General features: G+C 34.8%; 7 protein-coding genes and 1 long non-coding RNA gene across 8 annotated transcripts in view; 5 read left to right on the forward strand and 3 right to left on the reverse strand.

Annotated features, from left to right (window-relative positions):
* The first annotated feature begins 5,893 nt into the window (after nt 1–5,893).
* Nucleotides 5,894–47,250, forward strand: mmp13b (matrix metallopeptidase 13b). Its single transcript, XM_056474108.1, is given in 19 exon segments — nt 5,894–5,989; nt 6,060–6,195; nt 6,198–6,297; nt 7,769–7,917; nt 8,010–8,135; nt 8,601–8,756; nt 8,843–8,963; nt 17,667–17,782; nt 38,701–38,816; nt 38,888–39,126; nt 40,585–40,733; nt 40,826–40,951; nt 41,424–41,579; nt 41,666–41,786; nt 42,554–42,687; nt 43,936–44,095; nt 45,243–45,346; nt 46,343–46,411; nt 46,414–47,250. Coding segments are annotated over 19 exon segments (2,424 nt in total). The 3' UTR covers nt 46,464–47,250.
* LOC130241709 (inositol polyphosphate 5-phosphatase K-like) lies at nt 13,994–30,925 on the reverse strand. Its single transcript, XM_056473625.1, has 13 exons — nt 30,806–30,925; nt 30,343–30,424; nt 25,554–25,658; nt 25,359–25,467; nt 24,745–24,861; nt 24,458–24,633; nt 24,213–24,324; nt 22,336–22,445; nt 17,580–17,799; nt 17,363–17,500; nt 16,323–16,406; nt 15,773–15,877; nt 13,994–14,471 (listed from the first exon to the last, which is right to left on the reverse strand). Exons 2-13 carry the CDS (start codon nt 30,414–30,416, stop codon nt 14,391–14,393), a joined length of 1,431 nt encoding a protein of 476 aa, XP_056329600.1. The 5' UTR covers nt 30,417–30,424; nt 30,806–30,925; the 3' UTR covers nt 13,994–14,390.
* A 4,754-nt stretch (nt 47,251–52,004) lies between the features above and the next one.
* n4bp2l2 (NEDD4 binding protein 2-like 2) lies at nt 52,005–63,192 on the forward strand. Its single transcript, XM_056474449.1, has 6 exons — nt 52,005–52,127; nt 52,437–53,380; nt 57,435–57,559; nt 59,032–59,120; nt 62,083–62,159; nt 62,476–63,192. Exons 2-6 carry the CDS (start codon nt 52,437–52,439, stop codon nt 62,597–62,599), a joined length of 1,359 nt encoding a protein of 452 aa, XP_056330424.1. The 5' UTR covers nt 52,005–52,127; the 3' UTR covers nt 62,600–63,192.
* A 1,371-nt stretch (nt 63,193–64,563) lies between these two features.
* pds5b (PDS5 cohesin associated factor B) lies at nt 64,564–123,390 on the forward strand. The gene is made up of 34 exons (XM_056473278.1): nt 64,564–64,842; nt 69,208–69,334; nt 71,286–71,489; nt 73,604–73,690; nt 73,779–73,876; nt 76,254–76,380; nt 78,745–78,825; nt 79,424–79,564; nt 83,240–83,355; nt 83,469–83,563; nt 85,493–85,638; nt 88,944–89,095; nt 95,044–95,157; nt 96,542–96,623; nt 96,734–96,782; nt 96,876–97,015; nt 97,102–97,217; nt 97,295–97,400; nt 97,804–97,964; nt 98,176–98,299; nt 100,403–100,561; nt 102,771–102,839; nt 103,095–103,231; nt 105,713–105,836; nt 107,409–107,613; nt 108,462–108,576; nt 108,898–109,030; nt 110,251–110,370; nt 111,672–111,734; nt 111,818–111,960; nt 118,212–118,676; nt 121,137–121,235; nt 121,318–121,429; nt 122,566–123,390. The coding sequence occupies exons 2-34, from the start codon at nt 69,227–69,229 to the stop codon at nt 122,599–122,601; spliced, it is 4,227 nt and encodes a 1,408-aa protein (XP_056329253.1). The 5' UTR covers nt 64,564–64,842; nt 69,208–69,226; the 3' UTR covers nt 122,602–123,390.
* A 7,773-nt stretch (nt 123,391–131,163) lies between these two features.
* Nucleotides 131,164–160,393, forward strand: trmt9b (tRNA methyltransferase 9B). Its single transcript, XM_056474586.1, has 4 exons — nt 131,164–131,358; nt 145,970–146,160; nt 149,883–150,056; nt 158,454–160,393. Exons 2-4 carry the CDS (start codon nt 146,007–146,009, stop codon nt 159,359–159,361), a joined length of 1,236 nt encoding a protein of 411 aa, XP_056330561.1. The 5' UTR covers nt 131,164–131,358; nt 145,970–146,006; the 3' UTR covers nt 159,362–160,393.
* A 1,349-nt stretch (nt 160,394–161,742) lies between these two features.
* hdac12 (histone deacetylase 12) lies at nt 161,743–170,643 on the reverse strand. Its single transcript, XM_056474564.1, has 8 exons — nt 170,394–170,643; nt 170,056–170,199; nt 169,819–169,978; nt 167,442–167,638; nt 165,404–165,554; nt 162,429–162,545; nt 162,204–162,346; nt 161,743–161,903 (listed from the first exon to the last, which is right to left on the reverse strand). The coding sequence occupies exons 1-8, from the start codon at nt 170,520–170,522 to the stop codon at nt 161,880–161,882; spliced, it is 1,065 nt and encodes a 354-aa protein (XP_056330539.1). The 5' UTR covers nt 170,523–170,643; the 3' UTR covers nt 161,743–161,879.
* An 18,173-nt stretch (nt 170,644–188,816) lies between these two features.
* LOC130242133 (uncharacterized) lies at nt 188,817–190,763 on the reverse strand. The gene is made up of 2 exons (XR_008838939.1): nt 190,632–190,763; nt 188,817–189,216 (listed from the first exon to the last, which is right to left on the reverse strand). It is a non-coding gene; the product is annotated as an uncharacterized LOC130242133 (long non-coding RNA).
* Nucleotides 190,764–214,951: 24,188 nt separating this feature from the next.
* Nucleotides 214,952–274,952, forward strand: part of stard13b (StAR-related lipid transfer (START) domain containing 13b) — a 176,841-nt gene continuing 116,840 nt past the window's right edge. Inside the window, exons 1-5 of the mRNA XM_056473145.1 lie at nt 214,952–215,213; nt 226,857–227,920; nt 245,537–245,704; nt 249,779–249,916; nt 269,732–269,762. Of these exons, the coding sequence (XP_056329120.1) occupies nt 226,994–227,920; nt 245,537–245,704; nt 249,779–249,916; nt 269,732–269,762 (1,264 nt within the window). The 5' untranslated portion in view covers nt 214,952–215,213; nt 226,857–226,993. The remainder of the gene's footprint in view (nt 215,214–226,856; nt 227,921–245,536; nt 245,705–249,778; nt 249,917–269,731; nt 269,763–274,952) is intronic.

Here is a 274,952-nt window from a genome sequence, read left to right on the forward strand (position 1 = left end):
AGCTGCTTGACACAATCTACATTGTAAAAGTGCTATAGAAATAAAGATTCATGAATTGAATTATGACTGATTTTGTGGTCTAGGGTCACACATTAATCTGTACACCATGAGATGACACAGGGGTTTTAATAAACCTTGATTTAATTGAATTCAATCTATAATCTAATAAACTGTTTCCTTACCTAAATTTGTCATTTTTTTTTGTTTAATCCAGAAAATGGTCTTGTAAATTATCAAATGGCCCTGTGATCAGGATTAAGTGTCTCCTTTATAACTGTGCACTGGCAGCTTCTCTCATAACATCCGTTTCCTCATATATCATCCTGGCAAATGTGAGACATGAGCCACATTACAACCTGGGAAGTTCCCTGTATAGGCCTCATATCGGCATGATTCACACTCATTCAGCATATCTGCATGAATTTACAGTGTTATTACAGCACTCGCTCTCTTTTCAGCACTTTCAAGAAGCAGAATGTCATCATTTGCTAAGATCATTTTAAAATGTTCAGTTATTGCTGCATCATAGACATCATGTCATTTACACAACATGTCACTTTTTAGAAATAGAGAGGATCATGATGCATTCACCCTCTCAGGGGGATTGATGTTAGACCTTTGTTTTGTCTTCAGATCTGTCTTTGTTCTTTATAGCACTAGTTCAACAAGATGCTGGAAATGAGATTTTAGTCCGTACTGAGATGAAGCTGAAACTGAAGTTAATGATGTGAATCTCCCATTCCAGCACATCCCAAAGATGCTCTATTTTGAGATCTGTTGACTATGGAGGCCCTCAGAGTTTATAGTGATTATAGAGATTAATTAAACTTTTTGACAAATATTCATCAAAAGATGAGTACACCGTGGTCATAAAGGGATGGACATGGTCCGCAATGATACACAAGTAGACTGTGGGGTCACACTTTATTTGATGGTCTGTTTGTTACATTGCATCTTGTCAACTAATTCTCATTGGATAATAATATCAAATAGACTGTTAGGTTGAGGTTAGTGTAAGTTGACATGTACTTGCAAAGTTTCTTATAGTCAGTTAAATGTCTGTTGAAGGAGCAGTATTAACAGATATTAAGCAGACAGTCTACTAATACTCAAATGGACCATCAAAATAAAGTTTTACAGACTGTAGTGTTTAAATGATGTCCAGCTAGTACTAAAGGGACCAAAATGGGCAAAGAAAATATTTAGCTTCAAGGTTTGATGTGTTGCACATTAAGAGATGTTCTTCTGAAAGTCTTGGTTGGTACAAGTGGTTATTTGAGTTGAACCAGTCTGGCTCATTCTCCTCATTACCTTCTCTGCAATCTCCCTGTAAAAACCCTGCTTAAATAATACAGCTTAAACCACTTTAAGATTGTTGGCTAGATTAGCTAGTCAACCAGCCTGGTTTTACAGGGGTTTTGGCCATTTCCAGGCTGGTCTTATCTTGTCAGGCTGGGAAATGACCAGCTAACCAGCTGGTTTAAACTTTTTTTCTTGAGAGACATTAGCAGTTTCTTAAATACTCAGACCAGCCTAATACTAACAACCATGCCATTTTCAAAGTCTCTTATGCTGCATTGAAGTTCTCCTGGAACGTTTCTATGAATTGACAAATCATAATTCTGACATCAATTCCGTTCAAGTCACTTTCGACCACATTTGTACCTATTTGATAAATTACAGGAAAATACAACAGGATTACAGCAGATTGTAACTGGTGGTGCAAATGTACGGCTTGGTGCTGGAAGCTATTTGGTTCCTAGTATGGTTCCTAGTCATATCAGCTTAGAAAATAGCAACTTTTCATTTTCTGTTGGTCTTAGTACACAGTGTAAGTACAGAAGAGTCAAGCTTTAAATGGGGAAATTATCGAAACTTTTTAATAACATTTTTGAGTAAGATGCTAATGGTCCAATCCGATTCAATGCTCTATGCTAAGCAGAAAGCACTCCCAACAGACCCAATGACTGAATGGATTCAAAAAATTGTCAAATCTATAGGGGAGTTGTAAAATGAGCCTATTTTCAAAGAATGGAGTGTTTTATTAAATGCCCTTTCTCCTCATTCTGATGATCGATTTGAACTTCAGAAGTTTATCTCTTGACTATATGCCTAAATGCATTGAGATGCTGCCATGCGATTGGCTGATTAGATATTTCGGCTTTTACAGTCGGCTTTTGTTTGTTTGGTGTATTCACATGCAGCTTTTTTGGTCCAGATAGAGCCAGGCGTGAGCCAACATGCTGCGACAACACAGTTAGGGTTCACCGGCGCTAGTTGTTTGGCGTTAACTTGGTTTCCCAGCCCTAAGTGGTAAAGAGTGTGGTCCTACTGAAGTAGGGGTATTTCCACAGAAGGAACTGATCTCAGCTTTTGGATCTCATCATAATCTCAGTATGTGTAGGAGTTCATTGCATCTTTCTAGCTGTAATAGAACATGTGTAAGTTTTGGCCCTCAGTTACGATAGAGTTGAATTATATGGACATCATCATCATCTATTTCAACAGCACTTTTTTCTTAGTCAGTGTTTGTATTGTACATGTATCCACTAGGCATGGGCTGGTATAAGATTCTGATGGTATGATAACCTTGGATAAAAATATCACGGTTTAAAATAGCTTCTTACTCTTGCAGATCTTGTTGTTTTCTTGATTTTTTTTTTTTTTTGTCCAAGATGTTATTCTCTTTCATAGCTAAAAGACAGATGATAAAAATGTAAGAGAAAATGCCACCCGTACTGTTTTTATACATATCTTCTTAATCACCTATAATTGTAAAAAACAACTACTTTGAAAACATTGTGCAGTGTGAAGCCAGTGGGTATTTTTTGTGTGTGCGCCGTGTTTTTAACAGTGATACTTACTAAATCAGTGTTATCAGACATCTAGACACTTGTCTGCCTAATAATGTGTGTATTTTATGTAGGTGTGGTGAAGAGAAGTCACATTTCAAGAATTCTGTCTCTCCATTATACTGTGTTAAATGGGTGACAGCTGCCATTAACAGGACATGCCCGCACTTGTGGTACTGGTAATTTATTGCTCTTTGGACATAATACAAGTCATGTAGCTTAAAAAAACAAGTTTAAGTTAAGAGACCAACATATTAAATGAAGAAAACACAATAATTCATAAAACTGTTTGTGTGTTCTTTTAAAATGGGTACATGCTGGACCACAAAACCAGCAGATTGACTCTTTTTCATGTGATGACGCTGCAGAGCTCCGAAAAAGTCCCTAACAGCTCTGCAAACATCCAGGGTTGTTTTGGATTACACATTACTATAGAGAAATCGGGGGTCAGTCAGGTTTAAGTCTGTATAAAATTAAAATGTATTTTGCACACATTGTTAGTCTTAAAGTAAACAAAAATTAATCTAAAAAAATATTTAATCTAAAAATTATTATTTAATCTACCTATTTAAATATAGTTGAAACAACACAATTCTTTAGTTCTACTTAAATTTGGATAAACAATTAAGTTCACTTAATTGATTTGTGTTGGGACAACATAAAGGAAGTGTGGGGAACCCAGCATTTTTTTACACATGAATTAATGTGTAAATTAATTCATAAGGAAATAAAAATGGTCTGTTTTGGTCATCTGAATCTCTGGAAATGTAGTCTTTCTCTGATGATGGCCAGTTTGGCGGTTTTGTGCAAAATATGATTAGCCACGCCCCTTCAACCATTACTTCTGCGTCAAGCGATCACCGTGACCCGTGGCACATTCCTTGTGCAAAGCCATGCATTTATACTTCTGCGTGCTATTTGTGTTGCTCTACAACACTTCCGAAATGCTAGCTGGCAGTAGATTATGTCATGTTCCTCTGTGTCGAGCTTGTTCACAGGTATTTTGTTTTTTCTGAACATACCATAATGTACAAGTAGCTCAAACTCACTCATTCAGAGGCGGGAACTGGCAGACATCATGAGGATAACACAAAATCCTCATTAAAATGGATAATCATGAGGTAAACACAAAACATCTCGAGCTCCTTCACGGCACCCGACGCTGATGTACACTCGCTCCATCAGGTTCATGGCTCTCAGCACCGCCCCACACTCGGTTACCAAGCCGACCTATCACAGAGCTTGCACTACGCAATGTTGCGACGTGTAGTTACATTTTCTGAGAGGTGCGCTTCAGCATCGGCGTCAGCCACGGCAAGGGCTATGCAATCGCACAAAGGCTACGCTGTACCATACGTGTGCGCTTGATGCTGAAGTATAAATCAACCAGCCTAAAATCAGTTTGGTCCTCTTGGAAGATGAGACAAATACAAAAACAAAGCCCCACCCCTACTCAATAGTTTCAGTTGAAATATGTCAGCATAGTGATCTTATGAAATAAAAACAGAAATATTGTGAAATTTATTACAATTCGAAAAACCTTTTCTATTTCATAATATTATATTGTAATTTATTCCCATGATGGCAAAACTGAATTATCTGAATATAGTCTTTTCAAGAATACAAATCCTTTGTAATGTGCCATAAAATAAGCATTGCTACTATCACTTTTAAATTATAAAAATGTCCTAGCTAATGGAATTAAAGGTTGTCACTAAATGTTATTCATCTATTTCCATCAGTTTGATAAGCCATTAGCACCCTTACAAAAATAACTATAGTTTTATTGTAGTAATAGAGTAGTGACCTTTAAAAACGTATTGCTTCTTACCTATAAAGCTTTAAATAGTCTTAGCTCCTGTTTATCTAACCAACCTTCTTTTAAGACTTGCTACAATCCAAATCACTCTTTAAGATCTCAAAACTCAGGGCTCCTGGTAGTACACAGAATAGCAAAGTCCACTAAAGGAGGTTGAGCCTTCTCATATATGGTTCCTAAATTCTGGAACAGCCTTCCTAATAAGTTCTGAGTGTCAGACACACTCTCTTAGTTCAAACAAAGCCTTATCCTTTTAGTAAAAGCATATACACAATATATCCCATAGCTGTAGGATGGTGAGTGTCCTTGAATTGGAATTTAATTAACCATGGTTTTCTTGTGTATTTGTATAGCAGGTAAGTAGTTCAACTTTAACTGAAAAGCTGCTTTCTTTTGTTTAACACAAAATAAGATATTTTGAAAAAGGTTGGAAACTATAGTAACCATTTACTTCCATAGTATTTTCTTTTCCTACTATGGATGTCAATTATTGAGGGGCAGAGTAGTACATATTTTTATTTTTGGGTGAAAAAATCCATCCGTTTAAACTACTGTATGGTTTTGGGGAAGGTAAACAATTGCTTTTTGTGGTTCCCATAACTTAATTATAACTTTTTTTTTTTTTTTTAATTTGTCAAGCCATGGGTAGTTTTTCAAAGCATTGGATAGAAATTGTGTAGTAATGAATGTTTTGACAACACCTAGTCTGGGTACTCGCTATATTCTCTGCTAAATGTTCTCCATATTTCCTCTTTAATGTGTGCATACATGTTTATAAGTCATATGCCAGGTCAAACCCAACGACTATGATTCATAATCCTGCCCGGCAGTTGGAAGAAAAAGATAGTCACCTGGATATGAATTTCAGAAATAGATATCTCTCGTATTTTTTAAATCAAGCATTACCAAAACCTGAGCAGCTTGTAGCACATCAGACTCTAAAATCAACCCAAATTACCAAACAAAAACAATAGTCATGCATGTCAATTTGTTAAAATGACCAAAAATGAGTCAACAAATCAGTCTGAGTGCAGCAGCAGTGACTTCATTGCTCACTTAGGTGTCCTAAAAGTAGATTTTAACCACATTCTGCTGGCTGCGCGTTTAGAGGAAGTGGCAGATTGCCCAAGGTACTTTTTACATGAATCACAAACAATTTTTGACGGGACGCGAAGCACTATAAAAATGCCTTTCATACCCAGCACAACATTATACAGCCAACATGGAGCTCAAAACTGTGCTACTATTGGTGATCGCTGCATATAGTTCAGCAAAACCCATTTCAACTGAGGAGAAAGACAAAGCTTTGTTAGCCAAGGTAAGAAGAGCTGTTTTTAAGGATTTTGCTTGTTGATTTGCATGCTTAATATGTTTTTTTTCTGTCTTAGAAATATCTTCAAAGGTTTTATGGAATGCCAGCTGGCCTTTCAGCGACCGGGAAAGTCATCTGATCTCATGCAGCAGAAGATCGAGAGATGCAGGAGTTTTTTAAGCTGGAAGTGACCGGAAAGCTGGATGACAACACTGTGAGCTGATGAAAATGGCTCGCTGCGGAGTTCCAGATGTGGCTGAATATAATCACTTTCCTCGAGATCTTAAATGGAAAACCACAAATGTGACCTTCAGGTTTGTGTTTGTACTATAACACTGTTCACACTCTTTAAAAAAATCTATTTTCTTCAATTTATAAGCTGAATCAAATTAACCTCATATATTATAAATTAACCTTATTCATTTGAAGAAATATTATATTAAATTGACTTAAAAACAGCTTGTGTAACTTATTACACTAAGTTAATTATGTTCTAACTTAATTTTTAAAGTTACAGTTAACTAAAAACATATGTTGTCTTGACTATTTTTTGCAGTACATCGATTAAAATGTAATCTAATTTATTCCATGATGTAGCGATTAGTGATTGAATTAATTTTATATGATATTTAGCTGTTTTTTTTTAGGTTATTATTGTGTTAAAAGCATAAAAAAAGTTGCTTTAGAAATAAATATTTTAATTCAAGAATTTCATTTAGGCTGCAATGACCGGGCTTTTTTTCAGAAATTGACTGTAAATTGGTCCTTAGATAAATTTACAGACCACTTATTGCAGCTTAAAAAAAGTTTGATTACTTTTTACCATAATCTTCAAGCGAATTTTAAAATTATTTTATATATATATATATAATATATATATATCTATATATATATATATATACTATATATATATATATATATATATCATATATATAATATATATATATATATATATATATATATATCTATTATATATAATATATATATATATATATATATATATATATATATATAAAATCATACAGGTTTGAAACAACACAACACAAGGTAAATGATTTTTCATTTGGTTAAGTATCAATTTTATTTATTTATTTATTTTGTGTTTTTATTTATTTATAATTTACTGTTTTTATGAAGTTTTTTGTTTAATTTAATAATAATTTATATTACATAAAAGAAAAAAAATCATACAGGTTTTGAAAGAACACAAATGTAAGTAAAAGATTTTAGAGTATAGAGTAAAAGAGTTTATTTAAGTAAAAGAGTAAACTTTTATTTATGTATTTTATTTTCACTTTTAATGTTAATTTATAATTTTTTGATTAAATTGAAATACTTTTAGTTCAAAGACATAATCCTCTAAATAAAATAATGTTTAATGATAATTCAATTTACTCATGTATTTATTTGATTTGCTCAGAACTCAGATTCATTCAAACAGTAATCTGCCTGTATTAATTGTATTAAAATAGATAAATCGACCGCCCCAAGTTTCTATATTAATTAAGTACAACAAAGGATGCAGATACGGACAGTTTGGACTATACCAATAAACAATAACTCTTTACATTTGAAAGCCGACAATCGATATTTAATCCAATAAATATATAAATCTTCTTTATAACTCTAATTTACAAAATCAAAACACGAACAAATACAGTGCTCAGTTGATATTTAAAAATACCAAACTTTTTTTTTAAATTAGCAATAATTCACAGATAATTACCATATTTAATAATAAACATATCAATAAAGCAACCAGTATATTGTTCATTTTATTCACAGGATTCTGAACTATACTCCTGATCTGAAGCAGAAGGTGGTGGACAGAGCCCTAAGAAAAGCACTGAACGTCTGGAGCACAGTAACCCCGCTAAAATTCACGAAAACGTATGATGGAAATGCCGACATCATGATCAGCTTTGGAACAAAAGGTACCACCGTTTGTGTTATTTATGCAGGATTTAATGCAGGGTATTCATCCTTTCTTCAAATCCTCATGCGTTTTTGTATATGTGAATGGCAGAACATGGAGACTTCAACCCGTTTGATGGACCTGATGGGCTTCTTGCCCATGCCTATCCTCCTGGAATCGGCATCGGTGGCGATACACACTTTGACGAGGATGAAACATGGACAGAAGACTATCATGGTGCAAAAAAGAACCAAAACATGCACACATTAATTCCTGTATTTGGTTTACGAGAACCCCTACTCCTAAGCAAAACCCTCACAAGAAACTTGTAGCAAAATTTAGATGTGAAAAGACCCCGTTATGTATGATTTTGAGCGTTTTGAATTACAGGGGCATAACACATGTCCTCATAAACCACAATAATAGAATACAACTACATGCTAATACTATTTTGTGTCCTTGCAAACCACATAAACCTGTACACACACACACACACAGATATAAAGTAGAGGGCAAAATTATTAGCCATACTGTGCAAATATTGTTCTGTTTGTAAGTGAAATTTTACCAATTAAAGTTATAAAACGGATATTAAATAGATGTTTTAAATGTAAATTTTTTGTTAGTTTTTTATTTTATTTTACATAATTGATTTTACTTGCTTATAACTAATCATTGCTTTTATTCTGTTCTTTTATTCAGCGTTCAATCTGTTCCTGGTTGCGGCTCATGAGTTTGGTCATGCTCTCGGTATGGCTCATTCGTCTGACCCCGGATCCCTGATGTACCCGGTTTACTCCTACGCCAAAGGTTTCCCTCTCTCTGAGGACGACATCGAGGGCATCCAGTCTCTCTATGGTGAGCAATACACAATTCTGACCTACAGATCACTCTATCAGTCTTATCAATCCTGAGTTAACCATCGCATTTGTGTGAATTAAAAGGCGAAAACCCAGACCATGAAAAATTCAAGCCCAAACCGATTGCTCCACAGAAATGTGACCCTGAACTGAGTTTCGATGCCATCACTGAACTGCGTGGAGAGACTATTATTTTTAAAGACAGGTAAAAAACAGTCTACATTTCACTTTTGTAGTCAAACTGTTAACGATTTGTGTACATTAAACAGTATTTAACTGTAACATGAACTGTATTTTAGTGCAGGACAGTTATGCGGTATGTAACTGTATGTTAATGCTGCAATGTGAACATTACTGTATATTATACTGTAAAGATGTACATACAATTCTGTAAACACATATACAGCCAGATAAATGGTGCTGTAAATGTGAATACAGTATTTTTGCTGGAACTGATTTTACAGTAAGTTACTAGCGAACTGCTGAAAATAAGTTACTGTAGAATATACAGGAAATTGCTTTCAGTGTACACTCAAAAATGACGTTTGATACTACTTAATGAAATTAAGTTGAAACGACACAATTCTTTTTTTGTTGACAACTTAATTGTTTTATGTTTAATCCACTTAAATTTGTAAAAACTAATAAGTTAACTTAATTCCTTCATGTTTCCCCAAAACAAATCGATTATGCGGAACTCAGAATTTTTTTACAGTCTATTATTATACCCTACATTGTAAAAAACCGCTGGGTTCCACACAATTTCTTCATGTTGTCTCATCTCAATCGGGTAGTGTTTATCATTTATTTGAACAAGGAAGATCTTAAATGCAACATGTATAGAAAGACATGACAGTTTAATTCACACATATGAATAAGGCCTGAATCTTTTTTGAGTAAATGGAATCCATGGGATTTTTTCTATCTTACACATACAGGGACATTATCCGATCTGTGCCACATAGGAGAAAAAAAATCAAGTGCACTTGAACCATGCAGTGTAAATGCAGCCAAAGTCCACAATAACTGTGCATATTGTCTATTGTGTGTGTACAGAACAGAAATCCGCAACCCAACTAAGCTGCAGTGTGTATAGTGGCCAGTGAGAAGTACCTCTCAGCCAGGCATTGCAAAGTCACTTGAAAGGGCTCAGAGCAGCTCTCCAAAGCCTTTTCCACACGGCTCTTGTAGATTATGAGGGTTTCAATCTCCTGCACCATCTGCTCAAACTTCTGCACCAGTTCCTGCCTCCAGAATTTGATGTCCTGGATCCTCCGTTCTGAAGTAGAGATGCAAAGGGAAAAGTAAACTGTCATCATAGTTTAGAAAGGAAGTCAATAACTCTGCTAGATCATTTGGACTGGATGACAAATTCTTTTTTAATAATATCAACATAACACTTCCTGCACTTCTGCTGCATGGCCGTTTGTATCCTGTCACGTGTTTTGTGGTGTTTTGTTTTACATACCGAGTCTCTTCTGAGTATCGTGCTGCATGCTTTTGTTCGATTTGTTGCACTCCTCTATGAGCCTTTCACACTCTGCTGTCAGTTTCTCTGAGTGTTTTCGTCCAGCCTCTGAACTTCTGTAATGTTCCTGGTTTGCATGTTTCCACTCGGATGGCAAAAACTTGTCTGGGGGTCCCATCAGCCGAGACATTTTTTTTCTAATAATAAGAAATTAATATTTTAGTTAAAAAAAAAAAATAAATAAATAAAAAAAAAAAAAAAAAAAAATATATATATATATATATATATATATATATATATATTATAATATATATATATATATATATATATATATATATATATATATATATATATATACAGTTCAAGTCAAAATTATTCGCCCCCCTTTGAATTTTTTTTCTTTTTTTAATATTTCCCAAAATATTAACAGAGCAAGGAAATTTTCACAGTATGTCTGATAATATTTTTCTTCTGTAGAAAGTCTTATTTGTTTTATTTCGGCTAGAATAAAAGCAGTTTTTAATTTTTTAAAAACCATTTTAAGGTCAAAATTATTAGCCCCTTTAAGCTATATTTTTTCCATAGTCTACAGGACAAACCATTGTTATACAATAACTTGCCTAATTACCCTAACCTGCCCAGTTAACCTAATTAACCTAGTTTAAGCCTTTAAATGTCACTTTAAGCTGAATAGAAGTGTCTTGAAAAATATCTAGTCAAATATTATTTACTGTCATCATGGCAAAGATAAAATAAATCAGTTATTAGAAATCAGTTAGTAAAACTATTATCTTCTAAAAATCTCTCTGTTAAACAGAAATTGGGGGTAAAAATAAATAGGGAGGCTTATAATTCAGGGGGGCAAATAATTATGACTTAAACTGTTTATATATTTTACACTTTCACACGTCTCCTCATTTACTCACCCTTGCCTTGAACACAAAATAAGATATTTTAAAGCACCTGGAAATCTGGAACCATTGACTTCCATAGTATTTTTTCCTACTATGGAATAGTAGTCAATGGTTGCAGGTTTTCGACTTTCTACAATACATCTTCTTTAGTGCAAAACATAAGAAAGAAACTCATAAAGGTTTGGAATCACTTAGGGTGAGTAAATAATGAGTACATTTTCATTTTTGAGTGAATTATTCCTTTAACACGTTTTTGTACAAATACCAGCATAAATAAGTACACCCCTTTTGAAAATGAATATTAACTTCCGGTTCTCAGTGAATATAGCCAACAATGTTTGGTGCATTTAAACTAAGGAGTTTTATTAAACAGTTATATACAAAAAATTAAGAATAACATCTATTTTATTCTTAACATCTTTAGAAATAAAAAGATATGAAAGTAAAAATAAAACTAAATTAGATGTTTTTGTTTCTCTTGTTTTTTTTCCTGTTTATTCAAATTTATTTATTATAAAAAATCACCAACTTATTAATTTGGGTGAACTAATTTTTGGACAGTGATCTTAAGGTTTTTGTTTGTTTGTTTAGATTCCAGTTTTGGCTTTTTCACGGACTAATCTAATGTAAATGCACAAATATATTATTATTTATTTACATTTTTTTTCACATTCTTTTTTTATTGAACATTTTGATTTTAAACAAAGCCCGAGATCCACCCAACAAAAAAAGCTAAATAAAATAAAAACAGTAATACTGTAATAATAGGTACAAATTAAGATTAAAACATATGTGATACAGTCTCATATTTAACCAAAATTGTACAGTTTTCTTACTGGCACCATTTATTTTGGCTGTGGTTTATTCCAAACTTATAATGGTCAGTAGATAGATAGGCCTCCAGGATAGATCAGCCAGAGCGGATGGATCCAGACATATTTTCAGGATCACAAATACCTTATTGTAAAACATTCATTCATTCATTCATTTTCCTTCGGCTTAGTCCCTTTTTTTATCAGGGGTCACCGCCACAGTGAAATGAACCATATATTGTAAAACATCCTATAGAAAATTTTAATTTAAAAGAGAGATATGTGTAGGGTGTACTCATTTATGCTGAACACATATTTTAGCATTTTAAATAAAAAAATAATAAAACCATATATATATATATATATATATATATATATATAATATATATATATATTATATATATATATATATATATATATATATATATATATATACAGTTCAAGTCAGTATTATTAGCCCCCCTGAATTATTAGGTGCCATGTTTATTTTTTCCCACCAATTTCTGTGTAATGGAGATTTTTTTCAACACATTTCCAAACATAATAGTTTTAATAACTCATTTCTAATTACTGATTTATTTTATCTTTGCCATGATGACAGTAAATAATATTTTCCTAGATATTTTTAAGACACTTCTATACAGCTTAAACTGACATTTAAAGGCTTAATTGGGGCTAATAATACTGACCTTAAATTATTTTATTTTTTAATTAAAAACTGCGTTTATACTTGCCGAAATAAAGAAAATAAGACTTTCTCCAGAAGAAAAAATATTATCAGACATACTGTGAAAATTTCCTTGCTCTGTTAAACAACATTTGGCATATATTTATAAAGAAAAAAATAATCAAAGGGGGGCTAATAATTCTGACTTCAACTGTTTACACATACATATTGTTTTTAGTATTTTACAATTAAAAGCTTCACTGTTACCAAAACAACAATCGACATGACTTTAAATGATAGAATTCAGCCTAACTACATCAGAATAAAACAGTTTTAACCATCATTGCTTTACTTAAACGAAATAATCTGAATTAAAACAATAAACAGGGTTAAATAAAGATACCTAGATACCTATTTAATAAAAGGGTTAAATAACGTTACCTGTTGGATCTAAACGCCTCTGCGACTCAGTAAAACACGACTGTTGCTGACACTGTGCCGGCAGGTAAACACACGGTAACTATGGCGACATAACCGTTTTTAACACTAGGTGGCGGAAAATTATATAAATTAACTGTGAATGAAAACTATCATGTGGCTTAAATGTCGCTTGTTTACTTTTCACAATCATTTAAAAATGCATATTCCCAAAAATGACCATCTGACAAAACACATAACATCAAAATAAATATAAACAAGCCCTCACAGCCTCGTTTTCATTAGCCATATTTGAAGTGTGATATGAAACCCTGCTGAAAAATCCAGCTGTTTTTTTTCAGTGGTTTCGTAATACTAACTCAATCAAAAAACAACAAGACTATTGTATTTTTTATTTATTTAAATAACAATAATTTTCACGTCATCAGTATGCTGCTTACAAATAATAAAAAGCTCTTCCTTACAGAGAAATTTAGATTTGTTACAGTCTTTTACCTTTTATACAGTATAATTTGATACAAATATATCCATTTATACATTTTCATCACTCTAACTTTTAAACAAAAACACATTCAGCCAATATATGACTTATTTGGTTCAACAAAAACACACAGGCTCATAGGCCTAACCTGTTGCATAAACATGAAAGTAATTTAGAATTTTACTGACCACAAAAATACACTTGGTCAAACTATATGATTTCAGGGCATCCTTCAGTTATTCACACACAATAATGCACATAATATAATAACACCACTTCAGTATGATTTAGACATAAATAGCTCCACATAAAGTAAACATGTGCCATAAGTACTCAATGAAATTGTGCAAATGAAGCCTTTTTGACAGTGTAACAGTCCATGTTAAGGTTTAACGGAATGAAAAAACAAGGACAACATCAGAAGTGACAGTGTACAGCAGCTAAAAACATTTGTTTAAAAAATAAATGCTTAAGAGAATGTTGTAATCGTAAGGCTGTGGAGTAAATTAGATAACAAAATAATTATATATCATAATTAAATACATTACTGGTATGCGTTTCTTAAATCATACCAACTGTTCTTGAATCCTTTTTAATAATTACAGTAATGTAAATGCACTTGCTTTAAATAGCACAATCTAATTGGGACTGGCCCCACAAACTGGCTGCGATTTAAAATAAACTGGCTATGATTACAAAAAAAAAATAGGGAAAAAACATTTTATACCCTGCATCACAAATCAGTCAATTCTGGATTAAAACTGCGCTTCCTTGATTTCGCAGGTATGTTTGGTTTGACATCAGAGCCTGATCACTCCAGAGTGTATGAAACAATGTGTACTGAACTTGGTCTTAACTGGCTAGAGCTTCATCAAGGCCATTGATATTTTCAGGCACTAAACCCTCTTCAATCGCCGCTCTGGATTCCTGCACCTAAAGTGAACATTCATTTGATTTGATTTAGATGCTACTAGAGAACAAACCAGTTCATAGAAGAGTGATGTAGATCTTTATTTACATTTTACAATAAACATCTTAATATCAATCAAAACTCATAAGGGACATTCTACCAGAAACATACATTTTCACTTATAAAAATGTGACTTTAAAAATGTGACTTTTAAGCTTGTTGTTCTCAAAAAATCATACAAAAACAAGCATAAATCATACAATTCAATAATAGAACGCATCCTTGATCACTGTCAGCTTCTCCATCAAATGATGTCACTTTCGAGTCATTGCCTTAAAGGTGTATTGCACACATTAAATGTTAAATTTAATGCAAATGTGACAGGGCTGACAGAGACACGGGGACAAGTGTACATTTATTTGTATTATATATTTGTAGTATTTATTTGTAGAATTTAAAATTTCATGTTTTTAATCAATTGATGTGAATGAAAACAACTTAAACTTTCTATTTCTGAAGGTTGTTTTTTTCCTAAATAACAGTTTTTAGCATTACAAAACTATATTAAAGCTGTAGGTTCAATTGGGCTGAAGACAATGACAGGATTTGTATATTTGTAACGTTTTTAATGAAGAACAAAAATCTGAGAACCAAATGAATGACATATTCCTTCACAGGACAACTCACAGAAATCAATCATCAGCCCATTTTAGAAATCTTTGGGATGAAATACTTTTTATTCACTGTATTTATGTTTTGATTTCAGGGACAGATAATGTACGGTTCTAGTAAAATGTTCCATATAACAAACTAAATGAATTGAGATAGTATGATTTTTATGCTCGTATGGCCAGAAAGGCTGCATTTCTTTGAATCAAAAATACAGAAAATGCCATAATATTGAGACATATTGTCATCTTAAATAGTTTTCTGGTAATAAATCAAAAAATGTCTTATTATTCTCACTTCTAGCAAAAAATCTTATGGACCCCAATTTATAAATTCACAATTAAGTACAAATTTTTCTGTATTGAAATTAAAAATACAGAAAATGCCATTATATTGAGAAATATTGTCATTTTAAATAGTTTCTGGAAATAAATCAATGTTTTCTTTTTCGCCAAAAATCTTACTAACCCCAATTTTTTAAATCACTGTTAAGTATGAGAAGTTATACTTTAGTGTGTATGATTGTTATTTCCTGCTCAGAAATTTAAATAATTAAAAAAATGACAATTACTATATGCAGATATGCTGTATTACTCTTTTATTGAAACTTTTTTATTGATGTTTGATGCATACACAAAATTGACATGTTACTTACCTTGAAAGGTTGACTTATTCCCACAATACACTGCAGGTTGCTGCTGTAATAACACAGCACACACTCTCCCCCCAGAACTGGAATTTCATCTTTGTTCATATAAACCTGCGAAAATGACAATTTAGTAAAAGAATCAACATAATCATTCATTCACTTTCTTTTCAGCTCAGTCCCTTTATTAATCCAGGCTAGCCACAGCGGAATGAACCGCCAACTTATCCAGCACATGTTTTACGCAGCGGATGCCCTTCTAGCTGCAACCCATCTCTGGGAAACATCCACACACACTCATACACTACGGACAATTTAGCCTACCCAAGTCACATGTTCTGCATGTATTTGGACTTGTGGGGGAAACCGGAGCACCCGGAGGAAACACACGCGAAGACAGGGAGAACATGCAAACTCCACACAGAAACGCCAACTGACCCAGCCAAGGCTCGAACCAGCAACCTTCTTGCTGTGAGGCGACAGCACTACCTACTGCGCCACTGCGTCGCCACAAATAAATCTATTTATGAAAAAACATTAGACAGTAAATGTTGCATACCTGAAAGAGCTCCTCATTGAAAGACACCTGGTCATCCTTCACCCATGCATACGTGATGTAGTCAGAAACACTCTTAAAGCCAACCTGTGAGGTGACAAACTGGTCTGTATTACAAAAATCCTGGATAAAGCCCATTTCACAATAAAGAGCAGCAGTCAGGTTCTAGAAGTAAAAATTCTATAGGGACATTTTTTACACTAACAGATAAAACTTTAACGACAGACCAGATGTGAGTTCTGTCCGTGGTTGTTAATCGATTGAATACGCTTTTGTTGTGGACCCATAAAGGCACAATATGTAATAAAGACCACAGCTCCTGCGATGTTTGTTTTGTTCGCGCCATGGCGTTTCGTTCCCAGCGCTCCAATCTTGTCAGTTTCAGTTGGCACTAGGATCGAAACATGCATGTCGCATGTGTGAGTGCACGATAAGTGTTTTATTTATTGTGTCTTGTGTTCTGTCCGTGTTGCCATTGTTTGTTGCACATTGCCTGTTTTTACACTCGGCCATGTGCTGTTGCTATGTGTGAACACACGGTTAATGATTTTTTTATTGGCTGCATGTTCTTGTTTTACGGGAACACATGGCTTGTGTTGTGTCTTTGTACCATGTGATTTCCTGTCTATAGTCTTGTCCCACCCTCCTTGTTATCTTATTATTTATCATTATGTTCACCTGCCCTCTTTTCAGTTTATTGGTTTGCTTTCCCTGTAATTCTCCCAGTAATTCTCCGTTATTCCGGTGTCAGCCAAGCCAAGCCCTGCAGAGTCAAGTCAGTTTTGTTATGTTGCTGTTTTTCCCCCACAAGGTTGTTTTAGTCGTTTTTTTTTATATATATATAATAAAATCCTTGATTCATTGCATCCTCGCCTTATCCTTCGCAACCTCAAACCCTGACATTAAGAGCCAGGCTTGGTGAAGAAGTATTCAGTCACTATATAGAGAATTTTAGCTTGACCTTACTGTTATACCAATACATTTATTTCTTGTATTCACAATGGCTCAATCATAACACACCACATTTTAGCAAGCTTTCTCACCTTATATAACCCAATCCAGTCCCAGGCGCTGGAGGCGAAGGCCTGAAGAAGCCTGTAGGTTATAACTGCGTCAAAGTCTGCACTCCACTCTCCTTCAGCAAACAGCTGAACCAGTGGTGTCTCGTACATCTTTCTCAACTGAACACAGAGAAACCAATAGTCAGCCTTGTAGTACTTCATTAAAAAGTGTTTTTTGGTGATTATATTGAAGCTTCACCTCCAAGCGGAAGATGCCGATGACAGGCTTATGGTCACTAATGCCATACTCCATTTTACTTGTGTAATACTCTTGGGTCATTTTCAGGGGAAACTCGTCCTCACGTTCCTCCTGCTGTTGTTTTTCTGGCTCTTCTTCAGTGGTATCTTTTGTCAATGAGGTTTTGGGCTTTACTCTCCAGAGAATCCTGTCACACCACGCAGGTTTGCGTTTCTTACCACTAGTCAATCACAAAAAGGGCAAAAGAAGATTGAATATAATAAATAATAGAACAAAGGTGGATCATTTCAATCACTTTTTAATTTTTTTTGTACTGCTTAGTTTGAAGATCTGTGGCAACTTTTTCTTTACAGCCATTATTGCAACCCCAGGTCATTATGCATATGTACCCCTGTATACATTTCTGAAGAGTACGAAATATGTCCCAGGATGTTTTTTTTGCAATTTTTGTTTTCGCGAATCCACCAGAGGCCGCTGTGTATGCTTTTTCAGATCTCAAATTTCTCTTGCGAGTGCCAATCGCACCTGTTCTTCTCACGTAAATCCACCAGAGGCCGCTGTTGACTGACTGACCGCCTATCCCACCAATCACCCCCTTCCCTAAACCCAACCAATAGTGTTTTCAAAAGCACTGATTGACCTGCCCACCGCCTTCCTTAAACATAACCGACAGTGTTTTTAAAAGAAATCCCTCGCTGTGGCCTGATTTTTACCACTTTTTTAGATCTTACCTTGTTCTCACCCTGTTATTTACTTGTTTATTTTATTTTTTTGACTTTTGATTTGGATTACCTGCTTTCTGGAACCGTTCTTTTGCTAGACTCAAACCCCATCATCACAGTCAACTCTACTCTGCGTTTCAAGTCTGCCAATGTATGTGGCGAGCTACTGGGCAAACTGGTAACAGCACAAAAGCTGCCCACACAGGGGCAAGCGGTTAGCTGGTAGCACGAAAAAAAAACAAAAGCCATTGGCAGTATCATACCGCCCTGTAGCATTCGTTTTAAAGACGAAATGCAGCCATACATACCTCTGGCTATGTAATTCTAAATATCTCCAAAAATGTATACGGGCACTACGTATGCACAATGTGCCCGTGTCGCATTATTCCGTTTATGAAAATGAATTATGTGGCATGCTTTTTGAAGTGAGAAAGTGATGTTCATGTCCAAATCACTCATAAAATCAGGTCAAAATGTTGAGAGAAAATATAAAGATTTTTAGTTGTTATTTCACACTAATTAAACAAAGGGGACTTTATTGTAAAGAGGTAAAACTAATAATATACATTAGTTAGTAATATAGCTTTTAACAATCGAATTAACAGATGAATTTGTAAGGTTGGTAATGACATTTAAAAGCAAACTTATAACAACAACAAAAATATCCTCATTAATGAAAAGCTTGCAATGTCACTGGTTTTGTGCAAATGAAGTGAAAAGAAATGGAAAAAAACAATTACATTTAAATACTGTGATACCGTATTATATTATTTAGATTTTAAATGAGAGATAATAAACTAATATTTAATATAAAATTGTTATAAATAAATATTTAAACTATAAAAATTATATATTGTGTCTGTATATCTGCGTCTATCTATCTATCTATCTATCTATCTATCTATCTATCTATCCATCTATCTGTCCGTCCGTCCGTCTACAAAACAAACACTGCTAATAACAGATACAGGGTGCTTATAAGAGGACATGACTCCTTCGATGTAAATGGTGTGATTCATACAGGTAGCATCTCCGTTTGGGCACCATAAATACATCCAGCAGGTCAAAAGTATTTTCAGTAAGCAAGCATTAGGTCGTTCACATGCTTTATGACCCTGTGTGTTGCAAAGATTTAAACATCTACTAAACAACAACATAGAAGGATACAGTAGATGAAAAGATTAACTCTTTGCAACACACACCACCAACTACACAGACTGCTTCTATATGGAAGTTATTAATGCTTCACATCAGCAGATGAATGATGTTCAGCAGAGGGGTGATGTTTGGCACACAATGCACTGCTCTGCATTAAATTGTTAAGCGATTCTCAATCCCAATTCTCGCAACCCACCACTCTGCACATTGTGTATGCTTCTCTTATTATATTAGAGGCAAGTTGCCTCAAAGTGGACATCACCTAATATTTTGGCATGATTCCAGTTCGAAAGAAACATATTCACCCACAACTGAGAATTCTGTCACCAATTACTCCGTCCACTTGTCCAAACCTGTTTGAGATATTTTTCTGGTGAACACAAAGGAAGTTATTTAGAGAAATGTTGGAAACCGGCAACCACTGACTTCCATAGTATTTGTTTTTCCTACTATGGAAGTCGATGGTTACTGGTTTCTAACATTTTTCAAATTATCTTCTTTTGTGTTCAACAGAAAAATAAACTCCTAAAGGTTTGCAACCACCTTTTTTTAGGTGAAATGTCCCTTTAAAGTGTGTGAGAAATTACTTCTATGCAAATTTCATGGTTATGGTTATATATCCCTTCACACTTCTGTAGTAGGTTTAGTATGATGTTGCAAACAGTGTAGTGCAAAATTTAGTTTATTTTAAAATGTAGTAACTTAGGTTCAGCCAATTTCCCATGTGCAAGGGCTAGGGAGTAGAGAGTAGTAGACACTATGTAGGGAGCATGTCAATTGGAACACAGTTGCTTCATGGAGTTGCTTTTCTCTTCTAACGAGCTGGTTATCTAAATCAGGTGTGTTAAATGGGAGACATGCAACATGTGCAGAGCAGGGACCAGGATAAGAACTGCTGAAACAGTGGATGAGCTCTACAGCAGAGAAAATAGTTTTCTGCTCTCTAAAGGAATTGCTAACATTAGGGATAATTGTAAGGAATACTGGCAGAATGCTAGAGAAGCAGGGGTAGAGAGTTAAGAGGCACATGGGAAATAAAAAGCTTACTTAAAACCAAACCATGTCTCCTGAACCCTGCAGAGGTGAAAGAGAGCATGCGTGAACATCTGACACAAAAGAACAACACTGGAAGAGGTGCTGGGGGACATTCAGGGTAAGGGTAATTATTTTGTAGCAAGTCATGTTTTTTTTTTGTATCTGAAATGTACTTCGACTTTTATCAAGAAAGAAAAATGCCTTTCCACCTAGTATATACATGCGTTTAAATGCGTCTCGTGATTATTGTGTTTAGATTTTCCTCTTATTTCTTCAAGCTCAAGTTTCACGTTTACAGTAACACTCAGTGCAAGTACAACCATGTAATGTAATCTGTGTTTTGGTGCAATGCAAAAGTATGAACAACTTGTTTTTGTTGTCTAATATCAGTCACATGTTTGGTCAAATGGCAGATAGAAAGTGATTGTGGATGTGTAAATGCATTTAAACACATTCGCTTTTCACTATGATAGCAAGCCTCTGTTTTCTCTGAAAGATGTCAAAGTGGACAAGCTTAAAGTCTTTTAGACACCATTTACTAAAGTATTTATCCGCATCTACTTGATCAGATCATCAAAAACACATCTTTGTTTCAGATGTAAACACAACCTTGAACTCTGTGTGAACAAGACGTTGCTGAGACTTTTATTTCAGTATTTTGATGTACTTCCAACTAAAATGGAATATTGAGTAGTGGGCGGGGCTTTCTTTTTGTGCATGATTCCGTTGTAGCAAACTAATGATAAGAGGGGCGTGGTTAAGAATATTGTGGCTGAAGCATTCAAACAGACGTCAACAGAGAAGGACCGCCACTCCAAATGCAGAAGCAAATGGTCAAATTTTGATTGAAGATTTTTTCAGTGGATTAATTTGTATGGATTAATTGTTTACAAAAGAATAATAATGTGCGCTGGCCTGGCTCACTGTGTGATTTTAGCCACAATTTTGTTATACGAGACAAATTTTGGAAATCCTGAAAGATTCCTATAATTCTCGGATAAACTCTGCAGTCATTGATCAATAGTTTGACATGCTCATAGACAATCGATGACATTTTCCCTCCAATAAAATTGTATAATTTCAAAACTTAAATGAATACATTTAAAAATGTAATTTCCATATAAAAACGTTCCGTGTCCACATAGTTTTCTATTTTTGCTGTCACCGACATTAAAATGACTGAAAATGCTTTTGTTCATGTACAGACGGTTTTATCTGCGTCATATCCACCTGACATTTATTTACTTTCCGTCTCTTTGAAACGTGGCAAAATGTCACAACCACCTATGAACTATAGCTCCTAGTAAACATTCTGTATCCTTTGAAGAGAGGCAATATGGAGCATTTATAAACTTGCATTAATCGTTAATAAAGCTGTCAAAATGGACAGCATTCAAACATCTGCTTTACAATGTCATCTACAATGTTAGCTAAATTGCTCACATGACTGTGTCATATGACTAAAATGCATCATCGTTTTTTGAAAGCCTCCGTTTTGACAGTCCATGCTGCAACATGAAAACTGCATTTTCAAATCGATCCACTTTGAAATGCATTCAAGATACATTTTCGTTTTCCAAAAACACCATCTCGGCGTGGACAGAAGCCCAAAACCGTGTTTTTAAATGAAAACGTATTAGTGTGGACATGGTCTGAATGAACAATTGATGACATCAGTCTCCAGATCTTGCTTGTGTTTGTGTTTGGTGCTTGATGATTTTTGGTCAGTTCTGACATCATGAGAAGTGAGATCTAACAGTCTGACAAGCTACATTTGTGTTAAGTAAACAAAACAATTGTATGAAAGTAAGATACACCGCAGGATATATTGTGTAAAGTACCTTGTGTCATAGTTGTCTGAGTTCAAGTCAAATTTGTAGGTGGGCTGAAAGTCCAGCGGTCCCTCTTCAAACTTCTGCAAAATAACTTCCTTCTGTTTCATCATGGTGAGCTGGTGAGACAGAAACATCATCAGATGGGTCAACAATCTTTGAGTCACATCAGTGAGCAAACAAGGGACTTTCAAAGTCTTTGCTGAGGCTTTATAAACCATGAACCAAACCAACCAGTTGTGAGGAGAATCATAACATCACAAATACTGAAGTAATGAAGTATATAAAGATCAGACAAAAATACGAAGGTTAAAGAATGTGAACTAAATGACTTTAATGAAGGGAAGAACTACAATCCTACAAGGCATTGAAAATGACAATTAAATTAAAAACAGTACGGTCACTTAAGTTTGTCAGTCGTATCTATAGACATTTTGTATTTCTAGATGTTGTTATTGGTGAAAATCAATTTTTCAGTAGTGAATATAAGTCTGCTTTTACTTCTTAGTTTACTTTTGCTCTGTTTTGCAAATTCAAGATGATAATAAAGCGTTTTTGGCATGCTGTCCTAGGAGAGAGCCCTAAGCTCAGAATATCCTCGAGCCCGAGGGTCCCTCTCGTTTGAAGGGCAAGAGGGGAGTTTGAGCTCAGGTAGGTCTCGAGAACTCCCATGCTCGTTAATGAGTTAGGTATTGCTATGAGATATGAGATGCTATGAGACTTTTGGATTAGTCAATTGACTTATATTGTGTCTTTGGATGGTGGGAGGAAACCGGGGAACCCAGGGTAAACCCACGCATGCATAGAGAGAACATGCAGACTCCACACAGAAAGGCCGACTGGCCTGGTAAGGACATGAACCAGTGGCATTCTTGCTGTGAGGCAACAGTGCTAACCACTGGGCCACCGTGCCATCCTATCTGGAAAAGGGGGAGGAGTAGGGGTGGATTCTTCAAGAAGAAGATGACTGAAGTGAAAATTTATAAATTAAAATTATGTTATTTTTAGTGAGTTAGGATTCTTCAGATTGGCACGATATATGTAGCTGATGCGGGACCAGCTGTGATCAATCATAAGCATGTGATTCTCTCGAAATTAGTTGATAAATAAGCTGCTCTTAAAGGAATAGTTCACCCCAAAATTTAAACGAAGCCATTGTTTATTTTTACTGACGCATAAAAAAATATAAAACAAGATATCCTGAGAAATGATGGAAACCCTTAATCCATTGACTTCCATAGTATTTTTTCCTACTATGTCGTCAATGTCTCTCAGTCTCCAAAATCCTTCAAAATATACTTTGTGTGTGTGTGTGTGTGTTCAACAGAAAGTAAGAAACGTAAAGGTTTGGAACCACTTGACAGAGAAAATTTCCATTTTTGCATCTTTCCCTATCTACTAGGAAGTATCCCTTAAAATGAGTTGATTCTGTACCTGCAAATAATTGTATTTTAATTTAATTAATTTACATTTATAGGCATTGTTACTCCCTTTAAAGAGGTGTTTCCCAACCCTGTTCCTGGAGGCATGCCAACAGTACATATTTTGGATGTCTCCCTTATCTGAACCATTCATTTCAGGTTTGAGTCTCTTCGATTGTTCTGATGATTTGATTCAGGTGTGTTTGAATAGCAAGAGGTTGAAAATGTGTATTGTTGGTGTGCCTTCAGGAACAGAGTTAGGAAACACTGCTCCAAAGCAGTGTATTATGCCCTTAATCAAAGCCAGCTTTATTATCAATTCTGCCATATGTACAGACATACAGAGAATTAAAATTATGCTACTCTCAGACCATGGGTGTGTACAAAAATAATAAAAACACTACAAGAGGAATGTAAATATACAATTAATACAAATAATTAATGTCACTAATAAAGATTCAATACCTGATCTTTAGGCCAAAGCAGATTGAAACGCTGGCTGGTGATGCAGTTCCTTACAAAGAGCATACCATGGTCCTCGATACGAAAATTCAGGTCCCCGAACCAGAACACCACCCTTGAGAATGAGGTAAGAGAATTCATATGTAGAAGAGATATAATGCAGATGTAATGACCAAAGAACGTAATCAATACACAGTTCAATACACTTCTATGTGGTCAATTTTTACAACATATAATAATAAACTAACTTGTGGTCCAAAACGTGCGGCGTATTTTTGGTGTTAAAGTTCTGAGCGTCTAGAATATGCTCAAACTCATCGACTCTCTGAGAGGCGTAGTTCATGTGGGCCGTCAGGTGGCAGTTCAGGAAACACAGCATGTGCCCGTAGAAGGACAGACGGATGGTCACTCCTCCTTTATTACCCTTTATTAACAAGAAAATAAGCAGATATGCAGCAAAGAGTTTTCAGCAGGTAAGTCTATAGTGGCTCTCATAAATATTACTGTATAATAATATAATATAATATAATGTTACCCAGTAGCCGTAGAGTCCTGTGCGGGTGTAAGTGACCTGAATGTCTCTGATGAAGGGAACGTGCTCCAGTTTGGAAAAGAAAAGCAAAAGTAGACCCTGCATCCGGATGGAGGACACCTAAATAGGGCACAATAAAAAAATGAGAAAACATATTCATAATGCATTCTTATGTTAAACATCTTAATTCAAAACTATTTAAATGAAAGATATAAACATACTGAATGAAATATTTATATTAGAGGGTAATAATGTAAATATTTACTGCATAGATAGATAGATAGATAGATAGATAGATAGATAGATAGATAGATAGATAGATAGATAGATAGATAGATAGAATCAAAAAATCTTTATAAATAAAGTAAATAAAATATATAAATTATTTTTTACAATAAAAATGTTTTACAATAAAATTATGTAAATACATAAATATATAAAAATATCAATAAAATATATTTATTAAACAGGAGAACATTTAATATATGTATTATATACAAAATCTATTAATTAATGATGTATGCATAATATTTGTAATTATAAAATGTGCATACTATTATTAATAAAAAATATATATTAATAATTGACTAAAATTTCACATTTTATGAACAAAGCACCTTTATATAATCCAACGGGGCGAGAGTGTCCATGAAGAGGTGACTCCAGGAGTCCTCAAAGGCCAAATCTGACACAAACTTCAGAGGCGCAGCCCTGACCTCCTGCAGACTGAAGAGCAGCGTCACACAGTCCAAACACAGCCATCATTATTTACTTCACAGCATATCCAAGAGATCTTAAAATATAAAACTCACCCAATCACATAGAGGTCAGGTTTCTTTGGGGAGTTGAGCTGAAGCAGAGCGTTCACATCATCTGGAGGCTCAGCTGTGGCCACATTCCACGTGACCACATACAGCCTGTGGGTGAAAGAAAGAAAGACGCATTCAATTAAATAATTTCTATTTATATAATAAATCCCCAAGTAAACCATGCTAACCTCACATAACGGCTCAGATTAATGTCCCCGGGAAAACATAATTGATGTTTTTGGTGTTGTTAGTCTTAAGTTGATCTATTTTCACACTTTTCTAAATTCACTTTTACAAGTTAAAAGCCTTCACTTGCCGTTTCTTGCTTCCACTAATAAGATTTTTTTCAAATCAGATTTTCTGATCAATAAAATGACTTCTAGTGTCTATAGCTGCACAATATATAGTTTTAGCATTAACATTGCATCTGAAATAGTCAGATCGCAGGATGCGCAATGTCAAGTAGGGTGACCAATTATAGGTGACCAAGCACCACAATTTGATTTGCATGTAATTTTAAAATCGTTTAGCCATTGTGAAGTTGAAGTTTTAATATAAGTGAGTTTAAAGCATGCAGGTGCACAAACCTATAGACAAATAATTAAAATATAAAGCACAGTTTGTTTTTCTCTCTTGTATCCTTTCTTTTTGTATTTATCTAGTTTATTGTATGTTATGCAAATGCACTATAATCAGAGTTTCTATAGGTTTTATCAAGTCAAATTTAAGACATTTTAAGACATCATAATGATTGAAATTTCAGACCTACACAAGGCTAAGCACAAAGATTTTTTTAATGGCCAAGTTAAAACCTTAAAAAACATTCAAAACAAATGTTATTGTAAGGAAAATGATTAAACCATATTATTAAGAAAATTAAGTTAGTAAATAATCGTTTCTTAAAACTTTTAGTGAAATATATTGTTAGTGATTGGATGGGTGTTGGCCCAATTGGTTATAGCTTTACATGGACATAGGAAAATTAAGACCCGTTTAAAATGATTTAAGACCTACAACAGAATATGTCAGTGGATTTAAGGCTTTTAAGGCCTAAAATTTGGTTTTAGAAATTTTAGACATTTTAAAACTTTAAGACCCCGCAGATACCCTATATAATACAAAATCACAGCAATCCGGTGAAATAGATTTCATACTGCAATATATGTTACAGAAAAGAAAAATATCAAAAATAAAAATGTCATTATCATGTAGCCCTACTAGTGTCTGAATAGTTCCGCCCCCTACACAAATATCTTTTGCAAGAAAGTGTTAAAGTCTTTTATTTGAGTATGTTGATGTACTTCCAACTAAAACAGTGTATGGAGTAGGGGGCGGGGCTTTCGTTTTTGTTCATCATTACCTCGCAGCAAATGAAAAAGATAAGAGTGGTGTGGTTAAGAATATTTTGGATGAAGCTGTCAAACTGACATTAACACAGAAGCACCACCACTCCAAACGTAGAAGCAAATGCTCAGACTTTGATTGAAGATTACCAAAATTAATATTTTTTTCACTGGATTAATTAATTGTTCACCTAAAGAATAACAATGTCCGCTAGCAAAATAAATGTTGTAAATTTAGATTTCACGCAGACTGTAATATTACAAATTGGTGCAGCACTAGCATTTCTAAAAGAACAGATCATGTCGACACGGACCACAAAACGTACAGTATTTTTGACCCAATTGATTTACACAGTAAATGCTGTATTTGAAAGCGGAAAATACTGTTAGTCAGATTCAACATTGCCATCATAGACTGTGGTAGGGCTGGGCAGGGCTCGATATAAATGATATTATATCGAATAGCGATTAAAATTTATGTCAATAACAATGATAAGCTCTGGACTTTATATTGATCTAAGAGCCATTCACACAGCAGAAATGTGCAACAATGAGAATCTAGTGTGTTGATATTAGTGATTATATATTAATGAATTTTTATCCACTATAAACTTATTGGCCAAAAATATGTAATGCCATTTAATGAACTCTCTAATTTTTGTGGCTTCAGTCATTGTTGCGGTACTCTTTTAAATATGGAAGCATTAACAACTTATATCGAAATATATATCGTTATCGTTTATTATGGAAAATAATTAGAGACTGCATTTTTCCCAGCCCTAGACTGTGGCAAACTGAACGAAATGCTATTGGCTATTTTCAAAAAGAGGAGGAGCTTCTTAATATATGTCCCGCCCTTTATTGTTGAGTTGATCTTATATAGCACATCATCAAACAAAGCTGTTCATTTCACGTCACTTCAGGAAACCTTTAACAATAACACCATTTAAACTAAACTAATCTGTTCACAAAATTCCAAGCATTTCACACAGCAGCTTACATCTTACACAGCGCAATCCGTTTAACCATTTATAAGACCTTCAGGCTAACATTTAAAGTTCAAAACCTCTCATCCCCCCAGCGATCATTGATATGTCTCTGAAACAATAGAGTCACCACAAAACCTGCAGTTTAGATCTGGCAGACACAACAAGAGAAGTGAAAGTTAAAAAACCTGAAGCGGTCTTTCTTAGGTCGGCCCGCAATCTGCCTGCAGACGAAAAAAGCCTCATCTAAGGTTTTTGCCACCTGAGAGTGAAGCTTATGATCGGTGTCCAGATCATCCACACAGGTCAAGAGCATCGCCAGACGCTGTCGCACATGCTGTCGGCTGCTGGTAGACTGTGTGCTGCTGCTCGCAGCGCTGTCTGAACGCGCTCGCTGAAGCTTTTCACTGAAATAATCAGAGATCTCCTCCATTCTGCTTGACATTACTGTGTGCCTTGACAGATTTGTTTGTTCTGAGTTTCAGGAAGGCCAAGGCAGTAATTCCAATAATTAATAATTAGTCAAGAATGTGATATTGGATGCAGGAGGGGTAGAAGGAGGGTGACGCAAAGGCGGACTTTTAGATTTAAAGATTAAAATGCTAATCTGGTTCAACAAGAGCTTCATGGCCCACCCAACACATTTAATCTAAACTCTACAAGAGGGACCCTCAAACAGTAGTGTAGCATTATTGAGGACTTGAATAAGTAAAAAAAATATAAAATATATATTTTCTTTTTTTTTGTACAGCCATATAAATTCTATTATATATATAAAAGATATTAATATTTTTCACATATATACTACATACAAAGACACAAGCTATTTACTGTAAATGTATATACAGTCAAGCCCAAAGTTATTCTATTAACATTATATATATATATATATATATATACATACACGTATATACACGAGTATATACATGTATATACTCACCAGCCACTTTATTAGGTACACCTTTCCAACTGCTTGTTAACGCAAATTTCTAATCAGCCAATCACATGGCAGCAACTCGATGCATTTAGGCATGTAGACATGGGCAGCAGATGATCTGCTGCAGTTCAAACAGAGCATCAGAATGAGGAAGAAAGGTGATTTAAGTGACTTTGAATGTGCCATGGTAGTTGGTGCCAGACGGGCTGGTCTGAGTACTTCAAAAACTGCTGATCTACTGGGATTTTCACACACAACCATATCTAGGGTTTACAGAGAATGGTCCAAAAAAGAGAAAATATCCAGTGAGCGGCTGTTCTGTGGACGTAAATGCCTTGTTGATTCTTGGCACACTTTGGGCCCATTAGTACCAATTGAGCACTGTATCAATGCCACAGCCTACCTGGATATTGTTGCTGACCATGTCCATCCCTTTATGATCACAGTGTATCTATCTTCCGATGGCTACTTCCAGCAGGATAAGGCACCATGACATAAAGCTTGAATCAACTTAGACTGGTTTCTTGAACATGACAATGAGTTCACTGTACTGAAATAGCCTCCACAGACACCAGAACCCAATACAAAAGAGCTCCTTTGGGATGTGGTGGAATGAGAAATTCGCATCATGGATGTGCAGCCAACAAATCTGCAGCAACTGTATAATATCACTATCATGTCAGTATGGACTAAAATCTCTGAGGAATATTTCCAGTACCTTGTTGAATCTATGCCACGAAGGATTAAGGCAGTTCTGAAAGCAAAAGGGGGTCCAACCCAGTACTAGTAAGGTGTAAAAGTGGCAGGTGAGTGTGTGCGTGTGTATGTATGTGTGTTTATATATATATATATATATATATATATATATATATATATATATATACACATATATACATACATACATACATACATACATACATACACACACACACACACACGCACGCACACACGCACGCACGCACACACACGCGCACACACACACACACACACACACACACACACACACACACACACACACAAGTTTATAGTCAGTTACAAATAAAACTGCTACGTTTTTATTCCTGAAGATCTTGAATAGAAAATATTCTGTTTACATGACATATATTGTTATGAAACTGTTGGCCAAAATCTGGAACCGTAAAACAGTATGGTTTCCCATAAACCCCCACATGACTAGAAACCTGTTGTACCAAAGTGTGAAAGCTAATCCCAAAGTGCTTATCCCTACTTTACTCTTTCACCATTTCAGCAAACAACAGACTGAACTGTTCTGTCTGTAAGAATTCTGGATGTTGAAATACAAAAAGCTCTTGAGGTCTTTAATAAACAACCTTGTGACAAAAAATACACCATCTACACACTTGTTTGTACTCAAGAAAAATCTGAATGGATCATTGTATATCAACATCAGTGCATTACATAATGAGAATACTCCTTTTTGTGCCCCTGAACAGGTGTAAAACACAATATTGATAAATTAATATGAAAAAGCGTAAGCTAAATGAAAGCTCGAAGTGAAAACATACCCGAAATTCTCCATCTTGCCATCTTTCGTCTCCAAACTGACAGAATTCAAAGCACGTGACAAATCTTCCTCCATCCTCTCACCTGTCAATCATAACATCGTGTGCATCACATTAAATGCATCGGGGTTTTTACACAACAAAAATTATATTCTCTTTTACAAAATAAGGGTCGCTAAATGAAAAGTGTAGCTAATGTAATTTATAAGATATCGACCATAAGATTAATTTGCAATCTCTCAATTATTGCTGTTGTTTACTATAACATTTTAAATATAACATTTACGCCAGGATCATATTCAATGCGAAATGTTATCAAACTCATTACACATGGTCGCGAAAACTGATCAAAGTGCAGATTAAAGCGACACTTCTCCGATTACTGTAACTTACATACTGAAATGTCATACTGAAATAATACAATGTCATGATCCAGGATGAATATGTTTAAGAGTATTCAAACTACCTGATAAAGCCTTGTCGTTTGCCTTCTCTCCGCAGTCTCAAAGTCTCTGTGGTGTTAAAGAATTAGTGGAGATAAATATACTCCGTAACATCACGAGCTGCGCACTGTATTTACACGAGAGAGGCTGTGAAACTGCACGCAAACGGACGTCAAACGTCAATGGCTGCGGGGAGGTTAAAATAAAAGTCCCCCAGAAGCGCAACTCAACCGAGATACTAAAGGGTAATGAAAACGCTGTTCTCTTCCATTAAGTGCGACTTAATTGTAAATGTGCGTATATTAAAACAAAATACTAAGATAAAGAGTTTAGCTTAAATATATTTTATCATATTGTGCAAACGCATCATGATCATATGAATGTGTGCAATGAATATATGTTGCTTTTTGTGTAGAGTGAGATTACATTTGGTATGCAAGGACAATTGTATTTCAATTGCTCTTTTTTTGCAAGTTAAAACGAGTTTTAAAAATATTTTATATATTATTTATTTAATTTTTTTGTTATTGTAAGTCATTTTACATGTGATTTTTATTTATTAAAGCAAAACGCCACAGGTGAAAGGGTTATAAAAATAACAAATAGTTCACCAATACTTAGATATTTGACTGATTACATTAAAAATTGCACATAATTTTGTGTTATGTTAATAAACTAAACCTTTATTAGTATTTAATTTTCCCCTTCTTTTTTCATGAACTGTTATCTGCTCTGTTATAACCGGTCAATGATGGTGACTGCTGTTTAAATCTTTTAACTTGCTATATAAAATGCTTTCTATTTGTGAAATGTTGAAAGATGCAGGATAAGATGAAGTCAACCAGGAGGAATAAGCTCTTGAACAAAAGAGAAAAATGAAATAATCTTTTAGTTTAGTTTTATTTTAGTCTGCCTATGCTGTGGTTAGCTGTTGTGTAAACATTACTGCACACTCACTTGTGACCGAATGTGTTTGGGTATAAAAAATTCTAATAAATAGAGTAAAAAATAAAAATAAATGTGTGACATTGGACTTCAAAACAGGCTTATGTTGCACGGATATATTTTTGGTAATAGCAAAACATCCATTATATGGGTCAAAATTATAATAAATGAAAATTAATGAATGATTATAATTATAATTAATGAAAATTTTGAGTGTGATGCTAATGGTCTAATCCGATTCAATGATCTATGCTAAGCTAAGCTAAAAGTGACTCTGAGATCAGCTAAATGGGTTTAAAAATTGTCAAATATATGTGGGAGTTGCAAAGTGAGCCTATTACCATCCCACCCCCACTCCAAAAAATTTTGAGTGTTTTATGATTATTCGGGTATAAAAAATTCTAATAAATAAAGTAAAAAATACAAATAAATGTGTGACCTTGGACCACAAAACCAGTCTAATTTTGCATGGATATATTTTTGGTGATAGCAAAAAAAAAAACATTATATGGGTCAAAATTATAAATGTTTCATTTCTGCCAAAAAATCACTAGAATATTAAGCAAAAATCATGTTTCATGAAGACATTTGGTAAATATCCTGCTGTAAATATATCAAAATATAATTTTGATAGAAATATGCATTGACGAGATTATTTTGACAACTTTAAAGACAATATTTAGATTTTTTTTGAACCCTCAGATTCCAGATTTTGTATCTTAGTCAAATAATATCCTGTCTAAGCAAACTATTCATCAGTGGAAAGTTTATTAAATCAGCTTTCAGGTGATGTATAAATCTCAATTTCAAATAATTGACACTTCTGCACAGGAAGTTTAGCCAGAGGAGAAATGGTCATGCTGAGCCTGGTTTCTCTCAAGGTTTTTTCCTTCACTTTCGTCAATTGGTTAAGTTTTGTTCCTTGTCACTGTCACCACTGGCTTGCTTGGTTTGGGACTTGTGAGCTGCGCATCAATGGATTTGCTCTTCAGTGTTTGGACTTTCAGCAGTAAAAATTAAACCACACTCAATTGAACTAAACTGAAACTCAACTCTGAAAAAGTGGATTGACACAGTTTCAATTTAATAAGAACTTCTCTGTCAAGCTGCTTTGACACAATCTACATTGTAAAAGTGCTATAGAAATAAAGATTCATTGAATTGAATTATGACTGATTTTGTGGTCTAGGGTCACACATTAATCTGTACACCATGAGATGACACAGGGTTTTAATAAAACCTTGATTTAATTGAATTCAATCTATAATCTAATAAACTGTTTCCTTACCTAAATTTGTCATTTTTTTTTGTTTAATCCAGAAAATGGTCTTGTAAATTATCAAATGGCCCTGTGATCAGGATTAAGTGTCTCCTTTATAACTGTGCACTGGCAGCTTCTCTCATAACATCCGTTTCCTCATATATCATCCTGGCAAATGTGAGACATGAGCCACATTACAAACCTGGGAAGTTCCCTGTATAGCCTCATATCGGCATGATTCACACTCATTCAGCATATCTGCATGAATTTACAGTGTTATTACAGCACTCGCTCTCTTTTCAGCACTTTCAAGAAGCAGAATGTCATCATTTGCTAAGATCATTTTAAAATGTTCAGTTATTGCTGCATCATAGACATCATGTCATTTACACAACATGTCACTTTTTAGAAATAGAGAGGATCATGATGCATTCACCCTCTCAGGGGGATTGATGTTAGACCTTTGTTTTGTCTTCAGATCTGTCTTTGTTCTTTATAGCACTAGTTCAACAAGATGCTGGAAATGAGATTTTAGTCCGTACTGAGATGAAGCTGAAACTGAAGTTTAATGATGTGAATCTCCCATTCCAGCACATCCCAAAGATGCTCTATTTTGAGATCTGTTGACTATGGAGGCCCTCAGAGTTTATAGTGATTATAGAGATTAATTAAACTTTTTGACAAATATTCATCAAAAGATGAGTACACCGTGGTCATAAAGGGATGGACATGGTCCGCAATGATACACAAGTAGACTGTGGGGTCACACTTTATTTTGATGGTCTGTTTGTTACATTGCATCTTGTCAACTAATTCTCATTGGATAATAATATCAAATAGACTGTTAGGTTGAGGTTAGTGTAAGTTGACATGTACTTGCAAAGTTTCTTATAGTCAGTTAAATGTCTGTTGAAGGAGCAGTATTAACAGATATTAAGCAGACAGTCTACTAATACTCAAATGGACCATCAAAATAAAGTTTTACAGACTGTAGTGTTTAAATGATGTCCAGCTAGTACTAAAGGGACCAAAATGGGCAAAGAAAATATTTAGCTTCAAGGTTTGATGTGTTGCACATTAAGAGATGTTCTTCTGAAAGTCTTGGTTGGTACAAGTGGTTATTTGAGTTGAACCAGTCTGCTCATTCTCCTCATTACCTTCTCTGCAATCTCCCTGTAAAAACCCTGCTTAAATAATACAGCTTAAACCACTTTAAGATTGTTGGCTAGATTAGCTAGTCAACCAGCCTGGTTTTACAGGGGTTTTGGCCATTTCCAGGCTGGTCTTATCTTGTCAGGCTGGGAAATGACCAGCTAACCAGCTGGTTTAAACTTTTTTTCTTGAGAGACATTAGCAGTTTCTTAAATACTCAGACCAGCCTAATACTAACAACCATGCCATTTTCAAAGTCTCTTATGCTGCATTGAAGTTCTCCTGGAACGTTTCTATGAATTGACAAATCATAATTCTGACATCAATTCCGTTCAAGTCACTTTCGACCACATTGTACCTATTTTGATAAATTACAGGAAAATACAACAGGATTACAGCAGATTGTAACTGGTGGTGCAAATGTACGGCTTGGTGCTGGAAGCTATTTGGTTCCTAGTATGGTTCCTAGTCATATCAGCTTAGAAAATAGCAACTTTTCATTTTCTGTTGGTCTTAGTACACAGTGTAAGTACAGAAGAGTCAAGCTTTAAATGGGGAAATTATCGAAACTTTTTAATAACATTTTTGAGTAAGATGCTAATGGTCCAATCCGATTCAATGCTCTATGCTAAGCAGAAAGCACTCCCAACAGACCCAATGACTGAATGGATTCAAAAAATTGTCAAATCTATAGGGGAGTTGTAAAATGAGCCTATTTTCAAAGAATGGAGTGTTTTATTAAATGCCCTTTTCTCCTCATTCTGATGATCGATTTGAACTTCAGAAGTTTATCTCTTGACTATATGCCTAAATGCATTGAGATGCTGCCATGCGATTGGCTGATTAGATATTTCGGCTTTACAGTCGGCTTTTGTTTGTTTGGTGTATTCACATGCAGCTTTTTGGTCCAGATAGAGCCAGGCGTGAGCCAACATGCTGCGACAACACAGTTAGGGTTCACCGGCGCTAGTTGTTTGGCGTTAACTTGGTTTCCCAGCCCTAAGTGGTAAAGAGTGTGGTCCTACTGAAGTAGGGGTATTTCCACAGAAGGAACTGATCTCAGCTTTTGGATCTCATCATAATCTCAGTATGTGTAGGAGTTCATTGCATCTTTCTAGCTGTAATAGAACATGTGTAAGTTTTGGCCCTCAGTTACGATAGAGTTGAATTATATGGACATCATCATCATCTATTTCAACAGCACTTTTTTCTTAGTCAGTGTTTGTATTGTACATGTATCCACTAGGCATGGGCTGGTATAAGATTCTGATGGTATGATAACCTTGGATAAAAATATCACGGTTTAAAATAGCTTCTTACTCTTGCAGATCTTGTTGTTTTCTTGATTTTTTTTTTTTTTTGTCCAAGATGTTATTCTCTTTCATAGCTAAAAGACAGATGATAAAAATGTAAGAGAAAATGCCACCCGTACTGTTTTTATACATATCTTCTTAATCACCTATAATTGTAAAAAACAACTACTTTGAAAACATTGTGCAGTGTGAAGCCAGTGGGTATTTTTTGTGTGTGCGCCGTGTTTTTAACAGTGATACTTACTAAATCAGTGTTATCAGACATCTAGACACTTGTCTGCCTAATAATGTGTGTATTTTATGTAGGTGTGGTGAAGAGAAGTCACATTTCAAGAATTCTGTCTCTCCATTATACTGTGTTAAATGGGTGACAGCTGCCATTAACAGGACATGCCCGCACTTGTGGTACTGGTAATTTATTGCTCTTTGGACATAATACAAGTTCATGTAGCTTAAAAAAAACAAGTTTAAGTTAAGAGACCAACATATTAAATGAAGAAAACACAATAATTCATAAAACTGTTTGTGTGTTCTTTTAAATGGGTACATGCTGGACCACAAAACCAGCAGATTGACTCTTTTTCATGTGATGACGCTGCAGAGCTCCGAAAAAGTCCCTAACAGCTCTGCAAAACATCCAGGGTTGTTTTGGATTACACATTACTATAGAGAAATCGGGGGTCAGTCAGGTTTAAAGTCTGTATAAAATTAAAATGTATTTTGCACACATTGTTAGTCTTAAAGTAAACAAAAATTAATCTAAAAAAATATTTAATCTAAAAATTATTATTTAATCTACCTATTTAAATATAGTTGAAACAACACAATTCTTTAGTTCTACTTAAATTTGGATAAACAATTAAGTTCACTTAATTGATTTGTGTTGGGACAACATAAAGGAAGTGTGGGGAACCCAGCATTTTTTACAATGAATTAATGTGTAAATTAATTCATTAAGGAAATAAAAATGGTCTGTTTTGGTCATCTGAATCTCTGGAAATGTAGTCTTTCTCTGATGATGCCAGTTTGGCGGTTTGTGCAAAATATGATTAGCCACGCCCCTTCAACCATTACTTCTGCGTCAAGCGATCACCGTGACCCGTGGCACATTCCTTGTGCAAAGCCATGCATTTATACTTCTGCGTGCTATTTGTGTTGCTCTACAACACTTCCGAAATGCTAGCTGGCAGTAGATTATGTCATGTTCCTCTGTGTCGAGCTTGTTCACAGGTATTTTGTTTTTTCTGAACACTACCATAATGTACAAGTAGCTCAAACTCACTCATTCAGAGGCGGGAACTGGCAGACATCATGAGGATAACACAAAATCCTCATTAAAATGGATAATCATGAGGTAAACACAAAACATCTCGAGCTCCTTCACGGCACCCGACGCTGATGTACACTCGCTCCATCAGGTTCATGGCTCTCAGCACCGCCCACACTCGGTTACCAAGCCGACCTATCACAGAGCTTGCACTACGCAATGTTGCGACGTGTAGTTACATTTTCTGAGAGGTGCGCTTCAGCATCGGCGTCAGCCACGGCAAGGGCTATGCAATCGCACAAAGGCTACGCTGTACCATACGTGTGCGCTTGATGCTGAAGTATAAATCAACCAGCCTAAAATCAGTTTGGTCCTCTTGGAAGATGAGACAAATACAAAAACAAAGCCCCACCCCTACTCAATAGTTTCAGTTTGAAATATGTCAGCATAGTGATCTTATGAAATAAAAACAGAAATATTGTGAAATTTATTACAATTCGAAAAACCTTTTCTATTTCATAATATTTATATTGTAATTTATTCCCATGATGGCAAAACTGAATTATCTGAATATAGTCTTTTCAAGAATACAAATCCTTTGTAATGTGCCATAAAATAAGCATTGCTACTATCACTTTTAAATTATAAAAATGTCCTAGCTAAATGGAATTAAAGGTTGTCACTAAATGTTATTCATCTATTTCCATCAGTTTGATAAGCCATTAGCACCCTTACAAAAAATAACTATAGTTTTATTGTAGTAATAGAGTAGTGACCTTTAAAAAACGTATTGCTTCTTACCTATAAAGCTTTAAATAGTCTAGCTCCTGTTTATCTAACCAACCTTCTTTTAAGACTTGCTACAATCCAAATCACTCTTTAAGATCTCAAAACTCAGGGCTCCTGGTAGTACACAGAATAGCAAAGTCCACTAAAGGAGGTTGAGCCTTCTCATATATGGTTCCTAAATTCTGGAACAGCCTTCCTAATAAGTTCTGAGTGTCAGACACACTCTCTTAGTTCAAAACAAAGCCTTATCCTTTTAGTAAAGCATATACACAATATATCCCATAGCTGTAGGATGGTGAGTGTCCTTGAATTGGAATTTAATTAACCATGGTTTTCTTGTGTATTTGTATAGCAGGTAAGTAGTTCAACTTTAACTGAAAAGCTGCTTTCTTTTGTTTAACACAAAATAAGATATTTTTGAAAAAGGTTGGAAACTATAGTAACCATTTACTTCCATAGTATTTTCTTTTCCTACTATGGATGTCAATTATTGAGGGGCAGTAGTACATATTTTTATTTTTGGGTGAAAAACCATCCGTTTAAACTACTGTATGGTTTGGGGAAGGTAAACAATTGCTTTTTGTGGTTCCCATAACTTAATTATAACTTTTTTTTTTAATTTGTCAAGCCATGGGTAGTTTTTCAAAGCATTGGATAGAAATTGTGTAGTAATGAATGTTTTGACAACACCTAGTCTGGGTACTCGCTATATTCTCTGCTAAATGTTCTCCATATTTCCTCTTTAATGTGTGCATACATGTTTATAAGTCATATGCCAGGTCAAAACCCAACGACTATGATTCATAATCCTGCCCGGCAGTCTGGAAGAAAAAGATAGTCACCTGGATATGAATTTCAGAAATAGATATCTCTCGTATTTTTAAATCAAGCATTACCAAAACCTGAGCAGCTTGTAGCACATCAGACTCTAAAATCAACCCAAATTACCAAAACAAAAACAATAGTCATGCATGTCAATTTGTTAAAATGACCAAAAATGAGTCAACAAATCAGTCTGAGTGCAGCAGCAGTGACTTCATTGCTCACTTAGGTGTCCTAAAAGTAGATTTTAACCACATTCTGCTGGCTGCGCGTTTAGAGGAAGTGGCAGATTGCCCAAGGTACTTTTTACATGAATCACAAACAATTTTTGACGGGACGAAGCACTATAAAAATGCCTTTCATACCCAGCACAACATTATACAGCCAACATGGAGCTCAAAACTGTGCTACTATTGGTGATCGCTGCATATAGTTCAGCAAAACCCATTTCAACTGAGGAGAAAGACAAAGCTTTGTTAGCCAAGGTAAGAAGAGCTGTTTTTAAGGATTTTGCTTGTTGATTTGCATGCTTAAATATGTTTTTTTTCTGTCTTAGAAATATCTTCAAAGGTTTTATGGAATGCCAGCTGGCCTTCAGCGACCGGGAAAGTCATCTGATCTCATGCAGCAGAAGATCCGAGAGATGCAGGAGTTTTTTAAGCTGGAAGTGACCGGAAAGCTGGATGACAACACTGTGGAGCTGATGAAAATGGCTCGCTGCGGAGTTCCAGATGTGGCTGAATATAATCACTTTCCTCGAGATCTTAAATGGAAAACCACAAATGTGACCTTCAGGTTTGTGTTTGTACTATAACACTGTTCACACTCTTTAAAAAAATCTATTTTCTTCAATTTATAAGCTGAATCAAATTAACCTCATATATTATAAATTAACCTTATTCATTTGAAGAAATATTATATTAAATTGACTTAAAACAGCTTGTGTAACTTATTAAACTAAGTTAATTATGTTCTAACTTAATTTTTAAAGTTACAGTTAACTAAAAACATATGTTGTCTTGACTATTTTTTGCAGTACATCGATTAAAATGTAATCTAATTTATTCCATGATGTAGCGATTAGTTGATTGAATTAATTTTATATGATATTTAGCTGTTTTTTTTTAGGTTATTATTGTGTTAAAAGCATAAAAAAAAGTTGCTTTAGAAATAAATATTTTAATTCAAGAATTTCATTTAGGCTGCAATGACCGGGCTTTTTTTCAGAAATTGCATGTAAATTGGTCCTTAGATAAATTTACAGACCACTTATTGCAGCTTTAAAAAAAGTTTGATTACTTTTTTACCATAATTCTTCAAGCGAATTTTAAAATTATTTTTATATATATATATATATATATATATATATATATATATATATATATATATATATATATATATATATATATATATATATATATATATATATATATATATATATATATATATATATATATATATATATATATATATATATATAAAATCATACAGGTTTGAAACAACACAACACAAGGTAAATGATTTTTCATTTTGGTTAAGTATCAATTTTATTTATTTATTTATTTTTGTGTTTTTATTTATTTATAATTTACTGTTTTTATGAAGTTTTTTTGTTTAATTTAATAATAATTTATATTACATAAAAGAAAAAAATCATACAGGTTTGAAAGAACACAAATGTAAGTAAAAGATTTAGAGTATAGAGTAAAAGAGTTTATTTAAAGTAAAAGAGTAAACTTTTATTTATGTATTTTATTTTCACTTTTAATGTAATTTTATAATTTTTTGATTAAATTGAAATACTTTTAGTTCAAAGACATAATCCTCTAAATAAAATAATGTTTAATGAATAATTCATTTACTCATGTATTTATTTGATTTGCTCAGAACTCAGATTCATTCAAACAGTAATCTGCCTGTATTAATTGTATTAAAATAGATAAATCGACCGCCCAAGTTTCTATATTAATTAAGTACAACAAAAGGATGCAGATACGGACAGTTTGGACTATACCAATAAACAATAACTCTTTACATTTGAAAGCCGACAATCGATATTTAATCCAATAAATATATAAATCTTCTTTATAACTCTAATTTACAAAATCAAAACACGAACAAATACAGTGCTCAGTTGATATTTAAAAATACCAAACTTTTTTTTTTAAATTAGCAATAATTCACAGATAATTACCATATTTAATAATAAACATATCAATAAAGCAACCAGTATATTGTTCATTTTATTCACAGGATTCTGAACTATACTCCTGATCTGAAGCAGAAGGTGGTGGACAGAGCCCTAAGAAAAGCACTGAACGTCTGGAGCACAGTAACCCCGCTAAAATTCACGAAAACGTATGATGGAAATGCCGACATCATGATCAGCTTTGGAACAAAAGGTACCACCGTTTGTGTTATTTATGCAGGATTTAATGCAGGGTATTCATCCTTTCTTCAAATCCTCATGCGTTTTTGTATATGTGAATGGCAGAACATGGAGACTTCAACCCGTTTGATGGACCTGATGGGCTTCTTGCCCATGCCTATCCTCCTGGAATCGGCATCGGTGGCGATACACACTTTGACGAGGATGAAACATGGACAGAAGACTATCATGGTGCAAAAAAGAACCAAAACATGCACACATTAATTCCTGTATTTGGTTTACGAGAACCCCTACTCCTAAGCAAAACCCTCACAAGAAACTTGTAGCAAAATTTAGATGTGAAAAGACCCCGTTATGTATGATTTTTGAGCGTTTTGAATTACAGGGGCATAACACATGTCCTCATAAACCACAATAATAGAATACAACTACATGCTAATACTATTTTGTGTCCTTGCAAACCACATAAACCTGTACACACACACACACACACAGATATATAAAGTAGAGGGCAAAATTATTAGCCATACTGTGCAAATATTGTTCTGTTTGTAAGTGAAATTTTACCAATTAAAGTTATAAAACGGATATTAAATAGATGTTTTAAATGTAAATTTTTTGTTAGTTTTTTATTTTATATTTACATAATTGATTTTACTTGCTTATAACTAAATCATTGCTTTTATTCTGTTCTTTTATTCAGCGTTCAATCTGTTCCTGGTTGCGGCTCATGAGTTTGGTCATGCTCTCGGTATGGCTCATTCGTCTGACCCCGGATCCCTGATGTACCCGGTTTACTCCTACGCCAAAGGTTTCCCTCTCTCTGAGGACGACATCGAGGGCATCCAGTCTCTCTATGGTGAGCAATACACAATTCTGACCTACAGATCACTCTATCAGTCTTATCAATCCTGAGTTAACCATCGCATTTGTGTGAATTAAAAGGCGAAAACCCAGACCATGAAAAATTCAAGCCCAAACCGATTGCTCCACAGAAATGTGACCCTGAACTGAGTTTCGATGCCATCACTGAACTGCGTGGAGAGACTATTATTTTTAAAGACAGGTAAAAAACAGTCTACATTTCACTTTTGTAGTCAAACTGTTAACGATTTGTGTACATTAAACAGTATTTAACTGTAACATGAACTGTATTTTAGTGCAGGACAGTTATGCGGTATGTAACTGTATGTTAATGCTGCAATGTGAACATTACTGTATATTATACTGTAAAGATGTACATACAATTCTGTAAACACATATACAGCCAGATAAATGGTGCTGTAAATGTGAATACAGTATTTTTGCTGGAACTGATTTTACAGTAAGTTACTAGCGAACTGCTGAAAATAAGTTACTGTAGAATATACAGGAAATTGCTTTCAGTGTACACTCAAAAAATGACGTTTGATACTACTTAATGAAATTAAGTTGAAACGACACAATTCTTTTTTTGTTGACAACTTAATTGTTTTATGTTTAATCCACTTAAATTTGTAAAAACTAATAAGTTAACTTAATTCCTTCATGTTTCCCCAAAACAAATCGATTATGCGGAACTCAGAATTTTTTTACAGTCTATTATTATACCCTACATTGTAAAAAACCGCTGGGTTCCACACAATTTCTTCATGTTGTCTCAAAACAAATTGATTAATTTAACTTAAGTGTTTTTTATTTTTACAAATTTCAGTGAATTAAACATAAAACAATTAAGTTGTACCAAAAAAATCTCCAGAATTGTGACGTTTAAACTCATTTTAAATAAGTTGTTTGAACAAGCAGCACAAATCTTGAGTGTAATATGGTTATTTTTTGTGTTATTGTTGACAGGTTTTACTGGCGGCTGCATCCAAATATGCCTGAACCTGAACAAACCCTCATTAAAAGCACCTGGCCCGAAATACCAAACAAAGTAGATGCTGCCTATGAGAACCCAGAGAGAGATGTGGTCATCATATTCAGTGGTCAGTTTGAAGATTTTATTTATTAATCACGCTGTTATATTGCTTATCGTTTAAATATAGTTTCTTGAACACACTTTAAAAGATGCAGGTTTCCACACACTTCAGTCATATTGTCCCAACACAAATCGATTAAGATAACTTTAGAGATGACATGAACACATTTGAGTGGATTGAACATAAAAAATTTAAGTTGTCCTAACGAAATCCAGAGAATTGTTGTTTCAGTTCATTTGAAATAAGTATGTTTTTTTGAGTGCAGCTACAAAATTATTATCTGTGTTTTGAGAGAAATGTTCATTTGTATTTTATTTTATTTTGTTTTAATTATTGGTTGTTTACATTTTTGAATGACAGTAATCATTTAGAGCATTTACAACTAACACTTTTATCTTTACATTTTTTATTTAATTTACAATAAAATTTTTAACAGTTTCAATTAAGACGAACTTTTTTCAACACAGCAATACATTTCCCGGTAACACTTTACAATAACAGATGTACTAACATGTAAATTAAACGTAAATAAATCTGTAAGTCTTTATCGTTAACTCATAAACTCATCAACACCTGTGTTTAAACATAACAGATGATCTCACGAGGAAACGATTTTACATTTTGTCAATTTAGTGGCTATTTTGTATGAATTTGTTCAGTCGTATGATAATGTACAATTTTTAAAAGGAGGCATGGCACACAACCCCACCCCTAAACTCAACCATCATTGGGAGAAAAGCAAATCGAACTAATTTGATACGAATTAGCCATTAAATCAAAAAGTTACAAATTGCCCTGAGATAGTGTTGTATATGCGCGTGTTTACATTGAAAACCAACAGATAAGTGTTCTGTCTGCATCAAAATGAGCAGTTCATACACAGGAGTCCATGAGTACTTAAGAGTGAGTTAATAATAATGTGCCCCTCCAAGTAAAGTCATGACATAGAGAAACATTAATAGCTCATGAGTTTATGCTGGTTACATTTAACTTAAACTAAAGTGTCAATTAATACATTAATTAACAAATATGCACTAGCAAGTAATTAAGGTAGCCATTATTCACACATGAGCTCATGTTGTAGTTAAAGTTAAAGTCTTTATTAGCTCATATCTTACCTCATCATTAGTTCATACTAAAGTAATGTTTACTTTATATATTAGTACATCATTATTCATGTACTGTTATTGTAAAGTGTTACCCATTTCTCTGTTTGGTTTACTCAAATATGTTTATGATTAAAACATATTACAGGTATCAAAATGTGGGCTCTCAATGGCTACACTCTTGTTGACGGCTACCCAAAATACATCCACAAACTTGGTCTCCCGAAAACGGTCCGCAAAATAGATGCTGCTGTCAACATTCGAGATACGGGCAAGACTCTACTGTTTGTAGATGAAGAATACTGGAGGTATGTTACAATCCTGTGGAAAATTTTTTTTATATTTGATGTATTTCTATTTTATGCTTTGATTATCATATTCTGGAACTAGCTAATGCCTGTTTTTTCTTGTTTAGCTTGAGTAGCTACCTTGTGTTTTTTTATCTTCTTTTTTTGTTGTTGCTTGGACTTATTCCTCTTGCTTTTTCCTGATTGTACAGCACTTTAGATCAATTGGTAGTTGTGTGAAAATGTTTTATACACTGTTAGACTTTGCCGCAATTTTACAGTTATTTACTGCAAAAACTGCCAGTAAAATACCACATACATTTTTTACAGTTCACTACTGCAATATGAACTGCATTTTGGGTAATTTAAAAACTTTTACAGCAACTTACTGCATATTAGAAATTTACGGTATTCTACTGTAATCAAAGTAATCAAGTACTGGCTTGTAGCTAAAGACAAAAATGAGACAGAAGATTTATTAAATTTAAAGTTAATACTAAAAATAAAAGTTTCGTACTGCTAGTGTAAAATGTAAATAAGTTACAGTAAAAGTACTGTAAAAATTGTAATACTGTAAAATTAAAATGTGGTAAAGGGTATTTTACTTTAAAAAGAAGTTGCGGTTAAGGCTTTTACGGGAAAATTAAATTATGGTAGAGCCCTGCTACTGTAAAACACATTTACAGGTAAGTTACTGTGCTGCCAGGAAGTCACCGCAAAAACACAATAAAATGTCTAACAGTGTAAATAGAAAGAAAGAAAGAAAGAAAGAAAGAAAGAAAGAAAGAAAGAAAGAAAGAAAGAAAGAAAGAAAGAAAGAACAAGTGCTCTGTCAGATGCCAAATGTGAACAACAAATTGTACTAACATATTCTCTCACTGTGTACTTCTGAAAAGCATGATTAAAATGTTTATATTCTAATCTCAGATGATTCTTCATTTATAAATGGTTAAAACATCGGTGTTTGGTGGATGCAGCCAAAGAGTGTAGAATTTTGCAGAAGATTGGCTTTAATGTGCGATTTGACCAAAGAGTGATCATAAATTGCTATTGAAATAGAGTTGTTTTCAGTTCAAATCAGTAGAGGCTGAGTTTTTTCAACAGTTTTTCATGTCTTAACAAGTGGATAAAACTCCAAACACTAAAATAAACCTGATCTGATCTGCAGTTTTGATGAGCAGACGGGCACTATGGACACTGGATACCCACGATCCATTGAGGACGACTTTCCTGGAATAGGAGATGAAGTGGACGCCGCTGCTTATCATTACGGTAACTTTCTTATTGTGTACAGTTCACCTGCAAATGAAAATTCTGTCATCGTTTACTCACTGGTTCCAAAACTAGTTGAATTTCTTATTTCATTTGAACGCAAAAGAATTTATAATGCTAAATCTCGTGTTTTCAGTGATTCTAAAATGAAAACATTAAAAATGAAAATTCATCAGTATTTTGGGGCTCCACTTTGACCCAAAAATAGAATCTTTTAATATTTCATAAAATGATTCTTGTATTAAATATGCCTGAAAATAAATGTATTGGTGTTACAGAATGGGGTTTTAATGGATTTAATGGATGTCTTCTGTAAATCATGTTTAAAAAGTATTATTTTTTGCTCTGAAAAAAAAAAAACACAACCGGGTACACTCACACAAAAACATGAGACACATTAAAGTAAAAACATAAAGCTGTATGTTACATGACGATTTAATGCTTTAGTGCTTGAAATCCGTTTTAATCTTTGACCTATTTATTTATTAAATTACATCAATAATTTTTGCCCTATTTATTTATTTGTGTTTAATTAATTTAGCTTTATTTCATGCTAAATTGGAACTAGCGGAACTAAAGTTTTTTAAAAGATATTTTGAATAATGTTACAAAGCAGCAGCCACTGACATCAATAGGAATTTTTCCTCCACTGTAAAAAAAATGCTGGGTTCCACACAATTCCGTCATGTTGTCCCAAAACAAATTAACAAGTTAACTTAATCCTTTGTTAAAGTGTATTGAACATAAATTAAGTTGTCCCCCCAAAAACGTAAGAATTGTTCGTTCAATTTTAAATAAGTACTTTGAACAAGCAGCAAAAGTAATTTCTTAAGTGTACTGTGGAATCAATGGCCACCAGTTTACAACATTTGTTAAATTATCTTCTTTTGTGTTCAACCACTTGTAAATGTTGATTTTTGGGTGAACTATCCCTTTATTGCAGTCTCCAATCCATGAATGATTGAATGAAAATAACTGTTTGTATTTTTTTTACAGGATACTTGTACTTGTATCATGAACATACTCAGTTTGAGTACAGTTACAGCGCAAGGAAAGTCGTTCGCATCATGAGGGCAAACTCCATACTCAACTGCTGAGCACTTACAACTGTTATTAATTCTGTGTAAATTAACATTCATTTTTAGGTTGCACTTTATTTTACAGTACTTGTACTTAATGTGTAATTAGAAGGAACTGGGTTATATAATGTGGGTAAAGGTCAGGGGTAAGTTTAGAGATAGACCAAGTTATTACCCAATTTATGTAAAAACTATGATAAGTTCATATAAAACATTCAGTCGTTCATTTTCCTTCGGCTTAGTCTCTTTATTTATCAGGGGTCACCAAAGTGGAATGAACCCCCAACTATTCCAGCATATGTTTTACGCAGCGGATGCCCTTTCAGCTGCAACCCAGTACTGGGAAACACCCATACACTCTCACATTCACACACAATCATACACTACAGCCAATTTAGTTTGTTCAATTCACCTATAGCGCATGTCTTTGGACTGTGGGGGAAACTGGAGCACCCGGAGAAAACCCACACGAACATGAGGAGAACATGCAAACTCCACATAGAAATGCCAACTGGCCCAGCCGGGACTTGAACCAGCGACCTTCTTGCTGTGAGGCGAGAGTGCTTATCACTGAGCCACTGTGCCGCCCCCATATGAAACAGTTGTGTAAAATAAAGTGCAACCCATTTTTATGTGCTTTCAACTACTGAGCTGGTAAATCAGTAGAGCGTCTCTGGGATTTTGTCGTTTATATATTTATAGACTATGATTCTGGAATCATAGTAACACTAGATTCTGTATATGCATCCAATGGGAGGCGAAGAAAGTGATTAAACTGAAAAACTGTGTTATGAGAAATAGCAAAAACCACTGTTAATAAATGAATTAATACAATGTTTAAAAATGTTTGGTGTGAGTTATTAGCATGCATTTGTCTTATGAAGGCAAATGAACATCTTATTTTGAGCTGTGTTTACATAAAAGTGAATGAATATGAATAGTTAATTAACAATATAGAATGCGTAATTCAGCAAATATCTCTACTCAAATAAGAGTAACCACAAAAGTAATCTGAATGTAATCTAAAAGGAGTCAGATTACATTAGCATGACTTGTAGCAAAATAATAAACATACTTTGACAAGATGTAAATTTTGGGTGTTTGCATCAAAATAAATTATCAAAAGTTATATTTTATATTATTTAATAGGACATATATTAAATGAAATTAAAGTGTCAATGTTTTCAAGAACTTTATGAAAAAAATGAGATAAAATTAGGGTAAAGTAATTCTTCATCATCATTCGGTGTATTAACATAATTCCAACCCATTTATTTATTAAAATATACAAAGGTTATAATACTGAATCTAATGTTTTCAATTATTATAACATGACATTATTCATTTAAACATTAAAAATCTAAACGTATTAGTATTCTGATCCTTAAATTGAATCTTTTGTAGGAGCAACAAATAATAAATAACTTGACTAGTTGATCATTTGGAAAAGTGGCAGAAGGTAGAATTTTTCTGATGAATCATCTGTTGAACTGCACCACAATCATCACAAATACTGCAGAAGACCGATTGGAACCCACATGGACCCAAGATTCTCACAGAAATCAGTCAAGTTTGGTGGAGGAAAAATTGTGGTTTGGGGTTACATTTAGGCTCATCAGGACATTTGTGCTGCCCATTACATTACAAACCACAGGAGAGGGCAAATTTTTCAACAGGATAGCGCTCCTTCTTATACTTCAGCCTACACATCAAAGTTCCTTAAAGCAAATGAGGTCAAGGTGCTCCAGGATTGGCCAGCCCAGTCACCAGACATGAACATGATTGAGCATGTCTGGGGTAAGATGGAGGAAGCATTGAAGATGAATCCAAAGAATCTTGATGCCCTCCGGGAGTCCTGCAAGAATGCTTTTTTGTTATTCCAGATGACTTTATTAATAAGTTATTAGAGTCATTGCAGAGATGTATGAATGCAGTCCTCCAAGCTCATGGCAGTCATACTCAATATTAATTCTTTTTCCACTGCACCATGACTTTATATTCTATACTGTACATTATTTCTGTGAAATGACAAGACTTTTGTCTAAGCGAAGTCAAACCTTACTGTTCTGATTAAATAATTAAAAATCAAGCCAGGATCATATTTTATTTTGGTCAAATAAGCATAATGTTGAGGCATTTGCCTTTCATATAAACCACTTCTGATACCAAATGATCAGCTAGAAGTCAAGTTATTATTTGTTATTCCTGTTTTGTCAGGTATATAAACTATTGTTACACAATGGATAATGGATAATAATGCATGTCTTCTGTAAATCATGGTAAAAATGCATGTTTTTATGCATAAAAAATGAACAGGACACACACAGAAACATAAAACCTTTTTATGGGATTATTCCCTTGAAAACCTTTGACTTGATATTATTATTAAATTATACACAACTATGATCATTTTAATTGTTTATATCATTCAAAGTAAAAAGGAATATAGGTGGAATTACAGTTTGGTATCTAAACGTTTGTCTCTTTTATCATGACCAATAAACCCATGCAAACCATAAACTCCTTCATGTTTTGGGACAAATTATGGAAAATGTTTGTTATTGCTCTCTTTTCCGAGCATCTGACCCAGTTGATGGTATCTATGACTAGACTAAATGCTTTTGGCAGTGAAACAACAACAAAAAGCTGCTCTGAGTTATTCAACAAGTCCGCCTCCAGTGTTTACAGACGATTTTAGTTAAAACCCACATATGTTTGTGCACAGTGTGTGCGTGGTTTACTGTGAAAAGCATACCCTGCTGGGAGCGAAGACAAGGGATTTAGAGGAAAACAAACCATAAAGCTCAAATGATATCAAACTGGGTTCACTAAACTCAAATGTCCTCCACAATCATTAGATCCCAGACCTGTAGGGTATTTTTGGGATGTGCTGGAATGGAGATTTGCATCAAAGACGTGCAAATCTTAAATTGTGTGATTCAGTCATGTTAAGAGATGAATTTAATTGAATACTTATGAATTGTAATCAGTTACTGATTACAGATTACATGACAACATTTGTAGCCAGTAATATAATCTCTTAGATTACACATTCATGGTAATGTAATCTGACTACTTTTGGATTACATTTAGATTACTTTTGTGATAACCCTTATTTTTATTTGGTTATGTATATTTATACAACAGTTCTGTCTGGTTCTCAAATCTGATTGGCTGATAGCCGTACAATATTTTACAATAACAGCACTCCTACAGCCTCTTCACCCTTCTGTAATACTCCGCCCACATAGAGTGAGAGCAGATCAATAAACTTACTACAGTTTGACAAATATTGCAGCTGTTGGACAACATAATGTACTTTTGAGGCTTTTTAAAGTGAGATTGTAGTTGTTTAGATTGCATCTATGCAGCTTATTTATAAAGATGGTGACTATTTTTTATATTTATCATTTCAGAGATTCAGCGTGTTGGCCTCCATCAGCCTGTCATACAGATTACAGAGCAAAGATGGTTGACGTTCCGTCACAAGATGACAACAGAGACCACATAATAAGCTCTTAGAGGAGAAATACTTAATGTAACTTTCAACTACAGCTGATCAAATCATTATTAAACTGGTAAGTGACTTTCTAAGTCCATCTTTCCCTTTTGTATGTTATAGTGCTGTATTTATACCATAGTCTGGTAGTGTTTCTGGTAGTGTTTGCTTTTCTTTGGCTTTTTTGGGGTTAATTATTGTGATCTCCCTATTGCAACAAAGAAATACTGGGAACTGTCTCTAGGCTGTTGGCATTTCCTGCTGTTCAGCCTTATAATCTTAAAATGTCAGCAAAAGTACCTGTTTTGTCATAACTTTAGACATTATGCTAGAGAATCATTCAAATACTAGCTGTAAATAGTCGATGAATTAGTAAAGGCTTCTGCTGTTCTGATGTCAGCTGCAGATGTGAACGAATGGTGGAAGAAAGTAGTTCCTCATACAAAAAGATTTTTAGACCCTCCGTGTTTGATTTACACGATTATGCCATCGAACTGTAACTGTTGTATAAATGCAATATCACACTCGTAGCAGTGCAATGTGGCTGTATATCGTCACTGGTGGGACACTAAGGCACTCGGCCTGCGGCTCTTATTACGCCTCTTATCACCAACAAGAACCTCAGCAGCTTAGTTTTAAAAAAATGCATTGTTAATACACAGTTACTACGTCAAAATATTAATATACCTTGCTGTTATTGTTTTCCTATAGTAACACTGAACTAAACAAAACTACACTTTATGATTTTATTATTTTAAAATTAAGTGCATTTTTAGAAAGCAGCAACATCGCAAAAGACAATATTGAAAAACATTGACATCAATATCATTACACATCAGATATTTCATCTAAGAAACACCAGACAATTCTCTCTGAGATGCAAATGTAAAAGATCAAGAAATTACAAAAACATTACAAAAATAGAAAACAAATGGGAAAAGCAATGAATTGCCATATAAATATGCAAATTCATTTATTCATTTTCTTTTTAGCTTAGTCCCTTTATTAATCCGGGGTCGCCAAGGGGGAATGAACCACCAAGTTATCCAGAACATTTTTACGCAGCGGATGCCCTTCCAGCCGCAACCCATCTCTGGGAATCATACATACACACACTCATTCTCACTCATAGCATGATTGCCTCACAGCAAGAAGTTTGCTGGTTCGAGCCTCGGCTGAGTCAGTTGGCATTTCTGTGTGGAGTTTGCATGTTGTCCTCGTATTCCTTGGGTGCTCCGGTTTCCCCCACAAGTCCAAAGACATGCACTATAGGTGAATTGGGTAAGCTAAATTGTCCATAGTGTATGTGTGTGAATGAGTGGATGTTTCACAGTGATGGGTTGCGGCTGGAAGGGCATCCGCTGTGTAAAACATATGCTGGGTAAATTGACGGTTCATTCCGTTGTGGTGACCCCAGATTAATAAAGGACTAAGCTAAAAAGAAAATGAATGAATAAATGAATAATGTTATATAGGTGAAATAATGCTCCTTTGTCATTCAGCATATATTTATGTAAAAATGAAACAACATACAGTAGTTTTTCTGATCTGTTGTATATACAACATTGAATAAGTGATCACATTACATTTTATAACATTTTAAATAAGTACAAACTTCATTATGACAAATTGGCAAATAAATTAATACTTAAAAATAGGATAATGGCTAATTATAAAAATTTAAAATGAAGGTAAAATAAAGGTTTTTCTATTTATATAGTTGATTTGTCATCAAATGACTATCGTTCAAAATATGCCTGACCATATTTTACATTAAACTACATTAAATTAATTCTAATTTAATGTAAACATAGGCTACCATCTGAAAAAATATTAGATTTTATATGAATGCTTACAAAAAAATTTATTCATCAAAGAATCCTGAAAAAACATAAACTAAATAATAAAATAAAATTAATAATTAACTGTTTGAAAATTTTGAGAAATGTAAAACTGTTTAATTTATTATTATTATTATTATTATTATTATTATTATTATTATTATTATTATTATAAACTATTTTATTTCAGATGAACTTTTATTTTGAAACGCATTACTTACCGTCTGTTGTGTTGCTCGTTGTGTCGGCTAACGTTACCTTCCCTCTGCTAACGTTACGCTCCCAAAAGAAATGTTGATCATCAGCAATTCATTTAATTAACCTGAACGTTTTGTTTTGTTTACAAGCTTTTCACACGTCAGGTAAAACATAATTACCTTTGTCGTAATTTAAACGCTAAAGTCTGTATAATAACTTGCATAATACCCGAAACGTGTAACATAACAGTTAGCATACCTCATTGTTTACCGAAACTCCTCATGTATATAAATGAATCAGGCTTTGTTAAAACAGTAAATAATAGTTGTAAAGCAGTCAAACATAAACCTTCATCATCTTACGACTTGCTAACCTTATACAAATCATTTCTCTTTGTACAATACATAACTACTCTGAGTTAACATATTACTGTGATTTTATATGTAACCATTCAGTTTTATTATCTTTTATAGATGCCAAATGTGAATGCCAAGGAATCTACTTCTCCACCCAACGGTGGAAATGTAGACGAACCCTATAAAACCCCTTCACCAGTGTATAAATCATCCAGTAACCAGAAGATTAATCTACTTGATGGAAGTGATTTAAAGACTCTACATGATGTGAATCCAGATGGCCAACAACTGGATCCTTCAGCACAAACAGACTGTAATGCGAAAGAAAGATGTCCCACAAGCCAAATCGACAGGGAGCGGATCATTAAAGAGTTGGGTGTCACTAGTTCTGCATTTATCGGACCTGCGTGCCGTCCCGATCCATCCATCGAAAAGGAGCTTTCAGAGTTTTACAAAGAGCTTGATGAGGTAGACCAAGAACAAGTCAGTGATGAAACTGACACCAAACCTGCTGGTGTTTGTCCACCTGAAAGTGGCCTACAAACCCATATGAACATTCCTGTTGTGATAACAGATCACAGTAGATCCTATAGACCCTACCCAGATCCATACGAGCGCAGCCAAAGAGATCCAAAAAGATGGAAACCTCGATTATTTCAGGAGCCGTGGTATGCTTCTCCACCTCCTCCTCTTCCACCTCCACCATGGGTTCCTCCAGACCCAAGGGTTCATTTCTTTCCTCCCCCGACCTCTGGAGTCCCCGAAATGTATCCTCCAGACATGGCGAAACCTCGGGAGGATTTCCACAGTCTTCATGCTTGCAATAACAACAGCTGGGGCCCATGGCGAGGGCCTCCGGTGCCTCCAGACAGATGGTACGAGCCGAGGGGTTTCCAGTCACATGAGCGTCCCGGATTCTCTGAGGAGCATCAGACACCTTTAGCACACTGGCAGCGGTGTGATTATCAAAACGAACAATATCAGCAGTATGAAATTAATAATGCTTTGGTGCTCGTATTGTTGAGAGGAGTCCCGGGATCTGGGAAATCCACTCTGGCCAGGTGTGTAACAGTATACATCGTATTAAGTAGTATCTGCATGATAAAGGTAAAGTTCTGTTTATATGCACACAGACTTTCCCCTTAATAATATAATTTCAGATAAGTACTCTTTGCAAATTCTAAATAGACAAATCATGTTAGCAGCCAACGACTATCAAAGTACATCGTTCACAGTCAGATAATTAGTGCTAATGTTGTTTTGAAGATGTACTTACATGAGATGGTAAATGATATAGGGAGCATGTCACAAGGTTGTCGCTGGACGAATGTGCGAATATGAAACCAACTTTACCTCAATGACTGCACGATACTGGAAAAATATGTGATGATGTTGTTGATTTTGCAATAACTATATTTATTTTTTTTATATTTATTTATTTTTAATTTAATAACTTTATTTTATTCTTTTTCATTCAAACATATAGACTTTCAAATTTGGTCCAACAAACATTTACACAACAATTAACAATAAAAGATACAATATACAAACTATACATAATAAAGTAAAATAATAATAGATAAATACAATAAGTAGATAATAAAAAAAAACATAAATAAAATAAAACGCTCTGATCAGGATTTTTGGAACCGATACAGAGTATACTGATTCCTTGTCATGGTGATCGGCCTATAAAGAGTACTGAATCCTTGTCATGGTGATCGGCCTATAAAGAGTACTGAATCCTTGTCATGGTGATCGGCCTATAAAGAGTACTGAATCCTTGTCATGGTGATCGGCCTATAAAGAGTACTGAATCCTTGTCATGGTGATCGGCCTATAAAGAGTACTGAATCCTTGTCATGGTGATCGGCCTATAAAGAGTACTGAATCCTTGTCATGGTGATCGGCCTATAAAGAGTACTGAATCCTTGTCATGGTGATCAGCCTATAAAGAGTACTGAATCCTTGTCATGGTGATCGGCCTATAAAGAGTACTGAATCCTTGTCATGGTGATCGGCCTATAAAGAGTACTGAATCCTTGTCATGGTGATCAGCCTATAAAGAGTACTGAATCCTTGTCATGGTGATCGGCCGATACAGAGTATACTGAATCCTTGTCATGGTGATCGGCCTATAAAGAGTACTGAATCCTTGTCATGGTGATCGCCCGATACAGAGTATACTGATTCGTTGTCATGGTGATCAGTCGATACAGAGTATACTGATTCCTTGTAATGGTGATCGGCCGATACAGAGTATACTGATTCCTTGTAATGGTGATCGGCCGATACAAAGTACCAATTCTGATGCGTCAAGCTTTATATAACGTTAACATTGCATGAAGCACATTGTCCCTCTAAGTATGATACTTGAGTGGACCTCTCCTTTCCTAAGAGAATAAATGAAGGATCTTGCATATAATCCCTTAAACACGTTTCTTATAACCATTTAGTGAGGACATTTAAAAATGGTAAGAAAAATTGAAAACATTGCAAATGATGGAAGAAGAATTCAACAAGTCTCTGTGAAGAAAAAGTTTGGAGTGCATATTTGATGCAAAAGAAGTTAAAATGGATCTTCCTCTGCTTGTAAACCTGTAAACAACACTTGCTATTGGTTCATGTGATCGGGCAGATTAGCGAGTACCGATCGAGTCATAAAATGTGATTATCGGCCGATACCAATCAGCATCCCTACAAAATGCAAATAAAAATACTATCCTTCAGTTTTAATCTAAAACAGTCTAATCCTCTTCAATTTAACTATTTCCTGTAGAATTTCAATAGCTATGTTTGTGATATAATAGGGCTAAACAGTATATCGTGAGCATCGATGCATGTATCTGCAATAGTCACGTCGCAGGATTGGATTATTTATTAAAGATTAAAAGACAAAGATATTAGTTCTATATTATTGTAAAAATTATTTACTCAACAGTGGCCATGTGTTTTACATTTGATTCTTCATTTTTTGTATTTGAATACTGTTAGACTCACCAGACAACCATTAAGCACTGTTTTTTTTTGTCGTCATATTTATATTAGCTTGTAATCTTTATATGTTATGAAGATGCACTGCATAGATAAAGACTTGATCAATCCAGTCGATCTTAATTGACAAAATCTTTCCAAATAGAGTTGTTCAAATCATCTGGTGAAATTATATTCATATTGCTATATCGCAGCAAAACAAAATATCACAATGTTAGATTTTTTCCAATATTGTGCAGCCCTACAATATAATGTTTTCCTAGAAAAATTCCATTTTCATAAGCTATGTGTTAAATCAATTATTAAATGATATGCGCATGTAAAATATAAACAATATATTTTCAGATCTAATTCAGTCTAAAAACTGTCAAAGTGCAAACATTTAAAATCTTTAAAACACTACAATTAATTGAAAACCTCAGCAGATATTCAGAATCTGATTGGCTGTTGTCATTTTTCTCCTGTTTCAACTCCCACTATAAATACTTATTTTCAGCTCTGGGTTCACCTTTGGGCCCCTCAGTGGGAATAAACATAGTTATGACACCAGTTGATTGGTCAAATGTAGATAAACAACCAATGCATAAAATAAATGTAATTTATCACGTCTGCGAGACATACAGTTGAAGTCAGAATTATTAGCCCCCCTTTGATTTATTTTTTCTTGTTTAAATATTTCCCAAATGATGTTTAACAGAGCAAGTAAATTTTCACAGTATGTCTAATAATATTTTTTCTTCTGGAGAAAGTCTTATTTGTTTTATTTTGGCTACAATAAAAGCAGTTTTTAATTTTTTTAAACCCATTTTAAGGACAAAATTATTAGCCCCTTGAAGCTACTGTTTACAGAACAAACTATCCTTAAACAATAACTTGCCTAATTACCCTAACCTGCCTAGTAAACCCAAATAACCTAGTTAAGCCTTTAATTGTCACTTTAAGCTGTATAGAAGTGTCTTAAAAATATCTAGTAAAATATTATTTACTGCCATCATGGCAAAGATAAAATAAATCAGTTATTAGAAATGAGTTATTAAATCTATTATATTTAGAAATGTGTTGAAAAAAAAAATCTTCTCTCCGTTAAACAGAAATTGTGAAAAAAACAAAAAAAACATCCCCCCGTAATTCTGACTTCAAATTTATATTGCATGCACTACGATAATTTAGTGATATATTGTGCAGCATCAAGGTTGTTATAGTTTTGTAATGAGTTTTTATTTGTATATTTTTAATTCAAATTTCAGTTTAGAAATTTTCTAATTCATTTCATCAATGTTTTTTTTTTTATTTAGTTTTAGCAGTTATAGTTTTAGAGACTTTGCAGAACACATCCCTTCTCGACCAAAGCAAAGTTTAGTGTTTGGAAAAGTACATTGAACAAAATCATCAGATATAACCAGCATTTTCATTACAGGTTTGCTAACTATTCATACAATTTCATGGATGTAAACATATTATTTTAAACTTAAAATGTTTTGAGAAAGGCCATGAAGTTATTCACTATTATCCACTCTTGATTCTAATTCTTTACAACTTTTTGTCATCCAGTGTCGACCAAAGCAAAGTTCAGTGTACAGCTTACATTAACTCTTGTGCAAACCTTTCAGTAATACAAAATTAAATAATTGTTTGAACAGACACTGAGCCCAAAACCACAAAATGAATGCAGCTAAATGTATAACGTATCAGTAAAAATGATGAAGAATTCAGACAAACTTCTAAATGTAAAAGATAACATGCAGGTAAACATGCCTAGTTAATATTTTTTTGTAAATGAAGAACAGATAGAACAGATGTTTTAGGTGCTTTTGTATATAAAATGTTTAGCTGTAAAAGCACCAACAGCTGCGGGTGAGATTTTCCATAACAGAATGAGTGCTTATTAAATAAGAAAACAAATATATATTTTTGTAAATTATTATCATTTTTTTACATTTCAGTTTGTGTTTTTTTATTTCAGTTAACAAATGTGTAACCTTGCATTGTATCGGCCTCATTGATGTTTGTGTAGCATATCAGTGATCAGTGATATTTGATTTAACTGGCTACTGAAGAAGCACAAGCAGTGTACATGTTGATTGGTGAAGTGCTGATAATATTGTGTGGGGTGCTTCTCAGAGAGCTCCTGTCCACTGGTCCCAATGGAGTTATACTGAGCACAGATGACTACTTTTTCCAAGACAACAGATATGCATTTGATTCTGCTCTCCTCGGGGATGCACACGACTGGAATCAGAAGAGAGGTGAGCATAAGGTTATTTGTTAATTTTTTTATTTATAATGTTTATATATATATGTATATATTACATACATGTATACATTATTGTATAGTTAATTCAAATACATAATTTGGTATTATTGTTGCTTATGAAAAAAAATGTCCAGGTAATATTTTAACACCATATACTGTATTTGTTTATTTTGTATATGCATTCTTTTTATATCATATATTCATATTACATGGTTATATGAAATGTATTATTATTTAACATTTGTGAAGAATGACTCTTTTGACAATATATCCAGTTCATATTTTTTATATTACATAGTTATATCAAACATGTAATGCAACACAAGTGATTATAAAAAAAATGTGTCCAGGTTAGATTGGAGCCCAAATTTAAGATAAATATATTATAGATATATGATATTATAATATTATGTTCAGTGTTTAATTTGTATTATAAATATTACATTAATACTACTTGCACAAATAGGAAATTTATATATATATAATATATATATATAAATTAGGGTTGCACGGTTTACCAGTATTTCAGTAGCACCGTGATACTATGGCTCCAAAATACTGGCGGTGCCTCTGTAGATTGTAAGCGATAGTATCTTCACTAATGGTTTTACAATAGTTCATGTTGCATGTGGAAAATGGTCACACATGCTCACAAGACTGAAAAAAATACAATAGATGAGAAAAACCGAAAATAGCAACAGGAAACACTAGAAACACTTTTTTACTTCATATTTGATTGAAAAAAATCTCTTCTTTTAATGTATTTCGTTTGGTATAATTTCTATCTTAATTATTGTATTTTTGTTGGTAAGTTATCTACAAAATAAACGAAAGAACAATAAACATTTGAGGTTAAGTAACGTTCGTCAAAAGCCTGTATTTTTTTGTAGTCCAAACACAAACTGTTATACAAAAGTAAAATATTCATAATGTTGAATAATGTCTTATTGTTAAATTCATGACCAAAAATAAAAGAATAGTATATCTTAAACTCATTTCACATGACAAAAAGCATTTGCTTTAAGAACAAAACACTATCATATTTCAGAGAAATCAACACCGCAGTTAAGTATTATAACATATAAAATATAGTATTTGTGACAATTTGATTTATTTTGTAGATTTGAGTTATGAATTAAAACAGTTTTGTGATACTGCTTGGTATCGTGATACTTTAGCTGGTATAGTATTGTGGCCTAAATTTATAGTATCGTGACAAGCCTAATATATAGATATATGTATAGATTTATATAATTTAAATTGCTTTACTCTTGTAAAAATATTGTTGTAGGATATTTTAAAAATTGTCCGATATAACCTTTTTTTTCATGTTTCCTAATTATTCAGACAATTTAAACGGTGGAAACATATTATTTTGAACTTTGAATGTTTTGTGAAAGATCATGAAATAATTTCCCTCTATCCTCTCCTGATGCTAATTCTTGTGGCCTTGTCTTTTGTCAGCTGAACAGGCGATACTGGATGGCTGCTCACCTGTAATAATCGACAACACCAATGTGAAAGCCTGGGAAATGAAGCCTTATGTTGAATTGGTGAGTTCACGTCTTAAAGTAATTCCTGGAATTGAAGTCAGAAATATGGTAGTTAAACTACTCTGACTGAATAACCTTAAAGGGATAGTTCACCCAAAATTGAACCTTTTGTCATTAATTACTCACCCTCATGATGTTCCTGTGAGACATTGTTTATTATCAAAAAACAAATGAAAAAAAATGTAGATTTTGTGTGATTCAGATGTCTAGAAATGAAACTTAAGAGACAGTTGTTCCAAATATGAAGTTTAATCATAGGCTTGGCAAACAGTTTTGAAATGCCCGAGAGGTGTTTCAAAGATGGCTGCTACATGAAAAGACTTTCCTTAAAAGGACATTGTTCTTCCTCACCACAAGAACTAGAAGTGGTTGACTGTGGCATAATAAAAGTTCCTCTGTTTCATGCCACATTGCATTTGTCTCTCATCAGCAGTTTCTTTCACTTCAACAGCTTTCAGTCTTAATCTGCCCCATACTACCATGAAAAGAAGTTTTGAATAGTGTAGTTCATCCATGAACATGATTTCAGTAGTCCTGTACAGTGTAAGGCTGCCGAATGTAAAAGATTAAAACATCTCCGTTACTGATTTATCCCCAATTTAAATCTTTATATTTTACCACCATCCTTAAAACCAAAAAGTCACCAAAGCATTTTTTTCTTGAGCTGAGCGCTTGATTTCTGTTGTTGTCAATAGTAACGCCACATTTTTGGAGCACTTGCAACGTAGCAAGCTGCTGAATATGTATTTTTTATGGTCTTCGCTGAGTGCGTATCTTTTAGCCATTGCAAGTTTAAAAATACAGAGCCCATCAGTGTCACTTTTGAGCCAGCTGTCCAATCACAGTGGACAATACATTGTGACAATATTGGCAGGACAATACCACGCAACTGTCAACAAATTTTCTGCTAAAGACTTTCAACGTGTACAGTGCATCTGGAAAGTTTTCATAGTTCTTCACTTTTTCCACATTTTTTGTTACAGCCTTATTGCAAAATGGATTAAATTAATTTATTTTCTCAAAATTCTACACACAATACCCCGTAATGACAATGTGAAAAAAGGTTTTTTGAAATTGTTGGTCATTTATTACAAATAAAAAACCTGAAAAATCACATGTACAGAAGTATTCACAGCCTTTGCTCAATACTTAGATGATGCCCCTTTGGCAGCAATTACAGCCTCAAGTCTTTTTGAATTTGATGCCACAGGCTTGGCACACCTGTCTTTGGGAATTTTTGTTCATTCCTCTTGGCAGTACCTCTCAAGCTCTATCAGGTTGGATGGGAAGTGACAGTGTACAGCCATTTTCAGATCTCTCCAGAGATGTTCAATAGGATTTAGGTCTGGGCTCGGCTGGGCCACTCAAGCACATTTAACGACTTGTTGTGAAGCCACTCCATTGATATTTTGGTGGTGTGCTTTGGGTCATTGTTCTGCTGGAAGATGAGCCGTTGCCCCAGTCTGAGATACTCTGAAGCCGGTTTTCATTCAGGATGTCTCTGTACATTGCTGGATTCATCTTACTTTCTATCCTGACTAGTCTTCCAGTTCCTGCTGCTGAAAAACATCCCCACAGCATGGTGGGGGCAGCATGGTATTAGCCTTGTGATGAGCAGTGTCTGGTTTTCTCCAAACGTAATGCCTGGCATTCACTCCAAAGAGTTTAATTTTAGTCTCATCAGACCAGAAAAGTTAGTTTCTTATGGTCTGAGAGTCCTTTAGATGCCTTTTGGCAAATTCCAGGCGGGAATTATCATACAGGATTGGTGGATAGCTGCACGGATGGTTGTCCTTCTGTTAGGTTCTCCTATCTCCATAGAAGAAAAAGAAAAAGTGAAGTGCTATGAATATTTTCTGGATGCACTGTATTGGTACAGCTGGGATCCCACACTCCAGCCATGGCGTCATCAAAAAAACAAAACAAAACAAAAAAACACATTCTATGCACCCCCACCATAGCGTGAGAATTACATACTGTGGCATTAGGAGTGCATTTGAATATTTCCTTTTTGAATTATTATTATTATTATTATTATTATTATTATGCAAAAAGTTACAGGACAAGGAATCACATACAAATAGAAAACGGGACAGTAACACAAAAAACTGGTCTGGTACAGACAGGCGTGCGTGTGCATGTAAAGATAACTGGATGGATAGATCAAAGTATATGGTAACACTTTACAATAAGGTTCATTAGTTAATGCATTTACTAACATGAACTGATCATGAACAACACTTGTACAGCATTTATTAATCATAATTGAACATTTACCAATGCATTATTAACATGCAAGTCCATGCTTGTTTACATTTGTTAATGCACCATGAGTTAACATGAACTAACAATGAACAACTGTATTTTCATTAACTAACAAGAACAAGTACTGTAGTAAATGTATTGTTCATTGTTTGTTCATGTTAGTAAATGCATTAATTAACATTAACTAATGAACCTTATTGTAAAGTGTGACCAAGTATATAAATAAGAGAACATAATTTTTTTTTGAACATTTGCATATTTCCATGTTTGCACCATTTACTTATTTTCTATATCTAGACTATATCTGCTTCTATACGATATAGATCTATACCTATACTATATCTGTTTACTAATTAGGCTATTTATTTACTTAAGTAAATGTGTGTAAATATATATTTATTCATTTCAGTAATATTATTGAATAATATACAAATGTTTATATGATGTACAGTATGTAGAGTAATATTTCCTGTCCTTTGGTAGATATTTTGTAAGAGACTAATTGGATTAACATTGTAAACCTTACATAAAAGTTTAGTTATTATTTTTTTCAAGTTTTTAATTACTATACTTTCAAAATCATTCCATATAAATCAGCAGATTTTGTAGAAACTTCTGCGCAAGAATTGCAAAACAAAGTGCTGCAGGTCCTGCTAATTAGTAACACGTTTGCATACATTTATTTTATTTCACCCAGGCTATAGAGAACGGATACAGAGTGGACTTTCTTGAGCCAGATACCCGCTGGAAATATGATCCCGCCCAGTTGGAAAAGTAAGTCTGTTAACAGTTTTGGTTCTCGTGTTAAGCAAAGATCTCAGTGACGTTAATAAATCACAGAATGGGAAAAACTATTGACTTTGGATCAGGTTTTTGGCGTACAGTACAGAGCTTCAGAATTCAGCCGTGTTTAAGTGGATGAAATGTTTTATGGAGCAGGATCAGTGCGTATCTTGTATATCCCCGTGAATATAAACTAACTCTGGTTGGATTAATTCTTTTCTTTGTTTTATTTGCCACCGGCTTTGTGTATCATTTGAAAAGAGCTTGAATATCCTGGTAATTTCCTGTCTATTCATTTAATCAACAGGAGGAACAAGCACGGCGTCCCTCGAGAGACGATAGCAAAGATGCTGGATGGTTTCGAGCGGCCAATGAATGTTGATATCGTGATGAATTCTGTCGTGCCTCCGCATAAAAACAAACCCCATTAACACAGAACTGATGATATTTAGCTTTTATTAAAATACACACATCGCTAGCATTTTTCAACTGCATTTTAATACATGTTGATGCAGCGAAAGTTGTTTCAATGACAATGAAATAGCAAAAATATTTCAAAAATCTTCTGTTTAATGTTCATTGTAATCATTACACTTTCTTTTATATTTCCTGTACTCTTCGTTTGCATATAAAAATTATCGTTTTGTTTGTAATATATCATGAAAAATCTAAACCGTCCACATTAATGAGTGTGGAACATTGGTAGAATAAGAGTTTGATAAAGCGTTTGACTTTTAGACAGGCATGTAATGTACACTGTGTGCTGAAATTACTGATTTATTCTCTAAGACTAGATGGAAGAAACTCCCATCTGTAGTGCCATGCTGAATTAAGGATCTTGAGCTGTATTTTAAGCATTGTGTTTTGTTTGTTTATTTTGAAAGGACTATATGCTAATCTAATCTCAGGGTTTGTATTTTATACATATTGCTGGTGCTGTATGTTGTTGATGGCTCATGTGGAGAACATGACACTTTGTATTAATTACAGGTTATTTTTGTAAATAAATGTGTTTTTTATGATGCTTTTTGGATCGTTTCTACATTTGCTCCATTTTTAATTCATTAAAGTTGCAACGTTTATTATGTGGGCTTGATAAAATGACTAAAAATTATTATTATTGTAATTATTACTATTCATTCATTCCTTTTTTTCGGCTCAGTAGGGTCGCCACAGAGGAATGAACCACCAACTTATCCAGCACATGTTTTAAGCAGCGGATGCCCTTCCAGCCGCAATCCAACAGTGGGAAACACCCACACATTCTTGCACACTCACATACACTGTCCAATTTAGCTTACCCAATTCACCTATACCATATGTCTTTGGACTGTGGGGGAAACCGGAGCACCCAGAGAAAACCCACGCCAACAGGGGGAGAACATGCAAACTCCACACAGAAGTGCCAACTGACCTAGCCGGGGGTCGAACCAGTGACCTTCTTGCAGTGAGGCAATTGTGCTACCCACTGTGCCACGGTGCTGTCCCTATATTATTATTATTACTATTATTATTATTGTTATTTTTAAAACAATGTATTATTTTTATTATATATAATTGTAATAATTTATATTATATATAATTATTAAAAAGATATTATAGTGCAGAATATATACATTTGTTATGCATTGCTTGTTTATTTAAGTTTAATAGGTTCATAAAATAATTTATTACTATAATCAAACATAAAATAATAGTTTTAGATTTCCATAAATCATTAGGGTTTCTAAAGTTAAACATTAAAATAATTTTTGTCACTTTTAAAAAATTCCTAAACAGAATGAATCAATCATTTATTAAATAAACGTATAGAAACTTTAAAAACATTTTTATTTTATATTAACTGCAGGCTACTTCTGTAAGTAAATGTTTAGTTGATTTTTGGCCCATTTTAACTTAAAGTTGTGGCATTTATAACATTGGTTGGTTAAAAGTATTTATTTTTACATACACACACACACACACACACACACACACACACACATATATATATATATATATATATATATATATATATATATATATATATATATATATATATATATATATATATATAATTTATTTTAAGAAAACAAATCATTTAATAAAATTTAGAAGAGGAGATCGAGTGATGCAATTATGAATTATATAAAGAAATATAATCTATATAAAAATATATAAAAAATAAATACAAAAGGTGCATTTTAAAACTTTTGGGCCTCATGGCTGTATTTGCTTAGGGCCTCCAAATCAGTGAATCCGCCCCTGTCAATACCAAAATAACACTTGTTTAGTTTAGTTTATTTAGCAGTAACATCTCTGTTGCAGCAGCGCGTACTTGTCATATGAAGGCGGAGACTAGCTGTTATTCTCCTCATGACCTGTAGGAGTCGCTGTTACACCACACTCCAACCTACCCGCGACTCCACACAAACGCTCGCCTTTACTCAAGCCATTTCCGTCACTATTACAGCAACTTGTTTCTGTTTCTAACAGCAAAACCGCCAATATAATCTCAAAGCACGCAGCTATGCTGTTAAATAAATAACAGCGAGTGGAGGAGGCGGGAGAAGCGTCTGTGTTGAGCGGAGCTGCACTGACTGGTGCAGATAGGGACAAATTGGCGCCATTTTGAAGCCGACAGGAGGATCGCAGCGGTGGAAAAGCGAGTGGAGCGCGCACTTTTTCCAAAAAGGTAAACGTCTGCTTGAAAGTAAACCGCACGCGAGGTCAAAACCGCACCGTTTTTAGCCCTTTAACGGGATCATTATTTCGTGGCTGTTTCGGGAGGTGCAATTGTAATTTTCGGCAATTGCTTGTCTATTCTTCTGTTAACACATGCGAGAGACTCTCACTCTCAGCCTTTCCCCCCCAAATCAGTCCATTTTTAGTTAAAACCTGAATTGCAATGACAGTTGTTGTTGGCTTGTGTGTAACGAGTGTTTTCGTGTTGGTTTTCATTGGAAATTACGGTCGTGCGCTTCTTTGATGCCTCGTGTATGTGTACATGCACCCGAGTGTGTTTGTGTTTTAGCTCTGTTAGCTTAGCATAGCTGCTCGTAAACCGCTTCAAGCTATTTTAAAATCTGATTCAAAACACCAATTCAGACTGTAGTAATGTAATTTGCATTCGTTTTTGTTAGAGTTTAATTTGTCCCATTGCATGTTGAGATCGGACGAGCCGTTTTGCATCGGATCTAGATAGTAACAGAGGAGCTTGCAATGTATTTTAGCCTGTAAACACCCCCTTAGGGGTGTAATCTGGTTTTCTGTGGGATAAACCACTGTCATAGGCATAAAATGACAGCTGTTATGTGATCGCGACTGTGTTTTGTTCTGGATGTGGCTGTATTGAAGCTGTGAAGGGGTAAAAAGACGTCAGTCGGGAAAGTCAACCTGCTGTCAGTGTAAGCCTTTCTTTTTCCCCCCATCATGCAAAATCATTAAGAGGCTGTGATGGTGTTTGTAAACGCGTTGCTTTGTTTACTGATTGCATGTATAGAGGTGTTGTAAAATATGTGTTTGGTGCTTGCAGGGAGTGTGAAACATACTTGATCCTGCTTATAAATGACAGCTATTTGCACTTTAGCCTACATTATTAATTTCTTGCATAATTGTGCTGTAAGTTTATGGATTGGAGTTGGAAATGTAGTTATTTGAACATTTACTCATTTATTCATTCATTTAAAGACCCCATGAAAATGGTGTTTTATTATAGTCTTTGATAATTTATGTAACTACACAGTTATGTATTCAGCGCATATATATACTGTGTAAAGTAAGTTATTTTATTTGCAGTAGAATGTGTACATGTATTTTTTTGAGCATAATTTTATTTCACCATGATTTATTGAATGTATTTAAGTCTCTAATCAATATTTTATATAAGCAAAATAAAATATTTGATAAGATTAAAAGGCGATCACTGTGCATCCCCAAATTACTAATTCATTGTCAATTTAAATCTTTATATGATGCCACCATCCTTAAAACCATGGGGTTTACCCATTTGTCATTACCATTTGTCATTTCATTCATTCATTTTCGTTTTGGCTTAGTCCCTTTATTAATCATGGGTCGCCACAGTGGAATGAACCGCCATTACCAAAATCTTTAATATTTAAAATTGAATAATGTAGTGTTTTAGTTTTTTAGTTTTATTTTCATATCTATATGTATTTAACATCAAATGATGGGAGATCAATCGTCAACTATTATTGCAAAATGTATATATTAAATTATTAACCATTTGGTTTTTCAAAGAGATTACTTAAAACTTCAAAACCCAGACATTTTGATCATATTGTAAACAGTTTTTATGATAAATGTTTTGACATCACAATCGCCCAGACAAAAAGATAGCTTTCTCTGTGTGTCAGATTTCTTCATTCATTTTTTTAAGCTCCACCTCCAGAGAGTCAACTACAAGCTTTTTCAAATATGTCATGAATAGACCAGAATCCCTTCCCTACGTTTATGTTAAGATGTACATCACAATACACAGCAAGGGCACTATAATTTATCATTTGTATTTTGGTCCAGTTTTTCTCAGATTAAGAAAATGACAGTATAAAGAATGACTGTAATCAAATCAAAGGCAGATTCTGCTTGACTAGTGCATTCAGCATTGATCTGTGTTATAAATGTGATTGTTTTTATCGCATTGTTATCATTTAAAAATATACTGCATTAGTATGATTTAAAGTAATGTTTTTTTAATTGACTTTTACATATTATGAACTAAATTAAGAAATTACCCATGGCAACTTTAATGTAAAATAGTTAGATATATTTACCTTAAGCCCATGACTCTATATTAGCCCATGACTCAATATTTGGTTTTGGCACTTCTTACAAAAAAGGTTAGGGCAGCTCTATTTTACAGTGAAGCTAGTCAGTGAATAAAGTGTGACATTTTCATGCTTTGCTTTAGGGTTGCACAATATTGGAAAAATTTGACATTGCAATATTTTATTTTGCTGCGATTTGTATTACGATATTAATACAATTTTGGCAGATGAATGAATAGCTCTGTTTGGAATAAATTCATTAACTTTGTAATCTTGTAGGGAAGCGAATCAAAGAAATTGCAAGAATAAATAAACAAGATAGAGCAAAGATGAAATAAGTATTCAGGTACAGTACCCAATGGTTAGGATTTTAGACATTTTGTATTTGTTAAATATTTTAGGTGGAAACGTTAGGGAATACATTTCCTTACTAATTATGTTACATATTCATACAGGCAAACACTGTTTATATTAATCCAGGCCCGTAGCCAGGGAGGGTTGGGGTGGTTCAAAAGACCCTTAAAGGTCCAGAATTTGTCCCATACATTAGCTCATTTGTCCTATTTTGACTGCTATGCCATTATAAATAACCCATCGAAAAAGGCTTTAAGACCAAACGGAATCCTGGTGTGACTTGGGTAAATCAGTTTTGGCCAAGGCAAACAATTATTTTTTTATCCGTCCAACATACAAGTCCAGGAAAACATCTGATATAAGCATATTTCGCGATTGTTTTTAAATACAGAAAACATTTGACAAGTAACTTTTAATCAAATATTGGACTTTATTCTTTAAAGGAAACATGGCCAATAAAAAAACGATGCGATATTATCATGATATTTTGCCCCCGATGATGATGGATCACGATATCGGCGATATATCACAAGAACACCATCCACATGATATTCGTAAATGAAGAGGGAAAAATGCATCAAAATTATTATGCATTTCCTTTATTAACAGCACATATATATTTCAAAGAATTGCATCATTGATATATGTTCGATCCTCTATTATGAGAAGCGCCACCTTACGCGTATCGCTATTTTGTCCTGCCCCTGTTATTAAATAATCAAATGTAATGTAAAATGTAAACAGTGTACATTCTTCATTGCTGATCAACTATAATAACTATACATTGCAGATGTTGCTATACTATTGAGAATGCACACATTGCGATATCGATGCTGAAGCGATTTTTAGTGCAGCCCTTTGCTTTATAATCGCCAGTACACAGCCTACATTTAGGCCTATACTTTCAGTTCAGATGAACATCTTAAAAAGTAACATCAGGTAAAATCTAAAATGGTGATTGTGAATTAAAAGCTGTCAGTTATGTCTACGCAAACGAGTGATCTTTTTAACCTGTTCACTTCTTATTTCAGTAACAGATGTGTGCACTGCAGCTCTGATGTATTGGTCTTTTAATAAGCTATTCAATATATCCTCTTATGCAGGTAAAATAGTTCGCTTGGCAAAGTGTTTCATGGGCTCTTTACTTATTTAAATGCTGCGCCAGTGGGTCTAATCGTGCTGTTTATAACTTCAGGAATTACAGCTCTAGAATGTGCGACAATTATGCAGTTGTTTTAATTTGCATGTTTGACTTGTCTGTTTCGATTAGTCTCCTTGCTGTTGTAACTCATCCGTGGGTGTCGTGTTTCAGTTTGATCATCTGCAAAACCTCTGTGCGCATCAATTTGATTTGAAACTCTGCCATTTATTTGAATTTAAAGTCTCTGTGGCGATGAAATGCATGAGACTGCTCTTTCTGAGATGTGTTTTAGAGCTCTCAGTATATTTAACCATCCACTGGAGGTGAAGCTATTGGACCACATCCTGCAATTTTCTAAAAAACGAAGCCTTTTGTATTAAGTTTTTGTATAAAATTATTTTAAGTTTGTTTTTGAGTGTGGTTATAGTCAAATCTGTTCTGCATGCATTGGATCATTTCTTTATAACAGCACAATCTTTTCCAATTGAGTAATTGTTGAAAATTCCATGTTCATTTATTGGTGTTCATTTCTTCTTTCTTTCTTTCTTTCTTTCTTTCTTTCTTTCTTTCTTTCTTTCTTTCTTTCTTTTTTTTTTCTTCTTCTTTCTTTCTTTCTTTCTTTCTTTCTTTTTTTTTTTTTTTTTCTTTCTTTCTTTCTTTCTTCTTTCTTTCTTTCTTTCTTTCTTTCTTTCTTTCTTTCTTTCTTCTTTCTTCTTTCTTTCTTTCTTTCTTTCTTTCTTTCTTTCTTTCTTTCTTTCTTTCTTCACATTTACAGCGAGCACTGATTGGAGAGCATGGCTCACTCCAAGAATCGAGCCACGGATGGCAAAATCACCTACCCGCCGGGGGTGAAGGAGATCTCCGATAAGATCTCCAAGGAGGAGATGGTTCGGAGACTGAAGGTGAGGAGCAATCTGTCATTAGCAAGAGGAAAGCATGAATGCTTGTCCACACAGCTCTTCGTTTAGATGTTCACATTAGATAAAAAAGTTTTAAATATTTAATATATTTCATTTATATATTTTTATTGATTATTATCGTTTGTTTTATTGTAGTATTTTTTTTTTTGATATTCAGTTTTCATTCAGTTTTAGCAGTTTATATATATGTTTTTATTAAAAAATATTTTGTCCATATTTGTGTTTAATGTTTAATTTTGTCCATATTATTATGTTTAAATATTTAATGTCCATATTAATCCATATTTGTTTAATTTTAGCACTTAAATGTTTTGTATTAAAAAAATCATTAGTTAATGTTAGATCATGTATTTATTAACATGAACTAAGTATGAACAAACTTGTACAGCATTTATTAATCGTATATCAACATTTACTAATGCTTTATTAAATTCCAAATTCATACTTTTTAACATTAGTTGACGCACCATGAGATGACATGAACGTTCAATGAATGACTCTGTTTTCATTAAATTACATGAACAAATACTGTAATGTTGTTCATTCATGTTAGTAAATGCATTGACTAATATAACCTTATTGTAAAGTGTTACTATACAGTGCTTCCCACACATAGGTTTAACTTGCGTGGGCCACCCAGGTATATTAATGGCCGCCCAAGTACATTTCATGACACTTTTTTTATATCATTATCCTTTTACACTTTTTTTTAATATCTGCACAATGTAACGAAACATCTGCAATAAATTAAGCTTTGTGAACGCGAGACCTGTCAACAATCCCACACAGTCTCACGTGCTCTGCAGACCCACAGAGACGCACCTTTTTGGGACATAAAAATATATGCACACCATTAGTAATGGTTAATCAACACATTTGCCTTATTTAAGTTAACTCCACATTTTAATCTTGTAATTATTATAATTTTTTAGAGATTGTTTTTATTCCCTGTTCTGTCATTTATTTCTCATTTTTTGATTATTTAATATACAAATCTAAAATGCTTTGGCATTCAAGTTTGCTTTGAACTTGACAGAAAGAGAGAAGATTTTACCTGTCAGTGGGTGCACATGGTTTCTGAATAGCATAAAAGTTAGAGAAATAGTGGATTTCTTAAACCAATTCAAAGAAAATGTGTAAAACACTGTCATAATAAATAAAATTATTGTCAAAAATTTAATTATGTTTTGTTTGTCACGTATAGTTAACTATTTATGTGATGTGGGTAAATGGTGTCAATCTGGCAACCACCGCAAGTATATTTCAAACCTGAGGAGAATATATATATATAATATATATATATATAGATATATATATATATTATATATATTATATATTATATATATATATATATATATTATATATTATATATATATATATATATATATATATATATATCAGCTTATTTCAAAATGATATTATTAACTTGTGTTATAATGTTTCATATTTGAAAGTCAGTTTTTATGTTATTTAGCCATTTTAATTGTTTTAACATTTTTAACCACTTGTATAATGTGTGTTTGTCATTTTTGTTCAGTTAGTTGTTTTAGTTAAGTTTTGTTATAGGTTTTTATGTTATTAAGCAATATAAACTTTGCCAGTAACAAGATTTATTTAAAAAATAGTTAAAAGCATTTTGGTAAATTGATGCATTAGCATTATCTAAACATTAGCATTAGCATTATCTAAAATTTGTTCATCATAAAACCTTCATCTGAGGTTTTAGCAGAAAGAATGAAATGGAATATGCTCATATTTCAAGACGTTTTTACAGCTTGTAGATACCATTTCCTCCCTTCGTGGCTTTGTCACTTATGTCTATTTTTAAGCAAGTCTGCCAAGGGAAAGTGTGGTTTTTATTAGAGTGTCTTGCATCACACTGTTAGTTGGATGCGCGGCTGACACACGGCTCTGTGGTGCTTTTCAAATTCAGATGGTGGTGAAAACCTTCATGGACATGGACCAGGACTCTGAGGAGGAGAAGGAACTCTATCTGAACTTGGCCTTGCATCTTGCCTCTGATTTTTTCCTCAAACATCCAGACAAAGATGTCAGACTGCTAGTGGCCTGCTGTCTTGCGGATATTTTTCGCATCTACGCCCCCGAGGCTCCATACACATCACCTGATAAACTTAAGGTTGGAAAACTCAAAATCTACTGACTTGAATTCACCATTAGTTTTTGCGGATTTCAATGAAGCACCATGAACATGTAGACTATATCTGTAGTTACACTTTAGGCCCTGTTGTTGTTACACTTGGTATTAAAATGCAATTTAGTTGATTTAGGTCACAACCCATTTACACCAGGAGTTTAATTATATCTCTTTTATCCATTTTCCACTTATCATATTTTGCAGGTGCGTATGAAGAGTTTAGATGCAAAAACCTCTAAATGCTATTTGATATATTCTTCTAAAATTAGCATTTTTCCTCAGACTCTTGTGTAGGCTTAGTAATTTTTACTTTTTTATTTTACTTTTATAGTGATTAAGTTCTTTTCGTTGGCTTTAAAGTGAAATAACTGAAGACAGTTAGATGCTAGGTGTTTAAGCATGCCCCAAATTTTTAGTGTGCAAAATGTTACAGCATACCAAAAAGGTTTTAGTGTGGTTTGTGCAAGTGAGACAAGTGTGGTGCTAATCGACAAGAGAAGGCACCAGTAACGGTCCATACACCATACTAATCAAGCAAAGCAACTTTACTGCTGGTACACACAGCTGATATCAATTCACAATAATATTCAATAAACAGGAATCATACTCATGAACATCATTAATGTAAATATTTGAATATTTTACCTCCTGAAATTTGGAGAAAGATGTGAAGTTAACCTTAAGGTCATGAGACCCTTCTCTGTTCATTTGGTTGTTTGTTAAGCGTAACAGGAGAAAAACAAAAAATAACCCATTTCTTAAAGTAGAGTTGGGCGATGTCTACCAATTTGGCATCGTACAATGTCTAATGTGAAACATCGCAATGGACGATGGCATCGTCGTAGACGTCGGTGAATTAATTATTTATGAATAATTAATTAATTCATAATGAATTCATTATTTGTAGCCTACCGTTTCAACTACCTGACCCGCATGGTTTTAGTTTTACCCATAACCAAATCATAAATAATTAAAGAGATGTTACACACAAATTACCATCTGTCAATCATACTCTGGTATGAATAGGCAGAGTGATCTGTGTCGTTATAATGGTGTCAACAAACTTGGTTGCTAAAAAAAGTTGCACAACCAACCAACAGGAACTAACCAACAGTATCTGAGGTTTTTGCTAAAGTTACTAAGTACAAGCGTGAAAGTGAAAAATTGAAGCAGTGTACTGATGCGGTGACACGTTACCTGATAGATTCAAAAGACCAAAGAGTCGTTAGATAGAGACAAGATTAATTAAATATCACGTTTAACAACTATAGTGAGAAGCGATCCAGCGGTACATCCTTGATAAACTGTCCAACGTGCACTGCTCTCTGCGGTTTTGTGCTTAAAACACCTGCTAACTGCTTATTTTAGGAGAAAATTTTAGATGGCATTTAGAGGTTTTTTGCATCTGAACTCTTCATATATGGCCTTTTTTTTTATATTTCGATCTAAAACTAATAAAGGTTCATACTATATAAGCACATAGAAAGAGGATGGAGACGATGGAAAATGATAGGAGAGCAGCAGCTTTTGCTTCTGCTCTGATAGTCATAAAGCATCAAATGCTGTGGGTTTGTATTAAAATCAGAACTAAAAAAAGCTTTGTGCTTTATATAATTTGTGTTAAAGGTAAACTTATGATTTCAGATGGAAAAATTGAAATCATGTCTGGCTAGTGCACTTCAACAACACTTAAGTTTTTATAATAATTAGTTCAGTAGAAGGAGAGAAGTTTATGCAACACATTTAACGAAGAGTGTTTGCTGTATGAAAGCATTCCATACGAATATGTCTTCAGCTGCTTCTGGAAGATGTCAAAAGTGTCAGACCTTGGTAATGCATGCATTAAGCACAGGATGCATATAAATGCATCATAATGCCAGTTGTAATTGGAGTATTACAATCCTACAATGTTTGCTTGTGTTGTAATGCATAAAAACATTTGTTTTATGTGTACATGCTTTTCTTCAGTTTGAACAAAAGGCAGCAGTTGCTCATTGTTCAGCGGAAAATACAAAAATATTGCTGTGGTCTCTTAAGCATTGCCTTGGTAGGTGTTTAAACTATTCAAACTGTCTGCTCTTTTGTTTTTCATTCAGGATATTTTCATGTTCATAACTCGGCAGCTGAAAGGTTTGGAGGACACAAAGAGTGCTCAGTTTAATCGATATTTTTATCTACTAGAGGTATGGCACCCAACTAGTAGACATTGTAATAAGGTCTTATGGTTTAAAGCAAGCATCTGACCTTGTCTTTCTGCCTCTGGCTGTCTAGAACATCGCTTGGGTGAAATCCTACAACATCTGCTTTGAATTAGAGGACAGCAATGAGATCTTTACTCAGCTCTACAGAACGCTGTTCCAAGTGATAAAGTGAGTCTGTTGTTCACATTTGTCCACTAAGGCATTTCATGTATTAAATATATATATATTGTTATTATTATAAATTTTTTGTCAAAATAAGCTTATTTATTTTGGATGCGAATAATCTTTGCCCAGCACTAATTTTATTACAAATTATTTATTACAATTATTATCAAATTGGGATTGTACCAAAAAATGTAAATTCTTTTAATATTTAGTTACCACCCACCACTTGTTCTTAAGCTATTTGAATTGATAAGTAGATATTTTGAAGAATCAAAGTCAGCTTTATTGTCAATTCAACCACATGTACAGGACATACAGAAAATCAAAATTGCACTACTCTCAGAACCTAGGTGCTTAACATATAATATAATTACAAAAGTAGAATTTAAAAAAGAAATTACAGTAAAAACAATTCCACATATAATATAATCTAAAAATATAAGTAAAAAAAATGTAAACAACAATTAAATTTAATGGCTTTGTTAGAAATTGGTAATTATTAAATGTTGCAAATTAGTAATTATTGAATGTTGGAAATTGGTAATTATTAAATGTTAGAAATTGGTAATTATTGACTTCCATCATAAGAAAAAAATACAGTGGAAGTCAATGGTTAGTGGTTTCCAACATTCTTCAAAACATTTTTTTTTTGCATTTTGTAGAAAAGGATACTCGTAAAGGTTTGGAATGAGTTGAGGGGAGAGCAAATGATAAGTAAGGTTTCATTTTTGGGTAATCCATCCCTTTAATTGATTTATTTACTTAAAATAAATGGGATTGGTGATATTGCAAAAAAACATTATCACGTTATCATGTTTCACATCATTCGGTATCAATAATATTGAATATTTTAAAAATCCATTTAGGAATATTACGATTTTTACCACATTATTTTAATTTACCAGCATTACTAAGGCAAATAATAGTAATAATATAATAATAATAATAATATTAGTAATATTTTAATAGTCAAAACCAAAAATATTTAAACAAAATATCTGATCTTTTTATAATAAGATAACATTAAGAGACTCTTGATAAACTTGATAAAAAAAATGTTACAAAGTGTGTGCAATGGTAAAATGTAAATGCTGAACAATCAAAGCAATCTTTAAGGTGTGAGTATTAATGTTACAGTAAACCTCAAACTCTATAAACAAAAGAAATTATGATAATCAAATCTGAGCTTTCAAGTAAAGCAACCAACCATCATTATTCAAATACATTATGCAACATTACAAATTGTGAAGTTGAATGACTACATTGCCACTATGCTAAAAAAAAATCTTTCAGATTGGGAGCTGGGATGCACATGAAAAGAAACCAAAAAGCCACTCTGACAACATCCTTATATCCTTTTTTATTTACAATCTCCTCACTGCTGCCGTATGACACTTATTTTCGCATGTGTTGTTATTCTGAACTAAAGTGACAAGCGCGATTGTGTGGTGCAAACTTTTTTTTAATCAATATTTTACTTTTGGTGCTTGATCAATAAATACCAGTACCGATTTTATCACCCAGCCTAATGGTGCATATCAAAAACATTTTACAGTGTTTTATTTGGTTACTTTATTGATATTACTTCTTCAATAGTCTAAAATTGCATACACTTTGTTATCTTTGCTGAGCTCCCTCTGTTGCTCTGGCTGAAGGGATAAAAACATAGCCAGACAGTAGAGAGTGTTCAATCTTCTTCAAATTGCTTGTCCTGTCAGTGGAAAAGTGTCTCATGAGCAGTAGCATTGTTTTTGCGACTATATTAACTGTCTCATTAAGAATGACTTAATGACAGGCTTGATTGCCATATAAAAAGCACATTTATGAGACTGCATTGGCTAATTCTACGTCCCCAAAATTCTCATTGTAATTATTAGCTGTACCCTCTAATGTTTTTCGTAATGCTATAATAGAGCTGCCATTTGGTTAGAAAGTACAACAATGAATCCCGCGATAACTATTGTCGTAAGTCAGTAAAGCACCTCCTCGTTCTACTGTTTTCTGTTTGAGATGTAAATGTGAAGCTGCAGCCTATTTGTTATGTCCTAATGAGCTGTCAGCCTCCTGCTCGCCGATATTATTTCCCTGCATTCGGTGAGATGACAATGATGCGTGCGAATCCCAGGTGGAAACCCTTCATTGCATGTGCGCCATAAAGGCTGCATATGGGGGGCGATTTATCTCAGCCACTGTTGTTCACTCATTCGGAAATGTCCTCTACGAGCGGGACACTGCAGCGATCTGCTCTCATGTGTAAATGGGAAAAACCTAGAAGTGTTTCTGTTTTCTCTGCCTCATTGCACGCTCTTCCCGTTTTCATTCCTCTGATGGACCTGATGGTCAGTTTAACCATGTTTTTTTTGCTCTCTTTTTCTATTAGCAATGGACACAATCAGAAAGTTCACATGCATATGGTGGATCTCATGAGCTCAATTGTGTGCGAGGGCGACTCTGTTTCACAGGAACTCCTTGATACGGTTCTGGTTAACCTTGTTCCAGCACACAAGGTACAGAGAAATAAATGAATGAATTGAAATGAGAGGAAAATATGCCTGCTAACAAATTTTTTAATGCTTATATCTGAGTTTAAATAATATGTTAATTACATGGTTTCCGCTACATTCATTCTTCCATGTTGGGGCAACACACCAAAATTATTCATTCAATCATTCAAAACATTTAATCGTTGTTGGTTTTTTAAATAGCAGGTTATTATCGCACCAAAACATAAGTGAATTATGATACAGCCAACTTTTCTGTAATCGTAGTAGTGCTGTGCGTTATTTGCTGACTGACAGACAGGGCTGTTTTCATAATTATACTTTATTTATAGATAAAGGTCTATGGTTCTGCATACAATGACTTTATCTTGCTGGAGTTTATGGCCGTTTCACTTTACTTCAGGACACATCAATGCCATTCTGTAGGTCTATTGGAGACATTCATAAATATTCCTAGCAAATCTAATACATGTTGGAGACATACTCGTTACGTAAACGCACTGAATCGCACTTCAGCCATGTTTGAGAAACGTTTACACAAGAAAATCATCACTTGAGCAGCACATATTTGAGGGCATGCAAGAGGTTTTGTGCACAAACAGAGGAAATCGCCACACAGGCAAAGAGATTTGCATGCTTTTATTAAATGAATGCGATCTTGATTTGTAATACTGCGCTCATGACATTTGTCATTGAAATAACGCCATACTGGTAATTGGAAGATCTGTGTAAAAGGCCTGCCACCACAGTGGGAAAAAATCCTAGAGGTAACACTGTAATGTTTGTTTTATATAATAATGGTCTCTTAACATTTATTCCAAATATTAAATACTACTGTCATTTAGAGCATTATTTGTTATTGTAAATCTGGGTTATTCTGCCAAATTTCGATTTCATAGGATGAAGTTAAAACATGTCTGAAAGTGACACTTATTTATAGTTTTATGCAAACAAAAATGCTCTGAAGTTCAAAATTGAGTCAATATTGGGAACAAATATCATCAGTAGCTTACAGAATAAATGGAAATCAAATTTTACTAAAATGTATAACTATAAATCATAATTTTTTCATTAGGTGTGTGTCTTTTTAAACTATTTATAAAGTTATATATGAAGCATGCTGGATTGTTTGGATTGTTTTTAAAAAAAATTTTTTTTTAATTTAACACTGTTTGTAAGTGATTGTCTCTTTATGTGTTCGTTGTATCATGAAATGCTATTACCCTAATCTAATTGGCCCTGGTGGGATTAATAAAGTTGTTAAACCTAAACCTTTTTAGTTAGAAAATGTTTTTATTTTCTGACAACATTTTTTAAGATATAAATAATTCTTTAACACTTTAGTTTAGGTTAAAGTTCACAATATTAACAAACCATTAACTAACACTACTAGCTTAATAAACTACTGATTAACTGTTTATTCATAATTAGTAAGGTAGAAGGTTTTGGGTAGGATAAGTAATGCAGAATAAGATCACACTCTATAACTATTAATGAACAGTTCATATCTCAATAATAGGCAGGTAATAAGCCAGTAGTTAATAGTGTGAATTGTGACCTAAACTAAAGGGTTGCCAATGGTTCCTAATTGCAATAAAAAATTAGCAAACCTCTGTTTCTTTACTTATTTGCTTAATTAGCTGTAGTATGTGATAGGTTTAAGATATATAACCTTTTAATGGTCACAATTTTTATTTATTTCTGTTAAGGCTGCACAATATTGGAGAAATTACACATTGTGATATTTTTTTTTTTTTTTTTTTTTTTATATTGCGTTATGAATACAATTTCACTAGATTAGTTAATGTTTGTAAAGAATATAATTTTAGATTGATTGGAAGATTCTGTAGGGGAGTGCATACAATATAAACTAACAAAGATCAACGAACAGATAAATTCAATAAATAAACAGCTTTAATATTGTTTTCTGAAGAGTCTAAATGTATTCAGATATACAGTAATTGAATAATCAAATGTAGAATAATACTGCACAGCCTTCGTTGTATAAACAATTTATAAAATGAATGATTCATTTTTTTTTAAGTTAAAAACGGTACATTTTCTTATGCCTGATGCCTTTCACAGTCACAGGGCTTCAAAAACACTTGCAAAATGATCAGTTATAGTCCAGACTCAATATTGCATATGTTCGCCATGTGACCATTGTGAATGATCACATTGTGAAATCGATGCTGAAACAGTATATTGTACAGCCCTGCTTCCTGTATTTAATTTTGAATGAGATAAGATAAAACATGACAAGAACATCTGCTTAAAACCACTTCATCTCCATGAGATTCACACACACAACTGACTGACAGCCGTTACAGATAATCTTTACATTTTTAATTTCTTCAACTTTTCTTGCAGAATCTCAACAAGCAAGCATACGATCTGGCCAAAGCCTTGCTGAAGAGAACCGCTCAGGCCATAGAGCCGTACATCACCAACGTGAGTAAACAAGATTTATCCTAATCAACTTTGCATAGAAAGTGCATCCTTCCCCATATTCTCTCTGGCAAAATCATGCTGACTTACAAGCGTACGAAAAAAGATCTCCTCGTTCATTCAAATCATGAATAATCCCTAATGAACCTCCACGATTTGACTCCATTCATTTTGCTTTCGAAAACTCGTTGAGGCTTGCAACATTAAGCGGATATCAGGAGCGTCTCTCCACTCTCAAACGGCATGTTGAGCTTAAACACATTCATCAGGAACACCCGCAGGAGCGTGCAGCGCTGTTATACTGTGAACTTTATTCCCCGCAGTGCTCATTAAAAGCACCAGAGATACTGAGAATAAGTGCACAGATCCTTACCAGAGAAGAATCCATCTCTATAACTATAATAGATCAGCACGGCCTGATTTTTCTTTCTATTCATACATCTGCGCTCTGCTGGAGACGGCTCCTCCCGTTCATAGATGAAGCCACTTACTTTTTATTATGATCTAATACAGGCTTCCTCAAACTAATCTGTAATCCTACTGCTGTCAGACGGCTATGCAGCGAGGTGTGCTGATTGATGCTGGCGTTGGTTTCCCTCAGTTTTTTAACCAGGTGCTGATGTTGGGGAAGACTTCAGTCAGTGATCTGTCAGAGCATGTGTTTGACTTGATCCTGGAGCTCTACAACATCGACAACCATTTACTGCTGTCCGTCCTGCCGCAGCTGGAGTTCAAACTCAAGGTAAGACGAGTTCTTTATTGATACATTGCAATGTGTTATGCTGTCCAACACATTCTAGTGGACTGTCCTGCTTTTAATGACTGCAGTAGTGTATGAAATGATCTCACTCAAGGAGATCATCAGCAAAGTATCACCAAGAAACAGTTTAATTTTTATCATTTATTAACGTTAAAAATCTTATCTAATACATGTATTCATTTGTTTGTGGTTTTTAATTATATATTTATTAATTAAGTGTTTTGCCTTGAAGTTAGCCTTGGTTGACGACATGGCATTAAATTAAAACATATACATGTATTAGAGCTGCACAATTCTGGCTAAAATGAGAATCGCGATTTTTTTCGTTTAAAATAAAGATCACGACTCTGTAGATGTAACATAAAGGTTAATATGAGCAATTATTCAGCAATTATTATTGTTTTTTCTCAAACATATGGTAAAACAACAATAATATTATGTGTAGGTCTACTGATTTCTATAAATAATTCTATTCTACTTATAATAATTCTGACGTTGAATTATGTTTGAGATATATGCTTGCAATCTGTCCTTAACAACATTATTAGACCATTTTATTCACTGGTAAAATCAACATTATATAGGCTAGAGTTGTTATACTGACACTGTAAACATTTATTTTCATGCACAACTGTGTGTTTGCTATGAAAGAAAGAACAGATCAAATGTTTGTCGCAATCATAACTCTAAAATGCGATATGATTATTTAAATGCTGTGCACGCTTTCGGTTTCATTTTCACTGCTAAGTGCTGTTCATGCTTCGCGCGTGGCCCTCAAACGATCACTCTGTGCCACAAATTAAATATTATTTACAACTTTATTACCTGTTACTCACAGCCTATGCACGTTCTGTTCACCAAAGTAGACGCGCACGTGTCTTATCATTAAGTAGGGCACGCGCCCGCCTTCTCTGTGGTAAGAGATCACGGTCAGCAGCTCACGTCACGTCTGATTTCCCGCCCGTGAATACAGCATTATATGACGTCAAAAATGACAGTTTTAGGTGAATTATACCTTATAAATACAGTATGTGACTCTTTCAACATCATTTGGAGATGTCCGTGTCGCTGAGCAATGTATGTGAAACAATGAAAAGACTGATGCAGCCGCCTTTGCTTCTCTCCTGAACTTGAAAATATGATTGGCAGAATCGTAGAAATGCTGGATTAAGATTGTCTAGGGGGTCGAATCGAGATCGCGATCTTTTTTCGATTAATTGTGCAGCTCTAACATGTATGATATGGTATGCGTTATGTTGTATTTGTGGATGCATGTGAAACTTTGCTTTCAGAGGTTGATGCTTAATAATAAATCGCATATGATTTTTGGTTGTGTGTTTGGTCAGCTTGTGTTTTTAAATGGTTTTAGTGAAATGATGTGCAATATGAGAATTTTAAATATGAGCTATGCAATACTCTATATAATATTGACCTGTTCGGTATGTCCTCCACAGTTTAATTCGCATATAGAATTTTTTTTTTTGGTTTTGCATTAAGATTGAAATATTTAGCATTTCCCCCATTCCTTTAATTACTCTCTGAACTGGCTCTTTGCATGTTAGTATGCATGTCCATATGTGGAAATACAAATCTCTGAGAGTACATGTCCCGTCAGTGAGCACTAAATTTAGTGGTGAATTTATGGAAAAATGAAAGGGAAATGAGCACACATTGTCCAGAATAGGCATGGGCCGATATAAGATTCTGGTGGTATGATAACCTTGGATAACAATATCAGAGTATTGTGATTGCTCTAAAATTGTGATTGCTCTAAAATATATTCTTTTTAAATGTCTGAGTAAAAAACAAAAACTTTTTTCCCCTTTGAACACAATATATTTTATTTTGAGAAATATTTCAAATATTTTGGAACCGTAAACATGTCAGGCTAAATAATTACAATAAATCAATGACTTTTGCTGTAAAAAAACATAAACAAAAAATAGAGATCTTACACATACCATACGAACGGTATAGCAGAAAAGGTTGGCGGTTTAAAACTTTTCCAAACCACAGTATACCTTGAAAATGGTTATTGTCCCATGCCTATTCTAGAACCAGAACTCATGCAACGTGAATGAAAGTTATGACATGCAAATTAAGCCTTGCTTTTCGATGGCAAGAGTAAAAGATAGTTCTGACCAATAATTCACCTGTCCGACTTGACAAGCAGTCAATCAATTATGTCTTAGAATGTAAACATTCAGGAAATTGTGTTGTCTGTAACTTTCACAATGTGTTGCCTCTGTGTTGTGTCCTGATGTAAAAACATCTTATTCTTGGTGTCTGTGTTTTTAATATTAATCAAAGGATGAAGGGATCGCTCTGCTCTTGACTGATTAGCTCAGTAATGGTTAACCTTTATTTAATTTGTACAGTGAACTTTTATATATGTGTTTCTCAGTTTGTAACTGAAAACTATTGTTGGATACATGATAAAACTGAAAAGCATTCTTTATTTTAGCATTAACTTTGCTTTTTGTCCAAAATTATTCATACCCTTTGCCAACTGTCAGAGTCTATGGGAAAATCTGAAAAACTGAAAGTTTTATACCAGTCTAAACTGTTCTAAAGCATTCTAATCACCCTGATTCATTGGGATTGGCTTTTCATCAACTCAACAGGGGAAAAACAAAACCTCTCTGCTGTTGGTTTGTGGACAATCATGTTTAAGACAAAATAAAACCATTATTATTGACTGAACACTGAAGGCTAAAGTAACGGTGTTGAAAATTCAGCCTTGAATCACAGCAATACATTTGATTAAATGATTTTTATATTTATGCTTGTATTAAAAGTAAATAAATATGCAATAGCATGACGTTGTTTATTATCATTGTTGTTGGAGTAGGCCATAAAGGTGAACTACTAGATCTTTCTGTCCCTTTTTAAAGTCAGGCCAGTATTGGCCTAGTTGTGACTAGATATTTGGCTACTTTCAGGAATGCATGTTACCCCTCTAATGAGACCTTTACTGAGTCTTGAGGACATCTTTGATGGTTTATGATTAACATCTCACAGCACCACAGAAGCAGAACCTTGTTTCTGATATTTCTTGTTGTCTGTTCATCCTAAAAAAACATTTTAAATCCCCCAAATTCAGCTTTTATTGGCTTACCTAACCTGACAGTGTGCTTTCCTGATAAATGGAAAAATTGTTTGTTAACCGGGATTTACTAGAAGTGGATTATACTGCACAAAAGTTGATGGTTTCTAATAAATGAATGTGACATTCCCAAGCAAAAAGATGCTGACACACTGCATGAAAATGATTACACTTCACTACACGATCCTTTCTTTCATTTCTTTTTCCTCAAGAGATTTATTCCAGAGTGGCCTGAAAGCACATTTGACATTTTTCAAAAAAATAGCAAAGGTGATTGCTTTCTTTTGTGTTGGCATTGTTATTAAACTTGTATACAGTTCCACAAAAGCAGGCTGAGTTTGCGATTAGTGTATGAATGAATGTTATCATCTGTTAGGAGCTTTTTGTTCCATGCAGCATATTTGACGTCAAGCTTTTATTCTGTTGTTTTTATGCAAAGCATAACGACTGCAAGGCTTAATGGGTTCATTCATTTTTGTGTGTTGTAATTAATGGCCACAGGCCTCATTTTCTGCGGTTTTATCACTGGGAAATCTTCTTGTGTTTTGTAGAGCAATGATAACGATGAGCGCCTGCAGGTAGTGAAGCTCCTGGCCAAGATGTTTGGTGCAAAGGATTCAGAGCTGGCTTCACAGAACAAACCTCTCTGGCAGTGCTACCTTGGGAGGTACAGCTCAAGCACCAAGTGTCCCCTTATCTGTTTCTTTCTGTACACATACTGATAAATGTTTGAACAGCAAGAGAGAGCTGAGAAATATTGTCGGTTCTGTGTTTCCTTAGGTTTAATGACATCCATGTCCCTGTTCGATTGGAATGTGTGAAGTTTGCCAGCCACTGCTTGATGAACCATCCCGACTTGGCAAAAGATCTCACAGGTACAAGCTGTTCTTGTAATAACTTTGACTACCCTTTTATTTGATGGCTGGAAATAAATGTCAAAAAGTAAAAAGAAACAAATGCCAGTTGGCTGCCTAATTCAGTGAGCATATTTTGCAGTCTTTTATCTCTTTAAAATGTTTTTATTGATTATATTTAAACATAAAATGTCTTAAGTAATACATGTTCTATATAATAAAGTGAAGATAATGCAGATGTTTATTAAATGAAATTTTTAAAAGGATGTATAATAAATGTAAGTGTGTGTGTTATTGTCTATGCTTCTGTATTATATGTGCCCATTTAATAAAGTTTTTTTTAATTAATGTTTTTAAAAATTCTTAGAATATGCTGAATAAATGCAATACATTTCCACAGTGCAAGAAAATATGTACAAATGCATGTATATAATAATATATTTGTATGTAATGTCAGCGCTTCCAATGCATAGACTTTACTTGAGCGGCTGTTAATATACCAATTTAGTGACACTTTTCTTTGCATAATTATCATCCTTTTACACTTTTTTTTTTTTTTTGTATCTGTGCACTATAACCAAACATCTGCTAGCGATTACGTAGTGGAAAATCTCTCCTTTTGTGGAAGTTCTCTCCTTTACCTGTTTCGTACTGCACGAGTCTCACGTGCTCGTCAGATGCATGGAGATGCGCCTTCTTTGTATCCGACTGACGTTTCTAAATATACTAAATAGGGATTTATCTTTTGCTTTCTAAAGCTGTCGTTAATTGTATGCACACCGTCAGGACAGTGAGATAAACATTCATTCTTTTCGGCTTAGTCCCTTTATTAATTTGGGGTCGCCAAAGCGTAATGAACCGCCAACTTATCCAGCATTTGTTTTATGCAGCGGGTGCCCTTCCAGCTGCAACCCATCACTGGGAAACACATACACACTTATTCACACACATATACACTACGGACAATTTAGCCTGCCCAATTCACCTGTACCACATGTCTTTGGACTGGGGGGTAAACCGGAGCACCCGGAGGAAACCCACGCGAACGCAGGGAGAACATGCAAACTCCACACAGAAACGCCAACTGACCCAGCCGAGGCTCGAACCAGCGACCTTCTTGCTGTGAGGCGACAGCACTACCTACTGCGCCACTGCATCGCCGCGAGATAAACAATAAATAATAAATGATTTAATCTAAACGACTCGGAAAAACTGAAATAAATACTTGGAAACAACGAAATTATAAGGCAGATCGAAATCTAAATTGGCTGCTAAATATTTGTACAGCATTAGAAATGGGTGATCCAAAATAACAGAACCCAAAAAAGAAATGGATAATCAACTCATTTGCCTTATTTGAATAATCTACACATTTTATTATTGTAATTATTTGAGAGATTGTCTATATTCATTTTTTTCTGTGTTTTATTTTTCATTTGCTGTATATTTTATTAATTTGATGATGTCAATATATTACATATTTTATACATCTAAAATGCTTTGGCAATACTGTACAAAATCTTATGCCAATAAAGCAACCTGAACTTGAGATAATAAAAATGAGAGAGAAGCAGATTTTACCTGTCAGTGGGTGCACATGGCTCTGGAATAGCATAAAAGTATGAGAAATGGTGGATTTCTTTTTTAATTTAGCAGTCTTTTTAACTTTAACCCATTGAAAAGAAACATATTATAACCGTTAAAGCACTGAATATGTATATAATATTCATGTATTTAACTATAATGTTTATAATAGATTTTCAAATATGTTTTGAATTGATTGTGCAACAAAATTAAATCGTTTTTTAAATAAATTAAACCCTGTCACAAACGTTCACTGTATTAACCATGTTTATTTTTTTATAACTTATTTAATTATTATAGAATTTAAATAATTGCACAAAATGATGCAGGTGTTTAATCCTAAATTCTTCATGTTTTCATCGGCAGAGTATTTGAAAGTAAGGTCACATGACCCAGAGGAGGCCATTCGGCATGACGTCATCGTGTCCATTGTGACTGCCTCCAAAAAAGACCTCTCGCTCGTCAACGATCACCTGCTGAACTTTGTGCGGGAGAGGACTCTAGATAAGAGGGTAAGATGCAGCCTCTCTTTATGCTACTTTTGCCTTCTGTTTTGTCTCCTAAACATTCTTCATTAGCACTGCAGTCATTTTAATCCATGCACAATATCCAAGGGCCTTTTCTCCCATTAGTACCCCAAATGAACCAGAGACTTCGACATAGGCGCATTCAAGGCAGAGCTGAGCTGGAATACATTAGCTTCTTGTTTCTTTCCAGACACACTCCATTTCTTCTCTCTATAATTTAATCAGCAGTCTCCTTTAGCCACCCTGAGCTGGAGGGGACGGAATGATACAAATTGGACTATAACTCATATATAACCATTCCTCAGCCTTTTCAAAACGCTTTCAGGGAGGAATTTAATTGAAGGCCCCTCAGTGTTCTTGGACAAATGACACCGCAGTAGTCAAGGCGTATCTCTGTCTCATCTTATTACACCCCATCGCTGTAGCTTACCATACATAAGCTGTGATTTTTATATAGAAAGGGTTATATCAGATTTCCAGCTTTAGCTTTTTTGCCATCTTAATGTGTTTTTATTATGAGGCAAAATGTGACTACAGGCTAGTATTAATATGACACTGCCCACCCAGTTGACATTTGTGATTACTTTCATAAATTCCAGATAGCCTTTTTTTATTGATTATATTAATATCTGATTTAATAAACCATCACAGATTCTGTGATCAACAACAATCATACACAGTTTAATCCAGTCTGCTCTGTTAAGGCTGGTTTATACTTTTGTTTTAAGTGATCGCTGTGACCCGCTGTGCATGCCTTGCGCATACATGTGCATTTATACTGCATGCTGTTTGAGTAGCTCTGCAATAACATTTCCGAAACGCTAGCTGACAATAGGTTTTTGTTCCAAGTATATCTGTCTGCGAACTGCAAGACGGGGGCGTAACATGAAGGGTCGTAACTTGTAGCAAGTTAGAGAAGCGTAACTTGAAGTTATAGAGATCCTTGTGAGATGTCACAACAAGATGTTGTTGGCAAGATGGTAGAAAAACTTAACAGAGAACATTTTTACCAAATGTTTTCATGAGTTTTCTCCAAATTTATCCACAACCAATTCATTTGATATATTATTATATTCATTCATTTAGCAACTCCACCATGCAACTCGCTGAATTAATCTATTTTATCACAACAGTTAGACTACTCTGTGTTGCCCCCTGTTGCTGCAAATAACAGTACAATGGTGAGCACGTCAAGTATGACAACTGGCAGCTGTAAGTTAATAACTGTGAAGTTTGGGTTTATTGGTAGGGGAAGTGTAGACATAAATAACTGTAATGGTTGGGTTTAAGGTTAGGGTAGGTGTAGACCTTAATAACTGATGGTTGGGTTTAGGGTTGGGGTAGGTATAGACGTTAATAATGCCTCGTTTCCACTGAGTGGTACAGTATGGTACGGTGCGGGTCACCTTTATCAGGCTTGCGTTTCCACTGCTAAAAGGGTACCAATGGTACTCTTGGTGGGTGTGGTGTACTACAAAGTTTCAGTCAACGTTGTTTTCGCTCCACAAAATGTCTACAGTAAAGCTGTACGTGTCTTTCCATATCATATGAGAAGCAGTTTCTAACAAAACAGATGGTTTATACACATCAATACTTGTGTATAAATCTTCATTACTAACTTTTCTATGAACATAGTTTGATTATAACTGCAGATTAAAGAGCCTATTGTAACGTCTGCAATTATATAAAATAAATAAATAAATAAATGCAGCATATATGAACACATACAGATGCTTACAGTCTCCGATATGTTACCAATTACAGAAAAAGTACACACAACAGACATTAAGTCCTTATTTGGGTTAAAAAACAACACGAAATATAGCCCACAGTCAGTGCAAACCTCTCTTCTGTGTCTTTAATCTTCACCAGCACATGTGACCTCTTGTTAGAAAGTAATTCCATCGTCTAGATGTTAATACCTCATGTATAGCGCCATCTTGCTGACAACACAGTTTTGACATTTGGGTCTCCATAACTTCAGGTTACACCTCTAACTACATGTTACGGCCCTTCATGTTACGCCCCTGTCTTGCAGACCCTACTCCTTCGTAGTGGTTTTGTTTTTTCTGAACGTTACTTTAATGTACAAGAAGCTAAAACGCTCATTTGGAGCCAGAATCAATGTGCAAACTTGTCGTTATTAAAAAAGCTGGACCGTATATATCATGCTGCAATACGATTTATGACGAATGCATCTTCACGTACCCATCTCTGTATTTTGTACAAAATGGTTGGATGAAGAAAAGGAGAAAACTGCATATGCATCTATATGATTCACCACTAGGGCATTATTGGGTAACTTGCCATCTTATATTTGTAAACTTTTATCATATTATACTTGTGGTTATAGTACACAAAATTCTTCTAAAATAATTTTAACTTCCTAGAGTGGGTATGAAATTTGGTTAAACAGCGTTTTCCTTCTTTGGCCCTACATTATGGAACGAAATGCAGAGTTTTATCATGTTAAAAACATGGAACTCTAAATACTTTTGAAAGTCTTTTGAAGTCTTGCCTGAAAGAATCATGTGAATGTTTTGTGTAAATTTTAATACATGATATTTTGTGTGTCTATTTTTGTATCTGAAACTTTTTGTGCTGACATTTTGGCCAGGACCCCCTGGTAGAGGAGATGCATATATAATGGGAAATTCCTGGTAAAATAAAGGATAAATAAAATGGGGTCATGAAAAAAAAAAACAGATTTTATTGGATGAGGAACTATATATGGTGACCCTATCGACATAGATTACAATATAATTGAAAAAAGTCATAAAAGTCCAAAGTCTTGTAATGCTCCAGTGAATTATTCTTTATTTATTTATTTATTTATTTATTTTTTACCACCGATGAGCAATGGTTTATGGTATGAAACTATAGCACGAACCTAGTTGTGGATGAAAAAACAGTCCGAAAAAAATTATTTTTATTGGCATCAGTTATCAGTTAAAATCTTAAAAAAAAAAAAGCTAAATCTGATATTGTGCAATACTCGTATAATGCTGTTGTAATTTGTATTTCCAAATAAATCAATAATTTTTTAGTTGCATGGCAAGCCTGACACTTACAAATGAACACGTATGAAATCATAAATAAACAAATTAAAAGTGATTTGCCATGTATTTAAAAAAATGAAAATATTGGTCTGGAATATTGGCAGATAATTCACTATTGCTCATCCCTATATTTTTAATCATAAATGGACTGCTGACCAAGTAGTTTTATTACTTCTGGCTCAAAGTATATGATTTTTCTACTGCAGTGTAATAATGTGTGTTCTCTTGCAGTGGCGTGTCCGTAAGGAGGCTATGATGGGCCTGGCTCAGATCTATAAGAAGTACGCCTTACAGGCAGAGGCTGGCAAAGAGGCAGCCAAGCAGATCTCCTGGATCAAAGACAAACTGCTCCACATTTATTACCAGAACAGCATCGACGACCGGTGAGTGGAGCTGATTATATAGACGACTCCCAAAATGTGAATGACATCCCTGCTTATTTTAAATTCAGCTGCTTTGGGTCAGTAGTGAGTGAGTGAGGGATGCATTTGTGCACAGTTATCTTTCCCAGTGCAGAAAACATGGACTGAATAATGGAATATGGTCATTAAAATAGAAATTCCTTGCTGAAAACCACGAAGTTGGCAGCGTAGTGCTGCACACATAATCAGATCACAATGTCAACTATTGACCTTGAGTATTAAACTGCAAAAAGCCTATTTTAATATGAAGCCTGCGTGTTCTGTGTCTGAGAGAATGAATGATGTGGTTTTGTTTACTGCAGTTTTACTCAAGCATGTGTTATTTTCGTGGTGTTTTCAGCATTTGTTGTCTCACTGTATGAGGACATGAATATATGAAAATACAAATGGTTAGATGTCATCGTATAGACATCTGTGTCAATGATTTTCACTGTGCTGATAGTTTATGTGCGTCATATTTGTTGTTCTGTTAGTGTAAGTAACCGTCTTTTTGCAGTATTTGCACACAGTTTGTCTGGCGCACTTCAATGCTGTCATTTCACTCTGCCGCATCACCTCTTGCTCGCCCCTGATGTGCAGGTAAAGCAAGTTTGCACCTGTATACCAGTGCCCCCTCTGTTCAAAAAAATGCATCGCGATTTGTTTAACGTATCTGCAGATTTGAATCACCACATATTTGAATCGATTTTCAACCAGTTCACAGTGAATCATTACATCCCTAGCAACTAATAATGAATAAAAAAGACATTCTTTTAAACATGTTTTGATTTCAGCAGGACTAAAACTTTTAGGGGGGAAATTATTTCACTGATTTTTGAAAGCTGAATTTTATTTCTATTGATTTATGATAGCTAAAATGTGAAGCAACCATTATAATGGAGTCCAGTATTTAGACTAATTAAGACTTTGGGGTCTAGTCAGTGGTAGGAATCAGCTTTTTAGTTAGTATTTTGCAATTGAGTGGAGCAAAGAGGGATTTGACTTTGTTAAAGTATTTTGATGGTTTATTTGTTTACAGTTGAAGGCAAAATTATTAGAAATTTTAATTATTTTACAAAAGTTTTACAAGTGCTGTTTAACAAAGAGACACGCGTCCTTAAACATCGTAGTTTAAATTAGGGCTGGACGATATTGGAAAAAGACGATATTGACTTTGTGATAATTTGTATTTCTGTGATATATATTGAGACCTGAATATAATTCCACAATACAACTTAAGTAACTGTTTTGAAATAATTTGTTATTTTACATTGATTGGGATGATTTTGTAGGGGGTGCATCTGCATAAAACATCCAAAAAAAATGTAATTTAAATAAAGGGATTGAAGCACAGATGAAAATAACAGAACAAAGATAAAAATGAACTAAACGGTGCTTTATGGTTTTCGGTGGAATCTAACAATATAGATGTACACAAATTCAATTTTCAAATCTAAAATAAGACGGTTTAGTTTTCATTTTAAAATTAATTAAACACAATTCTTTGTAAAAGCAGAGACTTTATAATTTCTTGTTCCAGATGATATCAATAAGCTTTAAATCTTACAGTTGCAGACCTTAAAAACACATTCTACTAAAAATCTTTCACACTAATAGATGATGGTTAAAATTCACAATGACTCCTCAAATCATGTGTGCTGAAATGTGGTTTCTGGTTTATTATAATCCCAACTTGACATTGCAGATCCTGCGATGTGACTATTGCAGTTGTGCACATTACAATATCAATGCGATGCTGAAGCGATATAGTGCATATGTGCAGCCCTAGTTTTAATAACTAATTTCTTTTGTCTTTTCCATGATGACTGTACATAATACATAATCATTTGCAAAATACTAGTAATTATTTAGCTTAAAGTGCAATTTAAATTCTTAAGTAGGTAAGTTAGGTTAATTAGGAAAGTCATTAGACAACAGTGGTTTGTTCTGTTACCAATAAAAATATTTCTTAAGGGGCTAATAAGATTGACCTTTAATTATTAAATGGAATGTTTTTTTTTTTATTTCACTGTTTTTATTTTTATTAACTTTTTATTTCACCCAAACTAAAAGAAATAAGACTTTCTCTAGAAGAAACTAATATAATTCTGTAAAAGGCCTGTGCTCTGCTAAACATCACTTGGGAAATATTTGCAAAAGAATTAATTTCACAGGAGAGATGATAATTTTGCCGTCAACGGTACGTCCACTGAAAAAAGTGTTGCATGCAAAACTGTTGCAAACTATTTATTTGTGTTGAATTTAAACAAACAAATTAAATTGAGCAATGTTCAACTTAATTTGTTTGTTTAAATTCAGCACAAATAAATTGTTTACAACCACTTCACGTAAAAAAATTGAGTAAAACCAAGGAATCATCTTTGAATAATTTTTTTCAGTGTGGTTAACCATCTTTAAATGTTATTAATTAAAATACCGAAGCTTTAAATCATGGTTTGCTTTAAATATTTGACCAAATCTGACTCATTTTATATACTTATTTAAACTGCCAAGTCTTACAGGTGGAAGAATTGGTGGTGTTGTTTTTTTGAAATTAAAATTCATAAACTGTCCCTGATATCACTGAATTAGTGTCCTGATAAATCAGACCAATGTCTTAAAGGCCTCAGGCTTTTAGCATTAAATATTAAAAACGTGCTTCAGTTGCTGAAATTACACTTGAAAGGCTGTCTAAAACTGCCCTGAATGCAAGTAAGATTCAGAGACATTTGTAGGCAACCAAGACCCTGACAATTGTCTGTAGTTCGTTTCAAAAATGTTTTCCTATTCAATGTGCTTAAGATTCTATTGAAAAAGCGCTGGTGTCTGACAGGCTTTGAATGTGCTGTAAACCCTATGAGAGTTTGCTATAAAACAGAAACTCCTGTATGCTGGAGCTCTGTTGGGTAATTGGATTTTATAAGCTCATTCTCAAGCTGTTGGATTTTAAAGACTGCTGGTCAACAGAGGATTTGAGATGCTGCTGTTTACAGAGAAAGTTCTGCAGTGCTACTGATTCAGTTGTCTGCCCTACCATATTAAAAATCCAGTCATGTTTTTAAGGCTTAAGGCGACTTTCTGATGTATTGACAGCCAGTGGGCATGTTTTTCAAATGAGAACATTGAAAAATGAGCATCGAGAGCCTGAGCACTTTGGCTGAAAACAAGAGAACTGTGAAAATCCTCGGCTGAACCTGGGTTGAGTGATTCTGCAGAGCTCCCTCAAGACATGGAGCCAATCGTAAAGACAAAACAGTGATGTCATCTCCAGACAGACGCTTGCTAATGCAGATTTGGTATTGCTTGTAGACTGTTTATGCAGTGCATCATAAAGCTATCGTTTACACATTGTGTGCAAGCACTTTGTAGTTGATGGATTTTGTATTTGTATATACTCACTGTTGTGTAATCATCCGTTTTTCGTAGTTATTTTTTAGCTATCTGCTTGCATTTAGGCTTGATGTTATATTTTTATAAAAAGAAATGTAATGTTACATTTTACAATAATATAATGTATTATTATATATTTTTTCTATTATGTTTACTAATATATACAGAGAACCCATGGTTATGGAATTTTCTGGAATATCATCTAATTTTAAACTTTACTTACTTTCCTATTTATTATTATATTTTTATCATGTTGTTTCACGTGTTTTGCCTGTTGTTATGGTTAGGCTATTTTTATTGATGTTTTATTCCATTTCCCGCCTGGCAACCAAAAAACAAATGCCACCAAGTTAAACCTCTTAAAATACTGCATGTGCCTGTTCTTGTCTGCTCTGTCCTCAACAATTCTTTTCTAGATTTTGTGCAAAATATTCATGATTTTTGCTGCCTACAATTACTTGAGGGTTGACTTATGGCAATAATTTTGACATTTCTTTTGTTGTTTTTCTATGAAACTATACCAGGGTGTCCGCAGGGTCTGAAGGTCTTAAAAAGTACTACATTTAATGAAATATTGTGTTGTAGGTCTTAAAAAAAATGTAGGTCTTAATTTTCCTTTGTTCATGTATTGCTACAAAAAAATCACCAAAAATCCATCTCCATAAAACTTTAAACTATTTATTTTAAAAGGTAGTTTTTAACTTTATTTATCATAATGGTTTATTTTCCTCATAAAAACAGTGGTTTTAAAGTGCTCCATGTATTTACTGCTGAGGCCACCGACCTGGACAAATTGTTGTGCATAGGTGTAGTTTATTATAGTTTTTAAAACTTTTAAAACATTTGTTCATTTATTTTTTATTTTATTTTAAAGAACGTTTATGTTGGAAAAAGGTGTATGTATACAAGTAGAGCTTGCTTGTTTTTAAGATTTTAATATTCAAAATATTTTGGCCCAATGACCATTTTGGCCCAATTCTATTTTTCTACCCCTTTCTCCTTCCTCTTGGCCCTTGAAACAGAGTGTGAAGGGGAGGGGCTTCCAAATTTACCTCTAAAAAATGGGACAGACCTACAACACCTGCACACGTCATCATATGTCATTGTGATCTCTTGCTTCATAAAAGATCGACAATCGTGACTGCTGTAGTTATTCCAGTTGCGTTATTTTTTGGTATTTATCTTCAGGAAATCACTGAAGGCAATGATATCATGTTGTCATAACGATATAATGTGGCAATAAGCTTGTAACAGTCACGGCCATACTGCCGTTGTAGCTGGTGTATTCTGGGAAATTTTCTCAGCCCTTCGTTTCAAGTGTGGTCCTGAAAAATCTCAGTTTTAGTGGGCTATATAGCCCTTCTCCTTAGCCCTACACCTTCAAGTTAAAGAGAATTGGAACGCCCCTATCCCTTCACGTGTACTTGCAAAACGAGGGGTAGGGGGAAGGGCTAAGGGGTAGAATTGGGGTTGGGCCGAAGTCAGCATCATGGAAATTCAGTGTTTAGTCAGGGAAACGTCAGGGAATTTGGCTTACAGTGGTAACCCTGTTTATAATTATCTTTTAATATGTAAAATATTTGTATTTATTAATTATGTTTTTGACAAATATAAATGTACATTGTTAATTTATTTTAGTCTAATGCTCACCAAAGCTGTATTTATTTGATGAAAATACAGTAAAAAATAATTGTCTGTCACATTATTCTTCATAAATTGGTGCTCAGCAATCGTATTATCATTGTTGAAAACAATTATTTGATTTATTCTTGTGATTTGTTTGAAAAATTGTTCGTAATTTTTTTAATTTTCTAAATAAATATAATCTGTTGAACCGTATCAACACAATTCACAGCAATGTTCACTGCACTGAAGCAAACCAAATTAGTACACTTTTGCAAGGTGCATTAAAATTAGACACTGCGGTAGTGGTAGGAGACATGACACTGGTATATGAGCTGTTTATATTTTAAAGCGCTGGTCCTGTCATCGAGAGGGTAATGAATGCATTGTAATGTCATGCTTTATTATATAGAAGCTTCAAATAGTCTGTGTCCTCAGATTCTCTCCACAACTGGTCCTTAAACTGGAGGCACAGGATAAAATGCAGTTTGTGGCTCACAACTTTTTGACTTGAAATTTAAATACACATGCTGAGTTCATTTGTGGTCATCATCTGAAATGTGATTCCTTACCCAGTCTTTAATCATTTCTGAGCTCGTTTGGTGTTTTCCTGCCTTTTATTTACAAGGTTTTATGATGTTGCATACAGCTTGTCCTCTTGCCATTTTGAATGCCTAGCTTGATGAGTTGGTTCATAAAGTTATTCTATCATTAAACCATGTGATGACAACTGTGAGCAAATGCAATTTCATGTTATGATGGGCTCATCAATATAAGATTTAAAATGACTGGAATGCTGGATAAGCTCATTTAAATATGGGTAATGATGTGTCAAAGAAAACCGTGCAATCGTGAATGATTTTAAATCACTTTTAAAATGTAAAATATCAAATTGGATTTACTTTTTTTTCTGCTAGGTTACTTGTGGAGAGGATCTTCGCCCAGTATCTTGTGCCTCACAATCTGGAGACTACAGAGCGAATGAAGTGTCTATATTACTTGTACGCCACATTGGATGGAAATGCTGTCAAGTAGGTGCAGTAATTATTGTTTGATTAATTTAAAACATTCACCATTGCAGAAAGTAGCTGATTTCGAATCATGTAACATAACCCAAAAGTCACAACTTGTGTATTGTTTCTAGGGGATTGATGGTACACAAAAATATTACTTGGGTGTATTTGAATTCTTGGTTGGGTATGTTTTTGATATGGCTCAGTGAAGCTGTACAATCAAAACTTTCTTTTTAATTTGGACACAATTTGTAGGATCAGACTTTGTTATTTGTTAACAGAAACAGATCACAAAGTTGTATGCTGTATGTATGGAACGTGTGCTATGCAGAGTTTATTGAAGTTTTGTTTGCATAACAATCAAAACAGTGCAGAATAAATGATTGATCTTGGAATTTAAGAATCAAGTTGGAATGCACATCAAAATGGATACAATAAATTCGTAATTCATTCAGCTGCAAACCATAACCCAAATGGTAGGTAATAATTGATTATTTTATTAAATAATAGAACATAATTTTGTAATAGTTTTTATATTGAGCCTAATTACTTAAATTATAATGACTTTAGAAAACACAAGCTAATAAAATAACCACATATTGTTTACAGTTAAACTTTATTGATCATAAATGAGTCAAGGCATTATTTTACCAGGGTTGCCTTGCGATCCATAGATAAAGTTTGAAAGTGTTTACCCCCTTAATGATTTCTTTTATTCAATGTTTGTCACATTTTACTGTTACAGATCATTGAACAAATTCAAATATTGGTCAAAGAAAACACAAACACATCATGCAGTATTTAAATAAAGGTTTTTATTATTCAGGGAAAACAAAATCCAAAACTACATAGCGCAAAACAAACTTCCCTTGCCTGGTTTAAGTCATTGAAATGAATAGGTATCATAGCGCAGTGCTTTCTGTATCTAGTCTGAAAGCCACTTTACACTGCACAGTGTCTACGGCTGAAGGGAAATTTAAGCCACTGCACTAAACACTGCTGAAAAAAACGTAGCCTTTTTTCAGCTCTTTATGTTTATTTTTTTTAGCTGAAAACCAAAAATGTTAGTCAATAATTTTCTGTGACTGAAACTTCTATGCATCCCTAAACAATATTGATTTGTTCAAACTATTAAATCTGGTTTCAAATAAAGTTCTGTACCCGCACCTGTGAAACCAAAAGTCTTATTGCAAAACTGTCCTGCATGAATATGTGTACCGTTACACCCCTGATTGTTTCACTTGGAAATCTGTCATGTTATTCAGGAAAAGTAGTTGTTTATAATGGTGGAAATGATTTTATAAGGTGCTTATGGGTCTGAAGGGTGTTCACTGGAGCTATAAAGATGTATTTTCAGACATGGAATGTTGATTGTGGTGGTTGTGGTCCATCTCTCCCACAGAGCTCTAAATGAAATGTGGAAGTGTCAGAACATGCTGAGACATCACGTCAAAGATCTCCTGGATCTTGTAAAACAGCCAAAGGTTGGTTTTACTCTAAATTGTTTGGTTTTGCTCAGTTATCTGATTCCTCTGTATTACATGCTGTACTCCTGTGTGAACTTTGAATAGTTTTTTCTTCTTTATTCCCCCAGTCTGACTCTTACAGCAAGGCCGTATTCTCAAAGGTCATGGTTATCACAAGTAAGTCGTGTTTGTGCTGTTAGATTAATCTCCTGTCAAACATCAGCCTTAGCCGAGAGGGAACATCTCTCAATCTCCATTTCTGTGTTAAAGGAAACCTGCCAGACCCCGGCAAGACGCAAGACTTTGTGAAGAAGCTTGCTCAGGTTCTTGAAGAAGACGAGAAGATAAGGAAGCAGCTGGAGACTCTTGTGAGCCCGTCCTGCTCGTGTAAACAGGCAGAAGTCTGCGTGGTAAGAACCATATCTCATCACTCTGCATATTAAATTCCCTTCAGAGTGTAAGTTGACTCAGTTTGTGGCTGTTTTGCACCTCGCAGAAGGAGATCACCAAAAAACTTGGAAGCCCCAAACAGCCCAGCAACCCTTTCCTAGAGATGGTGAAATTCTTATTGGAGAGGATAGCACCTGTTCACATCGACACAGAGTCTATCAGGTTAACATTATAGTAAATACTGTGAATAAATGTACTATTTTGTGCCCAAGGTCTTACTCCTTCCTCTCTTTCTGCAGTGCACTTATCAAACAGGTAAACAAGTCTATAGAAGGAACTGCTGATGATGAAGATGAGGGAGTCCCAACCGAGCAAGCCATCAGAGCCGGCCTGGAGCTGCTGAAGGTAAATAAACCTTACATCTTGACTTTGCTAGTTTAAAGGGATAGTTCATTAAAATTACCTTACCATTTGCTCTCTATCGTGTGGCTTTAAATCTTTGAGTTTATTTCTTCTATTGAAAACTGGTTGATGGTACCTATTGACTTGCAAAGTAGGAAAACAATTACTATGGGAGTCAATGGCTGCCAGTTACTGACAGTCAAACCGAAAACAGAAGAAAACACTCAAATAGGTTTCGAACAAGGGAAGGGCGAGTAAACCGATTTCATTTTTGAGTGAACTATCCCTTTAATTCCCTTAATCATTGTTAGTGCATTTCTTTAGCCCAGTTGCAAGTAAGCAGAGCTCAGTTTGTAAGATTTTTATGTTCATAACTGTATTGAAGTATCTCTCTTATACCCCTCAGGTCCTATCCTTCACCCACCCTGTGTCATTCCACTCTGCTGAAACCTTCGAGTCTTTGCTGGGCTGCCTAAAAATGGACGATGAGAAGGTTGCAGAGGCCGCGCTGCAGATCTTCAAAAACACTGGCAACAAACTGGAGGAGAGCTTCCCACACATCAAATCGTACGTTTCAGATTGTATCACGGGCCAGAAGAGCACAATCTGGGATTCACTGTTCCAGCATGCTGCATTATTGAAGACTGTTTCTTAGTTCATGATTCCTGAGATGCTGTGCCACTTTTATTGAAAACCTATTCATATTGTGCTGTGCAGGCATACATAATGGGCATGGTGGCGTTCAATTCTGCATGCTTTATTTTCTTTTGCCCCCTAGAGTCCTGTTACCAGTACTGCAGCACAAAGCAAAAAAGGGCCCTCCTCGCCAGGCCAAATATGCCATCCATTGCATCCATGCCATGTTTTCCAACAGAGACACACACTTTGCACAGATATTCGAGGTAAGATTAAGAGCACGATGATAAATGCCTGGATTTTGATGTGCCACTGTAGGATTTCCACTGGGTATTAAAAATGTAACCTTTTCAAAATCAAAATTTTAAGCATTGAGTCTTAATCACTGAAGTGCTGTGTTGTTAAATCATTTTAAATAAGTCTTAAATTTATTATGTCAATTTAACATTAACTCTAATACTCTCTGAATGGCAACTAATACTTACTGATGCCTGTGTCATTTATACATTTTGTTTTAGGGCTGCACAAAATAACGTTTCGGCATCAATATCACAATGTGCACATTCGCAATAGTCACATCACAAGATATGCAATTAGGGCTGCACGATATTGGAAAAATCTGATATTGCGATATTTTATTTTTCTGCAATAAATACTGCGATATAAATACAATTTCACAACATAGTAAATAGCACTGTTTGACAGTTTTCTGGTGAGTATTCAGGATTCAGGAACAGATTACCTGAAAAATACAGAAAAAATGCTTTTCTTAATTTGCTATGTCTTGTTTCTAGTCCAAATATCTAAAAATTCGTAGATCGAGTAAAAATATTGTTTTGTTTTTAACTAAAGAGGAATTACATCAAAATTAAGAATTATTCCTTAAAGCAACCTAGATTATGTGCCGGTCGGGTAAGTAAATCTTGTTTTTGCTTTAAATGTAGATATTTGGACAGATTCTAAGAATGAAAACATTTTTTGTTTGCATAAACCATTTATATTTTGTGTAAATAAAGTAATTTAATACGATTCTGGGCCTCCTGGTCAACTGTAATTCATATTCAACATTGCATATCCAGGGCTTGCTAAATTTCTAAACTCCTGGTAGCCCTTCGGGCAAGCACTTTTCAGTTTTTGGTAGCCGGAATATAAATTTAAGTAGCCCAAATAGAAAATACATTATTTATTAAATAAAACAAAAACATACATTTACTAAATAATAAATATATAATGGCATATGTTATATTATACATATTCATTTTTAAATAACCAAAATTGTATTATTTAACTTTTTAAAGTTTTTATCTAATTTTTTTTTTAAAATAACCAAAAAAAAAAGATGTTAAGTGAACATTGTAGCTATAAAGACATTTAAATATGTGACAGAGTAGAAACAAGTGAAGGGCGTAAACAGTGGCTTCATTTTAATTTTTGAGTAACTGCCCCTTTAACTGTCGCTTTAAGTGCAAGAAAATGGACATTTCCTTTCACAAACTGACTGACAATTGTTTACCGATCCTGTAGAGTAACCGGAAAAGTAGACAGAGAACATTAACTTATCCTAATTAACTTATAACATGTATTCTATCATTCGTAAGCATGTGTATCTGTTCACTTTTTAGAGACGTGCACACTCGCATAGTTTAAAAATGAACGTTTTTTACGTTACAGTCTGAATGACTAACCAGCTTATCTTGGCTACAGAATTTTGCGAGGCCTGATATCTTGTGATGTGACTATTGCGGATGCGCACATTTTGAGATCGATGATGAAACAATATATTGTGCAACCCTATGTGCAATGTTGAGTCTGAATTCACGTTGACCAGAATATCAGAATTGTATTTAAGTACTGTATTTATATGGAATTTATATGATTGATACAAACAAACTTACTTAGAAATGTTTTCATGTTTCTAAGTCCAAATATATACATTTCAAGGAAAACAAGATTTTTAACTTGCTTTATTAATTTTGATTTAATTAAGTTGAAAAAAATATTTTACTTGATCCAAGAATTTTTAGATGTTTGGACTAAAAACAAGACAAAGCAAAATAAGAAAAGCATGTTTTTACATTGTGATTTTTCCATTTCTGTACCTAAATACTGTTCAAAACCATCAGATCAAACTATCTTGTCAAACTGTGTTCATTTTGCTATATTGCAGAAAAATAAAATATCGCATTATCGGTTTTTCTATATCGTGCAGCCCTATTTTGTTTAGTCACAATATAATTTACTGTATAAAGCATTGTGGAATGTAGTTTTTAAAATGAATTCATAATGGTCTTAATGTTTAAAAGTCTTCAATTTGTCACTTCATTCTTTCCATGTTTTAGCTGAATTGCTTTTAACCCTTTGTGTTGCAGCCTCTGCATAAGGGTCTAGACACAGACAACATGGAGCAACTCATCACGCCTTTAACGACGCTGGGACACCTGGCCATGCTGGCCCCAGAACAGTTTGCAGCTCCGCTCAAATCTTTAGTGGCCAATTTCATAGTTAAAGACCTGCTAATGAACGACCGGGTAAGTTATAATATTGCTCATTACTGTTCTGCATTATAGTCTGAATTTTGATGAGAGGATACAGCAATCAATGTGATGCACTGCATAAAAATGCACATTTTGTGTCTCGTTCTTGTGAAGTAGTGCATTATGTGAGCTCTCAGAGTGAACTCAGACAATTGATGTGTAAATGGCTCTTGATTGCTTCAGTGTGCATGATTTAACATGCATTGTGCACCCAGAATACTCTGTTTGTTTCCTCTTGTCCTTTCTGTGCATGGTGAAAACACGTCTGTCGACCTGAGTTCGACCATAATGATCCTTCCCCTCTCTCTGCTCCCCATGCTTTCCTGTCAATACTCTCTGCTGTCCTATACAATAAAGGTCAAAATCCCTAGAAAATAATTATTAAAAAAAAATAAGGAAACAATTTATTTAGCTTAATTCTTTAAGTATATTGCACTTCAAAAATAATTCAGTATTTATTGTTAATAAAAGTGATTACATTGTAATATTTAACATTTGTTTTATAAATTTTAAAAGGAAATATGTATTTATTTTGTTCTAAATTGAAAATAAATGACTTGTTCTTAAGGCCTGTGTGAGTTTAGCTTTACTGCAGGGGTCTCAAACTGCCGGCCCGTGGGCCATTTACAGCTCGTCCTCCTCCCTCCGGCCCGCAACTGACGTCAAAAATATAACAAGATTCGGCCCGCCAAAACATATTTTTGAACTTCAATCATTGTTGTGCAGTCGCGTCTAGCCACATTTGTTTTTGACCCGCCACCTAGTCGACATTTAAAGTACTGCAATCAGATTAATTTTACTTTCATTTAGTTTTTCTCTCAGTATACGGTTGAGGGTAACACACATTTTAATTCTGTGGCTGATTTAAACATTAAAATACATGTCCATAAGTGCTCTATTTTTGTAAATATTTAAGGGTTATTTAATTTCTATCAGTTTTATACCACCTGTATTTTGTTGTACAAGCACTTCTTCATGGCTTGCACGTTATGCTGGTGGTGTAACAAATATGATCATTTTGCTAATATTCGATTCAAATGGTCTCATTTAATAGTTTCTCCTCATATGCTTATTAAGATTTGCATAAAAACTATGTACATTAGTAATATTGTACTGCTAGTGGAATTGAACTTGTTGAAGTAAATGTGAACATGTACATACTTTCTCCCTCTTTGTTGTAGTTTTACAAATAAAGAAAGATATTGAGAAGAACAATTTAAAAGTTACCCAAACTGATTTCTGCTGTTCTTATGCTATTGAGACAATACAATTGGTTGGGACAGAATAATAGTTATTATGCCTATTATTTGTGGTATTTTGTACCCCTTCAATATGTGCAACAAGAAACACAAAGCTAGAGTTTTGACTGGATAAACTATGTGAAAGAATGACTAAGTGTGTGTTTAACGCTCGGCCATACACGCAGCAACCACAGATATATTTCAACAGCTGATGTGTGACACGATAAACGTGCTGATTTGCATTATCAATAGTGACAGGTAATGCTTGAAATATAAACGTCATGTCTGTTGCCCTACGATGCATCAATTATGTCAGGTTTCCAATTTTTTCTTGTGCTTGAATGTCAAATCTACCCTCATATGAATTGTCAGTCACTGAAATGGCCCCCCGCCAATTTGAGTTTGAGACCCCTGCTCTACTTGCTTTAAAGTAAAAACATTAGACATTTAAATCATTAAGCACAATTATTTGTATATCAATAAAATATTAGCTAAAATTACAAGATTGTGAAGGCCCTGCTGATAATGAATATCCTAGCCAGTTGAGAGGACAGCATTAAAAATGCATGTGTTGTGTATTTGCCTGTAGCATGAACTAATTTAGACTTATTGAATTAATGCGATTTCATGGGGATGTGCTTGCTTAAGGCTTAAATCAACCCTGTGAAATACAAGAGCAAATGGGTGAAAAAGTTTCAAAGATGAGATCTTGTTTACTGATCTCATTCGATTGACCTTGTGGGCACAGTTATATTTCATTACGCAGTGGATTTAAAACAATCTGTGCACTTTAATACACATAGCGGTGGCATATCATTTGTCTCCTCCGCTCTATAACAAGTAGTGTTTATTTTTAGGCATAACCTTGTTAGCAAACTTTCAGACCAAGCAGTAAAGGATTCTCCTCACTCTCGGGTTTTGAGGCATCTGATACTGATCTAGATTTTCTGTTTGCTGCAAAGATTCCTGGTAAGAAAACCACCAAGCTGTGGGTCCCAGATGATGAAGTCTCTCCTGAAACATCGGCTAAGGTGAGACACTCTGTAAATAAATCACAACTTCAGCTAAGATTTGTCTTGTGCCATGCATTATTCATTTCTATTGAAGAAAGTACCAGAGTGAGGCACATTGCAGCCAGTATTGCGTTGATTCCCAACTGATATGGCTAGACAGGTTCTTGTCTTTTTTTGCCTTTGCATTGCAAGTAAATGGCACCTGAACTGGCAGGAGATGATGGTAGAGAGTAAAGTACGTATTCACTGATCTTCTGTCTCTGTGTGTCTCAGATTCAGGGTCTGAAACTGATGGTTCGCTGGCTGCTCGGTGTGAAGAACAACCAGAGTAAATCTGGAAACTCAACTCTGCGGATGTTGACGGCAATCCTGAGCAGCGATGGAGATCTGACGGAGCAGGGCAAGATGGGGTGAGCAGTGTCTCCATAGTTTTCAACTCTTCACTAGTAACCTTCGTTGTGGCATCCAAATTAAACAACACAATAATGAAGTCCTTTTCCTGCATTAGAAAAGCTTTCCTGTAGCTCAAACCCTAGACAATGTTGCTAGCAGCACTAGCAGTTTCCATGGAAAACCAGAGTAATTACCTTAAAGATGCACCTTGAATGCTATATATTATGTTATATTATAATATATGATGTTATGCTATATTATATTTTATACTATATTATATTATATTATATTATATTATATTATATTATATTATATTATATTATATTATATTATATTATATTATATTAAGAAGATTTATCACATCAGCATAGACATGATGAACCAAAACATCCTGACTGTCTATGTAGAAGATGTGAATGTATTACTGTATTTGTGCATAAAATTGTTAGTGATCATTGCGTCGAGTTTGCACTTGCACAACTTGGTTGTGCATAATAAAGAACCATTTATAATGAAGTAAACAATTAAGCTCATCTTTTGTCAAGCTGCTTTGGAACAATAATTATTGTGAAAGGCGCTATATAGATTTCAATTGAATTGCTGGTTTTGTAAATGTTAGTGTGGGGTTTTTATATACGAGGGCTCTAAATTGTAACCATTTTGGTCATTTTGCGTCTGAAATTTTATCTATGCGACCTCAAAATATATTTGGTGTGCATAAATTAATGCCATGCGACCAGTTTTTACTGCAAAATGTTCTTCGCTTGCGCATATTTAGGAGAAATTCATGCAGAATGCATCTTTGCGCCAAAAAATGCCAAACGCAGCACTCAGGAATGGTTTAAAACAGTTGTCATGTCAACTTTCTGCAGTAAACAAATCCTGCCTTATGACCTGAACGTAAGTGGATTGGTTAATATCATACAGTCAATCACTCAGTTTTGATGACAGGGAGCTACAGCTGTGAAAACATACAGTTGAAGTCAGAATTATTAGCCCCCCTTAGATTTTTTTTTCTTTTTTAAATATTTTGCAAATTATGTTTAACAGAGCAAGGAAATTTTCACAGTATGTCTGATAATATTTTTTTCTTCTGGAGAAAGTCTTATTTGTTTTATTTTGGCTAGAATAAAAGCAGTTTTTAAATTCTTGAGAACCATTTTAAGGTCAAAATTATTAGCCCCTTTAAGCTACAGTTGAAGTCGATTAGGGGGGAAAATAAACGGGGGCTAATAATTCTGACTTCAACTGTAGGTCTGGATACGAGAGAATAAAAATAACACCTGAACCACCTGAAGTTACAAATAATTTGATCATGTGGTGAATGTTAATCCACCATTTATACTTTTTGAAGAGTGGATATAAGACTTCGAGTGGGTTAAAGTCTGCTATGAAAATAACTAAAGCCATTCACTGTAAAGCCGGTGGCACAGAGTTTTCAGGTAACAATGTTTGCCACATCTACACATTTTAATCACGAGATGTTCAAACGTTATTTAATCCTTCATGTAATCGTCACGATGCTGTCAGTCGTGCGACTGGCACCGCATTCACTATCACAAAAGAGCTTTCATTCACTGAGATTAAACTAATATTGCAGCTCATGAAAAGAACGTTATTGCTATTAAAATGACATATGCAAATAATAAGTTATATGTCAATATCATTTGTGCAATATCAGACATCACATCGTTAACTCAGTTCATCTCATTGAAATCAAGCAGTGTGTGTAGGGCCGGTGGGTGCATGCAGATTTTTTTTGTTTATTAGTTTTGATAAGTGTTGATTTTCAAATGCAGTAAAACTGTTCATATATAACTTGTAGTAACGGTGCGCATAATTGTTGCTGGGTGTGCCTAAATTTTGGCTGGTGCACCTACATTTTTGAAGTTGGGAGCACCGCTGCTACCAAGCAAAAAGGTTAATTTTGAGCCCTGTATACTGATTGCTCATTGTTTGGACTAAATGTCTAAATGGACTAATTTGCTTACTGGATCACTGAACTGAACGTTTTCCCAGAGTTTATAATGGTCTGATCACAAACAGGGGAGCCAAATCAAGTGAAAGTGTAACAGGGTTACAGTTGGTTGCACCATTGTAAATGCTCATGCTGATAAATTCCTGACTGCCAAAGTCATCTTGACTGTGTGACATGAATTACAATAATGATGCTATTTTGCAGGCTTCAATAATTTATTTGAGTTAAATTACAATAGCACTTTGAGAAAATCATTTTAACATGTTGGCATTGATAATCATAATTTAAACTTCTACATTTTTATTAATGTATACAAAAAAATAGTTTTCATCAAATGTTAGATTATATTTAGAAAGACACTTTGCAATTATGTTTGGAAATTATTCTGTTGTTCAACATGACAGTAATCCATGAACTTATTTTTCTGAAAAATGATGGTATCCATGGCAAAGTATTACTGGTGGTTTATATATATTTCGGGAGTGATTTGATGTGCTTCTCTCTGTGTGTGGGTGTGCAGGAAGCCGGACATGTCTCGTCTGCGTCTGGCAGCCGGCTGTGCGATTCTCCGTCTCGCTCAGGAGCCGTGCTACCATGAGATCATCACCCTTGAGCAGTACCAGCTCTGCGCCCTCGTCATCAACGTAAGACCATCACCGGCTTCTTATCTGACTGCATACTGGCCTGATGGACTCATCTTTTATCTTAATGTCAAAGAGAAGTTCCCGTAACGTCATTTTAATGGTTTACTCTTCTCCGACCAGCAGACCCGTTGGTTCTGTAGTCATTAATGCATTTCTGGTCACCAGACACACTTTAAATGTAATTTGATTTCAGGTTTATGACCCGTGTATGTTTGATGAAGCCACTGTTGGCTGCAAACTGACCGATAAAATCAGAAATAAGCCTCAGCGCACATGTTTATATCCAGGGCTTGACATTAACACCCGCCAAATGCGGGTAGATTTCACCTGTGGTGGGTTAGACAGACACCCTTACTAGCCACTTTGGCTGGTTGAAAATACTTTTTAAATTGCCAGTGCTGCCTTGTCACTAAAGATTAGAATTATAGTTTTAGACCTTTTGTCAATATGTGCGCAAATGTAATCTTAGAATCGAGAAGCAGCATGACTGATAAGTGTTCGCACAAGCAAAAGAAAGCAGGCGAATACCGAATGAGAGGATGATCTATAGTTAACTGATGATCTGGGACTGTTAGCCTGCACAGACTACTGTGTATAGTTTTAGATACGTGAGAATAATTTTTAAATAGTTTTTTAAGAACTTTTTGTTGAATAAAAATATATATATTTTGCTTGTTTTTACGCATTATTTAAAATTTGTGGCAAGGAAATAATTAGTTTGGTGTGGCCAGAGAAAAAAAAAGTTAAATCCTTAGTGATGAGCCCTAAAAAGTAAACGTAAACTGTGAAATTAAACTAATCGCAATGCGACACTGAAAGCCCATTTGCTCATGTTCATTGAGCAAGGTAACAACAACACACACACACACAAAAACTTAAATTAACGAGGAGGCATGTGGACATAACACAACATCTAAATCAAGTAATTTTAGCATGCCAAAAATCAAATTCATGCATATAAAATATATTTTTCAAACAACAATATTGTGGCTAGTGAAAATGACGAATGGCTAGAAACATTGGAAAACTACTAGCCACAGTGGCTGGTGATCAAAAAAGTTAATGTTGTCGGCGCCAGTGGTTAGTGCGTCGACACATGCACTCCGGTGCTCACGGCGACCCGAGTTCGATTCCGCCTCGCGGTCCTATGCCGATCCTTGCCCTCTCTCTGCTCCCCATGCTTTCCTGTCAATACTCTCTACTGTCCTCTCAAATAAAGGTGAAAACCCTGGAAAAAAAAAGTTAATGTCAAGCCTTGATTATGTTTTATTGCAGACGAAGATGTATTTAAAGTATATATGGTCATTCAAATGCTATTCTACTTCTGTTAGAAAACCATCCAGAAATATTTCACAGTAAATCTAATAGTGTGCATGGAGAAAGTAAATGGGGTCATTTACTCATTTTTGCTCCATGTTGACCTGGATTCAAGAATAGTCTTCACTGCAGAAGACTCTTAACCTCAGGTCGCTCAAGGGTTATTGTTCTTGCAGTGTTTTCTAAGCCATTGATTTTAAAGCATCAGCTATGTATCTCATTAGGGTCTAATAAGTCCTCTTGTCTGCTTTTTAGGATGAGTGCTACCAGGTGCGACAGGCTTTCGCTCAGAAGCTGCACAAAGGTCTTTGTAGATTACGTCTGCCGCTGGAGTATCTGGCTGTGTTCACATTGTGTGCCAAAGACCCGGTGAAGGAGCGCAGGGCACATGCCCGCCAGTGCCTGGTCAAAAACATTAACCTCCGCAGGGAATACCTGAAACAGCATGCAGCAGTCAGTGGTAAGGACCTTAAAGTTTGCTTTGAATGTTTAGCATTTACACTTTACCATTGCACACACTTTGTCCCATTGTATTTATCAAGTTTAAAAGTCTGTTTAACACTTATGTTTATTTTGTATATAGAGATGAGATTATTTGTTTAAATGTTTTTGTTTTTGACTATTAAAACTATTTGCCTTTAGTAATGTTGGTAAATAAAAAAAAGTTGTTAAAAATGTTTTAATATTCCTAAATGTATTGTTAAAAAATATTCAATAATTATCGATACAGAATGATATGAATTATGATAATTTCTTTGCAGTATCGCCCAGCCCTAATATATGGTAACTTCATCAACATTGATTGACAGTATTATTTCTTTTAAAGACAACAGTAGTTCAAAGAGTTTTGTTGCAATCCCCAGAAAATGTACAGGGTTGAGTATTTCACTGATTGTTTTATAATAGATTAATATAGTTTGTTACCAGACCAGATTTGTTACCGAACAGAATTCTCTCCTAAAAGCCTTGTGATGTGTTTTTTAGTTAATATTCATGCATCTTCCAACACAATGAAATCTTTAGTCATCCTGGTCATCTGGGCCATTATGCAGAAGACACAGTTGTTATGTCTGTCCTGTCAAGTGGATTCACCAGAGCATTGTGTTGCTTTCTTTATCTGTTACTCTTGGAATGAATTCATTGCACGTCAGCCTTTTCATTTTTGATTTGCAAGTTTCAGGCCCTTGGAGGATGTGAACCTTTTCCAGTAGTAATTCATATTCATGCACCACAGCGTTCTGTTGTAAAATGTGAAGAGAATATGCCTGGGTTTTTATTATAACAATTGTGTGTGTGTTTGTACTTCAGAGAAGCTGATATCTCTCCTGCCGGAGTATGTGGTGCCATATGCAATTCACCTTTTGGTCCACGACCCAGATTACGTGAAGGTCCAGGACATCGAGCAGCTCAAAGACATCAAAGAGTGAGTTGACGCAAGCTTTTCTTCCAACTTTAATTAGCAGAATGTTTACCTCTTCATTAGGTTGTCATTTCAAGCTCTGAAAATATCAATGCGTAATTTGGAGGAGATATTCTTTACCAATATGTTGCCCTTCAGATTTTCATAAACAGTGGAGAAAATGTGCAGCTTGTTAGATGTTTGGCAGGCAGCTGAAAACACTGATAAATGGTGTTTCAGAGCTGCCATCTGCCTTTAATCTTGAAAATGATGTTTCTCTCTCTTGCTCTCTCTCTCTTTCTCTCTCCCTCCCCTTCTACTTCATATCTTCTGCTTTTCCTTCAGGGCTTTGTGGTTTGTTTTGGAGATCCTAATGGCCAAAAATGAAAACAACAGCCATGCATTTATCAGGAAAATGGTGGAAAACATTAAACAGACAAAAGATGGACAGTGTCCGGATGATCCCAAGATTAATGAGGTTTGTATTTCTGATGGAGGCTATGTAATTATAATTTGCTAAAAAAAAAACAATTTTATCTGCAAATGTTCCCTCAGTTAAATGAAATGAAAGTGAGGTTTGCATAATATGAACAGAATATATGGAAGTATTGGTAACCAAACAGTTGATTATAACCTAAGTTTGGTTAACAAAATGTTAATGTTTAGTGCTCAATAAAGAAGCCCACACAGTTTTGAAACTATTGGAGGTTGATTATAACAAAAAAATATTTTGGGGTGAACGGACCCTTTAAATTTTATTTTAATTTTTTTAAGGTTTTTTTATTTGTTGTTCATGTTATACAGCGTAAACAAATACAAACAAAAACACCCCTTTAACAGGACACCAGATCTAGGAACAAAATATAATCAAATGTGCATAGAGAAAATAAAAGATGAAAACAGGGCATGAAAATATGACACTAGTTTTTTTTTCTCATATTGTCATGTTGTGTGCATCCATTTCCATCACAAGAGTTAAAAAAGGTTGCCAGACCTTATAAAATGTCTCAACAGACCCTTTGCTAGTATGCCTTATTTTCTCCAACTTAAGATGAGACATCACTTCTCTAATCCAGTGATTGTGTTGGTGGAATAGGGTCTTTCCATTTAAACAAATCATTCTTCTAGCCAGAAGAGAACCAAAGGCTAACATTTTAATTTCTTATGTTGAGAGGAGCGTTCTCAGGGGCCAACCCCCGAACGACAGCCTTTAAATTTTTGACTTTTGCTAGTATTAATGGGATATATGCAGAAGGACTTTTAATTTTCAGCCAGCCAGCCCAAGAGCTTCCAGTGAACTGATGTCCCAAACAAAATCGACACGTTTAAGATTTGATTTCTTTAAAAATCAATGATCTTCCCTGCCTGACTTACAAATTATATGAAATGAGACTCAGACCGGACAAGAAGCACTGCTTTAAATGACATTTTTCGCTGTCATGTCTTTAAAATATGCAAATTTTCAATGGAGTTTCTGGACTAGCCTGCTGCTCCCAACTGGGCTAGCATTTAAATGGTCTTTATATTCTTCATCGATGCTGTAAAAGGAACCTAATGAAATTGAAAATGGTCACATAAGCCATTTACCAGAAGTTTATCAGTGTGCATATACCCCATTGGCATTTTGCGAGACATTATTTAGCAAATCAGTGCTCTGTAATTGTACAAGTGTTTATTTACCGCTTTCTCTCCTCACAGAAACTGTACACGGTGTGTGATGTAGCCATGAATATTGTCATCTCCAAGAGCACCACATACAGTCTAGAGTCACCTAAAGATCCCGTACTGCCTGCACGCTACTTCACACAACCAGACAAGGTACTTAAATGCTGCAGGTCTTTCAGTCTGAACATTATCAGGGAATTGTATGGAGAAGGGTGGAAGGGATGTTAAAGGCTGACGTGCACAACAGAAGGATTTTTACTCCTGTTCTGACACCAATAAAACAAGCAGTTCTACATTCATCTTGCCTCAATGCATCTTCATTGTTAACAATGTGTACTAGACTAGTTTTGTGCTTGAGCGCAAACAATCTGTGTTAACTGTAAGTTCAGCTGCTTCTGGCAAATGAACAAAAGCGCTAATTTCATTGGTCGGCCAGTTTTTAATATGGTGGGACAAACAAACAAACAACATAAAACCTGTGTTTTTTTTTTTTTATTTTTTTTTTAAATAACGCTTTTACACCTTGTGTGTCAGTGTGCACCCTCACACCCTTTACCTCAAGCATTTGCGGTATACAAAAAGGGGTGAAAATAAGTATCAAAGCAACATTTAGTCAATATTTGCTAGAAACAACAATTATTCTAAACCTCAGGCCTAAACAAATTTATATAGAGGGATGCTGTTTTTTTAATTAATTAATTTATTAATTTATTTATTTATTTATTATTTTAATTTTTTTCTCCCACATCAGTGTGCACCCTCACATTGGCACCCTTTGTTTTGTGACATTTATTGAACATTGCTGATAAGCATCCTGGAGTGCATGAGCCTGTAGTCTCTAATGAACTGCTATTTATTCATGTATCATGAGAAATGCACATTCCTAGAGACGTCACACAGCAAATTTGTAAAAAATCGGCATACGAGCGGGCGCAACAATTGGAATCTAGACTTCCAGTCTCATTCACTTCCATTGATTTTTAGATGTTAAAAACAGCTCGATATGCTGGTTGATGTTGCAAACTGACATTTTCTTATTATATTATTCTACTTTTTATGTATGGTCATGAACACAACTTGTAGTCATGAACACACAAGTAGTTTAACCGTTTTCTGCCATTTATTATTCCTAGTCATTTCTCCCATGGGCAACTGAATTAGAAGTTCTTAAACAATCACAAAACGAGCGCACTTCCACATCGCAGAATAAGCTCAATAGTGTTTTCTTGTGAAGCTTAGCCTTAAAAATAAATGTTTTTTTTTTGAGTGCACTCTAAAAAAAATGTGAAATCTTTGTCAAAAGGCACTGAAATTGATTGTTCAGAAAGGTGCAGAATCCCAGCTGCTGGCAGCTAAAAAAGCGTAAATCAGGTCAAATAAAAAAAAATGTCTGCTTAAATAGATTTTTCTCCTGCTTGATCACTAAACCGCTCAATGTTCTCGCTGCCTTTCAGAATTTCAGTAACACGAAAAACTATCTGCCTCCTGAGATGAAGTCCTTCTTCACCCCAGGAAAGGTAAATATTTGCCCTTTTATTCTGAGCTTTTAATGTTGCTCAGTCCAGTAACGCCGTGAGATTGACTGTCTGATTCTCTGCAGCCTAAGGCAGCAAACGTGTTGGGTGCTGTGAACAAGCCGCTGTCCGCCACAGGAAAACTGCAGACCAAACTCTCACGCATGGAGACCATCAGCAACGCCAGCAGCAACTCCAACCCCAGCTCGCCCGGTCGCAGTAAAGGAAGGTCAGTGTCACCACTTTACATTTTTAACACACGCTACATTGAGCGAAGTTACTTTTCAATTTAGTTTTATCCTTTAATTATGATTATTTGACTATAATCATAAAATTTGACCTCATGATTGCTTATTTGAGAACAACATATCATGGCTAGAAAAAGCTTTCACACCGTGCAAGTGACTACTCATCAAAATGTGTCATCAAAATACCACATAAAAAAAAACTCCAGACACAAATTGCATTAATGTAGGGCTGGGCGATTAATCGAAATCGACATTCAGAACCTGTAATCAATCTAATTATTCCAGCTCAATTTTTTCCATTATCGGTACTTTCTTTACTGCGTGTGGAGCCACGTGACCCTGCTCTGTTAAGGCTGATTTATACTTCTGCAGCTGATGAGGTCGCACAGCAGTGCAAATCTCAAAAAATGTAACTACACGTTAGACGTTTGCACTACTTTGACAATGATTGGAAGCTGTGCCAGAGATGCCTTGAGACTGCATATTTTCTATTACAATAAAATTATTATTTACAATAAAATATTTGTTTACAGAAGATGCAAGAAACGCAGTGTTCAAGATGTTATGTACAGGATATACAAGAGTTAATTTATGTAGAAGAGATATTTCCTACTTTTTAATATGAAAAACATTGAAAATAATTTATTTTGTTTCCAAAAGTGCAAGTTATTTATTTTCAATTTATTTTTATAAGAAAAAGTGACTTCGTTTTAGGCAAAGTGTTTTAATCTCAGTAGATCAACATTGATGTTTAATAAAAAATAATAGATAGTAGTGTGTTTTCTTTTATTATTTTAAAATCAAGTAATTCACCCTTCATTCAAAAAACCTGTAATATGTGTGCACATTTACTGTACAAAACTTATTAGTGAACTATGAAGGCAAAAATAAATAAATAAAATAATCATTTATTAATCAAAATTGAGTTAAAATGTTCAATTAATTGGGATTTTGATTTTACGCTAAATCGCCCAGTCCTGCATTACTGTATACTTGGCATTGATTTGACTAAATACTGTTAAATTCACTAAATAACATTGAACAGATAACCCTTAATAAAATGTTTGCCAACAATTGTTCTCTTTACTTAAAATCTAATTTCATGTGTCACATATGGAGTCATACACAGTGTGATGTGCAGTGAAATGCTTACACAACGTGACCATGAAATGGTAACAACAATAGCAAAATAAAATAATGATAACAGTAGAATCCTGACTATGGAGAAATAGAAGTTATTCAATAAAAATAATTTCAAATATACAATTTTTGAAGACTTTCGATATAAAGCATGTGGCTGTAGAAAAAATATACAAAGTATAAAAATAAATAAGAGTAAAAAATATATACGGTGGTCTCTCGTTATTTGCAGGAGTTACATTCTAAAAACTAACCCGCTATTTGTGAAATCCATAGCCGAAGTAGTCAGCTTTATTTTTTATAATTATTATAGATGTTTTAAAACTGTAAAACTCCTCACTACACACTTTATACACTTTTCTCAGACAGGCATTAACATTTTCACTCTTTTCTCTCTTGTTTAAACTCAAGAGTTTCGTAGACAAATAAGTCCAGTATTATAGAATGAAAGCAAAGATCCAAACCTGTTGTCAGGCACAAACATTCATTGCTGTCAGCAAAAGGTTCATAGTGCTTTTGATCTTGTGTGCGGATAATGTTGGCATCCAGCGTAATGTTCTTTTTCCTGCAGCCACTGATCCACAAAACTAAAGCACACTCCATCCTTTAAGGGGGGGTCGCACAAGCATGTGCGCCCCGCACATGACGATTAGAAGTAATGTTATTTAAAATGAAATTATTCAGATGGCGCGGCAGAAATATTTCCTGAGTCATAGCTGGACACCATAGATAGCCGCTGACTTGCGTAACCGGTGTGCACACCCTGATATAAACCTATGTTTATAATCATAAAAGCATGGTGCTGCTTGGTGCGTCGCATTCGGTGTGTGACCCCCTTTACGATGGTCTTGATGCGGACAGTTACAACCCTTTTTGCATCCTTGTTGACCACTGCTAGCGATTGAAAATTAATGTTAATTTGGCAAGCTGAACGCATTCTGTACTATACAGGAGACATGGAAGAGTTTGATTGCCAATCAGAACGCAGAACACAATGCGCTGTTAAAGAAATAAGCATGTCAAATTGCACTTAAAAAATCCACAACTGCGAGTCTGCAAAAGATGAACCGCGTATAGCGAGGGACCACTGTATATACTGTAAAATATATACTCCATGTATCTAAAACTTTTGCAGTACACAGAAAAGGGTGAAAATAAGTATCAAAGCAACATTAATTATAATGGTATTTTAGTATGAACAACAGTTATTCTAAACCTCAGACCCTAAACAAATGTATATAGAGTGAAACTTTGTCGAAAAATCCTTATACAAATATTAAATGTCTCTCTCATGCGACACCAATACTAATGTGTGAACACTTTATAGATGTTTTACTTGTGCAGTGGTAAATGCATTATATAATCACCATGAAATCAGTCACAGCATGATGAAAATATGACTTTGTTCCCTAAATTCATAAAAACTCTTGTCTTTTGGGTCCTAATAACTCGCGTGATCTCTGGCATAAATTTGTTCCAGATGTCCCATAAAGCTAATGGTGTCGTGCATTAACACACGCATTATAAATAACACCAGACACACTCCCTTTTCTAAAGGCGGTAATATTGTTAAACCCTCAGCTGTCTGCGGTCTGATCTCAAACGTAGCCTGAATCTATTTTGCATGTTGTTAAAATAAATATTCATACTGCAAGATCCGGCTTTGGTATTAAATTTCCTCTCTGGCCTAAATGAACTGTTTTTTGGTCAATCATACTGTCTTTCAGCACCGCCACATGGCTGAAAGCAGACTCTGAGTCAGTCGCTTGCTGAATAGGTGTCATTGAAACTCTTTAGAATGGAGTATTTCATGGATCTGCGTCAGGAAGGCTCAGTAATTGCCGTTTCCTTTTACCTGTGTCACGCTGAAAGCACTCGGGGACGAACGGCTCCATGGCATTGAGATGACTCATAATGTCCCTCAACGTTTATAATGGACAAACTCGTAGGTGTCTTTATACAGTGTGACCATGACAAGCGGATGATAAATGAATACAGTAACCTGACTCACGCTGTTATGTGCTATGGGGATTCATTTGGGCACAAAAGTAAAATAAAAATAGAAAGGTTGAATTATTTTAATTTCATCATTAATATTATAGTTAAGATTTTTGAAGTATGATTAATAATTTGAAGTATTGTGTGGATGAACGTATGCATGTGTGAATGTATCAGAAAATAGTAAAACATATTTGTTTAAAAGAATTAAAAAATAAAAATTTGTCGTCTGTGCTAATAGCCTAGTGGTTAAGTGCGCCAACATATAGCACCATGGGGTTCATGGCTACTCGAGTTCGATTCCCGGCTCGAGGTCCTTTGCCGACCCTTTCTCTCTCTCTACTCCCAATACTTTCCTGTCTGTAACCTCCACTCCAACCTAAAAAATAATTTAAAAAGGATAATTGTTTAAATTTTAATTGTATAAAAACATTTATTTAATTTTTTTATTTATATTTAAAGATTTAAAATTCAATACATGTATGATTTTTTACATGTATGTATTTCTATATACACTTTTTAAATTGAAATGAAAAACAGTGTTTTAAAGGGCATCTATTTTACCTCTTTTACATGTAAGGTAAGCCTTTGCTGTCCCCAAAATGTGTCTGTAAAGTTTCAGCTCAAAATACCCATCAGAATAATTTATTATTGCCTCCAGAATCTGCACATTTTGGTGCCTAAGTAAAGTGTAGCTGTTTTTGTAGCCTGTGGCTTTAAATGCAAATGAGCTGCCTCTCCCCGCCCACTGCTCCCACCTGTGGGTGTGCTTCTCATGCTTTACGTCAGATTACAGCAGTCAGTGATGGAGAAATACACGGATGAAGCTGAAATAAGGTCATTAGTCAAAAATACCAAGTAAGTTTATTTGATTTATTTGTGGTGGTGTCTATTCAAGCCTTTCTGAAACAGTAAGTCACACACAAATGCCATTTGCAGTACACACACATGTGTTTACTGACACCATGCGGTTGTGGTGATTATAGCGGTTAAGAATTTCATGGTGATTTTACTGTCTTTATTACAAACATGCGCTGTTTTAAAACGTTTTAAACTTTATAATATTAATTATTGAGGTGCAGCTGAGAGTTGTAACATGTTTTAATCCCAGTTTCTTTGCAAAACAATGTTCTGTGGACATCTGTAAACATGTTATTTTAGAGACACAGCACCTGTCAATCAATTCTGTGGGTGGTAAACTGCACTCCTAAATCACTGGGATTTGGTTCCTATTTTAACATCTGTAAATTTAAAAAAAGAGACTTGTTGTGTTTTAATCACTCCAATATGAGTGTGGACACACTGTACCTAAACACAGATCTGTCCAAACAGCTTACAAAAGTTGATTTTCATCATAGGTGCCCTTTAAATGATAATTTTCAAAAGTAGTTCTCTTTTTTTGTGATTGACCCAAAAACATTTGTTCTACCAAATAATATTTTAACGGTTTTGAAGTTCAAACATTGTCATTGTGTACAAAAAATGTTTGAAAACTTGACACCTTTTTGCTTACAGAAAAATGCTCTGAATGACAATTTTTGTTTAAAATTTGGAAGAAATGTCACAGTTTTCTACTGGTTTCTTAACATTTTTACAGTTTTCTTAAACACATTAATCAACATTTTAAGTGCAACAAAAATATGAATTAATAAATAAATAATTTAATAAATTTATAACTATTGGTGTTGTATGTCATTGTAAAAATGTTTATCGTTCAGTACATTTTGGTTTTAGGACAGTTTTAATGAAAAGATTTTTGGTAACACTTTATTTTGATGGTCCATTTGAGTATTAGTAGGCTGTCTGCTTAATATCTGTTATTACTGCTCCTTCAACAGACATTTAACTGACTATAAGAAACTTTGCGAGTACATGTGAACTTACACTAACCCTAACCCCAACCTAACAGTCTACTTGTAATGTAATAAGAATTAGTTGGCATGTAGATGCAATGTAATTTAAATTCAACAAACGGATCATTAAAATAAAGTGTGACTTTTTTTTTAATTGCATGTTTTAATTATTAACAACACATTGTAAGTAAAAAGATTATTGGTCATATTTGACTATCAGCGTTCACCCTTGAAAGTGCTTGAATTTCAGACATATGGATTAAAAGCCTAGTCAGTACTTAAAACATATATAGGTCCTTGAAAGCGCTTGAATTAAATTTGAAATTAAACTCGTCTGTGGTGTTATTCAACAATTTTACTGTGCTTCTGTCAAAAACAGAACAAAAAATGTAGAAATTCTTCATTTAAAAATCTTAAATTTAAATAATTTGATAAATACTTCATAAACCGCGTTAAATTATTACCAGTATTGAACTCATTCATTCATTTTCTTTTCAGCTTAGTCCCTTTATTAATCAGGGGTTGCCATGGCGAAATGACCCGCCACTTATCCAGCATATGTCTATGCAGCGGATGCCCTTCTAGCTGTAACCCATTACTGGGAAACATCCATGCACACTCATTCACGCACAAACACTACAGACAATTTAGCTTAGCCAATTCCTCTATAGTGCATGTCTTTCGACTTGTGGGGGAAACTGAAGCACCTGGAGGAAACCCTCGCGAACATGGGGAGAACATGCAAACTTCACACAGAAATGCCAACTGACCCAGCCGTGGGTCGAACCAGCGTCCATCTTGCTGTGAGGCGATTGTGCTACCCACCATGCTGCCTCAGTATTGAACTTAACACTTATTGAACTTAATATTATATTAAAGTTCTTTGAACATGACTGTTTAAAAATGACACCTTCAAAACGTCATACTCTGACATTTTATTGCAAATATTAAGTGTAAGTGAAATGTGAAGTACAGTTAGGACTTTCATGGCCCTATATTTGCTGACGAAATTACAACAGTGCTTGGTTTGAAATTAAAGGTTGAATCTGGTGTTTATGAAATAGTGGGAAGCCTGGACTCTAAATTTGACCAAGCACACTTTTTCTAAAAGAAAATAGCATCTTAGCAACTTATCAGAAACCTCTCTGTGCCTCATAAGCTGTTGAGAGCAGCTTTGGCAGCAGGACATGGAGTTTTAAATCCACTAACACCCAGTTTTCTGTTTCCTTACTGACCCTCAGACTGGACTCTGGTGATCACAGTGAGAATGAAGACATTTCAATGAAGAGCCCGTCTGAGACTGAAAAACCCACCAGGGGCCGCAAGAGGGGCGCAGTGGCCAGTCAGGACGACAAGGGCCAGGAGTCCAAACCCAAACGTGGCCGGAAGAAAGCAGCAAACACAAGCACCGACGACGCTGAAGACCAGTGGGGGGAAGACGGCAGTCTGGCAGAGGCAAACCTGGAGACTGAAGATGAGCAGAACAGTCCACCTAAGAGAGGACGACGAGGACGACCACCGAAGTCAGCCGCTGCTAAGGAGGAGACGCCCAGCAAAGGCCGGCGGGGTCGTAGGAAGGCCGCTCCACCTGTAGAGGAGGACAATGAGGACGAGCAGCAAGAGGAAGAGGACGAGGATGAGGAGGAAGATGCAGGCAGTGAGAATATGGAGGTCAAGCCTAAAGGCAGACGAGGACGCAAACCAAAGTGAGTTTAGTTGTTTTATTTTCCTAATTAAATTTGCATTTGTATTCTATTAATGCGTTTTTATTACTGTGTTGTTGTATAGACCTTTTTCATAAACGCAAAATTACCCATTATGCTTTGCGTGTATGCGTAAGGAGAATGATTCTTACTTTTGATCGGCAGCTTGATGCATATAAACGGTCAGGTTCTGACAGCTTCGAAACCATAGTTTTAATCTTGCTAATACTTTTTACTTTCTTTTAACATCTTTGAACTATTACTGTTGTTGATCAGCGCCACCTCCTGGACTGATCATTTTAAAAATATGATTTAATAGGAATTAGAAACAACATTTGCGAGTTACCATCAGACGGCATCTTGTGCTGTTAAAATGGAGCCTTGGCGTCGCTAAAGTGATCATTTTCACATTTTTTATTTTTATTTTTTAAATATATAACCAGCCCAAACAAATGTAATTCACCAAAATGTTTGACCGTGGCATTTTGAAATGACAGAAAAACACATACCGTGGTAAATACTACACAATACAAATGAACCAAATAAAACCTAAATGGCTCCCGATTAAAATTAACATGCAAATCAGCCAGCAGAGTATCAGCAACGTACTTTTATTTTTTGGAAATTGCATGGCTTACATACCTGTAATGTTTCATGCCGGTAATATGGTTTGCTCTATAATGCAGTGATCTATTGCGTGTGTGTGTGCGCTAGAGATGCGCGGATCAGCTGAAATGTCAGCCGAATCCACATCTTCTTACTAATCATCCACCCGCCACCCGCCCGCACATAGAATTTTATGTGATATATATACAGTTGAAGTCAGAATTATTAGCGCCCAATTTTTTATATTCTTTTTTTAATATTTTCCAAATTATGTTTAACAGAGCAAGGAATTTTTCACAATATGTCTGATAATATTTTTTCTTCTGGAGAAAGTCTTATTTGTTTTATTTCAGCTAGAATAAAAGCAGTTTTTTTTTTTAACCATTTTAAGGTCAAATTATTAGCCCCTTTAAGCTAACTTTTTTTTCAATAGTCTACAGAACAAACCATCGTTATACAATAACTTGCCTAATTACCCTAACCTGCCTAGTTAACCTAATTAACCTAGTTTAAGCCTTTAAATGTCACTTTAAGCTGTATAGAAGTGTCAAGAAAAATATCTAGTCAAATATTATGTACAGTCATCATGGCAAAGATAAAATAAATCAGTCATTAGAAATGAGTTATTAAAACTATTATGTTTAGAAATGTTGAAAAAAACTTCAACTGTATATCCGCACCAGACACGCACGTGATCGTCACTTTAATAATTCTAATTATTTGTTTTAAGCATGATGATGATGATGATAGGTCATCGTGGACCGTTTATTATTAACAGCAGATTCATTGAGCTAATCTGCGCATCCCTTGCCAGAGACAACATGGAAGGGGCATGCTGTATATCAAGGCAGCACAGGTCCGTCCACACATGCATCCACGTAACTTCCAGTTGTATTTTTTGCTGTCCTGATGAATGTAAGAACTTAAAGTGCTTAAAGTTGGCACACACAATGTTTCATATTTGAGGTACCAGTCTTGTGGCTTTCAAATAAAGCGCTTTACAGCTGTTGCATAGCCTATTACATACCCAGCACTTGATTCAACCTCGTTAACCTTTGCTAAAACGCTCCCATGCGGCACTTTTCTTTCCTTTGTTTTGTTTTTAATTCTCCCTTTTTAAGTTTCTCTCGGATCGGTTTCGCCTCCATTTCTGCTTTACCAAATGTGTTTAAAAAGTACAAAGTAAAAATCATTAATAATTAAACTCATCCACCCGCAACTAATCATAATGTATTTTTTATTACCCGACCCGCGAATAATCCGCAGCACCTGCGGATATAACCGGAATCTGCACACCACTAGTGTGTGCATTGAAGAGCGGCAGAGTAATATTACATATAATATCACATCCTGTATTAGTTATTCACTGAAAGATGTCGTTCAATACTTTAATATATTGTAATTGATAAAAAATTGCTTTATAATTTTGAAACTTAATTGAATAAATGATTAAACAGTAATCTATGGATATATATGCATGTATGTATGTGTATATGTGTCTAATCTAATATATCTAATAATAGATTTTGATGACTTGTCACTTTCACTTGTTGAATTGTAAAATTAATTGAAGCCATAATTTGATTTATAAATCTGCTAAGAAAATCTGCGTGATTTAATTGTGAAAATTAAGGTTAACCAAACATTAAAGCAACATTTATAACATTTGAAATCTTATTTCAGATTTTGTACATGCTACCTTTAAATGATTAACTTGTCATTGCAGAATTATAAATATTAGGTTTCTATTGGTTGCTTCTTGAAGGTTACAGTGCAGCAAATTCTGAAGTAGAAAAACGGGTTTTTGAGTTCCTGGAGACCCATAATCCCCTTTTCTTTTCACACCTGTTTTTACAGAGTGGACGTATCCGAAACCGCCAGCGACTCGGTGGAATCCACACCTCAGAAAAGAAGAGGACGGCCTCCAAAATCACAGACAGCAGCCAGGAAAGCCAGGTATACTGATATATGAGGCTGAAAGCATCTACATACGAGCCTCCGTGTTTCACGAGCATGATTTGAGTGCTGTCTGTTTCAGCGGAGGGAGATCAAGAGCTGCTGCTCATCAGGAAGTGGAGTCTGAAGAGGAGATGGACACTGTCCAGCAGAGCGAAGAGGACGAGGACGAGTCTGTAGACTCTTCACCTAAAGTCAGTCAAAGATCAGTTAAACTTTTAGGATTGTGGCTGTCACACAAATGATAAAAAAGCCTATTATTACTGCTTATGAATATTTAATGAACCACTTTTAACTCTGAAGATAGAAGATCATAGTTTCAGCTTATAGTAATTGTTTGAATATGTAAATTTTACACAATGAAATGGCCTTGTTCAAGATTCTGTCTTCATCTAGTTAATATTATGAATGACTTGGTCAGAAATATGAAATCTTTTGTGACATTTAAATATAATGATTGTTTTAGCGCATTACTGGAATCGTATTGCCACACTGCCTCTGAAACTTTCGTTTGTTAAACAAAAAATAAATCGAACTCAGTTAGAATTTCTTTTCATTCATTTTTCTTTTGCTTTTCATATCCGAAAAAGCACTTTGAGAGGTGTGTTGACAGTTCAGAGCCACCGAACAAGTGAAATGCTACATACAGAATGCCGTCATTTGAGCTACAGATAACTTGATGACAAACACAGAGCATAAAATAAAGACAGAATGTGACAGACCCATGACTGGTGCACCTCTGCCTTGCTGCTGTTTGGTTGTGTATGTGTGTGTCCATTCAGCTGATGTGCTGCCCATAGACATTATAATAGTAAGCATGGCCCGCTTTCAGTCCTTAGCTTCAACACATCGCAGCCGCCATCTATTATATTATCTATAGGTACTGCCAGTCTGTTCAGGATTTGTTTACATATGTGTGAAGTATCAAAAGCATTGAAATTCCACTGATTTCCTGAATAAAACTTTGCATTTGGGCATAATCCAGCGCATCTCTTTGATAAAGAGCTGTCTCCTTCCTTTCTCTGCAGTATTGGATGAACACAATATGTAGCCTACTCCTCTTTCTTTATCTATCTTCTTTGGAGAAGAAGCTTGAATTGACTCTGAAATGTTTTGTCTTTTTCCGTAATGGATTAATTCCCATCAGACTCAGTGTGCAAGGTTTGTTTACATGATGAATTTTTCGCCTATGAATATGAAAATCACGCATACGAACATTTCAGACTTCAGTGTGCAAAGACCTTTAACATACTCACTGACCAGAAAACATCCATCCAGAAACCTGATCAGTTTTAAGAATGTGTCCTAAAGGAATACTGATGTTTTGCAGGTGCGACGGAAGGTGGGCAGAAGAGATCGAAGATGAGTCTCTTACAAAGACAAAAGGCCAGAGCGCTTGGAGAGATGGCCACACACCAGGAGAGGAGTGTGAACTTGTGGCGAGTTTGGACTTTTTGGAGCCATGCGTCTGCTTCCGCTGTATTTTGCCGTCTTTTTCTGCCGTTTGCTTCTGCCCCATCAAAATCCACTCGTGCTTCGTTTTTTCCATTGTTACGTGTGCCGACCATGTGATCTTAATCTTATCAGAAAGAACGTGTAAATAGTTTTTGGGCTCTTACTTTTTCTTTTTCCCCTCTCACCCAAGGTTAGGGAGGCGACTTGTATAGCTTTTACCTCCAGCTTTAAATATATTGCACCAGCTGATCTGTCCGAGTAAAGGAAAAAAAAATCTGTACAACTTTTAGCAGTACTGTATGTGTCCCGTGTGTGTCTTCTGTGTATCATTCTGTACCGTGCTTGGTTAATAACCGTTTTGTAGTTCCCCCCTTTTTTATTATTTGTTCGTCATTTTATGCTTTCCTTTTTTTTTTTTAACCCTTCTCATTTGTGTAATTCTTGTGTGCATATGGTTGTGCATGTGCAAATGTGCCTCTGCAGATAAAAGAAACACTGGTCTGATGGTAAAACTCAACGTGTTTGTTACATTGTCCAGCCCAGTATTGATTTTATCAGTGTTTGAAAGCGGGAGGAGATGCAGGTACAGAGCTGTGGTTTTAATAGTGGCTGTGTTGGGAAGCAATTGAAGATTCTCCCCCCCCCACCACCACCCAAATCAGTTTTTCAGTCTGCTGAACCAATAAAATATTCTGTATAATTAACTTGTGGAGGGGTTTATTGTCAGTCTGATTGAGTAAAAGGGGTTTTAAGGTGTTTGTGCCACTAAACTGTTTCTAAAAGATAAAGAACCGTTGATCAATTGTTTTTTTTTTTTCAACATAACAGTAATAGTAATTACTTTTGTGTTTGCCATGATGACTGCATATAATATTTTACGTGAAGCTTATTTATAAGCTTAGTTTAAGAGGAGCACGTGATTATGATTGATCATGGCTGGTCTCGCATTAACTAACGCATGATTCTCCAATCAGATGCTTCCTAACTCACTATAAATAACCAGAAGTTATCTTTGCAGAATCTTGAAGAATCCCCTCTTCCACAACCCACTCATCCACGTTTCCCTTTATAGGGTGGCACGGTGCCGCAGTGGTTAGCACTGTTGCCTCACAGCAAGAACATCATTGGTTCAAATCTTTAACAGGCCAGCTGTTGTTTTTGTGCGGAGTTGACATGTTCTCCCCATGCTCGTGTGGTTCTTTGGTTTCCAAAGAGTTCCACACGAGTTCTTTGGACACGAGTCACCCGGGTTCTTTGGTTTCCTCCCACAGTCCAAAAACATGTCATAAGTGAATTGATCAATCTAAATTAACACTATAGTCGAGCTCTTAACCAGAAGTATATCTCTATATAGAAACTTATAATCTGTCATCACCTCTAAATAAGGGGGGAGTTCTCGAGACCTACCTGATCTCAAACTCCCCTCTGGCCCTTCAAATGGGAGGGAGCCCCGGGCTCATGGATCTTAGGAGCTCAGGGCTCTATCCCGGGACAGCATGCCAAACTCGCTTTATAATCACTCATCAGCTAAGTGTAAATATTCATTTTGGAGGATACTAGTATTCAGCTTAAAGTGCAAATTAAAGTCTTAATTAGGTTAACTAGGCTAGTTCGGCTATTTAGGAAAGACATCGGATAACTGGTTTGTTCTGCAGCCTAATTTGGGGGAAAAGGCTGCTAATAATATTGACATTAAAAGCTAAGTAAATTTGAAAACTGCTTTTATTCCAGCCAATAAAATAAGAAATAAGACTTGCTCAAGATGAAAAAATATAGGAAATGCTGAACATTTTGCTTTAAAACTACAGTGGCTGAGAGAGCTTAACGTGCTGCGATTGAAGAAAACGCGTGCAATTACAAAAAACTGCAAACTAAGGAAAGACCTTCATCTGTTTGATAGCACACATGCTACAAATCCTCACAACACATACACATTTAAAAAAAAATGTGCTGCATTTTCACACAACGCAAACAAATTAATAAAGCGCACTGCATTTTCTCACAGAGTGAGAAAACAATTTACAAAAATGTGCTCTCATCGGGGACATGAAAACAAAACCTTTGTTGCGGCACATATATAAAAGCAACACTGATGACCCATGTCTCCAAACAATTCTTTTTCTAATTGTTATAAATACGGTTGGCAACACAACGTGGCGTTTCTCTGAACACTAACAGGAAAAAGGAGTCTTCGCAGCTATATCATGCGTATTAACAAACTTGCACCTTGTTCACAATAGAGTACGCTGATTGGTTCGAACCAAGTTTTCCTCATTTAATGCTGAATTAATTGATGCTGAAAATTCAATGACGTCATGTACCGGCCGGTACAGACAGCCAGTCTCCACTCTGGAATTTACACAATCATCTCATCGCTGTGACGTTGCATCAAAATTTGTTTTCAAATTGGAAGAGCGAATCTCTCAAAACAACCAATTCTCACTTGTTATATAAATACATGTGTCCTAATAGTGTTTCCAGCAGCGTGGGACGTGTGTATGACTGTCAACTTCTTAAAAAATGTGTTTTGGTGTTTCGTGACGTGGCTCTCTCGGCCACAGTATAAAACACTAGAATTTGGAAACAGTTAAACACGGCTAATACCTTTTTCTTCAGGATGAGTTTAATTACTACATTTTATTTATATTTATGTTTGAGTAAATTATTTTTGTTTTATTTAGTGAACTACTCTAAAAATATAGGCTGAAAAATTCCTAAACTATATATATCTATATATTTTTTTTATTATTTAGAGCTGCATAATACAAAAAAAAAGTTTTGGCCATGTTTATATTTATTTTTACAGCAAAATACTGAGGTTTTAACTTATGAAATGTTAAGAAAACTATATATTTATTTACATTTATAACTGTTGAGTTTATGAATGCAGTAGCCAATCAGAGGCGTTTAGATTAGTTGTGTGCAGATGAATTCTGTCATTTTAAAAAGTTTTAAAACATTGATGTAAATATATAATAGGAAATACTGAACATTTTGCTTTCAAACACTAGAATTTTAAAATTAATTCAAAGTTAAACAGGGCTAATCATTTTTCCTTCATGATCGGTTTAATTACTGCAAATGACTACAATATATTTATAGTTATGTTTGAGTAAATTATTTTAGTTTTATTCTGTGAACTACTTAAAAATATATAGCCTAAAAATAAATAAAAAATTATATTTTTAGTTATTTAGAGCTGCATAAAGTAAAAAAAAAGTTTTGGGCATGTTTATATTCATCTTTACAACCAAATAGTGGTGTTTTAACTTGAATGTTAAATGTTAAGAAATTAATATTCGGTGGAATAATCCACCAGTAAAGATTTAGAGCAGTGTTTCTCAACCACGTTCCTGGAGGCCTTCCAGCTCTGCACATTTACCATGTTTCCTTAACCAAACCCACCTGATTCAGATCATCAGCTCATTAGCAGAGACTGAAGGACATGTAATGGGTGTGACGGGCAAAGGAGTGGTCCTCAAGGAACGTGGTTGAGAAACACTGATTTAGACCTTATGTCTCAAACTCAATTCCTGGAGGGCCGCAGCTCTGCACAGTTTTACTCCAACCCGAATCAAACAGCTGATTCAACTAATCAAGGTGTTCGAGACTTCTAGATCAGCTGGGTTTGATAAGGGATGGAGCAAAACTGCAGCGCTGCGGCCCTCCAGGAATTGATGATTTAGACCAATAAAGGAATAAAGATTGTTCATTCAAAATTTGTTATTCTGACAGCTTTATATTTGAGAAATGTAAACAATAACAATAGTTCCAATGACAGTTTTTCATCACTGCATTGTTTTCTGCTCAAGGCCCCGGTGTCATCCTACCTTCTTCGGCAACACAAGACATCTGCTATACCCAGGAGTAAAACTAATCATCATGAACCCCCCATTACTCTTAAATTGTTGTATAGATAACTTCTATAATTTATAGTCTTTGATGTTTTTTAATAATTGTTTTTACTTTGTTATAAAGTAATATATTTATTAGTCAAATATTGATTGGCGTTTGTGTTTGATGCATTTCAGGGAATTTTGCTGCAGTACCCTGTTCTGTCAAATTTGAACTAAACTAAACATATTCCCTGTTTTACATTTTTAATTTCTCTAGCTTCCGAGAATCCAAAAAGAGTCCCATATTGAAAAATAATGTTATGATAGCTGTTTTAACACTAAGTTATGATTGAATTGCCTCTTGTTACAGTTATGAAATAGTTTGATAAGAAGGAAATGTTCATAGGCCAGTGACATGACCACATTAAAATGGTCTACACAAAACGTAAATGTTGTCAGACCTTCATAGAATAGAGCAAAATTTCACATTTCATCCTAACCCATACCTAAATAGTCTAGTAAATCATAGAAACCGAGAAAACTGATCTCAATTGTTTTTCCTATTGTTTTGAGTGTTTGCTTAAAAATGAGCAGCAAAAGCAATAACCGCTTTTCCTGCTCGCTCAGTGAGTCCACCATCTGCTGACCAGCTTTGACTTTAAAACTGGAGTCTATCAGACTTGATTTACTGAACAACATGTAGCTGTTTTGCACTATTATAACAGCTTTGTGCAGAGCAGTAATTTGCATGTATTTATACCCACCCACACCATGTAAAAACTGCACTTCCTGCCAGCTATAACTGCGAAATGCAGAAATAAGACAAACAAATCAGTGTTGTTGTAAGCAAACACTCTTAACTGCCGTTTACACCAGCAGTGGTCTTATTAGAGCGATTTACCCAGCAAACATGTAATGTTTCTATCGTGTACATATTTGGTTATGGTTTGGCTATTTTTATAAAGGATAAATAATAATGTTAGGGGAACGCTCATTTGATTTTTTTATTTAGGCCTATTTGGCCACTGTAAAATAATGAACATTGCAGCATTGTTAAAATTATATGACAAAACTTCATGACCTACATGTTTTTGCTACTTTAACTTTTCTTAATAAGCGAATTCAATTCATCTTTATTTGTATAGCGCTTTTACAATGTAGATTGTGTCAAAGCAGCTTCACAAAAGATTATAGTGAATTAAAACAGTGTCAGTTCAGTGTGGTTTAATATTCACTGCTGAGAGTCCAAACACTGAAGAGTAATCCATCAATGCACAGCTCTACAAGTCCCGACCTATGCAAGCCAGTGGCGACGGAGGAAAAAACTTCACCAATTGGCGGAAGTGAAAGATATAAACCTTGAGAGAAACCAGACTCAGTTGGGCACGGCCATTTCTCCTATGGCCAAACGTCTTTTGCAGAGCTGCAGTCTAGGCGCTGGAGAACGCTGGACCTCAGTGAAGACTCGTCTGTCCCTGGAGTCTTGCAGGAATCAGATGCATGCTCTCTACTCCTCCATGACCACCACAGCAGCTGCTCAGGATACGGCCTGGTCCGGGATTGAGATTAGGAGCCATAAATGAGAAGGCTCGACCTCCTTTAGTAGACTTTACTATTCTGGCTACTATCAAAAGCCCTGAGTTTTGAAATCTTAAGGAGCGGGTTTGATTGTAGCGAGACAGAAGGTTGGTTAGAGAAACAGGAGCTAGATTATTTAAGGCTTTATAGGTAAGAAGCAATATCCTTTCTATCAGCAGCTTTTTTGATCATTCTCTGTAAACCCAAGAGATGGTTGTGTGTGAAAATCCCAGTAGATCAGCAGTTTCTGAAATACTCAGGCTTCAACAACAACAAAAGGTTTAGTTGTACAAAAGTTAATATTTTTAGTCTTTTGGTTCAACTAAAAAAATTATTTGTATGTATTTATACCCACCCATGCGATGTAAAACCCTCAAATGTAGGCTGCTGTCAGCTATAACTGAGAAATCAAAATAAGACAAACAATTCTTTCTTGTTAAAAGCAAAGACTCTTAACTGCCATTTAACACGTCATTTGTATGTTTGAAGGTTTCTAGAAGGTTTTTTTTATGTTTCTAGAACATTGCAGGGCAGTTATCCTTTTAAGCAACCTAAATATTACACAGAAGGTTGTCTTGTGGTTATTTTGTGACCAAAAATCAACATTCTTAGAACGTTTTGGGAACCAAAACTTGTTAGCAGGCAGAGTATAGATGTATTTCAAGTGAATATAAAGAAATATGGACACATGAAGATCTATTAATTTATGTTTGTGTTGTTTAGATAAACACTCACCGGCCACTTTATTAGGTCCAACTGCTTGTTAACGCAATTTTTTAATCAGCCAATCACATGGCAGCAACTCAGTGAATTTAGGCATGTAGACATGGTCAAGACGATCTGCTGCAGTTCAAACTAAGCATCAGATTGGGGAAGAAAGGTGATTTAAGTGACTTTGAACATGGTTGTTGGTGGCTGGTCTGAGTATTTCATAAACTGCTGATCTACTGGGATTTTCACGCACAACCATCTCTAGGGATTACAGAGAATGGTCAGAGAAAGCTGCCGATAGAAAGGCAACAGTAACTCAAATAATAGAATAACAGAAGATTGGAAAAACGTTGCCTGGTCTGATGAGTCTCGATTTCTGCTGCATTCGGATGGTATAGGGTCAGAATTTGGCATCAACAACATGAAAGCATGGATCCATCCTGCCTTGTATCAACGGTTCAGGCTGGTGGTGGTGTAATGGTGTGGGGGATATTTTATTGGTACACTTTGGGCCCATTAGTACCAATTGAGCATCGTGTCAACGCCACAGCCTACCTGAGTATTGTTGCTGACCATGTTCATGCCTTTATGACCACACTGTACCCATCTTCTGATGGCCACTTCCAGAAGGATAACGCATCGTCATAAAGCGCAAATTATCTCAGACTGGTTTCTTGAACATGAGAATGAGTTCACTGTACTCAAATGGCCTCCACAGTCCCCAGAACTCAATCCAATAGAGCACTTTTGGGATGGGCTGGAACGGGAGATTAACATCATGGATGTGCAGCTGACAAATCTGCAGCAACTGCGTGATGCTATCATGTTACTATGGACCAAAATCTCAGAGGAATATTTCCAGTACCTTGTTCAATCTATGCCACGAAAGACTGAGGCAGTTCTGAAGGCAAAAGGCGGTCCAACACGGTACTAAGTTGTACCTAATAAAGTGGCCGGTGAGTGTATGTATAGAAAAATTATATATATTGCACAATTAAACTAAACTATGGCTGTTGGTTTTCATACATTTATATCTGTCAATGGTTTCTTCAGATTTAGCGTTTTTGCATATTTGTTGTAAGCAATCATCACACACATTTCTGTTGAGTTTATGAATGCAGTAACCAGTCAGAGGTGTGTACTCACTACTGTAAACATGTTTTGTTGTGAGCGGATGAATTTTGCCATTTTAAAACAGTTTAAAAACTTTGTTATTGAGAACAGTTTATTGACTTAAGGTTATATTTCAACATTTAATGTAAAAGAAAACGACATTTGTAAGGTAAGCTTATTATAAATATTGCCCTTAAGAAGGTAAAATAATCAACTATCTTGTAGTCTATCTTTTACAGCTTTCAATATGTACAAATCACTGTGGGATATTTTTGTTGTTAGATAATTATTTACACGCTGCTCTTTTGTCTCGTTTGACACGTTGTAGTAAAAGTCTGAATCATCCTTAAGTAAATGGAATTCCTGCTTAGCCCTTAGCCTCAATCGTTTGCCATGTGTCAACAGTGTGTGTTTATTATGTTGAGGTCACGTGATTGTTCCGACCAATCGCAGCGGCGGATGTTACGCCGCACACTCAGTTCTGTGTTCCCCTGCATTCCCATTAAATTCACTCATCCGTCTACTAGTTACATAGAGATATCCGAGTCATTTAGCGAGTCGATTCTTTCGGATAGTTTGTTGAAACGATTCGTTTAACTCATCACATTTCGCTCTAAAGTTAAATTTACAGGTTGGTGATTTGTTTATTTCAGTTTTGTGATTTTGGTATTGCAATTAGCTTGTTGATTAGTGATTTTGAAGTACACAAAATTCAAAGTTGCGTTTAATGAGATTTAAATGAATGAAATGAAAATTTACTCACTATTTACTCTCCCACAGTGGTTACTTCTATGGGGTTCTCCTGTTGAATACAAAAGTATAAACTTTGACGAATTAAAGCACAAAACCTGTAGGATATTTACGTCTTTAATGTTAGTAGGGAAAAAATGTAATGGTTACAGCCAACTTTCTTCAAAATATCTGCTTTTGTGTTCAACAGAAATAAATTTAAATAGGTTTCAAATAGGTTTAAAAATGTAGCTAAATATTAATTCATTCATAATTTCATTTTTGGGTCAACTATATCCCTTTAAAACTTAAAGTCATTCATCCATTACACTGTCGTTTTTTCGGATTTTAATTCACAAACAAGTGTACTCATAAGATACTTCGATAAAATATGAAAATTTACATTTTCGAGGCACGAATCATTCGCGTGTCGGTTCTTATGAATCATTCAAAAGAATTGTTTGTTCGCGAATCGGACATCACTCCAGACATAGGGGTCGAGGGTAGTGAGCATGTATTTATTAGCACTTCCCCAGTGTGCACACTGAGCCGGTCAGTTGCACATACACACACAGTCAGTGTGTGGTATCGATGTCTTGTCGCTGTCTTTTTCTTGCATGATCATATAATGTCGCGAACTGAAGAAAGAAGCTCGTGTCGTGTTTGATGTCTGCGCGACTGCAGCCTTGAAAAGAGGAAAGGTAGGTTTGATTCAGAGGATGTAATCGCTGCTGATTCTTGTGTTGCAAATTAACGCGGGCTCAAACTTTCAGCTGGAACATGTACAATGATTTGTCTTCCATCAATGTTAAATGATGGTCCTGTATGGTTAGTTTGCGCGTGAAGAGACTGTTGACGCCAGATGCATGTTAAATTAATGAAGATTACATCTCTGAAGAAGCTCTTGTTGTTGGCGTTTTAAACTTTATAGAGACACAGATTCATCAGGGATCAGCTTTATCATGTGTCAGTGTTGCGAAAAACATACATGAGTAATAAATATTAGTATTTCATGTTACTTAATAGAGATAATACAATATGCAATGCACGCGATGCACATAAATGTTTACTGAACAAGACACAACAGCATAATAATGACAACGATAATGTTTGTTTTAATTTTATACATGGATTTTAAATATGTATATTTCTGATGTTTATTATTTTATTATAATACAATTTTATTCATTAAAATACATTAGAGCTCGCTTTAATGACATCTAAAATGATTGTTAGTTTTGTTGCTTATGTTTAGCAAGCAATTTAAACATCTATCTATCTATCTATCTATCTATCTATCTATCTATCTATCTATCTATCTATCTATCTATCTATCTAAGCTTCATGTAATTTATTCATTATATCAACGTTTTTTTATATTAATATTATGTAAATGTCAAATTTTATTTTATAAATCATGCATACATTTTTTTTTCGGCTTGGTCCCTTCATTATTACGCGGTTGCCACAGCGGAATGAACCGGGAACTTATCCAGCATATGTTTAACTTAGCGGATGCCCTTCCAGCTGCAACCCAGTACTGGGAAACATCCATACACTCTCATTCACTCACATACACTACCGACAATTTAGCTTACCCAATTCACCTGTACCACATATTTGGACTTGTGGGGGACATCAGAGCACCTGGAGGAAACCCATGCAAACATGGGGAGAACATGCAAACTCCACACAGAAACCAGCGACCTTTTTGCTGTGAGGCAATTGTGCTACCCACTGCGCCACTGTGCTGCCATATATATATATATATAATTTTTGTTATTATTTTATTATGTTGCTTATGTGCAGCAATAGCATGTAGTGACAACAAATGTATATATAACAAACTGCTGGACACAATGTTTTATTTATTTGTATTATTTATTTATCAATTTTTGCTCTATTTTTATATTAATTCTGCAAATGTAATTACATTTATACACTTATTATATGTCGTCTAATTTATTTTAATTGTAAATAATATTAATACAAAATGTTTTCTATATAAATAATACATAAATAATTTACAATTATTATTCATTTATATATATATATATATATATATATATATATATATATATATATATATATATATATATATATATATATATTATAATTTATGATTTTTTTAAAATTTAATATAGGTATTAATATAGTATTGACTATTTTTATTATTGGTGTTCATCAGTCTTAACATTAATAAACAGAAAAACCAAGGTAATTTCCCATACCATAGTTTTACCATATGGTAATCCCTTCTTACTTTCACTGTATGTACAGAATATTATATTTCATATACACGGGCTAGCATCAATACTTAACAACTGCTCCATACTGCACTACTATCAACTTCTCATAGGAATAAGCAATGTTCAGATTTGTCTCGAGGCTTTAACAGAGCTATATTAGTTAAATCTATTGCATCAGTAGTAAAGCACTTGTAAATCTATCAACGGATATATTACTAAACAATGAAACTCTTTATCGCTCTTTCCATGTTTCCATTAGTGCCGAGCCAGACCCGCTGTTTCTCAGTAGAAGAATAGTGGTCTGGCGGGTATTGCTCGTTTCTAAATTTAGAAGCCGCTGTTCAGTATTCTCACAACATCCCGCTTGCAGCTGCTTACATAATGCCTGTCGAGTTGAGCATTTTAATGAATTGAAGAGACAATCGGATGCAATCTGGCCTGTGTGAGGTGATGACGGCCTGACGCTCCTCTCTATCCTTCTGTCAGCGACTGTGATCTGAAAATAGTCTCATAATAAGGGACCCTCGAGTTCTCAATGGAACGGGGCTGAAAACAAGGTCTGAAGGGAGATTTAGAAACTGTAATGCTCGAACTGTAATGTTCCCACTTTAAGCCAAATATCAAATTCACTGATTTTCACTAACTAAAAAAGCTGAATTTCCATGACCTGTAACATCATGTCCTAACAATACCCAACAAGATTCCAGCAACATGCAATTTGTCTGTCTGTACCAAATGCGACACGGCAGGAACATTTAAATACCAGCCTCCCAATGAAAAGGTAAAGGCTTTTATTCGAATTAATACATACAGTCAGTGGTTTAGTCCTTGCTATACGCATGTATACTCAGTATATCTACTTTTTTCCACGAGCTGTTTGGGTATTACAGTTTCTAAGGATCATACTCTCGGTATACTCACTTGTTTTAGTGATTAGACTTCCCTAATTTTTGTGTATTGAGTATTTGAGTTTTTCGAAGATCACAACAAATCATCTGAATGAAGTCTCGCTGAAACGTTCAAGTTAAATTATAAAACAGCATGGGCATCGCTTTAGCCCTCCATTCCGCCCCCCTAACACCTTTGCGATTACCTGTCCACTACTAAATGATCGCCTCAATCCCCTTTAAATTTAATATATAAACGGTGGTAGAATCCCGCTCCTGAACTCGTTTTTTAGTTAGTAAGCAAAACACAGCTGTGCAGTGTGTATATATATATACACACCTATATATATACATTTTCTTTCGTCGTTTCTTTGCCTACTTTTAAAATTTGGATTGGGTGGGTAATAGTACACCACCTATTTTTTTAGGACTACACCACTGCATACAGTGCATCCGGAAAGTATTCATAGCGCTTCACTTTTTCCACTTTTTTATGTTACAGCCTTATTTTAAAATGGATTAATTCATTTCCTCAATTCTACACACAATACCCCATAATGACAATGTGAAAAAAGATTTGTTGAAATTGTTGGTGATTTATTACAAATAAAAAAAACTTTAAAAAATCACATGTACATAAGTATTCACAGAATTTGGCTCAATACTTTGTTGATGCAGCAATTACAGCTTTAAGTCTTTTTAAATATGATGCCACAAGCTTGGCACACCTGTCTTTGTTTTTTTTTTTAGCCCAATCCTCTTTGCAGTATCTCTCAAGCTCTATCAGGTTGGATGGGAAGCCACTCCATTGATATTTTGGCGGTGTGCTTTGGGTCATTGTGCTCATTGGAACTTTCAGAGCAGCAGACATTTTTCTGCAACCTTCCCCAGCCTTGTGCCTCGAGAGTCAGGCTGCACGATTAATCGAAAAAAGATCACGATCTCGATTCGACCCTACACTTGATCTTAATTCAGCTTTTCTATGATTCAGCTATATTTTCAAGGTCAGGAGAGAAGCATAAAGGCGGTTGCCTTAAAAAAGCATAAAGTCTTCACAGCAACATGGACACCTCCAAATGGTGTTAAAAGTGTCACATACAGTATTTATAAGGTATAATTCACCCCGAAATATAATTTCTGTCTTAATATAATGATGTATTCGCGGCCGTGAAATCACATGTGAGCTGACCTTGAGCTGTTTGTTTACTACCGAGAACGTGCACACCAATTATGTCTACTTCAGTGAACAGAACCTGCATAAGCTGTGAATAACATCTATTAAAGTTGTAAACAGCGTTCAGTTTGTTGCACAGAGAGATCGTTTGAGGGCCGTGCGGGACGTATAATTTGCATGTGTGTGTTTTTTCTCACAGTGACAGCAGCCATGAGCCGCACTCAGAAATGAAAGTGAAACATTTTAAATGATCATAACACATTTTACAGTTATGATAACGACAAGCATTTGACATGTTTTTCTTTCATAGCTAACAGTGTTGTGCATGAAAATAAATGTTTAACAGTGTCAGTAAATTTGTATGTTTCATTAATAATGGCTAATGAATGTCTTATAACTCTTGACCCATAGGTCACCAATTTTTTATGGTGTGGTCAGTGTTAGGCCACACCCTCTATGTTTCCATCCACCTATTTTTATGCATAGATTTAGAAAATGCGCATAAAAAACTTATGCACACAACCGAGTAGGATAAACTTTTTATTCGATAAGAAAAGATGCGCATAAACTACGATGGAAACACTTTTACTGCACAAATTTCAGTATGCGCATTAAAAAAGGTCATGTGATTTTGTTATAAGAGATCATGTGATGATGAAAACATGCGTAAAATGGACAAACCAGCAGGCTGAGCACACTGTAAACGCTGCTTTATTCGCATGTCTTTAATGCGATAATCCAGTTTTGCGCATAAAGTTTATTCGCATTTTTGGATTGAAACATAGCTAATGACAGACCTAAAATTTGGTGTCATTATCTTTAACTGTCGCAGAGATGCAGCCTCAGATGTGGTTTGGCATCATGCCATCACATTTGTCGGTGCAGTAAACAAAAACTGTTAAACCTATAGACACAAATTCCATGACTTTTTGTCAGCATGGTCTGAAGATGATTGGAGTCAAATTTGGTGCAAATCAGTCACACGATATAGGAGTTCGAAAAAGTAGGTTTTTGACTTAAGGCTGGATGACGGACAGGAAGTTCAGTTAATTAAAGCATAATTGGTATTGATATTCTCAGGACAACCCAAGGAATGTATAATAACAATAGGCACAATTAATCAAAAGTTATTAGCATTTTTAGAAATATTATTTCTTCGGTATGTGTGTGCCAAACACACACACACACACACACACACACACGCACACACACACACACACACACCGACTTTCATAACAATTCACCAATGCATCCAAAAAATATATAAATTTTTTTCATCAGTCAAAATGGCCGATGGCCAAAATGGCTGGTCTGGGAAAATCATTCGACTTGGCATGCTGCGCCAGATGTAAAGAGACAAATGGTTGAGAAGTTATAACCAAAGCTACTATCTCCAGGCTACTAGGGGGCAGTGCACCAAAACGCTGCAGCTCACTTCAGACCATGTTTTTGTTAACGTACACCAAGTTTGGTGTGAATACATCATGGCGTTCTGGAGATAACACCTTTAGTCAATTTTTGTTAAATTTTTACGTTAAATTTGTTCACAAGTTAAACAAAAACGTATTGTCTAATCAACTTGAATTCAATAACTTTTTGTCAGCGTAGTCTGTAGCTGATGTGATTTTAATTTTGGTGAAAATCAGACAAACGGTCTAGGACAAGTTCGTTCAAACAGGCGTTCTGAAAATTTCAAAATGATGAAAAAAAATGTTATGATAGAAAAAGACGTCATAGGGTGCGTTTGAATCGGCTTGAGCCGAGGAATCAGAGGAAAATAGAATTTTGATTGTAGCCAATTCGGTTCAAAAGTTATAAAAATAAACATAAGTGAAACTTTGGACAAGTGGAGGCGATAGAAAGTTTGAGTTAGAGAGTCCAAATTTTTCCAAATTTGTTGTGGTTGGAGATCAGACTGTCCTCTATCAGTGTACAATAGGATACAATAGGTGCCTACACACCTTCAGTGCTTGACCCCTAAATACACAAATCTAATTCATTTGGGCAAATATTTATGCTTTTTACGTGTGAAAACACTTTGTTTGTGTTTATTTATTCATTCACTTTCTTTTTGGCTTAGTCCCTTTATTAATCAGGGGTTGCGACAGCGGAATGAACCGCCAACTTATCCAGCATATGTTTTATGTAGCGGATGCCCTTCCAGCCACAGATGAAGTGTGTTTTGAATTTACAAACTGGATTTCATAAATGAGAATTGTGCTGGGCATGTATGAATTTTATTTTGTAAACATATTATTTTTGAGACCGATCTGGCTCCATAATCGATCCTAAGATATTTCAGAAATTCCATGACCTGTGGGAGCCCTTTGAGAGAGGGTTGATATTTTCTGAAGGTGTTTTGGAGCGACACCAGTTGACATCTTTCAGTTAGGTGACATTTCAGGTGGTTGTCCGCTCTCTTTATTTGATGCTGTGCTTGTGCTGGCGACCTTTTATATATTGCCTGCTTGTTGACAAGACTGTCAAGGCCAGAGAGCCAGTGCAAGTCTAAAACGACTGCTCTGAAAACAATTATGGTGCAGATATTTGACTGTGGAGAAAGAGAGTTGCAGTTGCAGTTATTTATTATTGTGTTTCATTTCCAAAAGAGCTCCTTAGTGACCACAAATGACCATTACAGCTGAAGATTTAAGCATTTTTCTGTAGGAAATATGATTGGCAAGCATTGCTCACATTACCACAATGACAGGGTGTCAGTGGTGTTTACAATAGTTTCATAGTTTATGTGGTTGATCTGAATGGTTTCTTGGTTTTGTATTTACTGGCCAGAATCGAAAAGGCTGCTCATTATTTCTTGAAAAATTATGTTTTCGCTTGAGTTACAATTGAATGTGGCTAATATCTTGAAGTGAATTGTCACGAATATGTTTTGTGTCTCCAAGATTAAGCTATTGTTATTTTTTAAAGTATAATGAATGAATAAATTTAAAATGAATGTTTGTATGTGTATTTAGAGACATTTCATCTTGAAAATATTAATTTAAAGACTCCCATTATACCTCTCTGCCTCCTGAATTTTACATTCAGCTTCAGTTATCAAGAAATAAAGTCTAATTTTGCCAATTTATTCTAAGATAAACATTTTTGCATTATTTGTAATTTAAAAAAATCATTTCGTGTCTGTTCCTACATTCTGGTCAACTCTGTTATAAAAAGTATTGTAAAATACACAAACAACTTAGAAAGGGTTTCACTATTTTGGTGAATTTCTTTTTCATGTCAAGTTTACATTTGCATGGAATTTTTTAACCATCAACATCCATAGTATTTGTTTGTCTAAATATGGAAGTCAATGGTTACAGGTAACTAAAATTATTCAAAATGCACTCACCAGCCACTTTATTAGGTACAAGTGTTAGGTGTTCAACTGCTTATTAACGCAAATTTCTAATCAGCCAATCACATGGCAGCAACTCAATGCATTTAGGCATGTAGACATGGTCAAGACGATCTGATGCAGTTCAAACTGAGCATCAGAATGAGGAAGAAAGGTGATTTAAGTAACTTTGAACATGGCATGATTGTTGGTGCCAGACAGGCTGGTCTGAGTATTTCAGAAATTGCTGATCTACTAGGATTTTCACACACAACCATTTCTAGGGTTTACAGGTGAATGACCAGACTGATTTGAGCTGATAGAAAGGCAACAATAACTCAAATAATCACTTAATACAACCGAGGTATGCAGAAGAGCATCTCTGAATGCAAAATACGTCGAACCTTGAGGCAGATTGGCTACAGCAGCAGAAGACCACACCGGGTGCCACTCCAGTCAGCTAAGAACAGGTAACGGAAACGGGTCACACACCGGAAGCGCTGCGACATGGCGCACACATGACAATTAAAATTATCACACACCAGACACGGGCATTCGCATGATATTTAACATGAAACTAATCAGATGGTGCTCTGTGGCGCAGCAGAGAAATGAACAGTGTCCTGAGTCGTGGCTGGGCACCACGGACAGCCGCTGACTTGCGGCACCGGTGTGTGTACCCTGATAGAAACCTATGTTTAGAATTCTGAAATGTATGGCACTGCGAGGCGCGTCGCAGAGCAGCGCTTCTGGTGTGCGACCTGCTTCAGGCGACAATTCGCACAGGCTTACCAAAAGTGGACAATAGAAGCTGCCTGGTCTGATGACTCTCGATTTCTGCTACGACATTCGGATGGTAGGGTCAGAATTTGGAGTCAACAACATGAAAGCATGGATTCATCCTGCCTTGTATCAACGGTTCAGGCTGGTGGTGGTGGTGTAATGGTGTGGGGGAAATTTTCTTGGCACACTGGGCTCATTAGTACCAACTGAGCATTGTGTCAACACCACAGCCTACCTGAGTATTGTTGCTGACCATGTTCATCCCTTTATGATCACAGTGTACCCATCTTCTGATGGGCACTTCCAGCAGGATAACAAGACATGTAATTAAGCGCGAATCATCTCAGACTGGTTTCTTGAACATGACGATGAGTTCACTGTGCTCAAATGGCCTCCTCAGTGACCAGATGTCAATCCATTAGAGCACTTTTGGGATGTGGTGGAACGGGAGATTCGCATCATGGATGTGCAGCCGACAAATCTGCAGCAACTGCGTGATGCTATCGTGTCAATATGGACCAAAATCTCTGAGGAGTTCCAGTTCCTTCAATCTATGCCAAGAAGGATTTAAAGCAGTTTTGAAAGCAACCCGGTACTAGTAAGATGTACCTAATAAAGTGGCTGGTGAGTGTATATTTTGTGTTCAACAGAAAAAAAGAAATGCATGTTTAGAACCACTTGAGGAGTAAATAGTGAGAGCATTTTTAGTTTTGAGTGAACTGTCCCTTTAAAATTCACTTGTCAGAGGTTCAGTGGTGCTACCAAAATAACCATGTTCTTTCTTGGCAGTTTTATATTTAAATTACGCTTCGGTTTTAATCTCTTAATTTTGGCCAGCGAATCAAAAGCCTGCTGTCAGGTGGAACACATACAGTACGATCGTCCCACATGCTGTTGTGTTTTCTCCTACGGCTCATCTGTGATTTCAGCTGTGGATTTTCCCCTTTAGGGCAGCATGTGATTCAGCTGATGAGCCTTTCTGCTTTTTTTTTCATAACAGACCAAAGCGCTGAGGCATTATAAAATAACAAGATAATCTTCTTTTCATTTAGGTATCTCAAAAGGTCAATTGCTTATTCACAATAGCTTTGTTATACAACCCCCCCCAAAAACACCCTTTGTGGATTTCTGGTCATTTGTGCAGTAAAGAGGATAAAAGCATTCGTGCCTCAACCCTTCCGCTGACCAACATGAAGTTTTGATTGATTTTTCCAGCCAGACCATGAGATTATTGACTCCGCTTTGTCGTTTGAGCAGATCAGCATCGAATGTGGATTTGCTTGGAAATGTTCCCTTATCGATCCACGACTTCATTACTCAACTCGCAACCAACTCAAGCAGCTCAAAGGCAATTAGTTTTGTTTTTCAGCTAAACGTCACATTGGTCTGATATCATAAGTCACGCCAATCTGATTTCACAAAGTAGGATTAAAACCCTGGATTAAAACCCTGCTCAAACTGTGAGATTTCAGCCACAATTTTGCCATTTGGGAAATCCTAAATGATTCCTGAAACCCCAGGCTAAAGTTTTGAAAGTACATTTCAGTATTGTTGTTGCAGATAAAATGTAACAGAAAACGCAATTTAAATATTTTCCAGTTGGCTAAATATTAGTTAACAGTCATACAAACATCTTTGCCAAAGCCTCTTTACTTGACTGTTGGTCTCGCGCGTCCATAGTTTATAGTTTATTTACACTTTTCACTCGCATTTGTAGTTCTAATCGAATTCACGTCCAACGCGCTACAGTATGTATTGTGGGAAACATCAGCGGTTAGAGTATCGACAGTTCTACACTTAATATTTTTACCAGAATTAGTAAACCGTGGGGAACCTTTGGCATACTCTTTTTAACATACTATTATTTGGGACATACTAATTCTATTTTCCAATATGGATATTATGCGAATTGGGACGCAGCAGCTGTGTGCAAAACTGCCAGCATGCGGGACAGTGAAAGTGTCACGGATGGCTGACGTCAAACTCTGGGGAGATCTGTTTCGTGTTTGGCTCTAGACATGGGCCGGTATAAGATTCTGATGGTATGATAACCTTGAATACAAATTTCATGGTTTTGCGGTATTGTGATTGCTGATCTAAAATATATTCTTCTAAAATCTCTGGGTAAAAAACTAAAACTTTTTCCCTTTTGAAGACAGTATATTTTATTTTTGAAAAACCTTTAAAATATTTTGGAACAGTAAACATGTCAGGCTACATGAATTATTGACTGCTTCTGTCTACGTTTGTTTTAAAAACACAGATTTTTTTTACAATTTAAAATGGCATCTTCTGCTGGAGATACTGTTGTCCTAAAAACATAAAAACATAAATATAAAAATTGTAAACTTTTATTGTCCCATGTCTATCTGGCTCATCAAAATCATGACGTGCCATACTGTAAGTAACCTACTTGACAATAAATGAATAACCCGAAATCTGAAAACCAAGTTTAGTTCCAAGAGTTCCAGTTACAGCTGAAGTCAGAATTATAAGCCCCCCTCTATACACCCCCCCCCCCCAAATTTTGTTTAACAAAGATTTTTTTTCAACACATTTCTAAACATAATAGTTTTAATAACTCATTACTAATAACTGATTTATTTTATCTTTGCCATGACTGTACATAATATTTTACTCTATATTTTTCTAGATACTAGTATTCAGCTTAAAGTGACATTTAAAGGCTTAACTAGGTTAATTAGGCAAGTCATTGTATAACAGTGATTTGTTCAGTAGACAATCGAGAAAAAAAAATTGCTTAAAGGAGTGTCGTGGTTTCTATATTGATATTCCAATAAGGCCGATAAGTCAAGAAGCAGACCCATCTCTAGTCTCTCCCCAGGACAATGTCCTATCCCTCAAATTTGCTATATCCTTTATCTTTGCTTTCTCCCACTTTTGTGTTTTCACAACTGGTTCCTAGTTCAACAGGCCTCTCCAAGCTCCTACTCTTTTATGACCCCAATTTAAAGCCCCCTCGTCTTTTTGGCACCTACAATGTACAAATCTAATGTATTCATAACTGTTTTACCACAGTTTTACTACAGTTCAATTTTTGCAAACAGTGACTAGTGTTTATATTTTCAAACATCTACACTGGATCCTTCTCTCCCATAAGGTATGTGTCTTTTCAAACATGCATGACAACTTCAACATGTTTTATACATGTCAATGCTTTTTTGGCTGTATTTACACAGATGATTCTGCATTGTATCCCGTTGTCCTCTCTCGTGCTCCTGTATGAGCCTTTGCCTTAACACAGGGGTGTCCACACTCTGTCCTGGAGGGCCAGTGTCCTGCTGAGTTTAGTTCCAACTTGCTTCATCACACCTGGCAGGAAGTTTTTAGTATATCTAATAAGAGCTTGATTAGCTGTTTCGGGTGTGTTTGATTAGGGTTAGAGCTAAACTCTTTAGGACACTGGCCCTCCAAGACCGAGTCTGGACACCCCTGCCTTAACATATCACCTAAAATGGCAGATTCATATGGCCCTCCACTCACTCAATTAAATGTGTCTTTACAGTTTTATAAAAAAAAAATCTTCTTTAGAGGCGAAATCATATTGACCTTAAAATGGTTTTAAAAAAATGAAAAACTTCTTTCATTCTAGCGAAATAAAACAAATAAGACTTTTTCCAGAAGAAAAAATATTATAGGAAATACTGGTAAAAATTTTCTCTCTGTTAAACATCATTTGGGAAATATGTGGCTAATAATTTTGACTTCTACTGTATATGAGAAGGAAGGCATTGAAAGCAGATCAGAAGTGGCAAAAGCAACAACCACTTTGCATTTAAATTACGCTACGCAGACTGCAGTTTCAGTGATAAAAATGTGGAAATCTCCGACTGTTTCTGCTTCAGAGCTCTGTTTGAGTCGTGCTTGTTAAGGAAGATGTAATGTGTGTGTTTGGAGGTGGGAAATGATGAACAGCCATGTGTTGATGGTGAATTATGTTGCTGTTGTTCTGGACAGCTGGTAACTGATGTGCTGCTGTGAGGAGATGACAGGCAGATCTGTCTGTGAAGAGCAACACTTTACTAAACACTTGTACCTTGAATGCTGGAGAACAAGGAATTAATCAGAGACACTTCAGTCTGATTTCACAAGACTCTTGAGGAATATCCTAATCAAGGTTTTGTCCTCATTTTGAATATTTGCCTTTTTAGTTCATTTAAAATGATTCGACTTTTTTATAAAGATTAAAAAGATATATTATAAAAAAATAAAGTAAAAAATATTAAACTTTTTTTTTTATTTAAATGACAAATTAATAATTTTTTGTTTGTGTACATAATTTAAAAGGCAAGTGAATCATCTTTGGAAAAAAATCTTTAATGTTTTAACACTATTTTTTTTTTAAATCAAATTTTTTAACCATACATTAATTTACTATATTCTGTAGGTATATAATTGTAATATTACTGCTGTTATGGTTATTTTAAGCATAACATTTTAAAATTGCTAATACTACAAAAAATCTCTCCATCCGTCCACCTATTTTTCCATCCATCTTTTCTTACATCCACCAATCATTCTTGTTTCACCCATCCGTCCGTCCTTCCCAATCCATCCATCACCATCCATCCATCCCAATTCATCTCTCCCGAACAGTTCAAAGGCAATTAAGTTATTATTTTTAGCTAAACCCTTTTCACAATAGTCTCGTATCATAAGTCACACCAATCTGATTTCCCCTAGTAGAACATGTTTCTGGATTAACATCTGTGTTGATACTGCAACTACATTCCAATCAGCCAATCAGATTTAAGGGATTTGTTTACCATTTATGTTAAGGCTTTTACTTGATTTTGGGAATCATTTTAGAGGTATGGGGTAGGGAATAGGTATGAATTATATTTTCAATATCTGTCTGTCTGTCATTCTGTCTGTTTCTAGTCTGTTCTACGATTTGTTTGATCATTCTATCTGTCTATCTATTGTTCTATTTGCTGTTCTATTTGCTGTTCTATCTATCTTTCGATCGTTAGTTTTAGCGTTCTGTTTATTGTTTGTTATATCATTGTCTGTCTGTCATTCTATCTCGTTCAATTTATTGTTCTATCTTTCTGTCTATCATTTGTTCTGTTGTTCTATTTATAGTTCTTTATATCGTACTGTCTATCCTTTGTCTATCTATTATTTGTTCTATCTTTGTCTATCTATCGTTCTATTTATTGTTCTATCGTTCTGTCTATCATTTGTTCTGTTGTTCTATTTATAGTTCGTTCTATCGTTCTGTCTATCATTTGTCTATCTATTGTTTGTTCTATCTTTGTCTATCTATCGTTCTATTTATTGTTCTATCGTTCTATCTATCATTTGTTCTGTTGTTCTATTTATAGTTCATTCTATCATTCTGTCTATTTATCGTTCTGTCTATCTATTGTTTGTTCTATCTTTGTCTATCTATCATTCTGACTAACTATCATTCTATCGTTCTGTCTCTATCGTTCTGTCTATCATTTGTTTTATTATTCATTCTATCGTTCTGTCTCTATCGTTCTATTGTTCTGTCTATGTATCATTTGTCTATAATTCATTCTATCATTCTGACTATCGTTCTATCAATCTGTCTATTATCCTATTATTCTGTTGTTCTGTCTCTATCGTTCATTCTGTCATTCGTTCTATCGTTCTATCTATCGTTTGTTTTATCATTCATTCTATCGTTTGTTCTGTCTCTATCGTTCTATCTATCATTCTATCGTTCTATTGTTCTGTCTATCTATCATTTGTCATTCGTTCTATCATTCTGTCTGTCATTCTATCATTCTGTCTATCGTTCTGTTGTTCTGTCTCTATTGTTCGTTATATCATTCATTCTATTGTTCTGACTATCTATCGTTTGTTCGATCATTCTGACTATCATTCCATCATTTGTTCTGTCTATCTATAGTTCTGTCTATATTCTATTGTTCGGTCTATCTATCATTCGTTCTATCGTTCTGACTATCGTTCTTTCTATCGTTTGTTCTATCGTTCTGTCTATCTATCGTTCTATCATTCTGTCTATTGTTCTATCTATCGTTCTGTCTATCATTCTATTGTTCTGTCTATCTATTGTTCTTTCTATCTATCGTTTGTTCTATCGTTTTGTCTATCTATTGTTCTGTCGTTCTGTCTATGTATCGTTCTATTGTTCTGTCTATCTATCGTTGTGACTTGTTCTATCGTTCTGTCTACCTATCGTTCTATTTTTCTGTCTATCTATCATTCTATTGTTTTGCCCATCATCCTATCGTTTTGTCTATCTTTCGTTCGTTTTATCATTTGTTTGTTCGTTCATTCTATTTTTCTGTCTATCTATCGTTCTATCTGTCTATCGATCTATCCATCGTTCGATCTATCTTTATTTAATATATATAATTTTTTATTAACAATAATATAAAAAATACTTGAACACAATTTAAGTTACATTATTTCTAATAATATTGATTGAATTAGCTAATTTATTTATTCATTATTATAAATGTATTAATAATGTATTAATTATTTATTCATTCAATAAATCAATTTTTTACATTTAAATTAAAATTAAAGTGCTCAATGTTTTTATGCCAGAATCTGTTGTAGATTTTTGAAATGTTTTTGATCATTTATCAATAAGCAAACAATTTTTGATGCCCGAAAAATAGGCTGTTTTTTGACACTCTTTCAGTTTTCAAGGTGAAATACGACACATCCCTGACAGTTTGTGTGTCAATCACTAAGCTATATTTTGCCATGTAGAAACGACCAATCGAAGTGGAATACTGCATTCATTTTTGTTGTTGTGGTTATAAAAGGCTGGAACGAAGGCATTAGGCTCTGAGTGTCTGATTTGGTGTCTGGCCTCCTCCCTCTCTGTTCCTCTCTCTCTGTCTCTGTCTGGAGAAGTGCTGAAGATGCTCTGTGGGCTTTAATAGAGAGCAGCATGGACGAGGCTGCCAGCCAGCTGGAGAGAGAGCATGTTCACAGCGTGTACGAGAGGATTGCACCCTACTTCAACGACAGCCGCTACAAAGCTTGGCCCAAGGTCAAACAGTTCCTGCTTGAGCAAGAGCCCGGCAGCATCGTGGCTGACATCGGTAAGGCTTCACGTTTCATCTCTAATGAGGATTAACTGTAAATAATTAAGATCAGTGTGCTTTTTTAATGTTACACTCACACTTTTGCATGTGTAGCTTGTCATGCTTTCATATGAAGGTTGCCTTTTGTCTACTAAAAAAGAAACTAGAGCTATATGACATTTATCAGCAGAGGGTTGCCATCTTTTTGTCATAATGTCAATGGTATAAACACTGATGTCTATGGTAGCAATTAAATCTTAGTGAATCATCTTTTGGAAGTAACTTGACATTTTCAGTCAAGATTGTGTCAGTTTCATTGTTGTGCCTGTAGGTGGAGACTGAAGGCCATCAGGGACAAAACGAGGCTTTAAAAGAAATGCATTAAAAAATATTGTCAACATGTAGAGTTTGACCTAGGGTTGTCACGATACTGGAATTCGATACCAGTCGATACTGAATTTTTAAAAACATAGATTTCCCGCTAACATTTGAGCGCTGTTGAGTGCGTTCCTAACTGGTGCTGATTTGGATGTTTTACCACAGCTCTGCCCGTGAGAGTGGTTGAGCTCAACGCATCCAATGAAAAGCAAATGAGAAGCCTTTTGAAGGGGGCGGGGCATGTCTGACACATGCCAGAGAGCATTTGATTGGTCAAGATTTTGAGTATGAGATGATGTACAAAAAAAAAAACGTTGATCCATTTAGATGGAAGTGACAAACTACATGCTTTACATGTACATATCGGTTTATATATCCCAAATTCAAGTTTAGTATTTAATAAGCCCTTACATGTTGAGTAGTACACGTTGTTTAATTATAATTAATTTATATAAGGCATTTTAGATTATATAAATGACATAAAAATGATTATATAATTCTACATTTAATTGTTTTAAATTTTCTATTAGTTTTTAGTTGTATCATCATATATATTGAAGAATATAGTGTAACATCAGCAGATTCAGATAAATAGATAGATAGATAGATAGATAGATAGATTATTGATCTATAGATTATAGGTAGATAGATTAAGTTATTGTATAACGATGGTTTGTTCTGTAGACTATCGAAAAAAAAATTAGCTTAAAGGGGCTAATAATTTTGACCTTAAAATGGTTTTTAAAAAATTAAAAACTGCTTTTATTCTAGTCGAAATAAAACAAATAAGAATTTCTCCAGAAGAAAAAATATTATCAGACATACTGTGAAAATTTCCTTGCTCTGTTAAACATAATTTGGGAAATATTTAAAAAAAGAAAAAAAATTCAAAGGGGGGCTAATAATTCTGATTTCAACTGTATGTGTATGCGAGTAATTTAGTTATTAAATTATATTTGTCATAAGAAAAATCTAAATAAATGCAATTAATAAATGTCTAGCCAAAAATGTAATATTGTATTAAGATAAATTATTACTAACATCTTAAAATACTTTCTAGTTCGATCAAGTTCTGGTTCTACCATAAAACTAAAATCTAAATATGATTCTGACATTTACCACAAGCAATAGTAAACATCTTACATTGTTCAATTCATTCTAAATTCTGATTCAGTATTTGACCTAGAGTTGTCACGATACTGGAATTCTGTACCAGTCAGTACTGAAATTTTAAAAACATAAATTTCCCGCTAACATTTGAGCGCTGTTGAGCATGTTCTTAAATACCGTTAATTTACCATTGTGTTCACATGCTCAACAGAAATGACTGTAATTGGCCATGAAGGTCATCAGTTCACCAAACTCAACGCTGTTTTCTGAGTGTAACCATAGATACAGGGACACTGGATCATTTTAAAGCTATGAAGATCAGTCTGTACCTCATAGACAGACCAGATGATCTTCACGGCTTTAAAATGCTCAAGTGTGTCTGTATCTGTGGTTCATTCATTCATTCATTTTCTTTTCGACTTAGTCCCTTTTATTCATTTGCAGTCGCCACGGTGAAATGAACTACCAACTTATCCAGCATATGTTTTACGCAGCGGATGCCCTTCTAGCTGCAACCCATCACTGGGAAACACCCATACCCACTCATTCACATACATACACTACGGTTAATATAGCTTAGCCAATTCACCTATACCACATGTTTTTGGACTTGTGGGGAAAACTGGAGCACCCGGAGGAAACCCACGCCAACATGGGGAGAACATGCAACTTCCATACAGAAATGCCAACTGACCCAGCTGGGAATCAAACCAGCGACCTTCTTGCTGTTAGACGGTTGTGCTACCCACTACGCTACCGTGCTGCCCTGTATCTGTAGTCACATTCAGTAAACAGTCAATCTACAGTTTGCATCTCCAAGACATACATTATATTATTCTTTTTAAACAAACATTAAGGGCGTACTCACACTAAGTACAGTTGCCTTGAACAGTGCCGAAGCCCCATTATCTCGATATTAAACAGTCCCTTAAAGTGACGTCGCATCTTCAGTTTTATCCTCAGGCGCGCTTTGCACTCACACTACAAGCGTACTGTGCCAAAGCTCAACCGAACCGCGCTCTGGCACACCTCTTCCAACCAGGCCAGGGGCGACCAACTGAACCGCGCCTGAGCCCAATTCGGAGCACTCACATTTGTCAAACAAACTTAAACTCGCCTGGGCACGTTTTGGATAGCATAGTGTGAGTGCACCCTAAAGGCTCGTACACACCGGGACGCTTTGCGTTTATCGTCAGCGTTTTTCTAGACATTTTTCCAGATTTAAACCCTAGTGATTTTCACTGGCGTCAAGCAGAAAAGTATGCAAAATCACTCCTTGGCGTTAGATGGCGCTACACACCTTTAAGCTTCAGATACCCAATTGTAACACAGAAGAAGACAGAAAGTTGACACGCTTGTTGTTATGGAGCAGCTTCAGCTCTAGCGATGAAGAAGTGATTAGTGTTCACCAGTGCAATAAGCATCTCCACGTTTTGCGCGTTGGTGTGCACAATCACATTGGCGAGGGTCCCGGTGTGCACGGGCCTTTAGTCTGTGTAAACTGGAAAGTTTCTGAGATTCTTATTTCAGTATGTTGATGTTTTTCAAACTGAAACGGAATATTGAGTGGGGGCGGGGCTTTCTTTTTGCACATCATTATCTCATAGCAAACTAAAGGTAAGATGGGCATGTATGAGTATATTTTTGTATGTTGATTGCTTTTAAGACAACATTTTAAAATGAATGTGAATACATATTACATAAGTATATTACATATCTGTTGAATTCACCATAAAAATTGAAATTGCTGCTGATATGGCTGATATTAAATTCTGATTAAACATCAGTCACACTTTTGGCTGTTAAATGTCTCCTGCTTTCATATGCAGAGTGCATTTTAGTTTCTATTTAGAATTGTGATCTATGCATGATTTCCATAAAAAAAATCTATTATTGTGCTGGTGTAAATGAAACCCATTTAGTTCTTATTCTATTGTTTTAAAAGACTTGCTTTTGAATAATAGCCTGTTATTATACTGAGACTGTCGGCAACACACACCATTGTCTAAAAGGAATTGCAACTGTTTATTTAAAATTTTAATGCGGTTGAATGGACAACAAAGTTACAATACCTCACTGAAAAAATCATTTTTATATATAATATTTATTTTTTTATATATTATAAAATTATATATTTTTATTATTATGATTTAATTCTACGTATTATTATTATTTCTTAACGTTTTATATTATTGATCTAATACTTTTTATTTGACTATTTTTACATTTATTAATACTTTTTGTTTTTGCAGGATGTGGCAATGGCAAATATCTGCACATTAATGAGGAGATCTTCAAGCTGGGCTGTGACGTGTGCCGTCCGCTGGTGGAGTCTGCGTGGAATAAAGGGCACGAGGTACAGATTTGTGATGGCCTGCGTCTGCCCTACAGAGACGCCTGTTTTGATGCAGTGCTCTCCATTGCAGGTAATGCTTCAACACAAATATACAAAAAACTGAAATATCCTTGAATCCTAGATCATAGAATCATTTCGTATCTAAGTATTAATATTATTGTAATCATTTGTTTAATATTTAATATAATCATGTAACTAATTTAATATTTAATAAGCCTTTACATATTCAATATTTATTAGTTTTATTAGTATTCATTTATAAAAGCATTTTATCTTATATAATTTATCAGGGCTTGGCGATTTGGCCTAAAATCTAAATCTCGATTAACTGAACATTTTAACTCGATTACCATTAATGAAGAGTCATTTTATTTTATATTTATTTATTTATTTTGCCCTCATAATTCACTGACAAGTTTTGTACAGTAAATATGCTCACATATTACAAGTGAGAGATCTCTAAATGTAGGGTGGATTACTTGATTTTCAAATAATTGAAGGAAACGCTTCCTCGCTATGCTAAGGAAACGCGTGCTCTCTATGTAGAAGTATACTGTAAATCAGCCTTAAACAGAGTGGGATCACGTGACTCCACACACGATAATGAAAAAATTGACCTGGAAAAATTTGATTGATTTATAGGTTCTGAATGTCGATTATATTAATATTATATTAATGTTCGATTATATTCCGATTAATCAGCCAGCCCTATTATTTATAAAAATATTGTATAATTATGCATTTAATTGTTGTAAATGTTTAATTAGTTTAATTTTATCATCATGAAATATACTTAGAGAATAAATGTAACATCAGCAGATTAATATTAATATTTAAAGTGTTATATTTATATATGGTGTGTATATACAGTTGAAGTCAGAATTATTACCCACCCCCCACCCATTTATTTTATTCCCCAATTTCTGTTTAACAGAGATCATATTTTTTAAACACATTTCTTTTAGCTGCCTCGCTGCGTCCATCACTCGTTGTCGATCTGCGAAGTTGTGAAATCGGACAATCATAGGGCGGGTATACCTTTCGGAGCCGGGAGCACCAATCCTGTGTGCTCGTTCCAACTTCACCCGATCATGCTTCGTTTCCATACGGAGTACATTGGGAATCCATTTTTCCATGAAATTTACCACAGACATTCCCTCTGTCTTCTCCGGGAGACCGATGATTCTCAGATTACGACGCCGTCCCCTGTTTTCCTGATCATCCGACCTTTCCATTAAAGCAGCGATCGTCTTTTCCATCTGCACAATTCGACTCTCTGTACCTGTAGCCGCGTTTTCAAGAGTTAAGATGCGTTGCTCGGCCTCTTCCACTCGGCTAGTATTACGCTGCACTTCATTCGAAACATCTTGCATTTTCTCAAGAATCAACTCTAACTTAGAGTCAATCATCTTTGCGATGTTGGCTGTCAGTGACTCAACAACTTTACTCGTTTCAGGGCTGAGATTGCCGCTAGCTTGTAAGGCTAATACAGTCTGGTCATCATTCTTGTCAGCCTCATTAGAAGCGGCACCATCTTTTCTCTCTGTGTTCTTTTTCGTGGTTTTTGCTGGCATTCTCACCAAAGACGATCCGCAGAAGTTTTCAAGTTACATGATATAATGTTATAACTAACATTTATCGACAGCAATGGCTATTTAAAAGCTTAGTTCAGGATAATTTTGCTTATTTAGCCGGAGCTTAATCCAAACACCGCTTACTCGGTCGCCTGCATCGCCGCGCCCCTTAAACACATTTATAAAATAGTTTTATTAAGTCATCTCTAATAACTGATTTATTTTATCTTTGTAATGATGACAGTAAATAATATTTGACTAGATATTTTTCAAGACACTTCTATACAGCTTAAAGTGACCGTTAAAGGCTTAACTAGGTTAATTAGGTTATCTAGGCAGGTTAGGGTAATTAGGCAAGTTATTGTATAATGATGGTTTGTTCTGTAGACTATCGAAAACAAATTTAGCTTAAAGGGGCTAATAATTTAAAATGGTTTTACATAAATTAAAAACTGCTTTTATTCTAGCCTAAATAAAACAAATAAGACTTTCTCCAGAAAGCTATGTTAAACATAATTTGGGAAATATTTAAAAAGGAAAAATCAGGCAATAGCCTAGTGGTTAGCGCGTCAACATATGGTGCAGTAGCATGTCAGGGCGTCACGAGTTCGAATCCCGGCTCGAGGACTTTTCCCTACCCTACCCCCCTCTCTCTCTCCAACTTCGCTTCCTGTCCTAAATACTGTCCTATCTAATAAAGGCAAAATGGCCAAAAATAAATCTTTAAAAAAATAAAAAATGAAAGGGGCCTAATAATTCTGACTTCAACTGTGTGTATATGTGTATATATAAATAAATAAATAAATAATACACATTATACATATGTGTATGTATGTAGGTGTATAATTTTGTTAATAAAATTATATTTGTATTGTTAATTAAATTATATTTATCATAAAAGCTAATTATAAAACATCCAAAAATCAAATATACATATACACAATTAATACATGTCTAGCTATAAAAAAAACTTTTATTTATATAAATTACTGCATACAGTCTACACCCATAAACATCCTAAAATACTTTCTGGTTCTAGATCAGATTCTGCTTAACCCTTGCAGTATAAAACTGATTCTGACATTTACCACAAGCAATAGTAAACATCTTAAATTCAGTTCATTCTAAATTCAGATTGCAAAGAGTGACTCAGTATTTTAATCATTCCATCATTGATCGTTTTAGTACTTCAAAGGAAGCACCAGCGGGATAATTGACTTGCTGTTGAGTGAGTAAGTGACAAATTGTTCACATTGATTCAGTGAGTCATTGGATAGATTCAACTCTGCAAATAACAGTCTAACATTCATTTTTAAAACTATTATCTATACAAGAATTAACAAGTCATTTAGTTTTTTCTGTAGTCATATAGCGACTGCTTTTTGTTGTTATTGTTTGCTAAAAAGGGTTAGAGTTTGGGGTTAAAAAAATAATATTATATCTCATGTTTTTTCCATATCGACATTTCAGATTTATCCTTTTTAAAAGAGTCTCAGTTCTCATTCATATTAATCAATGAACCAATCAAACTTATTTCAGATTTCAACTTTTGTTAAATGTCAATAAACCTATCAAATTTAATTCAGATTTCTAGTTACATTTATGCCTGGTTTCCACACAGACAATTCCGGGATTTTCAACCTACGCCAGTATGGAGGAAGTGTTTTCATTCTAAAATGTTGTTTTAAAAAGAAAATACAACTCTAATCTAATACAATGCCTATGAATTCTTCACTTTTGCACAGATTGTGTTAGAGTAAAAGGTCATATTGCTTGAAGGAACATCTAGTGCCACAGAACATCTTGTCTGTTTCAGCTTGATGGGCTCAGACAAGACACCATTAGCACAATCATTTATGAGGATGTACTTTAGCTTCACAACACGTTCAATTCATGCGACACACACAGATTAGCACACTGCTGTTTCCATGTTCAAACCATTTCATTTCTGTCTTTTGCACATGTCCAATTTGAGATTTTGAACTTTCTGACTTTTCATAATTTTTTTAAAATTTTTTTTCAGTTTTACACTTTTCATTAATTAAAAAAAAACATGACCTGTAATTGAAATCTACAGACACAAATTAAAGTCTTATAAAGTCCATTTCCATATGTTTTTCATAGATTAGAGTCATAGATTTACATTTCAGTAGCATTTAAATAAATCGAACGTCACATTTTTAATTCTATCTGCATTCTGAAGGATTTACTGAGGCATATGTTCATACAGAATGATTTGCCTGATTGCATACAACAATTAATTATAAAAAACCCCGACTTTAATTGTTGTCAAAATCTGAAAAAAGAATGAAGCAAAAAAGAGTGATGAAAAGACAAAGTAGGAAGAAAAGAAGGACTGAAAGAAGGACAGAAAGAAAGGAATGAAGGAAAGAGAAAAAGAAAGAATAAAGGAAGAAAAGAGAAAAAGAAAGAAAGAAGGTAAAGGAAAAAGGAAGGAAGGAAGGCAGGAAAGAAAAAGGAAAGAAAGGAAGGAAAGAAGGAAAGATTGAAAAGTAAGAAGGAAGGAAAGAGGGAACTAAGAAAGAGAAAGAATGAAAGAAATAAAGGAAAGATAAAAACAGAAAGAAGAGATGAAAGAAGGAAAGCATGAATGGAAGGAAAGAAAGAAAGTAGAAATGAAGAAAGAAAAAGGAAGGAAAGAATGAATGAAGGAAGGAAGGAAGGAAAGAAGGAAAGAAAGAAAGAGAGAAAGAAAGAAAAATAGAAAGAAAAAAGAAAGAAGGAAGGTAAGAATAAAGGAAGAAAATAAGGTAAAGGAAGAAAGAGAAAGAAAGGAAGGAAAGAATGAATAAAGGAAGGAAGGAAGGAAGGAAAGAAAGAAGGAAAGAATGGAAAGTAAGGAAAGAAGGAAGGTAAAAAGGAACTAAGAAAGAGAAAGAAGGAAAGAAAAGGGAAAGAGATGAAAGAAGGAAAGGAAGGAAAGAAAGAAAATGAAAAGAATGAATGTAGGAAGGAAAGAAATAAGGAAAGAGAAAGAAGAAATGAGAGAGAAAGAAAGAAAAGACTGAAGGAAAGAGAAAGAAAGAAAAGAAGGTAAGAATAAAGGAAAAGAGAAAAAGAAAGAGAGAAGGTAAAGAAAGAAGAAAGAGAAAGGAAGGAAAGAATGAATAAAGGAAGGAAGGTAGGAAGGAAAGAAAGGAAAGAATGAAAAGTAAGGAAGGAAAGAAGGCACTAAGAAAGAAAAGGAAAGAAAGATGAAAGGAAGGAAAGAATGAATGGAAGGAAAGAAAGAAAGAAAGATAAAAAAGAAGGAAGGAAAGAATGAATGAAGGTAGGAAGTAAAGAAAGAAGGAAAGAGAAAAGTAAGAAAAAAGAAGGAAAGAAAAAAGGAAGGAAAGAATGAATGAAGGAAAGAAGGAAGGTAGGAAGGAAAGGTGAAGAAAGAAGGAAAGGAAAAAAAGGACAGAAAGAAAGGAAGGAAAGAAAAAAGGAAGGAACAAAAGAAAGAAGGAATGAAAGAGCAAAAAGGAAAGAGAAAGAAAGAAAGAGATGAAAGAAGAGAGGAAGGAAGGAAAGAAAAAGGAAGGAAAGAATGAACTAAGAAAGGGAAAGAAGGAAAGAAAAAAGAGAAAGAAGAAAGAGATGAAAGAAAGAAGGAATGAAAGAAAAGAAGAAGAGAAAGGAAAGAATAAATGAATGAAGGAAGGTAGGTAGGAAGGAAAGAAAGAAAGAGAAGAATTTTGAACCTGACTTTATCCAATGTTCCGATTTAATGCTAGAGATGTATGCAAATTAGCCAAAATTAAGAAATTAGTTCTGTTTATTCAGCAAAGTTTTACCTGGAAAAGTTTTAGAACTTTTATTTTTTTATCACATATTAACATTAAAATCTAATCTAAATGAATTGTTTATTTGTAAGTGGCTTTTATTGTAGTTTATTTTTAATCCATTGTTTTGCCATGAAAATAGCCTTTGTTGCTGACATGGCATTAAATAAAAATAGATATGATATATTTCATTCCATTTGTATATTTAAAGAATGTTTTAGAAAACTTAAAATACAAAAATTGCAAATCTTTCAATGGGGATTAATGGTGATGACTTATTTGTAAATAATAATATATTTCCCTTATTCGCCTTTAGTGTTTTGTCTTAAGTAGAAATGGAGCGCTCACAGATGAAGTAGAAGTGTAGAAATGGAGCGGCTGATTTCAGCTTGATGAGGTGTTTCTAGGCTACAGGAGATGAGCGCTTAGTAAAGGAGGTCTGGGGAGTGTTTGTTGTCAGGATAAACGTCGGGCTCACCTGGCAACCCCTTGTGAGTCCTCGGAGAGAAGATTAATGTCCATTGATGAGATCACGCTCTCATAATGGTTTAAAGGCTCTGAAAGGCCCTTGAAAATCATGAAACACGGCCCTATTAGTAATTTGGCTCTCTGCATTCATAGTGATTTTGTATTTTTCACAGATCTTATTATTATTTACAAAGGGCTTTGTGGTTTATGTCAGTTCGGTTGTATTTTGAAAATATATATATATTACTTCAATAAAAAAATTAAAATCGAACATTTTTATTATATATTATATACACTCACCGGTCACTTTATTGGGTACAATGTGCTAGTACCGGGTTAGACCCCCTTTTGCATTAATCCTTCGTGGCATAGATTGAACAAGGTGCTGGAAATATTCCTCAGAGATTTTGGTCCATATTGACATGATAGCATCATGCAGTTGCTGCAGATTTGTCTGCAGCACATCCATGATGTGAATCTCCCGTTCCACCACATCCCAAAGGTGCTCTATTGGGTTGACATCTGGTGACTGTGGAGGCCATTTGTGTACAGTGAACTCATTGTCACGTTCAAGAAACCAGTCTGAGATGATTCACACTTTATGACATGGCGCGTTATCCTGCTGGAATAAGCCATCACAAGATGGGTACACTGTGGTCATAAAAGGATGGACATGGTCAGAAACAATACTCAGTTGTAACGAGTGATAGTTTGAGTTATTGTTGCTCAGCTCAAACCAGTCTGGCCATTCTCCTCTGACCTCTGGCTTCAACAAGGCATTTGCGCTTACAGAACTGCCGCTTACTGGATATTTTATCTTAATCAGACCATACTCTGTAAACTGTACAGATGGTTGTGTGTGAAAATCCCAGTAGATCAACAGTTTCTGAAATACTCAGACCAGCCCATGTGGCACCAACAACCACGTTCAAAGTCACCTTAAATCCCCTTTCTTCCCCATTCTGATGCTCGGTTTGAACTGCAGCAGATCGTCTTGATCATGTCTACATGCCTAAATGCATTGAGTTGCTGCCATGTGATTGTCTGATTGGAAAATTGCATTAACGAGCAGTTGGACAGGTGTACCTAATAAAGTGGCCAGTGAGTGTTTGAATCTAATTAAAGATAATATAATAATGTAATAATAATATGCATGAAAGAACTAATTACAATTACTAATGTAAGCATACTAGTTTAGTTAGAACATACTTTAGTTCTACTTCAGTTAGTTTACTAAATAAGTACTTTAATTCAGTAATGATTAATATATTTTAATTTTAAAATGCCAAATTTATTTAAGATGAATATTGTTAGTTAGTAACTAGTAAAGTATTACGTTTTATTTAATGTAAATATATTATCACTATTAACCATAAACATCATAATACCATAATAAATGCTGAGGCAAAAATGTCTATTAATTGAGTAATTCCCTCTCTATCTTGTAAAACTCAACAGTTACAAAAATACAGTAATAAGAACAGGGGTGTCCAAACTCGGTCCTGAAGGGCCGGTGTCCTGTTGCGTTTAGCTCCAACTTGCTTTAACACACCTACCAGGAAGTTTCTAGTATACCGAGTAAGAGCTTGACTAGCTAGTTCTGGTGTGTTTGGTTAGGGTTGGAGCTAAATTCTCCAGGACTGAGTTTAGACACCCCTGAATAAGAACATACAGTGCATGCCATGAATAAATAATACATATTCATAAAATCTATTGCATGCATTGTTAAACTATGATACTGCAGGATGGAATAAAATCGCTGTCATAAATATTTGGTGCGTAAATGAAATTCACGCATCTGTAATTTATAAAAACGTTAAGGAAAACAGAATGTACTCGTAATTTAATGAGTTTTTACGAATTCCAAAATCTGCGATTAGAAAAGACAGTTACAACGTTTTCTTTGCCTGTTTGTATACGACTTATAAATTTACGATGGGTGTACTTTACAAACACAAAATACAGTTTCACCACGAACATTACGACCTGATTACCAGTACGAATCAAAAAGTGACCCTCCGCTGTCAAAATTGTCACCACACAGCTGAGCACTCGAGCTTCCACACACCGTCTCAGGTAAGATTTTTGTTATGCTCATGATGGACATTTCTTAAAGAGGGAATAACAAAAAGCTAGAGTGCCCAGCCATTTTGCTAGGCGGGCTTCCTTCAGTTAGGATTCAGGATCTCATCACGCAAGTGCACCGTTGCGATCGATGGCTCTTGTTGTTTATTAATGCCTGTGACAGCGGTGACATAAAATTTTGGCTGCGGAGTGTCGTTTTTTGATTCTTACTCATAATTGGGTCATCATGTCCATGGTGAAACTGTGTTTCGGGTTTGTAAAGTACACCCACCGTAAATGTATAAGTCGTATACAAACAGACAAAGAAAATGTATCTGTGTCTGTTCTGATCGCAGATTTTGGAATTGTACCCTTGTAAAATAATAAGTGTTTTGTTTTCCTTTACGTTTTAATAATTACAGATGGGTTAACTTTATTTATGCACAAGATATTTTTTTTATTCCATACTGCAGCAGCCCAATTTAATTTAATTTTAGGGCACACTATTACTTTACCTTGACTGTACTATAACACATCAATGACCAATCGATACAATCTCTTTCAATTGCCCAGTCATCCACCACATGTCCACCAAAGAGCGGCGTATCCGAGCAATAAAAGAGATGGCGCGAACCCTGCGTGTTGGAGGACGGATCATGATCTACGTTTGGGCCATGGAGCAGAAGAGGCGCAAGTTTGAGAAGCAGGACATCTTTGTTCCCTGGAACCCCAATCCTCCTTTATCTCCTGCCCTCAGAGGAACCAGACAACGAGGTGACGGGACCCAAAGCGTGAGCGACGAAACTTCGTCTGGCGACAAGTACAGGAAAGTGAGAAGCACGTCCTCCATGTTGGATGAAGGTGACTTGATCAGTCCCAGTCAACAGAAACAGCAGAGGCTTTGGTTCTTTTCAAGATCTTTGGATTCGGTGTTGGATTTCGGCAGCTTGACTCTCTCTCGTTCCTCCTCCAGCACTTTACAAACTGAAACAGAAAACCGAAACCGACGCGGTAGCGGTCGAGGTCTTATAAGGCAGATGTCTAGTCTTTTTTCGTCCTCGTCCAGAACTAGTCTAGAAGAAGATGTTTTCATCTCGGATCCCAATGAAACGGTGCGCAAAATGGACAATAGAAGCGCTGGGAATGGAAATGTGGAGCTCGTTCATGAATGTTCCTCAGTTCCACTGCCTGATTTGGTCTCCTACCAAAGGGACCAGTCAAATCTTGAAGGACACGAGGAGGAATTAAGGATGCCAGAGACTTTGCGGAGGAAGGAAAGTTCATCGTCTCTTCTGGAAGGTGACGGGATAAAAGGAGAGCAGCCAAAAGACTCTTGTTTGCGGTACTATCATGTATTCAGGGAAGGAGAACTGACGCAGTTGATCCAAAACCATGTGGATGATCTCCATGTTCTGCACACTTTCTTGGACCACGCCAACTGGTGCGTAGTGGCTGAGAAGATCCAGGTTTGGAAGGTTTAAATTGAATTTTAATGGTTTTAGGTTTTGTTTTAGTTTGAGATTTTTAAGTATTGTGACCTTGGGAGTGCTAATATTAAACTTTAGCAGTATAAATGGCAATAAGCAGTGAGATATTGATGCTCTGATGACCAACGTTGGTCTAAAAGGTAGTGTTTAAGCTAGTCTTACTATGAAAACTGATAAACTAAATGAAATATTCATCTCGCTGTGGCATTTTAAAGAGATAGTTTATGCCAAAATGGAAAAATTTACTGTTACTTTACCTCACCTTCAGGCCATCCAAGATTTATTTTAAGGTGTATTGTTTGGTAGAGCATTAGCTGAAACTAAATTCAAGCTTAATCCTATCAGGACTTTTAGAGTCCAAAAATATGTATACAGGTATCACAAAATTATTACCTATGGCTTCTGACGATAGGATCATTGTGTGAAAGAAGCTAAACATCATCAGTCAGAAGCCACATGCTTTCATTTTGTTTTGCCAATATAAGTTTTTGACTCTTCAAGTGTTGTACTTGAGTAAAAAACATCTTCGATATCCTGGGGGTGAGTAAAGTAACATAAAATCTTCATTTTGGGTGAACTACAACTTTAATTTTCGTTGTTGTTTGGTTTTAGTTACAAATAATCGACTTGCACTGATTTTAATGGTATATCACTGTTAGCTGTCCTCAGCAACGCCTGCCTGAAACAGAAAGCATAGCACATCGTTTTTCTGAAACAAACAATGTGAGCACATAACTAGAGTTTTCTTATTGAATGCTCTTTGGGTGTTTGTCTGTGTAGGTGTTGTGTTGTGTGGTTAATATTTTACCATATAGCTGTCGTGTTGTGTTGGTCTGAAGATTTTAAACAAGATTTTAAATAGTCGACTGCTTGTTTATCAATTGCACATAAATTCTTGAAAACTTGAACAATGAAACATGTTTGTGCCGGTGTTGTTGTAAGTTGTGTGTGTGTGTTTGTATTGGTGTACCTTGACCATGTCAATGTCACAACAAAGGTCTTTAATTTTTCCCTAAACTTGAACCATTTTTATGTGTATTTTTGACTTAAACATAATAAAAAGTACTATATTTTGTTTTTATCGAATCTACTGGCTCGTTTGTTTCTTTAGTGAATTACTATGTAAAACCACCTTATTATTGTATAAAACCATTTCCAAGCAAGCATTTTTCTTTTGTTTGTTTATTAGAAACATAACAGTCTTGGCTAAAACAATAGACGTCTAATAGTCCTATAATAGACTAGTAATCTAATAGTTAGATTTCACGTGTACTCATTCATTCCTGTATATTGGATAACTAGTCTATTTTTGGACTATTGTTAGACGTCTATTAGATGTTCACTGACAGCATAAATCTAGCCTTGTTTTACCTAAGATGTCTATGTTTGGACATCCATTAGACATCTTTTCAACACAAAATTGTTTGGAGGGTGGTAAGAGAATGCATTGAGATTATCATTATTATTATTATTTATTTATTTATTATTGAAATACCCCAAAAGTACCAAGGTTTTAGCTATTGTACTGGTTTGAATGCATATCTTTTTAAAATAATGAAAGTTTGAAGTCAGAATTATAAGCCCCCCTTTGATTTAGATTTTTTTTTAAATAAACATTTACCAAATGTTTAACAGAACAAGGAAATTTTCACAGTATGTCTGATAATATTTTTTCTCCGGTAGAAAGTCGTATTTGTTTTATTTCGGCTAGAATAAAAGCAGTTTTTAATTAAAAAATGTTTGTTTTTTAAAATCATTTTAAGGTCAAAATTATTAGCCACTTTAAGCTATATACTTTAAGCTATATATATTTTCAATAGTCTACAGAACAAACCATCATTATACAATAACTTGCCTAATTACCCTAACCTGCCTAGTTAACCTAATTAACCTAGTTAAGCCTTTAAATGTCTTGAATTGTCTTGAAAAATATCTAGTCAAATATTATTTACTGTCACCATGGCAAAGATAAAATAAATAAGTTATTAGAAATGAGTTACTAAAACTATTATGTTTAGAAATGGGTTAAATATCGTCTCTCTGTTAAACAGAAATTGGGGAAAAAGTTAAATAATAATAATAATAATTATTATTATTATACTAATAATTCAGGGGGGCTAATAATTCTGACTTTAACTGTATGTAATGTTTTATTATTTATTTATTATATACAAAGATATACAAAAAAACTGTATAATGACTATCTAAAATTTGTGTCTTTGAAAAAGAAATAGGTAATTATTTACAGTGTTTATTTAATTTGATTACGTAATTTTAAAAATGAATTTAAAATGTAATTCTAAGAGACAAGTGCAATTTTTTTCTTATATATATATATATATAGGAAAACATATGTTATAATTCTGATGTTTTTTTTATTGGGGGAATATACACAATTACAGAAAATATTTACAAGTATATAAAGATCCTCCATAGTTTACTTATGCATGCAAAATTATACTGAATATTTCCTTCTATGATTATTGAATCTCATTTTATTTCCATCCTGGAGTTAAAGTCCATGCTCCCTCCAAACCTAAGAGCACAAACATGAACCATTAAAAGCATATAAACCACAGACAGTGCAATACTTTACATTTGGATGATTTAAAGGCACAGAAAGCGTATTTAAAGGGACAGAAAATGTGTGTTTTTTTACATTTCATCTATTCTGATTTAAATAATAATAAAAAACAGGAACAAAAAATGTAAATAATCTAATAAGCAATAACAAGATAAAACAACACGGTTCATGGCGCTCAGTAATATCAACGTTTAGTTCCTGTCAGCTCCATGAAATCCCACATTATCCTCATTGTGGATTCTGCAAGCTCACCTTTAATGCAGCTCTGTGAATTATTGAGTGCCTGCGTGCCAGTCGATCAATATCTCTGGAATAGCCTCCTCCAATGACAGTGGCCACAGGAATGCCCCTTTTAATGACTGTCTGAAGCACATAGAGATCCCTCTGGTAAAGTCCTGCGTTGGGTAAAAAGCACAGCGTTGAATAATCGGTTGCATTTTGCAATTTAGATGTGTGTTACAGAATGAACAGATTCACCTTCATCTGTGAGTCGAAGCTTTCCAAGTTCATCCTCCCAGTGCGGATCCACACCAGAATCATACAGCACCAGATCTGGCCGGAAAGACTCCAGTAGCCAAGGAAGATGTTCCTGGACTTACATAGTACAACAGATAGGTGTATATTTTATCTATATTTTTACTTAAGTATACTGTACCACATTATGATATTGGAATGTAAAGTGTTATTCATATTTAAAGCTGGTTTGTAGCTACTTAGAATATCGATTATTGGTGCTGTTATTAGTACTGTACAGTGTTGGGTGTAATTAGTTACATTGTAATACATGGTTTTTCTGCTAAAAAGCAAAGTTAGGGATTACTTAATTTTTTTGATCATTTAATAATAGTTACTTTTAGGGCTGGGTGATATAGGAAAATGAAATCTCGATAATTCTTTTCCATATTGAATGATATATATTTCAATATAAGTTGTTAATGCTTCCAGATTTAAAAGAGTACACCAGCAATGACTGAAGCCACAAAAATTAGAGGGTCCATTAAATGGCATAAGATATTTTCAGCCGATAAATTTTCAGTGGCCAAAAATTTGGTACATCTCTAATATCAACACTTTTAGATTCCCATTGTTACTCATTTCTGCTGTGTGATTGGCTCTTTGATCAATATTGGGTGAAAAAGTACAGAGCTTTTTGTTATTGACATAAATTTTACTGCTATACGATATAATATCGTTTATCGACCCAGCACTAGTTACTTTTAATATACTAGCCATAAATACAGTACATAAATCTAGCAGTTCTGTATAAATCAGTTCAGAAAAGCAATTATATGTTTTGCTGAATAATATTTTTTTAACCAAGAAAATTAATGACAATATATGGCCGGGAGCTAGCTCTCTGCAACTCTCACATGGTCGCCCACTGAAGCTAAGCAGGGCTGCTCCCGGTTAGTACCTGGATGGAAGACCACATGGGAAAGCTTGGTTGCTGCCAGAAGTTGTGTTAGTGAGGCCAGCAGGGGGCACTCACTGGTCTGTGTGGGTCCTAATGCCCCAGTATATTGATGGGGACTCTATACTGCTCTGTGAGTGCTGTCTTTCGTAAAACCACATTAAATATACCAGGATGTCCTTTAAAAAAAAGAGTATGGGCTGGAATCCTAGCCAAATTTGCCCACTGGCCTCTCCTTTCTATTTCTATTTTCTAAGCATTGAGATTTAAACTGGTAGTGAGTCAAGTAATTAAATTACTTATCGAGTAACTAAGTGTAACGTAAGATGCTGAACAACGAAGATAAGGATTCACGTGCAGTTTATTAAAGCCCAATCCAAATTCTATTTTTGTACCCCTTGAAACCGAGTGTGAAGGGAAAGGGCTTCAAAATTTACTCCTAAGAAATGGGACAGCACTACAACACCTGCACACGTCATCATGTGTCATTGCAATCTCTTGTTTCATATGAGATCGACAATCGTGACTGCTGTAGTTATTCCAGTTGCATTATTTTTTAGTATTTATCTTCAGGAAATCACTGAAGGCATATATTATGTTATCATAACGATCTAATGTAGCAATATGATCATAACTGTACTGTGTAACATTTACACCGTGGCCAGCCTCATCTATGTAAACACAAAAACAACATTAACATAATACCACACACTGTAAATATATCATTCCCAGCCACTAGGCTTTTCTGAAAGTATGTTGTGGGACCACTATACAGGAGTTATTATTAGGGATTATAGATAGCAAAATTTAGCGGTTTTTATTTTAGCGTTTTTTTTTTTTTTAAAGCATGACAGTAAAACATGAACGCTGCTATGATTGCATTAAAACATGTGCTTCTTTGTTGTAAAAACACGGAATCACTAGATTGGATTAACGTTTCGTGATGCTACAATAATAGTGAACATGACTATTAGCGTGCGTGCCGTGTAAATAGTCCTTGTAATCAATCCATAAGCAGCTCTCAGCTGTGTGTGTGTAATCTACGGAAAACAGGAACAGGTGTGTTTGAGGTGCATTACAGGATTTGTAGTCCATATGGTGACTGAATTGTAGTCCAAGTGAAAGTGAATGATTCTGTGATTGTGACACTAAGTTACTTTTCAAACAAAGTATTTGGAAAAGTAATTTACATAAAATGTTTGATGCAATCAATAATTCATTATTTTTATGAAGTAACCTACCCAACACTGGTACTGTAACTTATTTGTGTTTAAATTATTGTTAGTTGGTTTAAATTATTGTTAGTCGGTTTAAATTATTGTTAGTCGGTTTATGTGGCTGAAGTGCCCCAAAAAAATTCTCATTTTTGCGATTGTTTTAGAACTTGTAGAAGTTCTTTTCTTATGGCAGAAATGACTAGGAAAAAATAAACAGCAGAAAACACTTGCTTTAAAACCAAGTGTGTTAATGACTATACTGAAAAAGTTGAATAATATAACAAGAAAATATTAGTTTGCAATTTAAGCAGCATAAGGAGCTGATTCAAACATCTAAAAATCAATGAAATTAATGGAATAGACCTAGTGTCAATTAGTAGTCTAGTGTCAAAAAGATTCAATAATACAACAATCTTTCAAAGGAGCAACATTTGTTCTTTTGTATTTAATTATATTTTAACATTTATGTATGTTTAATGTATACTTATGTATCACATACTCCTTAATGTCATCCACCATCATATTTGTAAAGTATTAAATCAGACACTGGAACTATTGAAACAAAGACCTATAGATTTGTGGAGGAAGTAATACTTAACGGTTTCAGGGAGTTCAGAATCGGGTCTCTCTTCTGGTAAACAATATCGTTTATAATCCATTTTGATCTTTAAATCCTTTTACCGACCTTTTACATTCACTATCAGCTACATTATGAAATGTAATACATACAATAAAAGCATAATGGGTCACTTTAAATGTATTTAAAAGTCTAAAATGATCTGTTTCTGTGTATGCGCAAACTGCATAAAACAAAAATAAAATACCTATGGAAAGATACTCTCTGTCTTCAGTGCCATCTTCCAAACTGACATCGAGATCACTCTGCTGTTTCTGCGAAGGAAAGTTTCTCCCACAATGCACTGAGAAGGTAAAAACACTGGGCTCGTCCTTAAAGATGAATGCTGTGCCGTCACCCTGGTGAACGGAGGAAAGGCAAAGATCATTTATAATTGAGGAAAACCGCAGCATTTCGGTCAGTACAACAAAAGAACAATTCACTTTGATTCTCAGATGTAAATGAGTCATCTGCCGTTATTGAAATATGGCTTTAAAGGGGTAGTTCGCTCAAAATCGAAAATTCTGTCATCATTTACTTACCCTTCACTTGTTTCTGTTGAACACAAAAGATGTTTTAAAAAATGTTAACTATTGAATTCTATAGCATGTTTTTCCTACAATGGAAGTCAATGGTTAACATTTTTCAAAATATCTTCTTGTGTTCAACAGAAAAGCAAAACTCCTAAATGTCTGGAACCACCTGAGGGTGAATAAGTAGTAGTGCTGCACAATTTGGGGTAAAAACTGACATTGCGATTTATTTTATTTTTATACAATATATATTGCAATATTGATTATATATTTTCACCAGATGAAATGAATAGGTCTATTTGGAAAGAATTAATAATTTTCGATACATTGGTAAGGTTTTTTAGGGAGGTGCATCTACATAGAATAAAATAAACATTGAGAAATACAGTAGAGCAACAATACTGTACAAATAAAATATATACATATGCTTTTTTAATTTTCTGGAAGTCTAGCAATATTCAGATACACAAATTTAATAATCAAATGTAAAATAACACTGTATAGGCTTTATAGTGTGTGTGTGTGTGTGTGTGTGTGTATATGTATATGTGTGCGTGTATGTGTGTATGTGTGTCTGTGTGTGTATATATATATATATCAGAAAACATATTTCTAACGGTGCTGTTGACTTGAAATTTTCACCAGATGTTGGTAACAACCAAAGAAATCCATACAGGCAATGAAAACATTATTAATTAGTACAAATTAAGTTATGAGTAGGGCCAGACAGAGTCTGCGGACATTTTTGCTATTTCTGCTGAGAAGTTTGTAAAACAATCTGAGGATTTATGCGGAATAATTTTAGGAGTATTATAACTAAAAACTTAATATATAAAATAATAAATTTTTAACTTTTATTTAATGTTTACAATGCAAATCCAATTAGATCCACTTAATTGGTAAACAAAACAAGTTTCTCATATCTACTAAAAGACCGCATATTACTTTACAAACTGTATTGTAAATAAATCATATGAAAATTTTTATATTATTACTATTAGTATATAGCCATAATATTAGTGAAATGAATTTAAACAATGAATAAATATAAATTTACACACATTAACACAAGTATATACATAGACTCAATGATGGGCTAAAAATCTGCTGATTTCTGCATGCGCATATTCCGTGTGGGCCTAGTTATGAGTAATAAAATGAAATGACAGGAAAAAAGTATTGAACTCATGAAGAAAGGGAGATGTAGAAAGGCAGTGAAAGCCCAGACAGCAGTTGAAATCTCTCAGTAGTTCTTCAGCAGCCCTCTGTCCTTCATCATTGTAAATAAATATTAGCTGCTTCAGTCCAACATCTACATTAGCAGGAATCAGGATGATGAAGATGAAACAAGAGTGGACATTTCAGCAAGACAACGATCCAAAAAACAGCCAAGGAATATTTCAAATGCTTTAAAAGAAAGCCCGGCCAGTCACCTGACTTGAATCCAATATAAAATTCAAATTAAAGATCAGATTTGATAGATGAAACCCACAGAACCATCAAGATTCTTACACTCTGTTGAAGTCTGAAAAACTCACACCTGATCAATTCATGTGACTTTATTCTCCATATGAGAAGTGTCTAATATTATAATACCAGTTAATATTGGGTATGCACACATTGCGATTAACGATATATTGTGCAGTCCTCGTATATAGTGAATGTAAATGTTGGTTTTGTGTGAACTACCCCTTAAATGGCTGATGTGTGTACCTGATGTACGTCCAGATCCGCAATGAGAATCTTCCTCTTGGGTGTGGGCTTGAAGATCAAGTGCTTGGCCGTGACAGCCAGGTCATTGAGCAGGCAGAAGCCCGAGCTGTGGCTGGGAAAGGCATGATGGGTTCCTCCGGCTGTGCTGCAGGCCAATCCTCTCTGCAGAGCGATTTGTCCCGCCAGCAACGTCCCACCTGGACCACATCTCACAACAGACAAATACATTACATCACACTTTGGAAGAGGCAGGACAGCACAACAATACAGCTTCAGAGCAAAAATACGCAGGTATGCTTTATGTATAATAGAAAAATGGATTTCATGATTAAACAAATAACACAGTGTTGAAGATGTAGAGACAAAAAAATAGAGATATTATATACAAATGAAGCTTAGCAAAGCTATAAAATATCAAATTAATAATAACTTGCATATTCAGTGCTATGCATATGCAGCATAAGTGTTCCCCATTTTAAAAATGAATATTTTTATCCATTTCTCAGTGAATATGGGTAATATATTTTGGTGCATTTGAACAGAACAGATTTACTAAACAGATATTTATTCAAATAATATTTTATTTACCCAACATCTTCAGAAACACAAAGATAATATATTTAAATTCATGCAAAATATTGAAAAAAGAAATTACAAACTACAAAATTTCAACAAAATTCTTTTAAATATTAAATTTTTTATTTAATATTTTCCCCTAACATATAAATTTGGGTGCAGTAATTTTGGACCGTTATCATTAGTTTTTTTGTTAGATTAGCTCCAGATTTGGCTTCAGTACTGACTAATCTAATGTATATACACAAATAAAATATTGTACAGTTTCTCATGTAACTGTACTTGTATGCTGAGCACTCTATGTATGCACTTGTGTACAGTATGTATGTGTGTGTGTGTTTGTGCATGCACTACTTTGGGTGGTTTACGATGACTCATTTGAATAATGACATGGTTATAGCCTAGGTATTATAATAGTGAAGTGGTTTATGAGGACATGCTCTGTGTCCTTGTTTTTGAAAACTGTTAAAAATGTAAACTTTAAAGGTTCTTTTGACATTCAAAATTTGCCACAACTTTCCTATGAGGGTTGGGTTAAGGTTTAGGGTAAGATGATAATAAGATATTTTAATATTTTATAATAATATTTTTTTTAGTATAAGATACATTACACATATAGGGAGTACTCATAAACCACCAATACCTGTGTGTGTGCTTATAAGAAAATGCGTTTTTAAAAACAGTTTTTAATTTTTTAAATTCCATTTTAAGGTCAAAATTATTAGCCCCTTTAACCTTTTTTTTTTACACGATAGTCTACAGACTAGTAGTCTAACCTGCCTAGTTAACCAAATTAACCTAGTTAAGCCTTTAAATGTCACTATAAGCTGCATTGAAGTGTCTTGAAAAATATCTTGCCAAATATTATTTACTGTCATCATGGCAAAGATAAAATAAACCAGTTATTAGAAATCAGTTAGTAATTCTGCCTTGATCTGTATGTATATATATATATATATATATATATATATATATATATATATATATATATATATATATATATATATATATAATAACACAATGACATTATACAATTAAAATACACACTAATTATAAAATATATAAATAAAAATAATCTACGTTCTCATAAAATCTACCATAGTTACTCAGTGACATTTAGGACCTAGACTCATAATAGATAGATACATGGATGGATGGATAGATGGAAAGATGGTTAGATAGATAGATAGATGGATAGATAGATAGATGGATGGATAAAAATGCATTTTAAATGGTTATAAAAATTTTCTGAAAATTGTGCATAATAAAAAAATTATATATTTTAAAAGTGTTTCAGTAGTGGTTACTTTAGGTAAAAACTTTATAATAAAATATTGTAAAATAATATTAAAATAACATATTAGATGAAAACCCTGCTAAAAAATCCAGCTTAAACCAGCCAAGGCTGGTTTTAGCTGGTTGACCAGCCTGGTTTTGGATGGGTTTCGGCCATTTCCAGGCTGGTTTCCAGCCATTTTCAGCCTGGTCTTAGCTGGTGAGGATGGAAAATGACCAGCTAAATCCAGCTTGACCAGCCTGGTTTAAGCTGGACATAGCTGGTTTTGGCTGGGCTCCCAGCCTGGCTAGGCTGTTCAAGCTGGTTTTAGCTGGTCATTTTTCATCCTCACCAGGAAATGGCCAAAACCTTCTAAAACCAGGCTGGTTGACCAGCTAAAGCCAGCCAACCAGCCTAGGCTGGTTTAAGCTGTTTTTTCAGTAGGAAAAATAAATGGTCAAATATGACCCAAGACATCCCCAAGGCTTCACAGTTTTGATTTTCAGCACATACTAAATACCATACCTGTTTCATATCTGCAGCGTTGCACTAATCCAGAACTCCAGGGAAATCCGCTCCTTTTCTGATCTTTCTCATTGATTTTTCCACTAATAAACTTGGACAGGTACTCCTCAGTGTGCACACATCTCAGGAGCTCTTCAGAAGCAATCTTAGGAGCCCACACCTTTAATAAAGTATCTAATTTAGTTAATTAAATGATGTATATTAATTCTAGTTAAACATTCATTAAACAAATTCAACCTGTTTATCCGTTATGACTTGATCTCTGAGCAAACTCTCCAGGATTTTGGGAAACTTTAACATTGGAAATCTGTGGTTTTCAGGGAGCTCACAGATATATTTTACATGATGAACTATAGGAAGTGCTCTTGATTCAAGACAAATCTGAGAGAGAGAGAGAGAGAGAGAGAGAGAGAGAGAGAGAGAGAGAGAGAGAGAGAGAGAGAGAGAGAGAGAGAGAGAGAGAGAGAGAGAGAGATCATATGCAAATGAGGGCTCTTATATGGTTAGTAAATGTCATGTCACGACTAGTTTTGCACTCGAGGGAGTTTGATGTGATTATATTGAGGAAATATTACATGTTCAGCGTTGAAAAACCTCCTCCATGTCCATTGCGCTGGGTTTCGCTTCTGAACTGTATCATTTTGGACCAAATGTTTGTATTTAATAGCTGCTCTACATCTAGATTTTTGACATAAACGAAACATCGCCACGCAACAAGCTGCATAGGCTACGTAATGTTTTAAAATAGCGTGCAGTCACATAATCAGCAACTAGTATGTAAATAACGCCATTACATGTTACTAGAAATGTACGCACGTAGGTATATCCGTAGCAGCCCTCACTTGATGTGTGTACATAAGACGAGTTGTTTTTTGTGGTTGTGTTGGAAGTGCACCACTGCCACCATCTGTTGAGGAGAGAGAAAGAGATGCAAACAAAACCGGAATGGCAAACTAGATGGATGGATAGATATATTTGATGCTTGTTTAAGCTTTTTAATTTTGTTTCTTTGCTGATCATGTGCTGCTATTAAGGGTCAAAAATGACGCACCTTCACAAAATCCAAAAATAAAGCAGCAAATTTTCATTTTAATCCTCAAATCTATTTTGCTTGAAAAAACAGCCTCATCATTCATCATAAATTCTGAATGTCTAGGTTGTTGTTGTTGTTGTTGTTGTTTTTTTAAAACTAAATTACAGGTTTCTGTTTTCAAAAGGTACCTGCATAGTTTTAGTAAAGTATTCATAGAAGTTAAAGCAGCATATTTTTATTTAATTTTTTTTAATAAAAAGCCAAGGTTATAACCATGTCATTCAAATGTGCGTCATCGTGAACCACCCAAACAAATATATATATATTTTATAGTTTTGCTAAGCTTCAATTACTTTCCATCTTTAGCATTTTGTGTTAATTGTTTAATCATTTAATCCATTTTTCTATTATATACAGCTAAAGTCAAAATTTTAGAAACAGTCTTCACTTCCAAATGAAAAAAATTTTTTTTAGTTTTTTTTCTGCTGTTAAAATGGTGCTTGGGTAATTTTTGATCCGTAAATCAACAGGAGGGTTTAACCAGCAGATGACTAGTAAAAAGAACCAGCTTAACCTTCCTATTGACTTGCGGGTCAAAAATCACCTGGGCACTGTTTTAATATCACAGAAAAAAAAAACAATGTTTTTTTTTTTTTTTTTTTTAATACTTGAAGTTTGGTGACTTTTCTTAAATAACCCACATTGGAATAAAATATTTTCTATTTTCATGAAGACTGTGTACACATTTAGGCTGCAACAGGTGTCTATCTGTCAATTTTGACCCACCAGCAATAAAACAATTTTTGCACCACAAAAAAAATGATGTGCTGGCAACCAACACAGACCTCCAAAACACACACATAAGAACCTCCTGCTTTATACAGTCTAAAACACTTTTTACATATATACAGGTACTTAAAAAAATTGAAATTATACAAGCATTCCAAAAAAGTATTTACTTTAGTCTAAAACCAGTGACTCCCTCTAATGAGATACTTGATGAAATACTCCACACTGATGAGGGAAAACCATAGACATTCACAGAGTTTGTGATGAAGATGATGATGTTTCTTCATGCAAAGTACATTTAAGGATTGAAATAAAATTTAAAATGAAAACTGTCATCAAACTTCAAGTTACAACCTAAAACATAATTTAGTTTTTTTCTGCTGTTAAAATGGTGTTCAGGTAATTTTTGATCCTTAAGTTAACAGGAGGGTTAAATCAGCAGATTACCGACAAAGAACCAGATTAACCTTGCCTATTGACTGTATTACTTGAAGTTTGGTGACTTTTCCTAAATGACCCACATTAGAGAAAAAAGATTTTCTATTTTCATATTGTCACGAAGGCTTTACACATTAAGGGTGAAACGATTGTCCTTTGGGTAAACTTTGACCTCCCAAACATACACAATTAGAATCTGCTGCTTTAATTTATGAATACTGTCTTGCTAAACACTTAAACTAGTGCAGGTACTTTTAGCATTAAAAAATATACAATTTACTTCAGTCAAAAACAAGTAATAACCTCTGATGACATACTTGATGAAATACTCCACGCTGATGAGGGAAAACCATACATTCACAAAGTTTTTGATGAAGATGAGGTTGTTCATGCAAAGTAGATTTAGGGATTGAAATTAAATTTAGCTTTAGTAAAGGTAACCAGTAAGGTAAACCAGCATCAAAACTTACCTTTCATGTTTATTTTCAGCAGTGACTTATTGTATTATTTTGGATGCAGCCAATATTCTCGCGGTCTGAGAAGCAAAGGAATGAATGATTGGCTTATTTCTAAATTATTTTATTACTGTTGTCAAGCAATGTAATTTTATACTGAAAAGCAGATTATTTACTAGCTGAGCTGTGGGTAGTTTACACTGTCATGCTTGTCAGATATAATGTGCTTTTTTCTCAGAATCCTGTAATTTGTCTTCGGGAAAAGCAGAAAACACTATCACAAAAATAAATGTGTGAAGGACATGGGAACATTTTCCAGGCAGAAAATAGACCGCCTGTAATAAATGATGTGAAGCTGCTGGCAGATCTTGTGAAGCAGAACATATTTTTCACAATGTGGTTCCTTACAGAAAATCCAGCCACTGACTGTCTGGGTGAATGAATGATAGATAGATAGATAGATAGATAGATAGATAGATAGATAGATAGATAGATAGATAGATAGATAGATAGATAGATAGATAGATAGATGGATGGATGGATGGATGGATGGATGGATGGATGGATGGATGGATGGATGGATGGATGGATGGATGGATGGATGGATGGATGGATGGATGGATGGATGGATGGATGGATGGATGGATAGATAGGTGGATGGATAGATAGATAGGTGGATGGATAGATAGATAGATAGATAGATAGATAGATAGATAGATAGATAGATAGATGGATGGATGGATGGATGGATGGATGGATGGATGGATGGATGGATGGATAGATAGATAGATAGACTAATTCCTGTTTAGTAGCTAGACAATTTCATAAAATCTGTGGTAAAAACTGGACAAAATACAAAAATAAGTTTGTGTTAAAAAGGTTGTTGACAAAATAGACATCTTATAGCCATTTTAATTCAATTCACCTTTATACATAAAAGATCATAGTAAATAAATAGTTCAGTTTTTAGTGTTTAAGTTCAGTTCAGTTTAGCACAGTTCAGTGTGGTTTAATAATCCCTACTGAAAGTCCAAACACTGAAGAGCAAATCCATTGATTTCCTGTTATTTATTAATATAATATAATTTATATAAAAATATATACAATCAATCTAAATGTTCCTTATTTTACGTCGTTTTGCCAGAAAGTGGCGAAAGTGACATTTGTTTTTTTTTATTAAGAATGAGTTCACTCAACCGATTCATCAAAACCCCAATCGAGACTTTTTAATATGTCATTCTAACAGTACATTTTCATCAGTTATTTTTACATTCAGAATCATTTTGCCAAATATTTTCTTTCGCTTAAAATGCTTCTAATAATCAAACAAAAATGAGCCAATGCAAGGAAATGAATCAGTGAATCGATTAATTGATTCACGTTGGACTCGTTTGGTCACAACCGAAACCTTCCTTTAGCTTGAACGTTTAGCATGATAATAATATTAAGATAAGATGTACTGCTGAAGGTTAACATGTACATAACGGGCTTTACAGAGGATATGATCAGCTTCGACGAAAAGTTACACACGGTTTAAGCATAAACCAATGTAATAATAAAAATAACCTACAAAAATCTTGAATTCAAGACGTCGACTGAATCGTCTGTGGCCCGTCTTCTGTCCAGGCAAGTTTTACATTGCTCCCCAGTCCTCATCCTCAATTACATTTTGTTTTAAAAATCGATTTTGCAACAACTTTTAGTTTATTCAATTTTAATTAATTTAATTACCTTTGTTAAATCTTGAGATGTCAAAGATTTAACAGTACTTTTTACTATTGCCTCACAAAGTGATATGTTATTACTGGTATGATAATGATTGCAGATTCGTCTCTGATATTTTGTATTGGTCAGGCCAAATTGACCTTTTTGCAGTTATTTTCCTCATTTTCTATTTATTTATGAGATTTAAATGCTGCATTTTAGTGACATTTTAAGCGCTATTTTTTGCTGGATTAGCTTGTGGGATGGTCATCATTTTTAATGTACCAAAATATATAGAATAAAGAAAATTAATTACATATATCATTAGGAAAAAAATAGGAATCTGTTAAATTTTTAAACTAAAAATTGTTGCCTATTGTCAATTATTCGGCAAAAAGAAACTAGCCAGCACATTCAACTGTCCTCAGTCAGAATTTGGCCATTTGAATAATAAAACATTAAAACATAATAATAATAATAATAATAATAATAATAATAATAATAATAATAAAAGATCTTTATAATTTATCTTACATTTGATAGAAGATTTATGGATAACAACAGTAGACAAATTAGTATTCAAATTAGTTTTAATTTGGGCCGCTTTTGGTGCTTCATTGTATATATTGCATTATATTTTAAAATGTATTTATTTATTTACAATTTTTATAGTTTTAATAAACCTAAACATGAGACTACATTGGCACTTTTCATGGTTCGTCAGTTGCAGCAGCTGTAATTGTACTGTCATTGACTTAATGCTAATTATTCAATTAAATGTTCAACCCACCTGTATATTTGTACAGACATCTCTCATCCATCACCAGTCATTTGTGTCAATCATCCACCCGCCCTCAACGAGGTATGTGTGTCAAATTCTTGTATTCTGTAATTTCCCCTGCAATGTTATGTTTGAATAGCGTGACCCATAATGCACCGCTCTCTCATCATACCATAAATATTGACATTCTCAGTCTAGCCACAAATGAAATGAATGCGCATCCTCTTTTTTTTTTTTTTTTTTTTTTACAGCTCTTCATGTGGCATTATCTGCTTTCCTTTTGGAGTGGGGGCCTTATGTTTACAGAAGAGGCCCAAGATGTTCCCGTGCCTCGCCTAGGGCTGTTGATTTAAATCCAAATACCATTCTTCAGATACTTCTGCCATTATATCATACAGTCAGTCTGTGTCGTGCATCTGTTCAAGCAGGCTGGTGGAATGGCGTGTGCCACCACGCTACCCTTACATAAAGGATCCTTCAAATGCTCCAGCAGTCAACAACAGTCGACACATGAGAGCAGCTGTGGGAGACAAGACCAGGTTTGTTTACGTACTGTAAATCTGAAGCATTGCTGAGCTAATTTATTCATTTTACTACTGTTTTGTGCTGTTTTAATATATGTTAAAAAATGCACTTAAAACTCATGTTGTCCCAAACCTATATGGGATAGTTCACAAAAAATCTAAATTCTGTCACCATTTATGCATCTTTCACTTGTTCCAAACCTTAATTAATTTCTTTCATCTGTTGAACACAAAAGAAGCTATCTTGTAGTATGTTGGAAACCAGTAACCATTGGCCTCAATACACTACCTGACAAAAGTATTGTTGCCTATCCAAGTTTAGGAACAACAAATAAGTTGACTTATAGTTGATCATTTGGTATCAGAAGTGACTTATATGAAAGGCAAAGACCTCTAGATTAGGCTTATTTTACCAAAATAAAATATGATCATGCCTTGATTTTTAATTATTTAATTAGGACAGTAAGGTCTGACTTTGCTTAGACAAAAGTCTTGTCACTTAACAGAAATAATGTACAGTATAGAATAAAAAGTCATGGTGCAGTGGAAAAAAATTAATATTGTGTATGACTCCCATGAGCTTGGAGGACTGCATCCATACATCTCTGCAATGACTCAAATAACTTATTAACAAAGTCATCTGGAATGGCTAAGAAAACGTTCTTGCAGGACTCTCAAGAGTTCCCTCAAGTTCATCAAGATTCTTTGGATTCGTCTTCAATGCCTCCTCCTTCATCTCACCCCAGACATGCTCAATAATGTTCATATCTGGTGACTGGGCTGGCCAGTCCTGGAGCACTTTGACCTTCTTTGCTTTTAGGAACTTTGATGTGGAGGCTGAAGTATGAGAAGGAGCGCTATACTGCTGAAGAAATTGCCCTCTCCTGTGGTTTGTAATGTAATGGGCAGCACAAATGTCTTCGATACCTCAGGCTGTTGATGTTGCCATCCACTCTGCAGCTCTCTTGCACGCCCCATACTGAATGTAACCCCAAACCATGATTTTCCCTTTACATAACTTGACTGGTTTCTGTGAGAGTCTTGGATCCATGCAGGTTCCTATAAGTCATCTGCAGTATTTCTGCTGATTGGGATGCTGTTCAACAGATGATTCATCTAAAAAAATCTCACTAAAACAGTTTGATTTATCTGAAAAATCTATGTAGAAAATAAGACTGAAACTGAAAAAAACAATAATTCTGCAAAATTGTTGCAAAAAATTTATATGGGTTGATTTTAAACAAATTAAATTTAGTAATATTAAACTCAATATATTTGTTTAAATTCAGCCTAAATAAAGTTTACAATCACTTAACTTAAAAAAAGTCAATCCAATGAATCGTCTTTAAATAATTTTTTTCAGTGTAACAGAATATTTGCATACTTAAGTCAGAGACCAAAACAATACTATGTAAACAAAATGTTACCAAATTTAAAAACCACAGGAAACCATTGTAGATCACATATACTTACTTAAAGTTTGCATTCTTTATTAAAATTAACCCAGTCACAGCATAACACAAAACATAAACATTTTAATCATGTTCATACTGTAGATTGGTATTACATAATTTTTAGAAAAAGCTATAAAACAACCAGGATGCCCTCACATCATAATAGCTATTTCTCTCCACCTATTTTCAGTGCATTTTAAAGCACTTAGATTAACAAGCACATTTAGATTGACACAAATTCTAGAAATGGACATTTAAAAAAAACCTATGCTTATATAAATTTTGTAATTCGATGCATTGTACAAAGCATTTAATTACTTTAAACCAGTTGTAACTTGGAACTGTTGAGTTGACTTATTTTGTATAATTATGAACGTAATTAATAATTTTAATTCACTTTTTACAAAGTAAAGGCAACTAATCACTTTTAAAGAAACAGGTTTAGTGACTTTTTAAAGTAAAATAAAGTCAACTAATCACTTTTAAAGCAATGGGATTACTTGTCTTTTAAGTAGTCAACTAATTATTTTTAAGCAATGGGTTTATTCACCTTTTAAGTAAAGTCAACTAATCACTTAAAGCAACAGGTTTACTCACTTTTTAAAGGAAAGACAATAGCTTTTTAAAGTAACAAGTTTAGTGACTAAGTAAAGAATTGCTTTTAAAGCAAGGAGTTATCTCTTCTTTTAAAGTAAAGTCAACAAATCGCTTTTAAAGAAACAGGGTTAGTGACTTTTTTAAGTAAAGAAGTCAACTAATCGCTTTTAAAGCAATGGGTTTACTCACCTTTTTAAATAAAGTCAACTAAACGCTTTTAAATCAATGAGTTATCTCTTCTCTTAAAGTAAACTAATCACTTTTAAAGCAATAAGTTTACTCACTTATTTAATGAAAGTCAACTAATCTAATTTAAAGAAACAGGTTAACTGACTTTTTTTAAGTAAAGTCAACATATCGCTTTTAAAGCAATGGGTTTCCTCATATTTTAAAGTAAAGTCAACTAATTGATTTTAATGCAATGGGTTTACTCAACTTTTAAAAATAAAGTCAATTAATCACTTTTAAAGCAACGTGTTAGCTTTCCTTTTAAAGTGAAGTAAAGTAATCACAAAGTTAAAAAAAGTTAAAAGCAGTAAAAGCTTAAAGTAAAAGCAGCTAATCGACTTTTTTTTAAAGAAACAGGTTTAGTGACTTTTTCAAAGTAAAGTCAGCTAATCACATTTAAAGCAACGTGTTTAGTCACCCTTTCAAGTAAAGTCAACTAAAATTTTTAAAGCAACAGGTTTACTCACCTTTTTAATGTAGAGTCAATTAATTGCTTTTAAAGCAATGAGCTATCTCTTCTTTTAAAGTAAAGTCAATTAATTGCTTTTAAAGCAATAGGTTGACTCACCTTTTTAAGTAAAGTCAACTAAACGCTTTTAAAACAACGGGTTTACTGACTTTTTCAAAGTAAAGTCAACTAATCGCTTTTTAAAGCAACCAGTTTAATCACCCTTTTGAGTAAAGTCAACTAATAATTTAAGCAACAGGTTTACTCGCCTTTTTAAAGTAAAATCCACTAATCGCTTTTAAAGCAAGGGGTTTACTCATCTATTTAAGTAAAGGCAACTAATTGCTTTTAAATCAACAGGTTTACTCACTTTTTAAGTAAAGTCAACTAATCTCTTTTAAATCAACAGATTTACTCACTTTTTAAGTCATCTAATTGCCTTTGACAGTGAAGGCACAATGAAGTAGGGATGACCTATTAAGTGATGTGTTGATGTTCTTTTTGATGAACCTTACTGGTTTAGAGTGACGTGAGTAGATGTAGTTTTTGTGTGCTATATTTCACATTTCAGTTCAGGCAAAAGTACAAAAGGTTAGTGAAAGCCTAACAGTTAAAGATCTGACCTATGGTCTGAGTGCTGCAGGTTGAAAGCCTTCAAGGTGCGATTCTGGAGCCAAGACTTACTGCCATCACCTTTGGCCACATTGTCCTTCAGCAAAATGCTTAACCCTAAGTTACTTCTAAGGGCTTGTTCCTGTTTTAAGCGTGCTGGTAGTTCCTTTAGATAAGAAGGTGTCTGTTCAATGACAAATTGTGTTTTAAGTGCATCAGATCCTGAAGTGAGGCCTGGTGGAAATCTCCTGAGATGTGGAGCGGATGAGCTGTCACAGTTCAGTCCCTGCAGCACATCCAGCATGGTATGTGTGAGCTGCATGTTGAAACGTTGCCCTGTTTGCTCAAAGCGTTCTCTGGAATGATTGTCCACTGATCACATCATGAACATCATGTTCACTTTCAGCACGCCACCTTCTAAGAATCCTTTCCTGAAGTTTTTTTTTTTTTACTGTAGGCTATAGCTTTAAAATTAACATTTTTATGAAAATAACTTTATTTTTTTAAAAAAGGTTTAGTTATACAATAAAGTGAACGATACTAAAATATCTCAGTGATTATATGTGCTTCTATATTAATCTGCTTTGACACAATCTAGATTGTAAAAGTGCTATATAAATTAAATAAATAATAAAATATATATACATATTTAATAGACAAAATAGTAAAGAAAAAATTACAAAAAAGACAACAAAACTGCTAAAACTTTCAAATGAAGTGATATAAAAATCTTTAAGGGATAGTTCACCAAAAAACATTTTTACTCACTATTTACTCTCTCTCAAGTGGTTCCAAACTTTTATGAGTTTTTTTTCCTGCTGAACAGAAGATATTTTGAAGAATGTAAAAAAAAAAAAAACGATAACCATTGACTTTCATAGTATGAAAACTGAATGCTATGGAAGTCAATGGTTACAGGTTTGCATTACTTTGTGTTTATCAGCAGAAATAAACTCCATAACTAAATAAACTAAATAATGACAGATTTTTTATTTTTGGTGAACTATTTCTTTAATATAATAATAACGTGTCAATAGGTAACATTTAAAAATATTGCTAAATGTATTCATGTATTTACTAACATGAACAAACAATGAACAATGCCTTTATTACAGTATTTATTCATTTTTTACTGTACACTGAAAAAAATTATTCAAAGATGATTGCTTGGATTTACTCGATTTTATTACGTTAAGTGGTTGTAAACAATTTATTTGAGCTGAATTTGAACAAACAAATTAAGTTGAACATTATTAAATTTAATTTGTTTGTTTAAATTCAACACAAATAAATTGTTTGCAACAGTTTTGCATGCAACACTTTTTTCAGTGTATATAAGTAAGTTAATGAAATAGCTCATTCATTGTTAGTTAATGTTAACTCACAACTTTGGGTTTTAATAATGCATTAGTACATGTTGAACTTAAATAAATGCTGTAAAACCTATAGGCCATTATTTTAATATTTTATGATAAATAACTAAAATAGCATCTTAAAAAAGTGTTGCATGCAAAACTGTTGCAAACAATTTATTTGTGTTGAATTTAAACAAACAAATTAAATTTAATAATGTTCAACTTAATTTGTTTGTTTAAATTCAGCCCAAATAAATTGTTTACAACCACTTAACGTAAAAAAATTGAGTAAATCCAAGGAATCATCTTTGAATAATTTTTTTCAGCGCATACATAAGTCATATCTGTAGAATTAGAGGCATCAAATGTAATAGCAAAATTATTGGCCTTGTTTGCAAAAATAGGTTTTCCCTCCCTAAAGTTATGACATTGCTTAAGCCAGATCTTGCTGTATCAGACTGTCCAATCAACATTGAAATTATTACTAATAATGATGGTATTTATCATACAAAACCGCTCCAATATTTATTTTGTATTGTGTTACCATAATGCATTCATGATAACTTTCCCTGTATAATGTAATCGAGTTCAGGTTTTCAGCTTTGCATAATATATCCATTACCATACACCAGAGGGCTCTTTCGGCACCCGTCTGCTTTCACTGCACATGCTGCCATTGTTCAATCTGGGACGGGGTAATGAGATTGTGACCTCCTACTGCTAGTATTCCACATGAGTATGGAAAATTTCAACATTGCAGTCTCGCTTCCAAAAACATTTCATGATTCAACATTCGAAAGTAAAAATGCTCACCTTTGACCATCTTTTCTGCTCTGCATCCACAGGGACAATCAGATCCTCCAAGATTTTGATATCGCATGATTTAGCACAAAATCATTCAAATAAAAATGTAGAGCATCGTGTGTAGATTTCCAGCAGATTTTGAGTAGTTTTAAGTTCAGACTACACAAACTTTATTGTCGGTTATGACAGTCACTTGGTCAGATTAGGGCTGAATAAGTTAACTTAATTCCTTTATGTTGTCCCAACACAAATCGATTGTGTGGAACTCAGCATTTTTTACAGTGGTTTTATGGTTGCTTTAACAGTGAGAATATGAAAAAAAACATGTTTAAGCGACTCAAACTTGGCCATAATACCAATAATTGTGGTGCAATTGTTATTAATATGGCCAAAATGTACGTTAATTAGCAATTTCTTTCATAAAAGCATAGACTCAAAACATGACATATGCTGCTTGTTCAAATTACTTATTTAAAAACAATCCAATTCTTGAGTTTTTCTGCAACAACTTAATTATTTAATTTTCAAGCCACTTAAATAAAATAAATAAATAAATAAATAAGTTGACTTTATTGGCGACACAAATCAATTTTTTACAGACTGTTTACATAATAAATAAATAAATAAATATAACTATATATTGATGTTTAAGTGCTTCGTTTTATGATAAATCTGCTGGAAATGCAGTTCACCTGCAATGCTTATTGACTCAACAAACAAATACATCATATTCGATAAATATATTTAATATATAGCATGATTTTTCCAACTCTAATAATTTTGCTAATGTAGAAGATGTCATGTTATAAAGAGGCCATGTTAAAGGTTTACTCACTATTTACTCAGATGGTTTCAAACTTTTATTACTTTCTTTTTACTGTTAAACAAAGTCAAAGATATTTTGAAAAATGATGAAAACTGGTTGCCATTCACACAAAAAAAAATACTATGGAAGTCAATGGTTTCCAACATTTTTCAAAATATCTTTTTTCTGTGTTCAAATAAAGATTGAGCTCAAACAACAAGTGAAGGGTGAGTAAAAGATGGCAGAATTTGTTTATTTTTGGGTGAACTACCCCTTTTTCTTCTTATTTCCTTTATATACTGCAAAACACACAAAGAATGGTGCAAATATTGACCAAAAATGCTTTAAAATAAGTGAATTTTAGATTGTAGAAATCAGAAAAATGTCTTGCGAAATTTTGGAGTGACTGAAAAATGAGATTGTCCCGCCTGCACTTGACCATGTGACAGCCGTCCCAAGTGAATTCCCCTTTATACCCATTGACTGCTTATCTTCCATATGGCCTACCCCGCCTCTGTGCTTTCACACTAATGAGGGATGGTTTTGATTGAAGAAGGCGCTTGCCTTGTTTCTGACACAATGACAGCAGTCTAAACACTTCATTGGGAGTAAATTGAGGAGAATCAAAGTGTCACTTCAGTAAAAGCTGGTAAGTAATGTGTTATTATTATTGTAAAGGAAGTGATGAGTGCTTGGGCAAGGAAGTGTTGAGGTTTAAACAGCCGTATGATTTGGCTCAGTAGAGTTTTCTTTGTTAGACTGGAGTAACTGATGGGCTGTTGGACAAATGTTGTTGGTGGTTGATCGGTCTCTGCATGATGTTTTAATTGAAAGTGAAGTTGTTCTTTGGTTTAAGTCAAGTTCAGTGGATGTTTCTTGTTGATTAAACTTATCAGCATGCTTGATTCTGTTCAGTTTGTATGTTTATCCATGTTGTTGTTTTTAATTGGTGGCCCTTTTGATATAAATGTGTAATATTCAGTGGGATTGAATTCTTATTTTGTTTCCAGTTTGTTACAGTTTTTCCTCAGTCGCTTTGGTGCATTTCTCACAACACTATTTACATTTGCACAACAGTTTCTCAACATTTCTCAAAACAATTAGTACAAACTGCAAAACCTAGTTGATAACCTGCAAAAGCGTGTCACTAACTCAAAATGGAGAGCTCATTGCTCAAAAGCAAGTATTGATGTCAATGAAAGTGTCAGTGTCATCAAGATAAAAAGACCTGACACCATTGTTTACGAACAAGATAGTAATATGGCTTTGTCATGTTTTCATTATGACAGTTTATTCTGAACATTTTTTCGAATGCAAAAAAGATTTTGGTGACACTTCCTGAAAATGCTCAAGACAGCACTATATACTATTTGCACAACCATTGAAAAATACAGTAAAGTTAGACATCACTGCATTTAGTGAGCTATCTGATTACAAGACACTGAATATGTATGTTTCACATTTTTACTGCTCTTTACAATTCTAATTTGTTGATAGCATTGTGCAAAAGAATAAATTCACCCTTATTTACAACAAACACAAACTCCCTTTGGGTAGAGCTGCACACAACTGTAAACAACATTGCAGTACATTTTGGACCTGAACCTACAACATAGGTCTGTAAATCATTCATGAAATTGTTCATTTTAGAAGACATTTTCAAGGAAAAAAATATTTATAAAAGTTGCTTGGCAGATTTGATAACCAGTTCAACATTTTTTTATGTAATGACTCAAGTAATGAAATGAGGACTATCAGTTTTATATGAAATGACTATTCAGCATTCACAAGTTTAGTTAATTTTGACTGACATGACATAAGCAAATGATAATGTTATAAATAGCAGAGAGTTGTATTAAAGCAATTGATGCATGTCCAAAAGCGTTTGCAATTTGCAGGAAGGAATGAGAAACTGCTACTATGATGTGCACAAATGACTAATTGTTTTGAGAAATGCATTAACTGTTGAGCAAATGTAAATAGTGTAGTGAGAAATGCACCAAAGCCACTGAGAAAAACTGTAAAAAAGTCAATTCTGGAATAAGTCAGTCTGTAAATTTCTCTCCCAATTTTTATCTGTGAAGAAGGTGGGAAAAAAGTATTTGATTTTTGAGTTTGGCTCAGTGATTCATTGATCTGTTTGCTGTAGTGAGAAGTTTATTAAGTTAAAGGCATTGTTTAAGGTATTACAATTAAGCAGTGGTGGAACGAGTACTTAAAAAATCTAACTCAAATAAAAGGACTTGCCCAAAAATGTAGTGCAAGTAGAGTAAACGTACTGTATCTGTTGTAAATATTACTCAAAAGATGAGTAAAAACTTGCCCTTTGACATGTACTGTACTCCAGAGTAGTGAGTATTACGCTGTGAAAGGCTGATGCATTTACATGCAATTTGTGCATGCGTGTGTGTGAAAACGTAACATTCTGTAGTGCATTGTTTAAGGCTATTTGGCGATTTCACTAATCATTCAGTAAACATCTGTCATCTGCTCATCATTGACATGCAATCTTAACAGTCTCTGGGTCATTACGTGTAGAGATTTTGGACATCTTCTTTGGTACTTTCAATGCTTATAAATGGTTTGCTGCATTTATAAAGCATCCCCATGTCTTGAGGTTGTTCAGTATGATGAGATTTGATTGGGCAGGAATTACAGAACTGAGTTTTCTACTCATCCAATCAACTTAGACAAGAAAAAATAAAGTAGTTACTGCAGTTTGAAGGAAAACAGTGGCATAAAAGTACAGATACAGCACTAAAAATGTACTTTTTAAAACTGCTCAGTAAATTACAATTCTTGAGAAAAACTACTCAATTACAGTGGTTTGTAATTGTTATTTTTTTGTAATTGTTACTTTACATCACTGCAAGTAAATATCTGTCCAGCCATCTGTTTATCTGTAAAATATACACACTAGTGCTCAATTGTTTGGGGTTGGTAATTAATTTATATAAAATTGTTGTAATAATAATTGTTATTAACCCAGTTAAACTTAAGCTTTTAAATTGCACTTTAAGCTGAACGCTATCTTGCGAAATACCAGCCAAATAATATTTACTGCCATGGTAAAAACTAAAGAACTTAGTTATTAGAACTATTATGTTTAGAAAAATGCTTAATCATTTTCTCTCTGCTAAGCAATTGGGAAATATTTGAAAAAGAATTACAGTTTCACAGGAGGGATAATAACGGTTTGAATAATAAAATAGAACTGTTTGAATGTTAAAATACTCTGTTTTTGATCAGAAAAACAGTAAAGTATTTGTTTTGTTTACTTTAAACGCTTTCAAAGATTTTAGTAATAATAAAGTTATTTTTGTAATAATTATTTCTTGTAATAATTTTTTATTTTATTTTAAAACAAAACTAAAAGTAATGGCTCTGAGTTGATCAAAAAGGGAAAAGAGACATAACTGTTTTCTATTTAGTGAAATACTCTGTAAAAATGCTGGGTTCCATGCAATTCCTTCATGTTGTCACAACACAAATTATTCATTTTCAATTGGCTTAGTACCTTTATTCATTAGGGGTTGCCACAGCGGAATGAACCATCAACTTATGGAGCATATGCTTTACACAGCGCATGCCCTTCCAGCTGCAACCCAGTACTGGGAAAAATCCATACACACTCATTCACACTCATTCACACACATACACTACGGCGAATTTAGTTTATTCAATTCACCTAACGCGCATGTCTTTGGACTGTGGGGGAAACCGGAGCACCTGGAGAAAACCCTCACGAACGCGTGGAGAACTTGCAAACTCCACACAAAAATGCCAACTGACCGACTGGAACCAGTGACCTTGTTGCTGTGAGGCGACAGTGCTAACTACTGAGCCACCGTGTCGCCCCAACACAAATTAAGTTAATTGTTTTTACAAATTTAAGTGGAGTGAAGATAAAAAATTTGAATTGGGTTGATTGTAGTCATTTTAAATAAGTAGTTGGACTAAATAAGCTGAATTTTCAGTTCTAGCCCTCAGTTCCTGATTCTTTATGTGTGTTGATTCGGTGCTCTGGAAACATTTATTATTATTATTATTATTATTATTATTATTATTATTATTATCATCAAGTGTCAATTCTTCAAATATTTTGTGTGAGCTGCACTTAAAAAAATGATTAATTTATTTAGAAAACTTATGTGAAAATCAAGAAAGACACAAAAGAAATGTCAGTGAATTCATAACTACAGTTTTGACGTGTGTATGAGTAGAAGTGGCAAGAATTTGATTGTGCTCATATGTATCGGTGCATTACAAGATAAATATTGTTTAGGCTGAAGTGAAGCGTGAAGAGCCGAGGAGAAATTGCGCCCCTCATAAAAACAGCAATTGAAACTGCAAATTCAATGACCATGATCACCCCTCAATTCTCCACTTATTTAATCACAGAAAACGAACCTCGTAATGAATCTCCACACGCTGCAATCGATTTCCCACCTTATTACAAAGCACACAAACAAGAGGGCTCTTGATTTCTTTTTTTAAATGTATGTTGGGTTTCAAACTGTTTGCTCATTAGCAGAGTTGAGTCACGGCATTGCTCTGGCACACATAAGAGAGAGTGAGAGAGAGGCAGCTGTTCTGCTTCAGTTGGTGTGGATGAGTGTTTCTGGCTGGGTGGATGAACAATAGATCAGACAGGTGCTGGTACAACTGCTCTCCTGGCACTCTTTGCCTGGCAGATCCTCCTCAGTCTCACACACTGCATCTCAATGCCTCCCCCGCCAGGCCTTTCTGAAGCCTCTCAGACGACCTGGGGAAAACCAACAAGGCAGCTTGCATGTTTGTGCACTGCGTTCTGCTGTTTTGTTGGCCTGGGTGAAAATTTAGTTTTATTTTTGAGGTGGCGTTTACTTGAAAACAGTTTCAAGAATAGAAAACAGTTGGAAACTATTTAGAAGAAAATGGAAACGTTTGGAAATAGTTTGCTTCAAAGTGCAAGTTTTTTTTTTAATGATATAGATATTCTCGCTTTATAAACTACAATCTAAAAATTGAGGGTTATTTCAAATCATATTTAGGTAAAATAGGGACAAACCAAACCAAAAAACACTGCGCTCTAATTTGAACAGTAAAAAATACCCCGTATTTTGGTTTGTTGAATTTTTTTTCGCGCAGTTTGCATTCAAATAATTAGATTATTATTAAGAGTTTATAAAATGTGTTTGTGAAAATAGTATTGTCATGTGCATAATGTTATTATCGCATTGTTGTGGTGTAAACGTACAAATTCATTCATTCATTTTCCTTTGACTTAGTCTCTATTTCAGAGGATGCCACAGCGGAATGATCCGCCAACTATTCTGACACATGATGCACTTCCCGCCACAACCCAGTTCTGGGAAACACCCATACACTCTTATTCACACACGCACTCATGCACTCAACCCAGGCTCATGTGTTGAGGGCTTCAAAATTTACCCCTAAGAAATGGGACAGCACTAAATCACCTGCACACGTCATCATATGTCATCTTGTTTCATAGATCAGACTACTGCTACTAATAACAGACTAATAACTACTGCTGTAGTTATTCCAGTTGTTTTATTTTTGGTATTTATCTTTAGGACATCACTGAAGGCAACCATATTATGTTATCATAATGATCTAATGTGGCAATATGATCATAACTATACTGTGCATTTACACAGTGGCCATATTCATTTATGTAAACACACACACAATTTTGTTTTTTTTATTTTAGCGTTTTTTTTTTTAAGCATGGCGGTAAAACACGTACGCGGTTATGAATATATTATAACGTGTTTATTTGTTGTAAAAATTTGTAATAATGACAAAAAAATACAAATTTGTGGATCTCTTACTTCTGGGTGTAAATATGCTGCCGTTGTGGCAGGTGTATTCTGGGACATTTTTTTAACCCTTGGTTTCGAGTGTGGTCCTGAAAAATCTTTGATACCTCGAATGGGGTATTCACCCCTTCCTCTTAGCCCTACGCCTTCAAGCTAAAGAGAATTGGGACACCCCTACCCCATCACAGGAACACGCAAAACGAGGGGGATGGGTTAAGGGGTAGAATTGGGATTGGGACTAAGTCAATTTCACATTTCCAATTAATCAATTTTAATCACTTTTTTGAAGTGGAGTCAACTTGATGCTGTAAAGAAAAACGTTTACTCACTTTTTAAAATTCAGCTCACTAATCTCTTTTTAAATTGTGTGATTAAATAAAAATAATTCAAACTATTAATAAAAACTGCAGCTGTGACAAGTGGCACTTCTCATTTTTCAGTGAGTTACATCTTTAAAGAGCAAGACAAAGATGTAGACTGCTACACTCTTGAATAATATTTGCATACATTTTTTGATTAAACAGCTGAAACTTCCACCTCTATTTACGCACCCTCTTTTTCAATCATCAGCAGTATTTACAAAGCCTTAAAAGTCACCTTGTGCTACAATATATTTCTCTCAATGTCAACACAAAGTGAAAACAGCGACCTTTGTTTTCATATTAATGTGTCATTATCATTATTACCGACGTTACTACACTGTAAAAAGTATGACCTAGATCTAACTTATAAAAAGTGAGGCAAGTGGCTGCATCGGACGTTTTAGATTGAATCAACTTCCAGCCTTTTTTAAGTATATTAAACACTAAAACTTTGCTTAAAACAAATGTAACAAAATTAAGTTGAGCCAACTAATATTTCTAAAATTACTCAAATCAGATAAACTTACTTTTTTTGTTAAACCTAACTTATTTATACATTGCTATATGTTGCCTGAACTTATTTTAATTAGGTATTAAGAACTTAATTATCTAAATAAAATTAACCATGCATATGTCATTTAAAATGAATTCAATTGACTTCTGGCTGTAACCTCAGAAAATAAATCTTCATTTTTATATTCTAAGCACACTATACAGTGATTAAGTAAAAACAGATAAACAGACTTTAAGGTCAATAACAATTAAATAAGAATGGGAAGATGGATTAAAGACCATAGCATTTATTCAATGTCAACCAATGTCCCTAAAAGTGACTACAAAACAGGCCATTAATGTGGCTGCACATACACAATACATAAATAAAAACATTAATAATGCCAGATCCTATTGAGAAATCATCTAAGACAACTCAGTAAGGAGATCTGCATACTTTGATGAAGATTTAGGATGCATAAGGTCCAGTCCCACAAAGAGTCTCTGATATATCTCAAATAATGTATACAGTTTTGATGGAAGTCGAGGACATCGTTAAGTCCAAACAGGAGCCATCATGCACATGACAGGTTTGGTAAACCTCTGACAGTCCTATGATTATCCAAACTGTGTTGGGCTGATGTCAAATTTTTCCCGCGGGCAGCCGCATGCACCTCTGATTCCACACAACTCTATTGGTGGAGAGAAAAAGAGAAACAGGAATTCAGGTGTTTGATACTAAATAATATTAAATAGCTAAATGCTAAATAGAAAATATCTTACATAAACTACAAGTCAAGTTACAAAAGTGCAGTGAGAATGATCCATGGATGAAACACCTTAGTTTATCAGTTAAAATTTACCTTAGTTAAACTTCTGTATTAAAAAAAGGCTATATAGGTTATTGTGTACTTACATTATTCCAGGTGTTTTTAAGAATCAAATTCTAAAGAAAACTGATTTTATTCAGTGTAACAGTGTATGGCATTTTGGTTGCCTGTCAATCAAGGAATTATTTAAATTTAGGTATTACATTTTCAGTTTATTTTTGCAACTTATAAAGCATAAAAATATGTATGTAACTTACATATTAAACAGTTTGAAAATGGCGAATATAAAATCTATGATTTAACGGTCATCTTCATTTTGCACCAAACTTTGCATAAGTCATAATACAAAATTAAATGAATACATTGCCATTTTACATATTACCTTAAGGTTAACATTACATTTTTGCTGAAGCTACTTTTAATTTACTTTTTCTCCAAATTTAATGTTACTGGCAAATGATAGTTCAGTGAATCAGTGTTTTCAGTTAGCTTTAGTGAAAGACTGATAGATAATAAGAAACTGCATTAGGATATTTTTTACTGTTTGTTCATTGCACATATACAAAAAATCTTCAGATATCAAATGCAATTCTATGGAGCCCACTATTGTTTGCAATTTTACCCGTGTTTTACTTACCTGCAAATAATTATAGCTGTAATCGTATGTAATGTTTTTCTTAACAAAATAATCAAAATCACTTTGGTATCTAAAGACCAAGAAAATGCATTTTAGAATGAGGTGCGTACATCTTAAATGGTTCTGTAAACATAAATGTAATTTAAGTTCAAATAAATTATAAATCTGTAATTTATTCACATTGCAGTATTAACAAAAAACTTATGGACTAAATCTCTTAAACACAAACCTTAAGCTACTTAATGTTACGCTAAACACAAACTACTGTTCCATACGTTTCTGCATTTAATATGCATCCTTAATGTGCTGATAATAACTTAGGTTAGCTAGCCAAGTTAGCGCTAGCAAACTGCACCCACCCCCCGACCGCCCACCAGAGACCTAGTTAATCCGTTCTGTAACGTTAGTTATACCTACTAAGTGTTTTAAAACTACTTTAACATTTTTTTCTCAGGACTATCACTTTTAATCGTTAGCATGAACTAGCGTTGGTTAGCGTTAGCCAACTTAGCTTTCCATGTGAGAGCAGTTTGTTACCTGACGTTACAGTACAATTTACAAGCTAAAACCTCACCTGCCTAGTGAAGTCGGCAGTTTAGCATGACTTTACAATTATCATTCGGCTACATTTGCAACTTACCGTGTTAATCAGATCCGCTGCTGCGAGCAGTAAATGTCGCCCCTTGTAGATGCTGCGTGTGTCTGGAAAGTGGCGGGCAGTGAAAATGGGGTCACGCAGAATTATTAAAATCGCGTTTGATGAACAGACCTGCACACGTCGACAGCTGCTCTAATAAATTGTCTGTGTCAACTCACTTTTATAACATTTATTCTACACAATAACCACATACAAAAATATACTCAAATAAATTGCATTAGTTTTATTTATTTATTTATTTGGGCATCACTGGATACTTAAATGTGACTCAACTGATCAGCAGCCCAGCACTTCATGCTTCAATGAGGATTCATTATAGGCTGAAAAGCGTGTTACAAGTGTGCACAGCTGTGAGCTGCATGCGCCTGCGGTCTTTGTCGAAACAAGCTTGGCCTTTGTGAACCCAGCCGAATCTGAAGCTGAATTCTGATTAGACACCTCCTCTGACGTCCCGCGCTACTCTATATTGAGTCATAAAGAACAATACGCACGTGCTGCCAAACCTGTCTCTGTGGGTAACGTGAATGTCTTGACTTTCCTGTCTGAATTTCTGTTATGGATGGAATGGAGCGGTTCAATGGTAATATAAAAATAACCTTGTGTTTCCGGGCAGCGTCAGGAGATTTCAGAATTGATGTTTAATTTGAAATCAAGGAGAAATGTTAACCCTTATGGTAGATGTTTTCATCTACTCTGGGGTGATTTTGAGGCTTAATTTGGCCACAACTTCAGCAGTGTTTCAGCAGATGTAATGATTTTTAGCACCAAATCCTATGTTGATGGATATTTTGGAAGTGTTTTCAAAATCCCAACAATACACTTAATGTTTTTGCCCCATTGACTTCCATTGTAATGACATTTTTCTGATTGCTAAGCCATGACAGCATAAAACCATGCATTCTTTATTGTTGGTGGTTTCGAAGAGGTACACTGTGTAATTTTTACTGTTGATCATCAGTTGCAGTTCTAAAAAAGCTTAGTTTCATGGAGTAAAGTGCTTCATGGAGTATACCTCTCAGTATTTATACATGCACACTATAGAACTCCATATAAAAGCCAGAAACATTTTTGCACAGTGCTGTCTAAAGGGTTAATGGTGCCAACTGATGATCAACATTATAAATGACAAATTTCACTTCTTCCCAACAGGGAAAACCACCAACAATCAAGAATGCATGATTATTTGTTGTTTGGCCTTGCAATCAAAAAATGTTGTTTTAATAGAAGTCAATGGGGGAAAAATTACATAAAACAAAAGATTAGTGAATTTGCATATATCTTGTTCTGTAGAAACATCTGAATTTGATAATTCTAAAACATTGTTTTAAATATTAGAAATTTAAAATATAAGTTTTTAAGATACATTTACGTCAGAAATAAAAGGACTTATTATGTTGCGCTGGACCAAGCCAGTCTTGCATTGCATGGCATATTTTTTCCCAATAGCCAAAAATATCATTTTATTACGCCAAAAACCATTGGAATAGGTGAAGATCATGTTCTGTGAAGATGTTTTGTAAAGTAATACTGAATATTAAATCTAAATCTGGATTAGTAAAATGCTTGGTTAAGAACTTAATTTGAGAAAACTTTAAATGTGATTTTTTAAAAAATATTTTACTTATTTGAACCTCTCAGATTGAATAATTTCATCATTTTTAAATGTAATAATTTCTAGATTTTATCAGAAGTAAGTGTATTTTCTGTTTGTTTAAAAGTCAAAGAAAAAATTTTCTTTGAAGTATATTTTTCACTGGCCTTTTGTTTACACTTGTGTGATTTCACTCTGGTGTTATGTGGTTCAAGTATGAACGCTGCTATTTGAAACAGAAAAGTGTACAGAAAGCTGAAAAATGGGTTTTAATCCGCTCTCAAACAAATTCTCATGTGGTTTGATTCAAATATCAACAATGTAAAGAATGCTGGGTTCCACCGAATTCTTTCACGTCCCAACAAAAAATGATTAAGTTAATTTAGTTTTTACAAATTTAAGTGGAATGAACATAAAACAAATAAGTTGTCCCTAAAAACAAATTCAAGAATTGTGTTGATTTCAGCTCAATTCAAATAATTAGTCTGAACAAGCAGCCAAAATTTTGGACCCACAACAGACCAAAGTGATGTCACAAGAGGCAACCATTAAAGGACTGATTGGTCAAGGTTTTTGCTTTTAAATAATTTCTTATACTGTAGATGTTACCTACATACCAGAAGTGTGTACTGAAAGATTTACAGTATGTGTTTAGGTTTTAATATTATAAACTATAGTCTCACATGCAATCTGTAGTCTCAAATATACTTCACAATCAAATTATCATGAAAATTAGCCATGCACTAAAAATGACGAGTTATTACAGCACAATTCTGGCTATAATAGGGACTAACACAACTGATGGGTTAATCTTTTTAAATTAAATTAATAGGACCAAATTTAACCCAATTGCCACATTTCCACTGTTGGGCCAGTGTGAGCCAGGGCTTTTATCGGGCTGTGCTAATAGCCCAGAAGTATGAGCATTGAGGCCGAAATCATGTCTCGTTTCCACTGTCAGGCTAGTAGCTCGCATCGCATCACGCAAACCCTGCCACCAGAATGTCCCCCACGAATCAAACGTCACAACCCGCCCAGGCAGAAAATCCTGCCAGGAATCAGGCAGACAAATCACAACATCGCATCATCACGGAACTATTAAAATGAAGACAACCTAAACAAACAAGTGGCACGTTACTGTACAGCATTACATTATGTCTATACGGACAGGCCTATGTATTCTCATTCATTATATTTGTTTAGGCTACTCGCCGACCGACTGTTGGCATTGTGTCTCGAGTGGTCTCGCCACTAACGGAGGGATGACCCAGCGCACCATCCATAATATAAAACCACAGAAATCTTCCGGTAATAACTTGGTATAAAATGGATTTTATAACATGCTTGTTTTGATAGACGCTGTCAAACATTCTGCCCAAATGTTCCGGAAAGACAGTAGAGAATTCAGACAGGAAAGCATTGGGAGCAGAGAGAGGGGATGGATCGGCAAGAGAATAATTTAAGGATGTTGCATATTATTCTGTTATCTTAAGTAAAGGAGACCGTTAAGTGTTTCAGGACATAAGAGCACGTAATGAAATATAGGCTATATTCCGTTGCGCTCAGCAGCTATCCACTAATAAATCTCTACATTTAAAATAAATTTTAAAAATTTTACCTCGTCATATAGAAGCGTAAACATTTGGTGAGGACATAACACATTTTTACTTGCAGTTTTTCCCAATCCGTTTGTAAAGCAGCACTGTGCAGGACTGGATGACAGAAAAGATGGGAGTTTCTGATGGTTTCTCTCTCCCAAAAAATGCTCTGTTTGCACAATTGATTAATATCATCATATTCAAATATCTTAAACTGACCAGCTCTATGTTTTTTTTTTCCCTTATTTATTAATTTTTTTTGCCGCATATATTCCTGTGCGATCGGAAAACTAGTGAAATGGCACGCCATCTTTACCAGACTCGGGCAAACTCCACCTCTCTTACCACTCCGAAAAAGGCCGGCCGCTGGCCCTGAGGAAGCCCCGCTTTGGCCCGATCAGGCTCCGGAAGTGACAGTGGAAACGCAACTGGCTCTGGCTCGTTCGCTTTAGGTGCGATAGTGGAAACGTGGCTAACGTTTGGGTTAGCCTACAAGTGTCAAAGCCAGTTTCTGGAGGGCCAGATCTCTGCACAGTTTAGTTCCAACCTACAGGTAAGTGTGTTAATTCAGGGTTGGAACTAAACTTTGCAGGGCTGCGGCCCTCCAGGAACTGGCTTTGACGCCTGTGGGTTAGTCCATATTTTACCCAATTTGGGTTTAAGTTACCTAGCATTTCTTAGAGTGTGGTTTTACTAAAAATTTGCCAAAAACATGTTATTTATTTATTTATTTTTGTGCTAAAAGAAGGTAACCACAAATTAACCATAGTGTTGTTACATGAACTATAATTTAACCATGCAACTAAATTGGGGTAATGCAAACAATATCAATAAACCAGTACTATAACATTAACCCTGATTAGTTGTAACAGTTTAACTTCAATGACATGTCTCTGAGCTTGTGCAGCTTGTTCATTTAGTTTATAAAATTGGTTAAAATCATTGTTGAAATCCCCTTTATCATGATGAAGCTGTAATTGAGGACTCTAATTTAAGAAAAAAGAAGCAAACGTGTACATGATGATGATTGCTAACACAAATGTGTACTGTGTTTTAGGAAATGACTTGTCCAATGCTGTTGGCCGTCCCAGCCCACGTTCCCCTCGTCTGCCCCTGCTTTTCACCAGAAGGAATTTTCTCCATGATTTTGCCCATCGACCGAGCAAGTTAAGGCAGGTGAGACTGGAGTGTGTTTGTAAGGTGAATTAATTTGCTCCTCATTCCATCGAATACTCCTGACACGCTGCACTCTTCTCCGGCGAAGACCGCAGAGGTTGTATAAACACAAGCGAACACTCCACACTCACCACATCTAACTGATAATCACAGGGAGACTCTGATTTACACTGCTGAAATGACAGGCCATCATCACTCTTGTGTTGTTCATCAGAGTCACTACTTAAACGTCCATCATCGGTTCATAAAAGACGCCCGCTGTCAACAACAAACAAACATTTAGCAAAATATTTATTGCTGAATTACAAGTTTGGTTTTCGATTGGCCTCGTGAAAAAGAGAATGATTTCGGATTCTCAGGGCCGGTGCGTCCAGAGGTGACCTAGGCGGCAGAATAGTGAGGGCTGCATCCGTGATGATGAATTTTCAGCTATATTACTTCTGTCTTCAGAGTCACACGATCCTTCAGAAATCACCCTAATATTATTATTATTTTTTATTATTATAGTTTTTTTATTATTGGTAATAGTGATAAAAGCAACAAGGAGTAATAATTTGAAACTGCATACAGTAAGTAATAAATAAATATTTAATAAATAAGTATTTAACAATTTTTTTATATTTAATAAATGCCACCTTGATGAACAGAATAATTTTAATTAGATTTTTAAATAAAAGTAATAATAACAAAAAATAAATAAATTGACCCCAAACTTCTGACCGGTAGTGTAGATCAGTGGGTTAGTTTAATAAAATAATTTAATGTGCGTGTTGAATATAATAGACGTTTGTTGATAGGTGATGCTTTTGTGAAAACCTCTTCTTGGTCGGTCGCAAATCTTTTTAAATGCATTAAATGGCAGCGCATATATTAACCTTACCCTGGAGTTTCTTCACCCTCCGCCTATGTATATAAATATATATATATATATATATATATATATATATATATATATATATATATATATATATATATATATATGTATGTATATATATATATATATGTATGTATATATATATGTATGTATATATATATATATGTATATATATATATATATATGTATATATGTATATATATACACATATATATATATATACAGTTGAAGTCTGAATTATTTGCCCCCCCCTGTTTATTTTTTTCCCCCAATTTCTGTTTAACGGAGAGAAGATTTTTTTTAACACATTTCTAAACATAATAGTTTTAATAACTCATTTATTTCATTTTTGCCATGATGACAGTAAATATATTTGACTAGATATTTTTCATTTTAAGGCTAATAATTGCTAATAATTCTGACTTCAACTATATCTATCTATATATATATATATATATATATATATATATATATATATATATATATATATATATATATATATATATATATATATATAATTTTTTTTTTCTGTTACATTCATAATTGTAGTTTTTATTAATAATTCAATTTTGTTTTTTATTTAAAATAATTGGGCACACTTTTTGTGAAGCTGTTGTGTAGTTATAGGCATTGTTGAGTTGACAGGATTATCAACCAATTAAAATGCCTGTGGCAACCAACATGTTTGATAATAGTTTCAAATTTAATTGGTTGAACAAGGCTGTTCTTTTAAATGAACAACTTGGATATCTTTGATTTACTTTTTTATCAATTAGTTATATTTTCCTCATCTTCTGTAGATGTTTTTAAATGTGCACCTCTATCTTCTCATAGAAAACATCCTTGACTCCAGGTCATAAAAGCACCAGCGCTCTGATCTCTTCCAGCAGCGTTCGCTCTTTTACTTCTTTTTTCTTGCGAGTCATTTTCCTTCAGCGCGATTCAAACCTGCGTGTTTGGACGCCCCTGCGCTTCCCCGCTATTGGTTTTGCAATGAATCTGGAAATCTATAAACCCCAAAAGCACAAATGAGGGAAAATATCAACACTGAGGTTTCTTCTAATCCTCTTGGGAAGTCACCAACCAATCATGTTGTCACGAAAATAGGAGCGAATGGGCCGCACAGCCGGCGCAACGATACTCTGGTTATTCATAAATCCCAGGAATGTTGTCATCTGTTGCCACATGGCCTGAAATATGGGCGAAACGCTTAAAATATGGGACGCTGGAGATTTGATGGAATGCAAATGCAAACCCACACCAGTATTTAAGACCTGAGATATTTCAAAAATGTTTCTGCATAAACGTGTCAGGCAGAAATACTGCTAATAGGAAAATCTACTGATAGGGAAACAATGGAGCTTTGTGAGATCAGCAAACTGATGCGCATATTAAACATTTGCTAGCATGGAGTGAAGTAATCTTTTTGCAAGGCAGGAATGAATTCTTGCAATGCTAATATGCCAATGCTGTGTTGCTCATGAGGGATCACTTCTGCTGTTCTGAGCAGATGGACTCAAACTGAGAGATGCCAGTTGAAGACATGAGGCCGATCAGTCAGCACTTTGTCCTAATCTGAACTGCCATATGCATTAGATACTGCCTCACTAAAGTGCTTCTTTTCATACCATGTCTATCTCATAAATTGGATATTTTTTTCTTAGTTTTTTTTTCCCCATGTTTTTTTTCTTCTTGTTTTTTATCTTTTAAGTGGCAAAATTATTCTTAACCCTCTACTGCACGCATTATGATAGATCTATAAATTTTTTTTTCTCAAAATGGCTTACTTTAGGTGCTGTAAAAAAAAAATTGGAAAAATTTCTTTTTTTAAGGTACTTTATAATATGTTGCCATTTGACAACATCCAACAGTGGACCTAACTTAGAGTTTCAAATTTAGAACTTTCCTTATATTGAATAATTTTGTTGTTTGAAATGATTTAATTGGTGTTGCAGTATTATAAGCTTAAACACAGAACTTATAAATGACACCTTATAGACGAATTACTAACCTATATCACACATGATGTCACACGGGTTCCCGGTTGCAAAAAGAGACAGGTTGCAATAGCAAACTTGTCGTGTTGTGCGGTAGGATGCCAAATTCAAGCTTAACTTTTTATTTTTTTTAAAAACTTAACTTTTACCGTACACCACACTGCTTTTTATACCAATCGCAGACATCTTTGGCTAAAAGGGAGCTGAATGAAGTGAGGACCTAATTAAAAATGCTCGACTCTGCAGTTCTTATTTCATATCAGGCAAGTTCACGATATGCTGAATCATACACATTACTCGTTTTTGATTGCAGCAATGATTTCAGCAAAAACAGTTACATACGGTTAATTAAACTGCAGACATTTAAATTTAAATTTTAAATCATTAAAATAACTTTTTGTGAGTCAGTTGCCAAATAAAGATTCAGAATTTTTATTTTGCCTAACTTAAATAACTTAAACTACATTAAAACTTAACTAAAAAGAGTAAAATTTGCAGACAAACTTTATGGTGGCTTGAGAAAGCCCAGTCTGAAAGTTTGAAGTAGTTCATTCATTCGTTTTCTTTTCGGCTTAGTCCCTTTATTAATCTGGGGTCGCCACAGCAGAATGAACCGCCAACTCATCCAGTATATGTTTTACGCAGCGGATGCCCCTTCAGCTGCAACCCATCACTGGTAAACACCCATTCACACTCATTCACACATATACACTATGGGCAATTGACCTTTCGCTAAGCCACACCCAAAAACCGCCACCCACCAATGGTGGCTTAGCATCCGTAGCTACGCGCAGGCGCTCTGTCAAGCTTTTGAGCGAGAGAAACAAGCCAAACCGTTTTGCATATGGATTGTGCAAATCAGGTTATGTTTCCCAGCTGTCTTTTTCTTTCTTTTTTTGCTCGATATAATAAGCACTGCTCTGTTTAAGCCCTCGCCATAGTAGTCATACTAATAGTATTTCCATCTGTTTCAAGCTACGAATATTTGAAATTACATATCAACAGAACAAAACCGAGATGTGATCTCAATCTGAGCAATTGCGATCAATATACTGTACTCGCAGCTGTTTTTTAGGTATTTATAACCCTCATGGCCATGTCAGAGCTACAAATCACTGATGTTTTTTGTCTGTCTTTTGGAGATTTAGTCATTGGTGACGACGTTATATTGGGTTGGTGTCTGCTTTTATATTTGGTGTCGGATTAATATTTGCTGGTAGGGAAAATCTATTTGTTCACTTCTGCTATTTATACTTTAATTTGCATTTCAATTTATTTATTTTAACCACTTTACTGCAAATTAGAATAGAAATGATATAAAACGGCATACACAAACATACTGACAGTTATATTCATTGTTATGGGTCACTGATGCTAATATTTGGCACAAATCCATTAATTTCCTCTTTCTGGCTGTTCTTTTTATAAATGAATTATGTAGAAGTACTGTTGATGTTGTTCCTTTGTCGGTCAGCAACGCTATATTTCATTGCACAACAGTTAATCAGGATTTTTGGCTAAAAAAGAGAAATCAGGGTTTAATTAGTTATTATATTATTTTAAAATTTCAGCTCTCCTGCTGTGCATGAACTAAGCTGCTGCATGAGGCTAAGCTAACTTAGATTTTGATTAAGTTATTTTTTAATCGGTTGTGTATTATGTTGTGAATATACCCCTGTAATGCATACTGCAGTCCTTTTTGTCTGGCTTTATCGGATATCTCACCTGTTCGCCAAAAATGAATAATTATGTCCTTGGCAATGTGTGACACCGGCACATACATACTGTAATAGACATGCCAGGCACGAAAGCTTGACAGGCATAGCAACAGTAACTAAGGAGGGCGGGGCTTAGCGAAGGGTCCATTTTAGCTTACCCAATTCACCTATACCGCATGTTTTTGGACTGTGTGGGAAACCGGAGCACCCGGAGGAAACCCACGGGGAAAACATGCAAACTTCACACAGAAAGGTCAACTAACCCAGCCGAGGCTCAAACCAGCGACCTTGCTGTGAAGTAGTTTTTAAGAGGTGTGAAACAGTTGGCACAAATAGATCACTACATATATATATATATATATGAGCATGTTTCTAGTAAGGATTGGCATGTTTCTTGCTAGGTGGTTGCTAGGGGGTTCTGAGTGGTTGCTAAGGCATTGCTAGATGGTTGCTAAGGCTTTCTGAGTTGTTGCTAGGCGGTTGCTAGGGGGTTCCAGGTCATTGCTAAGGTGTTGCTAGGGTGTTCTGATTGGATGCTAGGCAGTTGCTAAGGCATTGCTGTCCAGTTGCTAGGGTGTTTTGAGGGACTGCTAGGTGGTTCTTAAGGCATTGCGGTTCTGAGTGGTTGGTAGGCAGTAGCTAAGGCATTGCTATGCGGTTGCTAGGGTGTTCTGAGTGATTGCAAAGGCATTGCTTGGGTGTTCTTGGTGGTTGCTAAAGTGTTGCTAGGTGGTTGCTGGGCGGTTGATAAGGTGTTGCTAAGTTGTTGCTAGGATGTGCCAAATGGTTACTAAAGCATGGCTAGTTGGTTGCTAGGGTGTTCTATACAGTTGCTAGGCAGTTACTAAGGTGTTCTGAGTGGTTACTGGGTGGTTGATAAGGTATTCTGAGTGGTTGCTTGGCAGTTGCTAAGGCATTGCTAGGTGGTTGCTAGGGTGTCCAGAGTGGTTATTAAGGCATTGCTAGGGTGTTCAAGGCAGTTGCTATGATGTTCTGAGTGGTTGGTAGGCGGTTGCTAAGGCTTTGTTAGGCTGTTGCTAGGGTGTTCTTAGTGGTTGCTAGGCAGTTGCTAAGGCGTTTCTAGGTGGTTGCTGGGGTATTCTGAGTGGTTACAAAGGTGTTGCTAGGGTGTTCTAGGTGTTTGCTAAGCTGTTCTGAATTGTTATTAAAATGTTGCTAGACAGTTGCTAAGCCCGGTGGTTCTTACTATGCGTTCTTCAGCGTTCTTTTGTCCTCTTGTGTTCTCGTGTAACATCATCATCAACGATCAAAGTTCAGTTCCAAAACTCAAGACCACAAGAACAGAGGACGTGTGAAAGTTTCCGGATGTCTTCTTGATATCGAGGACGTATTGATGCAGACTTGAGCGCAAAACTCGCTCGAGAAGTCCCAGACGTCATTGCGGCCAAATATAGGAGGTGGGAAGCTCAGCATTTTATATAGATTTATTATTAAAGCTTAGAGATATAACTTGTTTATCTCAAGAGTTTCCCTAAATGAAATGGTGAAAGTAAACATTAATATGAAAATCTTTATAAAAGCATAAACACATTAAGAGTGTTTATTTACTGACATTCCTATTAAAATCAGTTTTATTTATATTGTGCAACATATATTTGTAAGGTCTTTTTGCAAAGTATATATTGTGAAAAGAGGAAAAACAATTAATTGTTGTATGAATGCTGTAATGGTTAAATAATTTTCCATTAAAAACGTCTGAAGGTCATGTGACCATTAGGAAGAACAGGGAGGAACAAAACATCTAATTTCTCACAGGTCTCCCGAGTTTGTTCTTCCGTGGTAACTTGGCAAGACCAGAACGCAAGTCCATTCTCGGCGTTCAATTCAATTCACCTTTATTTGTATAGCGCTTATACAATGTAGATTGTGTCAAAGCAGCTTCACATAAAAGGTCACAGTAAATAGGAACAGTGTAGTTCAGTTTGTAGTGTTTAAGTTCAGTTCAGTTTAGCTCAGTTCAGTGTGGTTTAATAATCACTACTGAGAGTCCAAATATTGAAGGGCAAATCCAACGATGCGTAGCTCTACAGATCCCGAACCATGCAAGCCAGTGGCGACAGCGGAGAGGGAAAAAAAAAAACTTCACTAATGGCGGAAGTGAAGAAAAAAAACCTTGAGAGAAACCAGGCTCAGTTGGGCACGATCATTTTAATTTCTCCGCTGGCCAAACGTCTCAGCGGCGGAGGCTGGAAGCTGGCCTCAGCGAAGACTCATCTGTCTCTGGAGCGTCACAGGAATCAGTCTCATGTTCTCCACTCCTCCATGACCATCACAGTAGCTGCTCAGGATTCGACCTGGTCCAGGATATGGACACCTTGGGATCATCTCGTCGTTGGTCTTGGATCGAATCAGTGGCTCTGCATAGTCTCAGGGCCTCTGGAAAAGTATCCCCAGGTGGAAATGGAGAATAAAGAAAATAATTATGATGTTCACAGTGTATATCAACAAGATGCATAACCTGTGTGGAAACCCCCTAAGTGGTGCACTAAGTGTATGCTTTACTGAACAGATAGGTCTTTAATCTAGTTTTGAATTGGGGGAGTGTGTCTGAGCCTCGGACGTTATCAGGAAGGCTATTCCAGAGTTTAGGAGCTATAAATGAGAAGGCTCGACCTCCTTTACTCGACTTTGCTATTCTTTTCTATTCTTGCTATTCGTTCTTGGAAATTAAAAACAGTCACTGATTGGACTTGATTAAGAAAACCACACACCTGTCTATATAAGACTTACAGCAGCTAACAACGCATGTCAGAGCAAATGAGAATCATGAGGTCAAAGGAACTGCCTGAAGAGCTCAGAGACAGAATTGCGGCAAGGCACAGATCTGGCCACGATTACAAAACAATTCTGCTGCACTTAAGGTTCCTAAGAGCACAGTGGCCTCCATAATCCTTAAATGGAAGACCAAAACCCTTCCTAGAGCTGGTCTTACGGCCAAACTGAGCTATCAGGGGAAAAGAGCCCTGGTAAGAGGGGTGAAGATGAACCTGAAGATCACTGGCTGAGCTCCAGAGATGCAGTCGGGAGATGGGAGAAAGTTTTAAAAAGTCAACCATCACGGCAGACCTTCACCAGTCTTCACCAGTCCTGCATGCTCTTATTTATTCACCAGCAAACAAACATCCCCTTTTCTTCTACCTGAGTGATGAACAGCAACCCCTGAACCACATGTTTTAGAAGCAACTGCTTGGAGAACAAAGCCAGAACTTTGATCCATGAGCTTGACAGCAGCAGCCTAAGCAAAAGCGATGAGTTTGTTGCCACCGAGGGCATTAAGCTAGATTTATACGTATGGGTCGAGTGTCTCAGGGCACAGACGGATCCGGAGTGCGAGGTGAACAGATAATGCACAACACCTGCCTCGGCTTACTGGAATGCCGGGAATCTGTCAGAAAATTGAAACGGAATGGGAATATTGAGTCAAAGATAAAGGCATCGCTGGAATGTTCTAACAAGTTGCGGTGCTGGCGTGTTTTTTTTCTCATCTGTGTGTGTGTTTGGGATTTTTTTAGAGGCAGTTTAAGGTTGCATAAGTGTCTGAATTTTGAGGTTTAGTGTGGGAGGAAGCCAGCATGTCAAACATTGCACAAAACATCCATTATTGTTTTCAAATCCCAACTTTTTTTACTGTGATTGATGTTGAAGTTGTCCATTTCTTTTATTTCCCATTACTTAAAGGGCTAATTCTCCCAAAAATGAAAATGGTTATCATTTATTTACCCTTTACTTATTCCAAACCTGTTTGACTTTCTTATTTTAGACATTTTAAGAGGATATTGTTAAAGAAAGCTGGAAACCATTGACTTCTATTTGTTTTTGCTACTATGAAAGTCAATGGTTACAGGTTTTCAGCATTCTTTAAAATATCTTCTTTTGTGTTCATCACAAAAAATAAACTCCAAAAAAAGATTTAGAACCACTTGAGGGTGCATAAACAGTGAGAACGTTTGTATTTTTGGGTGAACTATCCCTTTAATACTGTAAACACAGTAGTGTCGCCCACTGTAATAAGACATACCTTTTCTTCAGTTTCTGTGTTTACAATAGCTTGGCAAAGCTTCGTAATCTTTATTTCGAAAAGAGCAAACATTGGCACAATAGCATCATTTTCACGTTAATCTGTGGAATGCCGCTTAGCAAATGCTTTGGCATTTTTTTCGGCGTTTTGAGTTGAGTTGTTTTGATTTGAACATCATTGTTATTATTCTCTCAACACTATGTCATGCAAATGAAATACAGAAGCTGCAGTTTACACAGTGAAACAGGGCACACACTACAAGAGAATCAGGCAGAATTTTACACCTAGTTCTGCCAATTTAAAGTAAACCATGATTGTCTTGATGATTGTACATATTATCAGATTTAAGGTGTGTTAAAGGTCCCATGAAATTAAAATACAGTTTTTTAGATTGTTAGTATCAATACTGTTAGTTTTTATCTATAGTCTTGTGTGCTCCAAAACAATGACAAAATTCACGTTTAGAGGATGTAAAATTGGTATAAACATGCAAAGCTTGTAGTTTGTCACTTCCGCCAAAATGGATCAACGGTTTTATTCACGTCACCTCATATTTCAGTTTCTCATCAAATCATAACCAATCAAATGCTCTCTAGTATCTGACATGCCACACCCCCTTAAAGATGCTTTTTATTTTCATTTTCATTTGCTTTTCATTTGTTGCACTTGAGCTCAACCACGGGTTCGAGCCCCGGCTGTAAATCACTCTACCAAATAAGTTTGGTGCTGTGACCAAATTTCTTCAAATGACAAATTCACAGTAGAAAAGAAAAGCCAAAACATTTTTTTTATTTCTCCAGAGACAGCAGAAATGTTTTTTTCTTTTTCTGTGATTTATATATTTATTTATTATTATTATTTTTTAGTTTTTTACCTTTGATTGGCAGAGGATAGTGGAGACAGGAAAGCATTGGGAGCAGAGAGATGGAAGGGTTGGCATAGGACCTCGAGCCGGGACTCAAAATCAAGTTGCCATGAGCACCATGGTGCTATATGTCGGCACATTTAACCCCTAGGCTATTGGCGCTGACCTTCTGTGATTTATTTAATAAGTTATTAGAAGTGCAGACCCTCATTGATAGTTGTCATTTGAATTTGATCAAACTTATCTGGTAGAGTGTTGGGATTTACATTTAATTTAAATTAGGAAGAAATGTAATCAGTTGTTTTAAAAAAACTACAAAATATGTTTTACTGCAATGCGTTATGGATGTGTGTATATGTGTGTTTGTGTGTGTGAGACAACTTGGATGCACATTGCCAAATGAAACAGGCCTGATCCTTGCTGTGTGGAGGCATGTAAATATTTTTAGATTTAACGAGATGCATCCTGCTTGAGGTGTTGTCATATTTTATGGCAGATTGTGGGGGTTGCATATGGATCTTGGTGTATGTGTCTGCATGGCTGACAACCGTAGATAAGACCGTATGCGAGGAATAATTCTCCACCTGGGCTTTACTTAAAACAAATGCTAGGACCAAATGTTTTTGTTTGCTCCAGGAACAGTTCTACAAATGCGATTGTCTATTGCTAAAACAACTGAGGCCAAATTGCATTGTTAGACATTTAATTGCGGTAACTTACTGGCAGCACTGTTTTCAGCAAGTTACCGCAACTACCTCTTTACAGTAACTTACCTGTAAATGTGTTTTACAGTAGCAGGGCCCTAACGCACTTTCATTTTACAGTAAAATAACTTTACCGCTGTTTGGCAGTGATGGGTTGCAGCTGGAAGGGCATCCGCTGTGTAAAACTGGATAAGTTGGCGGTTCATTCCGCTGTGGCGACCCCTGATTAATGAAGGGACTGAGCCGAAAAAGAAAATGAATGAATGAATGAATAACCTTACCGAAACTTCTTATAGGTAAAATGTCCTTTAGTACTTTTTCATTTTACAACATGGCATTTTTTAGTATTTTACTGTCATTTATTTATATTTTATTTATTTATAAAAATTAATTTGTCCTTAGGGTGGCACAGTGGCTAAGTACTGGGTTGCAGCTGGAATAGCGGTTCATTCTGCTGTGGCATACCCTGATAAATAAGGAACTGAATGAATGAATTTGCCCTCATAAAACCAAAACCTGCCCTCCCCTCTCAAAACGACTTTTCTTCACTTCTTGGTCACACGGAATTCCTTTAGTGCAGGCGTGTGAGTGTGTGTCTCATTTCTGCTCCGAATTCATCCATTCGTCAATATACCTTCATCCTTTAACTACCCAATCGGTCCCATAGAATGAAATTATGCGCCTCCCTACATTTTCCCCCTCATTCCAGGTTTATTTTAAGTGTATCTACATCATATGATTGTGGAAAAAAGCACAAGCTTATCTTTCATTTCATGGCTTCTTTAAAACAATTACAAATTATAGAATTGTTTTGCTAAACTGCAACAGAAATCTCCATTACATCACCAGCAGCCTCAACTATTGAAGTGAAGCTAGATGGTTCATGCTTTTTACATTTATGCAAGATTTGGATCGTACCATCTAAATGTCACTGCAGAAATCAAGAATTTCCAGTGTCTTCTCTTTTTCCTCCTTCTGCTGCACATCTTCTTCAAGGTGTGATTTGTTGTTGTGTTTAGACTTACTTTTTTACTAAATCTATGAAAACAAGTACTTATTTGAGTTACTTACTCTGAGCAATTTTTCTTATTTCAAAAAAAACTTTACCTTTACATTTAGTCATTTATTTAGCATATGCTTTTGTCCAAAGCGACGAAGCAAGATGGTTGATGCTTTCATATGTATGCCAGATTTGGACCATACCAACTGAATGTCACAACAGAAATCAAGACCCAGTGTCTTTTCCTTTTCTTCCTTCTGCTGCTGTTGCTCATCTACTTCAAGGTTTGATTTGTTGTGGTGTTTAGACATGCTTTTCTCTAAACCTCTGGAAACAAGTGATTATTTGAGTTACGTTTACCTTTCTATTAGCTTGAACCAGTCTGCTGTGACCTCTGGATTCAAACAAACCTTTTTTGCCCATCAGAACCACTGTTCGCTGAGCATTTTCTCTTTTTGTAAAAATGTTACGTTTACATTTAGTCATTTAGCATATGCTTTTGTCCAAAGCAAGATGGTTGATGCTTTCATATATATGTAAGATTTGGACCGTACCATCTGAATTTTACAAAAATCAAGAATTTCCAGTATTTTCTCATTTTCCTCCTTCTGTTGCTGTTGCACATCTTCTTCAAGGTTTGATTTGTTGTTGTGTTTAGACATGCTTTTCATTAAACCTCTGGAAACAAGTGTTTATTTGAGTTACGTTTACCTTTCTATTAGCTTGAACCAGTCTGCTTCTCTGGCTTCAAACAAGGCATTTTTGCCCATCAGAACCACTGCTCACTGAGCATTTTACATTTAGTCATATAGCATATGCTTTTGTCCAAAGCGACTTATAAAAAGGCATTCAGTGATTCAACATGCAGAAGCAATACAAACAACAAGTAATACTTGTTGGTAAGGAGGAAATAGTGCCCAATTGTTTGTTAACCCTGACCAAACCTGTCTGGCACCAAAGCCCATGTCGTGTTCAAAGTCATTTTAATCACCTTTCCCCCATTCTGATGCTCAGTTTGAAGTCGAGCAGATCAATCGAATGTTGATGTATTGTGCATTATTGCACTTCCACAGGAGAGAGAGAGTTCCTTGTCATCCCACTACAGGCTCACCGCAAACAGAAACAGAAAGTGTCAAAGAAACAGGGCAGCTTTTCAGCCCTGAAGGACAGAGATCAGAAGCGGGCCTCTTTGGCCGAGCTACATGAAGATCCAGCTGTGTTTAAGCCGGACCCCCACAGCGCAAAGAAGGGTCACCTCACCTCCAGGGCTCCACCACTGCAAATAAAGACATCCATTCACACAGTCCTGCCAATCCGCTGCTGCTTTTCATCTGCTGCCCTTGTGGTGATCCCCATGTAGTACAGACTGCTGGTGACACAAGTCTTCTCTTTTTCACAAGGTCTTACTTTTTTTCTTGCTCGAGTGCCTTTGAAGATTATGGAGTCTCAGAGTAAATTTTGGCAGCACCAATGGCAATGCTGAGCCAGCTTTGGCTGCCGTTCAGTGTTTCTTTATTTCATTTATTTTGTTGGTGAGGAATTATGAGGGTTATTACCATGACTAATAATATAAAATGGGGATTTAAAAACAAGAAAATGCTTATTTTTGACGTAAATGTGCTAGAATAGTGGGTGTTTTGCATTTTGAATCCAAATATTCTTGGCCTAAGAGATATTTTGGCTCATTTTTTTAGCTTGAACAAACTGTAGCTGTAAGTAGAAAACTCCACATTTTTTATTTGTGCCACAATTATTTATTATGCTTTGATGAATGAAACCTGTGAAATGCGAACTCAGAATATGAAGTTGAACTTTCTTTCCTGCATCCTAAGTCCTGATGAACTTCAATCCAGACCCAGATGGAAAAAAAATGAATGTCGATTCCGATTACTTTTTGATTAATCGCCCACCCCTAACGCAATGTACCATATTAATTTACTTTTGTAAACTCAAGATTGTAATATATTACTTTAAAAAGTACCTTTCCCCAACACTGCTTTTAATGTGATACCCCATTGTTCTGTACCTTTAATTCTGTGACAGTTTAGCTAAAAAAATTGTATCTCAATCATTGAAAAGTTGTATCTCACATTTTTTTTAGATTACTTTTCCATATTTTTTAGTTTGAAATTTAATTTTGAGCTTTTTGAAGCAATTTAAAGCAAATTGAGCAATTTGAAAGAATTGTTTAAATAGCAAATCCATTTGCACCACTTTGTGGAGCCATGGGTGTTCCGGTCTAGAAAAGAGGTGTGTTAAGGCGCATTGTTGGCACGTTGCTGTTTTGAGCTGAAAGCTGGTCTAAAGTCCTGCTCCGAGCGAGTTAGTTATGCTCCTTAAACCTGTACAGATTGGTTAAAACACACAGGATGTACCGCAATACACAAATATCTTTACAAATGAAAAAGAATCAAAGGAATAAAATATTACAAATATTATTACTATTATTACTTTATACTATAGGTGGGCATAGATAATTTTTTTAATCTGGATTAATCTCACTGTAATCTTGGAATTAATCTAGATTAATCAAATTTAAACAGTGATTTTTGATTACCTTAATCCGACTAAAGTCATAACTGAACTAAACAGAAATGGAATTAAGACGTGGAGTATGCAACTATCAGTGGCATTATTGAAGTAAACACTGCAATCAAACTATTACCATCATGTAGGCTTTTCGCCATATTTTCTGACAAAATCCACACACACGACTGTCAGTAAAGGACCTCACACACACACACATTGTGAAATGCGAAAGTTTTTTCATTCCATTCAGCGTGCGTTATTAATTTCCATAACACTCTTCCACCACTCCTTATTTCCGTCTAATACCCCAGTTTATCACGGGGGCATGAATGAAATGTTCATGAGTGATAGTGAAACTGGTTCAAAGCAACTACATAGTGTGAGTACGCCCTAAAACTAATAGGAAGCCAATGAAGAGCCTTAAGCACAGGAGTAATGTGTGACCTCCTACTGGTGTTGGTTAAAAGCCTCACAGCTGCATTCTGCACAACTTGCAATCGGTCAATAGATGATTTAAGATTCATCAGGTCTATCCAGTAATTTCAACCAAAATGGAAGACATACTGTACAAATGACAATTATAATTCATTCTAATTGATTAGAATGAGATTCAAAAATTTCAAACATATGTTGTTTTAACCTTAAAAATAAACAGGATCAAAGATAAATTACTTTTATTTTTGCACTGTTGATATATGTGCCTTGTTGAAGTAACATGAAAGCATTGCTGATAGTCTGAAGTGGCTGCAGGCAGAATGGAAGATTGTTGTGTTAAAAAAGGAGATGCTGCTCTTTGTCCCTCCTCTTTCCTCTTTCCGCTGGATGGGGTCAGCAGGAGTCCGTGGTGATTTGTGACTGTGATTTGTGACAGTGGTGAACAAACAAGTGGCTGGATGTTTCTCAACCACAGAGGGAAATTCAGGGGTAACTTATGACAGGAAAACATCAGCATCAGAGTTTTCCTATACAGTAAGGTATACCTTATCAGATAATTGTAAACATTAAGAGGTGATGTCTATAATCAACGAAGCAGAGCATGTCTGAATTTGGTGTTATAAACGTTTTTAAAAACATTTTAACAGACTTTCTTTTTTGAATTTGTATGCATTTTAGGTATATTTTCTGTTTTAATTATATGTATTTTTATACATTATGTAATTTTTTTTCTTTCATTTGAACATAACTTTTAAGAACATTGCATAGACTTTTAGAGAATTAGAGCTTTTCTGAATCCAAATATATAAACAGTTATAATGTTCTTTTTTTAAACTTTTAATGATTTCAGATGCACATTGTCTTGCATATTGTATTAGAGACTGATTTATACCTGTCAACATTGGGATGTGAATAAAAGGGATATGTCCCCCCCCCATCCCCCCCCCCAAAAATCTCATTAATCGTTTCTTACTTACACATTCTGATTAAAGATCAACAAACGAATCTCTCATTTATTTCGATTTTTCGTTTGATGATAATAAATAACATAGGTATCACACATGCATCAAAAATGCACACATCTGATGTTACAATGAACGCTTTTTTAATGTTTTATGCTCATTGAGGAATAATTTAGTTGTGTTTGAAAAAGCCCCACCAAGATCGACATCTTTAGATATCATTATTAATTGTGTATATGTCTGTTCAAACACGCACCCAAAAACCCGTCTTTTGCTCTGCTTCAAATCGCGTGTACAGAAGCCGTTTGGGAAACAGCGTCTATTTATCACTATGGAGCGCATCAGCTGACAGTCACGCAACGTTATATGACTGTTTTGAAGATTGCAAAGGAGGGGCAATGGCACCTGTAATGAAAATGAAGGAAATCACGCCGTTTTTATATTTAAGTGTTTTCATGCCTAAATAAAACTAAAGCACAGAACAGACTCACATTTAAGAGTGAGGAGCGTCCCCTGTGTGTTCGGCGGTATGGGTTGCGTATATTACTGCCACCCTTCATAGAAAGATTGAAATTATGGGAGAAATACAGGAAAATACCTTTACGGGATGACAGCGGGATAGAATGGTAAATTTTGAGAGAATCCCAGGAAAAACGGGAGAGTTGACAGGTATGGACTGATTAATAAAAAATTTATCAAATGGTAGATTTTTATTACCGTTTTTTTGTCAAATAGTTTACAGAATTATTTTTATACTTCTATTTTTCCTGCATTTAAAATATATTTTTTTAAATATACAGTATATATAATATGTCTTTATAAGTGTACTGTAATTTTGAACAATTTTCTACATTTTTGCTCATTTATTTTTGGAGCTAATTAAAGTCCTTAGTGAGAATTGTTTGAATCAAAAAAATTCTAAATGTTATATTTTTAAATTAATGTTATTTAAAACTTTAGTTTTTATGAATATTAAAAACTGTTTTTGCATTAAAGGTTAAAATGTAAGTTTCTAAGCATTGTAGAATTTTTTGTAATTATAAATGTATATTAATAATATATAATTCATTATTATTTTTTTTGTAATTAACATTCCTGCACATTTCAAGTCTTTATGCATCTTAGTTTTAATAATGTATGATTTTTTTTTTTTATAAATCATTAAAACAAGTTTTGAGCTTAGCATCTAGTTTTAATCATATATAATTTTTTTTTATAAATCATTACAACATGTTTTGAGCTTATTTTGTTTTCTTTCTGCATTAATTCAATTGTATACTTCAGCAAGGGCACTTAGATGTGCTGATCATTTACTTTTGGCTGTTCCACGCACAAGGTTAAAGGTTAATTTGCCTCTCCTTGTTACGCAGGCCACAAAAAAATCCCCCTTAAAATCTTAAAATCCATTTTTACTCTTTGGCTTTTAATACATTATGAGAGTCTTATGTCTGTTGTATTTGTCCTTTGTTTTAGATGGTGTATGTGTGTACAGCAATTTGGTTAGCATTTGTTGTTTTTAAAAAGCGCTTTATAAATAAACATTGACTTGACTTGACTTGCTTTATTTTTGACTTTTAGATTACATTTTTAAGTACCAGCTGGCATATACACTGTGAGTAATGCTGGGTTCCACACAATTCCTTCATGTTGTCTCAACACAAATCAATTAATTTAACTTAATTGTGTTTGCAAATTTAAGTGGATTGAAAATAAAAAAAATTAAGTTGTCCCCCCAAAAATGATTTGAGCTAATTTTAAATAAGTAGTTTCAGCAACCAGCCCAAATAATTTTTGATTGTAGAGCTTGTCTAATTTTAAAGTTTATTCAAATAAAAAAGTTTCCATTTCTTTCAAATCATTAGACGTGACATTACAGTTCCCTGGAGTCCTGGAAGTACAGCTGTCTGATCAGTCATTGACCTACAGTACGCCTAGGAGGATTGGGATCTTCTTGGGTGATCCAGACAGCTGATGGTAAAACCCTTTTTCTCCCCTATTTTGTCCATTCCTTTTGTTTCAGAAAGTATCCTTATGGCTTTCACCAGCTAATGCTGCCGTAACCTGGAATGCGTCCAATCTGTTGAACTGGAGGTCACAGCCATACAATGAGACATGGATCTGTTCTCCTTCACAATTAAAGCCAGTGCGGGACATATACATCCAAATATGCAGTGTGCAGGGCCTTGTTTACACAACAGTATCTCTCTCTCTCTCTCTCTCTCTCTCTCTCTTTAGTCATAACTCCTCCAAACTATCTCTCTAACAGCTAAAACATTCGTCTTCTCTTTCCACTCTTACTCTGAACTCTTCACTGCATGCTGATGTTTTTCCTGTGGTAATTATTATATTTGTGTCATATCTGTGCATGGTTGACATTTGTAAGGAAGGACTGATGCTAAATAGAGAAATAAGCATTCTATCTGTGTAGCGAATATTAAACAAATTAGTAATCTTTAATGGCAAACACTTCTTTGTGCTGTAACTGGTATTGACATTTTATGTCTCTTTTGTAATGCACTTAACTCTGTGACTTGATGCTTTATGTGTAATACTTGGACATTTGATTAGAAAATTAGGTTTTGTTAAATGTCAGTTTATTTTGGAATTTAAATATAGGAGATCATGGGAAGAGCAACACTATGAAAAGCGATTAGTTGGCTTTACTTACAAAAGTGATTAAACACGTTGCTTTTAAAGACATTAGTTGACTTTAAAAACGTGAGTAAATCGTTTGCTTTTAAAGCGATTAGTTGACTTTACTTAAAAATGAGTTAACCCATTGTTTTAAAGCGATTAATTGATTTTACTTTAAGAATGTGGGTAACTCCATTGCTTTTAAAGCATTTAGTTGACTTTAAAAAAAGTGAGTAAACTCGTTGTTTTAGAGGGATTAGTTGACTTTACTTAAAAACGTGAGTAAACCTGTTGCTTTTAAAGCGATTAGTTGACTTTAATTGAAAAAAGTGAGTAAACTAGTTGCTTTTAGAGCGATTAGTTCAGTTGAAAAAAGTGGGTAAACTCGTTGCTTTTAGAGTGATTAGTTGACTTTACTTGTAAAAAGTGAGCAAACTCGGTGCTTTTAAAGTGTTTAGTTGACTTTACTTGAAAAAAGTGAGTAAACTGTGCAGTTAAAGCGTTTAGTTGACTCTACTTGAAAAAAGTGAGTAAACACTGTGCTTTTAGAGCAATTAGTTGACTTTACTTGAAAAAAGTGAGTAAACCTGTTGCTTTTAAAGCGATTCGTTGACTTTACTTTAAGAATGCGAGTAACCCCATTGCTTTTTTAAAGGGATTAGTTGGCTTTAAAAAAGTGAGTAAATTTGTTGCTTTTAAGACAATTAGTTGACTTTACCTAAAAAAAGTGAGTAAACTCATTGCTTTTAGAGCGTTTAGTTGACCTCACTTAAAAAAGTGAGTAAAACCATTGCTTTTAAGGCAATTAGTTGACTTTAACTAAAAAAAGTGAGTAACCCAATGTCTTTTAAAGCAATTAGTTGACTTTACTTAAAAACATGAGTGGACCTGTTGCTTTTAAAGCATTTAGTTGACTTTACCTAAAAAAAATGTGAGTAAACTCGTTGCTTTTAAAACGTTTAGTTGACTTTACTTGAAAACGTGATTAAACCTGTTGCTTTTAAAGTGATTAGTTGATTTTACTTTAAGAATGCGAGTAACACCATTTTTTTTAAAGGGATTAGTTGACTTTAAAAAAAGTGAGTAAATTCATTGCTTTTAAGACAGTTAGTTGACTTTACCTAAAAAAGTGAGTAAATTCATTGCTTTTAGAGCGATTAGTTGACTTCTTAAAAACAGTGAGTAAACCTGTTGCTTTTAAAGCGTTTAGTTGACTTTACTTAAAGAAGAGAGTAAATCTGATGCCTTAAAATTATAAATTAAATGAACTATGCACATGATTATAAAAATTAAGTCAACTTAACAGTTCCATTTCAATGGGTTTACTCATGTTTTTTTAAGTAAAGTAATTGATCTCTTTTTACAGTAAATGTGTTCTTACCAATTTTTTAAGTGGTCAGGCAGAATTATCTATTTGTAAATCCAATCAATGCAAAATTGTAGAATTTAGTGAATGCTGAATATACAGTACATACGATCAATATACTGATGAAGTTTGATATTGTGGACGAATATGAAGGCATAGTTTTTATTACAATTGATATCCTTTTGGTAACACTTTACATTACGGGAAGTTGAATTTACTAACACGATCAAACAATGAACCCCTAGAGCATTTAATAATTCTAATTCAACAATTATATCGCATCATTAACATTTAATGCTGATTAATGCACTCGGAGTTAACAAGAACTAACAATAAATTACTGTATTTTCATGAACTAACTTTAAAACAAAGATGAATAAACACTGTATTGTTTATTGTTTGTACACTGTAAAAAATGCTGGGGTTCACACAATTCATTTGTGTTGGGACAACATGAAGAAATTAGGTTAACTTATTAGTTTTAACAAATGGAAGTGGATTGAACATAAAACAATTAAGTTGTCCTCCAAAAAACTCAAGAATTGGGTTGTTTCAGCTCTATTTAAATAAGTAGTTTGAACAAACAACAAATGTCATTCTTTGCGTGTAAATACGTCAACTACATGTCCCGTATCGTAAAGTGTGACCTCATTAGTTTGCATTAATTACATTTCTTAAAAGCGTAGTTGTTCAACCTTGAATTATTTGATTAAAATGCTTTAAAAGTCAAAGTCTCTCTCTCTCCCTCTCTTTCTCTTTAGCAGTAACTCCTCCTCCAAACCATCAGTCTAACAGCTATACATTCTTCCTCTCCTTCCACTCTTACTCTGAATGACTTAGTCACTGCATGCTGAGGCTTCCCGTTGCCTGTGGGGATTTTGGGGAATTTGTGATGACAGCACCTCTCCCTCTGCGGAGGAGTTGCTTTGAATATCTGAGAAGAAGAGGAAAGAGAGACGATATCGAGAGCTAAGGACGTCCCAATGCATGTTTCCAGGTTTTAACAGGACATTAGGCATTTTTCTGGATACTCATCGTGACCATGACAGGTGACAGAGTTTGCAGGACATTCTGAGGTGAGATGTCATTTGTGTTGTGTATTTATTAGTAAGTCTGTTTGTTGGACAGAGACGTCAGTGCTTGAGTGCAGGTGGATGACGGTTTAAGTTACCAATAAAGGATACTGTAGATATTTTGAAGTCAGTTTTGATTAGAGTGTGTAGTAAATTAATACGCTTAAAGGTTGATTTGTTGTTTTAAATAAGAAAGTGAAATTTTGAGGCTTGCTGCAAAACATTGTTAAGCTTGTTGTTGACATCTTTAGATGGCTATGAGGTATTCGTTACTTAAATAATTAGAGCTTTTCAGAACCCGTAAGTGTTATGTATTTTTTGGTACTTTTAATTATTTCAAATGCACATCACACCTTGCAGACGGTATGAGAGTTTAACTGATGAAAATTTGTATCAAATGGTTGATTTTAATTAAAAAAAATGTTTACCTAATTATTGTTAAACTTCCATTTTTCATGCATTTATTTTATTTTTTTGGGGAGCTTATTTTTATGATTTTAAAAGTCCCTATTGAGAATTGTTTGAATCCAAAATTCTTAAGTTAAAACTTAAATTAAAATGAATAAATCAATTCATTAATAACACGTTTTTATGATTTTTTAAAATGAAAAACAGTTTTTGCATTAATTGTTAAGATATAAATTTGTAACTGCACTGTAAAAAATTGCCTTTAATTTTATTGCTGAATTAACCTGTCATTTGAACTTACATTACAATAAACTGTTTTAAAACAGCTTACATAACTTATTAAATTAAGTTAGAACATGATTAACTTAGTTTAATAAAATGCAATGAAGTAAAAGCATGTTGTCATGACTTAGTGATCATGTAATTTTTACAGCGTGTAAATGTTATATGAATAATTATACCTAAATTCTGTTTTTGTAATTATCATTATTGTTTGATTCAATCTTTGAGTTAATTTTGTTTACTTTATTTTTGACTTTTAGATGCCATTTTTAAGTACCTGTTGGGTTTTAAAGCTTATCTGATTTTAAAGTTTATAATTTTTTCAATAAAAACACTTCCACACTGTGAAAACGGATACATTGAAGTTAGTTTGGGTGAAAGTGTGTGGCAAATTAATATGTTTAAAGATTGATTTGTTTTTTTTTAAATGTCAAAGTGAAATATCAGGGCTTGCTGGAAAACATTTGTGTTCAACATCTTTAGATGGCTGTGGGCTGTGGGGTACTATAATATTTACTTTGCAGTTTAATTTTATTATTATTTTTATTTATCTATCAGTTTATAAAAACAGAAAAGTAAAAGTATACAAAAATAAACACCGGTACATCAACATATCCAGATTGTAACAAACTAAATCTGTAAAAAAATATTTAATAAAAATGATATGAATACATATATAAACCGCACATAAATGGTCATTGTGAAAACAAAGCAGTTTATGTATTTCTTGTTTTCAACATTCTTTTAATCAAAAAGTCAAGCTTTATTCTTATTCTTATTTTTTAAATCTCGTGGTTGCATATTGATAAAATAGGAAATAGGATAATTTTAGCACATTATGTCTCACTGCTGCACCATTTAAAATCTTTTTAAATGGGAAATGAAATAAAATACAATTATTTTTCTGGGACATTCCTTTTCCAAGTATACCTTTTGGGATATTGGGCTTATCTGATTTCAGAGTTTTATAAAAAAAAGTTTTAAAATACTTCCAAATAAACGGTTAGGTGACAAATTAATACATTTAAAGATTAAAGATTTTTTCAAATGATAGAGTGAAATTTGGAGGATTGCTGGAAAAATTGTTCAACATCTTTAAATGTCTATGTGTATTTTGCATTCAATATTAATTTGTTATTATTAGTGAGTAACTAACTTTTGAAAGGTAATGGTAATTAAAATAAAATAAAATCAATTATTTTTCCAGGACATACATTTTTAAGTACCTGTTGAGATATTGAGCTTATCTGATTTCAAAGTTTCACTAATTAAATTAAATTCAATTCAATTCAATTCAATTCAATTCAATTCAATATCAGAGAGAGAAAGTATGGCATACATGACCTGTAAGACACACAAATTATTCTTAATTTTTAGGTATGACAACATGTTTCTAGCACATTTTTGCTATTTATTAAAATAACATTAATTGATTAAAAACATTAATTATTTAAAACATTAAATAAGAATAATATTAATATAATAATGAAGTTTTAGTTTTCAAATGTTAGTTGTGAGACGTTCATGAAACATAATTCAGTTCACATCAGTCGCTTATTCAGTTTTAATAACTCAATAGAAGTTGAAGATCTTTTTAAACACTTTTTATGTACTCAGACGTGTGTGTAGGAGAAGCAGGATTACTTCACCTTCCACGTGCCAGTAACTCTCTTGCTCAGTATGTTTTTACAGGACTGTTACAGTTCTGTCGAAACATACGCCGTGTAATGAATTAATAACAATCTCTGCAAAGTAAATGGGAATGGCGGCGTTAACAGTCACTCACAGTGTAAAGTGTAAAGAAAACACCACTCGGTCCTTTTCATGTCTTGCAACACTTTGCGCTCAACGAGAAACTTGTAGAAGACTTGAGTGACATTCACAGTGCAGAATCCTCTTTGGCTGTTTGGATCAAGTCTTTTATACAGCTGGGAATGAGGAGGCCTCCTTTTTCTGTGGCTTTACAGAGAAACGGGCTAAAGGAAAGGAGGTGAGAGGACTAGATCAAATCAGGGTTACACTTGCAACACTGCTTCTCATGAGGGACAACGTTTTCTCTTATTGGGAGCAACTGGAAGTAGTTTAGTCAGTAGCAGCTTTACAATGTTTTTTTACTACTTGGAATCCCCATTTTTCTAAACAAAGTAATGAAACAGGGGTTAGTGACAGGTTGTGGTTGATGATTATAACAAATTCATCATAGACAAGGGCATTGTGCTTTGTTTACGTTTGTAAGGGTGCTTTGCAGAGGGTTTGCATAAATTGTTGCCATGTCCTCTTTTTATAGACACTTTGTAGTAAATCTTTTGGCTTTCAGTTTATAGAATTAATAAAGTAGGAATATGTAGGCCACAATTATTTTGGTATATGGTTTATTTATTCCAGAAGAAGCATTTGGGTTTAATTATTCACCTTGCTCTTATTTAGTGTTTTTTTTTTTTTTGCAAGATCTGGCAACCCAAAAGAGCAACACAGGCTCATTTGAATACGTAGCCTTGTATACATTTCTAGAGAGCGCGAATTATGTAGCCAGAGCTATGTATGGCTGCATTTTGTGTTTAAAACGAATGCTTCAGGGCGATATGACGGCGCCGACGGCTTCTGTTTCTTTTTGCGCTTTCAGCTGACCACTCACCACCGTGTGGACGGCTTTTCCCCTGTTACCAGTTTGCCCAGTAGCTCGCCGAATATGTTGCCGGACTTGAAATGCAGAAAGGAGTTGATTGCGACGACAGGGTTTGAGTCCGGCGAAGAACAGTTCCAGAAAGTAGGTAATCAAAAACAAAAGTCAAAAAATAAAATAAACTAGTAAATAACAGGGTGAGAATGTGGTAAGATCTGACAACGTAGTAAAAATCAGACAAGAGCTTTTCTTTTTCTGGATTGCTTGAGAAAACACTGTCGTTGGGTGTTGGGGAAGGGGGTTGGTGGGTGGGGACATCGGTCGATTGGTCAGTCAGTCACTCAGTCGACAGCGGCCTAGGGTGGATTTACTGGAGAACAGCAGACACGAATGGCAGTCGCTAAAGAAATTTCAGATCTGAAAAAGCATAGACAGCACACTCTAGTGAATTTGCGAAAACAAAAACTGCAAAAGAAAGTACCTCCCGGGATGTATTTTGCACTCTCAGAAAAATTTATTCAGGAGTACGTATCAATAATGAATCCTTTCCTGTGATTATATGAGCATGTTTGTATGTCTGTCAGAGTGTGTGTTCTTTCAACTTCTTTACATGGTCTTGTGCTGCGGCATTCGGGATATTTGCTTACAATTTTTTTTCCGTAGATTAAAACAGTTTGACTTTATAGCCTGTAGCTTCAAGATTGATAACAGCATTTAACAATATATGAAAGTGGATCCACTAAATTAATATTTTGTGTCTATAGAATGTGACTCAAGTTTCAATGCTTGAAACTATTCGTTAATACAATTTGATATCTGCTTTTATATGGGATATGTGGGCCACAATTATTTTGGTTCATAGTTTATTTATTTATTTAGATTTTTCACCTTGCTCTTATTTAGTGTTTTCTTTTCTAGCAAGATCTGCCAACCCAAAAGAGATGTACAGTATTTCCTTTCCTGTGATTTCTTGAGCATGTTTGTGTATCACAATATATATATATATATATATAAAATGGGTGTGTGTATGTGTTCTTTCAAGATATAGTTTCAACGTCTGTGACAATGGTTAAAAAAAATATTCGTTAATACCATTTGATATCTGCTTTTATTTTATTCATGTTACAGTGACACAATGACTTGTTGTGGTTGCTGATTATAACTAATCCACCGTAAACCAAGGCAGTTTGTTTCATTTATGTTTGCAACGCTGCTTTGCGGAATTTTCGCTACAAGTGTTGCCATGTCCTCTTCTTATAGGAAAAGCTTAGTAAGTGACTTTGGGCTTAATTGATTCAGTTGATAGAATTAATAAAGTAGGCATATGTGGGCCAAAGCTATTATAGTATGTAGCTTATTTAATTTTAAGACAAAGTAGTTGGGCTACTTTTTCCACCTTTCTCTTATTTAATGTTTCCTGTCTAGCATGATCTGGCAAACAAAATAAGATGTACCTCTTTCCCTGTGATTTCTTAAGTGTGTTTGTGTGTATCAGAGACATTTTAAAGTCTGTTTACTCTAGGTTATATTTGATTAGTTTGATTAGACCCTACTGTTCATGTGAATTTGATGTCAAACCTTGGCATCAATTTGACATCCACACATTGATGCTCTATTGGCCACCAAAATAACGACACAAAAATTCTTATAATATAAGTAACTTATTATTAGTCTAAAAGCTCCCATTTCAAGTTCCAAATTTACACTGGATTTTGGATCCCTACAATTTATTTGAACTGCCATTATGTCAAAACAACATAAAATTGACATCTAACATTAGCATCAAAAAACACCTGAAAAATTTGTTACAGGGCAACTCTGTAATTGATTTTTGATGCCAGTTTTTAACCCAGGCTCATTGCGGATACGTACCCATGTTTACATTTCTGGGGACAGCGAAATACATAACTGGAGGTACAGTATGTCTGCTCACAGTTTTTGTTTTTGCAAATCCACCAGAGGCCACTGTGTACGCACAAATTCCTCTCGCACCTCATCTTCTCACGTAAATCTACCAGAGGGCGCAATATACACTTCAGCTGACCAGGCCAGCTTGCTGTGCACTGAATGACTGACCGACTAACCCCCCCACCCCCTTCCCGAAACCGAACCAATAGTGTTTTCAAAAGCAATCTAGAAAAAGAAGAGCCGTTGCAGCCACGTTTTTTTTTTCAGGCTGTTGTTTATTTATTTTTCTATTAATTTTTTTCTTTGCTTTTACCTGGTTTCTGGAACCGTTCTTTGGCGGACTTGAACCTCGTTATTGCGGTCAACTCTGCTCAGCGTCCCAAATCTGCCGATATACGCAGCGAGCTACTGGGCAAACTGGTAACACTGGAAATGCCATCCGTACAGAGGTAAGCAGTCAGCTGGTAGCACTAAAATGAACAGAAGCTGTCTGCAACATCATATCACCTCATAGCATTCATTTTAAAGATGAAATACTTACCTCTGGCTGCATAATTTGTACTCTCCAGAAATGTAGAAAGTGGTATGTATCCACAATGAGCCCCCGTTACCAATTTTAGATGTCATTTTGACATCAAGGTCAATCATTGGTTTGGTTTAAAAATGAAAAACATATAAATAGCACAATGTTCTTTCACCATGCAGTCCAAGATGAAACAAATCAAACTAACTGGTTCAATAATTTCTGATTCACAGTTTTCTCTCCCATTTATTTACACTTATGAATTGCATTACAAGACCTTCAAATCTGCTCTGTTGACTGTAAAGGATGTAAATTCTACTCTGCTGTTTAACAAAATGACGTTTATTGACATTCTAGTAGTTTGAATTAATATATTGTGTAAGAAATAATACAGAGAGAAATAAGTCTGTAAAATAACAGAAAAAGCCCTGTCAGTTTATTTCCAGGATTGTGAACAGTGATTTACAACACCAATACAGATCGTATATCACTTCAGACGATTAAAAATGTCAATAAAAGTCACCTTTTCAAGCTTTTAACTTCAACAGTTGTTGGAGGAACGATCAAAGGTCCCATAATGCAATTAAAAAGCATAAATAAATGAAAGAAATTATTACAGAAATACAGAAAACTGGTAATTTATAGATATTCTTAGTGTATAAGAGCAGAAATGAAAGCTTCTTCTGTTTGTATCTACAAATTGTGAGCTTATTTCACAATATTAGATCAACAAATTGAAAAAGATCCATGCATACATTCACCCATAGACTTCCATCAAAGAAATCAGGAAATTGACAAAAGGCATGGATAAATAAACCATTTTTGCATCTTCTTCGTCCACTTGTCATCCGATCATCCAAAACAAAACCTAATACAGGTGAAACCAGGGCCAACTATTCTTTGCATGCGTTTCACGTGCACGTGGGACGCTCTAGGTGGCTGTGAGCCACTGACCTTGTCCGCTGTTTGGTCATTGTTCTTATCAGCTTATAAAGGTTAAAGCCCTGAGGTTTTGTTATGGGTAGGTGTGTGTTTTCTTTCTCTTGATGAAATCGGACCATGTTTTTGTGAGTGTGAGCGTGTGTGTGATAAATGCAGATTGAGAGCACAGCACAAGGCAACGTGTTAAATGTGAAGGCCAGAGTCAGGGCTTGCCAGCTGGCCCCTTCTCACATTTAACACCACAGATACAGCACACTATCTCAGATGGGATTTTCTATGCATGCTTATGAGCACACTGGAATATTCAGTATTTCCATCTGTCGATGACCACTGGAAAAAAGAAAGCTTGATTTTGGAAGATGCATGAAAGGAAACTCTTTTGTTGAAGACAAGTGTAGCAGTCAGTGAAGCATGGTTGTTGTGGTTGTGAATATTTGTTTACATCTCTTGTATCGAATTACATGCATATAGTTGTCAAACTACATAACATTTTTGATATAAAAACAAAACAGAAAATGTGTGTATATATATATATATATATATATATATATATATATATATATATATATATATATATATATATATATATATATATATATAAATATTTAAGATATAATATAATAGATAAAAATCTATTTAAAAAGGTTTGGTTTTTATTTTCTGTTTTCATTTTTAATTTAGTTTAATTTGTTTGTTGTAGCATTTTTTAAAATAATTTTTAAATATGTCTGTACTTTTTCTTTTTTGAGCACATTGTAATTGACATTGAACGATTGTTACAAAAATATATGAGTAGTTTAGTTTGTTTCTAGAGATCATTTTTATGGTTCAAAGTGTGAATATCTGTTTACATCTCTTGTATTTAATTACATGCATATTTAGTTGTCAGGCTACATAACATTTTTGATATTTAGCAATATATTTAAGAGAATTAAAAATGAAAAATTTGAATCACAGCTTCCAAAAAATGTTTTTGTAGATAAAATTTTTTATATATTTTCAAAAGTTTGTTGTTAATTTCTCTTATTTGTATTTAGTTTAATTTGTAGTACTTTGCTTGTTTTGTTGTCGTCTTTTCAATCATTTTTAAAATTGTTTGTATAGTTTTACTTTTTTACCACATTGTAATTAACAATGCAATGCAATTGTTGACAATGCAAGAAATGATGGTTATAAAAATATATGAGTAGTTTGGTTTGTTTCTATAGAGGTCATTTATATGGTTAAAAGATGTAGCCATTTTTTTATGGTTAAAAGTATGAATATCTGTTTACATGTCTTGTATTTAATTACATGCATATGTAGTTGCCAGACTACATAACATTTTTGATATTTAGCAAAAAAAAACAAAACAAACAAAAAAATTTTTTTATTAAAAAATGTTTTTTTTTTTTTTTTAAATAAATAAATATATATATATAGTGCTCAGCACATATAAGTCCACCCATCACAAATCTATCTTTTAAACACATATTTTTGATAGGAAACTATACACTAGTATATTTGTGCATATACATTAGGTTAGTCAGTAATGTAGCCAAATCTGGAGCTCATCTAACAAAATAACTTAAGATAACGGTCCAAAAACTAGTATACCCAAATTTGCATGTTATAGAAAAATATTAAATACAGATTTTAAAAAAGATGAAAAATAAAGAATTTTGTACGTTGTAATTTTTTTTTTGCAATATTTTGCATAAATTTTATTGTATTCTCTTTCAATTCCTAAATATGTTTGGTGACTGAAATATTATTTTAATAAATACATCTGTTTAATAAATTTGTTTTGTTTAAGTGCATCAAAATACATTGCCTATATTCACTGAGAAATGGATAAAAATATTCATTTTCAAAATGGGGTGTACTCAATTATGCTGAGCACTGTATATATGTGAATCATAGCATCCAAAAAAATAGTATGACTATATTTAAGAAAGTTTTTTGAGTAATTGAGTTTATTTGTAGTACCTTGCTTGCTTGTTGTTGTCTTTTTAATCATTTTTTTAATTTCTATGGTTTTACATTTTGAAGCACATTGTAATTAATAATGAATGGCGGTTACAAAAATAAATGAATAGTTTGGTTTGCTTCTGTCATTTTAGGGATCATTTTATGGTTAAAAGATGTAATTATTATTGAAGCCATTTATATTTATTTGAAAGTGTCAATATCTGTTTACATCTCTTATTTACATTCTCGTATTTAATTACATGTATATGTAGTTGTCAGGCTACATAACCTTTATGATATTTAACAAACAAAAAATATATTTAAGTGGATTAAAAATGATGAAATTGAATCACAGCAGCATTATATTATCCATTATCCATTATTACTTCATATAAATGTAAGTCTTTTGATGATATGCATCTTTTTTTTTTTTATGAAAAACAAATTTTCCCATTTTATTTTTAATTTCCTCGGCCACCACTTTCCACACCACAGCATTCGCTTCTGGAATGATCTGGCCTGTCAGATACACTTCGCGTATTAAACTGATCAATCTGACAAAGCAAACCAATCACGTCTTAATAAAGCGCCAGTGAGTGGCATGATTTCACGCTCGTAGCCCCTCGATAGAAACATCCTGCCAGGAATAATCTTGGTCTTTCACAGTTCATCTGTCTAGATGATGTTCTTGAGCCAAAGTGTCAGAAAGGAATGTTCTTTCTTTTCTCCACCAATCAGACTCTTCCTCAGGATTAATGTGTGTTTTTGCGGACCGTGTTTTGGGGGGGGGGGGTTAATGAGGGGGTTAGCAGGATCGCTAACCACAGCCTGGTCTGGGACATTTAGGTCGTCTGATGAATGGACGGGTGCATTGTAAATCAGCCACTGGAGAGCGAAGGGCTGGATTCCTCATAGCACTGATGTCACCACCGTCGTGCCTTCAACAGATCCAGACTTGAACGCTCTCAGCCCGAGCCAGATGTTCAACCCCTCAGATCCCCTGTTATTCCCTCCTCTACTTGTGCAAGAGTCCCAGTTATTCCCTCTCTCTCTCTTTGGGATGCCGTTATCCCTTTTCTGGCTCTGTGGGATTCGCTCGTAGAAATTCAGGTTCTAAAATAGTTTTGATGTGATACCATTGATTTTCTTGGGTTTTACAACTTTGCTCTTTTTTTGGGTTTCCTAATGATACATTTTTCTTTTTTCCTGATTTTCTTTCCTGATTTTCTTCCGGATGCTCTGGTTTCCCCCACAAGTCCAAAGACATGTGAATTGGGTAGGCTAAATTGTCCGTATGTATGTGTGTGTGAATGATTGTGTATGGATGTTTCCCAGTGATGGGCTGCAGCTGGAAGGGCACCCGCTGCGTAAAACATATGCTGGATAAATTGGCTGTGGCGACCCCAGATTAATAAAGGGACTAAGCCAAAAAAGAAAATGAATAAATGAATGAATTTTGCTGCTTGTTCTAACTACTTATTTAAAACTAGTTAAAACAACACAATCCTTAAAGTTTTTTTAGGACAACTTAATAGTTTTATGTTCAATACATTTAAATTTGTAAAAGGATTTGTGTTGGGACAACATAGAGGAATTGTTTGGAACCCAGCATTTTTTTACAGTGTATATGCTGTTTTAATATTGGTTTGAATTAGGACTGCGCGATATATTGGCAGCCATATCAATACTGGTCATTCATTCATTTTCCTTCTGCTTAGTCTCTATTTCAGAGGTCCCCACAGCTGAATGAACCACCAACTATTCCGGCATCTGTTTTACGCAAGGCAACATGGTAGCTCAGTGGTTAAAATCGTCGCCTTACAGCAAGGAGGTTGCTGGTTTGAGTCCCAGCTGGGTCAGTTAGCATTTCTGTGTGGAGTTTGCATGTTCTCCCCATGCTCGTGTGGGTTTCCCCCACAGTCCAGTGACATGCGCTATAGGTGAAATGAATAAACTAAATTGTCTGCAGTGTACATGTGTGAATGAGTGTGTATGGATGTTTCCCAGTACTGGGTTGCAGCCGGAAGGGCATCCGCTGCATAAAACAAATGCTGGATAAGTTGGCGGTTCATTCCGCTGTGGCGACTTCTGATAAATAAGGGGCTAAGCTGAAGGAAAATGAATGAATAATAATAAACAGTTAATTAAATAAAGATCAGAGATCAATTCAAACTTTTCTGTAGGTTAAGGTTCAATAATAACAGTTTTCACTTTAATGAATTTGCTCTTTGGGTTTGCAATCATGCAGAAAAAATGTAAAATTTATATTTATTGGCCAATGTACCGGTTTTCAGCCTTTGAATCCAAAGAATTATTGGTTATCAGTATTGGTTAAAATATTCCATATCGCATCCCTAGTTTGAATAATCATCTGTAAAATAAGTAGGTTTTTCCATGTAATACCACAAGAAGCACTGATCTGTTTTGAATTTTTGTTGAAATTATACTTCTGCAGTTCCATATTATCTCACAAAATAAATAACTTAAAACCATATAAAGGGCAATTCTGGTCTCCCAGTATGATGAAGTTGTTGATTAGATGCTTTTAAAGTGGATAGTTTACCAAAAAAATGTATATTTGCTGTTAATTTACTTTCACCCTCAGGCAATCCAATGCCTTCAGCAAAACAATTTTTGGAATGAAACTGTGGTTGTTTGTGATTCAGAAAATCAGAGTTAATGACTATCAAACCTTTTAAAGTCAAAAAACAAGGCCAAAACAATTACAAAATTAATTCAGGTCCTGATGATACATTGAGGCCTTGGAAAGCTAAATGATAGGTTTTGACTGAATGACCAAGGATCACAATTTCAGCTAAAATCTTCTTTAAAGTTTTAATTAGGAAGAAAAGTCGCCTACACATTGAAGGGCCTGAGGTTAAATTAATAGAAGTTACATTTTTTTAGTGAACACTGACTTTACGTTTGCTAAATTAGTAAACACGTATTTAAAAATATCATCAAAGCATGTAATGCTAAATTAATTACAATTTCTGTTCTTTCTTTTCAGGATGATTAACACAAAGCCCTGATCTGCACAAAGAAACCCGTTCAGTCCAAATGGTGGAACATGACAAACATGGCAGTTTTTGGGATAATACAAAGACTTTTCTGGATATTCCATATGCCTAGCTCCAAACAGTAGACATGAACATGGACAATCCACCCATGATGACTTTAGAAGGGCGACGATGTTCAGCGCTCAAAATGACTTTCTCCGGAGAGCTTTCAATGGCAGACTCAACCGGGGCTTGTAAACGGACCTTAAAAAACACTCCTAATTCAGTCATGGATGATCCTTTGGAAGACCAAACCAAACTGGAACTGAAAAATAAAAGTTTGTTATACAGAGAGATCAGTCAAACTGTACCATCACAAATCAGCAAAGATGGCCCTTGTCTTCAAATCTCAAATCATCTCACAAAGGAAACGACTAAAACATGCATCAAAAGCGCTTCAATATCAGATTCAATATCAAGTCCAAACCTCAAGTTGAATGGAATTTGTCATGAATCTCACATGGAAAGCCATTTTTTGACTACCTCAGGTAGTTTTCTGACCAACAACGTTGATGTTGATCCCTCAAACGCCTCATTGACCTCCTGCCCTTTCTCCAGTTCAAAAATCAGATCCGTTTCAGATCCCGCTTACTCTTTTGCATCCTCTCCAGTGGGACCGTCCCACCTCGAGCACCCCTACTCTGCTCCTTTGCCAGTCTCCAAAGGGTCCGATCTACCCCGAATCATCAAACACAAGCCCAGCTCCATTACCTTTGCAGATTACAATGACTTTTTGGGTTTGATCCAGAACTCTAGAGCCACTGAGAGTTCCGATGCTTTTGAGACCTCTTCTGAAGATGAAGGCCAGGACGTGGTGTTCCATGATGATGGCAATGAGGTTTTGCCCAAATGCAAAGAGCTTCTGGCTTGCTCCAGGAGAAACAGGGCTGGATTGGAGAAGCTGAGGAGTAAAGGAACCTGTGGACAAGGAGTTGGAGAAGAAAGATCTGGAAGCAAACCTCCACTCACCAGCAGCAGCAGTTATGAGGCGGAGGAGGAGAGCAGCAGCACTGAGGTGATTTTTATTCAGAATTGCTTTCAATTCAACACATACACTCAAAAGTGTTGTTTGCTGTTTCTTCAAACTTCTTATTTAAAATGAGCGGAAAATTAACACAATTCTTGATTTTTTTTTTTTGCAATAACTTAACTTAATTGTTTTATGCTTAATCCACTTGAATTTGTAAAAACTAATAAGCTAACTTAATTCCCTCACTTAAGGAACCCAGCACTTAATTATGGTGTATATTCATTCATTCATTCATTCATTCATTCATTCATTCATTCATTCATTCATTCATTCATTCATTCATTTATTTATTTATTCATTCATTCATTCATTCATTCATATTCCTCAAGTGTTCTAGTTTAGGTTTGTTATCTGTAATACTAAATGTTAAACATTGGAGATTAGTATAGTCTAAATGGTTTAAAATATGGTAGTATGCTTAAACTGTTTATTGATCATTTCAACAAAAATGGTCATGGGAAACCTGCATTCTAAAATAGTCAAAAAGTCAAGGCAACAAATATATTTATGTAGCTTTAACTTATTTAAAATTATTCACACTGTAAAAAAAAGTTGACTCAACTCAAAATTGTAAGGCAACTTGCAGCTGAGCTTTTTTGAGTTGACTCAACTTTCAACCCAAGTACTGCGCTTGACTCGTTTTAAGTTGAGTAAACTCAAAAATGTCCTGAAGCTGGTTGCCTTAAAATTTTAGGTTGAGCCACCTTTTTTTAAAGTGCAGGATTCAACTATTTCTTTTAAGTTATTGAAAGTTTAACTTAATGTTTTAGTCTTAGTTTTATTGATGTAAATTGAGATGACTAGAAAAGTTAAATAAAATATAGTCATTAGGAATAAATTTCTTCAAAATATAGATTTTTACTATTTTTGTTTTGATATTTATTATTTTTTTTTAGCAAGATTAGTGTTTTAGATTAAAACATTTGTAAGCCATAGTTGAGGTCCAACTCGTGAATGAATTGTTATTTCGAGTTGATTTTACCTTTAGGTTTAGTCTTATCTGTGTGAATGCAAAGTAAACAAGGACTAAATATATCATTTTCTTGTTTGGTCTTGACCCAACCAACCAAGAGAACTGAATTACAGGTGTAAACAAACCCTAACCCATTCGTGATGACAGTACATTATATTTTTTCTAATTATTTTACAAGATGCTATTTAGCTTAAAGTCCAATTTAGAGGCTTAATTAGGTTAATTTGGTAAATCAGGCATGTTTGGTTAATTAGGAAAGTCATTGGGCAAAATAAATAATACCTTTTCCCGATTATAAAATATAATGGGAAATAATGTGAAAATTGTTCCTATTTGCTCTGCTAAACACGACTTGGGAAATATTTAAAAAAAACTTACATTTCTACAAACAGTTTGCTATTAATTTAGGCTTTAACTATATATCCATAAAAAGAACAAATAATATGCATGTGCACTTAGTTTTCAGAAACAGGCACTATGAATCCTGTTTTCAAATGTGCCCTCTTTTATCCTTTTTACGTCCCTGGGGCGTATTTTGCGATCTTCAGAAATGTAGATAGGGGTACGTTTCTATAATGAGCCTGAGTTGAAAACAACCCAATTCTGGAGTTTTTTTTCGCGACAACTTAATAGTTTAATGTTCAATCTCCTTAAATTTAGGGGTGTAACAGATCAGGGTTGTTTCGTAATTCGTATGGATCACAACCCACAGTTCAGAACACACATGACCCGTGGATTAATACATTTTTTACTGGTAGATTAATCCTAAATTTGCAACAATCGCAGAGAGATTGCCTCTTACGTCATTGAAATCACATGTATGAAAGCATTTAGGTTTTCCTGAAACATGTCCTCTTAAGGCCCAAGGTGTTTTTTTAATTCTCTTTGCTATTTGGGCTTGTTGGAACCTAATTAGAATAAAAAACTAAGTATCATCTTTTGTTATGATGTACTTTTAGAGAAAAAGGATGTCCATATATGTGGACTCGTGGTCCGAATTTACATAAAACAAATTTCCTGAATGTTTTTTTATGCATATTTAACATAGATTTTTTTTAAACTTGCTTTGACTATCAGAGAGGAAAAACTATTTTTTTCCCCATTTTGGACAGTTAAAAATAGTGTTTGGGACATTTCATATGCTGCAAAACAGTTGCAGGATGACAGTGTATGTCTGTAAGAAAATATAAAACATTCAAAGTATTTTAAATAGGCGCTTAAGAGCTAAAATGGGCTGTCCACGTATGTGGACACTCAAGACCTAGTAGGTTATAATGATAATGTAGGAAGTTGTGGTAGGTTAATCTGGATGTGTTGGTTTCATTAAAGGTGTTTTCTGTCACTTCTTGTTTAGCCTGCATTAAGCATAAACTGTGCGATTAATCATTAAAAAATCGGGATCTCAACAACCTTGCTACATTAATTATAAATGATGGTGATTTGCATGTGTTTATTAATCTTAAAAGATTCAGTCTTTATTATTTTGAGTTAGTTTTGAAGTTGCAAACAGTCAAATAACACAGAAGTACTGGGATAACAGTTTATAGTTTAGATAAAACCACTGATGTTTATGGTAAAGATTAAAATCACCGTCATATGCATTTAACTTGACTCAAAATGAAAGTTGTAGGCAGCAATTGTTTGACCAAAAGGTGGCGACAACCAGCCATCAAAAATATGCCACTGAATAATTCTTCAAAAATGATACATCTAGCAATGAAACATGAAGTTTTATGAGTGATTAACTTAATCATTTATTGAAAATGAGACTAAAAATAAATGTGGGTTGTACAAATGATAGTTTAGTTAGATTTATACATTTAGCGTTATCAGCAACAGTAGCAGTAACAGTGAATTTTTCACAGGACTGAATATTTTAGTTTATTTTTATTCAGCTGATTATTTCTTTATTTTATTTTTAATACAATTACAGGTTCTAAGTTCTGTTTGTTAAAACCAAAAGTTTCTTGCAGTACTGTTTTTGTAATAAATGGAAAGCAAATTACATTTATCTCCTCTTTTGGCTGATCTGGTCCGATCCTTGACTAAGATAACATAATGTTATCCGAACCATGAGATTTGTGATCCATTACACCACTATTTAAATTTGTAAAACTTAATAAGTTAACTTAATATCATTATGTTGTCCCAACACATATCGATTGTGAGGAACCCATCATATTTTACAGTGAAGACTGAAAAAATAATAATCAGTGATCCACCAACTTTAATTGCGTATTTATAACAACCGTATAGTCATGCCGATAGACTGTTAATTCCATAAAGCGATGATTTCCAAAGCATCTGTCATAGTCACTATTTTCGTGGAATTTCCTGTCAGAGCAACTGTCTATTTAGCAGTGAACTCAGCCTTCCATTACTTACTGCCCCATTTAGTTGGAGCCAGTCACGGGTGATTTACGTCTTTCTCTGAACCTCATGCCTGACGTGACTGTTGGCAACCTGTGACCTCACCATCCCAAGCCTTTAAAGAGGCGTCACATGGACATATGAAAACACAAGAGCGTATTCCCTACCATGCTGGATAAGAGATCCTGTAAAAATGTCCCATTCCATTCATACCACAGATAACCAGGACAAAGAGTAAAGTTGAGGCCGTCACACCCTGTTACTCTGTTCTTATCACTATATAAGAGCGCAGTTACCATTGTTCACTTTGACACATTTTTTTGCCATTACCCATATGTTTTTTGGAAATTATACTTTTTAATATTTACATAATTTCCAATCACTATTGTAGACATACATATTGTATAAATATAGTTGAAGTCAAAATTATGAGCCCTCCTGTGAATTTGTTTTTTCTTTTTAAATATTTCCCAAATGATGTTTAACAGAGCAAGACATTTTTCACAGTATTTCCTATAATATTTTTTCTTCTGGAGAAAGTCATATTTGTTTTATTTTGGCTAGAATAAAAGCAGTTTTAATTTTTTTTAAAACCATTTTAAGGCCAATATTTTTAGCCCCCTTAAGCAATATTTGTTTTCGATTGTCTACAGAACAAACCGTTGTTATACAATGATTCTAATTACCATAACTTGCCTAGTTAACCTAATCAACACAGTTAAGCCTTTAAATGTCACTTTAAGCTGAATACTAGTATCTTGAAAAATATCTAGTCAAGTATTATGTACTGTTATCATAGCAAAGTTAAAAGAAATCAGTTATTAGAAATGAGTTATTAAAACTATTATGTTTAGAAATGTGTAATGTACTGTTTTGAAAGGTTTCACTTGTCACATCTGTAATTACAAAAAGAAATATATATATATGCATAAAGTTATTTAGTTTATTATAGGTTTTGCCACTTCAGTGTAGTTTTGTTCTTCTCATTTATATAATATTCCGTTTTTGAATTGCAAAGTGTAATGAAGGGTTGTTGTATCTATCGAGTAGGGCTGGGCGATTAATCAAAAAGTAATCGAAATTGACATTCAGAATGTATAATCGATCAAATTTTTTTTCAGGTCGATTTTTTTCAATTACTATTCCTACTGCATGTGCAGTCATGTGACCCTGCTCTGATAACTACATATCGTGATGACGCATATCGCTAGCTCTGTGATTGGTCAATTTGGTAGCAGTGACAAGTGTGGGCAGAGCGGAAAGTCGAGGGAGAGCCCGTTGGAGTGAGCTCCAATGGAAACTTTTGCTTCGTGTTTACCTTATTAAAGTTGTTGCACATCCGCCGGTTAAAATATTTGTTTACAAAAGATGCAAGTAATGCATTGTTTAAAATATTATTTACAGGGTTTGCAAAAGTTATTTTATTAAAAGAAAAAAAATATTGCTTATTTTCTATTTTTAATATAAAAATCATTGAAAAAAGTTATTTATTTTCATTATTTACAAGAAAAAAGTGACAACAATTTTAGTTGTTTAATTGTTCAATAATCATAGATAGTAGATGTGTGTGTTTCCTTCAATTATTTTAAAGTCAAGTAATGCACCCTTCAATCAAAATCTCTCACTTGTAATATGTGAGCATATTTACTTTGCAAAACCTGTCACTAAACTATAAGGGCAAAAAATAAAAAAAATAAATAAATAAAACAACTGTTCATTAATCATAATTGAGTTAAAATGTTCAATTAATCGAGATTTAGATTTTTGGCCAAATCGCCCAGCCCTACTATTGAGTTTTATTCTGAAAAGAGTTGCTCCCTGCAATAAAAGAAGAGGCTGGTCTTTGAAATGGAAAGGTAAAACTCTTTTAGGGTGGTTTTAGAAGTAGATGTATTAAATATTGTATTATTGAAATAATAATAATTAAATAAAAACAACTTATAAAGTTTAATTAAATATTCATTTCTTTTCAGCTTAGTCCCTTTATTATTGCCACAACGGAATGAACCGCCAACTTATCCAGCACATGTTTTACGCAACGGATGCCCTTTCAGCCGCAACCCAACACTGGGAAACACCCATACACTCTCATGCACACACATACACTACAGACAATTTAGCTTACCCAATTTACCAACACCACGTTTTTGGACTTGTGGGGGAAACCGGAGCACCCCGAGGAATCCCATACAAACACGGGGAGAACATACAAACTCCACACAAAAATGCCAACTGACCCAACCTTTTTGCTGTGAGGTGTACGTGCTACCCACTGCGCCACTACGTCGCATAATTAAATATTTTTTAAAAATAAAACAATTGACTAAAATGAAATAAAATGTAATTAAATATTTTATTTTTAAATTATTGTTAAAAATAAACCAACTGACCAGCTGACTTATTTAAAATGTTATTTTCTGAATATTTTTGTATTTTGTATTTTCTTAAAAAATATTGTATTTTCTGCTTTCTGAAATGGAAAGGTAAAACTCTTTTAGGGTACTTTTAGAAGTAGATGTATTAAATATTGTATTATTGAAATAATAATCAATTAACTAATAATAATTAAATAAACAACTGATAAACTGTAATTAAATTTATGATTTTACTAAAATAAAATAAAATGTAAATGAAAATATGATTTTAAAATTATTTCTAAAAATAAACCAATTGACTAAAAATTTTACTATAAAATAAAAAAAACAATTAGAAAATAAATAAAAAATAGCTATATATATATATATATATATATATAAGTATATATTTCTTAAACAAACAAACAAATAAAGCAATTATTTTAAAAAAATGATTGTTTTTTTCTGTACAAGAAAAGACTATGTAACATGACAATTCTTGGGCAGGTGAGCTGAGAAGGACTCGTGGTTCAGATGGTTGTCTGAGTTTGTTAGGTCCAGCTCCCCTCTGTGCTGCACGTGCTTCACTCTCTCTGTCTTTTACTCATTCTGTGGTCATGCTTGATTTAAGACGGACGTGTGAAAGAATGTGGAGCCCCTCATGTGAACGCTGACCTTGCCCCATTTGCACACTCTCAATAAGCCGTCAGTGTATATGTACATGTATATGTGTATGCATATAAATATATATGAAGAGTTCCGTTGCAATGGCCTATAAGTGTCATCTGAAATTTTCTTCTAAAATTTGCTTTTTAAAAATCAGCCTCCTATGTTACTCAGTTATTTTACTTTAAAGGCAATGAAAAGAACCTGTTTATCACCATCAATGTGAAATGACTAAACCTACAAACAGGAGCCTGAGAAAACTGCTCATTTTAGAAGAACATTTCAGATGACACTTAGAGATTATTGCATCTGAACTAGGGATGCTCAAAATAACCTATTAACCATTAAAAAGTTTAAGTTATTATATATTAATAAATAAAATATATAAATTATATATATATTTAATTATATATATTTTTTTAAATATACAAAAATAAACAAATATTATTATATATATTTTTAAAGTTTGGCTGCATAAGGGGCCGATCACAGCAAACGCGCTTTTTGCGTTTAGGGGCATCTTTTGAATGGTTTACTAATGCACACAAGCGTTTTGCACGCTGTGTGCTTGCAGTTGAAAAAAGTTTTTGTTTTTAATTTTTATTGTGCATTAGTAATTTACAAATACAGCAAAAACAGCCAACAAGCAAAAATTCCAAAGATAATTGAAATTCCAAAAAAAAAAGAAGAAAAAAGTCAACTCTGAGTGGAAAAAGCATGTTACGTCAGTCGTGTCTTTTTCATTCTTCAATCAAATGAAAGCAGAGGTGGGGTTTCCTTTGATTAAATGCATATTTTCTGTGGAGTGATCGATTTGAGGTAGCCTGCTATTTTTATTTGACGGAAAATAAAATACATGATTGGACAAACAGCAAATGGCGGTTCTTAAAAAGGATGTAATCGTTTTGTCAAGTGAAAAATATCTAGGGCAGGACTATTTATTTCATTCATTTTATTTATTTTATTTAGTTTATTCAGTTTTTCTATGCTGTTGGAAACACTGCAGGTGCTTAAAGATGTGCTGTTGTTCTGATGTTCTATATGCTGTTGTTCACATGTTTTTTAAAATGCAATATTTAATCTGTCACACACAATATAGACAATTTAAAAAAAATTAAATGATAATTTTATATTAATCTGACCAGTTAACCGTTACTTTTCAGTTAACGAGCGACGGTTGTCAGTTGGCAAAATTAACCAAAATAAGCATCCCTAATTTGAACTCTTCATATACTATTCTTCAAATGGGCGATTCAGTGAGGTAGTGCTGAAGTACAGCAAGAAAGTCGCTGGTTCGAGCCTCAGCTGGGTCAGTTGGCGTTTCTGTGTAAAGTTCGCATGTTCTCCCTGGGTTCGCGTAGGTTTCCTCCGGGTGCTCCGGTTTCCCCCACAGTCCAAAGACATGCGGTACAGGTGAATTTGGTAGACTAAATTGTCCGTAGTGTATGAGTGCGAATGAGTGTGTGTGGATGTTTCCCAGAGATGGGTTGTGGCTGGAAGGGCATCCGCTGCGTAAAAATGTGCTGGATAAGTTGGCGGTTCATTCCACTGTGGCGACCCTGGATTTATAAAGGGACTAAGCCGAAAAGAAAATGAATGAATGAATGACAGTTGAAGTCAGAATTATTAGCCCTCCTGAAATATTAGCCCCACTGTATATTTCCCCCCCAATTTTTGTTCAACAGAGAGAAGATTTTTTTTTCAACACATTTCTAAACATCATAGTTTGAATAACTAATTTCTAATAATTGATTTATTTTATTATTGCCATGTTGACAGCACATAATATTTTACTATGTATTTTTCAATATACTAGTATTGACATTAAAGGCTAAATTAAAAACTGCTTTTATTCTAGTTGAAATCAAACAAATAATTCAATTCAATTCACCTTTATTTGTATAGTGCTCTTACAATGTAGATTGTGTCAAAGCAGCTTCACATAAAAGGTCATAGTAAATAGGAACAGTGTAGTTCAGTTTGTAGTGTTTAAGTTCAGTTCAGTTTAGCTCAGATCAGTGTGGTTTAATAATCACTACTGAGAGTCCAAACACTGAAGAGCAAATCCAACGATGCGCAGCTCTACAGATCTCAAACCATGCAAGCCAGTGGCGACAGCGGAGAGGGAAAAAAAAACTTCACTAATGGCGAAAGTGAAGAAAAAACAACCTTGAGAGAAACCAGAATCAGTTGGGGACGACCATTTTAATTTCTCCGCTGGCCAAACGTCTTGTGCAGAGCTGCAGTCTCAGCGGCGGAGGCTGGAAGCTGGCCTCAGCGAAGACTCATCTTGTCCCTGGAGGTCACAGGAATCAGTCTCATGTCCTCCACTCCTCCATGACCACCACAGTAGCTGCTCAGGATACGGCCAGGTCCAGGATATGGAAACCTTGGGATCATCTCGTCGTTGGTCTTGGATTGAATCAGTGACTCTGCGTAGTCTGAGGGCCTCGGGAAGAGTATCCCCAGGTGGAAATGGAGAATAAAGAGAATAGTTAGCGTAGCTGCTGTTCATAGTGTACATAAACAAGATGCATAATCTGCGTGGAAGCCCCCTAAGTGGTGCACTAAGTGTATGCTTTACTGAACAGATAGGTCTTTAATCTAGTTTTGAATTGGGAGAGTGTGTCTGAGCCTCGGACGTTATCAGGAAGGCTATTCCAGAGTTTAGGAGCCATAAATGAGAAGGCTCGACCTCCTTTACTCGACTTTGCTGTTCTAGGTACTACCAGAAGCCCTGAGTTTTGAGATCTTATAGAGCGAGTTGGATTGTAGCGAGACAGAAGATTGGTTAGATAAACAGAAGCTAGATTATTTAAAGCTTTATATGTAGGAAGCAATATTTTAAATTCAATACAAAACTTAACAGGCAGCCAGTGTAAGGAGGATCAAATTGGGGTGATGTGATCAAAATTTCTAGACCTGGTTAGAACTCTGGCAGCTGCATTTTGTACTAATTGAAGTTTGTTAATAGAGGATGCTGGGCAGCCAGCAAACAGTGCATTACAGTAGTCCAGCCTAGAAGTCATAAAAGCATGGACTAGCTTTTCTACATCTGAGATCGATAGCATACTTCATAACTTAGCAATATTTCTCAGATGAAAAATAAGATTTTCTCCAAAAGAAAAAATATTAAAGGAAATACTGTAAAAAATCCTTTTTCTGTTAAAGATAAATTGAGAAATATTTGAAAAAGGGGACCCCTTAAAAATTCTCAGTTTCTTAGATTGAAATTTGGATTTATTACATATAGGTTTGAGGAAAATGCTATTACAGTATTTGTTTTATTTATTTTATTTACATTTTTTCAAACTCTCCTGCAGAAAAAACATTGGATAATAAAATAAATATAAAGATATCTGAAAGCATGGCAGCATTTGTGTTTTTAATGCAAGAAAGGCAACATCAGTATTATAAAACAAAACATACATTTTACTCAAAACATACTGTAAGATCCACAAATCCAAGTGTCAAGTGGTCTCTTCATTTTTTCCATAGCTGTATATATATTTATATATGGTATATTATATAAATCATAACTCAGCGTATACTGTATGCATACACCCCATTTTGAAAATTTATATTTGTATCCATTTCTCAGTGAATATTGAGAAAGATATAATTTTGATAGAATTTTGTTCAAATTTTTGGTGCATTTGAACAAAACAGATTTATTAAACAGATATATTTTTTCAAATAATATTTTACTCACCAAAAATCTTTAGAAATAGAAAGTTTATACATTTAAATTCATGCAAAATATTGAAAAAAGAAATTACAAACTACAAAACCTCAACAAAATGTTATAAATTTTTAGTTTTTCTTCAATTTTGCTCTTTTTTAATTTTATATTTAATATTTTTCCCTAAAATAAAAATGTAGGTGTACTAATTTTGGACTGTTATCAAGTTATTTAGTTAGATTAGCTATAGATTTGTCTTCAGTACACTCTCAGAAATAAAGGTACGCCAGCTGTCACTGGGGTGGTCCCTTTTCGAAAGGTACAATTTTGTACCTTAAAGGTCCATATTAATACCTCAAGGGTACATACCTTAAAAGTACAAAAGTGTTCCTCCTAAATTTTTTAGGTAGTAATATATACTTGATTTACCAAAATGGACCCTTCAAGTACAAACGTGTACCTTTTGAAAAGGTACCACCCCAGTGACAGCTCACGTACCTTTATTTTTGAGAGTGTAGTGACTAATCTAATGTATATACACAAATATAATATTGTAAATTCTCAGATTGAAAATATTAATTTAAATGAGAGATTTCATATATGCTGAGCACTGTATATTGACATCAAACAGTTGCTACTACACTCTTTTTGGAATGCATTTAGCTTCTTCACCATTTGGAGGCGCTCTATACAAACATTTGCACATATTGTGTCCAACAGAACTAACAGAGTTATTTATACTTTTTAATGTGGATTATTGTCTGCATACATCCTGAAATTGTAAAAAAAAAACAGCATCTCCAGCCGCCCGGCCATATCCTTGTGAGAAAAGTCATTATGTATGACAGTGAACGGCTCCTGTAACACAAAAAAGGAGGATTTTCTTCCTCCTCGGGGTCTTATCTGACCTGGATTTGAAGCAGTTCAGCAAACGGATTATGGCTGGTGGCCTGAAGGATGACATATTGCTACATTCTCTCTGTGGCGGAGGCTGGCACGCTCAGTGGGTGGCATGGCTGTGGCATGAAGCCCAGAGCGGTGCCAAAGCCAGGCACTTGACTCCTAATTTCCATGTCAATGGGCCAGTGCTGAGATTTACAATGTGGCCAATTTGCGGCGGTGCAGTTGTGCTCCTCTGCCATTCTGTCTGCCATGCAAGATAACAATGATGAGCTGATCTGGTGGGACTGACTCATACCGGTCCAGTTGCCATGACTAGTGTATTTTCTCACGACTGACAGGGAGGAAAGGGCTGTTGTAACCGATGCTGGGTTATTGAATACCATTCATTCCGGATGAGGAACGGATTGCCGAGGGCTAACACTTTTGTGAGGAAAAATCACTAATCTGTGGAAAGTGAACAAACATGAAAAGTACTACTTTTGAGAATAAATATTGTGAAAATATGTATTATTAAATATTAAATGATTTATTAGTATGTACTTTTAAATTTAGTAATAAAATAACAAAAGTTATTTAGTCGTATTAATAAATATGATTAATTTCTCATTTTTAGCATTATATCTACTGCATTAATTATGTTGTACAAAAAATATATATATGTATTTTTATTAAGAAATCTCGTATGCCCATCAAGTCTGCATTTATATAATCAAAATACAGAAAAATGTAAATATTTCTATAAACAAAACAATTTATATTTTAAGATACATTTTAACATATTTTTAAAATCTAATTCAATCTTCAGATTTAGTATAAAGGATAATCTTGAAAATTATTCTGGCATTACTAAGATTGAACTGGCATGGTTTGAAATTTTACATACCTGACTTCATTACCTTTTAATGAAGAGGTGTCACAATATGGAGTCCTGCAAGGCTCTGTATGTGGACCATTGCTTTTCTTATTATTTCCATATTATCTTCTTTATTATTATCAGTGTTGGACTCTTTTTTAGGAAGTAACATTAGAAATTTGATCAATACATCCTTACAAAAACAACATATTCATTTCTGAAAAGAAAAAAACACAGACCTCAGACTTTTTGAATGATAATATGGCACAAACTATGACTATCTTCCTTATCCATAAGTGGAAATTTATCTTTGGCTTCACCGCATAATTACATCAACATCCACATCACATATATCATGAAAAAACAAGTACAAATACACTCACCATCCACTTTATTAGGGACAGCTGTCCAATTGCTTGTTAACGCAAATCTCTAATCAGACAATCACATGGCAGCAACTAGCATGCATTTAGGCATGTAGACATGGTCAAGACGATCTGCTGTAGTTCAAACCGAGCATCAGAATGGGGAAGAAAGGGGATTTAAGTGACTTTGAACATGGCATGGTTGTAGTTGCCATACGGGCTGGTCCGAGTATTTCAGAAACTGCTGATCTACTGGAATTTTCACGCACAACCATCTCTAGGGATTACAGAGTATGGTCTGAAAAAGATAAAATATCCAGTGGCAGTTCTGTGGGCGCAAATGCCTTGTTGACACCAGAGGAGAATAGCCAGACCAGTTCAAGCTTATAGAAAGGTGACAGTAACTCAAATCTGCAGCAACTGCGTGATGCTATCATGTCAATATGGACCAAAAACTCGGAGGAATATTTCCAGTACCTTGTTGAATCGATGCCACGAAGTATTAAGGCAGTTCTGAAGGCACAACAGGGTCCAACTCGGTACTAGTAAGATGTACCTAATAAAGTGGCCAGTGAGTGTACATTCAATATCATATCATAAATCACATTAAAAACACAAGTAACCCTATTCATACTTAAAATACAGTGTTTGAAATTCTAATTGAAGTTGGCACAAATGACATTTGATACATTTTATATTTAAAGGACAATAATAGTCTTCAGTAATGTGCTTTCTGTTTAATTCGCATTTGATACATTTCATTAAGTTGTTGTTGTGGTTTACAAACTATAACTTATAAGTTAAACCTTATTTTATCACTGCAAAGCACATGCATCTCATTCCTGAAAAAAAGCTAATTGTTTTGACTCAAGACTCCGCATGGGGGGCCTTATTTGAGCATTATAAACAAATGCATCTTCTTTTGTCAAAGTCAAGAGGGTTAATGGTCCGTCGCAGAAGGGCAAGACTGAGTGGCGCTAATGTCTTAGGGACGACAAAAAAAGTCTTCTCATTGTCTTTGACTTGTGAAACTCAAAGGTCAGGCAGACCAGACTTCATAAGCTCATATCACTTAGATTCAGACCTCTACCTGACAACCAGCTCCAAACTAAAACTGGAACTTTGCTTTTTCGGTCACACTTTACAATAAGGTTTCATTAGTTAACGTGTTTTAATATAACTATAAAACTAATACAAAGTCTTAACATATTCATGTTTTTAACATGAGTTAATGCATCGCAAATTAGCATGAACTAACAATAAACAACTATACTTTCGTTAACAAATGATAACAGATAAATACTGTAATACATGTGTTGTTCACTGTTTATGTGAGTATATGCATTAACTAGTAGCTTATTGTAAAGTGTTACCAATTTTTCTTCATCATCTCTTTATATCTTTCTCTACAAACTTTAATTTGAGATTTAAACAAATAAGTAAAAATCTCACCCGTGTTATTTAATGAAACTTAATGATTACCAGACTTATTACTGTAGTTATATTTACTAAAAATACCATGTTTTCTCTGATCTGTGCTCCGATTCTTTCTTTATGGTTGAAAATTCTGCACTTATCAACACTTTTAAAGTGTTAAAAAGTGTTTGAAAAACACGTCAAATGACAAACCACTCCATGAAAAGTGGATTAGTTATTCATATGCAAAAATAAAATCAATTTATTTTATTCGAAAACAAATAACATGCTATAAACTGCTAGATTGTGAAATGTAAATATAAATAAGGGTAGATTTCATAAAAAAGGTCAAAAAGAATTTTAGTCATTCCAATGAGGTCAAAAAAAAAAAAAAAAACAATGCAATGATGTATTCAAATAGATAATATATAGACATTTTGTCTTGCTGAAACAGCCATCTTGGTTTCATCTTCAACATCCTGCTAATGTAGATGTTGGACTGAAGCAGCTAGTATTAACTTACAATGATGAAGGACAGAGGGTTGCTGAAGATCTACTGAGAGATACAGTTTACTTATATAGCACATTTAATACACAATGGTAATTCAAAGTGCTTTACATAAACAAAAATAAAAGAAACAAGTATAAGAAAATAAAAACAACAGAATAAAAATGATTAAAAATAGATTCAAATGTGTTAAAACATATTTTTAAAATAAGAAAAAGAAAAGAAAGAGATATTAGTGCGATCTGTAGCACAGCTAAACAGATGTGTTTTAAGTCTTGATTTGAATGTGCCGAATGTTTTAGCTGATCATTTATCATGTATAAATCTGATCATTGACCATCTCATTATTGATCATATCTATTACCAATGCTATCTCACCGCGATTCGTAACGTTTTGATTTAGTGGCTAATTCGTATGAATTTGTACAATCACATTCGCACAATTTAGTATGATTTGCTTAACCCCATTGATAGTTAGGTTCAGGGGTGGGGTTGGGTGCCACGCCTTCTTTTTAAAATTGTACATTTTCGTACGACTGAACTCGCCTCTAAACTGACTAAATGTAAAATAGTTATGTTTCCTCGTGAGATCAGGGTGATATTACCAATATTAGCTGATATTACCAATTGAAACTTCTTCCCAAACTCTGACATTTTGATGTTAGTGTATCGCTTAAAACTGGCTTATGAAGTTCTAGACTGTTGTGCCTCTTTGTTTGCTCTCTGAAGGAATGTCATCATCTTGAGTCTAATTTGTAAAGCCTTTTACCATACCCACATTCCATGAGATGTTTCGTGCCTTGTATGCCCCCCCCCCCCCCCTTTACAACCAAACCATGTATTTCTAGTGTCTGAGACAAATGTGTCCCATTCTGGTATGACAGCCGTCAATAGCATCATTGTGTGGATGAGAGGGAGCCTCTGCCTTGGGGCTCCAGATCTCCAGAAAGACTGGAGTGTTTCCGCCTGCTGTGTCTCCCGCAGCGGGACGTTACTGTTAAATGTTCCTTTCAGTTCATCCTTGCCCTCTTTCCTGCTCCTCTGGCCCCTTCACTTCCTGTTGGTAAAGGGGCAACCCTGTTGATTTACGGCCTGGTGAGTGAGGTAGGTGAAGGGTAATTTATAGCTCTGAGCAGGACGGGACAGTCTATTTATACTCTCTGGCAGGGGTGTCCGGGGAGCAGTGAAAGTAGCAGTGGGAAAAGGGAGAGGAATCCACACACGCCTCTGTTTGCACCACTATGGCAGCTGGGATTCTCGCTAGTACTGGTTTAAATGTGTGTGGCAATGATCTGTCTGTCTGTCTGTCTGTCTGTCTGTCTGTCTGTCTGTCTGTCTGTCTGTCTGTCTGTTTGTCTGTCTGCCGAGTTAAATTAGTTGAATTGGGTTAAATTTGGTGTTTAAATTTAATTTAAAAATAAGCATTTTTAGAGTGTATGCATGTCTGTCTGTCTGATTTAAGATTTTTGTCACACACACGCACGCACGCACGCACGCACGCACGCACGCACACACACACACACACACACACACACACACACACACACACACAGACTATCTATCTATCTATCTATCTATCTATCTATCTATCTATCTATCTATCTATCTATCTATCTATCTATCTATCTATCTATCTATCTATCTATCTATCTATCTATCTATATAGAGTGTCTGTTTAATACAGATAGATAGATAGATAGATAGATAGATAGATAGATAGATAGATAGATAGATAGATAGATAGATAGATAGATAGATAGATAGATAGATAGATAGATAGATAGATAGATAGATAGATAGAAAGAAGGATGGATGGATAGACAGCTAGATATATGGATGGACGGACGGATGGACAGATAGATAGATAGATAGATAGATAGATAGATAGATAGATAGATAGATAGATAGATAGATAGATAGATAGATAGATAGATAGATAGATAGATAGATAGATAGATAGATACATAGATACATAGATAGATAAATACATAGATAGAAGGATGGATGGATAGACAGCTAGATAGATGGACGGACGGACGGACGGACGGACGGACAGATAGATAGATAGATAGATAGATAGATAGATAGATAGATAGATAGATAGATAGATAGATAGATAGATAGATAGATAGATAGATAGATAGATAGATGGATGGATGGATGGATGGATGGATGGATAGATAGATAGATAGAGGGATGGATGGATAGATAGATAGATAGATAGATAGATAGATAGATAGATAGATAGATAGATAGATAGATAGATAGATAGATAGATAGATAGATAGATAGATAGATAGATAGATAGATAGATAGATAGATAGATAGATAGATAGATAGATAGATAGATAGATAGATAGAAAGAAGGATGGATGGATAGACAGCTAGATATATGGACGGACGGACGGATGGACAGATAGATAGATAGATAGATAGATAGATAGATAGATAGATAGATAGATAGATAGATAGATAGATAGATAGATAGATAGATAGATAGATAGATAGATAGATAGATAGATACATAGATAGATAAATACATAGATAGAAGGATGGATGGATAGACAGCTAGATAGATGGACGGACGGACGGATAGATAGATAGATAGATAGATAGATAGATAGATAGATAGATAGATAGATAGATAGATAGATAGATAGATAGATAGATAGATAGATAGATAGATAGATAGAGGGATGTATGGATGGATGGATAGATAGATAGATGGACGGACAGATAGATAGATAGATAGATAGATAGATAGATAGATAGATAGATAGATAGATAGATAGATAGATAGATAGATAGATAGATAGATAGATAGATAGATAGATAGATAGATAGATAGATAGATAGAAAGGAGCAATACTAATTAATTACATGTACTAACTTTGTTATAGTTAGAATGCGAGTTAGGTTTAGGGTTGCATATAACTATGCAGAATTAATTGTATAATTACTATTGTACGTACATGGAACATGTGTAACAAGGACACCTTAAAATAAAGAGTTACCAATATTGTCCTCGTGTACTTGTCCAAAAAAGAGAAAGATTGCAATAATTTTTCAAACAGTACATCAAACTAAAACTGAACTTAAACTCAGTATGAGCTCAGGCATTTCCTCCAGGTGTGTTCTGTCCATATTACTTTTGCATAAAAGTATGACAGAAGTAATCTTATTTTAAACGAATCATCTGAGACAAAGTTGTTATTCAAAAGTATCAACTGAAACCCCCATTAAGGCTGTGGGAAAGCACACGAGTGTTGGCGTCATTCAGAGTTTTAATGCAGAGTGTTGTTCAGTCTGTCTCTGAAACCCAGGAGCACTAAAAAGATACGGCCCTAAAAAAATCAGTGCTGGCTCATGTAGCTGGTTATTTTTGGCTCTGTACTTCAAGGCAAAACACAGACCCTTGACTGAATGAGCGTGTCTAATTTAACGACTCTGTCTAATCAATTTAGTCCTCTGTGGTTATTGGTCTGTAATGTCTCCTCTTGTCTGCTTGCAGGAGTCTCCTCAGGTCGTATCTCCGTGGTCTGAATCCATGATGCAGCTCATGAAGAGGTTAGATCAGCTCAATCTGGACATTGAGGAGGCTCTGAGCGCTGGCTCCTCCCCCTCTGACACGCCCAGCCCTGCCCGCAGATACACAGCCAATGATAGAACAGCACTGCAGGTTATTATTAATCTCTTTCTTCTGATGTATATTGTGATTTGGGTCACACTTTACAATAAGCTTTCATTAGTTAATGTATTTACTAACATGAAGTAATCATGAACAGTACATGTACAGCATTTATTAATCAGTTCAGGATTTCCTAATTTTTATTTATTTATTTATTTTTGTTTAGTTAATTTGTTTACAGGGTCGATGCACATTAATAAACATTACTGTAAAATGTCCCAGAAGTAGCCAAGAATGGCTTTTTTTCATCTGTAGACCCCTTACAGAATGTTAAAAAGTCACACCTAAAATAGAAGCACAGAATAATAACATAAAATACAATTTGATATCTAAAATACAATTAAAAAGTAATAAACAACAGACTGATGGCAGCAGAAGAGGACAAAAGGTGTCAAGAATACAGTACTAATGCTGACAATGCTGATTTGTCACTAACCAATTTTTAACATGAGACTGAAAAGAACGAAAAGTAAGTGATCTTCTAATTGTTGGTGGGATGGAGTTCCATTCTCTAGCACAGTGTTTCCCAACCCTGTTCCTGAAGGCACACCAACAGTACACATTTTCAAGCTCTCCCTAATCCAACACACCTGAATCAACTCACCAGAACATTAGAAGAGACTCCAAAACCTGAAGTGAATGGGTGAGAGAAGGGAGACATCCAAAATATGTTCTGTTGGTGTGCCTCCAGGAACAGGGTTGGGAAACACTGCTCTAGCAGCTTTCACTGAAAATACTGACTGACTAAATTTACTTTTTTTGAGAGGAATAATACAATCCCCTCTTTCACCACCTCTTGTAGGTCGGTGAGCAGTCGTTCTAATATTCACAAACTGATTTAGTGGTGAAGTCGGGTTATGTAAAGTCTTAAACATTAAAAAGATGTGTACATATTTAATTAAATTTTCCCAACTAAGCAGGTTATATTTCTTTAATATTGAACAATGGTTCCTAATGCATTATTAAGATCCAAATTCATGCTTGTTAACAATAGTTAATACACTGTGAGTTAACATGAACTAACAATGAACAACTGTATTTTCATAAACTATTGTTAACTATTGTTAATAAATTGTAAAGTGTGTATGGATGTTTCCCAGTGATGGGTTGCAGCTGAAAGGGCATCCACTGCGTAAAACATATGCCGGATAAGTTGGCTGTTCATTCCGCTGTGGCGACCCCAGATTAATAAAGGGACTAAACCGAAAAGAAAATTAATGAATGAATGAATATATTCCTTCATTCCTTCATTCATTTTTCTTTGACTTAGTCTCTTTATTCATTAGGGGGCGCCACAGCGGAATGAACCACCAACTTATCCGGCATATGTTTTACACAGCGGCTGCCTTTCCAGCTGCAACCCAGTACTGGGAAACATCCATACACACTCATTCACACACACATTTAGTTTATCCAATTCACCTATAGCGCAGGTCTTTGGACTGTGGGGAAAACTGAAGCACCCGGAGGAAACCCATGCGAACACAGGGAGAACATGCAAACTCCACACAGAAATGCCAACTGACCCAGCCGGGACTCGAACCAGTGACCTTGCAGCGACAGTGCTAACCACTGAGCCACTGTGTCGCCCTTTAATAAATCTGTTTAATAAATATGTTTTGTTCACGTTTTGAGCTAAAATATATGACCTATATTCACTGAGAAATGGATAAAATAGGGCAAAAAATAGGGTGTACTCATTTATGTTGAGCACTGTGTGTATGTGTGTTTTTTCAGCCTCTAGATTCAGTCTAATTTACTTAAAATTATACTTAATATTGAAATTGTAATTAAAATACTCATTATTTTGTTTAAATGAAGGGAATATTTGAGAGTGCACACACATAGCATCATTTTTTCCACACGTCAGTTAATGTAATGTTGAATGATTGAAGATATATTTCACAAAAAAATGTCTATATATAAAGTAGCCAACATTTGTGGATCAAAAAAGTTTTTCAAAATTGTCCTTAATCAATAATGAGTGTTATTCAGTGGTTTTAGACTTCAATGAAAGGTGATGAACCACTTAAAATGTTGAAAGAGTGAAAGAGAAAGAAAGAGAGTTCATTTTTAATAATACATACATACAGTGCATTCAGAAAGTATTCATAGCGCTTCACTTTTTCCCATTTTTTATGTTACAGCCTTATTCCAAAATAAATTAAATTCATTTATTTTATCAAAATTCTACACACAATACCCCATAATGACAATGTGAAAAAAGATTTGTTGAATTTGTTGCAAATTTATTACAAATAAAAAACCTGAAAAATCACATGTACAGAAGTATTCACAGCCTTTGCGCAATACTTTGTTGATGCCCCTTTGGCAGCAATTACAGCTTCAAGTCTTTTTGAATATGATGCCACAAACTTGGCACACCTGTCTTTGGGAATTTTTGCCCATTCCTCTTTGCAGTACCTCTCAAGCTCTATCAGGTTGGATGGGAAGCAATTTTAGTCTCATCAGACCAGATAATTTAGTTTCTTATGTTCTGAGAGTCCTTCAGATGCCTTTTGGCAAATTCCAGGTGGGGAGTGGCTTCCGTCTGGCCACTCTACTATACAGGCCTGATTGGTGGATTGCTGCACAGATGGTTGTCCTTCTGCAAGGTTCTCCTCTCTCTACAGAAGAACGCTAGAGCTCTGACAGAGTGACTATCGGGTTGTTGATCACTTTCCTGACTAAGCCCCTTCTTCCCCGATCACTCAGCTTAGATGGCCGGCCAGCTCTAGGAAGACTTCTGGTGGTTCCAAACATCTTCCACTTACGGACGATGGAGGTCACTGTGCTCATTGGAACTTTCAGAGCAGCAGAAATTTTTCTGTAACCTTCAACCAATTAACCAATTAAGCTGCTGAAACTTCTTAAGAATGATCGGTGGAAACAGAATGTACCTGAGCTCAATTTAGAGCTTCACGGCAAAGGCTGTGAATACTTATGTACATGTGATTTTTCAGATTTTATATTTTGAATAAATTTGCAACAATTTCGGGGCGACGCAGTGGCGCAGTAGGAAGTGCTGTCGCCTCACAGCAAGAGCTGTGTTCGAGTCTCGGCTGGGTCAGTTGGCGTTTCTGTGTGGAGTTTGCATGTTCTCCCTGCGTTTGCGTGGGTTTCCTCTGGGTTCTCCGGTTTCCTCCACAGTCCAAAGACATGTGGTACAGGTGAATTAGGTAGGCTTAAATTGTCCGTAGTGTATGAGTGTGAATGAGTGTGTGTGGATGTTTCCCAGAGATGGGTTGCAGCTGGAAGGGTATAAAGGGACTAAGCCGAAATGAAAATGAATGAATGAATGAATGCAACAATTTAAAAAAATCTTTTTTTACATTGTCATTATGAGGTATTGTGTGTAGATTTGGAATAAGGCTGTAATATAAAAAAATGTGGTAAAAGTGAAGCACAATGAATACTTTCCAGATGCACTGAATATACTTTTTATCTGTCATTAAATTCACATGGTTTACTTATATGTTTTTAAAGTCTAACAATATGCAGAATAAAAATAATATGAATATATAAAAGCCCAGAGTTAAAGTAGTGTGTCGGCTAAAGTGCGTGCTGTGCCAGTGCATGGCGTCTGTCTGTGCTATGGTTTAGACAGAATGTGCTGTATGCTGGCAGAAAGTAGATCAGACTGGTGACGCTGACACAGAGGTCTATTGTCTTGGGAGTTTGCCATAGGGAACATTCAATGTCGTTTAAAAAAAAATGCATGCAAGCTCACGACAGAACCACCCTGTAGCAAGAGTTCACAGCAAGACAAAAGTGCCTTTTGGTTCCTCGAGACAACGATGTCTTGTGCTAGGGGTTTGTTGATCTGTTTGCATCACTATATCCTTTAGGGATGGTAAGTGAAATGACATGATGGATTTCAGAGCTCTTGTTTTTAGTGAAAGACGAAATCTATGTCTTCATGTTGCTTATGTCAAGGTCATAATTTTTTCTTCAGGTTCTTCTGTTATCAATAGATTGACTTTCTGAAGTGTTGCGTGCATTGATGTTTTCTTGTCTGGATCAAACACATGCCGTTTGATTGTAATGGTTGTGTTGTTGTTTCAGAGCGGTGCTGTGGAGGGAAATCAGTCCATCAACTGGATCAACATGGCAAGAAGAAGCGACACGAGGGAACGCCACAGTCAAGAGAGACACGCAGGAGCCACTTCCTCTATGGGGAGATCACATGCTAGAAAGACAGAGGTGAGCATTTCAGCTTTTTATCATTATTATGAATTGTTCTCTATAGTGTCACCACCAGGAAGTATTTAGAAACTTGAAGTCAAAATTATTGGCCCATTATTAGCCCTCTTTTTATTTCATTTTTTTTTATATATTTCCCAAATGATGTTTTAACAGAGCAAGGAATTTTTCACAGCATTTCCTGTAATAGTTTTTCTTCTAGAGAAGTCTTATTTGTTTCATTTTGGCTAACATAAAAGCAGTTTTTAATTATTGTGACAATATTTTTGATTACTTTTTGTTAAGGTAATTTTTTTCTTGGACATAAATAACAATAGTTTGAACTAAAGTTCAATTATACTTGGAGAAAAACCAAAACATTTACATTTAAAATAACTTTGTTTGCTGGTGTGTGATTAATTTGATTAATAATTATATTACCCACAATATGTTTTATTAAATAAAAACGTTTTTTGTCATTATTGTAGGTTTGCTACTGTTCTCAATCATTCCAATAATCTTATTTATCTAGTAATTAATCATTAGTATTAACTAGTAGTAGTTTAGTGATATTTAGACGTGATTTCCGTGATTTGATATTTGAATAATTAATGCATTGAAATGAATTCACTGAATTGTGTTTAAATGTGTCACAGTTTAATTTCTGATTTACAGCTTACGTTTCTGGTATCTGATTAAGAAGAGTTTATCTGTATGTAAACCTTTCACTTAGTTTTTCTCTGTGAAGTCTTTCCTAATGAACACAGAGACCAAAATGTTTGTGGAGTTGAGCTTGATGGACTGCAACTGCTTTTCTGAATTAACAGGACTGAGTTAAATAGATTGTCCCTTGCTAATCCAAACAGGATTCCACTTTAGTCTGGGGGATTAAATTAATGAACTCAGTGCGACTCCAAATGAAGTCCTTTAGTGGGCAGTTTAAGGACATCACATCTTGTTTGAAATCCAACCCAATGTAGTTGGTAGGTTGCAACCAGAAATGTTTAAAGCCCTAAAACTGGTTTTGTAATGAGTTTTTTTTTAACGTTATTGCAATGGGAATTCACTTCATCAATCTCCCAAATATACTGTATACCTGAAAATAATAGTTCACCCAAAAAAGCAATTTTTCTGTTAACTTATTCAACTTCAGTCCATTCAGGACTCTTAACTGTAGTCCTACCATCGGAGTAAAAAGTAAAAACAAAAACAAAAACAAAAAAAAACAGGCAATGCAAAGTAAATACTTGTGGCTCCTGAAGTCTAATTAAGCAAAATAATGCAATAAACTGGAAATTATTTACAATTTTTTATTAATAGCCTTAGGAAAAAGCAAAAACTGATTTATTGGACAGTTTATTTCTGTTTGTTTACATGATTGTGCAAAACATACAGGTAGTTTTATGTGTTAAAGCACCCAGCAAATTATATAAAACACATGTCTAAAGCATATCAAGTGAATATAATAGATTTATCAACTCAGCATTTTACATAAACCATAAAAAAAGGTTCTAAGAACCATTTTTTGGTACCCCAAAGAACCTTTCAGTCAGTAGTTTTTCGATCATTTTATTTATCAGGCCGTTGCCACGGCGGAATGAACCTCCAACTCTTCCAGCATATGTTTTAAGCAGCGGCTGCCCTTCCAGCCGCAACCCAGTACTGGGAAACACCCATACACTCTCACACTGCACCCAATTTAGTTCATTCAATTCACTTATACCAACATGTATTTGGACTGTGGGGGAAAACAGAGCACCCGGAGAAAACCTGCGTCAACATGAGGAGAACATGCAAACTCTACACAGAAATGCCAATTGGCCCAATCAGAGCTCAAACCAGAGACTGTGCTGCCTCAGTAGATCTTAAAAGAGCTATTTTTCCTAGATGTAAGAACATAGTAATGATCTAAAGAACTATTTATCCATTTAGAATTGAAAGTTGACAGGAGGTTCTTCATGAAACTATTACACAATTTCAACTAAAAAGTGAACAATTTGTATGCATTTCGGCCATTCATTTACATGACAGCAGTTTTGGCGGCCTAAAAATATAAGCTTTTAAAAATGGCTGTCAGAGTGCAGGTTTTTGAAAAGAAAAGTGTACAACAATAAACCTAGAAAAAGTAGTTGTGTAAATTGTATTATGCATATTATATTGTCTATAGGTAAGTGCGAGTGCATAATATAGCATTTTTACACTTTTTCTTGTCTTCTGTTGTTTGTAAATTGATGTAATGCAAACATACCCTATCATAAAAAGTATACTACAGAAAATGTGATGGACAAAATGTACAATTTAGCATGAATAAATGTATGTTTTATTGTGTTTTGATTGGCCATGGAGTACAATTAGACAGTTCAGACTGTTGCAGGTGGCACGTCAGTTATACAACCCTAAATCAGAAAAAGTTGGGAAAGTATGGTAAAACGTAAATAAAAAAGAAAGTAGTGATTTCTAAATTCTAAATTTCTAACTGACTTGTATTACATTGCAGACAATAAAACAAACATTATTTAATCTGTTCCCTATGGTTTTATTTAATAAATTTTTTTTTTAAATATATATTCCTTTTTTGATTCTTGCAACACATTTATATAGACGAATTACCAACCTATGTCACACATGACGTCACACGGGTTCATGGTTGCAAAAAGAGACCGCTGGCGATAGTAAACATGTCGTGTTGTGCGGTAGGATGCCAAATTCGAGTCCAAAAATAGAAAACTTAACTTTTACCGTACACCACACTCCTTTTAATGCCAACCGCAGACGTCTTTGGCTAAAAGGGAGCTGAATGAAGTGAGGACCTAATTAAAAATGCTCGACTCTGCAGTTCTTATTTCATATCAGGTAAGTTCACAATATGCTGAATCATACACATTACTCATTTTTGATTGCTGCAATGATTTCAGCAAAAACAGTTACATACGGTTAATTAAACTGCGGACACTGAATGCTAAGAATGAAACGTGAAAGTGTAAGTTATTGAGGTAAAGTTGGTTTTATATTCACACATTCATTCAGTGACAACTTGTAACACACTCCCTATATTGTTTACCACGGCACTTTAAATATTTGGTCTGGTTGAAATATACATGGCGTCCCTGGAAAACAAGGCATCAGTTTGTGCTTCAAATTTTCTTTGCACTTTTTAGCATTAATGGTGCCAGAAGTGCAAGTTACCTTTGCCAAGGGCACTGACACAACCCTCTGCCATGACAGACCCTGGCTTTTAGAATTGTTGCGGGTAACAGTCTGGATGATCCTTTTCTTCTTTGGTTCGGAGCACACAGTCTTCTTTGGTTCGGAGCACACTGTACACATTTCCACTGTGTGATGGTCCATTCTAGATGCCTCCAAGCCCTGAGAAATCGACAGTGTATTTTTCATACTGTTCCAACTTTTTCTGATTTGGGGTTGTAGGTCTTGGGAAAAAAATTACTCTCGACAAAAATCGGTATCGGCAGGTCATACTTACCAAAAAATCTGAAATTGGAATCAGCCAAGAACATTGCAATCAGTGCATCTCTAGTCAAGACCTCTTTTTTCTAAATCATCCAGTCTGTTGTGAAGGTAAGAGTGTCGTTTCAGGTTGTGCGTGGCCTGTAAAACATTCTCAGTTTGTTTGTAAGCAGCCCAGGCGTTCTCCAGCAGAGATTACAGAGGTCTGGATGTGTATCCTGCTGCTCAGAGGAAGTGCAGAAAGAGCTGACAACTGAGCGATTGATTTATTGGTCCTGGGCTCGTGTGAAAGATACCGAAAGGAATGTTCTATCATTCTGGAAACGAATCTGACATGCAATGGATGGAAAAATAAGAGTTTTCACGGACGATCACCGCAGCTGATTTACAGCTGTTTTAGTCCGGCTTTAGATCGACCGCAATTTATGGTGGACTTTGTGAACTATTCTGTCTAGAGCCACCCCGGCTTTGTAAGAAACAGCAAAAACAAACAATGTCCAGCTTTTCCTTTTGGCTCATCATGAATAATTTTTAATTTCAAAGGCACGCACTCCTTTGCATTGTTCCCAAAACAATATCCGATGAGCAACAGTGGGTTTAAATGAGCACAATATCTGTGGGAATTCGGTCCGTTTCCGTCCGGCTGGAGAACTGGGCCAGATGTGTTTGTTTAATCTCCGCATAGTTGAAGCGGCACTGGTACTTTCTGCGGTTCTTGTTGGGGAAACCCTGCTAAAGGCCTCTGGCTTGGGGATCTGGGAGGTTAGAGAGAGAGAGAGTTGAAGAGGGTAATTGGATTGGAGAAGGTAATAGAATGATTTGGCTTTGTGCGCTCTGACAAAATGAAGTCTGGAGGTTCTTGGAGAAGATTAGCAGGTCAAAAGCTCCAGAGGCATGTGGAGGCCTTCAGATTGCTGGAATGAATGTAGGCCACCCCTCGTGTAGATGACAAATCCAAACTTTGAAAGCTGCTTTGGCTTTCTATTACCTGTCTTTTAACATTAATACAAGCTGTGGTTCTCACCAAGCCTGTTTTCCTTATTCACCTTCTTGTTTTAAGGATCATCAGTTATTTTTTGTACATAATCCTATATAAATATTTTGTTATATATACAATTACATTCAAATCATGTTAAGTAGAAATATTATTATAATTATTTTATTTATTATTACTATTATTTGTAATGTGAGGGGGCTGGACAAAGGTATAGAGGATTAACGTGGAGTTTATTATGAGAATGGCCAGGCAGGCAGCACTCAACAGGGTCAAACAGATACATACAGGGAATCCAGAGTTGTGGTCAAATAACAGGCAAATCAGTCAGTACTGATGGCAAGCAACATAAACAAACAGAACAAGGCCAGGGTCACGGCAAGGCAAGGCAAAGAAATAGCATTGTAATGTCACAAAAACTGTTAAACAAGACCCAGCCCCTGGTGAGTGTGTCTGTGCTGCTTTTAAAGTCCATGTAATCAGTTCATAACGATTCTCTGGCTGTGTGTGTGTAATCAAAGTGAAACAGGAACAGGTGTGAGTGTGTGGTGCATGACAGGATTTGTAGTTCTTTTGGTGGCAGAGTTGTAGGTTTCCAGCGAACTATATGGACTAGATCGCTGGTAATTGTGACATTATTATTATTATTATTATTATTATTATTATTATTATTATTATTATTATTATATTATTATTATTATTATTATTATTACTGCTGCTGTAGTTATACTTCATTATTCATCAGCATAAAACAGCTTTATGCTAATTAATTTACTTTAAACAAATCACTTATGCCAATAACACATTCTAGTATAACACATAACACATTCTAGTTATTTGTTTATTTATTATGCACACTTCTACTTTCTTTAATTCAGTTAGAAACAAAACATTTTGAAATGTAATATTGTATTACTTTATATAACAATACATATTCCTTTCTTTTTCTTTTCTATTAAGGGCATTTACAGTAAAATTCTTATTGATTTATTCATTTATTTGTTCACACCACTTGCTTTAATTCAGATTTACTTGAAGTTCGGTCTGCATCTGCAAATCCAGTTCGCATGAAAATGAAGTTTTGTAAGGCAGACAACTCTAGTTGCCATCTTTGTTAACTTCACTTTATTCTCACACACCCATTATGATGTACAGTACATGTACATTGCATTGTATTTTTTGGGGGGGCTAAATTTTGGCTGGCAGCTTGTTCTTTTTAAAAAATAATCTATCAGATGGTGAAAAGCTATTCGGCCTGGTGAAAGAGAGAATGTTTATGTCAACATAGCCAGTGTTTCGAGGAAGCTATACGTCATAAATGTGACTCACAAGGCCAGTTTAGCCCATCTGTTTATTAGTGCAATAAAATCAACCAATGTAAAAGAGGTTGTTTCAGTCAATCACGTCACTATTACTCCAAACTATACAGCTGACACAGTCATGCGACCCAAAAAATAGCTTGTTAACTTGCAACCAAGTATTTATTTAAGATGTTGTAAAAGCCCCTGTTTTTATGTAGCCGTACTGCAAAAAACCCACTTGCCATATTTTACATTACATATATGCATTTATCAGACATTTTTTTATCCAAGCAACTTACAAAGAAGAAAAAAACATATTTTAAATAAACTATTCACACAGAAATTTCAGTTGGGTAAGGATAAGACAGACATAATTGATGAAGGGTCATTAAATTATTAGACAATAATGAACACCCAATTATTTCACTTATGCTATGGTTACCTCACCTAAACCCACTGTTCAGATGTTGTATTTCTTTTACATCTCACCCAAAGCCTTTTGTTAGGCTGTGAAAAAACTGACATGGATATAATATTGAACTCTAATGTTATCAAGATTTGCCTGGAGCCAATCAGCATCAAGTATTCAAAAAAATAAGTCTTTATTTAGTCACTTTCTGCTTCTGGACATATTTCCATGGTTTTTGCATGCTATGAAATTCAGCTGTTTTCTTTGCATCACTTTAATTTACTTTATTGCATCTTGGTGGCTTATAGAATTGCAAAGCGTGTGAATGATTGTGTGAAGTGAACTCACAAATGCTTTGGCAAAACACTTGCCTCTGACCTATTCGTTACCATCCACCTATTGTTGTAAAAGCCTGTAGGTTCTGGTGAGCGATGGGAAGCTGAGTCTTCTCCATCCGTCTGTGTGGAGGGTCCACGCTGGCTCTCTAACTCCCCGCAGGGTCTTCAGTTGGGGCAGGAGAGGGGAGCTAAGCGGCTCAATAGGATGAAGATAGATTACGGGGCCAAGTGCAACTCAGGAGGCCAGGATTTGTTCTGCTCCAGTAGAGGTTAAGCCTTAGTTTGGGACGTTGGGTGAGGAGCGCCCCTGCAAAGTGTCAAAATACGGCTGGGTTGAGAGGTCAATGCTGTGAGCTTTTGCTCTTTTTCTTTTCCTGTGCTTTTGTGGGATACGTTTGAGTCCTTGTGAATCTGCAAGAGCTGTTGTTTTTGAAAGACTGTGAGAACTTTCACCTCAGAAAGAAACTTCTGTGAGCTTTGTAGGTACATGTATTTTATTTGTTCCTGTTGGAATTTTCTTCAGAGGGCGATTTTTAAATGATTGAGTAAAAAAATTTAAAATTGACCGTATTAGTGGAACAGTGTTTTACAAAATAACCAAGGCATTTCAACAAAAACACTGCGAAAATACAGAATTTAAAATTAGAGACTCTTTTCTTAAGCATTGAGACACTTGAGTGAGATTGCATCCACAAAAAAGGAGAGAACAAAAATCTGATTATTTCAGAAACTTATTTATTATTTATTTATGTGTTTACATGAAAATCTGCAAACTGGCTATGAAAAAAATGCGTTTACATGACATTCAAAATTTTGCCAGGTTTCTGTATTTTATCGCTTCTTTTTTGAAGATTCTGCATCAACTGTGTGAGTCGACGATGTGATTTTGTGTTTTATTGAGACAAATTAAAAGTGTCAGAGTGTGCAAAATATTTCTGCCAGTCCTTGAACTGTCTACTCAAACTGTGTGCCTGTCTGCAGCAAGGACGGGTAAGAGCGGATACTGTTAATGGATTCACAGATAATTACACATATCAGCTTATTAAGCATAATTGGCTTATGAACGTAAACGTAAACACTCTCACTGTATCCTGAGGCAGATTCTTACCCTGAACTTGTGAATTCCAGCTGCAGTGTTTAACTGGTTGCCGATTGAGGGTCTCTACATTATCATGTCCTTCTATGCACTTGTCTTTTGTGGACGACCATCCTTTTTGGGGGACTTGATTTATATAGTGACATTGTAAAGATGCAATGTTCTAGAAATCACACACTTGTTACGACTAACTTTTCTTGCTATGGTTGAAAGGATCGTTCATTTGGATGGCCTCCATATGGACAACCTGCTTTTGGAGAGTTTGAATCACCTTAAAATTGCTCACCATGTTAAAAATGTGCAAAATGTGTTATATATACAATTTTATTAAATTTAAAATCATGTTAATTAAATGTATTATTATTATTATTATTATTATTATTATTATTATTATTATTATTATTATTATTATTATTATTATTATTATTATTATTACTGCTTCATTTTTATACTTCATTGTTCATAAGCATAAAAAAGAGCTTGCATAAACTCCTGCATAAATACTGTCTTATCTCAATAAAGGAAAAATATTTCTTAAAAAACTAATAATAATAATACAAATTAATTTGTGAAAACTGGAGTTAGGCCTTTATTTAAATAGGGTTTGTCAGATAATTAAGAAAAACACCAACAATATAAGTGATTCATGAAAATTGCTTTAGAAACTGCTCATTTACTTCTATTAGAATAAACTGACCTTAACAGTGACTCTAAACTCCACTGATCTCCACTGTAATTGGGATGACATGAAGATTAGTATTTTTTTGTTACTTTAGCTTGAAATGATTGAATATTTACTAAAGTAGTACTCTTTTCCATCCACTCTCTGCATTGTATATATTATAATGACAGTATCAATATTCTTTTAGACATGTGATCTCGCATACGCTCATAGAAAACAATCATAACATCTTTCTCAAAGATTCCCGAAGGATTTGCTCATCAGGGTTTGCAAATATAACATCATGTATGCCGTCAGCATGCGAGTTCACATTTCCTGTGCTATGACACCAGAGGCAGAACGAGAATGCATTGAGTAAACATTATGGTCCTGTAACTGAGGATTTAGCTTACAACTCCAGTTATAGATAGATAGATAGATAGATAGATAGATAGATAGATAGATAGATAGATAGATAGATAGATAGATAGATAGATAGATAGATAGATAGATAGATAGATAGATAGATAGATAGATAGATAGATAGATAGATAGATAGATAGATAGATAGATAGATAGATAGATAGATAGACAGAAAATGGAATAATTAGAATGACAAATTGACAGATTAACATGAATCAAAGGATGGATGGACAGATATATACATAGATGGATAGACAGAACAGCAGATAGATAGAATAGAAGGTAGATAAAATGGCAGATAGACAGATGAAGAAAGGGAAAAGCTGATTGTAGGCCCAGTTGTTATAATTCTGACATCTACCAGCAGGGGCTCACTGGACCATACAAACTGGCAAAGCCTTGTCCATGTGAGCACAATGCCAATCTTTATTGCACTTCCTGTTAGCCAGATTAGTATGTGTAGAAACTGTGCATCAAATGCCGGCACATTCACTCACGTACACACTGTATAGAGTGATGCATGGAGCTTTCACCACCACTAGCCTTGAGAGGCATTCTGGCAGCGAGCCCAGAAGCAGAACAGCTCTTAAAGGGGCTTTTAACATATACAGTACTTTCAGAAGCGGCAACATGAGGTGCTTATTCAACTTCCCCATGTTTCCTTTAAAAGCAGGACTAATTCGGCAATAGGTTTGATCCTACATTATCCTTCCTTTTTTAAGTCATCTTTCATTTCCTTAAGTACTCAACCCTGGCTCTTTAGTTTCCTTTTTTAGAAAAACAGGCACATGCTTGTGCAAAGGATTGGCTGTTTTTAAGCTAATGTATTATGTTTGTTTATGTATTTACTGCATTGCACAGAATATATGTGACCCTGGACCACAAAATCAGTCTCGCAATAGCATAAAATACATAGTACAAAGTATGGGTTATTTTTTGTATTGATTTTTAATATAACGGTCCATTAGTTCATGTTAGTTAACGTTTTTACTAAATTAAATAATTAGTAATACATTCATTATGAAATGTATTCAACTTTTTTAACTTTAGTTAATGTTATTTAAGTTAAATAACGTTTGTTCATGTTAACTCACAGTGGATTAAATAATGTTAAAAAGCACAACTTTGGATTTTAATGATGCATTAATGCTGAACTATGATTAATAAATGGTTTACAAGATTATTGATACTTAGGTAATGTTAATTTAACTTTAATTTAGTTATTTAACTAATAAATCATTAAAATCCAAAGTTGTGCTTTTTAACATTAGTTAATCCACAGTGAGTTAACATCAATGTTGGGTAAATTACTTTAAAAAAGTAATAGATTACAAATTACTGACTACTACTGGAAAATTGTAATCTGATTACATTACTAATTACTTCATATAAAAAGTAATCGGATTACTAATGACTTTACTTTGAAGTTACTTTTAAAACATAAAATATACCTATAAAATTACAAGATAAACTGCAGCTCCTTCGATAATTTTCAGTCACTGAAAAACATTACAATGTGTTGATCACAGCAGCTTGACATATTCAAAGGAACAAAAGAGTTTGCCAAAAACTTAAAATTCTCTCATCATTCACTTTTTCCAATCCTGTTTGTCTTTCTTTTTTTCACAAAAGAAAAATTAAGAAAACTGGATACCTTTAACCATTGACATCCATAGTATGAAAAAGCACTGCAGTGTTTGGGTTTTCAACTGGGTGCGCTTGGGAAATGCAAGTACGTGAAAAATGCGCTCCATATGTACTTAGACTTGCAAAAGATGAGATATGTGAACTGCCCAAAGCAGCTCTGCTTTTCTTGACATTCAGAAGGTAACTTCTCCCGATCCTGCACAAAAATCCAATTTAGCCTGTTTAGGCTGAGTTGAGATGACGGTGTCAACCTTGGTGATGAGTGTTGGTGAGAATGCTTTCTGTTCAAGTTGCTGGTCAAGTTAAAAGCAGTTGAAAGTTCTTTAGACTGAATTTTACAGCAATATTTTAGTTGTTACGCTCAATGAAATCAAAGTAATGTCTGTATTTTTATTTGAAGTAGCAATCACTCTGGACAGCAGCTATTTCAGCTTGCGTTCTCCAGCAATTTAAAAGCGCATGCTTTATTAACTGATGGTGCAGCAAAAAATATGATTTAAAAGAAGCATTTTTTCTTCTAAAACTATATTTTAACGTAAGTAACACAATTATATTGACTTTAATAACTGTAATCAAATTACATAAATGTAAAATGTAATTCGCTACATTACTGCGTTCCCCAAAAATTAGAATACAGTAACACTTTACAGTGGAACTTGTTACACCCAACTCTGGTTTACATGAACAAACACTATTTAACTTAAATAACATTAACTGAAGTTTAAAAAGTTGAATAAACTCTGTAATGAATGTATTACTAGTTATTTATGTTAGTAAATATATTAATTAACAATAACTAATGGAGCATCATTCTAAAGTGTTACAGATTTTTCTTTTATGCAAAAAAAATAATGTTTTATGAAGATATGTATATATAGATTTTGTAAATGTCCTATCTTTATATATCAAAACTTAATTTTTAATTAGTAATATGAAAATCTAAGAACTTTATTTGGACAAATTTAATGGGTATTTTTTTCAAACTTCAGATTCCAAATGTTTAAAAAGTTGTATCTTTGCGATATTTTGTCCTTACTTACAAACCATACATCATTGGAAAGCTTATTTATAAGCTGTTGACATGACATTTCACTGTCACATTTGACAAAAATGAATATAATTAGTATTATCGTCATATAAAATGCAGTAAATTGTTAAACATTTCTTTGTCTTCCATGATCCTCTTGTTAGAAAAACTGCTGTTATGTTACATTTTTTTTCTTACATTTTTGAGCCAAATCTTAGGAACAAGTCATGAAGAAAAAAAAAATTATTCATGATTTCATATAAGATAAGCAGCGCTAAATAAAGCTAAGTGTCAAACAATGAAGATAAATCACTCTCAATACTTGTAAATCATAAAGAGTTCTCTTAATTTTTGCTAGGTTATACCATAGGACATTTTCTACGCACAATTTAGTAAAAAGTCTGAAAAATCCTGGAGAGGAAAAATATTTGTCATCATTTCATATAAAACGAATAGCAGTATATGAAGGTAAATGTCAAACAATGAAGAGAAATCAGTATCACTCACAGTATTTGTAGATTATTAGTTGTTTTTCTTCATTTTTGCTGTCACATTAAAGGACATTTTTTGCAGTACATTTCAGAAAAAATAATAAATTAAATGAGTAACCCCTGATATTTCCTCAGCCATCAGACTTCAAACTGCATAAATAAATCATTTTTTATTATAAAATGATTACTTACAAAAAAACAACAACACTTTTTACTGCATTTATTACTACCCATATTCAGAGTTTTCAGAAATGAAACTTATGACCGGTTTTGTGGATCAGGATCACATATAAGCTACATCAGATGAGTCTTTCCTGCATGACAGTGATATATTCCTCCTTTTCTCCTGCTACTTATCTGTGCATTTTCACCAAAGCTGTTTCTGTCATACCAAAATCGAGACCCTGCGTCATTCTAGCTGTTTTTCTTTGACATCCTCTAGTTGTCAACTTAAAAAAAAAATACCACCAACTCGGATGTCCACCTCAGCTTTGGAAGATAAATGTTCTTCGGCCTGATGGCCCAAACAGACCATCCGTCCAAACCCTGACAAACGGGAAAAACAACAAACCCAATTTGAAAAAAAAAATGCGGTGAAGAACACAGGCTCTACATGGAACATTTTTCCAAAGGTTTGAGCAAGGCTGAACTAAATTTAGAAACGTTGTCCTGCTGCAGGGGGTTTGATGGAATTCAAGATGGATGAGGCTTTGCTCTTGGGACCACATCTGGCCCACCCGAGCCCTCTGGGGTCACTTTGAAGTAAATGCAGAGGAGTTTTTTTTTGTGCTTTACAGCACATACTTTCTCTCTTGTCCTTCAATTTTTTTATCCTTTGCTTTGTCTTGCGTTATACATCATTTTACAATCTCTTCTTTGCCTGTTCATTGACTTCTAGCTTTTAAATGATAGTATATAATCCTGTTTGCTTTCTTCATACAGATTCCTGGTCTTATTGTAGACAATTTGTCTATGTAAAAGGAAAGTATTTGTTGTTGTTTCGTGTCTGCCTCTAATCACCTTTTTATTTTTGGACTTCAGTGATAAATCTTGATATTGTATTCTATAAAATAAGGTTGCTGGCTCATATTTTCTGTGTTGAGATGTAAAACATAGGTTAAGTAAATTGCTTTTTGTTTTTTCTCAGTGCGCCACAAATCCTTTAAATACACACACGGCCACTTTATTAGGTACACCTTACTTGTACCGGGTTGGACCTCCTTTCGCCTTCAGAACTGCCTTAATCCTTCTTGGCATAGATTGAACAAGGTACTTGAAATATTACTCAGAGATTTTGGTCCATATTAACATGATAGCATCACAGAGTTGCTGAGGATTTGTCGGATTTGCACATCCATGATGCGAATCTCACGTTCCACCACATCCAAAAAGTGCTCTAATTGATTAAGATCTGGTGACTGTGGAGGCCATTTGAGTACAGTGAATTCATTGTCATGTTCGAGAAACCAGTCTGAGATGATTCATGCTTTATGACGTGTCTTGTTATCCTGCTCGATCAGAAGATGGGTACACTGTGGTCATAAAGGGATGGACATAATACTAACTGGCCCAAAGTGTGCCAAGAAAATATCCCCCACACCATTACACCACTACCACCAGCCTGAACCGTTCATACAAGGCAGGATGGATCCATGCTTTCATGTTGTTGACGTCAAAATTTTGACCTCGCCATCCGAATGTCACAGCAGAAATTGAGACTTACTATACCAGGTCACCATACTCACCATACAACGTTTTTCCAATCTTCTATTGTCCAATTTTGGTGTTCTGCTGCTGTAGCCCATCCTCCTCAAGGTTGAGGTACTGTTCCCTTTCTATCAGCTAGAACCAGTCTGGCTATTTTCCTCTGACCTCTGGCATCAACAAGCCATTTGTGCCCACAGAACTGTCGCTCACTGGATATTTTCATTTTATCTAACCATTCTCTGTAAACCCTAGAGATGGTTATGCATGAAAATCCCAGAACATCAACAGTTACGGAAGTACTCAGACCAACCCGTCTGGTACCAACAACCATGCCACATTCAAAGTCACTTAAATCACCTTTCTTTGAACTGCAGCAGATCGTCTTGACCGTGTCTACATGCCTAGATGCATTGTGTTGCTGCCATGTGATTGGCTGATTAGAAATTTGCGTTAACGAGCAGTTGGACAAGTGTACCTAATAAAGTGGCCGGTAATATATAACTTCAATTTTGAGTTCTGTGTCAAAATATTGTCTGTCTGTCATAACAATAACATTATAAAATGTATATAGAGAGTTTTAATGCAAAATATTTTATTTATAATTGGATTTCTAAAAAAAAAAAAGAATAAAACAAACATACAGTAATTAGCATTTTAGTTTTTCTCAGTTAGCAACAAATCCTTTAAATACTTTATAGCAGTATCCCGAACAGAACAGGAACCATTGCATGTTAACTTTAAAATAAGTTGCTTTTGGCCATTCAACATCAAATCTACATGGATCACGAGTGTAATAATCAAACATGCATTCATAAATCTGCAATGAATATTATGATAGACGTTAGTCATGCATGCCAAATAAAACTGCTCAAAATGAATAGTAGGGGAATCCCAGACATACAAAATACGTCTTGAACTTCAACCGCTGTGTTATTCACAATCGCCAACAGCTCATAATTCAGATTCAGCCCAAATGATGTTTGTTTGAACAATGATCTTTATGTATCAGCACCCTTGCCTCTGGAAATTACGCCATATGTTTTTCTTTTTGCAGTTTAGGGTCTTGTATCTCACTCGGAGTCGCTGCCGTTCAACTTGCATAGTTACTTTTCCTCAGGCGTTATTATTTTACATCTGTCTATCTATCCATTATTTCAGACTGAGAAACGATTACCCTTGTACTGTAATCCTGTCAGCCATCATCATTCACGCACAGGAATCCAGCATTTGCAAGAAAATTACACACATCCTGGGAAGGCGCTCATTAGTATATAGGCCACATGTGTCAAAACAACTTCACCCTTTTTTTCATTGCAGTTGAATTTTGATCCATTCCCTACAGAAAACCCACATTAGCTTTAAATGTGTAAGCAGACGGTAAAATTACATGTGAAATACATGGAACATATTGAAAACACATGGTGTGGTTTTAGAACATTTTCATGTGAAACACACGTCATTATATATAAACAATTTTTAGTGGCATCACCACTAGGCATTTACATTTAGTCATTTAGCATACACTTATCCAAAGTGACTTACAAGTGAGGAAGCTCTTCATATCTGCAGTATACAAATACTATGACTTGTATGTTTTTTTGAAGCTCACTCACCTGTGTGGAGCACACTCAGAATTGCACACCATTTTCCAAGAAGTATGGGGTGCTTATAAGAAGGTGTCTGGTGCATATGGAGAGGAGATAAGTGTGTCTTCTACAGGTGGTTTGTCAAGTACACTTACCTGCTTAAAGCATAGTAAAGGCTGATTTTTACTTTCGCCTGGTGCTGCATTGTAGACCTCTGCTGACTGTGTGCACACTTCATGAATCGTATGAGGCTTTTATACTTGACGTGTTCAATATTCGTTGTGATATTCTTTAAAACAACAGGAGGCGGTCAATAGAAACCCACCGTAAAAATCAGACTTATAAACATAGAAGTAGAAAGTTTCCGGAACTATGTCATATCATTAATATCATTCATGATTTTTAAACAATTTATTTTTATTATTTTTATAAATAATTTTTATGATTATAACGATTTTTATAACCATTCAAGATTTTTTTAATTCAAACTTTTATGCATCACTTGCTTCTGTTCATATCTTAGACAGTTCTACCTCTTATAGTATAATGTAAACCGATAGGTTCAAATATTCCTTTCCAGTTATCAAAGAAATAATTATTACTTCATTTTAGTTTTGTAACTGTTAAATTGTTTTAAATTTAAAATTGTAATATATACATCAGTTTAAAACCTATGAATGGTGGAAAAAAATATTCTGTAATATTAAGACTTCATGGGTCTCCACTTTTGCCATGGCCTCTCTTTTTGGTTTTAACAAACTTATCCCTCAAGTTTTTCTAAAATTTTTAACAAAACCTTTCTTCCTTTCTCACTGCTGTTGCAATTTCTTGCCTAGGATTATTGGCCATTTAGTTATTCCTATGATCATGCATGGACAGATCATAAAGATGTTTCTTACCTGTTTCAGACAAAATCTCTGTGCGCCTGCAGTTAAAAAAGTAAACTCACTGTGGAAAAAGCACCTGATGTTACGCGCTCCAGCACCAAGGCTGTTTATACAGTGGTTACTTAGCAACATAAAAAGCACAGTGCACTGCTCTTATCGAAAGTCAACACAAAGGCAGTGCGGTGCACCTCACGTTTTCAAAGCCAAGTAAAGCCAATAGTCTGATCGGCCCCTAGAAATTGCATTTTTCTAAAATCATGGAGTGTTGATAAGTAAGTGTCTGGTGCATATGGAGAGGAAAATGTGTCCTACAGGCATCTGACAGTATCAAATGTATTTGCAATAATTGCTGAAGCTTTTATCACAATATATGCCATTATCCCAACTTTGACATAAGACTTTTATGATAAGAGTTATAATAAACTATTTTTTTGTGTGTAGAAATGTGTCATTAAATTGCATAAGCATTATACAGTACAATAGGTAACACTTTACAGTAAGGTCTCATTAGTAAACAGTAGTTAATGTGTTAACTGTTTTTTTTTCTGTTCATTCATCATTTGGTGTCTGGTTGATTGATGGACATGTGTATAATTCAGGGTCTCACCTTTTTCCTCCAGATCTGTTTTTCCAAAGCAGGCTTTTCCTAAAGCTAGTCATCATTCACTGACATTTAATTGCATGTCATGTAACCATCATTGTGTCAGTGACAATTACCACATTGACACACAGCAGGACTTCACATATGTGCACCCGTTCTCCATTCAATTCATACTGTAGTAATCCTCTGCAAACCTGTTATGAAAGGCGCCATTCCAGTAGGCTTCTTGGTAGGCTTGTCAAAAATAACATGTAATATACATACCTTGAAATGGTCTCGGTTTACAGTTCTTCACGGACTGTTTAAGCTACTTTACGAGAGTAACACCCTCAGTTGTACTCACATTTGAACACCATAACTCTTTGAGATGTGTGGTGAAAATTCAACCCCTCGTTGCAAAATCTCACAGCCTATAAGCAAGCATGACATCATCCATCATTTCCTCTGTATTTTTCAGACCCCGCTCTCATTAAACGGAGGCAAAAGGGTCTCAATGTACATTTACAATTGAGGGAAAACTCCAACAATCATCAACAGGCACTTCAAAGAGCTTTAACACTCAAAACGTGCTGAATTACACTGAAATTACTGGTGTTTTGGTGGTTGCTGTGATTCCAGACAACACATCTGCTTTCTTTCAATGTAAAATGCCCCTAACCTTTTGAGACCCGGGCGAAACATCATTTTTTACATCATTGTTGTGTTTAGGAGACATCCGCTGCCTCTGCTACTGAAATTACCCATGAATCTGGGTCTCCTCACTTAGACAAGGGAGGGAAAAAAACGTTTTGGATCAGCCAAAAGAGTTTCAGGATTTTTCTTTTGTGTTGGGTATTTTGCGAACACCTCTGGGCAAAACTTTTGATATTACATAATCAAACTTAATTAAATTAAATCAGAATTATACAATTATAACAAGTATAAGTTTATCATAACTTAACTTCATGAACACCCCTAGACATGACTTCAGATATAACTGATGTAATATATTTTAAAGTTAGGTAAAATAATTCATGGTTTTAGTGTCAGGAGTAAAAACAGAACCCAGACGCAGATCAGCAATAAAAATTTGTGAAGTTTATTTATAAACTAATTTCGAGAGGATCACATTCTTATGATTGACTTGGCTGGCTCCGAGTCAAGCTAATGTATGATCGACCAATCAGAAGATTCCTAACAGCTAAAGCATCTTACTTTAGTCTTCTTTGTTTAGAGGAATCCCCCCTTCCACCCCATCTCCTCCTCTTTTTCCTCTATAGGGCAGCGCGGCGGCCCAGTGGCTAGCACTGTTGCCTCACAGCAAGAATGCCTCCAGTTCGGGTCTCTATCCAGCCAGTTGGAATTTTTGTGCAGAGTTCATGTTCTCCCCGTGCTCGCGTGGGTTTTCCCCGGGTCCTCTGGTTTCCTCCAACAGTCCAAAACATGAGACAAAAGTAAATTGACTAAACCAAATCAACACCATAGTCAAATTCCACCAGTAGCACACCCTCATAGCAATCCTTAAGCAGCAGGAGGGGGGGGGGGGGGGTGTTCTCGAGATCTACCTGAGCTCAAACTCCCCTCTCGCCCTGCAAATGAGAGGGAACCCCGGACTTGAGGATCTTAATTTGTTTTCATATAAACAATTAGGCCTGTCATGAAATCTATTTTTTGTTGAACGAAATATTGCACCAAAATATATTGCGATAATGACACTATTGTCATTTTATGCCACTCATTGTAATATTTCTAGAAGGACAATATAATATTATCATGCTGCAAGTACACTGTTCCAAATAATATTTCATACTTAAGTATATTTAATTTAAGTGAAGTTTATTTATTAACTAATTTTGAGAGGATCACATGCTTATGATTGCTTGCGGCTGGTCCCGCATTATCCAATTTAGACGATTCCTAAGCCACTATAAATACTCTAAGTTCCATATCACAGCCATCTTTGTGTGGAAGAATCCCCCTTCCGCCCCTACTCCTCCTCCATTTTTTTAGATGGGTGGCACGGTGACACAGTGGTTAGCACTGTTGCCTCACAGCAAGAATGTCACTGGTTCTTGCCCTTACCAAGCCAGCCGACGTTTCTGTGAAGTTTAAACGTTCTCCCTGTGCTCACATGGGTTTCCCCCAGGTTCCCTGGTTTCCTCCCACCATCCAAAAACATGCAACTTAAGTTAATTGACTAATCCAAATCAGCACTATAGACATGCTCCTAGTAAGTAGTTATCCCCTAAGAGCATTCACTATCTCTTATTAGCTACTACAACAGGGGAGTTCTCGAGATCTACCTGAGCTCAAACTCCCCTCTCGCCTTGCAAACGAGAGGGAGCCCTGGGCTCGAGAATCTTGTGAGCTTAGGGCTCTCTCCTGGGACAGCATGCCAAACAAGCTTTATAATCAATCATCAGCTAAGTGTGAACTCTTGAATTATAGTCATTTTAACAAATGAATAATGAGGCATCAGAATGTGAAAGGCATATCCTAAATAAATTAGAAAAATTGTTAACAAAAAAATGCAAGGTAAAAAGTAACAGAGGCTTGCGACATCTGCTACCAGATCTATTTTCAGTTGTCAGACACCCACATGAAAACATACTATAGTAATTTGTTGTGTATATGCTATAGTGTTTTTTTTTAAACTATACTGCTACTTTTATGCTATACTTTTATGTATGGGTGATACATATTGAATCATCGAAAATGATCGATGTCATGTTCATGTGTTGTGCGATAAATCGATATATGATTATTGTGTCAGGCCTATTAACAACAATAAATAATAGGAATAATAATGATGATCATAATAAATTACTGGGTTTTATGAGGAAAAGTATAATTTTTATTCCATAAAATTGCATATGAGAGTCCTGTGATGATTCTCTCTCACACCACATGATACCTGAGCGTGGTAACAGAAAGGTGAAACTAGAAAACAGGTCTCTCGTGGATTACAGCTGGAATGTTGGACGTGACCCTCTCTATAAACAAGTAGCACTTTCGCTCTTGGCAGGGCAGAAGCACTGTAAATCACAGTGACCTGGGTCAATGTAGCGCTCCGCAGATCCAAGGGAAGAAATTCAATGGTCAGGTGTTGATTTTATCCACTGTGGGAGAGCTGAAATACTTTGTGTGACGCGGTTACTGTAAAAACTGAAAATATTAACTCAGCCTTGAAGTTTGTTTAATCAGATTTCACCTTTTGTTTTCAGATGTCCATCAAGAAGAGGCATGGAGGTGCAGGTGAGGACACATTTACCTTTGTGTATCAAGCTGTGCTGGTGTATATTGATGTTTGGAATGAAGTTTAATGTATCAGACTGAGTAAATGTGGAATGATCTTGTTTGATCTGTGGTGGTGAGAAAGCCAGTCTAAAAGGGGTGGTTCTTTTTCTAAAAAAAAGGGGCCTTTTTGCAGTTATTCACCTCATTTTGTGTTAACTATGAGCTTTAAGTGCTGCATTGTATGAACATTTTAATTTTGCTGGTTTTGCATGTTGGTTGGCATCATAATTTGCAGTCTTTTTGATTCAGTCTCGTGTGAATACCTGCATGTGTGTGTGAGAGAGTAAATGTGAATGAGTACGATCACTGTGTGGATACACAAAGGTAGTCACCATGCCGGAGTTAAAGCAGAAGTCACATTTAACTATTTGCCGCAGCAATATTTTCAACCAATCAGCTTTCTTACATTTTCAATTACTCTCATTAGTTGGTGATTATTGTTTTACGCCAGTGAGCAGCGAAAATAAATATTGTCATAGTGGCCTACCTAAATAATATTTGTATTTTCAAAATGCCAAAGAGGCAGTCAAGCATACTTAAAATACTTAAACCAAGTGTTAATCGGATAATGAGCCTGATCAAGAGATCTTGAAAAGATGGAACTGCTCTCCTGGATCAGGATAGCAAGAGACAGAAGCAAAGCAAAGTGATCTCAAGTCAGCCAAAAGACATGACGGAAGAGGTAACTGTGGGCTCTTCTTGAGGATTAGACAGAGTGAGTCATTTATTTATTTATTTATTTATTTTTTTTTCACTTTGCTCGTAATAGAGAAGTGAACTGAATGTCAGTGGTGTTAGTAAACAGAATAGTGATGTTTCATAATTTATGTTTGTAGCTACATGTTTTTTATTTATTGATACTTGACCTATATGTTAAATGGCACAAAATAATTAAAGACCGTTCAGAAATTTCATCCTTTTTTTTTGTGTGTTGCTATAAGTGCTTAGTAACTTCATGTTCCAGAAAAACTGAAACTTGTGGGGGACGTCAATCATGGTTATTTCCTGGTTTGTTTCAGAAATTATACATTTACAAATTAAGCGCTACATATGTTATAAATTACATAAAGAAATATGAAATTTGTACATGCATTACAAATTTATTAGAGCGTATATCATCAAAAACAAATATCTTAGGAATCTATTAAAACCTGTTTAAAATTAAAAGCTGTAACATATTTTTTATTTATTAGCCAAATAATAAAATTTCCTCTGAATTTGCTAATTTGAATAATAAAAAATAAAAAGTAATGGTCACACTTTACAATAAAGTTCATTAGTTAATGCATTTACTAATATGAACTAATCATGAAAAACACTTGTACAGCATTTATTAATCATAATTGAACATTTACTAATGCATTATTAACATCCAAGTCCATGCCTGTTAACATTAGTCAATGCACCGTGAGTTAACATGAACTAGCAATGAACAACTTCGAACTAATGTTAATTAACATGAACAAATACTGTAGTAAATGTATTGTTCATTGTTTGTTCATGTTAGTAAATGCATTAATTAACATTAACTAATGAACCCTGTAGTGTTTTACAGTTTTTCTTGCCTCTCTTGTAGAAAAGTATATCTGAAGATTCATGGATTACAATAATAGCCTAATTAGTATTAAAATGAACTTTAATATGGGCTGCTTTTGGTGCTTGAAACTTGTTATTGGTTGTTTGTGTTTCAAGAAAAAGGTTCATGGTTAAGAATATGCTATTATTAATGTTTTGCTTTGTTTAACGAGATTACAATAGTCAACAGTAAAAGTCGACTTCTCTTATTGATCGCATTCAGGTAGATTGAGTATTTTCTGGTGCAACTGAATGTTGGTCTCTTGAAAAATAATAGTTTGCAATTGGCCAAACTGATTTGCTAAAATCAAAAACACTGATTGTGTCCGTGAGTAGTGTGAGTGCTTTTTGCAGAGGATTGAGAGTTTGAGAGCCTGCAGATGATTCCGCTTGGTCTTCAAGCCTTTTTAAATGTAATTTTCAAAACTTATGATGGCATACACTAAAAAAATGTTTTGTTGCAAACAATTTATATAAGCTGAATTTAAACAAATTAAGTTGAACATAATGTGTTTGTTCAAATTCAGCCCATATAAATTGTTTGCAACCACTTATTCATTCATTCATTTTCTTTTCGGCTTAGTCCCTTTCTTAATCTGGGGTCACCACAGCGGAATGAACCGCCAACTTATCCAGCACATGTTTTACACAGCGGATGCCCTTCCAGCCACAACCCATCCCTGGGAAACATCTATGCACACTCACTCACACTCATACACTATGGACAATTTAGCCTTCCCAATTCACCTGTACCGCATATCTTTGGACTGTGGGGGAAACCGGAGCACCCGGAGGACAAATTCTGGATTATTGGCAGTCGGGGTTTGGTAGTTTCTTTATATTTCTTTGCATGGATCTCAATAGGGGGCATTTAGACTACTAAGGGGAAAAAAATATTGTAGTGATATAAGGCTGCGTGACATTGGAAAAATCTGACATTGAGATATTTTGTTTGGCTGCGATATAAATTGCGATATGACTATAATTTCTCCAGATGATTTGAATAGCTCATTTAGTTGTTTTTATTAATTTCACATCGACCAGGATGATTATGTTTTTTTCTATGCAGTGCATCTGCATAATATACAACAAATTACAAACATATATAAGTAGGACAGATCAAACTTTTTAAATAAAAAGTTAAATAAACAGGGAGTCTAGCAGTATTCAAGTTTAGAAATTGAACACTCATATGAAAAAATAACATGGTCATCATTGTATAAATAATAATAAAAAATATTTAATAATATCTTCATCTTGTAATCTTTAATAAATAATCAAATTCTGCGATGTGACTTTTGCACACATACACACACATTGTGATATCAAAGCGATATATTGTTCAGCTATAACATGAAACTGACATTTCTTCTCTGTTTGGCTGAAAATTAAAACTAAAAGCTGCACAATGTTGTAACAAAGTATTTTACTTTCAGAGTTTGTGGTAAAAATAGCAAGAGGTTGTGCCAGTAGCTGACAGAGTGCAACTATCTGATGTCATTGACACAAAATGCACTTTGCACCTAAAATGATCACACCCCCGTAATCCAAAATGAATGTGGTTTTTAAAAATAGCGTAAATCTTTAATGGGATTTCCAGCAAATATTTCAACAGGCATACATACAGTATGTTAAGCCTTACAAGTCTTAAAATTCAGGGTTTCTTTTAAGTAGACTGGCTTGTGGATTTGTGTGACATTGTGTACCTGGGTTTTAGCGAGAGGCTGTCTGAATTGCTCCTTAAATAAATTAAATGACTAAAGCATGCAATTGTGAGACAACGCAAATATTTTAGCCCTCTGTTTCTCTAATTGCGCCCCGAGCTTGTCCTGAGATTTGCCTGGAGCATAACTAATTCAAGGATGAAACAAGATTCTAGTTGTGTTATCCTGGACTGGAATGGGCTTTTCTTTTAATCTTGACTGATGTCGCAGCTTGAAAATCTCACATTTCTAATATATTCTCAAGCAGTGTTTTTTTTCTTCTGTGTGAACTTTCTGCATTTGTTGAGGAGTTAAATATGCTCTCTGCTAGCAAAAGTCAATGAAATTTGTATGGATTTTTATGGGATTTTAGGAAAAGCTTGGACGGTTCAGAATGAATATGGAAAATGAGATCAAGAAGGAGAAGCCAACCGCCAACTTATCCAGCACATGTTTTACACAGCGGATGCCCTTCAAGCAGCAACCCAATACTGCGAAACATCCATACACACTCATTCACACAAATAGACTACGGCCAGTTTAGTTTATTCAGTTCACCTGTACCACATGTCTTTGGACTGTGGGGGAAACCGAAGCACCCGGAGGAAACCGACATGAACAAGGGAGAACATGCAAACTCCACACAGAAATGCCAACTGGCCACTGTGTAGCCAAGCTGAGTAGATTTATAGCTGTATAGCTATGAGCATTTGTGTATTAACAAATGTAAATAAGGAAGAAAGGATGAGATATTGCAAGGATGTAAGGAAGTAAAGATATTTAGAAGGAAGAGAAGAAAGGCATAGAAGGGGAATGTTGGGAAATATAGAAGGAGGTAAATAATGAAGGAAGGAAGGAAGGAAGGAAGGAAGGAAGGAAGGAAGGAAGGAAGGAAGGAAGGAAGGAAGGAAGGAAAAAACAAAGGAAGTAAGGATGAAAGATGGGTGGAAGAGATTGGTAAGAACTAAGAAGTGAAAGAAAGAAATAGAAAGGAGGGAAGAAATATATACAGAAGGAATGAAAGAAGGAAAGAAATACAGAAATATTGAAATACAAAGGAAGAAATATAAAAAGAAAGAAGGAATAAAATATGCAGGGATAGTAGTGCAGAAGAAAGGAATAAAGGAATGAAAAACAGACTGAGGAAAGGAAGATAAAGAAGGATTCATTGAAAAATATGAAAGAAATTTATATAGAAGGAAAGAAGAAATGGAAATAGTATCAAAAGGAAGGAAGGAAAACAAATACAGGTACAGGGGAACATATGGAAAGGGTAAAAGGAAAGAAAAAATACAGAAAAAGAAATCCAGAATGACGAAAAGAGAGAAATATGAAAATAAGGAAATACAGAGAGACAAAGGAAAGAAACACTGAAGGTAGGAAATAAATATGGAACAGAGGAAATGTATTAATACAGAAGGGAGGGAAAGAAATATGAATGAATAGAGGTTTGAAAGAAAAAGAAATGCGGAATTACTAAAGGAATACAGAAGGAGGGAAGAAAGTACTGTAAGAAAGATTGGGATAAACAAAAAAGTCCAAAGAAGGAAAAAGGAATTATCTTTTTGAGGAAAAATAGTAATAAAAAGAAGAATGGAAAGAATTAATGCACATAAATAGGGAAAGTAAAAAAAGAAGTAAAAACAAAGAGAATATCACAAGAAAAGAGGGAAGGATGGAAAAAAGAGAGAGAAATACTTAAAGATAAGCCAAAGAAAAACAAAGAAATCAAGAAGATAAAACATCTGTTCGTCTCTCAGTGCTTTCTCTTCTTTCTCTCTGCTCTCATTATTAATGTGAGCTCCAGCAGGAGTGTGATGGACACAGACAGGTGCTCCTCTGTTCCTTGCAGAGACCCTCATTTATAGCC

The sequence above is a fragment of the Danio aesculapii genome, chromosome 15, assembly GCF_903798145.1.
Source record: "Danio aesculapii chromosome 15, fDanAes4.1, whole genome shotgun sequence".
Classification (NCBI taxonomy): domain Eukaryota; kingdom Metazoa; phylum Chordata; class Actinopteri; order Cypriniformes; family Danionidae; genus Danio; species Danio aesculapii.

Excerpts from the sequence above, each read along its gene's own strand:
- LOC130241709 (XM_056473625.1), bottom strand. The coding sequence starts at position 30,416 with ATGGAGGAAGATTTGTCACGTGCTTTGAATTCTGTCAGTTTGGAGACG. Across the intron at positions 25,468-25,553 it reads CCTGACCTCTATGTGATTGG|TCTGCAGGAGGTCAGGGCTG; the intron begins GTGAGTTTTATA and ends GCTGCTCTTCAG. Across the intron at positions 16,407-17,362 it reads ACTGGATTGGGTTATATAAG|GTTGGCTTTAAGAGTGTTTC; the intron begins GTGAGAAAGCTT and ends GTCACCTCACAG.
- n4bp2l2 (XM_056474449.1), top strand. The coding sequence starts at position 52,437 with ATGCCAAATGTGAATGCCAAGGAATCTACTTCTCCACCCAACGGTGGA. Across the intron at positions 57,560-59,031 it reads CGACTGGAATCAGAAGAGAG|CTGAACAGGCGATACTGGAT; the intron begins GTGAGCATAAGG and ends GTCTTTTGTCAG. Across the intron at positions 62,160-62,475 it reads GATCCCGCCCAGTTGGAAAA|GAGGAACAAGCACGGCGTCC; the intron begins GTAAGTCTGTTA and ends TTTAATCAACAG.
- pds5b (XM_056473278.1), top strand. The coding sequence starts at position 69,227 with ATGGCTCACTCCAAGAATCGAGCCACGGATGGCAAAATCACCTACCCG. Across the intron at positions 71,490-73,603 it reads CATCACCTGATAAACTTAAG|GATATTTTCATGTTCATAAC; the intron begins GTTGGAAAACTC and ends TTTTTCATTCAG. Across the intron at positions 96,783-96,875 it reads AAAGGTCATGGTTATCACAA|GAAACCTGCCAGACCCCGGC; the intron begins GTAAGTCGTGTT and ends TCTGTGTTAAAG.
- trmt9b (XM_056474586.1), top strand. The coding sequence starts at position 146,007 with ATGGACGAGGCTGCCAGCCAGCTGGAGAGAGAGCATGTTCACAGCGTG. Across the intron at positions 146,161-149,882 it reads CAGCATCGTGGCTGACATCG|GATGTGGCAATGGCAAATAT; the intron begins GTAAGGCTTCAC and ends TTGTTTTTGCAG. Across the intron at positions 150,057-158,453 it reads TGCAGTGCTCTCCATTGCAG|TCATCCACCACATGTCCACC; the intron begins GTAATGCTTCAA and ends TCAATTGCCCAG.
- hdac12 (XM_056474564.1), bottom strand. The coding sequence starts at position 170,522 with ATGTTTCGTTTATGTCAAAAATCTAGATGTAGAGCAGCTATTAAATAC. Across the intron at positions 165,555-167,441 it reads CGGATCTGGACGTACATCAG|GGTGACGGCACAGCATTCAT; the intron begins GTACACACATCA and ends TCCGTTCACCAG. Across the intron at positions 162,347-162,428 it reads GCTTCGACTCACAGATGAAG|GACTTTACCAGAGGGATCTC; the intron begins GTGAATCTGTTC and ends TACCCAACGCAG.